The sequence below is a fragment of the Phaenicophaeus curvirostris genome, chromosome 1 (genome assembly GCF_032191515.1).
Source record: "Phaenicophaeus curvirostris isolate KB17595 chromosome 1, BPBGC_Pcur_1.0, whole genome shotgun sequence".
Classification (NCBI taxonomy): Eukaryota; Metazoa; Chordata; class Aves; order Cuculiformes; family Cuculidae; genus Phaenicophaeus; species Phaenicophaeus curvirostris.
The window spans coordinates 156272216-156560573 of record NC_091392.1 but is presented as its reverse complement, the minus strand read 5'-3'; the positions used below and the strand labels follow the sequence as shown (position 1 = coordinate 156560573).

The following is a 288358-nucleotide window of genomic DNA, read 5'->3' as shown; positions in this document are numbered from 1 at the left end:
GTGTTTGCAAGGTATATTTATGTTAGATGCATATATTATTACGTGAAATCTGATAAATGCCGAATTCGTGAGAAATGTGAGAAGAATCTGATGCAGTGTTTGTGTGGTTATGTTTAATGTAAATTTTTCTATTAGATGACATTTTTTTTAAACAAAATTTGTGTACCCATTTGGGTCTTCATTTTTCCTCCCCTGCCTTTTAGCAACTGTTAGAATTACAGAAGACCAATATACAACAAAAATCCAATTTAGGGATGCTGAAAGACAGCCAAGAATTTACAGAAGAGAAACCTCAGAGTCCTCAGGATTATCAAAATCTAGTTAAACGTCTTGAAAAACAGGTAACACTGTGACTCAGTGTATTGCCTTTGACAGGCTCCTTGTGTTCTTTTTATTTTTTTACATCTCTGAACAGGATTATAAATCCATAAGTAAAATTTTCATCCCTCTCAAGGTCTAAAATATCTGTTTTTAAAGATTTGCTACTATTTAGTACAATCTCTGTAGTGGAAATTAAGGAGTTATTATCCCTTATCTGTGAACTGTTATTTTTTAATTCATGTGCCCTTATTCTTTATTATAAAATATATATGGCTTTACCAAGTATGGTTGCAGTTCAATTCCAGAAGAGTCTTAAGAAACCATTTATGTCTGCTGATGTGTGAGGCTACTTAGAGAAAAATGGGAATTTTCCATTGTCCAAGATGAAAGAAAAAGTGTTAAGAAACTTTCTGACAAGATTGTTCAGCCTGCGGCTTTTAAGCCATATGAAGCGCTTGAGCTTGTCAGGTACCAGGATTATTTCATCTGACCAGACAGATCTTGCTGCTGGTGCAAATCTTTTGGACAGTCCAAAGTCCCACCTATAAGAAAGACTGAGCTAGGAAGGACCATTGAGGCCAAGGTAATTACGTTGCTCTGAGACTCACTTGCATGTCCACGTTGTTCCTATAAAAATAATGAGTTATGAGGCCTTTGGAAATAGCCACAAACATTTATACTCTTTTTTTGACACTTTGAGACACATATTATGTGTTTCATGGTTCTTGTGATGTGAAAGTCTTTGTACACAGCTGATATCATCCAGAAGTTTGGTCACTTCTGCTCCAAGATGTGGAAAACTTAGTGAGTTTTACTTTGCTATTTATTTAGTCAAAGAAAATTCAGTTCATTCTAAAACTCATATTTTGATACTGTTTTTTTATCACCATTATGCAATATACATTGTTAACGAGTGCTTGAAATTACATTATTTTGGGAAAAAATGCTGCTTTTAGTACTCTTGTTGTTAATACGCAAAGATGTATCAAACTATTTATGCATTTCTTACTCACAGTCTCTGTATATAAAAATCAAGGAGCAAATACCTAGTTTCTATAGTGACTGGTAAGTCAGCCATGCTTGGATGTATAAAACATACTGATGACAGTTCTAGGTCTTAAATATGGGGTTACTCAAGTTTTGTATAATGAATAATCTTTTCAGCATTTATGCTTTATTTAGAAAAAGAAAATTGCATATATTGAACTAAATAGTTATGCGTTATTACAAGAATTAATATTGATTTCCTCCATGCAGGAAAGTAAATGGGCATCTAGAATACAAGCCCTTCATCACGACCATGAGACAGAAAAGTCCCTGGTAAGTGACACACCAAACCACTTAAGAAAACCAATCTCTTTTTAGTTTATTTTGTTAGCCTTTCAGTGGTTCTTGATATGCTATAATACATCAGTTGCATATAAAGCCTAGACCCCAAGAGTTTATAAGAGTGCATCCTCTTAGATGTATTTGTTATCACTGTATTTCTGTTATGCTAGGATCTTGACACTTCAGTTAAGGCCAGGGTTGAAGGGGAATTTATCACTTCAGAATATGGCAGACACCTGAAACTATCAGTCTTTTGAAGAGCTGGCAACTAATTCTGTGAGCACTGTGTTATACACTGTTTTCTGTGTAACCAGGATATGATGGATAATTGAGATATAATTTGGTAACGTGTAGCTTTCATCTGCCCTGTATCTTCTGCTACTATGGACCTATGGCATATGTCTCAATCTTTTTTCCTCTTTTCTGTCACTTCTCTGCTGCTTTTTCTGTTATAGCTTTCTAATGCAAATCTGTTCAGCTTTTCCGGGAAAAAACACCATGGCATTTTATTTTGCTTCAGTTTATGTATTTTACTATGCAAAGCTTTATTCCTCAGATTTTTTTTGCCTGCATTTCTTTTTAATGTCTTTCCTGCTTTGTTTCTCTTGCTTCTTTTCCTTTCATTTTCCTTTCATGTGCGTGACCATGTAAGAACTGAGCAGATCATAGTGGTCTGACCAATGCTTCTCCTCCTCTGGCAAGAAAGCAGTGGGGAGGAACCATGGAACATTCCCCAAAAAGGATGTAGTTAATGATACACCCACATACAATGCAAGAATAGAATAAGGGAGGAGTAATGTAAGTATTACTTTTGGGATGATGCATCTAAAATATTGTTCCCTTTCTTCTGCTTTCAGAGCTAATATGTTAGGTTTATCATGCAAACTCACATCTTATCTCCTTAAAATATAATGATTCAACACTATTTAGAACCAAAACATGTTTACAGAGTCATATGCTTTTTCCTGGAATCTTATTCTTAAGCAATCTCAGCAATGTGTTTGTGTGTCTCTTTCTTTGTATTGACATTTAGGTACCCTTCCGTGCGTAAATAAAAAGTGATCCAGGCAACTGTTTCTTAGTATATGCAAATCCCAGTGAAATAGCGGAAGATGTTATGGTTTTGCTGAAAAAAAAAGTGTTAAAAATCTTCAAGCATGACACTCGCTTGTTTAAACTTTATAACATTAATGTATATTATATAATATTAATATGAATTTACTTTTCTTCCAATTGCTCTCTAGCTACTGTCACAGATCGAGAAGCTTAAATCGTCAGTGAGAGAAGACCTGAATAAAAATAACACCTTTTACAAGAGGAGGATAGAAGAATTGGGGCAGAGGCTTCAGGAGCAGAATGATCTGATTATTAGTCAGAAGAAGCAGGTCTGGTTTGTGAAGCACTCTGTGTTGCAGAGAACATAGTACACAGAGAAACATGTTACTAGCATTTGGTCTTTGGTATATCTCTGGCTGCATAGTTAATGTTCTCACTGTAGTGTTGCTGTAGTACATTCATTATACTTTGAAAATTACATTGATGAATAAGAATACATCTGGAAAAGAGGCACAGGAATGTTAACCAGGAATTAAAACACAATTTAGAAGGAAAGGATTGCTGAACCCAAGGTTTCCAAAGTGGGTAATCAAGGTACAGTAGAGTTACTTCAGCCAGAAAGCCTAAAAGTATGAGTGTGAAATATTTTAGATAAAAACAACATTGTTCCAGCAAAACATGAGAAGGGCTAAGGCACAGCCCTGCACAGCAGGCTGCCCAAGTGTGGCCTTTGGTGGGAGTGAGGAGCAGGATTCATGTCAGTTACAGGAAGAGGTGCTTTGACAAAATGAAAACCTGCTGCTAATAAATCAAGTAAAGAGGTGGTCGTATTGGCCCTGATTGCTAGCAGTGTGCTCAGTTTGTGTTTTGTGGAAAATATTCCATTATAATTTAAAGTGGAGGGCGGAGAGGTGAAGCTAATGAACATTCCATTTTCTCTTAGCCTTGTTAAGGCTTTTTTTTGCATCAAAATGACATTTTCTTCCATTGTTCAGATTTCAAAGGTTTAAAAACATTAAACTGGAGGAAAAGAGGCTATCAGCAACCTGATATGGTGGAAGGTGTCCCTGCCCATTGCAGGGGGGTTGGAACAAGATGATCTTTAAGGTCCTTTCCAATCCAAACCATTCTATGATTTTTAATGGTTCAGCGCAAGAGTAAAAGATTACCAGTTCGCGGTCACCAGAGACCTCTACAGATGAAAAATTTCTGATAGTGAACAAGATTTAATTGGCCACAAAATAATCATAAAGAAATCTAGTGTTTGAAATCTGAAAATACATGACTTCTCACACTAGAAATAAAATATCATATTTATCACTGTGAGAAGAATTAATTAAGTTATTACTGGATGAATTTTAACAAGAGCAAGTGCTGAGTTCTGTGCCTGGAACGAGGTAATCCTGGTTATACATACAGACTGGGGATGAGAGGCTGGAGAACAGCCCTGCAGAAGAAAACACGGGGTGTTGGGTTGACGGCAAATTGAGGAGGAGTTAACAGTGTGCCCTGACAGCTACGAGGGCCAACCATATCCTGGAATGCATCAAGCACGGCATTGCTAGCCAGTTGAGGGAAGTGATTGTGCTGCTCTGCACTGACACTGGTGTGGCCCCACCTCAAGTACTATGTGCAGTTTTGGGTACCTCAAAAAAAGGAGGGAACCAAAATATTAAAGTGTGTCCAGAGGAGGGTGACCAAGCTGGTGAAAGGTCTCAAGGGCAAGACTGACGAGGAGTGGGTTAGGTCACTTAGTATCATATAATCACCAGATTGGTGATCTCCCTGCCCCTAAACCATGCCCCTGAGCACCTTGTCTACCTGTCTTTTAAATACCTCCAGGGATGGTGACTCAACCACCTCCCTGGGCAGCCTGTGCTAGTGCCTGAGAACCCTTTCTGTGAAAAATTTCTTTCTTACATCTAGTCTGAACCTCCCCTGGTGGAGCTTGAGGCCATTCCCGCTTGTCCTGTCCCCTGTCATTTGGGAAAAGAGGCCAGCACCCTCCTCTCCACAACCTCCTTTCAGGTAGTTGTAGAGAGCAATGGGGTCTCCCCTCAGCCTCCTCTTCTCCAGGCTAAACAACCCCAGCTCCCTCAGCCGCGCCTCATAAGACTTGTTCTCCAGCCCCTTCTCCAGCTTCATTGCTCTTCTCAGGACACACTCCAGAGCCTCAACATCTTTCTTGTGTGCAGTGTGTGGTCTCACCAGTGCCGACTACAGGGGCAGAATAACCTCCCTGGACCTGCTGGTCACGCCATTTCTGATAAAAGCCAAGATGCCATTGGCCTTCTTGGCCACCTGGGCACACTGCTGGCTCATGTTCAGTCGGCTGTCAACCAACACCCCCAGGTCCCTCTCCTCCAGGCAGCTTTCTAGACAGACTTCTCCTAGTCTGTAGCACTGCATAGGGTTGTTGTGCCCCAAGTGCACGACCCAGCATTTGGCCTTGTTAAACCTCATGCCATTGGACTCAGCCCAGCAGTCCAGCCTGTTCAGATCCCTTTGCAGAGCCTCCCTACCCTCCAGCAGATCGACACTTCCACCCAGCTTAGTGTCATCTGCAAACTTGCTAAGGGTGCACTCAATGCCTTCATCCAGGTCATTGATAGTGGTGTTGAACTGGACTGGACCCAGCACTGAGCCCTGGGGGACACCACTTGTGACCAGCCTCCAGCTGGAATTAACTCCATTTAATTAACTTGGTTTGTTCAGTTTGGAGAAGGGTGAGGAGTGGCCTTGTTACAGGCAACAATTAGTCAAGATGGACAGCAGAGGGAGAAGTGCTGATCTTTCTCTGGTCACCAGTGATAGGACATGAGGAAGTGGAATGAAGCTACATCAGGGGAAGTTCAGACTGGACATAGGAAAAAGTTTTCCGCTGAGAGGGTGATCAGTCGCTGGAACAGGCTCCTCTGAGAAGTGATCATGACACAAATCCTGTTGGAGTTCAAGGAGCATCTAGATGACACTCTTAGTCATATGGTTTAGTTTTAGGTGGTCCTGTGAGGAGCAGGATGTTAGACACAATGATCCATATGGGTCCTTTCCAACTTGAGCTCATCTATGATTCTATGAAATTATTTGTTCGGAGTTGAATTGTTTTTTTCTCAAAAATACACTTTTTTCCCCAATATACCTATACATTTTTTGAGGTGATCAGTGGATGAAGATCTGTGTGGTATGGAGTTTAGACTATTGCATGATTATGTGGTTCTTGCAACCTACTCCTCTATTAGATTTCTTTAGATCAAATTACAGCCAGCTTGTTTCCTCTATACTCTCAGTTTTGCTCAGTTCATGTGGTGAGTGTCAAGTAGACACAACTGCAGAGCAGGCAGGAGAACTGTTCATCTATTTAAAATCAATATGTAATTAAGTATTTCTCTGGAGTGGAGCTAGACTTGGAATAGTACTGAAAAGAGTTATTTTGTACTAACTGTTCTTTTGTAGATATTGATCATGTACATTTTTAATTATTCATGTATCTGTCTTTTCTATTTTAGATAAAAGAGTTGTCCACAAGATCAGTTGCAAGCATCAAACCGTATGACGGTAAGTACAAACTGTAAGAAAAACCAGGTTTTGTTTTTTATTTCAGCAGCTTGGCTGAAACAAATGTTACAATTGATTTAGTAATATAGACATCAGCTTTACTAACTAAATATTGAAATCAAATCAGTACTGGCAATTTATTTGTTTCATATGGTACCTCATGCCATGATTTTGAAGTTCATGATCTGCTGCTGTAAGGACTTCTGGTGTACAAAGCTGATCACCTGAGTAATGAAGAGATGTAAAATACAGAAACTCTAGTTTATATTATGTAAAAAAAAATTGGCTTTGCTTTATGGTGTCTGTTTTTAATTGTGTGTTCATGCAGGATGCATAACTCACAAAAGGGAGAATATTGAAAGAGCAGACAAAATTGATTAATTTTTCAGTTAATAAACAGATTTTCGAAAAATTTTAGGACTCTGGTATTTTTGTCTCTGCAATTCTTTAATATCTGGAGTCGATTATGAATAGAGAAAGCTGATAATAATGTTTTAGGATGTTCTGCACCACAAACACTGTTGGTGCTGCAGTTGCAGTGACTTGTAATAGGTTCTTGCAATAGATGACGACAGCTGGACTAATTCTAATCTGCATTTGGAAACCATCTTCCTTTATTAGCAGGACATTGGCTTGAACTGAGTCTAATGGCAGGGAGTAGGTCAGTTTGGGGAGAGCATAGTAGTAGTGTGTCTGTATGGCTTCTCTGCTGGAGCTGGTCACCTTCAGCCACACTGAAGCACAGACAAGCTCAGGACCATGGCACACAAACAAATCTGGTCCTAGGGCCCAAGCTGATCTGAGGAATGTAGAATTGATGTTATAGTTCACTCCAAGGCTACATTCTGTACATGGTACAGATAGGGTTTGCACTAACTGATGTGAATATGCAGCAGATCCTCTTCCAGGAATATGTTGGTCAGCCTAGACTCGACCAAGTAGCTTTGGGCCATAGCTTCTTCCTTGGGACACAGAGACAGCGCACAGACATGGCCAGAGAAATGATGTGACTAGTGCAGGTTCAGATTCATGTTCTGTGACAATTTACTTACTAGTTTCTTTTTCTGGTTATAGAAGTATCAAAAATGCATATCTAGAGAGGTACTTTTATTTTGCGAAGGACCATTTTGTACTTTGTAAATGATTTGTTTATTTTTCCCAGATTAAAGCCAAAATTTCCATAATTTAGAAATTCAATTAAATGTTCCTACATTTATGAGTCTGCATTTGTCTGTTATTGTTTATTTACATTATTTTTTACTTTTATGCTATTTTAGTGCACACTACTGTAGAGCGTCTTGAAGAAACTAAACCAAGTCTGCCAGTGATGCATGGTAAGTTTTTTTAATAGGTCCAGATCCAGTACTTGAAAATATAACACTCTGTCTTCTTAAATGTGTTGCTTGTCAACTCCTAGCTGTAAGAGTAGTTATATTGAAAGAACATAATATGAATTGCTTTGCTGTATATCAGCATTGAGAATTCCCATGAAGTAGTTGTAAAGATGCTCTATTGACAAGAATACATGGAAAATAAAATGAAATATTTGAATCATAGACTCATAGAATAACCAGGTTGGAAGAGACCCACTGAATCATCAAATCCAACCATTCCTAGAGCACATGTAGTATTGAAGTACTTTAAGGTAAATAAACCTAAATGAGGAAAAAAATGAGATTTTCTTCTAGAAAATGTGGTTATTTTCTGGTATATGCCCATACTGGATATGCATATTCTTATAATGGAATTCCTATAGAGAAAAATATGTAGATGTTTGTTTATTAATCTCAAAATTGTATTTTTCATGTGACTTTAAATGTCAAGGAAGAAAAATACAGAAGACATAATCAAAACAGTCATCCCATCTAGATAGTTCTTCTAGAGTATATCTGGAACTTATATAAAAGTATATCTGAGTGTGTATATATATATATATGTGTGTATATATATAGATATAATAGCTATATATATGTAGTTATATATAGATCATTATTTAGTTATTTTAACTTGTGGCATTGTGATACTGTTTAGTAGTGGGCGAAAGCAGTGAACCTCCATTTATATCATTTGGTGCTTTGTGAAAATAGTTTTCCCTTCTTTTCTTCTTTGGAGAGTAATGGTAACAATACCAATATTTTGTGATTAATGAATTCCTTACTTTCATTTCAAGTAGGAAAGTAATAGGATAAATGAAGTTTGATCAAGTAAAATGTTTAAATGTTAAAATGATTTTATAATTTATTTGAGTTATTGAACTGTAATTAAATAATGACTTTTCAGTTATTATTTCTCTTAGTTTTAAAACCTGTCAAGGGAAGAGGAAGTGGAATTAGTCTAAGAAAAATGTACAGTATTTTTCTTTCTCAACAAATTCAAAAAGTTCTGAAAATGAATGTAGGAGGAGGGAGCAGTATACAACAGAAGCTTTAGATAACTCAATGAGGAATGAAAAACTGACAAATATGAAGTGTTTATTTCAACATATTTGATGTGTCAAGAATTAATTGGAAACTAAGGAAAAGAGATTATTATATGGTGAAATTATTTTAATAATACAGAAGTTTCTTACTAATCTATAGAAGGTTGCTGTTCATTGATAGAAGCTTTTTAAGTGAAACTATAGATGAAATGTTGTGTGGACAAAAGTAGTAATATATTGAATATAGATTATTAATAGTAGTATTTTAAAGAATACAATTATTTTTCATTCAAACCAGCTTCATTGCACCAACACAGCAGGGCTGGTTCTAGCTAAGAGATCTCAGAGCAAGTAGCTTAACTGTTGCTCTGAATTTAAGAAATAGGTTTTGTGAAGAATATTGCTGCTAACATCTTACACACCAGGCTTGTCAAGCATCGCTTTCTTAGTGTTTTTACTTTCATTTGGACTGAGGAGGAAAGCAGTGCTGTGACCATCAGTATTTTCTGTATTCTGACAATATATGTGAGCTCATTCGGGTCTTTCCTGATTTCTTACTGCTCGAAGTATGAAGTTTGTGACACCTTATGAAACTTCTCATGATTGAAAAGGCTATTCCTGCCATTGGTATACTTAAGATTCACTCTCAGTTTATTATGAAACCTCAAAGAAGGTGTTTCCTTCAGATTCCTTTGCTGATAATTATTTCATTTGTCTCTGCAGGTCTGTCTGTCTGTCCCCTCTCTTCCCTTCTGGATTTTTTTTTAAACTTATCCTACCTAATTTCTGGATATAAAGGTTTGCAGAAATTATGGTGTCTTTCCAAAAATTTTGATGGCTCCTCAAGGGGTTGACTTAGATGCTGAATTAAGACATCATGGCTGCATCTCGTGCCATTCTGAAAATGAAAGCAGTTGCTGGTAACTTCTGTACACAAATTTATTTAGCACAGATCATCTCTGTGATCACAAGAGCTATAGTTTTCTTACCAAATGATTGCCTGCGTAATGGAATATCTTCATTTCTTTCTTTTTTTTTTTTTCTGTTTGAAAGAAAATGATTCCTGGAAAAAGCTCTCTTATGTGAACTTAAGTACACTTTTCAAAGTTGTCTGGAAGCTTCTGCATCCTAGGATTAGTTCTGCACATCTTACATCTGCACTATGAAAAGATACACAGATTACAAATGAGCTATCTTAGGTATAAAGTAGGGGAATAACTTTGTTAGCTTTTGTGTTCATGTTCTTGATTTCCTGTAAGAGCTACTAATCTGCCTTCAATGCCATCCTGACTGGACATTCTTCTCTCAGTTTCTGAGCTAGCTGTAAGGTTTTGTGCAGATGTAACTTAAGTCTTATCTTTGAAGATTACTTGAGTCTCACAAAAAGGCAGTGGCTTAATTATGATTTTTTTTAAACCAGATATTGGCTCCTATATTACTCTTGAAATGTTGATACTTGTTCAATATTCAGTCTTTGTTAGGTCACTAATAGTAGGTGGAATTGAAGCAAATATATTAATTGAGTCTTCAAATATGGTGTGGACTAAGACCCAACTACCATTAGGGACATAACTAAAGCATCTGAGGAAAATTTAGTCGAAGTATTCTTCCTAGACAGTTAACAGAGAAAAGGGGCACTTTCAGAGTTTGGTTCAGCTGAAGCTTTGAAGCTGCCTGTGGCTCTTGACTAATGAAGGAATCTGAGATGACTAGGGTCCTAGCTTAGAGGCCTCAGGTAAGTGTCAAAAATTTATCATATTTAAGAATATTGGTTTAAAATTATTATTTATGCTGCTTATGTGCAGTATATGGCTTCACATTTATTAGTTAGGAGAAAAATATTTGAAGTGTGTTGTTACAAAGGTAACAGTTAAAATTACAGGTATCACTGATAAAGTCTGGCAGCTCTTTTGAGTGTGAAATTTGAGTATAAATTAAAGGAGTAAATAATGACTATAGCTATGGCTTACGTTCTTTACATCTTTAAGAAGTGCAGCGACTTACAGCAAACAAATTTTATGTTTCATCCTTGTTGTACATACTGCAAGTGGAAAGTGCTTACTGTAGGTGATACTCCACTATAGTTAATTGCAACACTTTGTTCAAGCTAAAAGTACTTTAGCATTTCATATTTCAGAGTAAATAGATACGATTTCTCCTTTAAACATTGTTCAGGAGATTGCTTTCCCAATGATACTGTCAGAATACTGTGTTCTTCTAAACTAGTAAACACAGGTGCTGCCCCACCACGAATACTGTGTGCAGTTTCAGAAGGATATTAAGCTGCTGGAGAGTGTCCAGAGGAGGCCACAAAGTTGGTGAATGGTTTAGAGTGGAAGTCATATGAGGAGCACTTAAAGTCACTTGTTTGTTCACCCTGGAGGAGACTGAGGACAAGACCTCACAGTAGTTTACTGCTTCCTCACGAGGGGAGGAGGAGGAGCAGGGGCTGATCTCTTCTCTTTGGTGACCAATGACAGGACTTGAGGGAATGGCAGGAAGATGTGCGGGGGGAGGCTTAGGCTGGATATTAGGAAAAATTTCCTCCCCCAGAAGGTGGTGGAGCGCTGGAACAGCCTCCCCAGGGAGGCAGTCATGGTGCCAAGCCCCACAATATTCCAGAAGCATTTGGACAATGCCCTCAGTCACATGATGTGAGTGCTGGGGTTGTCCTGTGCAGGGACAGGAATTGGACTCATTGATCCTTGTGGGTCTCTTCCAACTTAGGACACTCTATGATTCTAGTGGATAAAACAGACAAATAATATATGTTATGCTTGAAATATATACAGCCTGATGTTTTCCTATTGCAGCTGCACAGAAATTGTCTTCAAATATTATTTGAAACTGGTATTTAATGATTTGTCAAAGTGCCAGGCACATAATTTTTTAGTAGTACAATTATCCACTGAAGAACTCAAAGCAACACGTGCTTTTGATACATCTCATCTGTCTCTCCACACATATTAGCTGGCAGAAGAGATATTCTGGAAAAAAGTGGCATGACACACACATCATTGTGGAGGTCATCCTAAGGCTGTTGGCCTTCATGATAGCTAGTATTAATATGGCTGGATTCAGGTCAGTGAGATATTAGTACGGCCTTCATTAAGACTGGTGTCGTTAGCTGCCATTTAGCAGTCCTGAGGCTGATGGGAATTGTTCTTGTGATTATAAAGCTAGGGTTAGGCTTTGGACTTAGGCTGGGTGATGATACACGCTGAGAATGTGTCCAGAATTTGCTACTGGGTGAGACAGGATTTAGCAATGGTGTTTGGTTAGGGTCAGGTGTAGGACTGCTGGGAAGGACAAAATAAATTAGATTTAGAGTTAAGGTGGTTCACGCCAGCATAAGAAGTTGATTTTTGGCAGGGTCTGCAAAGGGCTGGTATCACTCGGAGATATCTGTTTATTGCTGAGCCAAGATTTTATAGGGATAACTGAGTTTGGATTAGGGGTAGGGTTAGGGTTAAGGTCAGGGTCAGGGATAGGCTTAGTCAGACATTAATTGGCAAATGAGAGTTAGTTACGGTTGAGTTAAGAAGGATTGAATAAGCAAGGTACCAGCAGCAGAGCCTGACTGAACAGGTTTAAGCGTGACGTTGAAATTTGTCTCTCTTTCATAGCCAAGAAGGGGGTGGAGATGAGCGCCAGGGTTCATGTTATGTCGATGCAGAAAGTATAACTGAGGTTGCATTTGAACTGCAAGACTGATGTAGTCTCCAGTTCTACTAATACTCTGGCAGTCCTAGGCAGATCATCTGCTGGAGCACAACATGCCTCCTGCCTGGATTTGGCCTCCTGGGATTCACTTCCAGTAAGGCAAGGACACAGTATGGGTATTCATCTGGAATGAGGAACAGAGAAGTGACTAGGAGCAAGCAATTTATACTAGGTTTGAGTCCAAAAGGGAAGATAGCAGTCTGTCTAGATTCAATATTCAGGCTAAGATGAAAAGTAGGAGTAAGTTCTTGGCTAGCAGGTTACAAGACCTGATGTTGAAGATGTTGATGGAGAGCAACATCTACTAGAGACAGCTGAACTAGATTTAGGGATGATAATTGACAGGAAGGTAACTGGCTATACCTAAGTCAGAAGTTGTAGTAATTACTTTCTTGAGGTTAACGTTGGATTGTGGCTTCTTGATATTTTGGGCAAAAAGATCTGATGAACTAGAGAAAGTTACAATAATTCAGAGTAGTTAGGGATTCAGTCTACATCAGCAGAATTGGTTTAGAGATGAATTTAGCAAAGACTGCTTTGTAGAGATTTGAGCTTTAGCTGGCTAGTTGGCTTAAATGATAAGAATAAGCTTACTTAGATGCTGCTAATTTCAAGGATGTGCACCAGTGTAAGAGCTGAGATGTCCATTCAGATGACCAGAAACAGCACATCTCTGGTAAACCTAAGGAGAAGGCTCCTTAGGAGGGTGATCTCCACACTTGTCTCTAAAATGGAGAAGTAGGGGACCAAGATGCTTTTTATTACCTTGGATTCCAACGTGTTGTTTAGTAAATAACTCTTTGAATAAGTGTACAGTAAAGAAAAAGAAAAGGCCCACTTACACTGGAGAAGTTGGTGTTTTGAGGTGTCCCTGTTGTCTTAGCAAATGTCTTAGCATTTGATCTCTGTCATGATCATGCAGTGAACAGCAATATTACACATAGAAAATATTACATTTTGGTTTTGCTCTTGCAGCTGTTCTTTTACTGATTTTAACTTCCTCTGTTTCTAATATACTGAGGAAGAGAAGCATGTACCTTGATGGCAGATCAGCAGACTGTTTTCAGATCTGAGTTCTGGGGACTGGGCTTTTTCCGTTAAATTATGATACTTGACAAAGGCTTGTGCAGCCATGAGTCAGCTCCTTTAAGCAGATTGCATTTGAGTGAAGTCTACAGGTAGAACAAGTATAGATTAAATCCAATTACTTAGCAACTGGCTAAGAAACTCAGAGGTCTCGATGCCCTGCACCTAAATTAAATCCCTTCCAGAACATCCTTCATCTGTGCTTTCAGCTCTGTCCTCCAAAATGGGCTCAGTATAGGCTTTTGGGAATGATCCCAAACTGTGCGTGAACATTGTTTTGGAGGATGTTGGTTGGTGAAGGGCAACAGTGTGCCAGTAACAGCTTTAGAAGTTCAGTAGTGTGGAGGATCATGTTCCAGTGCTCAGGAATTCTCTGGCCACTACTAAATTTTACAGCTTTAGAGACAGAAAGACCAGAAGCCTATGTGTCAGTTGATCTCTCAGTTTTGCTTTCAAGTGTTTCCATAAAATATATTGAATTTGAATCTTGTTAGCATCTTGTGATGGTGTAAGAAACATTTTTTTAGAACTTCTTATTTACTGCAAATTATGTGGCAGCAAATCTTGTGTCTTGTAACCTGCTTGGAAAAGCAGGTGAGCGGCTGGATAGAACCACAAGTATGGAAAGCATGGGGAGAGCAGCAGCCATACACAAGCATTTCCAACATCAGTTTTAGTCCCCTTCACATGGGGAATATTGGAGATAAGACAGTAAGTGTCACTTAGCTCCAAGGTCTCATTTCATCGTGATTACCTATCACTGTGCATCCATGTTTCTACTTAATTGCTTGAGAAGTGCTGAAGAGCAGGCATCTTTACTGCAACATCACTTCCTCCCCTTCTACATGTAAGAACCTTCTACATGTAAGGTGTAAGAACCATTTATAGTGTCAAAGGTTTCTTGTGAGGGCTGGGGCAAATGTATGTTGGCCCAAAATACTGAACAATTAATTTTTTTCTTCTGTACTGCCAGTAGCTGAATGCTGAAAGTACAGTTTGCATCTTTTTCATAAACCCTAGAATAAACTGAAATTCTAATTTTCATTGAAATGAATTTATTTATGGAAGGTGAATATTAACATTTTAAAAACCTGAATTTTTATTAGTCTGCTTATAGGCATTTTTGTGCAGCTCCTAAGTCTGAAGTCTATAAAGTTGTAAATAAACTGCACACTGACTTCATTTATATAAAGCAGATTGTACCTGACAGCCTACAGAATGGCAATTTCAATGTGTTTAGGAGGCTGCTTTCAGCAGAGGACATTTCAAATTTCCCTTAAGACGCATCATAATACTGAATCTCACTATATTGAAGTGACTGAAGTTTTTTTTTTTAAATTGATTTTATTGGTAATTATGTATATGTATAAGATTTCTCTATGGACTCAGTACTTAATAATTCTCTGCAGTAATGAGTTAACATATTTTTTCCATATTATTTTGAGCATTTCTATGTCTATTGTGAACTTTTAGTATCAAATTACACATATTTAAAAAAAATGTAAAACTTAAAAAGCTTCTTACAAGAAATGAATGCCAGTATTCATTTATTTAATCCTAGGTGCAATTCCAGTAGGGCACGGGGTTTTCTGTAGTTGTGTAATGTATTGACCATCCCTGTGCCCACGGCTTATAACTCTGATATATCTCAAATGACACTACACACCCATGTTTGGGCAACTGAATTGCTCCTGAAGTGTCTGTTGTGTTAGGGTCTTCTCTACAAAAATGTACCATCAAGGCAGTGAAGGGTCACATTGCATTGGGTTTGTGATTGTTAAGCCATTTATCAGCAGTCAGGAAAATTGACATCAGTATGTGTTTTTTGCCTAAATTTCCCACTCTGGACCTTGACCTTCTTCTGTCCTGTTCGTCTGGTGTTCCTGTTCTTCTTCGTTATTAGAGCAGGCACCCTTGGTGCATATGCTGGAGCCCATAGAGGAGCTTTCAGAAGAGGAAAAAGGTAATGGTTGATTCAGCTCAAAAATATAGTAGCATATGTTTCTTGAAAATAATAAGTAAATGGCATTTGATACCTACAGTATTTTTCGTTGTATTTCAGTATGTTTATTTGATTTGGGTGGGAACATTCCTTTTTTTTTGTGTCAGTCTCCTGTTTGCAATTGGTGCTTGTAAATATTATGATTTCCTTATCCAAGTTCGATATTTTTATGAAAGTTGGGCTAACTCTTTAAAGCAAGCATTTTCCATATATTTAAAGGCACTTGAGCTAAGCAGAGCAAATGTGTTTGATGAGGAATGACCTCTTACTAGCAAATCGTTGGTGTTGAAGCTCTTGCACTGTGTGCTCAATTCTTTTACAAACTCCATGTAAGAGGATAAAGAATTCAGTTAGAAGAAGGAGGTTGGTAGTGGAGGTTAACACTGCCTTCTTTCATCAAAGATGCTTTTGCAAGTAATCTAAGTTGCACTTACCTCAAAGCAGTCACAGCTCCAGCCTAAGTTGTGTAATTTTGAATGAAATTATGCAGCCCAGTGCTGGCAGCTGTTCTGCTTCATCTGTGGAAAACTTGGAGAAGGCCACATTTACAGTGGCAGAAAAGTAAGTGTCAGTTCATCCTGCATGGTGTTCTTCTCCTGAAGAAGGCTAACAGTGCTTTAGATGAAACACCAAATAGCTGAATAGCATAATAATCTGTACTGTGAAAAAATCAAACTCTGTCTTGAACTTTATAGCAAGTGAGTTTAATTTTTGAAGGAATAATGCTGTTTTGAAAACAAAATTGTCTGAATGTATGTATGTGTAAGCAAGAGGTTTTCCCCAGGGAAAATCCAGTGACTCAACAATCTGCAATAAAGACTGCTTGCATTTTTGCCGTTCTTTCTGCCTTTTTTCTTGCTTACCATCTTCTCTCTTGATGGATTGTCTTTGATTCTTGTGCTGTGCCTAAAGGCATGGCCTGCAGTGCAAAAGAGGGAAAGAAAGAATGCAGTCTGAAAAGACAGGCCAAGATTTTTTTGTTTTCAATGACAGCCTTTTATAAGGTAGAGTGTGAAAATTCTTGACTTGGCAGATTATTAAAGAAAACAAAAACTAGTAAGGGAATAGTTCCTTAAATAGTTGACTATGGCAAAGAAGATTTGGCTTGAGCTAATTAGCTAGAATTAATATTGTCATTTATTAGGATGATGCTGAATAGTTGTGTTACCCCCATTAGCATGGAGTTATTATGATTTTAAATGTGATTTTAGATGGATCTGTTTTACTGTTAGGATTAACATCTGAAAGGCACAGGATTTTCAGAAGGTTCTCTGGAGCCTTCCATTTTAAAATGTCTCATATCTGGATTTCTAGGAGGATTCCATGCTAGGTAATGCAGCTTTTCCTAACCGAGGATAGTCTGGCAACCCTGTATTTTCACACTGACCAGTAGTTTGCCTCTTCTAGGACACAGCTTTTTAGCCAAATCAGTTTTAATTCTACCTCTGTCAGGGACTGAATTGTCCACACAATTCCCAAAGTCAGTTAAGACTTCAGAAGGATTCTGTCCTCTTCAACACAGAACTCTAGGTATGGTATCGATTCTGTTTCAGTTTTCATTACCTATAGTTCTTTCTAGGATCCATCGGAAGCCACTTCCTCAAAACAACCTAAATATCACTTCTGTGTCTTGAGGCTATTTTGGGTCCTTTTCAGGATGCCTATCTTCTCTTTAAAGAAAAACGAAAACTAAATGAAGCTGCTTTTTAAGGACTCGTCATTTGAAAATAGGAGAAGTAGCATGTTTTTTTTAAAAGAAAATATTTGAAAGTCATGATAAGGAATTATTCCCTCATTTATATACCCTTGTCTGTGAGATGGCAAATGATTCTGCTGCCCTGTAAGTCATGCTGGAAAGAGACAAACTTCTTCCTAAGATTTACCTTTTATTTCAGAGGGCAAAGTTGGGAGTGTGGCTTAGAGCTTGGGATGTCTGTGCACGCTTTGCTGACCACTGCCAGACAGAAGCAGCTACCATGGTCCCACAGATTATTGATTCACCTGGTCTAAGTGGCATTCAGTAAAACTTTTGTCTGGCCAGAACCTCTTCATAGACAGGTTTCAAATGGGTATGTTTTACTTCTTTACTCCCTGTATCACCTTAAAATACCTTGGCCTAACTTAAATGTCAATCTTTAATTTAGATGGAAGAGTCTGTCTAGTTGATTATTTCTTGCATAAGAGTTCATGTCACTACAGACACTTAAAGCAAGGGAGACCGAAACTTCTTTGCCTGCTTTTAAGTATGTATGATGTCATAGATGTCCACTGAAGAAAACACGACACTGAACTTTGTCCTTGAAAGAGTTTTGAAGATAAGTATTATCAGTCATGTATTTTCTGTGAAACAGTCTGCCGCAGACTAAGGTTTTGCCTTTACCAAGGCTTTTGAAAGTTAAGAACTTTAGAAAGTTTTAGAAAGTTTTTAGGACTTTACAAAGATTTTATTTTCAGTAGGTGTTTTTTTTATCAGAGAACATTACACTGTTTGAAGCATTTCTTGAGAACAAGTTCATCATATTCCTGTTTTAATTCCTGCTAGAATCATAGATCATCAAGCCCAGCTGTACCTGTCCACTACTAAATAATATCCGTCAGCACTTGATCTACCCATCTTTTAAATATCTCCAGTGGTGGTGACTCAACCGCCTCTCTAGCCAGCCTGTGCCAGTTCCTGAGAACCCTTTTGATGTTGAAATTTTTCCTTATGTCCAGCCTGAACCTCCCCTGGGCCAGCTTGAGGCCATTCTCTCTCTTAGTATCACCTATTGCTTGGGTGAAGAGACCAGCACTCACCTCTCTACAACCTCCTTTCAGGTAGTTGTAAACAGTGATAAGGTCTCCCTTCAGCCTCCTCTTCTCTAGGCTAAACAACCTGAGTTCCCTCAGATGCTTCTCGTAAGACTTGTTCTCCAGCCCCTTCTTTCACCAGCTTCGTTGCCCTTCTCTGGACACGCTCTAGCACCTCAATGTCTTTCTTGTAGCAAGAGGCCCAAAACTGAACACAGTATTCAAGGTGCAGCCTCAGTGCTGAGTACAGGGGCAGAATCACTTCCCTGGTCCTGCTGGCCATGTTGTTTCTGATACAAGCCAAGATGCCATTGGCTGTCAACCAGTACCCCCAGGTCCTTCTCTGCCGGGCAGCTTTCTAGCCACTCTTCCCCAAGCCTGTAGCTCTGCATGAGGTTATTTGTGTCCCAAGTGCAGGACCCGGCACTTGGCCTTGTTGAACCTCAGCCCATTGGTCTCAGCCTGTCAATCCAGCCTGTTCAGATCCCTCTGTGGAACCTTCCTACCCTCCAGCAGATCCAGATGAGTTGATTTTTGTAAGTTTGACCATGATTTTAAAAAGAATAACAACTCTGTGTAGACAAAAGATGCTTGTGTATGTCTATGGTGTTTCTGAAAAATGCATGCTTCAGTGCAGTTTTTAATTGTTTCATGTACAGTGGATTTTTCAAATGTCTCTTAAATGCATTTTTCCATTTGTATTTCAGAAACTGAGAAAGCTGATCATAAACCAAGTAGAAGTAACCACCATTTAATCAGTGCTTTGAAGACTAATCCGTCTTTAACTAAAGAATTGCGAGTTGTTTTGGAGCAAGCACTGGAGGAGAGGCTGGAATCCTTTGGAATTAAAGCAGTAAGATTACTTTGAGTTATTTAAAAGAGGGATAATTATTTTTTTTGCTGTTCTCTTTCACTTCTGTACCACAATCCTCAGCCTATAAAATCCAAAGCTAAATTTCAGTGTTTCATATGTAAGAGTAATTCGTTACCCTAAGAGGATGTCCATCCAATTACTGTGTGGAGTATATACTCTGTGGAGTATACAGCTACACCTGTGAGCAGCATTACCAACTTTTGTGATTTTTCTATAAGCTTTGTGATATTTGAAGTTTAAAAGGGTATATATGATTGTAGGATATAAACCCCAGAAATAATAGACCCTGTGTTGACAATTCGATTTGTTTCCTTAGGGTGTTCGCGGTATCCCAAATGATCACTTAAATGAAATCTTGCGTGCTATTGAATCTGTTAGAGAATGCAAACAGAAGCGAGAGCCTGACATTCAGCAAATTCGAGAGCATCTTGAACGCCAGGTTTCCATTAAGGCTGAAGAGAAATCATCATCTTGTAATAGACTTGTTTCCTGTCCTCAGCTTCCTTTTGAAGGTTAAAATGTTTGGGTTTGTTTTTCATTCTCCTACAACTTAGAACTATTACTTAGGGCTTTATTTAGCAACATTTTTGTATAGCTGCTTTCGTAGTTTTTCACATAAATATTTTATGTACTTATGGCCAACTGAACAGTTTCCTTTAAAGGGTTCTTGACATTGTATTTAACTGCAGAAGTCTTAGCTCCTGTGTTGGTGAGATAAGTGGTAACTCTGCACTGCTTTGAAGAAAAAAATTACTTTTTTCTTCTTTTTTTTTTTTTAATAAAACTGTCATCTGTAGCAGAGACATCTTTAATTTTAGAAATTAAGTATAAAAAATACCAAACATTGTCTGTAATAATGAGATAGATAACTTCCTCTTGTAGATAAACAGAAGTTCAGTCAATTGGGAATTTCTTCATCTACCACACCACGAAAACCAGTAAAATGGTCTTCAACAGCTGTCCGCCCAGCTGAACAAAGAACAGCCATTGCTGAGAATACATCTACACCAAAGTAAGAGATGTTATTCTCATAGTACGCATCTCAGGTAGCAATCCTATGAGTCTGAGTTTTTCTGACAGATGTGAGCATTTTCTGCTAATATTGTGAGAATTGAGCAAAGTATTCACACTACTTCTATATAAATTTTATGCTTGCTTAGTTGACTGTCAGTCTTGAAATAACTTATCTTGTTATTTTTAGATCCAGGAAGGTTTTTGGAAATGAAGTGTCCAGAAAGACTTCTAGTATCACGTATGTTTTGTTCCCTTGTATTTTTGAAGAAAACATTTCTGGTGACTGAATGTTCACATGCTTGCCGCACAAAAGCTGTTATTAAGTAGAAACTATAAACACTTTGTGGAGTGCATATTTCATGATGTATTTTAAAGTATTATTCCATTTGAGCCGCTGTTATAATACCTATAACTCCTTTCAGCACATGCCTTCTTTATCATGAACCAGAGAGGGACGTTCAATAGAATTGTGTAGTGTCACTTCCTTTAGTTTCATTCTCAGATGCTTTTTCTGAAGCAGTTAAAAGCATTTAAAGATGTTAGTGAGCTTATTTTTTCAGATTATTCATATTTTCTGACTATGACCAAAATTAAACACAATGTGCCAGATTCCACTCACATTAGGAATGTTACTTTATAATTTCCCGCACTGAAAAATTCCTGAATTATTTTCATCTAACAGAATATCAGAACAGACTTTCCTTGACCCTGAATTTTCCTGTCCCTGCTGATCCATGAAAGCCTGTTGTTGTTTGCCTGGCAAGGCTTGTTATATATTGGTCTGTTGCTTTGTAAAGCTAGTTGCATAGGTGGAAATAATCATGTCTATATAGGAGATAATTTTGTGATAACTTTCTGAGTTTACATAGCAGCATAGTTGCTTTTAAATAGTTTTATGGATAGTCAGAATTTAGAAGAGCTCCTGTTTTTTTTCACATAAGAAAAATGTGCACTACTGGAAGGGAAAAGACAAGGAATCTTAAGTATGTATACATCAATGCAGTTGCTGAAACCCAGTAAATCCTTGGCTTGTATGTATTTTTGCTTAGAACTCCACCATTCAGTTCAGAGGAAGAAACAGATGAAGACGATATTAAGCAGTGTTACAAACCACTGGAATTATCACAAAAGCAGTCAAAAACATCAAGCACTGAAGTCACTGCTTTTCAGAAGGTTTCTGGCAAAAGCAATATGGATGGGATGAAAGAAAATGAAACTGAAGAAACTGGAACACCTGCAAAAGCTTCCAAAGGTTTTTTTTCATTACTTTTGTATATGCATGTTTTAACAGTCTAAAATGACTTTGCATTCCTGATAATATTTTTGTGTCAGAAAGTGTAATGAAGGCAGACTATCTCGTCTTGAGTGTATGTGTATTTGTGTGTGTTTTATGTTGTTCCTAATGTGTTTATTATATTAATGCAGTACTTAGAGATGTCAGTTCAAATTGGATGTGTATCATGTTGGTTTCTATAAACGCAGAAAAAGAGGCAGTCTATACCTCTGAGAGATTTCCCTCTAAAACAGTGTTTCTCAGCCTTTTACTTATTTCTGCTTTTCAGAAGATTTCTAGAGGGTTTACAGTAAAGCTCCTTACTTGTGAATGGAAACTGTCAACATAATTTTTTTGTGTACTTTAGGAACAGTTATTCAAACACTGACTGAACAAGTTGGAAAGAGTCTTTCTAACCATGGAAATAAGAACAAACCAGCTGGAGGGATTAATGTTGCGCAGGCATTTATTAAGAAAGAAGAGGTCCAAGAACTAAAGGTATCTCTCTTAATAACTATTACTATTTCATTAAGAAATTGAACTCTCTCTCTCTCTCTCTCTATATATATATATATTCCTTTTTTTTTTTTTCATGCTGAAGCCATGTTGATGCAGTGAAGAGCTTCGTTCTCAAAGGCAGTTTTGGAATTACAGTCCGGGTCAGAGGTCAACAGCAGATAGGGCTCTATTTATTTCAGTTTTAGTAATTGTTATTAGATTGAAGCAGATGGCCAGATACTAGTTCTAGCATTCAAGGAAATGTTTTTTTTCACTCAATAAACAAATAATAATTATTGAAAATCCTGTTATCCATAATAAAACTGATAGCCTGGGGCTTCCTGACTAACAGTTAAATCTGAAATTTCTCACTCCTCTCAGAAACAGTGACACTTGCATTTCAGTTTGCAGAAAGGGGTGATTATCTTAATCAACTTCAGCTGTAATGGTAGGGTAATCACATTTAGCCTGTGTGCTTTTAATTGCTTCTGGTGACACCTGATGCACCCATTGACTGTGTGGGAACTGCAGATTACACAAGACTCAAAATCACCAACTTATATATGACTGTTTCAGTGTATTTTCTGTCCAAATGTTACTTTAAAATTCTCTGCCATGTCAGATGATACAAGACTTTAAAATGTTCACATTTAAATTTAGGGGTGTTACATTTTGTAATGATCTATAGATGGTTGGCCACTGTGTTAGGGAATTTCAGCTTCAAGAGCAAAAAGTTGTAGCAAAATAAGCCTTAAATGTCTATGTTTTAAAGATGCCCTATTTTTCACCAGTAACCTTAGTTCTCACATCTCTCAAGGACCTGAACCTCAAGGCAGGGACAGGGGGAATGAAGTCCCTCCCATCATGGGAGAAGATCAGGCTTGAGATCACCAGAGGAAGCTGAACATACATAAGTCCATGGGACCTGGTGAGAAGCCATCCAGGGTCCTAAAGTATTGACTGATGTAGTGGCCAACTCTCTCTCCATAATATATAAAAAGTCATGGCAGTCAGGTAAAGTCCCTGACTGAAAAAAAGGAAACATGAACCCCATTTTTAAAAAGGGTAAAAAAGAGGACTGTGGACATGTTTCAGTAGATCAGGTTGCTCAGAGCCCCATCTAACCTGACCTTGAACAGTTCCAGTGACAGGGCATTCAAAACATCTCTTGGCAACCTGTTCTAGAGTCTCACCACATTCATCATAAAAAAATTTCCTCCTTACATCCAATCTAAACCTGCTCTCAATTACCCCTTCTCCTGTCACTACAGGCCTTGCTAAAAAGTCTTTCTCCATTTTTCTTATAAGCCTGCCTGTGGCAGGCCGATTGGACTGTGTGATCTTTCAAGGTCCCTTCCAACCCCAACCATTCCATGATTCCATGAAAAATATTTTTGCTACAATTCATTTAGAATACACTATGTCTCTGATGCATTAACACAGCAGTGTGTTGCTATATGGACCTGATGAGTTTGAAATGACTTTATGAATCCAGGGCAGGCGTTGCTACTATTTCTGGAATCTTTACAGAGCAACCCACCATCTAGTATTGGTGGTGGTGTATTTTTCTGTTTTGTTAGGAAGAAATCTTCATGATGAGGAAGGTGAAGCACTGGCACAAATTGCCCGGCGAAGTTGTGGCTGCCCCATCCTTTGGAAGTGTTCAACACCAGGTTGGATGGGGCCTTGGGCAGCCTGATCTAGTGGGAAGTGTCTCTGCCTGTGGCAGGGGGCTTGGAACTGGATGATCTTTAAGGTCTCTTCCAACCTAAACCATTCTATGATGCTGTGGTATTCTTTGCTAATTATATATGAATGTGCATCTATTCATGTCCATATTTGTATGTTTAAATGTAGGCATATAGTTCAAATGTAGGCATAAGTTAATTATTTACATTTTAGGTGGGTTTTTCAAAGGTGCCCAAAGACAGAAGCACAAAATGCTATTGGAATGATGATTTCTCTGAAAATCCAATTTTTTTTTATTTCCTTAAATACCAATCGCTTAAATACTTCAAGCTAGTCACTTTCAAAACCCACAATTCCATAGAACCTTTATAAGGCATCCCATTGTCAAGTGTTTTATAAAGGTTATGTTTTACAGAAGTTACTTCAGAAACATTTTACAGAAAATCAGTTTTGTGCTTACCTGAAGCTGTGTTACCTGAGCTTATCTGTACCAGACATTGTATGGATTATAGTATTACTTTAGAGAAGTCTTTGAGTTAATACAACTGCAGAGCAGTTCTGATGTGGGTGCTGTGTGTTTACACATGATCAAAACTGCGTATGGTTTGAAGTTGACATTTTTCTCTCTATTTTGTACTTCTAAAATCAGTTGGGACTTGGCGACTGTTTGAGGAAGCTCTTCCTCCAGTATTTCTCAATATTATGTGACCCTGACTTTCCCATTACCACACCCTCCAAACGCAGATAATTTAAAACTGCAAAATGTTGATTCTTGGTATGTTAATAATACAGCACACTGAGCAGATCTGTCAGCTTTTGAAAAACAGTTTGAAATGTTAAAATTGAATTATGTTGCAAGATAGAGCATTGCTGCAGTCTCTTCCTTTCTTTCGAGACACACAACACGTTCATATTTGTTGATTTTTCTCTAGTATATACATACCTTACGTTGTTTTCTAATAGCGTCTGAGTCTTTACTCTGTGCAAGAGAAGTGCATTCTGTATCTTATTGCAATGTTGAGAGACTCCTGCAAAGCAAGATTTTAGCTTTATGAGAAACCATCTTTTGCTTTCCACAGTTAGGCTGTCTAACAATGCTGTGATTCCATTGAACCACATCTGACTGACAAACAGGGAAGCACTGTAGCTCTGCTTTCAAAAGCTGAATGCAGATATTTAGTCCTCAGGCAAATGAGATAAGAAAGACCATGGACTGAGTGCTTTCAGGTTCATCTGCTTGACTTGACTCTCATTTTGGGAACTCATTAAACAAATACATATTTTAACTTTGAGCACCATGTGGGGTTTTTTTTAAAGTTCCATTATTTAATTTTCTCTTTAAATAAATCAACTTAAAATTGAAGAGGCCTTTATTGCAATATTAAATTTTTCTAGTGTGAATACAGAATGATTCTATAACAACCTGAACTTCCAGCTTGTGTCCTAATGTGATCTTTTTATTTTCATTTAAGTAACATACATTCTAATGCTTAAAAGACTTTCCATCTCATTGGAATAGCTAATATCTCAGAAAGGAAAATCCTTGTTTTAAATTAGACTTGGACTACCTAAAAACATAGGTTTCTGCTAGTTATAAAACTGGTGGAACTTTTAACTTTTGAAGTTCCTGACTCGAAAAAAAAAAACCTCAACAACCCACTTTGCAACTATAATAATGAAATAATATAATTAGGTAATTAAATTACATGGATTTTAAAACTGTGGTGGTAGATATCATACAGGCCATATGCCAGTGCTTTTTTTTTAGGAATTTCACATTGTTGAGTTTATGGAAGACCTCAGCCCAACTCGAATGGGCATGGAAAAATGCATGCTTTTTTTTCTCCCTGTTAGTTCACAGAAGGTGATGAAGATGATTGGGATATATCATCAATAGAAGAAGATGTTTTATTGATGAAAGGTGATAAAGGTCAGAAGGCATCAACAGTTCAGAAGGATGAGCCAAATGCTGCATCTGTGGTACATGCATGGGCTCTTCCGAAGAAAAGTATACCGAAGGAGGAAGGTAACATATTCATCCTTCCGCATTACAAGCTTTAAGCAAATATGTGTGGGCCTTTGTGAAACTCATGATGTTCAACAAGGCCAAATGCAAGGTCCTACACCTGGGTCAGGGCAATCTGCAGCTTTAATACAGGCTGGGGGATGATGTGGTTAGAGAGCAGCCCAGTGGAGAAGGTCTTGGAGGTGCTCATTGACGAGAAGCTCGACAATGTGTGCTCCAAACCCAGAAGGCCAACTTGGCTGCATCAAAAGAAGCATAGGCAGCAATTCAAGGGAGGTGATTCTCTCCCTCTACTCTGCTCTCATGAGACCCCACCTGGAATATTTTGTCCGGTTCTGGAATCCCCAGTATAAGAAGGATATGAAACTGTTGAAACAGGTCCAGAGGAGGGCTACAAAGATGATCAGAGGGCTGGAGCACCTCTCATATGAGGACAGGCTGAGAGAATTAGGCCTGTTCAGCCTGGAGGAGAGAAGGCTCCAGGAAAACCTTATAGAGGCCTTTCAGTACCTGAAGGGGTCCTACGAGAAAGGTGGGGAGGGACTTTTTACAAAGGCAAGAAGTAATAGAATAAGGGGGGATGGCTATGAACCGGAAGAGGGAAGATTTGGGTTAGACATTAGGAAGAAATTCTTCATTATAAGAATGGTGAGGCACCAGCACAGGTTGCCCAGGGAAGTTGTGGATTCCCCATCCCTGGAGGTGTTCAAGGCCAGGTTGTATGGGACCTTGGGCAGCCTGATCTAGTAGGACGTGTCCCTGCCCATTGCAGGGGGGTTGGAACTAGATGACCTTTAACGTCCCTTCCAACCCAAACCATTCTATAAGTCGATGATTCTGTGGCTGACACACCTAGAGGAGAACTGAAATATAGCGTATTACACGTTGTAATTCTATATATGGTATCTTGTAAGAAAAGCACAAGTAAGAAAAACTATGTGCTTGGGTTTTTGTCACACAGATATCATATGTGACATTTATGATACATAAACAACACACACACATAAATACACGGAGATACCAAGAAACTTAAATTTGGGATTTTAAAACATATAGGACCATCAGGCTTCAGTCTCATCTTAAAAATTAATTATCTAGGATTTTTTTAATCCCTTCCCAAATTTAAGGGAAGATGGAAATTTTCTTACTTTGTCCTGAGAATAATAGTAAAATTTCAGATGTGTTCAAGGTGACCAGGCTGAGATAAATATTTGAGCTACTGGTAAAATAAAAGCCTCAGTCCTACATAGAACTTCTGTCGGTTTTTCCAGCCCTAACATGTCACTATACTTAAAGGTTAAAGCTGTGTCACTCATATAAAGGTACTTCAGGTTATTTTTAAAGGGAAAGTAATGTGATATGGACTGGTTGCACTGTGCATTGTATTCTGGGACAGAAACAGCCTTTGTGTTATCAACACTTGTGTTTTCCTCACTGGTCGAAATTCTGGACTTCCTGAGGTCCACAGGTGTTTGCTCCCATAGCACGTGATTTCATCAATAAATACAAAGTAAAAATAGCCCCAAAATGTTATTAATAATTGTTATTATTTTTGTGTTATTTTAACAGGCCTTCATGAAGCTGATAACACAAGCACATTAAAAAGCAGCTTGGTCACTGTAACAGACTGGAGCGATTATTCAGATACCTAATTGCTGCATTCCTGAAGGGAGGCACCGCTACTTGGTTCTGTTGGGGTTGAAAATATAGTTGAAAACATCAAATGTTTCCTATTCCTTTCTCATATCGGTCACGCAATAACAAGGAATACTGTTTACAGAGCTCTTGTGAATGTGAAACAAAAATACTCATACACGCATTACCAGCCATGTCTGTTTGGAAACTGAGAGTTAATTCTTCTTTCTTGTGAGCTCAGTGGTGAAAATCTCCTTAATTTCACTGAGGTGAAGATTTGCCTCCAATGTTTACATTAAAGATTGAAACTGGTCTTGCAAGAAAGCTTGTTAGCCAATGAGCAGAATTTACTCCAGAGTATTACTTTATACAATTTTTAAATGCATATTTTCTTGGTTTTTTATCATAAACTTTATATAAAATTGTGAACATTTTAAATAAAATATTTCCATGTATTAAAATGTTATGTTTCTAAAATGTTTTACAATAAACACCAAAGGAAAGAAAATAAAAAAAGCCTCAGCTATAAAAGTAATTATTATGAAATGCCTCCTATTTTGGGAAGTTGTTATTTTTTTTATTATTAGACTTGAGTCTTAGTTAACATGGAAGTCCAAGAATTGGAAAAAAAATCCACACATCAAGCCAAGGTGAGGAAAGTGCTGATCTGTCATTGTGCAAGTACTTTCCTGTTTCTGTTTCATCCGTATTCACAGCTGCCTTTAAAAACCACAGGGGTGTTTTGACTTAAAAAATACAAAAATAAAGTAAGATAAAAAGAACCCTGAAGGGCTTTGTAGTTCTGATCTATTTTAGACAGTATCAAATGCAAAACCTTTTCTATCATACTGTGCCATTTGATAAATAGGACTGTTCGGTATTTTTATATTTACAACCAAATAACCAATGTATTGAAACTCCAAGGGCCTATCAGTTCAAACCTCAAGACAGAGCCAAGTGCATGTCTAATTTTCAGGCCTAGAAGGCCTTTTGTGGTTATTCATAATCTCTGATATCATTCATTGACTCATTATACAAATACCCTCTCAAAAGCCATCTCATTTCTATGGACAGGTTTTAAAAAATAAACCAGTACCAGCTGAAGATTTGAACCGTTGTAATGGATTCAGGATTATCTAAAAAGCTCTGTAAGTTACCGCCTGCTTTTATTTGGTCAGGAATGTCTTTGGCAGAGCAAAGCAGCTACAATTGCCTGGGGTTTTTCCTTCCCTTTCCTAACCCAGTGGCTTGGAGCCATTCTGGCACCGAAGGTGTCCCGGCATCCTGCCCAGCAGGAGGGAACAGAAACAACCCTCTGGAAGTTACTTGTCACCAGCAGGGGAGAGCGCTGAGGAGGGCAGAAGCCCAGTGGCATGGAGCAAATGCAGAATATAGGAACTGTCTCTGCCCCCACAGGCTGCAGCCTCAGCCTTTCCTCTCCCTGCCATGCATATGAAAGCTCACAATCCCACATCCATTCTTCTTCTCGTGCACGCATTCTTCCTAGGCCTTGCAAGACCCTCTCTCATGACTCTTTCCATAGCAACTGACCCTAACTCTCCTGGGTACCCAATTCTTCCTGCCTCCCCACATCCCATACTTATTTTCACTTCATCCCTTCTCTCCCTTTTCATATTCCTGTGGCACCAAATTAACCAAGTTGCATGTTCTTCCATGCTGGCAACGTGACAATGAAGAGCTTTGCTGTTTGCCACTGGCTGTCATAGAATCATAGAATCACCAGGTTGGAAGAGACCCACCGGATCATCGAGTCCAACCATTCCTATCAAACACTAAACCATGCCCCTCAGCACCTCGTCCACCCGTGCCTTAAACACCTCCAGGGAAGGTGACTCAACCACCTCCCTGGGCAGCCTGTTCCAGTGCCCAGTGACCCTTTCTGTGAAAAATTTTTTCCTAATGTCCAGAATGTCGTTGTCTTGCACTGCAGTGATGATGCGCTGTGCAATTCCAGTGTCACTGCTAATCAGAGATACGTTACCTGCACAGAGATATATTAACCTGCACACAGTGTGGCTCTTTTGCCCAGTACTCAACCCATTTCAGAAGTGTTTGATGCCATTTCCAGAAGCAATCGAGATACCATATTGGTAAATAACCCATTTATTTTTTTCAAGAAAGCAACATCAGCTCATGATTTCCAGGTATAAACTTTACAATACCAACATCAATCTTAAAATATTACATAATAAAATTTACATCAATATGTAAAAAGCTGCAAGTTACTGTTTTAAAAAGTCGTTGTCTTAGTGGTAATTACATTGGGCTTGGGGGGGAAAAAAATCACTCTGCATGAAACATACAAACTCGTTTTTAAAATGCTTTGAATCTTCCAACAGTACAATTAAACATAAGCGTTCTTGTCAAAGTGCTTTGGTGGGGTTTTGTCTGGGACACTGTTATGGACCTTTGTACGAGAAGACATCACAGATGCGGCTCCATTATATGCGTAGCCCCTCCTGAAAAGAAAAGAGAATCAACCATTTGCAGCTCATCCCACAGACAAGAAACATCTCTGTATTGAAGTATTGCAGCAATATAAAACTAAAAGAAATGTAAAGGAATATAGCGATAAATTCCAGGGGAGGGAGCAGAGGAACACCTGCTTTGCCTCTGTGGTCTCATTCTAGCTTGACATTTCCCCTCCAGCATCTTTCTTTGCAGTTCAATTTTATATAAACTCATATCCCTTGTTCACAGCCAAGTAAATTAGGGCCCAATCATGAAATATTGAGGCTGTTGAAGACCCTAGGTGAACGGTTACTCCCTCCAGCTATGCCTGTTCATTATCGCCCCTCTTCTGCTGCTAGAGGTCCCGCTGCCAACCTCACTGCCCTTCACCTCTCTCACTTCCAATCTGATGATCTGTGATTAAACAGCCTTGTCTATTCACATCTGTAAGGTGACCTGACCATTTTCCCTAGATCAATGAATGCATTTTTATTCCAGCTGTAGTAAGTTTATCAAGTATCTATAACACAAGTAATTGTTCTGAGTCAATAGCTTTTCTTAATTACATTAACGTTGAACAGAACATCCCAAATCTCATTATCTTCTCTCATCCGCACCATCCTTTTCTGAACCTCACTACAAAGTGTTCTGGAAAAGCAATCAAGCCACAGACATATAGCAGGTACAAATGCACTAGTATCGATTTCTTTCAACAAGTACAACTTGCATTTTACCTTGGAGTGTTACTGTTTTCAGCTATTGAGAAGCAGAATATGCTGCCACCAATTATGCACAGTGAAGCTCCAGCCCATCCAATGAACAAAGCTGCTCCTAATTCATACCTACAGGAAGTTAATAAATGGGTTTAACAAAAGAGAGCATGAACTTAACAGTTTTTCAGAATAAAACCCCTATATTTTATTTCTTTCCTGAAGAATTTTCCATTGACATAGGTTTTATTCATAGAATCATAGAATCACCAGGTTGGAAAACACCCACCGGATCATTGAGTCCAACCATTCCTATCAAACACTAAACCATGCCCCTCAGCACCTCGTCCACCTGCCCCTTAAACGCCTCCAGAGAAGGTGACTCAAGCACCTCCCTGGGCAGCCTGTTCCAGTGCCCAATGACCCTTTCCGTGAAAAATTTTTTCCTAATGTCCAGCCTGAACCTCCCTGGCAGAGCTTGAGGCACAAAATCAGCAGGTCTGCTGTTCACCCATGTTCTCCTCATTTCCCTCTTACTGTGGAGACAAACTCCATCCCTGTGGTACACTCGGGCAATGCTAACCTCCCCACACAGGCAGACAGTTTGCCTCGCTTTTCTACATCTCCTCCTGGATTGCTTGGCTGCAGGGTTATATGACTCTTTGATCCATTTACAGCACAGAGCTCCTGCCTCCTTGCACCACTTCAGGTTTGTTCCTGCAAGCTGCCAAGCTGGTCTGGGCTTTGGCTGAGACGGTGACTTGAGCTGCTGCCTACAACTCACCTAAACTCTCCCCTCTTGCTCTCAGGATCTCTCTCCCTCCCTCTCCACACTCCAGCCTGCTTAAAACATGAGGCTTTTATACATACGTATAACGCGCACATGCAATATGCGTACACATATGTGCAATGTATGCATATCCATATAGAGATACGCACATACATGCATGTATTTGCAGATGCGCATGTCTGTATGAGCACATGCTGGCACCTTGCTGCTTCTCTAGTCCCTGTGGCTGGATTCACGCTGGATTCACTCCCCTCCAAGCCCTTGGATACAGCTCCAGGTCACCAGCAACAGTTCCCTCTGCCACCCAGAGCACTTGCTTGCAGCCAGAAATTGCTCAGTTTGGCTCCAAGAGGAGATGGTTGTGCTATAGGAGCATACAAGGGTAAGTCCAAGTTTCTAAAGCAACCGTAGTAAATGAAGGAAAAGAATGGCATGGGGAAGACATTCTTTTCTTCCCCTTGCTTGAGCTTAGAGCCCATAGCCTGAGCTCTGGAGCTTCAAGATGAGTAGCAAACCATGGCTGCTACTCATCTTCTTCCTTCCCCAGCTCTTTGCCAGAGATGCTGCTCTTTAAAACACTTTCAAGATGATCTGCATTAGACTGCAGGCCTAAAAGTCTCCAGAGTCTCATATGCCTCACTATTAGGACAGACTGTGTCCTGCTCCTCCTTCCCAGCTCCAGCTTCTCCATTATCTCCTCCTGACTCTTAGGATCCTGTATTGAAAACACAAGCCCCTATCCCCAGTCCAGCCGCAGTTATCAGTCAGGCGGCTGTGCTCTTCAAACCTTTGCTACAAAGTCTGTTTATTTATTGCAAGCTCTGGTGAGGCAGCCGAATGAAAACCTCTCCCTGCCAGTCTGCCTGTATAGCTGAAAGATTGTGCACTTGATTCCATGTGAACAAATCCTAATTTAACGTTAGCTGAAATATGTAACTGAAAACACCTGCAAGCTGTTCTACAAACCTTGTCTTTACAAAGATGACACTGTGGAAACACTCACAAATCCCCAGTGAGCCTGAACTTCTATAACAACTTCTATAATAGGTCACAAGGGGACAAATGCTGGCGGGACAACAAAAAAAATTGCTTGAGATTCCACCCAGAGGTAAAGCACAGACCTTTAAAACGAAAAAGTCATACAGGGAGAAAAAGCTGCACTTGATACCAGAGCTAGATGCTATGGACACTCAGGTTCAAATAATTTCTGACTCTGGGACCTATTGGCAAAAAGAGATGGAGCCACTAGAGCTGAGAGGTAGGACACTATGTGAGGACTTGCACCTCACACTTCATGGATTCGCTAGCACCCTAACTTCTAGGCTTCTTTTTCATTTTCTGTTCACATCATCCTTAGCAGAATTTTTATTTACCAACCCTTGCTAAAAAAGAATCAGATTTGCCCAAACATTCTCCATATCCAGTGTGGAACTTGGCCACCCAACCCCCCAAACTAAACTGCTAGAAACCATAGCTCAGCTTCCTTTCACCCTGGAGAACCCTGCATCCAGCCCCATTTGACCATAAAATCTGTCAAACATTTAAGCTTTAAGTCTAACTAACATTTCCAACCACAGTTTTCACAAGACTTGAGGAGATTTCTGTCTGTTCAAGGATTGGAAGTTCTCTGATGGGAAGCAGATAACTACATCACAGCTCATCACCTAGGATCCCATTATAATCAACACACAAGAAATACACACTAAGCACACATCTGAAATACGAATGCTGCATCACACCAACCTTTAATAACTCTTTAATAAGTCGCAAAGACAGATCAAAGTGACTAACTGATGTGAAGTGTCATCAGGTAAGTCCCACCTTGGGGATCCCATCATCCCTGCAGGTACTGCCAGAGTACATCTAAGGTACATGGATCCACACAGAAGTCAGTGCAGACAACTGTGGTACTGGAGAACACAGCTGGACCAAGACCCAAGAGGCTGTTGATGAAACAACCCACTTGCCAAGACAATCTTCCTATGAAATGTCAAGCGCAAATTTGTTTCTACATTTCCATCTAACAACATTACACGGTTGGCCAGAGGCAAATGGGAGAGGAGACCAATAGCCATCTCCCTTCCTGAAGCTCTTCAGTGGTACAGAGAAGAAATCAAGGTCACCTTGGGTTTAATTGGGTAGAAAAGAGTTACCTGACTGTTGCCTACAAGTCAGTAAAGAAGACAAGGAGTCTAGTCTGTGCTCTTGGGATTGGCTGTACTTTTGAAACAACATTTGCTACTATAACATGTACAAACAGATTGTATATATGGGCTCTTCTGGGGTGACTGCTACACTGCTACACTGCTAGGATAATGAGTGGCAGAGCTGGCCTAATGGGTCTTCCCACTTGTAATTTACTTTGGAGTTTATGAGGAAAATATTGACTTTTCGATGGTATGTCAACCTGTGCATAGCTCCCTGATTTTTATCCCATCTGTCTTTTCAGTATTTAAGAAGCGAAGACCAACCTTCCACCAAAATCCAGTACATAAGAAAACCTACCCATATCACAAAACCCTTACGTGCATTGGCACCTCCAGAACAAGAGATTAAAAAGAAGAGAAAGGTTTTTTTAGAAGATATTTCTGCACTCACTGTTTTTCCCTTCCCTCTTTATCATTAAAGCGTTTTCAGGAAACACGCTCTTCTATTCTTTTCATTCTTGGTTGCAAGAACCAGAACAACCAGCCTCCGAAGTCTGAGAGTGTGTATGCACTGTCTCCCACCAGTGAAATCAATCTGCTGAAGGATCACTTTGAGAAGATCACTGGCAGCTTTGGGGGGCGCAGGATGAAGAGGCTTGAGGTGGTGATCACTGAAGACTAAGAGAATTCAAATGCAGTGAATGGAAAGCCACTGTCAGTTACACTGACCAAGCAGGCTAAGAGCAGATTTTTTTACTCTAACTCAGGGAGGCAGAATTCAGTGAAATGGAAAAAATATAATATGAGTACAAACATTCTATTTGTTACATATGTTAGGATCATGAAGCAAACTCCCAAGCAAACCAGTGGAAGTTTCATTAGCCAACTAGATATTGGCATATGTAAAGGACTTACCTACCTACCTACAGACTCTGTGACAGAACCTAGGGTTCGAACTTTTCTTTACCTACTCAATGAATCTATACAACTATCCAATGGAAATACATATTTTTAATGTCTAACTCTTATGATGCTTGGAAAAGGAAAAATAGATTCAAAAGTCACAGCAAGACAGTGGAAATAGGGCTTGTATGAACTAAGCATGATTCATTCAGAAAAAAGAAAGATGAAGAGAAACAATTTGTTATAAAAAATGATGGAAAGTTAGTCAGATAATTTGGATAAACTAACCCCACTCATCAGTAAGAATGATAATGCACATCGAAGTAAAAGTTCAGAAAAGGCAATGCAATACATTACTCCAACATGTTTTACATTGGTTGAGGAGAAAGGAGTCAAACGCCACCATCAGCTTAACCTGACACAAGGTCATTGCATGAGCTACACTGTATGCAACACAAATTACCACTTCTGGCTCCCCTCTCTGCCTTTATCTTTGTGGTCGTGATTATGTGTGCATGCAGTTGAGCTATGCAGGTTGTTCAGAAAAAAGGTAATTTCTGCAGAGGATGTTTTACTACCTTTATTTCAATATTTAAATTGAATGTATTTGCTCACAGTAAAAACTCCGCTGTGAGATCTGCCTGCTCTTTTGCAGCAGAAAACAGCACAGGAATACGGTGTAGGAAAGGGACTTCTGGCAACAACTATGGTACTTTTCACAAGGAACAGTAAGCCTGATAAATAATTAACTTCTGGTTGTATAGCCAAGCTCCATTTTCTTCACAGTACCTCACATACTTGTTTCTTTTGGAGGCCTCTGGCTCCTGTCCTCACCATATCAAACAAGCAAAAACCACAGCAGAATTACAGAGGAAACTAATATGAATTTGTTTTCAAGACAGAAGCAGCAGTGCCAGCCCTACCACAAACATGGATCCAGTTAATGTTATTTACTCAGACTATTTTCTTTCTGTCAAGAAGAAACTAAAAGGCAGAGGGTTCCTTACTGAGTCCTTACTTCGATCTCAGGGAATTTAATACCCAATGCTTGTCATATTCTGGAATCACCACCAAGAAAACTTTGAAATTCTTGTCTTTAAAGACAACTTGGCATTACATAAGAAACCCAACCAAGAAAGTCTATGAGGTTACAATTTACAGCCAGTGTTTTCAGACTTGGTGGATAAGATGTGAATCCAAAATCCAAGCACTGGTTAACAAATTGCTGCCTTTGTAGGTCCTAAGAACTTGTAGAGCTTTAAAGGGCGTCTTTAGGGATGCTCATTAGTTCTGGTATGGATAAACATTTGCTCCCTCAAATTTAATTAAATGCAAAGTCAAAGCATCTATGTTAGTGCTTATATGATGTTGGGTTACAATAAGGTTTATGGTCCAAATTTTAGTCATCTGGATTTGAAAATCTGTCAGCAAAAAAGTCCACAGAGCCTGACAAAACCTCTCTTCGAGAGGAGTCAAGATTAAACAGTGCTCGATACCTTTATGGAAACCATTTTCTGTCAAAAGCCTAAAGAAATAATTTTCTTCCTTCTCTAATGAATGATGTGCCTAATGAGTGCCTCTGTCTTGTGAAACCCTTTTGCTGCATCTGTGACATAAAGGCAAGCTTCACTATCGATAAACCCCCTTTGCTCTGCAGCAAGCAGGGCAGAACCCTGCTATGCTGTGATAAACCTCGGCGCAAAGATTACAGAGCAATCACTGTATGGGAAGGTGTGTGTTTGTTAAATTTCAGCATATGGTTACTACAGTTGGAAAATGCTATTAAATAAAACTGCAGCCCACTCTCCTCCTCTGCCCAACATGGTGCGCAGTATGAAACTTAGGGTGTACTTCTTTGAAAGATTTATGGGTATAGGAAAGTACTTACTTTTGTGCAACAAAAGAAGGATCAAAGAACTCAGACGTAATCCTGTTTGCATACAGGGAACAACTAGTCATAGAGCACAGCCCTGAAAAGCATAAGACAAACCATTCAGTGGAGCCAGCAGAAGAGCTTTGGGCCTGACCCTGAAGTCAATGACGTCACGGAGAACTGTGTGCGGATTTCTGCGGAAAAGAAGCAGCTCTGGTATGACTTCCAATACTAAAACTTAAAGAAATAAAGTGTATTTACCAGAGAGTATGAAAATCAGTCCAGCTAAACAAGCTATTTTTGCTTTAGTCTGATCGGAGCCTCCGACTTTTGTACACTTCATCCCAACCAGTCCAAAAACGGCACCGAAGAAGCCCAGGCAGACAGCGGAGATCATTAGTCCTCTGCAGGCTTGGATGTAACCTGCAGTGAGAAAGAGCAAGGCTAATGTGAGAACCAGGACCACAATGGGGTTTGCTGTCCCTCCTCTTCCCTCTGCGCAACGTCAGGCATTCACTATTGCAAACCAAATCAGACCTTGACTGGAGAAATGGTCACCTTTCCATTGAGTGTATTCTCCTAGGTGATGTTTGTCCTATGCCTAGCTCATAACAAACATACTATGGTATTCAGGACTGCAAAAAATAATCAAGCAGCATTTGGTACAGTATCTGCAAGAGGCTGTACCCATGAGGTTGTGAAGAGCAACTCCACGTGGTCTGTGCAGCATCTGTCACAGGTTTCAGAGCCACTCTGTGCACACAAAGTCTTGACACGTGCAAGACGATGCAAGACGACTGGCAGCAGATCAGCTGGGGTCTTGGACCTGCCTGGACATGCAACCAAGATGATTTGGATCCAAGAAGGCCCTCATTCTGCAATGAGGTCAAACATGTGCTCAGCTTCATGGACAGCAGTAACCCAGTGAGATAAAATAAACTACTGCCACTCTTCAGCCTGGACAAATGGGGCTGGTTTTAGTCACATCCAGTTTTGCCATGGTGGCTGCAGCCACTCTGAGCTAGACCTACAAGGGGCAGGGCCTCTCAGCAGGACAACGGTTTGCTTGGCCTCTTCTCCCTTCTGAGAATATCTTGTAATAGAAAGGCTGTGATAATCACTGTTTACAGGGTGGAACACTGCAATCTTACACAGCTGAATAACCATCACAAGATGTTTTTCTTCATAACCTGTCATTACATCTCATTTAAAATAAAAATGTACTTCCACTATTAAGGTATTCATTCTTTTCACTTTGATCGCCAGTGGGTGGAAATGTTGAAAGCTAAACCCTATTTTCATTACCTATTACACCAAATTTTACATAGCAACAAATAACCAACAAAGGAACCTTGCAGAAAAGTCTTAAATATATAGGAAATTTGTCTCTTAAAACAGGAACCAGAGGACAGCTAATGAAAACAGAAGGCAGCAGATTCAAAACAAAAAGCGCACTTAGTCATATAATGAAGTTGTGGAACTCCTTTCCACGGGATATGTGAATGCTAAAGGTTTACAGAGATTCAAAAACAGATTGGACACATTCCTTAAAGAGAAATCTGTGCCTGGCTGCAGGTGGCTACCGCTGATGCTTGGCTGCCTTCTGCTCACCTTACTGCTACCCACTTTGGCTACTGCTGGAGGCATACCAGCTCCGGGATGACTGCTCTTTGTTTGAAAAATATTTTAACCCATTGTTTCGCAGCTTTGAGCAACAAGCAGCACGCAAGAAGAAATTTGTACCACGTAACACCCTGTTTTATTAGTCCTACTAAATGTAGTTGCTGTGTTGCATGGCTGTGAACACAACCTACTGCCATTTCTCTACATGTGTTGGCATGTATATGGACTTCTTTTGTTAGTAAGATTCTTCTGTAGCCCATCTGCTCAAGAAATACAATCGTTAATGAAATAACTGTAATTGCTGTATGCCTCTCAAGTCAGAACATAAGAGAGAGTCATTTGTGCTTGTTGAAATGTCTGTCATTATAATTAGGTACGTTAGTCTGAGCTATAACAATCTCCAATGGTAGAAGGATGAGCTGTCCTCTGAAGATACCTCCTTATCTCCATTCATGATAAATAAAGTGGAGGGTATAGGGCGACTCACAGTGAAAGTCAAATTGCAGTTACTTAAAATCAGGTGAGATGACTACCTTTCTCATCCAACTGGGCAGAGTAAAATTTCCTCAATGGTGACATAAAATCGTGCTCCCAGACAGTTCAGTTCAAACTCAGGTGACAGGTTCACCTCTGCTTTTGAGTCAGATCCCCGTTCTGATTTTTTTTCTTCACTCAGGCAAGACCCAAGGGAAGTCAGTAGGAAAAGGGTGTTATGAAGACCTCAAGAGGTGGCTCTTAGTTTATAATACCCAAGTCCGAAGAAAACAGTCTTGCTTTGTTAATTTTTGCTATAGGCACGGAAAAGTTGGCTTTTACTACTTTTGATGGTGTATAATGTATTTCTAGCAACACACAGGTAAAGTAGGAGATGAAGGCTGGCAAGGAAGCTATTATTTTTTGACAGGTCCAATTTATTGACACTGTTAGTAGCTAATTGACACATTAAAGTGCTGAACCATGAACATATTTACCCAGAGGTCCTCTAAACTTTTATTTATGTCTGAATCTCCTAGGAGAAACAGTAAATATTCACCCCAACCAAAATAACTAGCATATGCTTGGAACCACACAGCTGAAATCGAGCTGTTCCTGAAGGTCAATACACAGTTTTAGAATAGGTAAAGGGTAGTGAGACAGCAAGAAATAATTAACTCACTCACTCAGAAATCATTTTCAATTATAAACAGCATGAGCTGGAGGACTGCTCAGTTCTGCTGAATGAATAACCTTCCTCACTAATATTTCACCGAATTGGGCAGGCCAACCACGGTGGTACTTATTTCAGTTCACCACAGCAGTCATCCAATTGACACACATTTTTAAAATAAAATACATGAAATAAATAATCTCACAATCTACACCAGCGAGGTAGAAGAGGAGAAGACTCCATTAGTCCCACTAGTCTCACTGAAGCGTGAGGAAGCGTGAAAGAGTGAAATCAATCTTTTCACCAAATTCAGCCTCCTATTGCTTGGACCCTATGCTGAAAGCATGTATATCATTTGGCAGTAAGAGTAATTAACTTTCTCTTTGCTTCCTAGAAAGCAAGAACATTACATGGCTTACCAAGGTTTATAATGAAGAGAAGTGTAAGGTACAGTTGCCTAATTCTTCTCACTCTCCCATTCAAGACCTAAGACTAGACTGTCCCTTTCCCAGACATTTATTGTCTGTATTTTCACCAGCTCCTGTAGGAGACTTGCCATGTACACATTGACCACACAAATGAAGCTCCGAAGCAACAAAAAGCCTTATGTTTTAAACAGACAAGCGGGCAAACATACATTACTCATGTCATGTTTAGCAGCATTCCAAGAGAAACTTATTTCAAGGTGCTTTTTTTTTTTTAAAACAAATGTGTTTTCTCTTGCATTCAAATTAATCTTGTTAGATCTTCAGCTTGCTTGACTCACTGCTCTCACACTTGTCTCTCATGATCACAACGGGTTAGGCAGAATTCATATATTCATATCATATGACACTCTGAAAAAAAACATATGCAAAGTTCTGGGGACTGTCACTCTCACAATAAGTGCCTCCAGTGGCATCTTGCAGTCTGCATCACGTGAAGTATAACAGGTTGCCTTACAGATACACCGCTGATTCCTTCTGAAAGTACACACCCATTGCTTTTATATGCTTTTCTAAGCTCTAATAACCCTCTTTTAGCTCATAACTAAAGTTTTGTTCAGCTCTGTTCCTACAAAAGGTCATCAGATACACGCAGGAAACACGGTAACTGATATGTCCTCTTTCAGGGAGGTGGTTTCATCACTTATGTTTCCACCTATGACCAGCAGAGCACAAAAGTTAACCCCAAATGTAAGTCCCACAGACAGCAAGAGTAATTTTGCTTCCATACAGAATGTGGGGCTGAGCTCTTAAGAGGGGCTGCCCAAACTAATTACATGTATAGGAATGAATAAAGGTAGAAGGGTATCGCGTGTTGGGCATCCCATCTGCTGGCTGCTGGTGTGGAGTGATGGCCTGAGAGCCGTGAGGGCAGCCCCATTGCCCTGCCACCCTACAGCAATCTGGGAAGCACAGTCCCAAGAGCACTCTGGGATGCAAATTGAAACAAGGGTAGCAGAGAACCATCTCTGGATCACTTCTGACCCAAACCGAAACACTGCTTCTGGAAAAGAAAGGACTCCTCCTGCACCCCACACTCATGCCCAGCAACTGGCATGGTGATATCCTGATTTCTTACCCCTTCATTTTGCCTCTGATCTTCTGGCAGACCTGAGTAGTCTCTCTGGATAAGAAGTCCAGCAAAACTCAGAGGTTTCCAATTTGACCAAAAAAAACCATTTCTGTAGAAAAGGAACTACTCTTTGAGGCAAATCCTCCAGCTCCATGAGAAAGGACTGGAGCAGTGCCACCTTTCCCTAGGATGACAAAGGTATTTCTAGTAATTTCCCAATTCTGCTCTACCGTTTTGAGGAAAGCAACACCTTATCAGTTCATGTATCTCTGTACACTCAAAACCACTTCAGGTGAAAGCAGGAAATGGGATCTGCCCTTTTTTGTATCATCCGAGTCCCTCACCTGAGGATGGAGTCAGGAACTCCCATGTTCCCAGTCACAGGGAACGGGATCCAGTTTAGCCAGGTAAGTCTACGCAAAGAAGAAGAGGAAGGAAGGGAAAGGCTACTTGAGTGTCAAGGCAGATCTGACTTCATGCCGACATACAAATTTTTCTAAGCTATGTGTGACGCATCGCAACCCTGAAGTACGCTCCTGCACTGGGGGAGGGTTAGGGTGGAAAAGGGGACACGCACACCCACTGCCAGATGCTAACGGGTTCTCAGCAGAGCCTGTAACTGCAGGGAGAAGAATCTGGGAGAGGCTAGCTACTGAAAGCTAGATGACTGTAGTGGCTTCCCCTCCACCCCATCCCAGCTTGCCTGGCCTGTGCTGTGGGGGTTGTGTCACTCTCTCTCCATCCTGCCTTCCATTCACTTTGTGTCTGGTACCTGGACCTGTCCCCACAGCACTTAGAGAGGCCATTGAGAAACACCGAAGCCAAGAACCTTCCACGACTGATAAACAGTCTGGCCAGGAGGATGGGATAAGGGCCATCCAGATGTGCATTGTGGATTTACTTCTGTCCAAAATGAGTTAGTGCTCTGGTGGTTGTTTCACTGTGCAGAAGGTGCCTCAGAAACAAATTCCTTGGGCAGGTGGAACGTGTTACCCAATGCACAAGGCTTCAATGCACCAGAGTTTGGAGGAAAGGGTGGTAAGGACTTTGTTTGTAACTACGCTTTTCTTACTCTAAAAACAGATTAACCCAGAACTAAAAGAACAGCTAAACAACAGATTTGCTGGATCCCAAGGGTTACGCACTGGCAAACACGCCGTGCCCACCTGCACACAGACCACACTTAGCTCCTTGGCCAAGCCTGGAAACCACGTTCTAAGCTGCTGCACTTGGCCATAGGGTGACTGACACCAAAAGAAACTAGCTATTTCTCCCACCCCTTTGAAAGAACTGACAAACCCCTCTATCACCATGGGGCTGTGTCAAAAGAATATCTGGGAAATGGTACTTCTCCATCCAAGGGAAGCATCCTACAACAGTGATGCTTAAGGGTTGCCTGCATTACGTCTTTTTAGTGTCTTGACCTCTTTAGCCCTTTGTACATATGGAGGTTAAAGGTTTTCTGATACGCGTATTAATTACCTTCATGATGTTAATCCTTGTTACAATAACATTAATCTCTGTTACTGATCTGATTAACAGACTTTCTCTTCGTTTTAAACAAACCTTTCACACTGAAATTCACTCCTAGACTCTAGTGCAAGGGGAATGTCAGGACAGACCATGGAGAGTAGACCTGATTTTTCTGCAGTATCGAAGTCACTTGTATAGTCAATCACTTCTGACCATAAAAACTTCGAAAAGGTGCCATCATTTTCATAGAATCATAGAATCACCAGGTTGGAAGAGACCCACCGGATCATCGAGTCCAACCATTCCTATCAAACACTAAACCATGCCCCTCAGCACCTCATCCACCCGTGCCTTAAACACCTCCAGGGAAGGTGACTCAACCACCTCCCTGGGCAGCCTGTTTCAGTGCCCAATGACCCTTTCTGTGAAAAATTTTTTCCTAATGTTCAGCCTAATGAAAAACGTTTCCCTAATGTTCATCCTAAACATTAGGAAATTTTAAAAACCTGTCCCTCCTTTCTCCACTCCAGAGGCTAGAAACCGATGCCATCTGCACTTTCCCTGTTACTACCAGCCCTAATCAGCACGGCCTTATCACAACTACAAGTTTAGTTGTAAAGATTTCCTGCAGTGACCCAGTTTCCCAGTAGGGCTTCCTTAAAGGGCAAAAATGTTTCCCCTTAACCGGGAAGAAAAGCAGCACCAACCCAGCCTCTTGTTTCAGGCACTAGAGCAAAACTCTCCGCTTTGCTTCAGAAAAACACCACCCTAAAACTTCACGAAGCTCTGCATCGCTTTTGCATACCTCTGCATCCCTCACCGCCCCGAGCTTTTACACTGTCATTTATCAATGAAGCAATTACACCTGAGTTAATAACTGCTCAGCAAAAAGAACCAGAGGAACATTAATTAAAACAACATGACGCCAAGGCTTGTTCTTCTCCACCGACCGTTGCGTGGCTGGCAAAACCATACGAAAGGGGAATGTCACGACAGTTGGAAAATAAATTGGCAAGGAAAAATTTGCTTGCATTCTTCTTGTGTCAAATCCACACACATGGAGCCTTCCGACAGGGAAAATAAAAAAGCTGGTAGCGATAGAGGCTAAGCTTAAGCACCAAATATAATCTCGAATGATGGGTTTTAGGGGAAAATACCCGCTCACACAGGTGCTGGTGAGCGGCACGGTGTCACCTGCCAGGGGACATGAGGTCATTCGCCCACGACCCCACGCGGGAGACGCCTCCACCAGGGTCCCCGCTGCCCCCTGCCCCTCTCCGCCGCCCAGCAGCCCCATCGAAGGGCATCGCCCACCCTCAAGGAGCCCCGGAGCCCCACGACGGGGCAGGGGACGGGGTGGGTGAGGTGGGACGGGGGGAACGCGGGGAGCCTGACCGTCCAGCGCCAGCATGGATGGAAAGTCCTTGCAGTTGGAGACGCCGGTGGAGTCGGTCACGCAGGTCTTCCAGAGGTTGGCCCAGAAGGTGGCGGTGGTGATGACCGTCCCGTCGATGGTGGAAACCTTCCAGTAGTCGGTGGGCAGCGTGGAGGAGACCAGCACCCAGCCCGAGATGGTCAGCAGGAAGGCGATGATCTCCGCCGAGGTGCTCGCCATGGGCCCGGCGGCAGCGGCGGAGCCCCGGGAATTAGCGGCGGAGCCCCGGGAATTAGCGGCGGCGGGCGGAGCGCGGCGGGGGCGGCCGCGCAGCCCAATCAGCAGGGGGAGCTCCCGGCGCCCCCGCCCGCCCCCAGCGCCCCCCCGGGATCCCGGCGGGCAGGGCAGGGACCGCGGCCGCCTGCTGTCCCCCCGGGCTGAGGGACGCTGCCCGTGGGGGGGGACCTCAGCCCCTCGGAGCATCCCCGGCATCCCAGCTGGGAGCAGGGAGCTGCCCCTCGCGGGGGCTCCAGCGCCCTGGTGTCTCCCTGAGGTCCCACTGGAGAGGGGGACGCTGCTCCCGGGGGTCTCCAGCCCCCTGGGGTGCCCCTGAGGTCCCAGCTGAGAGCGGGACGCTGCTCCCAGGAGAGACCCCGACCCCTCGTAGCATCCCCGGTATCCCAGCTGGAAGCAGCGAGCTGCTCCTCGTGGGGGGTCTCCAGCCCCCTGGTGTCTCCCCGAGGTCCCACTGGAGAGCGGGGCGCTGCCCTCAGGGGAGACCGCGACCCCCTCGGAGCATCCTCAGGGTCCCCGTGGGGAGCGGGGCTCTGCTCCCGGGGGTCTCCAGCCCCCTGGTGTCTTTCTGAGGTCCCAGCTGGGAGCGGGGCGCTGCCTCTAGGGGCGACCCCGACCCCTCGGAGCATCCCCGGCACCCCAGCTGGGAGCAGGGGGCTGCCTCTAGGTGGTTCTCCAGCCCCCTTGGGGTCCCCCTGGAGAGCGGGACGCTGCTCCCAAGGGACACCCCGACCCCTCGGAGCATCCTCGGGGTCCCGGTGGGGAGCGGGGAGCTGCCCCCGGGCTCCTGGTGTCTCCCCGAGGTCGCAGCCTGGATCGGGGCGAGCCTTCGGGGGGGACCTTAGCTCCTCTTCGGGGCTCCCCCGCCCCCGAGTTCGACCCCAGCCCGTGTCCCTGCGGCTCCCCGGGGGCAGCAAGGAAAAACAGACCCGAAAGCGACAAACAAAAAAACCGCTCGACCTGTAAAATTAGGTTTTAGTATCTCCTTCCCCTGCAGGTGAGCGTTGCAGGGCAGGGGAGAGGGTGGCGGCAGCTTGGCACACGCTCCCTTAGGCTTCGCTCAGTAGTTTCAGGTTTGAGCCTCTTTACATCGTTTTGGATAATGCGGGAATGAAGGTATAAATTATCCCTGCTTGAAGGGCGCTTGCTGAAACGCAGAGAGTGGGTTTGAGGTGGAATTAACTTCAGCTGTACTAAGCCACCTGCATGGGCTGCCTCTGAAGTTCCTTTCTGCACGCAGCCACCCCCCTGTCCCCCCAAATGCCCTTCCCGGGGGGCTAGTTTTCAGCAATACTTGTAGAATAGAGTTGAGCTGAGCGTATTGAGCAGTCCATGTTCATCCAAGGAGGTAACTTTTGGAATACGTGGCAAGGTTTTTAAATCCTCTGAGTTTCAGCTGCCCTCCTGTGATTATCTGACTGCAGATGATACAGCTTTTAAAAGCTGGTTTTGCAATGTAAGGTGATGAACTTGGGTTTTTCTACCTCAGTCTTAATACACTGGCATTCCAGCCTGCAGCTCGCAGGTGTAAAGTTCTCCACTGCGGCTTCTCCTCTTGATTGAAGCTGTTTACTTTCCACATCAGTAGTATATTTGCTATTGATGTGGAAAGTACACTGCCGGTCTTTACCTTCCTCCTACTTATTTCAAAACTATTGTTACATTTTCTAAAGCTTTTTGCCAGATGGGCAATCGCTGGAGGATAAGAAGCCACATTTACATCATTATTCTTTTGATGAATGCTCTTTGGTTTTGCCGTGTGGACACAAACCCGGATGTAATCACCTTATAGACATTTGAATTAAAAAAAAAAAAAAAAAAAAGGAAAAAACACAGCTAGAGTTAGGTGTACCCTTTGATGTATGTCGGAGCTCGATGCAGCAGGCTCTTTGTTGATCTGTTAATGCCCCAGCAGGATCAAGTGGGGTCTGCAGCTGCATTTAGGGATGAGGTGTCCCTTTGCAGGCTCTCTGCCTCCTTGGTACCCTACAACTTGCAGGTACCACACAGAGGCACTGATGGGGAAGAGGGAAAGAGGAAAGCAGGCAGCAGGCTTGTTTGCACAGCAGCATTGGGAACGGAGTGTGCTATAGCTCCCATTCAACCTCTGGGCCAAGATGTCCCCTCCTTTCCTCAGGAGGGAAAAGAGAGAGAAAAGAGGAAAAAAAAAGAGTCTGGATGTGGATGAACCACACTGCTACAGTGTCGGGCTGTAACCAGAGCTCACTTTGGGACACAGAGAAGTGCTTTTGAGCTAAGGAATAGGGGTGTGACCATAGATCCAAGTCCCATCCACATGACTTTATGATCTATTTATTGTAGGGCATGGTAACAGAAAGGGGGGAAAAAAAGGCTTTTTGAATATTTCCTCCCATCATAGCACTTTGAGGTCCTGCAGGCTGGATTTCTTTTCATGGTGGAAAGCTAGATCAATCCAAGCAGCTATCAGCTAGGATCTAATCCAGTCTGAGGTAGGAGACTTGAGTCCAGGCCTAGGTCATCGTGTTTTCTTGGCATGGAGGCCTGACTTATTCTTTTATTGATACTGCCTCTTTGGTTGGTGTAAAGCTTGTTGAAGCCAGGGATGAGCATCTGGGCAAATTTTGGCCAGGGCCCACCAGAAGTTCTCCATGTGCTTCCACACTATAACCAGAAGGCTGGAGCAAGTGTTGAAAGATAGGAGTACAGCCTGGGGACTTCTAGGTTTGAGTCTGAGCCAGGAGGAAGAGGAGGAAGAGGAGCTTTCTGACAAGCATAGGCAGCCCATGCAGGGCTGTGGAAGGGGCAGGCTGGGTGAATAGCCCTGCTGAAGGTGGGTAAACGTGCTGAAGCTGCTGTGGGGTTTGGCTGTGATCTCCAATAACCATTTCTGCTGTCCCAGACCACTCTGCTTTCAACAGAGCTGGACTTTGGCCACAATGTGCAGCATGGATCCCTGTCTCTTTGACAGGCACCTGTTTACTGCCAGGAACTTCGGAGGCAGCCCGTGCAGGTGGCTTAGGGCAGGTGAAGTTAATTCTACCCCAAACCCATTCTCTGTCTCCCAGCAAGCACCCCTCAAGCAGGGCTAATTTATATCTTCATTCTTTTGTAAATCCTGTTTTATCCAATGATGTAAAGTGGCCTCAGCATATGAGAAGCAGTCTCACTTCATCTTCAGGGAGAGATTCCTTTTTTTCTACTCTTGACACAGCTGCTGCTGAGGATGTTTATGCTACGAGTCCAGTTGCTACCACCTTTCTCATCTAAAATCAAAGTAAGACCTTGAAGTTCTGATCTCATCAAGGATGTTGTAAACCCAAAATGACATTCTGCATGGCTGAGAATTTCACCCCAGGTTGAAGAGTAAGGGAAGCTGCAAGAGATATATTCCCTTATCCCTTGATACCAATATGAAGACATGACTCTAACTCCCTTCGGTCTTTGTCTTGCTGCCACCATAGTTCTGGCTTTGCCTACTTGGCTTTCAAATCTATTTTTAACCTGTTTAGTAGACTGAAGGATTTGGCCTTTGCTTTGTTTCTTGTTCCCATGTTTTGGGACAAGTTACAAATCGGGAAATTTTTTTAAGTTCCTCAGACCATTGTGGGACTGATTCCTGCTCTTTTCTGTACATAAATTAATTGGATCATTGTGTTAATATAGTTTTGTGCCAGATCATTTGAATGAGTGTGTATTTATTCCCTTGGACTGGGGAAGAAAGTGCTCAGACCTTTTTATAAGAAAATCAACCCTTGTGGTTTATTTTTTTTCATGGCAAATATCACTGACTCTTGGACATTAAAATGGCATTGGGGGAATCATTAGTAAGTTTTTAGAATAGACAGTTTCAGTTGGAAGGGACCTACAACCATCATTTAATCCAACTGCCTGACTAATTCAGGGCTGAACAAAAGTTATAGCATGTTATTAAGGGCATTGTCCAAAAGTCTCCTGAACACTGTCAGGCTTGGGGCATCAAATACCTCTCTAGGAAGTCTGTTGCAGGGTTTGAACACCCTCTTGGTATAGAAATATTTCCTACTTATAGAATCATAGAATCACCAGGTTGGAAAAGACCCATCGGATTATCAAGTCCAACTATTCCTATCAATCACTAAACCATGCCCCTCAGTGCCTTGTGCACCCGTCTCTTAAACTCCTCCAGGGAAGGTGACTCAACCACCTCCCTGGGCAACCTGTTCCAGTGCCCAGTGATCCTTTCCGTGAAAAATTTTTTCCTAGTGTCCAGTCTAAACTTCCCCGGTGCAGCTTTGAACCGTTTCCACATGTCCTATGACTGGATACCAGGGAGAAGAGATCAGCACCTCTCTCCCCACTCCCCCTCCTCAGGAAGTTGTTGAGAGTCTCCTTTTCTCCAAACTAGACAAGCCCAAAGCCCTTAAGAGCTCCTCATAGGACATTCCTTCCAGCCCCTTCACCAGCAGTGCTGCCCTCCTCTGGATGTATTCAAGGACCTTCAAATTCTTCTTAAACTGTGGGGCCCACAACTGCAGGCAGTACTTGAGCTGAGGCAGCACCAATACTGAATACAGCGGGATCTTCATGTTTTCTGACCAGCTGGTTATGCTGTGCCTGATGTACCCCAGGATGTGGTTTGCCCTCTTGGCTGCTGTGGCACTGCTAACTCATTGAGCCTGCAGTCGACCAGCACCCCCAGATCCCTTTCTGCAGGGCTGCTCTCCAGCCACTCCTCTTCCAATTTGCGCTTGTGCCCAGCATTACTCTGTCCCAGATGCAGAATCTGGCATTCAGACTTGTTAAACTTCACGCCATTGATAATCACCCAATCTATCTAGATCTTTCTGCAAATCCTCCTGTCCCTCTAAGAGTCAACAGCATTTCCCAGTTCGGTATCATCAGCAAACCTGCTAATGGTGCATTCAACTCCTGCATCCAGATTACTGATAAACATATTGAACAGAGCTGGCCCTAAAACTGAATCTGGAGGAGCACCACTGATGACTGGATGCCAGCCAGATGTAGCCCCATTCGCTACAACCCTTTGAGCTCTGCCCTTCAGCTGGTTCCTCACTCAGCTCGCCATGAACCTGTTCATCCCACGGCTGGATAACTTGTCCTAAAGGGTGCTGTGAGGCACAGTATCAAGAACCTTACTAAAGCCAAGGGAAACTATACCCACCACCTTCCCTTCATCCAGTAGGCGAGCGACCTTATCATAGAAGGATATCAAATTACTTAAGCAGAACTTTCCCTTTGTGAACTCATGTTGACTGTGCCTGATGATTGCATTATATTTCAAATGCTTTTCAGCAGTACTCAGTATAATCTTCTCCATAATTATTCCAGGAACTGAGGTTAGACTAAAAGGTCTGTAGTTTCCTAGGTCTTCCATCACACCCTTCTCATGAATTGGAGTAACATTGGCTAGATTCCAGTCAGCAAGAACCTCCCCAGGCTCTCAGGATTTTTAAACTACATATATTTGAAAAATCAGAATGGAATATTATTCAATAGTTTGATTTTTATAACTTACAGAATGTTATCTTATTTACAGAAGACTACTTCAGAAATGGTTTTACTCTTAAGTCTGAAATACAGGATATTATTTTAGCTCTTGCAGGATCAAAATCACAAGCAACCATTATTGACTCATAAGTTAAATACCAGATGACAACAGCATTTGTTCTGCATCCAGGATAAGCAGACTAGGGTCGTCATGCCTTTGTGCCAGAGTAATTTTTCTTGTAATTTTACCGTGCTTAGATTGGGCAACTTGAGACTCTTTCCTGCCTTGGCCATATTACTATTTTCAGGGTGCCTAGAGCCCTTGTGCAGAAGAAAAAAAAGACCCCAACTTTATTCTTCTGAAGATGAAGGACAACTTCCTTCTTTGCTAGAGTTTCCCTGAGACTTTGAATATTGAAAAGATAAGGCAGGCGTGGGGAATATAGACAGGCTTGTAAGAGTCTCTTCACTTGGGTAAGGTCAGATCTTCTGCCAGTTAAAGATCGGAGGAATACACCTCAAACTGGTGGATGCACTGCTGGAGATTAACACAACTGTAAAATGAGCGGGCTTGCACAGTGTTTTGCATTATGCAGCAAGAAAATTGCCACCTGAAAAATGAGCAACCAGATTCTCTTCTCCAAAGGAGAGTAAACAAAGGAATGTTTCTGTGTGACCTAAAAAAAAATCCATCAGAGTGGGAACATCAGTTAATAATCTCCAGTCCTTGCAGGGGTTGCCACTGTTGTTTATCTTAAGCTATCAGAAATAGAACTAAATTAAATTAAATTGCTGCGCCTATTTTTTTTTTTGAACTGCTAAGACAAGAATGATTTTAACTATGCAGTTCATATATTACATAATAAAAAGTAAAAAATTAATAGGAAGTGACAACCCAGAGCATTTTAAAGGAGTGAAAAATTGCATTCCATGAGCCAATAAACTCTCCCCTCTTCCATTCTGTTCAGCATGTTTAGACATTACAGACTTTTGTTCTTGACACTGACATTAATATATTATTTCTTTTTTTTTTTTTGGCTCAGCCTAATTGTGCTGAAAAATGGCTGTGTTGTTCCCTGAAAGTTTGTAATACAATGCTTTTAAAAATAGATATAACCTGTTTAACAAACTGAGCAGGAAATGTGAACAAGTGCATCTCCTACTTTACTGGAGGTGCATTCCACCTGGCCAACAGCACAGGTGCAGCTCTTGGCATTCAGAAGTTGCCTGCACATCAAATTAAGTTTTGTTAAACCTGGGTAGGTCACAGTGGAAAGGAGGGAGACTTTTGGACTGATTTTTTGAACATGCAGCCCTACGTAAAGATATTTAGTAAGCATTTGGAAGACAGAATCAAAAGGAGGGAAGGCAGATAAGCAAATGTCTTTCCAAAGCAGACAGCGATCAGAAAAGATCCTTGCAGTAAGCCATAAAGAAGAAGAGGTTGAGTCCTGACTGGTGGCTGAGCTGCAGGCTAGGGTTGAGACCCTGGTATTCCTGGAGTGGGGACACTTTCCCACCAAGCATGTCCTTTGCCCTCCTGTGCCGCACCCTGTCTCAGCCATTTCCTGAATACGTGGTAGATCTGGGCATGAAAACGCTGTTATCTTTCATGGGCACTTGGATAAGTCCCAGTTGGAAGACTCGGAGAAGCAGGAGCTGACCATCTGGGAGGAGCACAGCTACAGGACTAGGGGCCTGAGTTGGAACATGGGAAATTCCCGTTAGGTATTAAAAAAAAAAATTGTTGACCATGATGATGGTCAAGGACTGGAGCAGGCTGCCCAGAAAGACTGTGGGATCTCTCTCCATGGCGGTGTTCAAGATTTAACTGGTCATGGTCCTGCATAAACCCATCTGATTAGACGTGTTTTGGACAAGAAGACTTCTGGAGGTCCCTTCTAAATTGAATTATGCTATTACCCTTTGATTCTGTTACCTCACTGAAGCAAACAGAGTAGCACTGGGATGCATTTGGCTTGTTAGAGCTCTATAGTGCTACACCAGTGCACTAATGATTACGTATGATGTGTTATGCTCAGGAGATCACATGTAGTCCCTGCTGCTCTGTTATTTAGCCCTCTTGCTGAAATCTTTTCACGTATATGTGCATTTCAGTTCATAAAAGCACTACGTGACAGAGAGGCCTTTTGCTCTGCTAGTGTTAACACCCTTCCTGAGACAGCAGAGTGGGAATGAAGAGAAGTGAGGAGCCTCTAAAGAGAGGAACTAATTTCTAGAGTGGATGCAAGAAACAAAAATGAGACATATATTCTTCAGCTAAAGAGGAGCGGTACCAACTGAAGGCAGCGGTGGAGGAGATGACATGGTGTGAGGAGGCTGGTGGGCATGACAAAGGCCCTGAAGGAGCCATTAATAAGTCATGAGAGGTCATGGGCAAGGGTTGATAATTTACACTGTGTTCTTTGTACCCAGCCCTGCTTAAGTACCACCTAAACCTCAATGCAAATTTGAGTTTCCAGTTGGGAGGTACAGGAGACAGGTGAAGGTGAGGCTCTGCTTTATGCCTTCCCAGCAGTGTCTCTGTCTGCATGGAAACTCTTCCCCATGCCCTCCTCTGGTTCCCCTCCCTGATTCCCACAGCAGCCCCATATTTACTCAGAGAAGGATTGTATCATGAAGAGGGTATTGTAATTTACCATCTCCAGCTCCACTCTTTATCAGGCATCAGTTGTCCCAGCCAGTGGCATAGAAAGATTTCATTTAACTGAGAGCATAAAAAACCACAACCTGGAGCAAAGCACATTCTGTAGCATGACTTAATCTGAGAGCAAACGGGCTGGGATAAGAAAAGGTCACGGTGACAAAGCAGAGTCAAAAGCTGACTTAGATCAACATGCTCAAGCAACTCAGAAACAAAGGAAATAAGGAAATAATATGTGACTGACTTTTTTTGATCAATACAGATTAAAAAAATTATAAACTGAGGTTGAAATTAATATGCATTCAACCTGTCAGTGATACTGCTTCTTTTGATCCTACTGGTTGCATTTGAAATAGGAGAGCCAGACTGATTTGACAGAAGTGGGTAAAACCCTTCAGCAAAAATGGGGGCTTCTTGTAGAAGCTCTTGGATAAAGAGGGCAGATTTAAAATCAGATTTAAACTTGCTGAGCTTCAGGAACCACAAATTAAATGGCCAGTAATGAAATCTGAGGTGAAAATAAGTCCTTAAAAACACAGATGCCAATGGGAGCATGCACATGCTGAGGTACGTGACCAGGTTCCCCCTGTCTTCCAGTCCTCTGAGAGCACTGCCTCGTCAAAAATCAAAGGGATCAAATGCACTCAGATTTGTAGTGTCCCAAGCAGTGCTTTGGCTCATTTTGTGTGCAATTCTGTGTAGCATGGGATCTTCCTGTTCCTCATTGCCATATCATACTCCCACGCTGACTCTCAAGAAAACAGTCTGTTAGTCTACTGCATGAAGCAGTGTATTACATAGGAGAAAATGCGTTTGGACTGCTTGTTTTTGCTGGGTCACAGTCCAGAGTAGCCAACAAGGCATTCGCCAAGGGCAGGACACAATGTGCTCTGCCTGTTATGTTAATGCTTTTAAGTTCCCATACTGAAAATATTTTTCTTCCATTACATTGCAGTAGTTTTACCTTGCCATTGCCCTTAGAAAGAAACAATTTTCCACTGATAATAGAAATTCAGGTATGCACTGTGCTTTTCTGTTTTCCTCTTTGTTCAAGTGTCTTCTCAGCTCACTATTTGTTTCAGTGGCTCATTCAGATGTTCATTCTAGCTTTTTAATTCATTTTAGCTGCAAGCCAGGTAAAGATGGGCAGAATCAGTTTTGAGAATTTAGCTTTAAAGCTATGTAAAGTCTTTTTTCATGTCAGAAACTTTATAAAAGAAGAAATTCTTAAGCAGTTTTGATTCAAGTCCAGTTTATAAGGAAAGTTTGCAGCACTGAATGATGCTTCATGCACATGGTCAGTGTTTCTGATTTTGGTGGTAAGGCTTTTATGTGGATTTAAATATTGCAGTGCACTGTTTTTCAGTAAGCAAAGTTGTGTGGTGGAAGGCCATCAGTTTACTTTGTGCGAGCTCTAGGACAATTTAGTTTCTTTTTCTCCTCCTTTTCTTTCTGCATCTTAAGTGTTGCGTCTAGGTAGGAATCAGAAAACCTTCCAACAGCAAATTCATAAATTGCAGAAGATTCCATGTGACAAAGTGGTGGCGTTTGACTGTAAATTGCTTGAAGAATAACAATAAAATGGTAATGCCAGCAGATGCCAAATAGTGGGACTGGAGACACCAGTGCTTATTGTAATGACTGCTCTTTGCTTTTTGCTATGAAGGGTACACTATTAACAAAAATGACTTGCAGTGATATCTGAGGATTAAGAGTTTATTTGGAAAGATGGCCCAGAGCGTTTTCTTTTCACGTGGTATTCTGGGAAGTGTTAACTTTGCTATGCCCTTACGGGAAAAACCTGATTTGTATAAGAAACAGTTAGGACATAACTCGGCATGCAAAAGCTACAGGGTTGCTGTATCCGTCAAAAAACCTGAAACAAATGAAAAAAATTCAGCTGGAGGAAGTGTTTGTGTTATTGCTGAATATACTCTTAATGCAAAATACTGTACTATAGTATGACATGCAAAACATAATCATCCATGAAATCCAATTCCTAGTCATAAGTCCTGTCCTTCCCTCCGCACTCCCATTAAACACAGGGCATCTCTGGAAGATCTGCAGATTTATGAGAGGGACATTTTTGCCTGTGAAGGAAACCTAAAGGGACTGCTTTAGGTGTCGGCATCAGCTTATAGGTGCCCGTGGCAGAGCACACTAGATCCTCGTGGAGCTGGGGTCCTGTGCCAGCCATTGTCCTCACGGGGCACTTTAAGGTGATGCATCACGTGCCCTGAGCTGTGAAAATATTGGTTTTGGGATCACATGCCTGAACCCTTTTCACTTTTCTTCCCATCCCAAACAGGAGCTAGGCTCAAGCTGGAATCCTTGTCAAGCTGGTGTAATGTCCTGGAGGCTGCTCCAAGACCATTTTGCTGCCTGTGCTGTGCAGGAGGCTTCACTCACCTGTGCCACAAATGTTTCCCAGCTCTGGCAAGACAAGCCCCAGTGCCAGGCACCTCTGTAGGCTCAGCTTTGCTTAAGCATGTCCCAGGACGCAAGTTCTCTTGCCCGCCTGCTGTCTATATCTGCAGAGTCCCATAGTAGCTCTCTTTCAAGACACTGCTTCTGGGGGGATTCTGGCTCAAGGTTAATAGCCTCAGGCAGGTGTAACGCCCTGAGAAATTCTCTGGGTGACCAGAGAAATTAAAGAAATGATGGTTTTGAGAACTGAGTTTAAAGCATAGAAAGGAAAAGCTACAGTTAAAACAAAGAGAAAGCATAATCCTCCCCTGTGTCCAACAACAGTTATTTTCTCATATTTTTCCAGCAAGACTCACTAGTAGGGTACTGAATGAGCAGCCCCATTCTGCACTGGCACAATAGTGTCCTGGGCTCTTCCAGGCTTCACACCTAACTGCAGACATCTACTGCTTGTTCTCATTCCGATGAGCCATGGCATGAGTGGCTTAGCAAATGGACCTCCTCAAGTTTTGAGCTGTCATCCCTCTGTCCCTCTCATGTCTCCAACAGTAGCTCCCACGGGCAAGTGTCTCATGCAAGCAGAAACTGCCTGGTTGCCTGGTGGACCTCATGGGTGCTGGTGTGCTTGTTGGCGTTTGGCAGGGACCAGTGGCATCCTTGGATGCACGCCTAGCAGCCTACAGGCTCTTTGCCCAGCTACACTTCAGTGATCAACCTGCTACCTCTGTCTGTCAGCTTGGAGATTTCTACACTACACCAGAAACAAGGGAAAGTTAAAGAACTGCTTGAACTCCCTGGAGCTGGAATGATGCCCCAAGGGTGGGCATCCATTTGGTTTTTCAGCTAAATATCTGCTGCGTGATCAGTGCAAAATGGACGGCTGTAATATATTTAACACAGCCCATTGTGGCTCATGTTGCAGAACTTGCTCTCCAAACAAAGCTTGGAGAAGCTAAGGAGCCATGTTTCCCAAGGCAGGACTGTAAGAGGTCACTCTCCTGATTGTGCAGACCCTGAACTCAACCCCTCTCTTGTGAGGGACTCCTCAGCCTGCTGGTATCTGTTGGCTTGTGGGAAAGGCCCCTGACAACTTTTTCAGGCGTGGAGTAGGTCGTTCCCTTCTCATTTTCAAAGTGTCATGGTTAATTTCTAATGAGAAGTGCCTTTGAACTTGTGAACTTTAAACTTAGTGGCAGAAGGCCTCCTTGAGTACATCAAAACCTCTAGCTGTGCTTAGGGGAATGATTCATGCCACATACTCATCGTGCTGAGAAATTATCCCTAGTCCTTTATGTGGCACATGCATCATTAAATATATTAATATACATGAGTAGATAAAATAAAGCCATAACTCTAGGATGCGCATCCCTGAGAGCAGAATTTGCTCTTCAGATTATCCAGTGGGATGAAATACCAGTCACTGATATTTAACAAAGAAAATCTTATATCTTAGAACAAAGCAAATAAGCACACCCATATATATACACATATATATTTGCATTGAAAGAATGTGTTACAAAGATTGCTTTATATCCCTGCCTTATATTACTTCTAAGAATAGGAAAGACAGGTCAGGTTAATATCAAAGCTGCTATTTCCTTGATATAGGGGCAAAATTATTGGCCAACAACCCCTCCAACCACTTTTTCATCTTTCCTTAGCAAAATCAAATGCTTATACAGCACAATAAGTAACTATTACCACTACAAACCAATGGAGACAATTCATAAAGCAGCAAGACAGAAAGATTTAGGATAAGTAGAGACTAGAGTAAGCTAATCTCCCCCTTTGAAGATAAAAATTTTCTTTTCCCTCTCCTTACAGAAATCTACAACTAAGGACCACAAGTAGTATCTGATCACAGGGCTTCTCCGTATCTACAGAATTTCTTATGCATTAGATATTCCTACACCCTACTACCCGCTGCCTGTATATCCCTAGGATTTTTCATTACTGGAAGTGGGATAGGCATGTAATAATTGCAGTAGTTCATTAGCCTCATCAGGAATGATGTAGTTTTACTGGCAAAACAGAGAGATGCTTTTCCTTTTGTAGTTTTACCTTAAAACCCTCTTGGCCTAAAATGCCCATCAGGACATTAATTTCATTAGGATTTTTCTTTTCACACTTTCCCCACAATACGCACACAATTTATGTTCTTGCTAGTAAGCACCTGCTTTAGTGTGTTTAATCCATTAGAGAAGTTGTTCCAAATGAGCCAGTTGTGAATCGCGGGTTGTAGCCTTTCATCAGCTCCACTCAAACAGTGGGTTACGATGAGGTATGACATTCTGGCTCGGTTGGTTTGTGCAACAGAGGATTTTTGTAATGGGGAAGTAAGATACTTAAGCAATCTCCATTTGTTTTCAATAGGGCTGTGGTAGCCTTGAATGGAGAGGTGTTTCTGAGGATCTTTCCTTGTTGATTTCCAGCATATGATGCTGATTTCGCTTTTTCCTTTCATGGCAGCAGTCCTGCCTGCTAGATAAGCTCTCTCTCACCCTTCCTGATACTCAGGTGGGCAGTAAGGATAGTGTTCAGCATTTCTGTGGGCATGCTCTGTACTGTTGCAATGTAGTATTTTTCACGTGAGGGTCCCATCAACTTCAATAATTTTAGCTCTGCTGTCCCAGTATATTTTTAAGCTTGGGAGTACACAGAGCTTTGACGGTAGCCCTGCACAATCACTCTCTCATGCATGTAATGTTGGAGTAATTTGTACTCAGTAGCGCTTGACAGATTTTGTGTTAAAAGGATGAAGTTACCATGTAAATTTGCTGTACTCCTACCCTGCCTAACATCTTCCCTTAGGACAGACGGTCGTTGGTTTGCACAATTATTTCTGCACTGTGCATCCAGCTACTTAGGGTCTTATTTGAATGATTTCATGACCAAATCACTAAAAAATTCATATCCAAACCCAATTGCCAGTAGTTCTTCGTTATGGGTCAGGTATTATCCTGGAAGCGGTGAGGGATCAACACCATAAGAGGCAAGTCAGTGAGACACTTACTTTGTTATTACATCAATATCAGAGAATTTTCAACTAGATGTGAAACAGCTGAGAATGCCACTTCTCCAGCTCCCAAACCCTTTTCTGTTGCCCATTTCAGGAAGAATCTCTAAATTGTGATAGTAAGGGTTGACCTTGCCTTATGTATTAGCATGCTTATGAATTCCTCATACTTACTTTTGTTGCTCCTTATGCTAAGACAATACTACAACATAATTATTAGTTATCCCTGTTTGCTCGTAGCATGAGTGAGGTTAAAATGCATTTGTGCCTGGGAAGAAATCTTCGGATGAAAAACCCCAGTGAAATGCAAAATTTTCCCCACCTTTGTAGGCTGAGACAACATGAGGGCACACTCTGTAACCTTCCCATTTGGCTGGACCATGGCTAGAAATGTGATGCTTGCTTTGCACCTGAGTATGCAGAAACACCTTAACAGAAGTAGTTTTGTGTGATAGACTGTGCTATATATGCTTAAGGGGCAGAGCTGCTGAAAGCAACTCTGAAAGCAACTCTTTGTGAATACATAAATCACAGAGGGACTGTGTTTGAAGATTATATCATATCCAGTGGAGATGATACAATCTACACAGCATGTATGTCTCTGAAATGAGTCATTATTTTGAATAATGATTCGCGCTTGTTCATTTTCTTGTGAACAGTTATGAAGATGGCTTAGCAGAAAGGACTTACTTCAAGCTTTCAACTCCTACTCAAGATCTGCCAGTCCGCGAAGTTTAACGAGCACTGGCAAAGTCCGTGTGAAATGGGAAGAGGGATTAATGAGACATAGATAAACAGAGCTATTGATCTGTGCAACAGTTGGCATAAGTAACTGTGCGGTCTAACCACAGTAGCGCTCCTGTTCCTCTACTTTCCCTTGTCAGACATTTTCATAATCACTCCCTTAGCGTCTCTGCAAGGAGCTCTTCATCCTAGTCTCTATTGCAATGTTGATAACAACCCCACAAACAAAGTAATCAGAACTTTCCATAAGTTCACTTAAATTTACAATGATGTAATATGACAACAGGTGTTTGGCAGTAAGCACAGTATAAGTAGACCTGTCCCAGACTGTCACTGCAGAGCATTACCTGACAAATGCAAGAGGTGGGATTCTCTCAGACTTAGGTGTTCAAAGTCCAGATGACCACATCTGGGGTACTGACCCTTGTCTCTGTCTGAAATAGGTCAGGTGAATCTTACCCCCTACGTAGGATTCAGTTACAGATTGTAGACACCTATATTTATGCATCTAGTAGTAGGCGTCTGCATGTTAGATAGATGTCCAGGCTCCACAGTGGTCATCAGAGCTCCATGCTTATCAAAGGTCTCTGGAGAGCTACTCAGCTGATTAAAAACAGGGTGAAACGAGATTTTCCTTGAAGGGCCTGTTTTATTTTAATGACTGTAAAAGGCACCAAGATCGACAAATTAATATGTAATCATCTACAATGATTGTGGGGTGGGATTTCTACTGTATTTAATGTCAATCCCCATATTTACAAATTGAAATTAAAACAATCTGAGAAGTTTTCAGCATGCGCAAATACAGACTGGCAGCAAGGTGATTTTTTTGTATTGCTGGAGGTAAATTTTACGCCCTCTTCTGGACAAACTGCTTGACATATTGATCTAATAAAATATATGTATAAGAAGACATCTATACAGCGAAATTCTCTGCTATAGGTTGAGGTAAATTAGAGGCAGTTTTGTGACTCAGTTGTTGTAAGTAACTTAATTCCTCTGAAAACTAGCTGCATGATTTTGAGACAGTGTTCTTCTCTAAAGTGATAACAGAGAGCATTGGTACACAAAAAGGCCAATGCTTATGCTTAAACAAGGCCATCCTCAAGCTGGTGGAAAAGGACTTGCACCTGCAAGGAGGGTCAAATAGTACAGGTGACCCTAAACTGACCATTAGAGTATTCCATCCCATATACATCATACTTGGTATAAACCTGAGCGATAACAAGGGTCTCAGTCTCTTCTTCTATGATTCTGTGATGGCCGATGACTAGTGAGGACCTCATCTGTCTTGTTGCTCCTGATCCTGGATCCATGTGTTATTAAATTCAGTTCCTGAGACCAGCTCCCTTCCAGCCGTGGACCCATTCCCTCATGCCTGCTCTGCAGCATTTGTGGTGATGTATAGTCATCGAGGGGTGGGGCAGGGGTGTGGTCTCATATATTTGTGTATATTTTATTACTTTCTAATTATTTTCATCGTTGTCATTATCGTTATAATTTCATTAAAGCTGTAGTTCTTATTTCCAGCCTGTAAGACTTTCCTCTCATTCCCTGTGTGGCAGGCAGTCACACAGAATTAGCAGATCCCCAGCATCCTTTGCTTCTCCCATAGTCATCATCCAATCCCCTGAAATGGAGACCTTGCAGCTCTGGCCAAGCTCTGCATCCCAGAAGTCCCAGAAAGCCACAACTGCTCCTCTGTCCCAGCCTTGCCTGTGAAAATTGGTGGTGGCTCCTGCCTCTTGTGAACCTGAATGGAAATCTGTCTTCCTGCATTCCAGCTGATCTTGAGCACAAACAATTTTTACTGCTGGGACCTTGAAGTGCTTGGGCATCTAGGCTTTCCAAGGATGGGGAACACCTGTTCTTTGGGAACTGTATTTCTTGTGAGTTCCCAAACTCTATACTGTGATGGAGAAATAGTTCTGTTCGCACTTTGATACTCCATAAAAGCAACTCCCCATGGGAGCACGGAGATGCAGAGGCTGCAACCAGAGTGGAAGGTTGTAAGAAGGGAGAATGCAGAAGATAATTCTGTGGACACAGGAGAAATGGAAATGTATGGTGCTTCAGAATATGCTGATAAAGGCCAGGGAAAACGCAGGCATGAAAAGTAAGAGCAAGCCCTGAGGAAGAACTTCTCAGCGTTTATGAGCGTTTTGGCACAAAGCTAGGAAGGCATAGTAAAATGAGGTATATAGGCATTTGTAAGAAAGACTTACTCTCCACCTAATAGGCCTTTGAATATGGAGGAATCCATGAAGAATCCATAATACATGAACCACAGGTCTCACCTATGAGTCATGAACCTGAGCCACCTTCTCCTTTTGGATGGATTTGTCTCTCTTGAGATAGCTGCCTAAAGTTTAAAGATCTAGGCTAAGCCACTGACTAAGCTCCATATCTAGTAGACAGACACTTCCAGATGTGCTCTATCCCATTGGCCTCATACAAATTGCCCTCTGGGAAAGCCTGTCTGTCTTCACTTATTCCAGAAGTTTAAGCTGAGCACCTGAGACATACCTTTTGGACTGCTGAAGTTAGTGAGGTGAGTCCCACTTCTAAGCATGGCTTAAGTCAAAAGGTAGTGTTGTTTAAATGAGTGACTGTGTCTGAGCACCTCTGGAAGAGCAACTTTCTGGACTGGTGACAAACTACACATATTGCTCACAGTTTGGTGCCCGTCAGCATCATCTCCTGTCTGTAAACAGAGCTGTGGTCGCTCTTTGGAAGGATTTCTCTCCTCTTAGATGATGATGCCTGCTCCAGATGTGGTTGAATGAGCCTGGGCATTGACTAATGAAGTACAGACACAACCAAAAAATCTGCTTTCAACATAGTAAGCGAGTTGGCTTTTATGCTTGTGAAAAGGTATAGACTCATTACAGCGGGATCAAGGTATTGTACAGGTATTGTACTGCAGATAGCTGGAACACAGCAAAAAGGTCACATCAGGAAAGGAATATTACTTTGTTCACTGTCGGCCTAGGAAGTGCTGGTATTTATGTAATTCACTGTCTGTGTGTGCCCTGGCTGCCAAAGTATGTAGGTTTTGAAACATCTTTCTTTACCCAGACAGGCAGCAGGTGGGGTCAGCAGGAAAGAGTCATTCGCACAGCAGGAATCCCTCCCATCTGCCTTTCAGGGGTAAGAAGTGGAGATACTACAGTTCCTCAACATCTGCTTCTTAGGGAAAAGGATGTGTCTTACCAGTACCTTGAGATGTACAACATGCACATTTACTGTGCTATTTATGAAAGGGGTGAAATTTCACCTGTGTTGCAAGTCATATGGAATGTGTTTGCATCAACATGTCCTCTTACTGCCCTCAGCTGAATTACAGCCACCTGTCCAGGTATTTATTCACATAGATCTTGTTCATTGAGTCATTCACGACATCTGGGAGGAAGACATAGCAGGCTGCTGCTGCTCTGGTCCCAGCTACTGGGTTCTTCTGGTGCTCCATGGGAAGCAAGGGAGGGAGGCAAGGGAGGGCTTTACGACTTGGTGCTTGCAGAATTGTGATCTGATTAACATATACGTCTAAGGTAGTGGGAATAGCTCTGGGCTTCTGACCACTTGTTAAGAGACTGCTACATTTTTTGGTGTGGAATGGGAGGAGTTGATGGGAGGTTTTGAGACAAATGTATTCTGTGCAAAGTGATCTGTATGGTAATGTCTAGATATTTTCCATTCTTTGGTATTTGGTGGGGTCAAACACAAGCTTCATTGTGAACGTTTTTGTCCTAAAAATAATGCTTTTACCATGTAGGATCTACTGTAAATTTTACTGTGTGAGTAGGTTGGAGTGTTTGTTGGTTTGTTGGTCTAAACATTGTGATGCTCTTCAGCTAAATCATCTGATGGGCTTTTGCATGTATTTGCACCTCACAGCATCTCTGGGGAGGAAGGAATGGCATTTCACCTGCTTTATTTCTTACCTGAAGTCCTTTGCTACATTTACACTCTTCTGTCATTACTTTTGTTTTACTTGTGTGTATTCTTTTTCCCCTTTCACAACCCTAAGCCAAGTATTTGGATTGCTCCTTCCTGCTGTACTCACTTGTTGAACTTTACTCCACCTAGTTACTCTTTATTTTTTATCTTTCAGATGCCTCAGCTATCTTTGAGTTGTGTTGAAGGGTTTCAGATCTTACAGGGAAGATTATATGTACCCCATGATAGCACATCGTGTATTTCAAGGAACATTATTTTCTGCTCTTGAGGGTTCATGTGTCTTAGCTGCAGCACAATTGTAAAATGACTGCAAGAGTTTTCTGAACACATGGATTCATTTCTATTATGACAGAGGAACACAGGAACAAACATGCTGGTAACAGCATGAAATAGACTAGACATAAGCAGGAATTTCTTGACAGTGAGGGTGGTGAGGAACTGGCACAGGTTGCCCAGGGAAGCTGTGGCTGCCCCATCCCTGGAGGTGTTCAAGGCCAGGTTGGACGGGGCCTTGGGTAGCCTGATCCAGTGGGAGGTGTCCCTGCCCATGGCGAGGGGGTTGGAACTGGATGATCTTCAAGGTGCCTTTCAACCCAAAATATTCTATGATTCTATGAAATCGCCATCTGCCTCCTGCTCCCAGGGTCCCATGTAGGTGTCCCTCACCATCACTTCTAAGGCAAGCTCCATTTGCAGCAACAGTTGTAGCTGCAGTTGATAGGAATGGTTGGACTCGATGACCCAGTGGGTCTTTTCCAACCTGGTGATTCTATGATTCCTGGGCAGGAGGCATGCCCTCACTCTTGCAGGGGAGACACCTGTGTATGTGGGACATGTTCTACTGTTTTCCCCTGCCATCCTGAAAAGCTGAGCTGACATGATATTTATTTGTTACACCTGCTCATTTTTCCCCAACTATTTGTCTGATCCTCTTGATGGCACTTTGTAAACACTACTTTTATTGTTTGGAATTGATGAATGAGTCTGCTTGACCTCCCAAGCATCCGTTCTCCAGGTATTATTACATTTCAGCCTTTTGGCAAAATTAAAAGTAAATCATAATAAGTGACCAGGTCAGTGATCCTTTCAAATACATGAAAGCATTTGTTTTCTTCATACCATATAATTTTGTTTCTCATATCTGAGCTGTGCAGTATTTGAAGCACAATAATGTATCTTTTCTGAACAGCTTCTGTATTTTTTTTTTAATTGTGAGTAAATCTTTCAGTTGTCCTAATATACTATATTTTCCATTTCTAAAACCTACCCTAACTTCATCTAGGAGTTGACATCTACTAGATAATGTAACAGGCTGGAACTGAAGATCTACAAGAGTACAGTGTTTGAATATCACAGCACTAGTGTGTGGAGCTACTCCCACCTTCTGCTTGCCATTTCTGATGGGTGGTCAATGCAGACACCAGGAGGAACAAGACAAAGCTGCCGAGCAATGTCTTTCATAAATGCCTGGAGTTCGAATCTGGGATGGTGCCAAAAATTCATTCCTCTAACATTGAGTACTTCATGGAGGCACTCCGGTAAGAAACATTTAAACCTTTATTTAAACTCAACCTTTTTCCCCAGGTGATGGAAGGGAGCGCTCCTACTGAGATAATGTTTGTGGCCCTGTGCTTCTGTGAACTTTCTCCTCAAATTTACCAGACATTTGTTTGGGTTTTTTTCTGCACTTCTCTCCTTGGAAACCTTTAAGATAATAGAATCAGATCTTTGCAACTCCTTTGTATTATGCTCATGAGATTTTTCTTTACACTTACAGAAGAACGGTGATCTACTTGACTGGGGAGAGATAAGATTAGTTATTTGCACTTCCTGCACTCTTATGTGGACCATAAATTTCTGATCAGCTAATTTTCAGTCACCTTGAAGTCTCTCATGTATCTTTGAATATCTTTGAGACCAGTTTTCGCTCAAGTCAGCCACAGAATCATAGAATCTTAGAATGGCTTAGATTTGAAGGGGCCTTAAAGATCATCTAATTCCAACCCCCTGCCATGGAGGGGACACCTCCCAGTAGACCAGGCTGCTTAAGGGCCCATCCAGCCTGGGCCCAGGGCTTTCTAATGAACCTAATTACTAAGATGTTTATCCCCTTACTTACTGGATTGAGCTACTGCCGTAGGCTGCCTTGGGTCTTCAAATGATAAAATCTTACTGTTTTTATACAACTTCTTTCTATGAACAACTTCTTGGTAGAAGATTTATCTTACATCCTTTCTCATTTTAACACCTCTTTGTGCCCCTACAACCTGCTGAAGAACATAATGCTTTCTGTAAATATTACTTACCTGTCTTCAGGATATCTTATTTTATTGTATATTGTTCTCCGTTCTCACAGAAGTTTCTTACAGAGGTTTGGACTCTGCAGATACTCTGGACACAGTTCTTGTAAAACTGGTTTTTTGTCTAATGTTTTGTAGCCGTTCCAAAACACCTTTGGCAATATCTACTTTCTCATCTATTTTAAACATTTCTCATTTATTATGTTTGAATGTTCTGTTGGTTGCACGGCCTTTATATTTTTGAGCTGACCTCAGAAAGTTCTAGGCATGTGGCAGTATACACGTTAACAACAGGTGTTAAGTATAGAAGACTGAAGGGGAGTCTGCGTGGATGCATAAAGCAAAGATGAGCAGTTTTAAGAAGCACTGAAACTGGATTGAGAGTCAGATTGAAGAACAGGAGATGAACTTCATAATATTATATAGTAGTTCAGGATTCAGATCTAGTTTAAAGCACCTCAGTCACCAAGGTGACTTAATTTTTAATTTGTTCTGTCTGCTTTGAAGAGGGTAGAAGATCTGTAGAGGTTTTCCTTTCCAACGCTTTGTGACTAATACCTTCATCTGGTCCCCAGTAGCAGCAGATTGCTATTGACTTGGAGAGCGGTGGTGTGGGCTGCTGTCAGCTGGTCTGATCACTGTGAACACTCCATTCATGCACAGGTTTGCTACCTTCCTAAAGGTGTAAGAACTACAGGCTGCCCCCACATGGCTAAAGACACTCCTGGGAGTGAGATGGTGCTCTCAGGCCAGATTTGCAAGGTGGCTTATACCCACTCGCTAGCTATTGCTGAAGCAAATAATCTAGGATCTTATTGTATATTGTTTGGGTTGGATCTCTTTGAGATCCTAAGTGATGGCTCTAAGACATAATTATGAACTTTAAGGTCGGGGTTTTGTAGTGTTTTTGTGTCATTAAACTGAATTAAAGGTTTTCACGTCCCCAGTATAGCATGTGTGGGAGATGTTGCCTACTGGTAAAGCTAATCTGTAGAGCCTCCTGTCCTCAGAACTACATTCTAGTTTATGTTTTGATTAAATAAATCAGTTATCTCAAAAAGAGATACTGGAAGTGAACTAAATGACATAGTATGGACAATGATAGTGAGGATCGACGAGGGCCTGGTGAAAACCCAATGGCAGTATGGGCAACTCTGTCTTTGGAGACTTCAGCCTCTAGGAACAGGACCCCAGACAGCCAGGAGGCATCTGGAGTCACTATGTGGCATCTGGAGTCACTCTGTTACATCTGGAGGGTGGTAAACACTAATAAGGAGCCCTGCTGCTGCTTCCTTATATTGGGGTAGGGTGCAGTTCAGCCAGCTTTAATTAGAAGATTTACCCCAAATTTGTCATGCAGATTCTTATAGTGCAGAGATAGAAAGGGAAAATGCCAAGTGACAGCTTGTTCTCTGGTTAGGCCAATTACATTAGACAAAACAACTAAGGAGAAATGCAGGTACATGACCATATGTGGCTAATGCCATTTTGATTGCCCTAATGTATCCTCTAGTGCTCTGTGTGATGTGGGTCTTCTGTCCCATATTTGCTTGGCCTGTGGAAAGTCTGATATTTTAAAGGCTTTTAAGACGGCCTGTGTTCCCTTCTCTCTAAATTAGGTAAGTCTGCCTCTCAGGCCCCAATTAATGTGGTTTAATACAGAAGCATAACTTCCTTGCACTCCCCTTGCAGAAAGGACTAGAGAAAGGAACTCGATTTACTAAAATCCGACCCCCTCTCCTCCAGAGATGTCTATACAGTGCTGAAGCTGAGCATAAATCCTGGTTGATAATGTTTGTTACTCATATTACAAGTATGCTTGGAGATTATCCTATTTCTCATGGCCTGTCCAAATAACAAACAGGGAAACTTTAAATGCTTCCATTCTTTTTTCCTAGTCAAGCAAACAAAATGACCGACTTCTCAATGTGCCACTCCAGCTTGGGCTCCTATTTGTCCATTGAGTGCAGTGGAAGTCCAACGCCTCAGCTGAATGTTTCAGTTTCACGGCATATGTGAGACTCTCAGCTGATGGATCTATTCCCCCTTTGAGATAAGACCAAGTCTGCTCAAACTCTTCTACACCAGAAAGTTCCTTACCTGGGACCGTATGAAACTGCAGCAATTCTGCAGCAATGCCTCAGAGGTCGAGCAACCCAGCGTATTTGGAGAGAACCACTTATTTCTCTGGGCACAAGGCTGGGAACAAGGATGGACAGATCCTGGTTTCTACCTGGGACAAGCCAGTTCAATTTTGTGGTTAACTTTTCTGTACAATAAGGTACTACTTCAATATATGCTTATAATGAAAACCTCTACTTGCTGAAAACATCTCTGCCTTTACTCAAACATGATTTCTTTTAAGCTGATTTACAACAAGAAATTACTCTTAAAGTATTTATTCCTCTATTCTGTTTCATAAAGATCAAACACCTCTCCAGATAAGGAATATGTCTGAGAATTGATTTCACGTTACGGCTCGACATTCAGGGCAATTCACTGAATAGCCTTTAGAGGGAAGCAGATCCAAAGAATCTATGGAGAGAGCAAGGGAGAAAGAGGCAAACATTTTGGAAGAACAGGCTGACACATCAGCAAACCAAACCCGAAGCTGAGACATTTGTCTTGCTCTCCATGTCCCTGTGTAATGCTGGGTGAGACTTGAATACTTCTCACATTATTCCACTCTGAAAGCTTTCATAGAACAAAGGAAGCTAGGGCTAAATTATCTTAATCTGCTATTGTCTGGAGAGGAGACGTTGCTGCTTTATTATCTTGGGAGTCTTCCTTTAGCTTTCAAAAGCTTCCTTAAGAGTAGGCTTTGGGGATAATAGAGAACCACAGGAGCATCCAGGGCACCATGCGGATGGTACTCATCAAGTCTGGAAAGACACCTTCCTGTCCAACATTATAAGGCGTGATTTGAAGGAAATCTGTGACCTGAAGCTTCCTGACTTCAGTCTGCCCTCCTGTGAGGGATCAGGTAAAAATGTTGTCTGAAAATACCTATAGACAGGCTTAGAGCCAAAATCTTCAAGGGTGATTTTTAGATACTACATATTTGAAAGGCTGTCATATGTGTGAAGTAATTCTACCTGTTTGAAGCATTCCTTTTACACTAAAAAGTGTTCTAAATACAGAAGATCACTTTAAAGATCAGAAATAGTAGCGCAATCTCTATGGATAATGTTCTCACAGAATCACAGAATCATTAGGTTGGGAAAGACCCCCAGGATCATCAAGTCCAACCATTCCTATCAATCACTAAACCATGCCCCTTAGCACCTCGTCCACCCGTGCCTTAAACACCTCCAGGGAAGGTGACTCAACCACCTTCCTGGGCAGCCTGTGCCAGTGCCCAGTGATCCTTTCCGTGAAAAATTTTTTCCTGATGTCAAGCCTGAACCTCCCCTGGCGGAGCTTGAGGCCTTTCCTCCTTGTCCTGTCCCCTGTCACTTGGGAGAAGAGGCCACCTTCCACAGGTGAGGCACCCTCCTTTCCACAACCTCCTTTCAGGTATTTGTAGAGAGCAATGAGGTCTCCCCTCAGCCTTCTCTTCTCTAGGCTAAACAACCCCTTCACCAGCTTCATTGCTCTTCTCTGGACTCGCTCCAGAGCTTCAACATCCTTCTTGTGGTGAGGGGCCCAGAACTGAACACAGGATTCGAGATGCATTCTCACCAGTGCCGAGTCCAGGGGGAGAATAACCTCCCTGGACATTGCTACGTCCTCTTTATGTCTCTGTGGCATGTTGATGAGACAGGATTTTCCCAGTGAGCACCCAACCAGGGCAATGGGCCTGCGTGCCACACTCCTGACAGATCAGAATTGTAGTTTCATGGAGAGAAGGCAAGTATCATATATATATATAGCCTGGAATGGGATAATGAATTTGAAGCAGTCTTAGAGAAATCCATGCAATTTTCATCCATGCATACTTCTCCATAAAGAAGGTCCAAGAAATGAGCTCTGACATCAAACCTCAGTTGCCAGTTGCACAACTTTATGGCTCGGTTTGGGCCACGCCAACTAGTTTTCCTGAAGATAAATCCGCTCTGGAGTGTGCCCTGAGCAATCCTGAACACCAGTCTGGCCTGTTTTATTTTTTTACCATAGACAGAGCTTTTATAGCCTTATGGAGGATCTGAAAAGGGCAGAAAAGGTCAAGCAGGGCCAAACTTAAAAAAAAATCACAGCAGAAACATCAGGAATTTAGAAACTCATACACCTAACATCAATTTTTAGAATTTTTTCTTGGAACAGGTAGTGAAATGAGCTATTTGTAAGTGCCTGTAAAACAATGAAGAGATGTAAACAGTCGGTACAGATTAGCCATGTCAAATCAATCTAATTTCATTCCTGCTAAAGCAGAAGGCCTTTGGGGTAGGAAAGTGTACCGAAATGTTGCATGCCTTGAGGTTTTTTTCACCTAATGAAAATAATATGAAGCTTCCTGAAATCACCCTGAAGCAGAAGCCCCAAACATCTGATGAATCATCCCACGATGCCCTTAGAAGGCGTCTGCAGGGATTCATGCTGAGCTTGATACTTTTCAGTCCGTCATTAGCATAGCTAGCAATTAGGAATTCTGTTACTGCGGTCAGAGCAACAGTGCAAGCTATTGAAATGATGTGCATGTAAATTAAAGTATTCACAATTATTTGCAGGATTGTTTTTAGGCTTGTGCCCAGCTTCCTGGCAGACCCTCTGAGTGCAAGCGCTGCCCTAGCTGACATGGGCCATGCAGCTCCCAGCTAAAGGTCCTTTGGAATTCTCAGGCTTGTAAAAGGAGGGGCTAGCCCCCTTCTAGATGAGAAATCATGCCCCAGACTTATATAAACCCAGGTTAATTACATCAGCTTTAGTGTATAGTTTTTCACTGACATTGCCGAAGAAGGCTATAAGCAGATTAACAAGTGCTAGGTGTAAGTCTAAACTTCAATCACAAATGTTAACATCCATCTTGTGCAAGACAGCATTTCAAATGAAATGTGTAAACAACATTTGGTAATATTTTACATGCTGTAGGAACCTTGCCAGGTTTGTACACTCTATTATTGTGACATGTCCTATTCATAACTGGACTAAACATCCTAACAAATGGATTTTATATTTTTACCGGTGAACTCTCGAATCTTTAGAAATAGGAGTTAAATTCATAGAGGGAAAAAAAGACAAACGAGAAGGTTTACATTCTTGAGCATCTCAAGGACAAAAAGGATTAACCACTGTAAAATCTCTCCTCCTTCTAAGCAAGGTCCAGTTGAAAATACCAGCATAAAGTTCAAGAGGAACTGGATAAAGAAGAAACAGCTGTGTCTAAGTAATGTGACACCGCCCTCTCCGTTTTGTCTGCAGGTGAGAAAGATTGTTTTTTATAGTGTGCACAGCAAGTTGAATATGAATAGAAAATCCTAACTGCATCTATTACTATCTCTCCATATGTGGTGGCATGGAAAGAGGATCGACTCTTTAAATAATAAGGAGGAAACTATTTCGGATGACAGTGTTGTCTGTTAGGCAGAATTAACTAACTCCTCTTTATGAATAATTTATGGATATCTGACCACTTTCCAGCCATTGTAGCTTGACTAATCAATGAATATGACTTACGGTTACTGATTCTTTATATACTTTAATTATTTTTTTAACATACATTTAAGATTTGGCTAAAGACAAGGCAACTAGAAAAATTAATAGAGAGCATTAAGTGAGAGAATAACAGAACAAGAAGATGTCAAAATCAAATTTTTAGATATGTTTCTCTCAGAGGATAAAATACACATTTTTAATTCTGCCACCAAAGCCGATTCTTGATGTAGTTACATAAAGTCCTTGCTCTAGTAGCTTTTTCTTGTTTACTGGTCCGGGCTGCAACAGGCCATATAAGAGCTTCAGCCTGTATACATGACAGTGTACAATGATAAAAGTATTATTAGCACAAAAGCAAGACACACACTTAAAGAAACCATCAGTTTCTTCTTAGGAACATCACAGAAGCTCAGATATGGAGCCAACACATTTCTGCTTAGATGGCAGGTGCCTATATCAAGCCTGCTTCCTAGGCTTGCAGATTAATTTCTCCCAACACATAAAAAAGGGAAGAGCATAATGTGAGATACATGACCTCTACTGTGAGGGAAAACCCAAATTATTTTATGTGTAAGGATTTCAAATTACGCAGTTCAGAGTACATTATTGATGAGGACTGCTATCTTTACCTATTCCTAGGTTGTATTAACTGACAACCTTCTCAATTGTTTTGGAGGGACAGAATAGGGTATCTCCAACACTGAGACATTTTGCCTCTGTGGTAGTTACTGAGAATCTGTATGATTGAAACATCAGTCTTTATCCAATTACGTATATGTTCCCCATACATATTCTTCTCAGCCTTAGATCTGTTGTTTTAATAGAGTAGAAGTTGGAGACATCTTTTTTCCAGGAAATCTTTGTTGTTTTAAGTTTTCTCCTCAAGAAATTCTAAGTATTTTAATCCAACCCTCCTCTTTAAAAGTGTTATCTATATAAAATAAACTGGAGATAAACAGTCAAAACCTTTATTTTTTTAAATTATTTCTTCCTTGGTAAACAGATGAATCACTTTAAAGTGTGATTTGTCTGAGATGGTGCGTGGAGGTACCATTTGAATTTTTCTTGTGCTGATACCAGAAAAGTGTTTTGATGCTACCACCAACTCAGAAACCATTAAATAATTCAAGAAATTAGTTACTGGGTTTCAGAACTGAGGTTTTTTTTCTCTTTCATAACTAGGCCCTTTTTTTGCAAGTTTGTTTTCTAGCTGCAATGTTAATCAACCACCCAAACCCACCCTCTCATCATACAGAGTGTGTGTTGCCCTAACACGCACTAAGGCTTTTTGTGAAATTCAAGAGCTGGAAAAGACTGCATCCAGTTTCCAATCTCTAACATTGTGTTGTTTGTGGGCTGGTCACCTGCACAGCCCAGCAGAGGAAAGTGCCCTCTTCAGTCCCACAATCGCTGTAGAGCCATCGTGGACATGGTTTCCTATCCAATCCTGATACTGTGGTGAACGGTTCTGGCTCCTGTCTTATTTCTGGGTGCGGTCTGACTGGACATTTTGATACTTTTCTTCAAGATACGGAATAACGCTAAACTCAAAAAATTTCAAAAGGAGAGCTGGGCTTCTATACCTTCTTGATTTTGACAGAAATGATTCCAAGCTGGGAAACGCAGCAGTGGCTGGTGGAGTTACTCCCAGGGTCCTGGAGGAACAGCCTGTCAAAGAGTTTATAAGCCCCACCAACCCAAAGGATTTTTTCCTTTTGCTTTTAGTGCAGCAGCATGATCAAACAAGCTTGATCCTCTTCTTCCACCTCCTTCTTCCTCCTCCTTTATGGCATAAACCTACCCACTTCTTTTGAAGTTTGCTCCCTAGTTTATAAACGCTTTGGGACAGGGCTGTCCTTTGTGTTCTGCGTTTGCACAGTGCCAATTACAAGATGTACTCCTAGAAGCCAATAATAATAAATAATAAACATTTGTTCTGGTTTCAGTGGTTCTTGATAAATATAAACAGAGCACAATGCCTGTGTTTGGTTCCTTTGTGGAGCACTGCATAACAGAGATGTAATCCCCAAAGTATGTGAATATAACTGACCATGAGCAGAGCAGTGAAAGTATCTCATGAAGCAGAATCAGATTCACAAATACCCTAAACACCTTACAGAGCAATATTTTCCTTCTAGCTCTTGACAGTTCTAAAATCTGTGTGGTTCACGGTAATAAGGAAACCTGCACAGATTTTCTGATACAAATATCATATTGACTTCAACTTGATACTTCAAGAGAAAGAATGCATCCTCTATGCACAAGGCTGGTTCATCTGTTTACTTCTCTGACGTTAGGTACTTGAAGTCTAATATTTTGGGCTCAGATAGCAGCTAATAGGAAACAAACACTAACTACATAAGAAAAGCTTCCTCGCAGCACTTTTAACTTCCTCAGCCCTTTTAAAAGCAGTGCTACTTCCCTCCCACAAGTTGCTACCTGGTCACAATACTACAACCAGTGATCTCTTTAACATGTCCTGCTTCTGCCCTCCCAGGACTTGGGTTCTTAGCAAGACTGGCAGGCATACCAAGGAGTAGGGTAAGGACACAAGTAAAAGTAGCTTTTAAAAAGTATTTTAGATCAATATATGAGCTAAACAAGGATAACTGGAATAATTAAAAAGATATCACTGTTATTACTTTGTATTTTTGGATAAAAAAAAATTAAAATTGTTCATATTATTTGTGTATTTTAAACCTAGTAATGTAGACTACTTAAGGAAACATATTTGGGATAAGGAAGTTATATTGCTTTATCCCAAGTTAGATTCATAGAACCATAGAATCATAAAATGGTTTGGGTGGGAAGGGATCTTAAAGATCATCCAGTTCCAACCCCTCTGCCACCGACAAGGACACCTTCTACTAGATCACATTGCTTATAGCCTCATCCAACCTGGACTTGAACACTTCCAGGGTTGGGGCATCCATGATGTCTCTGGGCAACCTATGCCTCACCATCCTTGCAGGAAAAAATTTCTTCCTAATATATAAATATCTAACTTATGCTGACATGCACTATACATCCCCCAGATTTTGTTGTTGTTGCTGTTGTAGAATGCAATTCCTACAAATTTATCTTGACATTTTCTTTTAAAAGTATTTGACAATACATTTTTAATAGGACTAAGTTCTGTTGGCCTGATTCAGTCTGAGTCTGATATAATTCTACCATATCTGTGGAGTTTCCCTGGCATCAAAACTGCAGTAATTTAGGAATGACTCAGGGTCTGAATTTCTTGGATTTTGCCAGTAGGAACTTGGAAGCAGCAATTCAAAAATTACTTTTAATCGTGTCTGGAGATCCCCATTTACTTTCAAAGATCCAATCTTCATCATCACATACTCTGGAGCAGCACACTTGCATTCATGTTTAGAAGTTTAATTATGCATCAATTACATGGGGGAATTTTAAATGAGATTCACTGATCCTTTTGTTTCACGGATTTGACTAAAACATTCTGTTTATTTTGGTATCACTCTCATAGCTGGCATGACTGATTTATCTGATGACTACTTTATTTGACTCCAGCCAGAGATATACTGCCAAAATTTCAACAAAGGGCTCCTTTGGAAAGGGTTCATATTGTCTCAGTGCATTGTAACTATTAAACACTCTATGAAAATGCCCACTGATTCTCAAAAGCTGCCTAGGAATGAAATAGCCTTAAGCAACTGAGCTTAACCAGCCCTTCCTCTTGATTTGCCTTTTTGCCCACTGTAACTGCTTGTTTGCCAGCCTGATATTAGTGAAGCATCTTTCAAGAAGGAGAGCATTATTTCTGCACAAAGAAAGGGAGGGATGGCTTGACTCTGTGTGCATGTGTATGTGCAAAGAACATGTTTTATGTAAAAGCTTACTCAAAAGAATAAAAGGTAGGCTTAGTTTATAAAATAGCTGGTGCTACGTCTTGCATGAGTGATATCCTGACTGTCGGCAAATGCCTGTCAGAGGGTGTTTTCTGTGCTTATGCCCATCACTGCACTATGGCAAAAGAAGAATGTGGATTTCCTTGAGGCATCCAGGCTGTTTGGAAAGAGAGGGTGACAGGGCTTTGCACATCAAGGCCAGTTTAAGTTCTGGTCAGCTCAAGGTCTATTCAATGAAGACTTTGTAAGGTAGAATGGAGAGGGGCTTCTCAAACCAAGGCGACATTTTAAGGGCTGCAGAGCTCTACCCCTGCAGCAACTTTTGGTGGAAGTGTTGTTCCCCTCAAGCACAGACTGGGAGAATGGAGTGATGTGAAATTTGGGAAAATTGCCTGCAGGAGGAAAGGAGGGAGTTGCTTTCCATATGTATTATGGTTTGGATTGAAAGTTGTGGATCTAAATTCCATCCAACTGATGTGCATTATTGTAGGATTCACCCAGAGGTATCTGCTTAGTCAGGGTGGGATTCAGTTGAATCTGTCCTGGTATATCCATACCTTGACTAAACATCCATCTTCTTTACTATCAATTGGCATGTGTAGACTGCTCCTCTGTCTTGCTGTAGATGTCTCCCAGGAACAGGATGGATCCTGTCCTAGAAAAGGACAGGATCCCCTGACCCTATGGACTACAAGGGGATCACAGGGTGACTAGCTCACATACAGCATTTTACACCATAGATGTCTAAAGTGGCCTGGGATAAATTCCAAGCCTATGTGTAAGATCCAGCACAACAATTTTAGCATCTCATCTGTTACATAGGACATCAGGCTTATTCAAAGCATTGCCTCTCCCTGACAGCATTGCTTGACTCTTCCCTGAACTGACCATTAACTGAATGTTTTGTGTCTAAATGCTGTTTATATTTCGTACAAGGAAGATAATGTACAGCTTGAGTACTTGAAGCATTTTGGTTTATATTGTCTCCCCACCTCCTCCATTTTGGGCTGTTTCAGCTGTGTTAGGTGGATATTGTTTGGCAGTGAAAATAGCACACAGAAGTGAAATAGGGTGAATGTGAATGTGTTGTCTCTGCTCAGGGCTGTAGACCTCTCAGCAACATCTAGGCCAAATCATGGGTGTCAAGTGTGTTACACAGAGCTACATACTCTGCAAGCACAGAGCAAAACACCCATTCCAAATTCAGACAAAAAGTGGGAAATTTATATGAAAAAAGTGCAAGAGGATTTAATACTAACCAAACTTTGCAGACCAAAAGTCTACTAAAAGGCCTTTTAGATCAAAGGCTACTAACAAGTGGACCTCAGATACTTTATAAATTCTATTTTCTGAATTACAGCTTTCCACCTAAACAGGCTACAAGAGGGAGTGAGAGAGCAGAGGTGAGGACTTCAAGGGACACATTTAAATTCTAGCAGCTAGAACTGACCATTCGGTATAAGGCTGAGCTGATTCGGGTAACCACAAAGTGAAACAACCTCAGAGTAACAAAATCAAGCTAAGGGTTAGAGGCAGGCTGTCTGTCGACATACAAAAAAAGGCAGTTGCTTTTAGGGTAATGCTAGAAATGCTAACAGTCTTTGTGGTAATCCAGGCTCACTATTTCCTGTGGTACTGCCACTGGACATTGGGGAATTGATCATGCTTTTCCTGTTTGTAGCCACTTTTTACATATTTAAAAGCTAATTTTGTGCTTGTATTTATACTAAACATTCTTAATTCTTTTAGTCTTTCCTGATAGGTCATATTTCATAAACCTGAAGGATTCTTGTTGCTTTTATCTGTGTGCTCTTTCCAAGTGCTTTGCATCTTACTTCAAATGTAGTACCCAAACTGCACACGGTACCATAACAGAGGCTTTGCTTGGGCTGAGCTGGAGCCATATCACATCTTACATACCAGTTATTTTTTCATAAAGACTTGCTTTTTTTTTTTTAGCAACCCAATACAATCTATGTGTCATGCATTGCCTGATCCCAACTGAGGGGATCATGGATATTGGATTCACTCCTGCTGGTCCACCTGCATGGACTTGATGGCTAAACAGAAGCTTGTAGGAATTTTTTTCTGTTAAGTTTCCAGTCAGTTCTTTAGAAAGGACAAGGTAGATATTTTGAGGTCAAGGAGGGGCTGGATTATAAAACCTTAACATTACTTGAGCAACAGTACCAGGACAGACATAGCACTGAACTAATTTATGATCTTGTCTCTGCCAGTGGCATGAAGGAGACAGTAAGGCTGCAAAGATGTTGAGAGAAAAGAAAAGGAAAAGAAATAAAACAATTTCGAAAATATTGCTGTTGGTAGAATTGAGTGAAAGCAGATGTAACCCAGTGAACTCTGGACCCTGAAGTAACATCATTTCTTTTGCTTACTGAGAAAAGTGAGCAATGCCAGTGAAAAAATCTGGCTCTAAGAACCACTTCGTGTGACTCGTATAACAGAAATGAGTCTTGTTTGGAAACAGTCTTTCCCTCATCATTCCTTCTTCTTTTAAAGAGCTACTCAGGAGCCTTGCACACCTAAAATACATTTGTTTGTTTCCTAGTTCCTTTCCATTGTTCAGCAATGCTTTCCTTTCACGATTAAGAACTACAACCACCTTGCTGCAAGGCTGTGCGAGCAAGCGGGCACAGTATGGAACTCTTGCTGGACACAGATTTTTGTTTGAAATGATCCAAAGTGGTGAAATTGTAAAGAATAGGTGATTGAAAGCACTCAGATTCCTTAAGTATCATCCTTTTGATTCAAATGCTAGAAGGTTTTGGAAAGAATGTAATTTCTCCCAGTTGAGTTGTTAGCCTTTACTGAAATTGTGGAGAACTTGGGCCAAGTCCCTCTTGTACTGAAAGTGATAGCCAAATTCTCACCATGATCAAGGCAGAGCCTTGCACCTCACAAACTCACTTTCTGCTTTCCTAATGGTCTGCTTCCGTCAAGCTGTGTGATGTATTATGTGGGGCTGTGAATAACGTGTTTTGTCAGGAGCTCCCTCCCTGCTCCATGCCCCAGCTGTCATACATCAGATTTGCTTTCCTTGGCTGGAAACATTTTGCCTCCTTGAAAACTGTTTCCAGGGAAGAGGAGTGGAGGGGAAAACCATTCCTATCTCCCTGACTGTCCTTTTGCTGGGGCATGTCTGAGTCTTGCACACTTATATCTTGCTGTTTGAGTGTAATTCCTATCAGCTGGCCCAGACAACCAGCCGTGCATTAATCTGCCTTGGGCTTGTCCTTAGGTCTCTGCAGTAACTGAAGCAACCACCACGCTGCAGCACAACTAGTGAGTGACCTTAGGAAGGGGTCAAACATTTGCATATTATTGCAAACATAAATAAAATAATAAAAATCTGTGGGATATGGGGTGGTGTGGAGTATCTCTTATCAACAGGCTCCACAAAAGCTCCTTCTTTTGTTTATAAGGAACTGCAGACCAAAGATGCCTGGATTTGCAGACAGGAAGGGTGAGGGGGGAAAACCACCCCACTTGTTTTCTCCTCTGAGCAACAACATTTCTCTTAACCTTAACCAAAGCATGTAGTGAAGCCATTTGGCAAACAGACTTATGTTAAGTACCTTGGCTGGAAATGTTTATTCTTATTCCTGTTAGCACACAGAGCTCTGCTCCCTGCGTGCCAAAAGGAGGGAGGGGGAGGACTCACCACCGCAGACAGCTATCCACCTCTCAGCCCATCGCACACCTACACCCTCCTGCAGGGAAGGATGCTGTCTTTGGCTTTCCATCTCTCCTCCTGCCTCTCTCCCTTGTCGTTAGAGGGACCACCACCACACCACCACCAGGGCAGGGGAGCTTTGTTTCTTGGAGAAAAATTAGCTGTGCTATGGGTTAGAGGTGTCTACACTCTCAGTGAAGCCCAGAACAAGTATGGGATATGGTAATGCAGGACATCCTAGTTGCAGAGTTTCTACTCACCACTGATTCTCTGAGAGTAGGCCCTGTACCATCTTCGGGAAAGCAGCTGAGATGCACAGAGCTGGACAAGAACAACCCCTTTGCTGCCTGCTATACCCCTGCACTGAACCTCACCAACTCCAACCGCACTGTCTCATTTGCTTTAGGTGAAGATGGCTTTACCATATGTGGTCTCCTGCTTCCTTAGGGATATTTCTAGCTGTAGATAATTTTTTTGCCTTTAACTATCCCACCTTGTACCTCCTGGAAGGGTGTCCCCATCTCAAATACCAGGCAGCAGTAATGCGATGGTCCCTCTGCAGCCTGTGCTGTCAGACCCTAGCACCAGCCAGAAACACAAGAAGACACCTGTGGTGGCGATCTCAGTTGGAGATACCCTTGGGATAAAAAGACTGAGGGAGAAAAGCAAGGAAGTTGAGTGCCACGATGTTGGCAGGAGATATGCAGAAGGGCTATGCTGTGGGGAAGTGCTGGTGTCCCCATTGCCACAGGCAGTGACATTTCTAGCAGAGCTCAGCAAGCAGTGCCAGCCTGCAGTGCTGGCTCAGCCTCTGGGACTGCAGGGTGAGAAGCCCTGGCTGCCATCAGCTGGCTAGGATGGCACTGAGTCTTTCTGACTCAGCAGGAAATGATCCAAATCCCTGATGGGGAAGAAGAAAAATTTTCTGCCTTCCATTCATATGCTGTCCCTGTGTTTGTTTATTTTAAAAGTTGAGGTCCAGGGCTCTGACCAGGATGCTGGGTGACTTCTGAGTTGGTGGGGTTTTTTTTCCAGCCAGGTCATATTAGCTTGGTGTTTCAGAAAATCCCACCTCATCAGTACAGTCGACGTGGAGATTTTGTAGCCTAGCAAGAGGAGCCCTGGCTCATCAGGAAAGCTGGAGAAGTTTTGGATTTTGCATTGAAAGGATGTCTTTGCAGAGAACTTCAGTCTGAATGGGAGTGCACTCATGAGGGTCAAAAACCCTCCACCAAGCCAGGCAAAATCATAGAATCATAGAATCACCAGGTTGGAAAACACCCACCACATCATCAAGTCCAACCATTCCTATCAATCACTAAACCATTCCCCTCAGCACCTCGTCCACCCATCCCTTAAACACCTCCAGGGAAGGTGACTTAGCCATCTCCCTGGACAGCCTGTTCAATGACCCTTTCAAGGCCCAATGACCCTTTCTATGAAAAACTTTTTCCTCATGTTCAGCCTAAAATACGTCTGCTTGAAGGGTACCTGAGCCTTGCTTGGAGACAAAGGCACAAGAATTACCGACGCTTTAAAATGCTGAATTTCTGTTAAGAATAAATGCAGACCACTGTGTTTCTAGAGATGGCACAAAATAATCATGATACTGGAGGTTTTGTAATAGCTATTGAGCAATAAGAAACTACTTGCAGCATGAAGATGTTGAAAAGTGGTGTAAATTAAAGTAAAATTGTCTATTATAATGTTTTTTCTGGAATACAATGGAATAATCTATTTTGTAAGAGGGAACATTTCCATTAAAAATATGCTAGGGAAAAGCCAGATGCCTTTAATGATTATGTAGTTAATTAAATTACCTCTCCTCTCCACTTTGTGAGATAACTACTTCTGTTATTAACAAAAGGTGGCTGACTCATGGCCCAGTATGTGGTGTGATGCTTACTTGGGATGGGATTCCAGCCTGGGGCAGCAGCCCAGGCTCATGGTGGGCTTGCAATGCAGAAGATGTTTATACCTTTGACCAATTAAACACTGTACTGAGATACAGATAGTGAGTCACTTTCACTATTTCAAAGTGGCTGGGGTTTGGTTTCTGCTTTTGCTGCTTACAGGATGAAATAGCAGTAGAAAGGCTTTTATGTGACATTCTGTGTTATTGTTTAGAAATTAATTTGTGAAGAAGGAAAAGGCAGTCTCCAAATAACAGAAGATTTTGGCAGATTTCCATGTGCAGCGGAAATTCAGAACTTCTGAGTTCTCATTTCCTTTGGAAATATGTATCAGTGTGCATTGTCGTGAATATGAGCCCGAGACAAATCTCTGTGTCTGACATATCTGCACAAGAGTAGCCTCGCATCTTATGTGGGTACAAAAATAATAGCAGGAATAGAAATCAGTAGAGTGGAACTGGTAGAAAATCTGTATCTATTATTGTGAATGCAAACTTGTGAGAATCTTCAAGTATATTAAGTTTTGCTTCTCTTTTTGACTGTCAAGTCAATTGTATTCTTTCAAATAACGGCAGAGTCTGTGTAATTAACTTTTGGGGAAATGAGGAGCTAGAGGGGAAATTTTGGACTCCAACCTGAAATAATCTTATAAAATAAGATTAATGACATATCCAGTTGATGGTGCACAGTATTAAAATCTGCCACAGGATTTATGATCTTGATTTATAGAAAACTGTTCAATAGTACAACATAAGTCTTGGCTCAGAATGTGGAATTTAAAAATTCTGTCTTTAAGCAGGTTAATCCTGAGGTTGTGTTTTACTAGAGCTTGGTTAATCACCTTCAGACTAATATACATATTCTTTAGGAAAATTAACACAATTAAAAAAGATATGTAACTGCAAAATGATCACATCAGTTGGACATGGTCTTTAGAAGTCTTCTGTGCTTCAAATTTTTAAACTATTTCAGACCTCTTTTTAAAAATTTAAAGGGCAAATAGCTGGTGACCAGTACAAGGTATTTAGGGTGAGAGATGAACAAAATGTTTTCAGAAGACTTTTCATATGCCTGAATTGCAATAAGTGCTTTGCCAAAGTAAGACCATAAATGTTAAGGTTGTAGATTTTTTTAACATTTGGGCACGCCACAGTGTCTCCCAGCATCCCATAAAAGGTCACTATAGGGGCAGAACAAGAATCTGGCTTTCCAGCTTTCTTTCCAAGCCAGCAAATTCACTGATCTCCTGTCAGTCCTGCACCTGGCATGAAGTAGATATAAGGCCATCTTGTTCTACAGATCCATCCTACTTAAGCCACCAGCCTTGTTCTTGAGTGACCTCAGTTAGCTGAATGCCAGTTCAATAGGGTCTATACTAACAAATTCTAGCAGGTGTCTGCTCAGTGGTTTTTTGTGCCACCTCCTTAAGTGAATCTTTTTAACATGTCTTGTTCTGTTTCCTTTGAATCTGTTTTCATACCTTTGTGTTAATTTCTCTCTGACAGAGAGCATCCTTTGAAACAGAAAGACTTTGCTGGTCTATTGTTAACAGTTAAACTAATGAAGTTTTGAATGATTGACTTTGTGATTTAAATTCTGGTTTGAATATATATGTATTTAAAAAAAAAAACAGAATAATAACAAAATTCAGGAAGATTTTACTGACACAAACCCATTATTAAATCCTGAATAATATCAGAAGGGACGTGTTGCTTCCTCACTTCAATAGTGAAATTTCATCAGAAGTACTCACTGTCAGGCCTGTCCACCTCATACATTCGACTTGGAACTCTTCCCGGTTGCCCAGCTTCCAGGTATCTGACTCACCCTCTGTATCCCTGGCTGCTCATTCTCATGATAAGATCACTTGGTCAGTGGGTCCATGAGTTGCTGAATGGCTGTGCTGGGCAAATGAGGCAATGGACCAAGAGGCAAGGAGTGGGGAAAGAAAGCACCCTTGCAGGATAACAAAGCCCTGCTTTAAGGCACAGCCATCTGAGTTATGTGCTCTCTCTGATATTAGGAAATGCATCCCTGGAGAGGAAAGACATGCAGGAGCCCTGGTCTTCAATGTCCAGTCTGCAGACGGAAGATTGACTGTATTGCAGGCATCTGCTGGGCACAGACAGAGGTCCCTCACAGTACTGGCACCAGGGCTAATTGCCCTGAAAAAGTGGGAATCTGAACTCCTTAGTAACACCCATGGTAAGACTTCTGCTCTAAGCGTTTGATTTCATTTGAATCAGTGAAATACCCAAGAGGATACATCGATCAGCCTCTAAACCACCAGAGAGTCCTACAGCACTCATTCCAGGAAAGGCTTATAAGGAAAACCAGACACTGCAGGACTGTAGGAGTCATATGGGGTACGGAAAGGAATCCCACGTGCACAGCTCTATTAAAATGTCTGCACTTACCTGACATCTTGCTTGACATTGCAAAACTGGGTGTAAGTACTATGACACATAGAATAACAGCTGTATTAATGGATTTAATGCCCTTATTGTCTGTGCAGCTACTTGCTGTCTCTACCAAATTGGCAATTAACTCACACTTGCTTGGCCAACACCATACGTTATTGACAGCAGAGATTTTTGTGTACGTGTATTTTTTTTCTCTGCAATTTATCGTCTCATGGCCATTGACTACACTCATTCCCCCATACTCATTCCCAAGTTTTGCTGATCAGCCTCTCTCCTCCCTCTTGCACCACTCCCTGAAAATGTCACCTATGTTGTAAGGCTGAAGATTTAAAATTTTAAATCTCAGCAGTGTGAATTCCAAAACAATCAACTTTAATTATTTGCACTTTGGTCTCTTTCTCTCACCCATCTGCCTACCATGGCTGGTTTTGCCAGGTCTCCTCTCCTGCCGCAGGGACTTGTGAAAATGAAATGGAACATATCTCTGTAACTCTGGATGAAGGTCTGGTTGTAGCACAGTGGCTAAAAAGATTAGAAGATGTACATCGACCTTAGGGTCCACAGCACATGCTACGGGGAAGATCCCCTCACCCACCTCAGCGCTCACAAGGCAGACCAGGGTAGCAAACCTGTTTGAACAGAGGTATTTTAAGACATTGGCTGCATACCAATTACTGCTGAGTCCTATTCATTTTGCAGTACAGTCTCTATGTAGGAGTAATCAAAGAAAGCTAAAAGCAAAGCAAAGATAACAATCTATCCTGGTGTGAGTATTAGAAGATGAAAGAGCTTTGTTATTAATACTCCAATAACAAGCTTTGCATTCTCATCCTTGCACCAGCTGTACGGGAACCACACTAGCAAATAGCAGCACTTTGCAGCTTTCCTCACTGATTTTCTGCAAATGAAGACCACCTCTGGGGTACTGTCCACCAGGCAAAAAGCTGTAAGGATGACTGAAGAGAAGTACAAGTAGCATTACTCTTGTCCAGGTCTTGACAAAAATGAAAAAGGTCTCAGCACCCTAACATCTGCCCTTATACAGAGATGGGAAGACAGAAAGCCTATAGCACAAAAAGAGGATTGTAGAGATGCTGTCATACTGCCAGGTGTAAACAAGAGCAAAAAAGGAGGGTTGATATGCAATGTCTTGTGTTCTTCTGGAATCCTGCAGATTTTAAAGCATCAGAGTCTGTCCTTTGTAACCTGCCATCAGCTTCTCCTCAAAAACTGGCAGCTGGCTGTGCAGCCTCCACCCTTGGTGCTTTCCAGCTGGCCCCATGCAGTCTAGGCCTGCAGATACACTGTCTTTGTGCATCTTTGTGGCTGCAGATCTCCCAGTAGGAACACCTCTTTCCAGTCTGCCCCATAGCTCTGGACTATTCTGGTTCAAATAATTGGCCAGAGTCAGGCAATCTTAATAGTAAATAGCAGTAAATATAGTGATTCATTGTGGTTTATATTCATGGACTTTCAATGCTTATAGATTAAAATCTTAGAAACAAAGAGAAAACAAAATTTGGCAGCAGATTTCCTTGTGAACCACTTCAAAATTGCTAACCTGTATTTCAGCTTTGAGACCCAAAAATCCATATTTCACAGAGTTATCTTGCCTCTTGTGGGATTTCTGGGCTCTGGATTCACCTGGAACTTCACACACCCATGGAAGCCCTGGTTTTGCTCTGCATCTACTGCAAAGCTTCTCCTGGAGCTCCCTGAGGGAAAAAAATCTCTTAGATACTTGGGAGTTAGCCTCCTCCTTCAGTTCATATCTGTTCTGCCAGGGGCTACTAGGTCAAACATGGCTCTCTGCTTGGAGAATGACTCTGCTGCATATGAACCAATTCCTTCCCTACGTTGAAACCACTCTAAGAACACCACTAATATCTCAGACTACTTCTTACATAGACTGAACACTTTTATTTATTTTCTTCTTTCACTTTTAGGGATGAGGGGAGAAGGTAGGCAATAATACACAATATATAACAGATTCCAAAAAGAATTGCTCTATATTGTCATGACTTCCAGTGGCCTCCAATGCATTACCAGCTTCTTCTAGGGACCAAATGTGCTATCTTGTTTGAGCAGAGAGCAGACCTAGTCATCTAATGTCAGAAAAGAGGGCATGAGCTTGGAAAGAGGCTTGCTACAATGGAGAGGCAAACTGTGAAAGCAGGAAACCTTTTGTTACCAAGACTTAACACCTTATCTCTCTTCATGCACAAAAGTCCCCACTTTTGGGGACTCAGCACTTCAGTAAGTCCAAACAGTGACTCTTCTGCCTGCTGAGAAATGGAGAGTGCTTTGGAATTAAGCCATAAAACTCTGCAAGGAATCCCGGCCATGTCTTATGGCCACCATTCTCAAATTTGCACCATTGTTCTTAGCATACGTTTCTATTTATATTGATGCAACTTTGCCAATGTTTAGATTTTGTCTTTCTAAATAAGCAAATAGATATTGTACACATTGGGCAGAAAAAACTTAACTTAGGGGTGGCTCAGTCTATCAAACACAAATTAAACACATTTCCATTCATTTAGCATTTTTCCTAGAAGGATTTGCTTGCTGCAGAAAAGCTCTTAGAGACAGTTATCCTTTAACCTCAGTAGTGGACCCTGTGACTGTTAACTACCCAGGCTACCCTTCGACTAGCAGTGTGGGCATAAAGATTCCAGTATTGCGTGTATGCTGGGGCAAGTGGCTGATGCCTTGGTGTACCTGCAATATTAGCAGCAAGCACAGAACAAACGGATGATGTTCTCAGGCTTGCTAGCTTGTTGAGACCTTGGAATCTTTATTAAGACCCATGGGTTAATAGGAAAGGAATGCACTAGGCGGAAAACATGAAGATAAGGGGCACATCTGTGGAAAACAGGGGGTTGCACTCTGTCGCTGTTCTGCGGGATTCTCATGGGTGGAAATTCACTGGGATAGTTGTTACTGGATACAGAGGCACTACATAAGGTTTGCATCCTCTCAATAAAGTTGAGAGTTGTTGCCTCATCGATGGGGTCCGTGCCTTAATCGCTACATAGAGGGGGAAATCTCTTCATTATGAGGGCAGTGAGACACTGGAACAGGTTGCCCAGGGAAGTTGTGGATGGGGCAGAACTGTTCACAAAGGCTTACAGTGATAGGATGAGGGGCAATGGGTATAAACTGGAGAGGGGCAGATTTAGACTAGACTTAAGAAAGAATTCTTCACAGATGAGGGTGGTGAGGCACTGGCACAGGTTGCCTAGGGAAGCTGTGGCTGCCCCATCCCTGGAGGAGTTCAAGGCCAGGTTGGACGGGCCTTTGAGCAGCCTGATCTAGTGGGGAGTGTCTCTGCCCATCACAGGGGGGGTTGGAATTGGTTGATATTTAAGGTCTGTTCCAACTCAACCCATTCTATGATTATACCACTACCTGGAGTGTCCCGCAGCAGAATCCTCTGTGGCTGGCCATTAGTCTGAAGAAAACCTCCCCGATGGATTTCTCCCTTGCTGCCGATGCCTTCGTTTATTCCTTCCTGGCCGACCGCACAGCCTCCTCCCCTTTTGACCTCCCAAACGCTCCATCCCGCAGCTCTGCATGGTTCTGCAGGCGGTTAGACCTCTCCTCTCCCGCGCCCCCTCTCCCAGGGGGACGCGAGGCGCTTCCAGGCCCAGAGGGACCCCGGCGCCTCCCCTGCAGCACCATGGAGAGAGGAGCGCGGGGGGAAGGTCTCCCCTCAGCCTCCTCTTCTCCAGGCTAAACAACCCCAGCTCTCCCAGCCGCTCCTAAGGCCTGTTCTCCAGCCCCTTCACCAGCTTCGTTGCTCTTCTCTGGACTCGCTTCAGAGCCTCAACATCCTTCTTGTGGTGAGGGGCCCAGAACTGAACACAGTATTCGAGGAGCGGTCTCAGCAGTGCTGAGTACAGAGGGAGAATAACCTCCCTGGACCTGCTGGTCACGCCGTTTCTGATACAAGCCAAGATGCCATTGGCCTTCTTGGCCACCTGGGCACCCTGCTGGCTTGTGTTCAGTCGGTGGCTACAAAGATGATCAGAGGGCTGGAGTACTTCTGCTATGAGGACAAGGTGAAAGAGTTGGGGTAGTTCAACCTAGAGAAGAGAAGGCTCTGAGGAGACTTTATAGTAACCTGCCAATACCTAAAGGGGGTGTATGAGAAAGCCAAGGAGGGACTTTTTAACAAAGGCATGTAGCGATAGGACAAGGGGGAATGGGTTTAAGTTGGAGGGGGGAATATTAAGATTAGACATTAAGAAGAAATTTTTCACCATAAAGGTGATGAGGCACTGGCACAGGTTGCCCAGGGAAACTGTGGCTGCCCCATCCCTGGAGGTGTTCAAGGCCAGGTTGGATGGGGCCTTGGGCAGCCTGATCTACTGGGAGGGTTGGAAGGGTTGAAGGGTTGGAACTGGATGATCTTCAAGTCCCTTGCAACCCAAACCATTCTATGATTCTATGAAATGGATAGTGTGTTTTCTCTGGTAGGAAATTTCTGACCAGTGAGGAAAACGCTCGTATCAGTCCTTTCCAGTTCTAGGTTGAGCCTTTGTACAGATTCCCGAGAAGGCTGCTAGTGTCACCCTGAAGCAAGGCTGAAATTGCTCTCTACAATCAGACAAATTCAAATGTCGCTCGAACAAGCAAGACTGCTCTGGGTACAGGTGCTGCAATAGTTGTTGCCTTGTTTCAGCTTCCTTCCACCTCTCAGCTGCATTACAGCAGCAGCTGCATGAAATGGCAGGTCTGAACTCATTGGCCAATATGACCCAAAACATGTGGGCATTGCCCTTTCCATATCGGCTACCATCAGGATAGCACTACTTGCCTCACCTGGCTCCATCAAAACAGACACTGTTAAGATTAAGAGATATCAACAGAAGATCTGAGGCTCAAACAAGCATAGGTTCAAGAGAGCATGTTTCTTTGACTTCTTGGTACATGTCCCTGAATGCATGGCATGGAAAATCAGAGAGTGCAGAGGAGTCATGAAACAGTGCCGTAGGCAAGGAATGCCAAATGCTGAACTAATTGTTTGAAGAAGCCTAGTAGCTGTCTCAACAGACTAGAGAAGTGTCATATGATAAGGATGTGGGCACAATTCAGTTTTGCGGGCTGCAGTTCAATATTTTATGTGAATGAATCAGCTTTCTGTAGCATCACTAAAAGAAAACTACTTAAATAAAGTGTCTAAGCGATGCTAGGCAAATAAAGATAGTTTTTGTCAAATCTGGGTAATTCTGTGACTGTAAGAATTCACGATGATAAACGTGGGAGGAATGAGAAGAGATGTAACTACTGCTGGTGGAGCGCTGGTGGAGCACTGGGGAGTTAGCGGGAGACAAGTAGGGGGGAAAGTCCACCATAAAATGTCATTGTCTTTCTGGAGTCCACGACACCTCCGAATCCAGAGGAGTTAGGAACTTCAGTTCCCAGGCTCACCCTCTGAAGGGTCTTGTGGGCCTTTCTAAATGATAGTGTCTGAGACATTAAACAGAAATTAGTAGTTTTCTTATACAATATTGTCTCTCTGCTAGTTCTAATTTCTGGCATTTATTGACTGTGTGAGTTTACACCTGTGCATAATGGTCCCTTGGTTTTGATCATACAATTTCCATGAGTATATCTGGTGCACTAATAATCATAACCAAGTCAACTGAAGAGACAATGTTCCTGCGGGCATAAAGATTCCAGTATTGTGTGTATGCTGGGGCGAGCGGCCGATGCCTTGGTGTACCTGCAATATTAGCAGCAAGCACAGAACAAACGGACAATGTTCTCAGGCTTGCTAGCTTGTTGAGACCTTGGAATCTTTAATAAGACCCATGGGTTAATAGGAAAGGAATGCACTAGGCGGAAAACATGAAGATAAGGGGCACATCTGTGGAAAACAGGGGGTTGCGCTCTGTCGCTGTACTGCGGGATTCTCACGGGTGGAAATTCACTGGGATAGCTGTTACTGGATACAGACGCACTATATAAGGTTTGCATCCTCTCAATAAAGTTGATCTCAATTTTTGCCTCATCAATGCCATCCGTGCCTTAATTGCTACATGTTCCCAGATAATATTTAGTTTGAAACTTGCTGTATTTGTGTCAGAACTAATGAATGTCTTTGGGAGAAGAATGCAACAAAGCAGCTGATTTAAGAAAAGTTATTGCTTTTTCCCCACAAACATTGCCTCAAATGACTGCAGGTACGACGCTATTACTATTTATGCTACAATGACTATGTTGTACTCCTCTAGGATCTTTAATCTGAATGTTTCTGCAGTGGAGTACACTGGACCTGTATGTGTGAATGTACGTGTGCATTTGGCAACAGCACAGTTAGCTTGGATACTGTTAGCAGTGTCATGGTGCTAACCTAGACTTCCAGAAACATGAAACCTTCAAGATCTGTAGGTGGACTGGGTTGCAGAAGCTGAGTTTTTATTGCCTTGGCTGTGATCCTATCAGCACAACTAGTCCTTTAGCTGAAAGTCTGTTCTAGTATGTACCGACGTACGGTCTATGACTGCAGGGTAATTCTGCTCAAAGACAGACCTCTGGAGTCTGGATTTTGTTTACCCTGATTTAAATAAGGGGGGGGGAAAGTAAAACTTCATAGAACCTATGTAGAAATCCACCACCACTCTACAAAGTCCTTCCAAAACTGCAACTAAAACTTTAATGACCAATGAATTTGCTTTGGAGTAGAAGTGATTTGTTATTTACTGCTAATACTTTCCGTAGGGTAACCTGAAGATGAACAGGTAGGAGTGGAGTGAGGAATTTGTGTAGCGGAGTTATCTTTGGCTATAGGACAAATTACAAGTAGATTCCATAAAATCATAAACGTGCAGAAAGAAAAGTTATATTGCCAGCCCACCCTGGTGCTGGTATGCCAATTATGATGATATATTGAAGCTCTGAGGACAGAGAAGGGAGTTCATTGCTGCTTTTATCAGAGTGTTTTATTGTTTTACAATGTAGGACAGAGTGAGAGTGCAAAGCTCTCTTTCTGTTGAACTCTTATTTTCCTTAGATTACCAGGAGTTTATGTTTAGCAGGTTTTCCAAACAAAATACCTCATTCTTTCCCAGTAGTGTTTATCTTGTGTGTAACATTATCCCTTGCTGGTGTCTGCACTGGCAGGTTAAAATTAGATTTGCTAAATGTCAGTACAGCAACTTGCTACTCTCTTACCTTAACAAGAGCATTCTACTTTAATTTGAGGTGAATTTCTTGTCTGTTTCTCTAAACAGCAATTAAGCACAATCTTACTCAGACACTTTAAGTTTATATTTAAAGGATGCACACACCATGTGTCTTTTGTTTATTCAATTTTCGATTTGTCAGTGATCAAAGTAACAATACAAAGTGGCAAATGGATTACAGCCGATTATTCTGAACGCAGCTTTCGTACTGCTAATAACAGCAATAAGGGTAGTTTCTAGGTACTGAAGTACTTGACATTGCTTTAAACAAATTCGACAGTATGTGTGAGAAGAGTTGTGTCTTTTCCTTAAATCTTGATAGAAATGATGCACAAATAGCAATCTGCAAAGATATACATTCATTTTTAAAGTGCATGTGTGAATTTCTATGCCTTTTAAGTAATTTTTTGTGAAAAACATTCTTTAAAAGAAGTAAAACTATTCTTATCCATTCACATCTCTCATGTGATTTGTGATGTTTTGGAGCAGGGCATGATGAAACGTGTACAAAAATGACACAGAGTTTTATTTCAAAATCCTCTGTATGTGTAATTGTCAACCTGTGTGTCCCAGCATGCAGTCTGATGCAGCAGAGGTATGAGAGGCAAGAAAAGGTATAAATTTATAACATCCTTGCATTCCCATGTTTCCATATGTATGTGAGGGCTGTTTATGCAATATGGCAACAACTGTAAGCCAGTACATTTTATATCTTATTCAGCCACTGGCTGTAAATAACTTATAAGTGTGCTTTTCTATGGCCTCATTAAAGCTTTGGAAGACTCATTCTGTCTAGCCTGCGTTTCTTTTCCGTTTCTCTAAAATGCCAGTGTCTTCACCCATTTTCTCCTTCTACTATTCCGACTCCATCTTGCTTGTGTGCTGCCGGCATCCAGCAGAGCAGTCCCTCTGCCCTTGCCCTCGTGAGTGCTTACACATAGTTTCACTGAAAACACTATTTTGCCTACTGTCTCAAGGCTTAACAACAAATACAAAACAAACCTCTCCATTTATTGCTTTATACACAGAGCAAAACAGAAAATAGGTTATGTAGTAGACTTTTAGTTCCTGTCTCTAAGAAAACTAGTTTCTGATATAAGGCAAGAAGATTTCATTTGTTTTCATGTTCTGATAGATGGTTTCCAAATCCAACACTTGCCATTAAAATGGACATTCTGAAACGGCAAACCTTTGATCTTTAAAGTTAAAATATTAGCCTGTGATACAGTAAGTATATACACGCGCACTTTATTTTCAGCAGGTGGATATTTGCATAGTATTCATGGATGCGATTCTTTACTATCTAGTTTTCTTAGATACTGAAAAGAGTACCTATAGCTGTCACAGACCTTGATATCTTTCTTCCTCTCCCCATCCAGCAAGAAGGATACTTATTTTTGCATGCAAATTAGAGCTGGAAGATAGTTTAGTCCATCCCTGTGCTAACAGAGGTTTGTTACTGATAGTGTATCGGAACTTTGTGCAGTACCCTTATTGTGTATTACCAAGCATAGAGTAGAACTTAATGTCTTTCTTGGAATACACATCATTCCTACGGAGTTATTTCTGATATTCTGCCTACAACATCCTTTGCTTATAGTCGTCACAATGCTTTAATCAGAATCTCTTGCACAAGCCAAAATAATCTTTTTCTCCTCAGGCTCACATCTTGCAATACACACAGCTCTCCGTATGTTCCAGTTAAATTACACTTACTTACCTTCTACTTTGAAGATAGTAAGGTGAGGTCTGCAGTGAAAAGCACCCAGTGCATTGCCGGCACAGTTCATCCAGAGACCCTGGAAAACCCAGGTTGCAGTGATAACAGATGATGCTCGACTAGTGACTTTCCACTCATTTGATGCAGTAGCAGCAATAGCAGCTCCTAGCCCACAGAAACAAAATATGAAAGCTATAATCTGTATTCCTAGCATGTTTCTCTGCAACCCAGGGACTTAGTAATGCCACTGCGTGAAGAGAAAAGTACTTTAGTCATGTGAGTAAGCAAAAAGGCATAACAAGCAAATTATACTTGAACAAGTTCACTAACACTTGCTACAGAAAGTTAATGTGCCTGAAAGAAATTGTCATGCTTGAGTGATTTAAGAAAGGCCATAGGCATTACAAGTGTTTAGAAAGAAAGACAAGGTACAATTTATGGGAGCTAATTGCTAGTACTTACTTACTGATTTCTAATTGTATAAATTAATTTAAATGTTTTCATATTTTTTTCAATTAAGGTATTCCAGTTAATGCTTAATTTTTAGTTAATTGGAAACTTACAACCATTGCATCTAGCAAAATAAGTTCAAAGTCCAAACTGTACAGTGCTATTTAACAGATTACCATAACATTTTAGGAAGACCACACAACATTTGAAAAACAAATTTTTAAAAGGCTGTGAAATTAATTCAGCCATACAAGCAGCTCTGAAACAGTAGCAACTTGGAATCAGTGTCTGTGGATGTATCTATAAAATAGCAAATTTTGAGAAATTACAGAAAGTGTAAGTGGTCCCCGAGCAATGCAGCAGTCAGCAGAATGAACGTTAGGTAGCCCCCATTGACACTTCTTCTCTAGTCAATGTAGAAAACTTACTGCGTCTTACAGTGTGTCTGCTGTATATGATGAATATAACACAGAAACCTTTTTTCTACCACTAACTGAGCTCCTGCAACCTCATGCCTCATGAAAAATCCTCAGAGAATATCACTGGTTCAATGAAATGTCATCTGTTTGACTAGAGGACACTGATACTTAGCAGACACAATAAGCCTGGGTGCAGCATGACACTGGAACAGCTATTCTGTGATACTTCCAGCTGCTCAGTGAGTTCTCAATACAAGTATGGGCCCTATTCATGATTTTCCAAACCCACGGGGTCTCCAGTCTTTCAATATGCCAACTTCTAGGTTTATTCATGCCTGTCCTCATGCACCAGTCCCTTTGGACTCCTGTCTCTATATGCCCTTCGGTGACAAGATCACCCTGGAGATAACTTTTCACACTAAGAGTAGTCTATATTTTTTCCTTCATGTGGTTCCAGTGTTGCTTCTCCCTGTGATCACTAAACTCCACATGGAATTTTGGCATCTAAGTGTTTCTGTAGACTTCCAGAAGCTCAAGGAGAGGTAGTCAAAAACAATAAAGCACCATTGATATGCCATGTAAAGACCAAAAGAAGTTTTACTGAGACTGTCTTGTTGAGCCATCTCCCAATACTTCCGCTTTAACCTCAGCTATAAGAAGCAGGACCCCAAAGTATGATTGCACAGGCCAGAGAATTACTCTGCAAGGAAGAATTTCTTTTCAGAGTAATTAGTAGGCTCACATTCCACACATCAAAATAGAAAATAGGCAAATAGAAAGCTTTTTATTAACACAGCCAGCTTGAGAGACCTGTAAAGTGGTTTTGCTACAGAACAACACTATATATAGCAGGCTGTTTTAATCATAGAATCATAGAATCATAGAATCACTAGGTTGGAAAAGACCTCTAGGATCATCGAGTCCAACCAGTCCTTTCTGCCACTAAACCACGTCCCTGAGCACCTCGTCTGCCCGTCTTTTAAACCCCTCCAGGGAAGGTGACTCAACCCCCTCCCTGGGCAGTCTGTTCGAGTGCCCAGTGACCTTTGTTGAAGACAATATTACACAGACAGGAAGCAATTTTACCTTGCTGTCAAATAATGCAGTAACCTATTTTTCTTATGCCAAGGGTCAGCCTTCATGTAATCCTTCATATATATTTCACTAAATTTGAAAGGGTATAGAGAATACAGAAATGGACCCATCCTTGAAGCAGATTCCTGAGTGTTAACATTATTTAGTTCTCAGAGGAGACTGAGAATAGGTGCCATTAGGCACCTTTCTTTTTTTCCAAACCAGCCAGTGACAGTGATGTTAGCCGAGTGCTCAGAGAAGCTCGAAGACGTGTTTTACATCTGGTGCTAAATTCAGGCCTGGTTCTGGACTTTTCCTGAGTGTTCTTCTCACTGATATAGGAAAAAAAAAAAAAGGAAAAGCTGCTCAGTTGGGCTGGAAATCAGAGGTGTCTGGATGTAAACCTGTACCATTCCTCCCTGCTCTGCTTTTTGTATGTGTAGCACCGTGCCTTATCATCATAGCTTGCAAGTAGTTACCCCAGCTCAGCAGGACAGGACTACCTGGTTGCTTCCTAATGACCTGGGCCAAAAGCAGTGCCTCCTGAGTAAGACCTGGTGCTTTTAAACTCATATCATGCTAGGAATTGATGTTTCTGTTTCTAGATGTACTGCGGTACAAATTCCTAAGTCATATCCCTTTTTTGCTCTTAGATGACCATATGCAAAGTTCCCACTCTGTACACGTTCTCTCACTATCTATCATCCTAGTGGGACACTGAAAGCCAGTTAATTTAGTAGGAAGTGCCTGTGGGTCCTACTTGAGCTGCAGACTACACTTTTAGGACTTAAGAAGGATTTAGTGGTTTCTTGGCCTTTAGCCCGATTCTGCTCTAGTGCCTGACTCTGTGGAATTCGTGGTTACAAGCACTTCACCCTGCGATGTTTCTAGGTAGTTAGTGTGTGAGCGATGAATAAATTAAACAGATACTTAAGTGATAAGAAAGAAGTAAGCAGTCCTGTTTACAACCCTCATTTCTTCTATAAACTGTCAGGAAGGAAGTTAATCAGTCATTTAAGAAGTTCAAGGCAAAGTTGAAAGTTAACCTGTTAATGGCATTTTCCATTATATCAAAACTTCTCTGTTACTGAACAGACAAAATTTTGAATAAAGCTGGGAGCTCAAGGAGTGTTTAAACACAGAGTCTGAAAAGGGAAAACATTGCTACACGTCTCATTTTCCCAAAACACCACAAATACACTAGCTGATCATGACATATTGCTGGCTCCATTTCATTGAATACTGTATCAGTAACATGTAATAGTTCTATTGCTATTGATTCGCTTTTTAAACCAGTCCAATGACAGTTTTTAAACTGACACCTTTGCAGCAGGGCAAGAATGTTTATCCAGGTAAAATGTAGCCTCCAGTCTGAGATTTCTACTTTAGCCTGTGCTAATTATTGTAACCTATAAGCCGGAGGAGTTCCCAAGGCTGGTAGGTTGGCTGATAGAGATCTGACTGCTGACAATATATATTTCCCTTGTGAAGACATGCACATTTAACTAAACTGAAGTAGATGCAGTAAAAGTTATGGTAAAAATAAAAAAAATCAACCCAAACCCTAAGTGCAAATCAATCCTGATGTTATCTTGATAAAAGGAGAGCTCTGCAAAGGAGGTAGCTAAGGTAATAGAGACAGCATGACAGAAAAATAACTATAAATGACACAGATATCCCTCTGCAGAGCAGGTGACAATGCAAATTGATTGTAAGCACTGTGGAGGAATTTATGAAAGGCCTGGACAACCATGGAGAAGTTGGACAAGCCATAAAACTAGTTACAGAAGTTACAGACACTTGAATAAGTGACTCAAGACACCTGGAGAAGTTGAAGAAATAAAAGCATGCTGTAAAGTGGTACAGAAATGAAAAGCCTCAGGACATCCTCACTCAGCACGGGCAAGGACTAAGCTGTACAGCGATATGGCTGGGCCAATAACAAACACAAAAAGGGCTCTTGAGAACTGGCAGTGAAGTATGAGATGAAGTTGAAAGTAGGAAGGATGTATTCTAGTTGATTGCCAAATCCTGCCATCTGACAGCCTAGGAACTCTGGGTAAACAGGGTAGCAGCCATAGGCCGAAGGGGCACCATCTAGGGAGGAATTTAAAGGAGCAATTAAGTCACTGGAAATGGGAAAGTTGAGGGCAAAGGCAATTTCACAGTTTGCTGCTGCAAAAGGACAACATCAGGTTATAGTGGCGCTGAGCAATTGTGGTTTATGACATTTGCTGCTCACCTTGTTACTCACAAAGTGCTGGGTGATATACACAGTTAGAGAAGGTAGTCTCAGTCTTATGCTCCCTTCAAATTTGTTGCTTTTTACTGAGCACTGCAATCACAATACAATGCGATTATAATATTAGTTTTACATATCATAGAATAATCCTATTATTAGTAGTATAGTAGATATATTGCTGTAGAACAGAAAGAGAAACTTCATATACTCATCCCTAGGAGATGCTTTGACATTGTATGGATTCACTAGGCAGCCCGGTCGAGCTAGGTATGTGCATGTGTAAGAAACATATATTAATATGCATATGTATTTAATATTTATGTAGATGCAAGCTATGCTTTATTACATTTTAAGCAATTTATGTTAGTTGTTTAATGGGCAAACTACTTACTCATGTACATTATTTACACGAGCGCTTATTGAACTTGTGCCTAAGAGCAGGTGGGAATTTGAACAACTTGTTTGAATCAGTGTTTGGTGGGAGAGTAAAAATACACAAGACTAACCTTGTTTTGGTCATGTTGTTTAACTGGATATTAAGGATAAGAGATGGATTTGAAAATGTTACTTTTGGATAATCTAGCATTAGAGTCTTTAGTTTATGCTGTTGACACTGGACACTAACAAATGTATTTAGATTAAAAACATTTGCTACCGTTAAGCATATTGTCAGTGTTGGCACACTCTGCCTAGACTTTCAGTAAGTGGTACAAAGGTAAAATGTTTGCATCTACATAAAACTAAAAAATGCAGAACACTAAAATGCAGTGAGTTGAAATGGAAGGACAAGTCATATATTTGATCAGTGCTGAAGGCCTGGGTGAAATTCAAGGTCATCGTGCTTTGCTGAGAGCTTGTGAACAGAGGCTGATGAAGTGATGGGCTCATGTTTTTTACAGAGCAATCTCATCAAACCCAGCCACTATATAATTAGCATATGCTATAGTATACTGATAACATTACTGGAAGCAGTACTATTAGGCACTATCAAGCACCAGGATGCTGGGGACAGAAGGGTTCAGTGCTTTGAATGATGGTAGATACAAAGGGAAATGATTGCAACACTGACAAAGAAAAACAGGGAAAGAGGGTAATAACAGAAATGGGTTTGAAAATGAAGACAAACCTCACAATATTGCAAAAAAAAGCATTACTCTGCAACCTGTGTGAACTTAGCCTTGATAAAACCCACATAAGGGCACTGAGTGTATCTGCCCTCTTTGGACGTTGTCTGCCAGGGCTCAGGGCCAGCTTACAAACAGTACTGCAGGGGAGGCATGGCCAGTGTCCCTCCCCATCCTGTGAGATCTGCTTTTAAGCTGAGGCTCCAGAGCTTTGCCCTTGCCAGAGCTACAGCACCCGCTGCCTGGCTGCCCAGCCTGTGCTAGACCACAGGCTGCTGATTTGGAACTGGACCCTGTCCCTGACCTACCAGCTTCACTTTCCAGCTTGACCTTGGACTCCTCTTATTGCTATGGACCTTCCTGATGATCACTGGGCTGCATCTGACCCTGTTCACTGTCACCATGGACTGCTGCTTCCTGGGCTGTCCTGCTCCCTTGCTGCCCCCATGGCAAGCCTCCACCACACCACAGCCTTCTCCAGCCACCGTGAGCCCTGTGCTGGGCATGATAGGGCTTGCTTCCACTGCTTCTCCCCGGCTGAGAGCCACAGGTCTGCCCTGAAGCTTCCCACAGCTCCCACTCTCAACATAGCCCCAAGCCCTCTGCAACCCCTGGCTCGGCCTTGGACCCCAACCACCTTGGTTGCACTTAAACCTCTCTGTGCAGCCCTGATGCTCCTTGGGGGCAACCTCCACTCCTCCCACATCCCCAGGGCTCTTCAGAGATGACCTGGGCCCCGCACCCCACTGCCTGTCCTGCACCCTATAATGACTCCTAACATACCCCAGGGAGCCATGCTGTGAAGCCATTACCCAAATGTCTGGGCATTACTGGCAGAAACTGTTGTAGAACTACGGAATCAGAAATCCTCCCTATGTATTGTTCATGTTATCTGATTGTATTAGTAGTTTTGAATGAGGATATTTAAAAGTACAGGCAAATAACCCTTCCTGAATATTGTGTTGTGCTATTGGGTGCAGATACTGAGAGAAAAAAACTTAACATGAACAAGATACCTGAAATAATATCCTAAATTTTGAAGACAAGGTCCAACTGTGCTGAAGCAATCAAAGTTGCATAAAATACTTTCACAATATTTTGAACATTACTAATGAAAATAAGCTGCTAAATGACTTTCCTAATACCGTTTTGCAGACCAGAAAAGGTTTTGGTGCCTTCAGAATTTTCCAGCTGATAAAAAAATTCTATAAATTACAACACACAGTAAGACTGCAGAACTCTCTCCATATGTTTTTAGATTATCACTTAAGGAGTGCGACAAACACATCTCTGTCTCTAGCAGCCTGCCATAGTACCGGCCCTCTGGGATGCTATCACTTCACATGGGATTCAGGCAAGAAGGAAAATACTGTTGTTGCCTTCCTACTCCAATTCACCTTCCCATCTCCTTCAAGAGGGTGCCTCTGCTCAACATGCTTCCCATTCTGGTGTAGTGGAGAAGCAACCTCTCCACTGAATTACTGTATTTGTTGGGCATCTACCTGTGTGCAGCTCTAATTACTTTTGGTATGTTACTAATCATTCTTTCCCCAAAGGCAGTAGAAACGCATCTGCTTATAAGCACACATATGTGCTCCTTTTGTCTTAAATAACTGGGATAATGAATATGATATGCAAGTTCCTCCGAGCATTGCCAGCCTCTGCTGCTCACATAAGCCCTTTAGTACCACCTTGTCTACCGACAAAGGCTAGGTGGTTTCCTCTAAAGCTGATACTCAAAACACAGAGCTATGCCTACACATTATTCCTGGGATGTGCTCATACGGCCCTGAAAGCAGAAGTTGGTAGAGTTTAGCACTTTTATGTCACTAAGAAATCATCTTCAATAGGGCCATTAACATAACTGCTTTTCACTACTGACATCCCAACACAAAACATGCCAGGCACACCACTTCATCGCTTTAAGCTATTTCTAATACCAGGATTTAGCTAGGTTCTTCTTGCAATTTTTTTGGGCTGCTTCTGAGAGCCATGATTGCTGAAGCCATGATTGCCTCGGACCATTTCCTCTAGAGCAGGAAAGGACTCTCGGGGTTACATATTCCACTTTTCCTTCTTGAATCTTTGCAGTACTACTTACCCTGCCAGAAAGCTCAAACTTAGTGCTTCATCCAACATTTCAATTAGTTTTCAGATTTGGTCTTCTCTTCAAAGGGTAGCTTATTGCAATGTTCAAGAAATCTTCCACCTCTGCACTTTTCAGGTAGCAATGCATTAGACGGAGCCATGATTGAAGGCAGTTAATGCTGCCCAGAGCCCACATTTGCAAAACTGAAGAAAGCCAGTATTGTTCTGATTGCCTTTCTGAATATCTCAGCCCATTGAGACAATACTATCAAGCTTGCCAGGAGCAGTGAGGTGACTATGTAGATCTATCTCACACCTGCAAATGGACCAGGTGGAGAGCATGTGTGAAAAGCTAGAGGACTAGTATAGTTCTTTCTTTGTTCCTAGCTTACCACCCAAGCACACTTAGTCTCAGCAGCTACAGCCCTTTTCTTAAGTCCATCCTTGATGCTAATTAAATACACATCCAGGCAGTCCATCACCCATGACCCACGCACCTGACTAAGAACTGCTAACCGTGTTAATGCCTTCCAAAGCTGTCAGGAGCAATGAAGTCTGATCACAACCCTGCATGGGCTAAGCCCAGCTTCACCTGTCTTGTAAAAAGCAGCAGATGAATGCAGTACTGAGAGTAGCCAGGAAGATGTTCAGTGGGGTCTGAGCCCTACTCAGCTCTCTGTTCACAGCAGGGCAAGGACTGAATAGGAGGGGAACTGCAACGCTGCATCTTGCTCAACTTTCCTTACCTGCCTCTTATATGGATTACTGGTTCTTGATATTGCAGCACCTGCAGGCCAGAAGGAACCCTTAAAATCTTCTCATCTTTCTGTATGTCACAACATGGATTAGAGTGCAACATATTCACATTTTCACTGTGGCTAGTCTGACTGAAGTCTTTCCTTGGAGAAGGCATTTATTTCTGATGTAATGGATAAAGAGGTTGACAGGAATGTGTTACTGAGCAATTTGGTCCAAGGACAGATTGTTCAATATCTTAATTGCCTCTTCATCATTCAGTGTCTCTTCTTTTGCTTCATTAAGCTACCTTTTAATATTGGCTACTCTGGGAATGGACGAGATTGGTCAAGATGATTTTTTGAGGTCCCTTCCAACTTGAGGTGTTCTATGAAATAATTTATACGGGAGTCAGTGTATAATTGACTCTCAATTACAGTTTCATAAACTGAACACTTTGAGCTCTTTTGGTCTTTCACATTAAGTATTTTCTTGAGCTTCCAGATACTTTCTCGGGCTTTTTTTCTGCATCTTTTCAAATTTTTCAACATTCTTGTTAATCTATGGGCACCAAAAAGGAAAATTATAGTCTAGGATTGCCTGGTCCAGTGCTGACCCTACTTTTTAATCTAAAATAGTCTGATTAACTCTTTTTTCCCACAGTACTGCATTGGAAACTCATGTTCAGTTATGACTCTTGAGCACTTTCTAAAAGCATTCTTTTCCAGAACTGGAAATTTAACAAATTATTCTCTTAAAATAAAATAATATTTTATGCCATCTATGCTAAAGAAAGGTTTGCTCATTTACTGTCCTAAATGAAATATAGTATTTTTTTTTAAATTACGAGAAATGTCTTGGTAAAAGTAATAGTCCTTGGAAACTAAGAGACAAGGCCATCTTAGACAGCTGCTGAACAGCTGGTTTGGCAGAGTGAAACCAGTTGAGCTGGAAAACAAGTAGTTCCATGACCTATCAACATTAAAACATTTTCTTCCTAAAATTTTTAAACCCTGGAATCATGGCAAAGGTACATTTTCTTATTTACCAACTATCCTTCCCCATTCTGTGCTCTGCCTAATCCTACATCAGTAGCCAAATGTCTTACATGGTGCTTGGAAATCAAGCCACGGTCATGGTGCTGCAGTTTATGATGGGAAATACATGACTGATCCACTTCCATTTTGTGGTGCAGTCTTTGTGGTACTTTCTTGTAAGCAGTGTTTTTTACACCTCTTTATCTGTACTTGATCATGTCCCAGCAATTTTTACATATTTGCCTGAGAAGTTCTCAGACTGAAAAGCCATACTCCTGAATACTTCAGGACAAGAATTAATGCAATTGTTCCTGCAACTTCGTAACAGAAGTGGTGATGTCTGAAGGAAAACTTTGTCATTTCTTATAGCAGTGTGGAGTTGGCAGGCTCAGAGACTAAAGGAATTTCATTAGCAGGAATTTATACAGTATTTATACATGATTATACATTGGGCTAATGTTCTAGTTTATTGTTATTTCATTGGGCTTGGGAAGGGAAAAGTGGGGGTAGGAATGGGGAACAATATCACTGGGAAGCTTTTGCTGGAACAGCTGAGAAGTGATAATTAACGCTGTTCAGAGGCTAAGCTTTGGCAGGAATGAATACTCTGTGTGGAGCTGACTTCTCAGGGGTACAAAAGAAAACTGCAAGGGAGAAGAGCTGTGCCTTCTCCCATTTAGTCCTTGGCCCTGGGTTAATAGAATACTTTTCCTCTCACTTTCCCCACCTCCTCCCTCCCGAAAGACAAGTTGATGGCAGAGCCTGAGGCGAAGGAAGGGAAAGGAAAAAGGGAGGGTAGGATAGGTTAAGGGATGGGAGGAGTCTGCAGTCAGACACATTCACTGGCTTGTGTTGATCCACTCCTGAATACGCATGCACATATGTATGCTGAGTTGGAAAATACCTAGGGCTGCAGCCCATGCTTAACACACAGTGGGACTGGTAGTCCACTGCTGTGTATTCCAAAGCATACTGCCTGCATTTATTGTTCCTGGACATGCTGAACGAAACTTTGAATCTTATCCTGGGTGACTGAGCTGATCAACACTAGTTTTAAGCCTGATACTGCAGAATCACGGAGAAGACCTTTGAAAACATTCATATTGTCAGAGTCAACATCACCTTCTTGTCTCAATCATCTTTCATCTTGTGCACATAAATTGTCTTTTTTGTCTTTCTTTAATACTGAGTTCTTTACTCACAGCCAGGAGGTAATTCAGTCTGGAAGCTTTTTCATTTTTGAGGAAGTACTCTAAGAGTCTCTGAAAGAGACCATGTACAGATATAAAGCAAAATAAGACTGTCAACATGACTTTAGTGAGGATAGAACAAAAAATACTTTTTCATTTCAGCTGGCAACTGCAATCTTTCTGAAAGTTCTGTGTCTCCTTGGCACTTCCAAACTCATTAGCTATAATTTGCTTTTTGGTATTGGCCAAATTCCAAAAAAGCAAATGGTTCTTGGAGATTTGGAAGAGACTAAGTGGAAACACCTTCTGCAGCAGGTATTTTACAGCTCTCTGAGTGATGCTATGACAAAATCTCTATCACATTACACAGGCATTCCAAATGTTTCACTGTTTCTCCCTGTGCCTTTCAACAGATTTGCAGTGGGCTCAATGCAGAGCGCTTTGGTTTAGACAACTGTAATCATATGTGAGCACAATCTCTTGTTTCCTATCAACAGAATGTACAGTTCAGCAGTGGTGAAAAACCTGTTCTTTGCAAAAAGCTGACATTAATCACCTGTTTTATTTTCCTTTCATATTTTCTACACATTTCAGGTGGCTGAATACTAACACCGCTTCTTGAACACAGGTAGACAGATGTTTTGAAACTCATGATTACAAAATATAGGTTTTATCTTCTTAAAATGAAAGCATGGAATTTGCATTTGCCATTGAGTACTTTCTTCTCATAAAACTAAGATAAAGATATGACTACACATACAAATAATGAAACAGCAATTAAGAGTGAAATACTCATTTGAGGTGATATATAGTGCTCTAGAAAAAGAAAATATGAAGGCCGTCCATATCACTAATATGATATGCGTATGACTAATGTGATACCATTGCAAAAAATAAGGAAGGAGAATGTGGCTAGAAGAAACCATCTAGGTTAAAGCGCCTTAAAAGATGACCTGCTTGTGTAATACTGGTGAAGACCACCTAACTCAGTTTTGCAGAGGACTAGTTAATTGTATCTAAAAGGTAAGTAGCTCCAATAATTTGGAATAAATTTTGTGGAATATAACTTTCTGGAATCTGAAAAGGACATGATGCTTTGACAACAAATTCCTTTGTGGTATCTTTCTGTTCTTGATTAGCCTCTTTTACTCCCCATCTTTGTTCTTAGTTGATCCTGTTGTGCCATCTCTCTTTGTTTCTTGACCAGCCCATTACTATTGTCCATTCTGTACCTTGTCCATTCTGTACATTGTCCATTCTATACCTTGGCAGGTGTAGATAGATGCAATCTCAAAGTGTTAGCTACCTCAAGGCTTTACTTGTCCTTGTGGTCCCAAAATTTCTAGATAAATGTTGAAATTGTGCATTTTTGCTTCCTTAGTAGCAGTAGAACATTTTATTTCTAACTGTGAGAGATGGAGAGTTCTTCTCCGAATAGTAATTTAAACATCAGGAACTGATGTAATTTTAAATTTGTTTTTGAAATGTGTGCTTCATGAAAGATCTGGTTCTGGGGTAAAAGTTTAATTGAAGTGGTCACAGGTGATTCAGTTTGAGATAAAGGGAGAAAACAAGGTAGTCTTGCAATTAATCTTCCTAATTTTGAAAGCAGAAGTGATTATGAATTCGTAAGACTCATCAGTAATACCAGCTGCAGTAAGTTTAGGGACTTGAATGTAGAGTAATTCTTTGACCTACAGCTATACCAAAGGGAAAACACAGCTTCAAACCTACTGGCTGAATAGGAAAAAAGTGAGTAACAGAGACCATTTTAGCCTTCTGAACTACTCATCTGTAGTTCAGAATGCAATGGGATAATATTAGGAATGCCAAAACCCAAACTGGCTCAAAGTTCACAGAGAACTTCAAAGTAAATGACAAAAGGTCTTGATGTGTACAATATAAAACAGAAAGAAAGAAAGAAAATGTGGATCAGCTGTATGGAAAGAGGGAGGTAAATATTAATGCTATTCTGATATGAACCAAAAAAAAAAAAAAGGGTTGGATCTAATGAGAGACATGGGTTGTGCTGTAGCCAGCAATCAGCTGGCAGTGCCTGTGCAGATGTCCAAGTCTGTTATGCATTAACTGAGGGGAAGTAAGCTCTACAAATGGACTTGGTAGCACCAGAAGACTGTAGGGTTAAGGCATATGTGAGATTTAATAGAGAGTACCAGAGGGTGGTCTAAAATGCTGGTCTGTCTCCTGGATTTAAGCATCTTATTAAGGGCTACAGGAAATGCCCCAGGGAGGCCTGTGCTTGATACATACATGATACATTGGGATGCAGATGACCAACTCATGGCTTCCTTAGCAAAGGTGGGGAAGATGAATAAGTGGAAAAAGGCAGCAATCAGTTCTGAAGAAGAATAAATTAAAACAGACAGCAAAGAAGTGGAAGTCTCATTCCTCAACTTGTCTAAATCCAGGCCCCCAGCTCATATGTGAATCCTGCAGACTGCATGACCAGTGGATTATGGAGCGAGTGGGATGGAGACACACTTCAGCCCCTGCTATAGGTAGTCACACAGCTGCCAATGCAAGGTTTATTATTTAAAAAAAAATCAGGCCTGAAACTGAGGCCTAGAGCATAAGAGATGTAGTCAGAGATGTAGGGCGGCACACAATATTGTTGGGCTGATGCTCTTACAGCTATTGGACTGGATGCTCTCAGAGCTCTTTTCTGACATTAATGATTCTATGATTCTATGATCATCTCATCTTTCAGTTCTTATACAGCTTATGTTATCCAGTGTTGCAGGACAAAAAGCTGAAGTAAGTTTGGTGTGAGGAACTGTCTAAACACAAGCTGACAAAGAGAGCCTAACCGTGTTTTCTTTATCTCTCAAAATCAGTAAAGCAGGAAAGCTTCCACTTGATCTGTTGTCCTCTCCTAAGTGATATCAGCACTTACTGGAACACAAACTCCTTCCGCAGTGTGCAAAACTTTTTGAGATTCTTCAGGGCAATATTCAAGCAAAAATTACACATCTTTGTAATTTCCACATGAGTGAGGAAATTTATACCTCCTGCCATACAGTGCAGAGCAATCTGTGCAGGTTTTGCTTCCTGGATGCAGATTTGGGCTCCTTCTTCTGTCGCAATGCTTCAGTGCCCTTGTGTCCTTCAGCTTCCAAAAGTTGCCTGCAACGCTGGCCATGCTGCTGGAACCACTTCTTTCTATCAAGGTCTTCTGGGAGTCATTGTCACTAGGCCAGTTTTACAAATTAAAAATTCCTGCATCTCTAATGACTGGATCATCTGCAAAACCTTTTAATCTAATTTCCAAATGTTTCAAAGTAACAGAAGTCCCATTCTTTGCTGCAAGAAAAGGAACAGCAGGTCTACCAATTCCCTTCTTTTCTTGAAGAGTTTGAATATGAGCAAAGCTTTTACCTTCCTCAGAAGAGAGTCTTAAATCTTTTGATTACCTCAGGGTGCAGATGGAGCAAAACCAACACATTTGCTAAGATGCTTGACCTGACCTGTATTTTGAAACTTAGGCTTGGGGTTTATATAAACAATGCCTATAAAATCGCTATCTCATGCTTTCCATGCAGTGCTTTAAATTGATAGACATTAGTGTTATTCCCAATTTAAAATGCAAACAAGACAATGTCTTTACAAAGCCCATTTCTTATTTAAAAGTCTTTTATGATGATCTTGTTGAAAAACCTCGAACTCAAATCAGGCGTGCTACACCTGTGCCACAGATTGGCCTGTGGGGGATAACTTAATAGTACTTAAGAAGTTCAGTGCATCTCATGAAGTATCCTGTAGTCACCCACAAGGATATGTACTACGATCCTAATCCTGCAAGAGCAAATTGATTTATTTTTGCAATAGTTTTGAAGTGATGTCAAGTGGATTGCCTTAATGTGCAAATAACATTGATTATCGTTGTTCATGTCTGCAAAGCCCACAGGCTTAGTCATACAGATACATGCATTACATCATCTAAATTAATGTAGGGCCCAGACACATAAATACCCCTGCCAGTCTGAAATCCAGGGCTGCTGTCCTATTACAGAGATCCTGGGAACACCTTCAAGATTCCATAAAATCACATGCAATGGGAAGAGTTAAGCTTTTTATGAACATATTAATGTTAGAAGCAGGAGCAGATAAATCAGGAAAAAAAATTATCCAGTTCAGATGCAAACACACTTAAGTGAAGCAGAGCTGAGCGATGACCTTACCAGAGTGTGTATTAGCCACTGACATTAGACTATGTAACTTTTAATGCAACAACTATATCATATAGTGGATGAGGTGCTCAGAGGCATGGTTTATTGGTTGATAGGAATGGTTGGACTTGATGATCCTGGAGGTTTTTTCCAACCTAGTGATTCTGTGATACTCTTAGGTCTTGTTTGCTTGGACATGACCCCTCCTTCCCCTATTTCTTGAGCCAGTAGCAAATATCTCAGCATGGGTCTGACAGCAAACACCAGAACCGTCCAAAGAAAAGTCAAACATTCCCCATATTTCATGGCCTTTGCTGTCCCTTCCCATCACCCCTAATCAACCTGCATCTCAAGAGTCTCAAAGCTTTCCTCTGCCCTCATCTTCTCCAAAAACTGCAGCAGTAACACAGTTCTGAGATATAAGATAGTGTAAGATGACCCACTCACTAGCTGTCCTAGAATTTGGCTAGGCTGGATGCACAAGAAGGAAACACCATGTGGTGTTTTCTGTGCCACCTACAAGACAGCCTAAAACTGTGTCCCTGGCACTGCTTAGTTTACTAGTACAGTGGTCATGTTGCTCTGTCAAAGGCATACCAAGCAGAATGGCATTAGCAAACAAGGTTTTCAGTGTTGGCTGGACATTCTGCCGTTCCACTGCAGAGATGCAGCCGTCCCCAGAGTCGAGCCCACATGCTTTTGGGGTGGGAGAAGTACTTCCCAGGACTGTCAGAAATGCACACAGCCTGACAGAACTGGCAATGTGGAAAGGCACCATCTCTGACAGAAAACAAACTTTGCTTTCTCACATCGGAGAAAAAAATTTTGACGGGCTCGTCCTGAAAGAACACCAGAGCCTTGTTTTGGCAGGAGGCTGTGCCTGCAACAGACTGTGAGCTTCTTCTGCAGTGAGGATGAAAAACAGGAATGGGCCTTGAGGCACTGCAGAGAGCTTTTATATGTTATTTTATCCTTGGGGCTTTCTCATTAGATAGTTATATGTTGTTCTAACCGCATTAGCTGGTTGAGTTGCCTGGGGCTGTGTAGGCTGGAGCTGAAAGACATGTTCAGGGAAGGTATAGCCAGGAAGATTTCACCTGATATTGCAGAGTCTTTCAGACCCCTAGAATTTAAGGTCCAACTATCCAATGCCAAATCTCTGATTTTTCAGTGGCGGTCTCAGAGTGACGGTCCCCTTGTTACACTGCTTTGGGAGGCCCACAGGGAGCACAGGGTTGCTGAGGTTTGGGTGCCAGTTGCAAGGTTCTGCATTTGCCCACAGCCTTTGTGAGCAGAATGAGAATGATTTGTCCTAGATATCAGCAATAGTAAGTAAGGCAGAAACCATTGGGGTAGGCTGGGCCTGTGGGAAACAGTTCAGGTCAGTGATCCTAGCAGGGATGCCAGGTATACCCCAAGAAAACCCTTGTGCAATATAGAATCGTAGAATTCTATATTCTATATTATCATAGAATTCTATATTGCACAAGGGTTTTCTTGGGGTATACCTGGCATCCCTGCTAGGATCACTGACCTGAACTGTTTCCCACAGGATGGAAAGGTTTTAGGCTGAAGGGCTGATTCTAGATTTATTTTTTTTTATTTTTTTGTGCATGAAGTGTGCTCAAGATGGCACAGCTAGGTAGGAAATGCTTCTTTTAAAGCATGTCCCCATGGATGTTATAGTATCTATTAAAATCAGGCGGTTGATAATAAAGTTCTACATGAGGGCATAGCAGGGATAATTGGCTTCCTATTTCTTTGTAATTTTCAAAAGAATGTGTTCATGTTTAAATATTTAAGCATTATTTTTGTCTGCTGTGATCTTTCATATATCAGAGCTCTTTCTGGGCAGGAGAGGAGACTGTTTTGTATAGCTGTTTAGGAACATGGTTTTGTCTATGTCTATGCTTTCGATCTTGATTGCATCTTCTGACTAATACAGAAATGCATCTATGTAATCATAAAAATCTGCTTCTAATAAAATTTAAAAAGTCAATTATTCCAATGCCTTTGCAGATGTTACTGATAATGCCTTTTATGTGAAAGAACATGAACAAAGCAGATCTCTGACTTTCAAAGAAATGAAAGAAAAGAAAAACTAATCCTGTGCCAAATTTGAGAAAGAGAGACCCATAAAGGAAAGAAAAATAGAAAGTTTGAGAGTTCAGAGTAAAAAAGCAAGAAAAAAAAATGCAGTAAGAAATTGCTTCAGGCCTAATAAAAATCTGAATTAAAAGTTTTGGGTCTAATAAATTCTAAACTTATATTTTTTAGTAGGGATAGGTAGAAGAACAATATCTCTATTGCTGAGTCAGTAAAAACAAAGATGGGGAAGGAAGTATCCAGGGATTAAGATACATCAAGGAGAAAAATAAAATTTTAAAAAAAGAATTTTCTGAAGGTTCCTTGGATAATAGTTTTCTTGAAATACATTGAAAAATATTAAGTAGTCTTTTATGGGAAAAAAAAAAAGCAATTCTGGCAAGACAGTTTGTTCTGGATTCATTGAATTTTGTCAAAAATTTCCAAACTAAGAATAACAGTAAAAGAAAACAAAAATATTAATTTTTATGTTAAATAAAATGTTTTGAATCTTCTATTTGAAATTACTTGTTCACTCTGGCATTTCTTTTAAGATTAAAAATATAAAGTGCTCGGATTCACAGGCTGAATAAAAAACTTTCTTCAACTTGAAATTAACCTTTTCTGTGAAATTACTATGAAATACAAATAGAAAGTATCATTCACATAGGTTCATCCACTCATCTAACCACCAAAAGAACATATTTTTACACTTCCCTTACTGCTTTGACTCTTTGTCTTCTGTCTATTATTATTTAATCGTGCTGCCATTCATCCAAACCAGGTCTGAACTGTGCCAATTGCTGCATCATTAGGTAGCAAAACCTGTAAACCGACTTTCACTAAAGAAATCTTTTACATTAGAGGTGTAAATAAAAAGGATTTCATTGAATATTTATCACAGTGCAGCCAAACAGAAAAAAATAGTTGCCATGGCAGCTAAATTTTCCCTATAAAAGGGCTGTGAGATGTAAGAGTTCACTGGTCAAGCCACAAACTTGGGAACTCTTTCTACTACAGATTTCTTCTGTGGATATAGGAATGTAGTATAGTTCTCTCCCTGCTTTCTTCTCTGCTTGTTCAGCTGCCAACAAATCTAGGTATGTTTTGGTTTTTATATAAGTTGCAGTCTGCTAAAGAACACGTACTTTTCCGTATTCGGTATTGGTTCCTCATTGTCATTCATACAAATTATGTCCGCACAAAAAGGGTTTTGCAAATGATGCTTTTAGCATCATGTCCCATCAGGGAGATAAAGATATGTCTATCCTAAGCATTTTGCTTTATGACCTACAGTAGTTCTTTAGCTTTAAGTAAAAACTCTAAATTTTTACTGGCTACTGTAAGGCAGCATCAGCAGAAACAGAAATGCAGGCTTAAATCAGTTAGATATTTATGGATTAAGGTAATATTGTAACACCACTGTGTTAATGTATGATTCTGCTCCTTGAGGCAAAGACAATGAGAACTGTGTTTCCGTTTCTTTTGTAGCGTTGCCACACCTTTAAAGAAAAGTAGCTAATCTGAAAGGCCACCTAGTTCACCTAGACGTGATAACAATTAACAATTGGCACTTTGTATCTGATCTGGGCTTCCAGAAGCTTAAAACTTTCTGAGTGACTAAGAGCTGCAGGTATGCTTAGTGATGTCTTTAATGTTTGGACTCACCTGAAGGGTTGTGCAAAGAATGGGAACAGGCTTTGGAGACTAATGGGAGGTCTGTAGCATGCTAGTTTTGTTTTCATTTCCAGAATTCCTATTTACTCCTGTTTACCTGCTTGGGTGCCCTCCTCTAATTTAAGTGCAGATGTGTCCAACAAAACGGCTGGCTGTACTGAGTCACTCCTGCTAGATAGTAACTGCAGGAGGAAGTGGAGAGCACTTACCAAGTTTACTTACAAATGCTCCAATGAAGAAGTTAATGATGCTACGGTTGTCTTATTCTGGGTGGGCCTTCTTCCTTCAAAGTACAACCTTCCTATAAAGAAAATATCATTCTTACAAAACTACTGAAGGAAAAGGTTAAATGACTCATTCAAAGGGTCATTATTTAATGTGTAGAACAAAACCTGGCAAGATTATTCTTATTCTTCTTCTGTGGTAATTTGGCTCCTGGGAATTCTGCTCCCACAGCACAAGTGCTGTGCCAGGACTAGACAATTCAAGAATGGAAAGGATAGTCAGTTCTCAAGGAACTCAGCATCAAAGTATCAAGACAGTGATTTAACCAGCCCATCTGAAAACTCTGCATTATAAAGGTCACCTGGTAGGAAAATGACTATTAAGAGTTCACCAGGGTCTTTTACTCTTCATTTTCCTCTGTTCAGGAGGAGAGCTGGGAAAGAAGAGCCATCAGAACAGGTGCCAAGCTTGAGGAGGGATTTAAAAAGACCCCAACTACACTGTTAGCAGCCTAGTAGGTTTGTAGAAAATTAATTCAATCAGAGCCTCCTGCTGGGAAAGGATAGTCCTGATGCTGCCTGTACTTAGGAGGTGGGAAACTTGTGTTTCGTTTTAGTTGCTGCCAGAGAGAAGGGTGGTACTTTTATGCAACCCCTTGACTGATGGTCATCTCCTTTGAAGATGATCTGGAGAAGAAAGGAACACATCCAGTGGCACCAACTTTTGTCTCAGGAGGGATGATGGTATAACACTTTGCTGGTGTGGGGTGTGTTTTGAAGGGTATGAACTACATTTAGTTACAGAACTACAGCTATTACTACCAATATAGCCTAAAGCTATACCATCTATAGCAATATCAGCCTAAAATTATACTCATGGATTTGTCTCATCTATTCCTGCCTGCTGCTGCTCACAACTGAGCAGATTAGTAAGGGGATCTGCCCATTTGGACTTGAATTTCAGTTGTTGTCAGGACCTGATGCATACATTTTGCTCCATGGACGAGGCAGCTATGCTACACTTCACCATCTGCTGGTCACCTTAGCACTTGACACAACCGTCTTCCTTCTCTGTCTTCCTTTGATGGCTGACCTCATCTCTCTTTCATATTTATCATATAGTCTTCTACCCTTCTACCTCATTGTCCTTGCTTTTCTCTCTAAGACACCAGTTTGGACTCACTGTCTCCCCAATCCTTGGAGAATACTTGTCCCTAGCCTTTTTTCTGTTCTTCTCTGTGGTTCACCTGACAGTCCTTGCTGCCACAGCTGTCATTCTTATGCTGACATTTCTAACTTCATGGCTACTTCTCCTCTTCGTGATGTGCCTGGAAGTACCACTCCTCTTCTGAAAACATCCACAGCATTTTTAGTATCTTTCTGGCCCAGGGTATAAAGCTTGAAAGGCCATCAGAACCATCAGAATAAATATGCAGGCAGCGGATTTGATCAGAGGGATAAGAATTATTTGGCAAGGGCTGAGGGCACTAACAATAAAAAAATTAAAATGCAATGAATGCAAACATGGCTATGGGATTCCCAGGAATGCTCCGCAGCTTATAAGCAAGAGCAGGAGGTGCATATGTATGAATTTACACCTGGCCAGTTCAAGTCACAGCATGATGGTTCTCCCACATTTCTCATCAATGCTAACCTTTTGCATATTAGCAAATATGACTATCTCTTTCTCTTATCTCCCACAGAATTGGAGTCTGTGACTTACTTTGGTGTGATGCATATGAACCCATCACATTCTCTCTTTTTCACATGTACACACCTGCCTATTCCTTCTGGATTACACTCACTCAGTACACTTGGACGTGAAGCCCTCAGCCCACAAAAAAAAAAACCCTAAAGTGCAGAACACAAGGTGTGCATTCCCAAGGTAACACAGAGGACCATAAACACATATCTGTGGTCTGTTTTCTGCGTTGCCTTCCATAAACTATTGTTAAATGCAAGATCTCAGTTCTTGCTCACTAAGTGCACTGTTGCTTGTTCTCAAATATCTAAATAGATGCCTAAACAATGAAGGCAAACATCTTCCCACCACAGAGGAAGTAGAACATCCCTCTGTGAGAGCAGGCAAGTGTATGAGACAAAGTTTTCCACCTTGGTTTTTCTGAGGCTGAGCAACACATAGTCATGGTATCAGAGCACTAAGGAAGCAGTGCCTTCTGGTCTAACAGCAATACGTATTGCTTCAATCTTATTTCTCTAACCTAAACACAGCTGCAGGCATACTAGCCTGAAGCTGCACTACAGCAAAACAGATTGAGAGCAAGAATAAACAACACTTGACATGTGTTAGTCATGGTACTCAATGTGTTGCTAGAAGATACCCAGATGCAACAGTGATTGAGATGTTATAAGAATCTACACACACAAAAACATTGGGTATGTAAATAACCTTAGTGCCTGTGAGTCAATATTGATAGGCTTTTATAGTATTTGGGCTTACATTTATAATTCTAAAGTAAACCAAATAAATAAATATTTTAGCACAAATATAATATAATAATTAAATTGCAAATCTTATAATGTAAATTATGACTCACAAAATGGATGCAATTCTGAAAAAGCTTCCTGTTTTCTTGGTGTCTAGCCTACTTTTGCTTGCAATGCCCAATACTGCTGTCGGGCTGCCAAGAAAGAGTTAAGAAGGAAGAAGAGCCTTGCCCAGTAGTGTGTGGTTAGATGAGGAGGATATTCGGGCCAAGGATTTGTAGACAAAAATTTGTCTTTTAGGAGCTCTGTGCTTGCAGGTGACTGGTGGTCTGCTGAGAGCTGTGCCCAGAAGTGTCAGAGAAACTTCTATTTATTGTCACACTATGGGTGCCTCAGAAAAGGCAGAAATTCAGTGTGATCCAGCCAAAAAGTCAGCCTATGGATCTACTTGTGTTAGACCCTGGTGGAGCAGCTGAGGGCCGAGGAAGGCAAAGTGATAACAGTTGCCCTGGCCAAGACTGAGGGTAATGCTGTCTGCAGTCATTTAACATTGTTTGAATTCTGATTTGGCTGTCTGTACATGATGGCAAGTGCCTCATATCCAGGTTAGATGTGACATATTTCGAAGATGGCTCTGCTGGCCTTGGCTAATTTCTGTTATGACAGAATTATCTTTTCCCTTCTTTATCTGTCACTGGCTTTCCAGTAAAATATTGAGAATCAAGTAAGCCATCTTCTCCTTTCTCAGCAGAAAAATGAAGAGTAATTGTAAAATTCTTGTTGTTATGATGATTGTTGTTGTTGTTGTTATTATTATTATAATTTCCTGCCCTTAGCATCTTGCTAGCATGGCTGGTCACCTAAAAGCTATCGGTGTATGCACAAACAGTTGCATTTTACTTTGTGTTGTGAGGTTCATATTTAAGGTAGAAATCAAGTTCTCAGTGTGCAGTATAAGTGTGGTTCTTTTGCTTTCAGACCTATAGGTAAGTGCTTAATTTTTGAACCTCGAACCTCTAAATATTATTGAACCTAGCAATATTCTAGTTTTTTTCCGCCTTTATCCAGGACGCTGGATGACATTAGACTTTTGCCTTGTCCATTGATGGCAGCAAATACTATCAAGGTGTCTCAGAAAAAGTGAAAAACAGATACCATCTTTTTTAGGTTCATTGTTATTTGAAGAAAGTTTATAGAGTGAAGATCTCTGTTGGCACCATCTGTAGTTCCTATTTTGATGGCAGAAGTAGTGTCTTAAAACCAGAAAAATGATCCAGAGTTGGTATCCACAACAGGGCAAAAGCCACACTGTGCCACACAGTTTAAGCAAACTTTTATGTTTCCTTACAGAAGGAAAAACCTCAGATCTGTGCATGAACTTGCCTGTGCTGTCTTCTGTCCCTTTGCTATTGCCAAAAATAACTTCCATTAAAATTAAGTCTGGCAATGCCAAATGAAATACGATCAGGATCCAGATGATCTCGACGGTGACATTTCATTTAGAGAAGCAACTTATGGGCCTTTTCTTCTGGATCTTGTTGATGATTTTTGTTATTACTAGAGGGAAAGGAATTCTTCTGAGACGAAAGGTAGTGTGTTTGACCATCTGTATAATGTAGATTTTCTGATTTTAGTATGCAAGCAGAGTGGCTGCAAGAACAACCAGAAACATCTGGCCCACAATGGAGAACCTGATGATTGATTTGCCACGTGGCTTGTAAATACATGAGTGCTTGCCATCTGTGTTTTCCTTCCTTCTTTACTCCTTCAGCAAGGGAAAACTTCCATACTTCCGCTTTTGATCTCTCTCCTCTTCCTATTGCCTATTTAGGTTGACACCAAATAAAAAAGATCACACAACAGAAACCACGTTCATGTAAATAAATATGGAAAATGCAAGGGAATGCTGTAATCAAGCTCTGAAAGAAGCACATGTCTTACTAACTCAAGTGGAAGTGTGTTCTTTGCTGTTAGCTTGTTCATGTCTCCTTAGCCACTTTTGAAAAGCAGAGCTTTCTTACCAAAGCCAATTGAATTCTGTGTTTCTCAGTGTTGTATGTCCTAAACGATGCTTTAAAAAATCAAGACAAAACTCTTTTGCCTAAGATCTTTGTCCATACAGCAAGAGCACGGTATCACTGAAACCAAACTGAGATGACCTGGAGATCTACCATTTACCTCCAGGCTCCGAGAAGAGTTTTTAAAACATAAATTTCCCCTCTGTTGTGTGGAAGTCATGGCAACATCCTGGGAATGTTGCCTAGTCAAATGAGTCCATGGACACTGGCATTCACAGAAAACACAAATGTCAGGAGTTCATCTAATCCACTTCCTATCCCTGGACTAGGTTGCCTATGTTGGTCAGACATCATGACAGAGATTAATTCAATCTGTTTTTTAAATGCCAGGGTTGGGAAGTCTTTATTTTCCTAAGCCATCAGTTGCAGTCTGCACAATAGTCACAGAAGTTTGTTTTGTGTTTGCTGACTCACCCTTGCTTTGAAAGTAGTTTGATTTTATTTTTCTGTTACTGTACTTCACTGTTGCTTGGAGATGATCCTGGGCTGTGCTGGCTAGGGTGAAGCTAGAAAAGCAAGAGGTCAGGAAAGGAAGAAGGCAAAGAAACTTCAAGATTTTCTGCGAAGTATCAGTTGATAGAAAATGTGAAGAAAGACTTTGTTCTTCAGAAGCATTATTATCAATATTAGAAATGTAGGTTAAAAACCAGAAGACTTGAAACTTACAAATAGAAGCAGAAAGTTCAATGTCTATTACCTAGTGGGACTAGAATGATGAAATAAGGTCTTAGCTGCTTATGAATGGATAAGAGAAGTCTATGTAGTTCAGGATACCAATATCGTAAATACACATGAATCAGTGTTTTAACTAATAGCACAGGGAGCCACTGCTGAAGGTCTGCTGTAAGCTCATCTAATCACCCTACAGAAGTACTTGTTAGGGGAAACCAAATAGGTTGTAGGTATGTCGATTTTAACTTTTAGTACCTCATTTTCTGATACTATTTTACTGCATCAAATACGTAATGTAATAGAAAGTAACTGGTTTGAATCTTATCTTAGCAGGTAATCAATAGAAACTATTTTCTACAGATAAATTATTTAATAGTTTTACGTAAAGTAAATAAATGGACATCCAAACATGAAAATAACTGAACTATGACAGTTAACAGAAATATTGTGCATGCATGCACGTATGTGTGTCTGACATTTAGACAGAAAAATGTAAATGCAAATAAAAATTCTTTAGGAAGAATCATATTGGCCAAAACAGCCTTAATGCAGCAGTTAAAGACAGAGAGGTCTCTGACATAAAACCAAGACTGATTCAGCATTGAAGATGGTAAGGTCTAGATTCAGTTTAAACACAGGTATCTACTGGCATTTATAAGGCACCAGAGTCATCAGCATGGGACTGGCAAATGTAACACAATTAAGGGAAGACCTGAGACCTTCTAGAGTGGTAACTTAATACCCTTCCATGTCTAAAATGCAAGAAGGCATGGTTAGGCATCTGAATTGCACCATAATTTGATAAGAATGAATAAGTCAATTAATACAAATAAGAAACTATAGCATGTAAGAAATCGATGTGGGATGTTGAGAAAGACATAGGAAAAACCCAAGATGACTAATGTGGTTACAGGAAGAAATAGAAGGATCATCCAAGGAAGATGGTTGGTATTATATACAGATGACCACATTGAATTGCAAAATGACTTGCAGCTTGGTTCTGGAGCACTGACATTTCTGTTCTACAGCTGAACAAGAATCGACTGATATCACTGTATTGCAGAAGAATGACAAACTATTCTCCAGTGCATACGTCAGCTAGGTGATGAGTCAGGCCACCGGATAGTGACAAGCTGGGCTCACAGCCAGCAGGACAGCCTGCTTTCTTGCCTGTGGCACGGCGGGAAACAACGTTCCCTGTTTGGTTTGTTAGGCAGGCATATGGTCTGCCTTTCTGCCTGGCTTTGATCAAAAACATTAAACTCAAACAATGTAAAGCCTTCACATTGTGATATCATAGCCTGTCTTTGGGAAATGACTCTGATGTCTTTCAAACAGTTTTGAATCTGAACCTGTCCCTATTACTACCTCAGAGATACCACATAGTGTTCGGGAGATCTTTTATCTAGACTTTTCAGACACACTCATGCACGTGTCTTCTTGGTTTTCTAGGTAGCTGTCTCAAGGCCCTGGGGTATGATATGGAGAAACTGTTCAGCCCTGAAAACAACGGCTGCTCGCCTGAAAGAGTAAGGTTATAGTGCTGCATCCACTGAACGACTAAGCTTTAGGTTCCTATTGCATAATCGGGATCAGTGGCTCTATTTCACCATAAGATCTAACATGCTTTTATTCGCCGTCTGCAAGTAAGTCAAATTGCCCAATTATCTTCTATGAGTTTTGAGAAAAGCAGATGTTTCTGGACTCCTCATCCTCTAGCAACAAATACCATTGAAAATGCACATGAAGAAACTTGTCAGTCTGACTGTATTTGGAATAAGAGACTACAGCAGAGGGCTTAAGGCCACATATCATACAGATGCTTATTTAGTGACTATTGTCTTTCTTGTGCACTGATTAAATAGGGAATCTTGTGCGTCTGCATGTTTGTGACATCCTCTGTGATCATCTAATTGATTTCCCTAGCACAATGTATATATGTAATGGGTTTAATTTAGATGCCATTGGCTTAACTTGGCCATTACTCTATCCGAGTAGCTGGCTTTGCTAGACTGCTATCCATATTATGGAATTACTAAGTTGCACACTGATTAGTTTATTGTATATCTTGCTCTTTCCATGCTGTGAATATACTTACATATGTATATATTACACATAATATATATGCTGTATATGTATTTTACTTTGCAAATAAAAGTGAATATAAATCTTCCTTTCTCCCACTGCCTGACCCAAATTTTATTGATGTTTTGCGACTTGCATTGGGCTGTCATACCTTTTAATATTCTTATGATTATTTATTTAGTTAAATTTGCTCCACAGAAATCTAAATCTGCCAGATTTTGCTGATGGACAGAGCTTTTCTTTATATGTCTTGGGAAATGATTTAAATTAATTATTCAGGTTCTGAATTATCTAAGCACTATTTCATTAAAGCCTGTCCTTTCAAACCACTGCATCAATTTGGTAAGCACTAATTCCTTGTTTTAATCTGGAAGGATCTATAGGTAATTGTTGACAAGTGTACTACTTACTCCTTGCAAAATTCTATGGCACATTGTCTATGCTCAAGCAGTGCATGCTGTTGCCAGCCCTGTCAGTGTTCACTGACAGCAAGCTTAAGCTGGATTTGTCTGACTTATAGTTACTATGACATTCTTGCAAGCATGAACTGATGCTGTTTCTTCAATAATACAGTGTAGCCCATACCTTACCCCTCTTTTATCTCAAGGTGTCAACTCTGATGCCTTGATGAAAGTCAGATGCCAGCCCTTTTAATAAGGTGAATAAGCAGAACATAAGAATGGTGCCTGTCTTGCAGTTGACTCAGATGAGAAGGAGAAGCAGACGAGGAGTTGTGATTAGTTTCACAGTCTAGTTGGAGGCCAGTAACTTGCAGTGTACAGCAGAGGTCAACCAAAACTGTCCAACATCTTTGTTAATGATCTGGATGATGGGGCAGAGTGCACCCTCAGCAAGTTTCCTGATGATACAGAACTGGGACAAGTTGCCGATACACTAGGATGGGTTGACATCCAGAGGGACCTCAACAGGCTGGAGAAGTGGCTGACATAACCTCATGAAGCTCTAAAAAAGGTAAGTGCAAAGTCCTGAACCTGGGAAGGAATAACCCCAGACACCAGTACAGGCCGTTGACTGTTCAGCTGGAAAACAGCTTGGCAGAAAAGAACCCGGGGGTCCTTGTAGACATCAAGTTGAACATGAACCCTAAGTAAGTTTGTGGATGGCACTAAGCTGGGTGGATGTGTCAACCTGCTGGAGGGTAGGGAGGCTTTTCAAAGGGATCTGAACAGGCTGGACCACGGGTCTGAGACCAATGGCATGAGGTTTAACAAGGCCAAAAGTCAGCTCCTGCACTTGAAGCACAACAACCCCATGCAGTGATAAAGACTAGAGGAAGAGTGGCTAGAAAGTTGCCTGGAGGAGAAGGACCTGGGGGGTGTTGGTTGACAGCCGACTGAACATGAGCCAGCAGTGTGCCCAGGTGGCCAAGAAGGCCAATGGCATCTTGGCTTGTATCAGAAACGGCATGACCAGCAGGTCCAGAGAAGTGATTGTGCCCCTAAACTCTGCACGGGTGAGACCGCTCCTTGAATCCTGTGTTCAGTTCTGGGCCCCTCACCACAAGAAGGATGTTGAGGCTCTGGAGCGAGTCCAGAGAAGAGCAACGAAGCTGGTGAAGGGGCTGGAGTACAGGCCTTATGAGGAATGGCTGAGAGAGCTGGGGTTGTTTAGCCTGGAGAAGAGGAGGCTAAGGGGAGACCTCATTGCTCTCTACAACTACCTGAAAGAAGGTTGTAGAGAAGAGGGATCTGGCCTCTTCTTCCCAGTGACAGGGGACAGGACAAGGGGGAATGGCCTCAAGCTCCACCCCAGAAGGTTCAGTCTGGATATCAGAAAAAATTTCTTCACATGAAAGGGTCATTGGGCACTGGCACAGGCTGCCCAGGGAGGTAGTTGAGTCACCATCCCTGGAGGTGTTTAAAAGACAGATAGACAAGGTGCGCAGGGACATGGTTTAGTGGCAGATAGGAATGGTTCGACTCAATGATCCTGGAAGTCTTTTCCAACCTGGTGATTCTGTGATTGTGTGATCAGTCACAAATGTGTTCTTGAAGCAAAGAAGGTAAATGGTATCCTGGACTGCATCAGGTGTGTTGTGAGCAGGTCGAGGGAGGTGATCCTTTCCCTATACTTAGAACTGGTGAGGCTACGTCTGGAGTCCTGTTGTCCAGTTCTAGGCTCCCCAGTACAAGAGAGACAGGGACATACTGGAGAGTCCTGCAAAGGGCCACATGGATGACGAAGGGTCTGGAGCATCTCTCCTAAGAGGAAAGGCTGAGAGAGCTGGGACTGTTCAGCCTGGAGAACAGAAGGTTCAGGGGGATTTCATCAATATTTGCAAATACTTGAAGGGTGGGTGCAAAGAGAATGGAGCCAGGCTTTCCTCGGTGGTGCCCAGTGACAGGACCACATGTAATGGCACAAGCTGAAACACAACGCTGAACATTGAATGACAGAATCATAGAATGGTTTGCGTTGGAAGAGACATTAAAGATCATCTAGTTCCAACCCTCCTGCGATGGGCAGGCTGCCCAAGGCCCCATGCAACCTGTCTTTGAACACTTCCAGGGAGGGGACACCCATAACTTCCCTGGGCAACCTGTGCCAGTGCCTCACCACCCTAATTGTGAAGAAATTTCTCCTTACGTCTAGTCTAAATCTTCTGCTCCCCAATTTATAGCCATTGCCCCTAGTCCTATGACCACATGCCTTTGTAAGAAGTCCCTCCTCAGCTTTCTTGTATGCCCCCTTCAGGGTCTGAACAGATAACCTCCAGAGGTCCCTTCTAACCTTAACTATTCTGTGATTCTGGGACTGCAGAGAAATTACATCATGACAGTAACCGTTTCTGCCATTTTTTTTCTTTACACGGAGCTGAATAGTTCTTCAGTTATCATCAAATATGCCCCATATCTCTATTTTCTTCTCTTTCAGTTTTCTGTACTCCTTTCAGACCCACTCCCTGTGGTAGGCCGGGTCATAGTACTGGAGAGAAGCATGGTGATCACTTGTTAAATTTTTGAGAATTGTTTTAAAGATTTCTGTGATGCCACATCTCCTGCAATGAAGTAAGTACTTTACTTTTTACTTCCAAAGTCTCCTTAATATTGTTATCCTGAGCTACGGATTACACTGAGGATCTGTGGACTTGGACTCATCTTTGGCTCATCCCCAGTTCCACAAGAGCCACAGCAACTGCCATCCTGAATACAAAACATTATTTCAAGTCCCATGCACAAGCTGCAAAGATGACAAGGAGTCTTCAATAGAAGTATCCACAGCATCTAGGATAGAGTGGTGACAGCAAGCGTTTCTGGTGGGGCTTGGTCCCATGAAACCAGGAAAGGTTCGTATTAGACATGAGGAAAAATTTCTTCACTGAAAGGGTTCTCAGGGATAGAACATATCCTTAGTAAGTTTGAGGACGCTAAGCTGGGAGGAAGTGTGGATCTGCTGGAGGGTAGGAGGACTTTGCAGAGGGATCTGAACAGGCTGGATCAATGGGCTGAGACCAGCAGGATGAAGTTTTACAAGGCCAAGTGCTGAGTCCTGCACTTGGGACACAACAACCTCGTGCAGTGCTACAGGCTTGGCGAAGAGTGCCTGGAAAGCTGCCTGAAGAAGAAGGTCCTGGGGGTTTTGGTTGACCGCCGACTGAACATGAGCCAGCAGTGTGCCCAGGTGGCCAAGAAGGCCAATGGCATCTTGGCTTGGATCAGAAACGGCGTGACCAGCAGGTCCAGAGAAGTGATTGTGCCCCTAAACTCTGCACGGGTGAGACCGCTCCTTGAATCCTGTGTTCAGTTCTGGGCCCCTCACCACAAGAAGGGTGTTGAGGCTCTGGAGCGAGTCCAGAGAAGAGCAACAAAGCTGGTGAAGCGCTAGAGAACAAGTCTTATGAGGAGCAGCTGAGGGAACAGGGGTTGTTTAGCCTAGAGAAGGCTGAGGGGAGACGTTGTCACTATCTACAACTGCCTGAAAAGTTGTAGAGAGGTGGGTGTTGGTCTCTTTTCCCAAGTGACAGGTGATAGGATGAGAGGGAACAGCCTCAAATTGTGCCAGGGGAGTTTCAGGCTGGACATCAGGAAAATATTTTTCACAGAAATGGTCATCGGGCACCGGCACAGGCTGCCCAGGGAGGTGGTTGAGTCCCCATCCCTGGAGGTGTTTAAAAGCCGGGTAGACGAAGCGCTTAGGGATATGGTTTAGTAGCGGACAGGTAGGGTTGGACTCAACGATCTCAAAGTTCTTTTCCAAGCCAGCGATTCTGTGTTTCCATGAAGCCGCGCTTGGCGCCGGCCTCGCCGAGGCGCCGCTTTCCCTCAGCGACAGGCGCTCAACCCGCCGAGAAAGGCGGCGCGGGGGGAGGGCGGGGGAGCGGGGCCGGCGGGAGGTGCCGCGCGGCGGGCGGGGCGAGGGGGGGGGCGGTTCTCCCGGAAACGGCGCCGGCCGGCGGCAGAGCGGCTGCAGCCGCGGGAGAGCGGGCGGGAGGTCCCGCCGGGGCGGCATGGAGCCCGTGCCCCGCGAGGAGAAGCCCAACCCGCTGCAGGATGCCAACCTCTGCTCCCGGCTTTTCTTTTGGTGAGCGCCCTGCCGGGAGAGCGGGGACGGGGAGTGGGAGGGCGCCCGCCGCCGCCGCCGCCACCACCGCCGCCGCGGTGCCCGAGCGCCGCTGCCCTTGCCGCTGGGGTGCGGGGCAGAAGGGGAGGTGCTGGGGTGCGGGGAGGGGGGATGCTGGGATGCGGGAGTGCGGAGGGGATGCTAGGGTGTGGGAGGCAAAAGGGGGATGCTGGGGTGCGGGGGACGAGGGGGGCATGCTGGGGTGCTGAGGGGGATGCTGGGGTGCGGGGCAGAGGGGGGGATGCTGGGGTGCGGGGCAGAAGGGGGGGGATGCTGGGGGGGATGCTGGGGTGCGGGGCAGAAGGGGGGGGATGCTGGGATGCGGGGGGCGAGGGGGGCATGCTGGGGTGCTGGGGGGGATGCCGGGGTGCGGGGCAGAGGAGGGGATGCTGGGGTGCTGGGGGGGATGCTGGGGTGCGGGGCAGAAGGGGGGGGATGCTGGGATGCGGGGGGCGAGGGGGGCATGCTGGGGTGCTGAGGGGGATGCCGGGGTGCGGGGCAGAGGGGGGGATGCTGGGGTGCGGGGCAGGAGGGGAGGGATGCTGGGGTGCTGGGGGGGATGCCGGGGTGCGGGGCAGGAGGGGGTGGGATGCTGGGGTGCGGGGCCGAAGAGGGGGGGATGCTGGGGTGCGGGGCCGGAGAGGAGGGGATGCTGGGGTGCGGGGCCGGAGAGGAGGGGATGCTGGGGTGCGAGGCGCGGCGGTGGCGGGGTGGGATGCTGAGCCCCGGCCACGGGCATGACTCCCGAGGTCGCGCCTCTCGCAAAGGGGACGGGGGAGGGGAGGCGGCCGGCGGTGACTCTCGGCCCCGAGCCGCCGCCCGCCCCCCCGGCAGCGCTGCCGGCCGGGGCAGCCCCTGGCGGGCGGGTGGCAGGCGGCTCGGCTCGGTCTCCCGAGGTGAAGGCGGGCGGGTAATCCCTGGCCGCCGCCCGGGGACACCCCGGCCGGGAGCCTCAGCCCCGCCGGCCCCTTCGAGCACGTGTTCGGTGCCCTCGGTAGCAGGCGGGGAGACAGCCCTCTGCCTTCTCGCCCGGGTGCAGGGCTGCTCCCTGGCGTCGTTCTGCTTCCCGGTTTGCATAACGGATCGCGGCCAGTGATTGCTCATCCCGTCGGGGCTTGCTCATCTCGCTTTCGGCGTGGGGCTTTCCCCCCTCCGTGAAGGGGGTGGTTTCTGAGATTCGCAGCTGTGTGGGAGCTCCCCGGAGTAAGGGGGGGAGCAGCCTGGCTTCTCTCATTCACTCACAGAGTCGTTCAGGCTGGAGAAGACCTTTAAGATCACCCTTCACCTGCGTCCGGCTGCCTTGACTCACCTTTATGGAGCTGGTGAAGGGGCTGGAGAACAAGTGTAATGGGGAGCGGCTGAGGGAGCTGGGGTTGCTTAGCTTGGAGAAGAGGAGGATCAAAGGGGAGACCTTATCACTCTTTACAGCCGCCTGAAAGGAAGTTATAGCGAGGTGGCTGGTGATCTGTTCTCCCAAGTATCAAGTGATAGGATGAGAGGAAGAAGTGTGAAGTTGTGACAGAGGAGGTTTAGATTGGATATTAGAAAAAGATTCATTACTGAATTAGAGGTGAAGCGTTGGAACAGGCTGCCTAGAGAAGTTGTGGAGCCTCTTTCCCTGGAGGTGTTAAAAAAAAATGTCAATGTGGCACTTTGGGATGTGGTTTCATATGTGTGCTGGTCTTGAGCTGGCAGCTGAATGTCATGATCTTAGAGGTCACAGAATCGTGAGGTTGGAAATGACCTTTGAGACCATCAACTCCAACTGTACCTGTCCACTACTAAGCCATATCCCTAAGCACTTCATCCATCCGTCTTTTAAAAATCCCCAGGGATGGTGACTCAACCACCTCCCGGGGCAGCCTGTGCCACTGCCCGATGACCCTTTCTGTGAAGAAATTTTTCCTGATGTCCAGCTTGAACCTCCCCTGTCACAATTTGAATGAGGTTTGACAAGGCAAATGCCGGGTCCTGCACTTGAGGCGCAACAACTCTGTGCATTGCTACACACTAGGAGAAATCTGGCTAGAAAGCTGCCCGGAGGAGAAGGATCTGGGGGTGTTGCAAAGTGAGATGAGAAGGCATCAAGCTTGTCCATCCTAGTAGATCACCTTTGGGTGAGAGTGCTTATTCTGCTTGACTTAGCATAGCTGGAGCCAGGGTGCACAGTGCTGTGTTGTGTGGTGGAGAAGGGGGAAGGAAGAGAGGGCATGACTCCTGAGGCTCTTGTTTTGGATGCCTCTGAAACACAAGTAAAAACTCTTTGATCCTATAAACAGCTGCGAGCAGGTGGAGGAATCCGTTTTGGAAAGTAAGGGGATTTTAGAACACTCAGTGCATTTTACCTAAACAAGTTTTCTGTCAAGGATATGCCCTCAGATGAACTCTGTGCAAAAGCAGAGAAAGGAGGAAAAAAAAAAAAAGAGGTTATCTGCTTGCACAGAACTCCATGTGTTCAGCATTTTGATGTGTAATTTCTTCTTTGACACCAGGGATTCCTGTGTTGGAAACAGCTTTCCTAGGAAATCCAGACAGAATGGGATGAACCTTGGTTGGCCACACAGCATTCCAAGGCTTCTTCTGGCCTGTTCCCTTTCACTTGCCGGGATCTTGTGGTGTTACTGGTAGTTCTGCCAAAAACAACCCAGAAAGATGTGAAAAAGGAAGTGTGCAGTGCTGGCATTTTTTTTTTTTTGACTGTCGTATTGCTCTATTTTTAGGCTTTTGTGTCATTCTCTGTTTTGATAGGAACGGTTGGACTCGATGATCCGGTGGGTCTCTTCCAACCTGGTTATTCTATGATTCTATGTGTATTGCAGTGAAGTGTTCAACAGTAGTAACAAAGTACCTTGAATCTCCCAAGTTTTAGGCAAGCGCCTGAAAGGTTCCTTCTACCCTAAACATGTTTGTGGGTTCTCACTGTGCAAAGGGAAGAGTAAGTGGAAGCCTGTGCTTCTGGAAATCTAGGCATCAATGGGGACTTCATGCATTGCAGTTGGATGATAGTGTACAACTGTTGGGCTGGTGCTTTGATAAAAGGGTTATCAGAGTATGAAAAGCTTTAGAAGTTGCTCTATGTACTGTTTGTCAGGTTTTCGTAGTAATGTAATTCACAGTAGTGGAAATACCCATTTACAGTCTCATTTCTTACCTGTGCTGCATGTGATCATTGCAAATGCCAGTATATCCTTGTTATTTACTAGGCAGAAAAGATTTGTATTTTCTTAGTGAAAATTTCAGCTGAAGTGATGTCTGCAATGGCCTTAAATTGAGTAAGCAATGTCTGTCGCTTTTGTGTGAGTTAGTACTGTTTTACATAAAATCAAAGAAGTATTAAAACACCCTTACTTAGCGGTAGAGCTAACTTTAAGGATAGCTTTAGGAGTAACTGTTCTTCCTTTCTACAAAGTGTGCAGCATCTGACAGACAGCTGAGTGACTGCTGCTTCATTACTGCTTCATTTTAACTGCAACCTCACACAGGATGTTCTGAGACGTTTTCAGATGGAGAACTGGAAAAACAGTGCTTGAGGAGGGCTGTCCTGCGTTGCTCGAGTGTGCCTGCTCTGCTCTCCCAGTCCCAGGTGTTGGCTGCTTATTGTCAGTGGGGGTAGAAAGTAGGGCGTTTCAGGTAGCTGGGCAAGGTTCCTTCTTGTTTTTGTTTTATTAATGTTTTGCTCCGAAAGTGTAATTACACCATTGTAAGGAAGTACCCTCTCATTTGCTGCCAGTGGTGCAGAAGGAAAGCCAAAATTATTGCCTGGCAGAAACAGGATGAGACTCACAGGAGAAAAGAAGTTGTGTTTTCATTGAATTGTAAAAATAAGGTAATGAGCGTGTAGGCTGGAGACGCATTCTTCTCCCATTGTTCAAAGCTTGTCTTCTTGCTCTTGGGTTGTGACTTTGACAAGTATGAGCTTGAACATTAAACGCTCTAGTAGTACCTTCATGGGAAAGAGAGGGATTCGTAACGTTAGTCTGGATGTTACAAGCATAAAAAAATATTTATGACAGAAGTATGAAGATCAGGGCAGTTGCAAAATATTATTGTTTTTCATATCTCTTACTGAATTATCTATATTAACATAGGATTATCAAAGCCCGAATTGTTGTTCTGAATGTTCCAGATATTAAGTACACTGGCCTTGAGAGTCACAAGTTCCCACGCTCACTAAACTAAGATCTGGCTGGTAGTTTAGTTAAAGGGTTAACAGCACTTCAGTGCATTTCTTATTTAGTTTCTCAATTTTTTTTTTTTTTTTTAATTGCTAGCTCAGCTTGCTGGTGAGAATGCGATATATGAAGGATGGACAGGAGGATTTTCTTTCTTTTTTAGGTCTGTCCAAGAAAGAATTCAGTCCAGTGTTTTTCATGTTTAAACAGCTATTCCATTGTAGAAAGTGTTTTGAGTTTAAAATGCCTAATAATACTCCATGCTTTATGTGGTTGAGAGTAGCACTTTTCACATCTTTTTTCCTGTTCTGGGGGTGTGGATTATTAAATTAATACATGGTGAGAGTATTTATCTTTTCTAACTCTTAACCCATCTTTGAGCTTGCATGTTCATTAAGTAGCAGGTGTATTTTTACTTTCTTATAGCATTTGCTCTGATTCATTGGAGGTGTTCTAGCCATACAGTAGTTGAATTTTTATGCATTCCATTGTTGAAGCATTGAATCCACTTCATTGGAAAGTTATAAATCATGTGCTATGAGTGAAGTTTTAAAAGACTGCATAGGTTTTGGCCTGTTAATAACATGAGGAAGGCTACACCCTGGAAATGGTATCTGGTGCTTTTGTTCACAGAAGTAAAAGAAATTTTAAGTCCTGAAAAAATTAATATATTTGTACTTTATTTTTAATAATAATAATTACTTATCTATCACAAACTCACTGGGCCTGTTACAAATTCTCAGCTCCTTTGGAGTACTGGACACTGTCAGCATCCTAAGGCTGGATACCTTTTTACATCATCACTTCACACGTTTGCAGATGACACCAAGCTAAGTAGAGCAGTTGTCTTGCCAGAAGGGTGGGATGTCATCCAGAGGGACCTGGACAAGCTGGGGAATTGGGCGTGTGTGAATCTACTGAGGTTCAACAAGGCCAAGTGCAAAGAGCTACACCTGGGTTGGGGCAATCCATGGTTTCAGTACAGGCTGGGGGATGATGTGATTGAGAGTGGCTCTGCAGAAAAGGACTTAGGGGTGCTGGTCAATGAGAAGCTCGACATGAGCGAGCAGTGTGCACTTGCAGCCCAGAATGTCAACTGTATCTTGGGCCACATCAAAAGAAGCGTGGCCAGGAGGTCAAGGGAGGTGATTCTGTCCTTCTGTTCCTCTCTTGCGAGACCCAATGTGGAATATTATGCCCAGTTCTGGAATCCGTGATGCAAGAAAGTTATGGAACAGTTGGAGTGGGTCCAGAGGAGGGCCACAAAGACCATCAGACAGCTGGAGCCCCTCCCACATGAGGACAGGCTGAGAGAGTTGGGCTTGTTCAGCCTGGAGAAGAGAAGGTTCTGAGGAGACCTTGTATTGGCCTTCCAGTACCTGAAGGGGCTATGAGAGAGCTGGGGAGGGACTTTTTACAAGGGCATGGGATGACAAGACGAGGAAGAATGGCTGTAAGTTGGGGGAGGAGGGGGGGAAGAATTATTTTAGACGTTAGAAAGAAATCCTTCACTATAAGAGTGGTGAGGCACTGGCCCAGATTGCCCTGGGAAGTTGTGGCTGCCCCATCCCTGGAGATGTTCGAGGCCAGGCTGGATGGGGCCCTGGGCAGCCTGATCTAGTGGGAGGTGTCCCTGACCATGGCAGGGGGGTTGGAACTGGATGATCTTTAAGGTCGCTTCCAACCCAAACCATTCCATGATTCTATGTGGCAATTGCCATTACAATAACAACATTAAAACATGAACTGAAAACTTCCCTCAAGGCATTTGCAAAGTTTTGATTCCCAGGAATGAATGATTTGCTTATCATTACTTGCTGGCGTCTGACAGCACCACTCTTGGCTTTATTAAGCATGTGGTTTAGGGAGGATGACAAAACCAGTAAGTCGTCTTCACTGCTCTGACTTGGTGAGTTGTTGAAGAAGCATAAAAAAAATCATCTCCTTAGGATTTAAATGTGAACAGAGTGGGGTAAGCACAGGCATGTAAGTCCCAAGATTTTCAGTGATGACTGCGTTTGGTCACACAAACAGCTATGCAATAAGCAGTCATGTCACACACCTCTCTTGTAGCAGTATCAATAACTACGTGATTTCCTTAACTTACTCCTCCTCTTTCACCTCATAGCTTAGAATTGGAAGGGCTGCGAACTAATTTGGTTGGACTTCTGAGCAGGCCTAAGCATTACCTGCATTTTAGTTCTGTGGCTTGGCTCTCTTCAAAAGACTATCTTGCCTTGCATTGAAAGAAGTTAGGCAAAGAATTTCTCGCCTTTCTTGAAGTTCCAGCTGCAATCTAGCCCTGCCACCATTACAACTGATCCATGTTCCTTTCTGTGTTAGTGATTTGCCTGTGATGATTTTGTGTTTGCATCTGGTAACAAACACAAATACCGAGCAGCATCAGGCTCTGTCATTTGCCTGTGATCTTGCCTGGTATCTAGTGAATTCCCACTGGCAGTGCCTGGAATTGGTGATGATGATAACTCCTAACAGATACCACTCCCTGAAGATCTCTGAAGTAACTAATTTTTAATTCAGGATAGATGATAGTATAAGAAGCATCTAAAGGAATATGTAAGCATTTTCAGTATAGATAAAAAGAAAATGCATTTTCAGTAGCCAAAGAATGAAATCACACTTGCTTATTTTTATCTCCTGATCGAAAGAAGGCTGAGGATCATACATGCAGTTTTTAAAAATACAGTGCCTTGTTTGTTCATTTGTCAATTATTTAAAATCCTGTAGTAAATCTGAATCATTCAGTCTCTTGAACTACTGCATTCATTTCTAAGTTTTCTGTGTTTTATTGCAAGGTAGCAGTATTATGCAGAAGAAAGTATTGTTTAAAAATCATCATTTATGAGCTAGTGAAGTTAAAATATGTGGTTGAAGAGTGCTAAATAGATTATACGAACGAGGGCAAGTGTGTATAAACTATCAGAATGTTAGCATTTCCTATCTATAGTAAATACCTGTGCTTAGATATGTAATGAGATGAACTGTTTGAGTATAATAAACACTGAGGCTATTTGCCTTTGGAATGTCCTACATAAAGCATGCTGTATCATTTCAGAAAAGTGTCCCTCTTGTAATACCTGCTAAACTTCAAAATTGGGAGTATGTTGTGCTGCTGTTTTTTTCTTTTCTTCCAAGAATCACTTCTTTCTCCCACTTCTAGCAAATTCTTCAAGGCATTAAGAAGAGTGGAAAAGAGAGATAACACAATTAGGTTTTGGGACTGGAAGGTTTAAAAGGCTAATCATCCATTTTCTTAATATTCCTGGCACCCAACCACTTGTTATCCCAGTGTGAACTCACAGGTGATTTTAATTCTTCCAAGTTAATACAGCTATTGCTGCATTTAGATTTCAGCATTTGGTTTGCTTTTGGAAATTGAAATCGGAGACCTTTACTAGAGAGGCCAGCTATCAGAGACCCACTAGACTTTCTGCACAACTCTGGTGTCAGGGTTTAAGCCTTTTTTTTCTTGTAGGCTGTTTTTTTCTACGATGTGTATGAGCTATAACATGGTTTTTAGATGCATTTTTCAGGTGATGAAGGAACTGCCTATTCCAACTAAGTTGTCTCAGTAGTTATCTGACCTGAGATTAAAAACTTGTTTGGAAGACCAACTCTGTTTTGCAAAATTGAAGAACTCTCTTTCCTTTGCTCTATTTAACTCCTTAGGCCCTACTTGAATAAATAGCTTGTACAAAAATTTATTGTTTGAAGGCATAGTCTTAAGACCTTTGCATCAAGTCTTTGATATATTGGATATTCTTTGCATGTGGATACTGGGTTTGGAATCAATATTTTAATGATAGTCTATGGAATGACACTCCTCTGTTTCCCTATTCCGTGTTCCCAGGCTCTGCAGAATATGTTAGCTGAAGTATGGTGGTTGTTTTTTTTTTTCCCTTGCTGTGTTTGTACTTCTTTTTGCCATCTGGAACATCAGGAAGTATGTTAGAGTAATCAGATATTTTGTACCTTGTTGATGCAATGTAGATGAACGGCATGAAAACAGCCTGCTATAGGTGCAATCAAATACAACTGGAGTTACTGTTAGCATCAAAGTTCAGCAGCTTAGCTGTTTACACTGTGCTGTGAAAAAGTGACAGCATGGAAGATCAGATGAAGCTAAGTATCAAAGGTTAATAGTTATTGGAGCTGGAAGCCTGAAGGATGGTTTTGAGTTAATATGGCTTTGAAATAATTTCATTGTATTCCTATTTTTTCCTACTGTAAGCAATGAGGAAAACTTACTGCTTAGGCCACATTAGGCCAGGAAGGGAACTTGCAACCAAAACACCGGTTGAAAAGCATCTGAAGAAATAACAGAACTTATTCTGTTTACTTTATTAATTGTAGATGACTGCCTTGGTAAGGTGAAGTGGGAAAAGGCAGCTTGTTGAAGAGAATGGGTGAGCATTTGAAATAGAGATTGATTTTTAAGAAAAAAAAAAATCACATGGTGACTGATCTGTTGCAGGGATATTTGTGAATTCTTGCAAAGTAACACTGAAGACTACTGGTGTGTGTCCGTCCTATCCCAGCAGTGCTCCTCTGCAATGAGAGCAAGCACATAGCTGTGTTGGGATTGTGCTGTTGGTGCAGAGCTGCGGGGCATGAAAATGGGTAATGAGCAGTACAGTAAAGCAGGTAAACTCCTGAGGTAAGCCATGGAGGATAAGCAATGTGGATTTATAATCAAAAGGTCCCATGAGGAAACCTCATTTATTGTAGATAAAACCCGGCTCCAAAGTAGGTGATTCAAGAGAGAGAAATACGTGTTGCTTTGCAGCTTAGTACTTGAAGTAGTGCTTCCAAGCTGCTCAAGGAGATGAAATCCTAGTCTTGTGGAAGAATTTGAGTAAACAAAGACCCTCCTGTGCAACTGTTGAAAAATAACTGGACATTGAGTGTAAACTGATGATGCTTGTAATGTAATGCACAAATAGGCTTAAGAGGAATGGGGAAAATGCAGTTTGTAAACCACCTCCTTAAGGAATTAGTTGATGAAAGTATACAGGATGTGGCTTTGACTGGGTACTGTGACATTACCCATAAGTTAAACTTCTGCCTATAATTGCAAATAAACTAGGAAGACAGGCTGAGAAAATTGGGATTGTTCAGCTTCTTTTCAAAAGGCTCCAGGGAAACCTTATTGCAGCCTTCCAATACATAAAAAGGTATACTGGAAAGCTGGAGAAGGGCTTTTTAAAGGGCATGTAGTGACAGGATAAGGGCTAATGGCTTCAAATGGAAAGAGGGTAGATTTAGGTTAGGTATTAGAAAGAAATTATGCACTGTAAGAGTGGTGAGGCACTGGAACGTGTTGCCCATCCCTGGATGTGTTCAAGGCCAGGTTGGATGAGGCTTTGAGCAGCCTGGTCTAGTGGCAAGTGTCCCTGCCCATGGTTGAGGGGTTGGAACGGGGTGATCTTTAAGATCCCTTCCAACCCTTACCAGTCTATGAAAAAGAAAGGGTTATTTTAATTAGACAAGTAGTTTGATTTTTGTGAGTTGGCCTGTGATAAAGCAAGTGTTTTGTGAACCTGGTGACAGCAAAATTTTGTACTTGCACAGAGGAAGGTGACTTAATATGTTAGTGACCACCTATGGTGTAACTATTGTGGGGTTGGTCATGGCAATTGAAGCCTGTGGGTACGCCCAGGGACCCAACAGACACATCCTTTGATCTTGGGATGTTGTTTTTTCATTTATGTCAGTTTTAGAATGTAATTGCAAATGCTTCTTTGGCTGATGTTTTGTGACAAACTTTCTCAGTTCATGAAGAGCTTGCAACACGTACATGGGTTTCTGGATAGCTCTGCGGACCTGGTCTGTGGTGCAAGAATGGTACTGTTTTAGCATTTGGAAGCAAGGTTTGATATAAATCCAGAGGAATAGTGGATCCTGTCCCTGGGTTAACAAGCCAGTTAAGCTGGACGCTACTATTAGTTTAATGCACTTATCTGTCATGTATTTCTTCTGTCTGAAAGAAAAGTCTTTTGGCTCACTAGGAACCCTAATTTTAAAAGCTTTCTCATTTAGGAAATTGTATTTCATATATGAAACAGTCGCATGACTAGTCTGATTGCATAATGACCTTGCCTTTTGGATAGCAGGGCCTGTTTCTCTTACACATTGTCTCTGGGAAGAAGGGGGTGGCATGAAACTTTGAGGTCCTGCTTCACTTAAGAGGGGAAGAAAACAGTGTTTCTTAGCTTTTTCTGCAGACGTTAGAGGCTTTCCAAAATCCTGGTAGAGTTGCTCTAGTTTAAGCTGGTAAAAATTGCGCTTCCCTGAAGAACCAAGTAAATTATGGCTGTTTGACTGTGTTGTAATGTTACAGGGTGTGTAGTGTCAGAGCCCAGGAGTAGGAACATGCAGGAAGAGAATGTTTATATTGTGGTCTTTGTGTATCTGCTGTTTCAGAAGTGAATCACTTTCTTTTTTTATCAGTGCCCAAGGTACTGCTGTAAAGATGGAAAGCTTTCTGGGGTCAGACTAGTGAGCTGCTGCTTTGCAGTTGGTTATCTCTTGGGTCTGTGCCAGGTTGCGGAGTGGTATTTTTTAATTTACTTTTTAATCTTTATTCCTAGTGACATCAGTATTCCAGCAGTAACAGGAACTAATTCTGGGCTTCTTTCCAGACTGATGTCTTTGATCAGCTAATCGCCCTGATAGAACAGAGGCATTCCCAGCAGAACAGAAGTACTCAGGATTCTTCCAGATATTCACATTTTTGTGTAGTTATTGCTAGCAAAAATTTGGGCTAAGATCTTTGAAAGGAATTATGTGAACCCTCTGTTTTGAAAGAGTGGTTAATATGAGATGATAAGTGAGATCAAAATTATTATTCATAATTCTTAACAAACAGGAAGATACCTGGGGAAAGAGAAGACAATGACTAAGGGGTCCTATTTTTATTGAAGTTGAACAGCTTCTTTAGAAACAGAACAGCTTTGGAAATAAGGGAATGAAGTGAGAGTTTTTCTTCCCCACCATGTTGCTTCTTTCTTTCTTCAGGCAATAGATTGATAGTAAGTCCATTTTATGTCCATCTTTAGGGTAAGAGGAGTGGTTTGCGTCACTGTCTATGTAGTCCCTCCATTTCTCTATGTTGTCTTTAATTTTGTTTAGTATTTTAGCTTATTTTTTAGAGAATAAGGTAGCTTGCGCTGTTTCTGTGTTCATAAGAAATGCTACTGTTCTGTGGACTTCTTTTATCCCACCTTGAAGAGATCAGTGTCAGCTGATCTCTGTTTGGACAAAAGACAGACACCACTCTAGGAAGTAGTCTTCCTTTATGGCTAAGTTGAGGTTTCAGGGATGTTCTCTATGTAGGTCATTGCCTTATTTGCTAGCTTCCTTTAACAGTCCTCTTGCAGCATTCTCTAATTTAAATGAGCCTTCAGGCAAGAGAAGGGCTTGGTTTGTTTGCTAGTTATGAATCTGTGACTGCAGTAACAGCAGGCTTTGTGAAATAATTTTTCTCTGAATGCAGAGAATTCCCGGGGGCATAATCTGAATGTGGCATCCTTGTAGAAATTTTTACTTTCAATGACTAAATAGAAACAACATTTTAAAGTCTTCTGTCTGAGAGCAGACCTTCTAGCCTGAAGTTCAGGACACATCACTGAGGTGGTGAAACTTAAACTGCTCTTGCCATACTGAGAACTTCCAGTGGACAAATAGAAGACCTTTATTATTGAGCTGAAAGGTCTTCAGGACCTAAAGCGTAACGTGAAAGTTGAAAGGAAAAGTTTTTAACCTCCTGAAGACCTTCAAGTGTGGTCTACAGTAACACAACGTAGTGTTAAAAGCTTTTGTACTCTTAAGACCACCATAGCAGTAGCTCTTGAAGATTACTCTCCCCCAAAATACCAATCAGAAAGCTCAATAATGGGTGATTTTTAAATTTTTGTTTCTTTCCATGCATTTTTTCCCTGATCCTACAGAAACATATGGACTTCTACTGAGTCCTTGCCATATTGTTCATTATAATGAGTCATAAAATGAATTACCATGGTTTTCTGTATACTCCGGATTGGTCTTCCTTGCCTTCTTTAGTGTTAACATAGAGATTGTAGTGCAATATAGTACTGACTTCAAAATTATGGTTTTAACTAACGGAAGAAAGTGAGAAGCCCTGAATTTGTGCTAGGTCCCACTGGAACTAATAGTCTGAAAACCTTGAGATTTTTGTCAGCTTTTCCCTTGTACTGTTTTCTCTGTCTGCTATTTAATTTGGTAATTCAGTCTCATAGTACAAGGAGTACTTGATTGGTGTGGAGTTGGGGGAATAGAAGGGATTTGATACAAAAGGTGAGGACTCTGTGAGGGTGGGTCTATCATTGTTAACTTGTTTGGTTTTATTCTGGAGTTTGAGACTGAAAGATAAGCGAGGTGACTCTAGCAATCCTGCAGATTTGAGACTATTACCTTTCATCCAATTACTTTTCAAGTCGACTACACTACTGCTCTGGTCAACGCTTTCTGGTGCTGTTGGCTGTGGTGCTGAATTGCAGTGATGTTAGGAAGGAGCAATAAACCCCAGCAGAAGCATTGTTCTTTCTGTGGCCAGGTTGTGTTTTTTGTCAGTGCATTTTGAAAAGTGTAAGGAAAGGAATGGTGTTCTGCAGAGTAACATTAAGAGAATTGTTTTATTTTTTAAAGGTGTATATTTAAGTATATTTTTGAAGAATTGTTTATTTTTTTCTGTGCATTCTGCTACATGCCAATAAAGGTCAGTGCTCTTCAGCACTGGTGAGGCCACACCTGGAATCCTGTGTCTTATTCTGAGCTACCCAGTACAAGAGAGACAGGGACATACTGAAGAGTCCTGCAAAGGGCCGCAAGGATGATGAAAGGTCTGGAGCATCTCTCCTAAGAGGAAAGGCTGAGAGAGCTGGGACTATTCAGCCTGGAGAACAGAAGGCTCAGGGGGACCTCATCAGTGTTTGCAAATACCTGAAGGGTGGGTACAAAGAGAAGGGAGCCAGGCTCCTCTCAGCGATGCCCAGCGACAGGACCGGAGGCAGTGGCACAACCTGAAACACAGGAGGTTCCCTCTGAATATCAGGAAACACATTTTCACTCTGAGGGTGACTGAGCACTGGCACAAGTTGCCCAGAAAGGTTGTGGAGTCTCCATCCTTGGAGATCTTCAAAAGCTGTCTGGATGTGGTCCTGGGCAACCAGCTGTAGGTTGTCCTGCTTGAGCAGGGATTTAGACCATATGACCTCCAGAGGTCCCTTCCAACCTTAACTATTGTGTAATTCTGCGATTGCAGAGAAATTACAGCATGACAGTAACCCATTCTGCCAATTATTTTTTTCATGGAGCTGAATAGTTCTTCGGTTATCTTCAAATGCATGTCCCACATTCTTGTTTTCTTACATCTTTCATTTTTCTGTACTCCTTTCAGTCCTACTCCCTCTGACAGGCCACGGTACTGGAGAAAAGGTCCCTTCTAACAAGCCTCAACCATTCTGTGACTCCATAGAAATATCCTGTTTGTGCTTCTTGTTAAATGTCAGAACAATTTTTGTTTTTACCACCTTGGCAACAGTAACTAGTGGAATTTGGTATAGGTCTGAGTGTGATTTATCCCTGTGTTTTCCTGAAAAGGCTGCCTCATCCTGATTCTCATGCTAAAGGGCTGGTGGAAGATAACTTGTTCTCTGTCCTTCTGTCAGAAAGGAGATCCTTAACTTGTTTATGGAGTATGCTAGAGGCTAATACTGATGTCGCAAGAGGAGGAGCACTTGATTTTGGCCACAGGAGTCAATTGCAGTCTGCAGGACTTTCCCATAACTGTCCATCTTGGAGCAAACAGAGCATTACTTGTCCAGCAGACACAAATTGTTTGAATGGCCTTGAGGTTATTTGCCTCATGTCTTGCTTCTTACCTGTGGTTAACAGCAAGAACTGAGGCTGAAGAAGAAATGTTTCAGTGGTGTAAATTCATTATGTCAAACCAGACTAAAGCTTTTCTGCTGGCTGGAGACCAGTAGAAACTTTGCAGAGACTTTTGAAACATTTTATCAGGAGCTCAGGGAAGTTCTGGCAGTGATTTGGGCCCTACTGCTATTTGACCATACTGTCCAAGAAACAGACTTGTCCGACAAGTACTTTCTAATTGTACTTTGAGGACTTAACAGCTCACATATACGGATGTTCAATACTCGCTCCAAGAGCTTAAAAAGGGCTGTTAGGCATCAAAGATCTGACTCTGAGGATAGAGACTTAATCTTTGAATGAGTCACGCAAACATAGTGCTAACATGTGAAGTAAAGACACTACTAATCCCCTTTGTTACACGCAGCTATGCTATGGAGCCTGTAAAAAAGGTTTTTGCAATGGTTCTATCTTTGAAGAAACTCTCCAAGCCCCTTCTTTTAGTGCTTGGCCTGGCCCTCCACCCACTCTTAAATTAATCAACAAACTACTTACAAGCCAGCTTATACAAAATTTAATTGGAACATGTCTGAGCAAGAAATGGAAAGCTAGTTGATGAGTATTCATAACCACTTTTGTGGTTGTGCATAAATAAATGCCCTCATTGTAAACCATCCCAGTTTGGGATTCTCAGATGTAGGCAAGCCTTCCAGAAAATAATACACTTTATCTAGTGCACTGGGTGCTCTGTGAAAAACTGTTGGTAAAGTCAAAGAATAATTAAGCATCAGTAACTAAACAGCAGTTATAAACTTTCACAAGCAGTTGACATCAGACCAACGCCTTGCTGTAACTCAAGAGTATATTTTCCAACACAAGTCTATACCTAACCTCTTGGTCCTGATCGTTTTGACCATCTGAGAAAGTACTTGAGGGAAACAAGACCGAGAGCCAAAATCCACATTTCTCCTGGAAACTAAATATCATGGATTCAGTAGAGAGAAAAAACTAAGCAGCAGACTGCAAGTTCCCTAACTCCTCTGTTCCCACAAAGCCATACCTGTTTCAGAGGTGTCGTTGTCTTTTGCTCCATCTCCTGAACCACTTGGTCACTTTTGTGCTTTGTGCCTTGTATTTGTGTCTGCTCTGTGGAGCACAACTGAAACTGTTAGGACCTTCTTGACCTCTGTTTCAGGCTTGAAGAATGGTCTACGTGCATAAAAGCGAGTCTTATTGTTCCCTGACAGTATTGTTTGATCTAACAAAATATTTTCCAACAATTCTGCAGTAGCGCTATTACGGTTTGTTTTCAAAGTGCTCTCATAAAATACTGAGCTTTCAAAAATCTGTCTGCTAAGGAAACTGAGCTGTTAGACAATATTTTCCTTTTTTGAACCTATTCACAGTGACAGTGTAGTTCTTGTTTATATTTCCAAACATGTGTAGGTTCAGTTCTAGTAATAATTCATTATTTACCCATTTTTACGCTTGAGTAGTTGTCTTTAAATTACTGACCTTTAATATTTGTCAAGGTGGCAGTTGAACAGCAGTTAGATTCCTCAAGTAAATAAACAGCCACACGAGTTACAAATAAATGTCATTTGATGATACGTATTGCAGTTTCATTTACAACTCTGTCACTATTTTAATGATTGGATTAAGTTCTGCTTTTTCCTAAACATGTAAAGGAATGCTAATTTTGCTAAAATATAAGAAAGCAGGTGCCCCAAGGCCAAGAAGAGTTGTACTGGATGGCTGGGAGTAAGGTTCTGTGGGGAATAAACAGCTTTAGGAAATGGGAAATGCTTTCCCATTTGTTAAACAGAAATGACTTAATACTTGGGTAAGAGAAAAGTGCAGTAAAATGTGTGAATGTGGGGTGATGCAGGAGAAGAGGAGGGAAGAAAGAGGTAAAATAATTAACATGTAAGGAAATATTCTTTGAGTCTGCTGATCAATTTATTAATACTTTATTTTAAATAGGTGGCTGAATCCCTTATTTATTATTGGCCATAAACGGAAGCTTGAAGAAGATGATATGTATAAAGTGCTGCCAGAAGATTCCTCGGAGAAGCTTGGAGAGGAATTGCAGTGGTAAGGAGAAAAATAATTGTTGTCTTTCACTGTATTTCTGCCAGCGAATGTGAGAGTCTTATTCCTATTCTAAAATTAAAAGAGGTTGTTGTCAAGTCAGACAAAGTCTCCTGTTAAAAATGCTGAAGAAGTAAGTAATATTTAATTGTTTATCATGGAAGCATTTAAATTCTTTCAAGTTATATATAAGGGAAATGCAGTAGAGCATTACCATTATGTAATTTATAATTAATTTGTCACTTTGCAGAATTCTTGGAAAAAAAAACTTTTCATCAGTTGTTACTGCAGTAATAATTTATAAATTAATGTGAGCCTTCTGGCCTATGGTAGAATAGCTATGGAAAGTTTTAAAAAGTCTCTCTATAAAAGCAGGGGAAAAGATTTTGGTTGTTTTTTTTTCTTTGTTGTTTGGTTTTTTTTGTTTTGAGCACAAACTGAGTAAAGTGACAGCTGTGTACCCTTTTATATGTGTGTGTATATAAATATATGTATGTTGAAAATACTCCACTTTTTGGTAAAGTAGATAAAATGCCTTGGACATCTGCAAGCTTATGTCTAGGAAGTGTCTTTATTTTGTTATAAATACTCTTTCATGGCCTGTGTACCAATTCATGTTGTCATGGCCTCAGGAGAATCTTTTAGTAGTGAAATATTTTCTGTGAATAACTGTTCATGTAATCGTCTTGAACCTTGCAATAAAGAAGATTTTTGCCTTCAAATAATCTTTTGTTAAATATAATAAGAGGAAGAGGTGTCTCCTAGTGAAAGATGGCCTCTGTGTTAAGAAAGTGTGGCCTTGCTCTTTCTTGCCTTTACACTGAAGGTAGAGGAAAAAAAATCAACTTTCCTAAAATCAGCATCCAAGCCTGGGATGAGAGACGACTCAAGAAGTAAAAAGAATCCAGAAATGAATGGCAATGACCAGCTTTTACGTCATCCTGCTCTAGATGATTTAACAAAGAGGGTCAGCTCATAGGAACGCAGCTTTAAATATCTTTGTAGCTGCAGGTCTTTGCCAAATTCTGTGGTTGTGTCTTGAAACAGTTCAGGGAGTCTGCTGTGGAGGAAGATGGACTCTTTCCAATGATTCTTACAGGAAAAGCACACGCTTTCCATGAGTCAGGAAATGGTAGAAAATGCAGTGTACCAAAAAAAAAAAGAGTGAGTTTTAATTCTTTAGTGTACTTGGCCAAGAAACAAAGAATATAATTCATAAATAGCCACCTAAGGAAGTAGCCTTTTCTTTTGGGCCAACAAACCCCACAGAATCTGCACAGTTTCAATTCTGATTCCGAAGCATTTAGACAATAACTCAATAATCCTTGTAACAAAAAAGAGGGTAAAACTAAATTAAAAAATGCCTTATTATTCATACTGTATGCTTCAAACGTGTGTGCTTTGTTGCGAAATAATTTGGTTTTCATGCCTTAGACTCGTTTCAGCCTTCAGACTAGCAAGGTCAGAGGGTCTGGCAGAACATGTTTCTCCTCCAGAAGCAATGGGGAGTGTCTTGTCTGACAACAGCATGCTTTAAGAAGTCTGCTTAAGTTCTGATACTTCGTTGTGAAAATCATGCTTGTTATTACAGTCTTGGATTTTAATGTGAATAGATGTTGTCCTGCTTGTGGCCAAACACGTCGTAATGTAAAGCACAGTCTTTGCCACTGTGCTGCTATAATCCTTGCCTTCAAAGAGACGTGTGGAATGTTAAGTGACAAAACTGCCACAGACAGTTCCCTCTGCTCTTGTGCCATATCTGCTCATCCTTATCAAAGCATGTGGTGGAGGAAAGAAAGGGCCAGACATGAGAAAGTGTTGTGCATAACAACCTTTCTGAGAAAATGCAGAGTATATAAGAAGATAAAGCCACTCCATGCTGGTTCAGTTTAGTCCATTGTCAGAGATTCAAATAATAATAGGCTCTTACCTAAAGTGAGTGGCTCTCTGAATGGAGAGGAAAAGACAGAAAGAGTTCCTCATCTGCAAACACTTCAAAGGCATAATAGTCAACAGTGGTGAATTGTCTGTGATTATACAATAGCAAATAGGCTTGTAATACTATGTGTTTATGCAAGTGAGAAAATACGACTCTCTGTTAACTACTTTCTTGTTGTTGTAGTTGTATAAAAGTGATCTGAAAGTATTTTATTCCAGGCAATTGCCTTCTGCTCTTACTTCTGTCCTCCAGGTACTGGGATAAAGAGGTGCAAAAAGCAAAAAAGAGGGGGAAAACACCACATTTAACAAAAGCCATTATTCTTTGTTACTGGAAATCCTATTTAGTTTTTGGAATTTTCACAATGATTGAGGTAAGTGGTGTAAAATGTCACACAACAGGCTTCTTGACTAGCAGCAGTGTGAAACTTGGCCTCTTAGATTGTATGATACACACTGATGACTTCACGCTGGGCTGTTCGGAGAATCTGTAATGTTCACGTGGGCTCTCAGGAGGGTGAAACAGAGCTACGGCCCCATGGAGACTGAAAAATTGAGTTGTAACTGCAGGATTATGGATGTGGAACAAAAAACTGGTTTTAGTGCAACATTTTTGAGACCATACAAGCCACTGACTTGGTTTGTAAGGCTTAGCTGTATTTTGTGTATCTGACTGGGATGCCCCATAGGTGCTTTTACTATGTATGTAGATGACATAAAAGGTACTTTAAAGTGTTAATACATATTCATTCATTTATACACTGAAGTTTTTGTTGGTAATTGAGAGAGTTCTGTTTTAAAGATTTAGCTAAATTTTAATGTGGAACATATTTCTTTTGGATTATGTGTTGATAAAAAATTGCTTGACATTTTAGAGTGCAATAAAGACAAAATAATAGGGGATATGACTTGCAGCAGTACTTGGCTCTTGTCTGTCTGCTTACAAACTGGGGCATCATGGTATGATGTGTCATTTTTAATACTTTTTCCCTTTCTTTTTCTTTCAGGAAACCCTCAAAATAATTCAGCCAATATTTTTGGGGAAAATTATTAATTATTTTGAAAACTATGATTCCTCGGGTGAGGCAGATTTGAAGCGTGCATATTGCTACGCAGCTGCTCTGTCTGTGTGCACACTTATTCTAGCTATAATGCACCACTTATACTTCTATCATGTACAGCGGGCTGGCATGAAGCTGAGGGTAGCCATGTGTCATATGATTTATCGAAAGGTAAGCAAACCTGTCTACAGGTGTATTTGACATTTCACAGCTGTTTCATTAGAGGAGTTTAAAAATACAGTTTTTGTTTGTGTTTGCGATTCCATTGAAGCTACTCATTTATAGAAATATAATGCACGCTAGTATCAGAGCTGAAATGTATATATGTGCTTTTGATCTTGGTGTCTGAATGACAGCCTCAGTCTTTTGAGTAAAGGTGGGGAATTAAATAGCCCTAAAGCCTAGGAGGAGCTGCTGATTTTTTTTACCTTCTCATGCTCCCCACCATTGCTGGTGGAATGGTTGCATGCTGGAGTAGTAAGAAGCAATCAGTGTACAGCAGGAGAGGGGCAGAGCTCCCAGGGGATGCCAGCAGCTACTGAGTCCTGCAGGTTCATCCCTGGCAAGGGTGATATGCTCGGCTGTTGTCATTTGCTTCAGCACTCTCACTTGTACGGGGCTAAGAGTGGCCTTCTTTGCAGGTCAGAGAGGCTCCCCCACTCTCTCAGGGCATCTGTCCATCCCGTTAGCTCAGGGAGAGGCAGCACTACTGTGGTACTGCTCCTGCTCCCTCTGTGTAAGTGAGGATGCTGGGCCTCTTCACAGACAGGTCCCTTTACTATCCCCCCCTACTTGGGGACAAAGAGAGAAGGGAATAGACACAGGAGAGACTGTTCAGAATCAAGATGAATCCTAAAGGTAGAGTAGAGATGTTTTACCATCAGTTACTGGTTTTACTGTGCGGGCACTGTATTCCTTCATTAAAGCCAGTGAAGTGTGAGAAGGGTTGTATGTTTTGTTGCTGTCTCTGTGTTCTGATAAAAAAAAAAAAAAGCTGACCTCAACTACAGATGGAGCTGAGGCTGCTGTTAGGTGGGAAGTGGAAGAAGAGAAGTTTTGGATATTACCTACAGGAAGTAATTGAGCAACATCCAGGATGAAATGCTGGCCTTGGTGTGCTCTGAGGAGAAAGCAACCCAGTTCTAAATGTCTTGCTTCCCTCTTCTGAAGATGTTGGCAATATCTGAACCTCTCAGCCTGACTCCACTTCCAAGCAGGAAGCCCTGCTGGGGATGCTGGAGGGGAAAATACCCTATCTTTCTTGCTTTAGTACTGCTAGAATAGTGATCTGCCAATTGTTACCTCAGCAAAGAAGTTTCATTGAAGGATCAGAATTGTAAAGTTTCTTTGGAATATAAAGAAATCCCTTTTATTTTAACCATTAAACATAGGTACCATTCACTTAAGGGAAACACTTGTGCTACTGGTATAGGTTGTATGAAGGTTTTGGGCGAAGCTGTAAAGTGAGGAGAGTGAAAATGGCCCCATTGAAAGTGTTGATTGTTTTTCACACGCATATTTATTCTCCTCCCTCTTCTGATACCTGGGAAATTATCATCTGGGAGCTCATCTCTAACATAGCACACTGCCTTCTTGTACATAAACATCTCTCTAAGGTATTAATTTGCTAAAGTGATTATCATAACAGTTTGAAATTCATGAAATATGTATGTAACAATGTTGTTTGTTGCTGTGCTGATATTAGCTTAGAAGTTTGGAAAAATAAATGTCTGTAATATGGACCCTTATTTCTAGAGATGTGATTAAATGGGAAATTAAGCTCCCCTTATTTCATAAATGTTTACTCCCAAGGGTAAAAGCTGAGGTCACAACAGAAGAACAATAAATCTTTCTAATCGCTTATCTTCAGCATCTGAGGCTTATAGATAGATCACACTTTCTCTTTATCCTTGTATGTCCTTTTGAAAGAATCTGGATGCTAATGTACCAGCACTTTTGCAGTGCTCATTGGTTGCTGTAGTAAATAAAAACTTCGATTTTGAAGGATGAGTGGGTTGGATGAGAGAGTATCCTTAACAGGAAACTTCAAATGCTCATAATTCTTAAAAAAAACCCTATACGGAAACTCCAGGATGTTTTGTGATCAGTAAGAAGTATTAGGTATCGATGCAGGAAGCTTGTTACAAAAATGAAAATGGAATCTGTCTCATGATTCACAATCTCACGTTTTAAAACCAAAAGCTACTTATGTGAGGCTGATTTTTTTTTTTTTTTTTAATTCTTTCTTTGGAAGACTCAACTTCTAGAAGTTCCTGGAAGTTCAGAATAAACACTAAAGAAGTTTAAGCTGTGGAGTAGTTGGTTAAAACAGAAAATAGTCATAAAGCTGGCAGGAGTTATTGATTGAACAGTTACACTGTTCCTTTCTGTGGTCAATTCTCCCTTCCTAATGTGCTTTTGAATTAACTGTTGGGGGCAGGGAGAGAGTAAAACACTAAGACAGGAGTACAGAAAATAAATAATAATTAAAGAATTGAAATTGGGCCTGCACAACTAACATTGGGGCAGGAGGAGTTTAACCTAAGTCATCAAGCATGCAAACTACTCTCATCAGTTCCTGCAATTAAAACCTATTGAGAAAGGGTGCTTTGTGGGGAAATAGACCTGTGTGGAAAATTCATAGACAAAAAATAAGGCAGCTCTTTGTGCTGAAAACAGGTAGATAGTTGTCAAATATAAAATAAAATGTAAATTCAAACTTCAGTTACTTTTGAATAAGTGTGTGGCACTTGATAATCTTCAGCAGTATTTCTTCTCTTCAGAGTGAATTTATAACTGTTACGGTCAAAGCAGTTTTTAAACCCACAGTGTACTGGCTTTGGCTGGAATAGAGTTTATTTTCTTCATAGCAGCTAATATGGTGTTACATTTAGGATGTAGTGGAAAGGAAAAATACCTAAACAGGACTTTTTGGTAAAAATCAGTTCCATAAGTAAAACTGTTGTTTTGTGTCCAACATTTCCATTTCCTTCTGTATACTCGCAGTCTAGACAATCCATTCAGCTAGGAAAATGTAAGGCTGATTTCACTTTAAACAAACAAACATCCCCAAACCTAGTGCTACTTCATAAGTAGTTTTGAAGCAGGAAGGGAAGAAAAGACTAAAATTGCATTGCCACTGGCAGTGGGAATGGCCATCTCTTCCCTGAGAAGACAAATCAGTCACAGTTGAGCACCCTCCTTTTGGCTCAGATGCTTGTGTGGTTCCTTCTGTGACTGTCTTGGTCAGAATGAACTGGGCTAGTACATTTTGAGACTGTTTTCACCAACCCTCTGAAATAGCTAGGAAGAAGTCAGAAAGGTGGTGGAGGTGATGAGTCTGGGACAGACCCAGGCCATGATACCACCAGTAGTATGTTCTCCTAAGTGGCTTAGGTGGACCTCAAACAGCAGATATGTCTGCACTGTAAAGTAGTGGTAGGTGCTGTAAACACACTCTGGTGGGCAACTTCTTCAAACATGTATCACTTGAACTCCTATTAATACGGTCTGTGGATATTGAACAGCTTTTCTAGGAGCTTATCAACCTTAATCTGTGGTGTGGAGTAGACATGATAGAAATGTGTATGTGCTGTGTCTGCATTACCTGCAGGCAGCTTTGCAGGAGATTTCAGATGTATGAGAGACAAAGACAGGGAATGTAGCAATGATTTTCTCAAATAATTAAATCTTGTCTCTCATACATGCAGTATCCTAGGTTTGTTATTGGAATATCAGAAGAATTTCTTAGTGTCGTTCTAAACATTCTGCCTGCTGATTACAGTGAGGGTTGGGGATCTTCCTGTGATTAATACCTTTGTAACCCAACAGCCTTGTGCTAGAAATGTACGGCATTTTGTTTGAAATGATACTTTGAGTAGTATTTTGATGTCTTATTTTCTTATTCCTGATTTAAAATACTGGAACAAAGTATTTTTGAAATTATTAGGGCTTTCCAGGTTAGATTATTGACCAAAAAGGAATTCTAAAAACTGTGTGGAGAAGGAGAAGTACAGCTTAAAAATACATACAGATGGGTACAGCCTAAAAATAGGAAGTGTTTTTGAGGAGTGAACTATCCCTGTTACAGGAAAATGTATAACAAGTTTTGTGGACTTTTTTAGTTTTATGGCAAAACTGTGTTTTCTTTCTAGCAGGTGTAGAAGGAAGCAGGGTCTGTTATCTGCATCTTTGAGCTATTGCAGTTTGTATCTTTACAGCAGTGTTCAGACTGCATACTTTCCAGATTTTTTGGGGGTTATTTTATAATTGCATACTACTTTCTACTGATTAACTTATTTACCTATAAAATTATTTGGTATTTAATCTCGTTGCTTTTCATAGTGTGTGCTAAACTTTATTTAATATGATTCTGATACATTACAATTTTACAAGAGTTATTAACAAGGGAAATATTAATTTGTAAAGGGATGTTTACTCTGATTTGCAAAGACAGAAAGCAGTTTGTGGTGTTAGCAAGAACTGATAGTGTGAAATGAATCGCTTGGGTTTTTTTTGATTTTTCTATCAGGAATCTTATTCAAAACAGAGTTCTTTCAATTGGCCAAACATTTTCCTGACTTTAATCTGGTCTTCAGGTGGATTTTTCTTTTCCTGTTTTGTACAGATCCTTATAATGCGGGGGAAAAGCAATGCAATTGAAAAGTTACAGGCTCTTTTGTTTAGTTTTGATAACTTGCTATTTTTACTCACCTCAGATATGAAAATAGCTATGGCACTTGTGTTCTCACAGTCCTTCTTTTTTTAATACTTTTTTTTAATACTCTTTTCTTCAGGACTTTCTTCAGAATATTTAACCTAACTTAGATGTTAACTAACTTTCTAGAACTGTGCCCAGGTATTCTCAGGCAAAAGCTGAAATGTGCCTTCAGCTTTTCCCCTGGTATTCTATTTTTGTATTGAGTCTTATGTGTGTAGGTTTATTGTGGTCTATAAGCTATGACAATTTAAGTCTATTCTGACTTTTTTAGGCACTTCGTCTCAGTAATGTAGCTATGGCAAAAACTACCACTGGTCAGATAGTAAATCTTCTGTCAAATGATGTGAACAAATTTGATCAGGTAAGAACTTTTACAGGTCTTTCTAAGGGACTGAAGCAGTTGTGGGATTTGAATTAAGATGTATTTGTTTGCAACCAATGATTAAATTTTTTTATGGACATTTTTTCCAGTTGTTTCTTGGACATCGTAGAAGAGAAATGTTCTCTTAAATTATTATATTTCCCCTCCCCCCTTCAGAATTTTCCTGCAGTTTTCCTAAGCTCAGAGAAATGTTGGTGCATGAAGATACAACAAAATCAATGTAGTAATTTGCGTACTTTCTGGAGGTTAGGCACCTCCATGTACATTTAGATCTCTGAATGTGGTGCAGAATTCTCACTCGATGGCACAGTAGCTGCTGTAGGAAAAGGTGCTTCCTCAACATTGTCTAATTAGCGTCTAATTTTTTAGTTAAGTCCAAAAGCTAATTTTTGTTTCTGAACTATTACCTAGGTAACGATTTTCTTGCACTTCTTATGGGCTGGACCAATTCAAGCTGTAGCAGTAACAGTTCTTCTCTGGATGGAGATAGGCCCATCGTGTCTTGCAGGAATGGCCGTTCTGATTATTCTTCTTCCTGTCCAGACCTGCATTGGGAGGCTTTTTTCTTCCCTAAGGTAAGGTCGCATGTGTGGGGTTGTAGGTATTTTCTGTCTTGGGTTTTTAAATACACATACCGAATGGAGGTGGACTACTGCTCTGAGATCAGCTTCTGTCCGGTGAGTCTTTTTGATTTGACTTTTATCTTTGTCAATGTTTTTCATAGTTGCTAATGTGAGATTTCTAAACTCCTGTTTAGGGACTGGAAGTGATATGTCTTCCAGACATGCTGAAAATATCTACTAATCATTAGCTGTCCAGTATATTAAAAGCCTTGGGCTACTTCTGTAGCTACCTTGCTGTAGATCTTGAATAGAGTTGTGTAGCTCCTTGAGCTTTGCCTTCCTGAGTTGATACTTAGGGAGTGTTTACTACAAAGGCACTACTCTCAGTTCTGACATGAGTTTAACTTACTGCAGTAATACAGGAGTTGCAGCAGAAAGCTCTGAAGGTTGCTCCCACTCCTCCAAGATGGAGATGCAGAGAGGAAAAAGAGGAAGGAACTGAGAGAGAAAGGAAGAACAAAATTATAATGGTGGTTTTGGTGCCAGCTATGAGGTTTCTAACCGTAATGTTCTAGGTGATATAAAATGAGTTTGCAGTAATTTTCCATTATTGGTCAAACTTAACTTATTGGTGCCTTCCTCCTAAAAAAAAGACTTGCCTCAAGTGGGAATATTTAATTATCTTCAATGTTCTTGCTTCCTCATTTTTCCTTGTGCAATTAATTATATTCTGTTTACATCATGAGTTTATAAATGGCTTTTGCATCTAAATGGAAATTTACTGTTCCTTTACTGTGTGCACATATCCTTAGTAATGTTATGCTTCTTTGTTGTACTTGTGTTTAGGGTGGATGGATTCCTTCTAGCTCTTTGGACAAATAAAACTTTTTTTAGTGAGTTACTTTTATTTTTAAGTTGTATTTTAAGACAGGCTTTCTGGAGGTAATGAGACTGGCATTGCTATTGCATGGCTAGGTATGAAGAGAGAGCCCGTAACTGCAAAATGAGACCAACTCATAGATTTTCTTCTGTTTGTAACCACTGTGGTAGTCTTTGGTTATTATGCACAAGTGCTATTTCTCAAATAATGAGCCATTAAATGTTCTCTGTCAGATGTTTAGGGTCTTTTTTTTTTTGTTATAATGCCTGTTTGTGGAACACTTCTGATATCTTCTGCATGTGCATTTTCACTGCATGTGTAATACACTTGCAAAAATACTGAGCTACTTCACTGTTGCGTGTTCTGAGTTTTAATTTTTGAGGTTTTGAGCTTTGAGTCAATGGTTAAAACACTTAGCTCTTAACTAGTGCCTTATCCATGGTGGTAAGCATTATTATCCCCATTTTACAGATGGGAAACTGAGGCACAAAGAGATTAAGTGACTTGTCCAGGGTCAGACAACAAGGTGACAAAAAACTCTTCTCGAAGGTATGTATTTTAAAAGTTAATCAGTGGCAATGTAATGCTGTTTGGGTTTTTCCCCCATTCATTAACAGCCACTCGTTTGGATGCAGTGCACAGGACAAAAATTGTTAACCAGAAAAACTTGTGCTTGTCTGTGTGCACAGATCTTTATATATGTGAGTAGAAATCTGCAGCAAACAGAGAGAGTTAAGGGAAAAACTGAAATGAATTCCAGCTCTGTAACAATGAGTGTGTTCACGTGGCAATTTCTGGGAATCTACATGGATTTAAGAAAATCAGCCTATGAAGAAGTAATTTAAGGATTAAGGCTTTTGCTAAAATCCAGGCATGTTCAGTGTGGCAACTGTTTTGTGCTGTTATTTAGCATTGTACTAGAAGTTTTCCAAAATATACATGACCTGATATATTATTTGAGAAATAGTTCAACTATTGGACTGAAGACTATTTATGAGAGCTCAATCCTTTCACTGCTTAGCCATGCAACTGTAATATTCTCATTTAAAGTGCTTTTACATTTCCTTTTAAGAAAAAAACTTTGTGGAACTGTTATATCAGACGTGATTAAAAGCTACCAAATGTACCTCATAAAAGCAAAAAGGAATTTTGCAGCCTGCTTAATTTAGAATCATTATTAGTATCATAGAGGAGACTTCTGAGACATTTGAAGAATTTTCATGTTCTTTTTCCTGTTGCACTCTTTTAAGCATGCTATGTGACCATGTGTTTCCCAGTTGTCCTGATCTGCATGTACTAGGAACTTAGTACTTATAAAATTGGGGACACATCTTCCTCTGCTGTAAATTGCTACCAGGGCACTGGAAGTCTGAGTACTTTAAACCTTTATACAGTATTTCTGAGACTGTGGCTTCTGTTATGTACGTGCAAAACGTGCTTTTTGTAAGGCAGAGGAGTGTAACTTGAAGAAAAATACTCCCTCCCCAATGTCTTGAACATTTTAAAACAATTTGTAAGAGGGTGGTTACTATGATAACGTTTCAGCAGGAAAACCTAAAAACTGGTTTATGAGAACTATAGCCTTTTTGATCACAACATTTGAAAAAGAAACCTCAGTTTTAACTTTATTTGAATCATCTTCAACCTTCTGTTATCTGAAGATGAAGTCTGGAAGTAAGGTCTGAAAGATGGCCCTTTCAAAAGATTTCAGGTGAGAATTCTTTGCTGCTGCAGAGACATGAAAAACATCCTAAATTTTGCCTTTTGCAGTAGTGGTCTGTTTTTCTTTTTGAACAAGGAGAAGGGGATCTGGCAAAGATAATTTCATTCCGTGTCAGTATGGATGGTTTAGGCTAAGCCATCTTCCTCAGTCTTAATTCTTATTAGGACTGAGTTCCTACATTTCTTTTTTCAATTTTCTTGTATAACTGTTTCTTAAACCCTGCTTCCACCAGCATTTTATGGAACTCTGGTCCTGAGAAGTTTCGTAAAAATGACAAGCAAGCACCTGAAATTCTTTCTGCTTAAGTGCTTTGAACTTGGCTATTTCTTTTAGAGAACCAGAAAAATCTTACAAGGGACAGGTTAAGCTGACAAAACCGAGCCATGCCTTCTAAGGAGCCTTTAGAAAAAAAAATGATCTCTGAATCATAATTGTTATTGGTGTATACAAAAATAAGTAATATAGCAAGAAAAAAAGTATGTTTCATCAAAGTAAAGCCTGCCACAGCTCACTATATACGTAGTATGCTTATCTACATGAATGAATTCAGGATCGTAATAAGCTTTATTAGCGTGGGTTATGCTTTCGTTACATGGCTTCTAACTTTCAATGCTTTTTTCCTAATGGAAACTGCAACTTTATTATTTAATTATATATATATATGTATATATATATCAGTTTGTTCATCAGTGCAAACATAATACGGGACTAAAATAGATAAATGTACTTTAGTGTTAATTACAACTAATGCTTAATGATAATTGTAATACTTACTTATTATAGAGAACCATATCTAGATTAGCTTTCCTCAGTTATAGCTCGTGTACTGTTGCTAAGTAATCTTTACTTTAACTAGTGTTAATCTTAAAAAAAGGCAAATGGAGGCCTGTTTGTTTCACGGCATCAAAAGACCCTTATTAGAAGGGTTGTTATTTTAGCATTTCGCGGCCATTCCAAAAAGTAGTTTTCCGAATTTTGTTTGGGTCTAAATTTAGTATTTGTAATTTTTTTTATTTCAACATTTTCATACACAAATACTTTGTTTAAGGAATACTGTATGTTTGCACAAGCTGACATATAATTCTGAACATTGAATCAACTCACAGTTTGCTGAGAACAGGGACTACTAGCAATACAGACATACCAAATCCATCTGCTATGAGTCAGCTTGAGTATCTTAAAATACTGTTTTAGGAAGACTCTTTAATGCAATTAATTACATTAATCCTCTTTGTAATTAAAAGCAAAAACTTCATTAATATGAGCATGATATGTGATCGTTAATAGTCTGTCGTCTTTTGAGAATCTGAGAATCTTTACTTTGTGCTGTTTACAGAAGCAAGACAGCGACCTTAACAGATGTCAGGATTAGGACCATGAATGAAGTCATAAGTGGTATGAAGATAATAAAGATGTATGCTTGGGAAAAATCATTTGCGGAACTTGTGAATGGTTTAAGAAGGTAATCCTGGAAAGATCTATATCTGTTTCCATTTTTTTACATGTCATTAAGTGCATTATTTTGTGCTTTAAAGTGCAGTTTACTTGGCCTTCTTTGGCCTTTATTTTTTTTTCTTTGTCTTTCTATAGCAAGAGTGAAGGAATGAAATATATCCTAGGGGGACAGAAGAAGAGAAAAAAAACTTTGACATTTATAAATATCAAGTTCTTAAGCTTTTTTTTTTATGGTTGCATTTAAAACCAGCAACTAATAAACTGTATTAGTTGTAATCGAACAATTTAATCCTCACAGTTCTGTAATCAAATAGCAAGGAACCAATAAGCAGATGTTTCCGTTCTGAGAAATATAAGGAACCTGACTTTCTGTCCTAAATGATAGCACCCTAAGGTAGTACTCAGCTTCCACACTTGCATAATGAAGTATTGCCCAAGCCATCTGGGAAGAGAGGGAGGGAGAAAGACAGCAGCTCGGAAATTCCCTAGTTGTTCAACTGGCAAGACCAGCTGAGTTTCACATCGTAGGATACATCATTCCAGAGGTCTGCAGCATTTGATTAAAACTTATGCATAAATTTGATTTTCAATCAATATTTGCACTTGCACTTGACAGTATAAGAGCATTTAGTGCTAAAGAATACTGTAGGAGTTCACATGCATAGTTCTCATAATTTCATTTTCATGTTGTGTCCGTCTGCAGCGCATGAGTAGAAGGTTGTTCTGCTGTAGATTCTGAGTTTTATTTTTTTTTAATTTGTTTTATTTGGAATAGCTTTTTTTTAAAGATTTTTTTCCCCTTTATATCCACGTGCAGGCTTGCAAACTTGCTAATTTTCCCTGGGATGTTTCTTCCCACGCACATAAACAGGATCCTGTAATTGAATGTTCTTGATAGATTGAAGTCTTCACTATCTTTCACGGAGCTAGAGAGGATGTTTCTTTATTGAAAGCTTCCTCAGTATTCACATCAATAAACTTCAGATTTCCAAGTTCAACACCTCGTTAGGATTACAGGCTTCCTTTTTAACGATGAAGAGAAACAAGCTCTTCCAAAACGCACCTTGAGTGCTCTTTATTTTCTTTAATTCTACTGTGGAAAACTACTTAAAAGTCTTAAATTCAGCAAGGTGATTTATTGCTTAGGATTTCCACAGTGGCCCTTGACAGTTGCTAGGGCAACATCTGAACTTCTCAGTTGCTCTTTTTTTCCTGTGGTTGTCGGTATTAGTTTCCTTTGATATAACCAGGTTCCTTAAGACAGTGTAGTGCGTTATATACAGCCTGTGGGTAAGCTGTAGTTTATCTGATATTTATGGAGAGTAGCACAAAGAACTTGCTGATCGTCCACAGATAGTGAGAGGATTATTAGGGATTATTAGAGGGTGGGAAAAGTTTCATCTAGGGTTGTAAGAGTAATTGAATTAGACCCAATTCAAATAGTTCACACACAGTTTTTTCAGTATACTCTGGAGTAGATCACAGCTTGTGAGCCCTTAAGCTGAAAAAACCAAGTCTTTGAAAGTTTGTCAATTCTGCCAATTTGGCAAGTATAGTGGGAAAGTTGCTTAACTAGTTTTCCACTTGCGCATCCCTTCATCCTTCTCTCCGTTAAGCGAGAATTAAGTTTATTTCAAATTATATAATCATAACTTGAGTTTCTAATCCTAGTATATCATTCGAGTGGAAGTTAATCAAAATGATCAAAATTTTCCCTGACAATTGCCAGAATATTTGGGAAGAGAAATTAGGAATAGTTTCAGGATTTTATACTCTATATTATTTCAAGCAGCTAAAATTAGAGTTTATGGGGAAGGAGTTATGGCTCTCTTGGTAAGGAAAAAATAAGAACTTAAGCCTGATGGCATCCACATTGTAGACAGATAGTACAGTAATATATTGAGGATTGGACTTGATGAGTCATTTAGAAGTGCAAACTGAAATTGAACTGAAGTTGAAATTGAGAACATAGACATCAGCACCTTTTCAGTTGCTGGAGGGAGACTTCTGTGTCTGTGCAGTACTTCAGTCACCATTTAGCTTGGGTAATGGCTGGCAGAACAGTTGGCTGCACACATCAGTGTTTTCTGAATGATGAACCAGAATTCCTAGAGCAAAAGAAGCCAGGAGCAGAGGCCGAATTATGAAGGGTTTAGACTGAGATCAAAGGAAATACTGCAAATCCCATGATCCAGTTTGAGGAGCAGCAGATGAATAATGGCAATACTTGGGGCCTGGGTCAACTCGATCTTTTGGAAGTTGCCTTGTTTTTTATAACTGCAGAGCATGTGTTGATCTTATCAGGAGTTACGTGACTGAACTCTACTGGATTTTGATACTGGAAGGATAGAGAGTTTGTGGGTGCTTGGGCTTTATACTGCTATGTATAGAGATATTTTTTTCCTCTTTTGCTCTTGTACGCAACTCGGAAAGAGTCAAAACAGATTAGAATCTGAATTAAAATAATAGTTTGACCAAAGCTGGAAAAAAGAGTATTTTGTTTATCTCTGTCTGAAAAAAATAATTATTTTCTATAGCTACTAAGGTATTAAATATAATAATTCCCCTCCCCCCCAGTTTCTAAGCCTTTAAAACTCTCTTGTTATTTACCATGTAACATACTTTCTTTATGGTCATTTTTGAGTACAGCACTTTACGTGTGAGTTGGGGTGGTGCAAGGGCAAGAGGAAGGGTATAAAAGTAAAATCCTGGGAGTGGGTTTCCCTTATCTGATTGTTGAGGACAACTGTAATGAGAAACTTTAATATGAGTGTTTATATTTTGCATTTTTAGGAAGGAGATTGCCATGGTTCTGAAAAGCTCCTACCTCCGAGGACTGAACTTAGCTTCTTTCTTTGTGGCAAGCAAAATAACAGTATTCATGACTTTCATGGCATATGTACTACTTGGCAATGTTATCTCTGCAAGTCGGGTGTTTGTTGCAGTGTCCCTGTATGGTGCAGTAAGACTGACTGTAACTCTCTTCTTCCCTGCGGCTGTTGAGAGAGTATCCGAGGCAGTGGTTAGCATACGACGAATCAAGGTATGGTTATTAGTTTGAATTGTATGTGGATTTCTTCTCTAACATTGTTTTAATGTCACCAGAAAAGCAGCCTTATTTTGATTTTGCAGAGTTTGGGGTTCTTGTATTAATTAACCTATTTTGAAAACTGAATGTGTTGCTGTGTAAGCCTGTGCAAAAACATGAAATGTACTGTAGGACGGGCTGAAATGTGAGAGAAGAATGCACAGAAGCGTTGTAGACATCCTCGAAGTAAGGGGAATGTGTGCAGGTACATTGGAAGTGCAATCTGGAGGACAGCAGATGGGAGCGGTAGGATTCATATGCATTGTACTACCCTGTCGTTTTGGGGACAGGTGTGAACGCTAGCTGGTGTCCTGTGGATGCTTTCAGTGCTAGAGTGAAGACTCAGATTCAGTGAGGATGAGCATTCATGATGCTGTTATTTGGCAGATGGACTTTATTTTGCTTGATTTGCTGTGTAATAAAATAGTCATGATTACTGTATGTACTAGTACTTTAGCATAAACTGCAACAGCAAAAGGCTTAAATACAAAATGCATTTTGAATTTAAAATCCCAAATTGTCAGGTTATCAAAATTCAGCATTAAAGCATACCAGCCATTTTGGAACTTAATTTAGGAAAACCCCAGGATAATCTAGTTTAGCGTAGGGCAAACAAACACTTTAGATGTAATCATATGTCTTTGCATTGTGTCACTGTGCCATTTGTTGGTGGAAGTAGCTAAAAATCTTTATGTACCTCTCTGTGCTTGAATATAATAAATTACTTTTGGGGTTTTTTTGTTGGTAGCTGTACTAAGCCCACACAAAAGCTTGCTTGGGATACTGGATGTTGCACGCTGTGTTTTCTGCACTCTCATATAGCTTTCGTTCAGCTGCATGGCAGTGCTTATTCAAGGAATCTTTCTAACTGTGCAGTTTGAGAGGCAGAGATGTCTGAAAAAGGTGCCTTAGGAACAGGAGAATGGCATTTCAGCAGAGGCAGCAATGATCTTTTCTTTTTTATCTCTTGTCTCTGACTCCAACGTATCTTAGCAGTTGCTTCTAACAGCTGGCTTCAACTCCTCTGCACTTACAATACTTGAAATGATGGTTTTTGGAAACCAGCTCCAGAATCAAGGTTTATTGGGCAAACAGTTGTCCTAGTGAATCTGTGGCATCCTTGATGCCATCACCAGCTTTTTAGTTTCCATTTCCCAAACTGTTTCAGGGTTGGACATTTTGCTACTGAATGGCAAGATGCTACCTGACCAAGGATGTGTTACTGAAATGTGAATAAGGTAGTAGGAGAAGAGAGTAGGAAATACAGAAAAAATTATTAAGATGATGGCTAGGTACGTTTGGGCAAAACAAAAAATATATATGTAATTTTTAAGAAGGTGCTTTCTTTTTGGTGTTATGGTACAAGTTAGATGTCTGCATTGATCTTGAAGTACACTGAGATGGAGTGAAGGAAGCAGAAGAATACTGTGCTTCAGGCGACAGTAAAGAGCAATGATCAAATGTGAAGTAGTAGCTTTTCCTCCACGCTCAATTATACATACCCAAGAACTGTGTAGCAAAAAGAAAACTGTGGTCTCCTTATTGTGGTTTTTCACCTAAGCTCTTTTCCTCTAACCCTTGCTGCACACCCAAGAGCTGATCTGTATCTCTTCTTGAAGCTCATCCACTCTTGTGATGGAGCAATAGCCTCAAGGTTCCCTCATGAAACAAACTGCGAGCATTTTCTTTTCAGTGGGTTATTTTGGCAAAGACTCAGAAAAGAAGGTATGTTACAGCTGGGAACAAGAGATAGATTTCTCTTTCAAGGACACAGTCGTATCTCAAGCTAATGTTTGCTTCTCCACATCCTGTCAGTGGAAGCAACATTTTCTTCCTCTACATGGAAGATTATTAAGTACAAAAAGAATGGAAGAATGTTTTGAGAGAACTTAAAATGTCTGTATGGTTTAAGATATTTTACTACTTTTGAAAGTTTATTTCTAGGGTTGGTTTCTTCCCCCACACCCCCTGTTGAAAATTGTTGGTGTTAACCATATAACTTCATCTTCATTTCTACTAGCTTTATTTTAAATCTTCCACCTATCATACTGTAACATGTTTTAGTTAAATGTCTAGCTAGGATTTATACCTAGTATGAATGCTACTGCTGCAACAAAAATTCCCAGTAAATGCAGAAACAATGAGAGACCAATTCCTTGCTTATAACTGCCATGGTATTTCAACCATCATCTAAATCCAAATCACACTTCTTAAGATTTTTCTCACACCACACACACAGTACTCATTTAGGCTGTCTGGAGTTTCTTTTGCTGCCTACCAGCCTCTTATCTTGAGTTCTTTATTATTAAGCATGTAACCATTTGGGTCTGCCTGTCTAAAACAGTGCTTAGCAATACTTGCCTGGCCAGATTTCTCAGACATGCGTTGCTTTCCACTTTTGCCTGTTAGTGGAGATGTATGTATCTTGGTGCATTCAGTCTGGAGGCTGCTGCATTGAAACACTTGACTTCTCACTGCTCTCTGAAATGATACCTGCCAGCTGGTGTTAGAGCAATACCTCTCTGTGCCTGTTAACACCTAGAAATACTCTTCCTGTCCTTGTGTGGCTCCTGGCATCTTCCTTCTGCTCCCTCTTAGTTCTTAGTTTTGCTTCCCTGGACTTCTGCATGTCTTCAGCAGCTATCTCACATCTTCAAGCTGTTAGCATAGTATTTGTTCACTAGTCTTGGCTTCTAAGATCAAGGTCTTCCTTCTCTTCTCAAAATATTGTCTGCTAAAGCAAGTTCAAGGTCTTTATGCTCTGTGATTCAAAGCATGATGGAATTTTTCTGGGTTTGTCTTAAAATTTTGGTAACTGTTATCCTTGAAAGTTTTCTCTAGCATTTGGCCCTTTCCTTTCTAGATGTGTCTGAGGTATTTGTAATCTAATGTTGGGCAAGGTGTGCTAGAAGTGTGGACGTGGTACAAAAGTGCACATTTATGCAGCTTGCAGGAAAGGTTCTCTGACTGGGATATAATCTAGACGTACAGTAGTGAAAGTGCAGTGAACCAGTTATGCAGGCGTAAACTTTGTTAATGCCTTGGAATTTAAAAGCAGGAGAGGTTCAGATAGCGTTCTGCAGTCTTTTAGTCACGAGAAGGAAGAATGTTTAATACAGAGGACAGCTTCTTACTCTGTCCTCATAGTTCTTCTGAGTGGAATGACATAAGCCTTTACCATCAAAGCAGTGGAATTATAGTGTTACTGTGAGGGTTTCATCTCTTCCGCATGGAAATAGAGGGAATCCAACAAGTGTAAGGTTTTTCAGTGTTTCAAGGAAGAGGCAGGATGGGTTCTTAAGGGCCATTTGCTTCAGGAATTCTGTTTTCTTGAACAGGTGGTTAAGAGTCCTGTAGTGCTTTAATGCTGTTAAATCTGCACTTTTGTTTCTTTGGGCGGGATGGCTGCCTAGTTAACACATACACTTGAAGGAGTTGTACATTGCTTTGGAAATATAATTTCTTGATCAGTTTGTTGTTTTATTTTCTCTCCATAATTAAGGTACTGTGTGCCCCTTCTAATAATATGTGCTTGGTTTCCTTTCTCATTCTGTCTCACATTAGGCAATACCCTGTGCTTTTCTTTTATTGCAGAACTTTCTGGTACTTGATGAGGTCTCACATTTCCAGCCTCAACTGCATGGTAATAATGAGAATATCATTCTTCATGTTCAGGATTTGACTTGCTATTGGGATAAGGTAAATTTACTTCTACTGAATGTAAAATATATTGACGCTCTAGGCAATTTAGGTCTAAAAAGCAGAATGTCTGTGTATGGTGTGCTATTATTTTATAGTCTGTCTTTTGTGTATGGAAATCCTTTTTGAATGTTAACTCTGTAGAGTAGTACTGAAAACACTATCAAGTGCATCCTAAAAGTTGCTGTTCCTGAATATTATACTAAGTGAAAATCTGTGCTTTTCAATGTGAAAATATCTCTTGTTATTAAACAGTACTGTGTTGTTGCTGAGGTGCTTAAATTGGAGTGAAAGAGAGACAGCACAGTAGGGTGGGCTTTACTGTATGGAGGTTTTTTTTGCTGTGAGCTGAATGCTGATCAGTATGTTAGCCCAGAACCGGTGCAATATTGTACTTCTTGTGATAGATTTGAAAGCTTTAGAGACTAATCTGCGTGTAGTTGTTACTCTGTAGCTGAACAGTCTCAATTAAAACATACGAATTGTTCTTTGCATAAAATGCACCAAACCCACCAAAGTGACTAGAAAAAGCAACAAACCACAGGTGATAAATCTACTATATATTCTTTTCTGTGAGAAAGGCAAAGATTGACTGTTTCTGTTTCAAGACTGCAATTGCTATGGTAAGCACCAATTTGTGATGAATTGTTGGAGCTTATGAGCTACCAGTATCCTTGCACAAGGGAAACTTTAGTCTCATAAGAAATGCTGGAAGCTCAAAAATTATTTTTGCATGTAAATGTAATGCAAAATAGACATGTCCATGTATTTACCTTTATGTGCTGTGTCTGAAGGAAGATAAAGTGTGAAAATATATGTGAGGATTTACCTATTATTATTACTCAGCTACAAAAGAAAAATGCTACATTATTGTGTTTTACTTTCTCAGAATTGTCTGAGACATAAATTATTTCTGAGGTGTTGAACAAACTTTGAACTGATATGAAAAACTTATTGGTGAATACATTCTAATGCAAAATGGAATGCATTTCTTAGTCTGTTTTCTTCCCGTACCAATAAAAGTGCCACTGCTAACAATTTATAGGAAATGGTTGTGAAATATGCCCATAAAATACTTTCATTTTTTTATGAGTTTTTTATATTGCATAAAGCAGGGCAGCAGGACTGAGTTTCCTTTTGTTTTGTTGGGTTTTTTTTAAAAAGCCAAAGCAACAAATCACCTAAAAAACTGTTAATATAATTTTCATTTTGATATTTAAATGCAATGTGCATGGGAGACTAATTCTCCTCAAACTATTAAAAGCAGTTCAAAGTTTCTCTTGCATACTCTTACAATAATGCAAAATAATTTTAGAGTCGCTCACTGAAAAGATGACTAGTTCTGAGAGAGGAATTATAAAAGGAATAATAAAAATATGCTGTCCTTTGTCAAGTAACTAACTTAGCTTGCTACCCTGACTAGGTTTCTCATGACTCTTTGGATCTCTATATAGACGCTGTTTTGCTGGATGATAATTTTTTATTTTTGAAGATTATGAGCTAAAAGAGATACTAAAAAAACCCTAACAACTCACAAATCCCAAATCACTGGAAGTAAAAAAGGGATTATTAGTTAGACTTTTAGGAAAGCAACCTAACATGGTGTATTGCGGTTTATCAAAAGATAAACAAAACCAATTAATTCATGGTCACGCTCCTCTTTCACTAAGGCAAGTATTATCTGAGTCCCACAGGCTAGTCTGATACCAGCACAGAACTAGAAATGCTTCGATATGGGGTTTTACTGATATGCCTTGAGCTTACAGAAGAGTCTGTCTGCTCAACTGAACAACTTTAGATTTAAAATTCAATAATTTGAGCAAAGGCCAAATTTATCCCTTGTAATTTTACTCACTTAAATGAGGAATCTAAGCAGTATAGTACTTCTGTGCAATGTATGATCTCTTTATCCCCTAGATGGGATGAATTGCTTCTTTCTCTTGGCTTTAGGATGTGTAAGTCTGCCGACACTCACCGAAGGAGTTGGTGCCCCTGAAAGGATTATTATCCTGCCCTTCTGTCCTCACACTTGATCTCTTGTTTCCTACCTTATGCTGGTGTTAATGCTGTGTGTACAACCCTGTGGTGAACCAGTTCAGAGGGATAAGGCATTAGAAAATTACTAACTTCAAATATATGGTTTGTTTTCTGGTGGCTGAGTCTCATGAGCAATCTATCTGCAAGGTTAGGCAAGAACCAGTGGCAGCAGAAGAGAAGTGAAAGACATGGGGAGCTGGGACATTAGGTGGTAATGAGCTGTCACGTGAACTTAACTGTAATATCAGTCTGTGCTCTAATTTAAGTGAATCATAGAATCATTGAATGGGTGGGGTTGGAAGGGACCTTAGAGATCATCCAGTCACAACCCCTCTGCCATGGGCAAGGACACCTCCCACCAGACCAGGCTGCCCAAGCCCCCATCCAACCTGGCCTTGAACACTTCATTGGAGGGGGCATCCACAACTTTCCTGGGCAACCTGCGCCAGTGTCTCATCACCCTCATTGTGAAGAATTTCTTCGTAATGTCTAACTAAGCCTTTCACCTTCCAATTGAAAGCCATTCCCCCTCGTCCTATCACTATATGTCCTTGTAAAAAATCCCTCCCCATCTTTCTTGTGGCCCCCCTCTCAAGTACTGGAAGGTCACTATAAGGTTGCCCTGGAGCCTTCTCTTTTCCAGGCTGAACAACCTCTACTCTCTCAGCCTGTCCTCATAGCAGAGGTGCTCCAGCCCTCTGATCATCTTTGTGGCCCTCCTCTGGACCTGTTCCAACAGTTCCATATCCCTCTTACGTTGAGGATTCCAGAACTGCATACAGTACTCCAGTTGGGATCTCATGACAGTGGAGTAGAGGAGGAGAATCACCTCCCTTGACCTGCTTGCCACAGTTTGATGCCTAAAAATAGATGTGATGAATTCAGGACAAATTGTAACTATCAAGTAAGCTATTTTGCAAAAACATCACACCCCTTGGGGGTCTGTGGCCATTCTGTTTGCTTATATTACTACTTTTGTATAGGGTCTATGATACCTTACAATACTGCTTTAATACATATTATTTGGGTAATAGTTTAAAAACTTTTCTGTGATGTTTTTAGGCTCTTATGATACATTGTTTTTAAAACCTGCGTGTTGAAGAAATATCTTTGCACTTTTGTGAATACAGAAGCACAGCCTCCAGAGGTCTGAAGAAGGGTCTGTGTGTCTGAAAGCTTATTTACTTTTTGCATATGGACTAATCAATTTAATAAGAGATATTTTCTCTTCCAATAGTCTTTGCATTAAAAAAAACAAAACAAAAAACATGCTTGACTGCCACAAGTTGGTAGTATTCCCTTGATCTTAGCACTGGCTGAGCACCTGAACTACGTTCTCTAGACTGAAAAATTAAATTCACTGTGAAATGCTAACTGGGGGAGGTGGAGTGTGGAGAAAAGGGTAAAAAGCCCCGTTGGTGCCACCTTGTGGAAATTTATGATAGTAACGAAAGTAGTCTTGCAGAGTTGCGCAGCATGCACAAGTCTAGGTTCTCATTGTGTGACTCTGATTTCATGTGAACCCCATGCGGCTTTGAGCGCTGGCTGTGCTGTAGCCAGACTGAATGGTTTTTTATGGCATGAATGGACACGTGTGCTAGTCTAGCTCTCCCAGCCGTCATAGATGTAGGTGTCTCTCCTGTGTCTCTCCAAAATAGTTTTAAATTAGTTGCAGGCTTCCCCTGTTTGCAGTCCCATAACTCGGATCATGCAGTATCTTTTGTATGAGGTTATGTGGTGCCCTCTTTAGCCTCTTGAGCTTCAAAGGGTGGCTGTCGATTTTAAGCAATCTGCAAGTAGTTAAGAAATAATTTTCACCTTGCTCTTCTTTCTTGAAGCTTAAGGCTGGTTTTTTGTTTTGTCCTTTAATAGAAATGCTAGCACAATACAGCTCCTTTTTATTTTTAATTTGTAAAGGCATATATTTTCCTGTTTGCAGTTTAGTGTCAGTCGCACCTAGCGAGGTCTAAGATGCATGTAAAGACAGATCCTGTTACAAGGGTGTTGAGGAGATGCACAATGCCCTTAGGAATTGCTGTTTAGCATAGCGGTTGAAGACACGAGCATGCTTTTCACAAGAAAAAGGCGTTTTTACAACCTTGATAGGGAGGGTGCAAAAAATGTTGGAAATTAAGCTCTTATCAGTAGGGTAACTTAAAGGATAGACATATTAAAAAGAAATATTAAGTAAACAATGCTAGCATAGTGTATTTTCACACAAATAGTGTACTATGTTATCTGTGAAAAGTCTTGGAGATCCAAGATATACAAGATAAAATTGTGTAATATCTAACAGTGTTTTTCTAATTTCACTTTGGATGGAGCCTTGACTACAGCATACACAGACCTGACTGTTCTGGGGCTCTGAGCGAGAGCTTCAACCCCCCTCTTTTTTCAGCATTTGTCCGTCTCCTTATAGTTGCTGGGCATGCAGTGCTGGGGCTGTGCATGCTGGTCCGATGGCCAGCAGAGATCTCCTGGTTTTGAGGCTGCTGCCTCAGTCTTGTTCTGAGCTGCAGCAAGGATGTGTGGGCTTGGAGGAAGCGCTGTTTCTTCTGCCCTTAAATTCCTTATTCCTTGAATGCTCTTTTCTCTGCGTTAGTTGTTTGTGGTGAAGGATTGGGATCTTATAAAACTGTTTGTGTATTATTGAACAGGCAAGCTATGCCTGAAAACCTGGTGGGCGTATGGGTTGCTAATTTACAGTGATTTACAAGCATTTTTCTGTTAAAGAATTGTTTTGATGGTGTGTATTTGAGTATTGAGAGAGCCTGGCTTTTTCTCCTATCCATAGAGTTCAGAAAGCCCAGCACTTCAACAGCTTTCATTTACAGTCAGACGAGGGGAGTTATTGGCTGTGATTGGTCCTGTAGGAGCTGGAAAAGTAAGTGTTAATGTTTACTTCATTCTGTGGGGTTTTAATGAGTCCATTAAACATGACTAGAAACTTGAAAATGTCCAGTTCCTTTCTGTCTATAATAACACACTTCACACCAAGATACTGATATTCAAGAATGGTAAATGTCCTTCTCGGGCCGGGGAGGAGATGGTTCAGAGTTAAACTGTACTTTGTATGATCGTTCCAGACTGCATGGAAAAGGGTGCGAATGCTCTTCTACTGTTAGCAGTAGTTTGACAGGGTGAGAGAGGCCATCATGCTGGTAAATACTTTGCAATCTCTGTGATGTCTTTAATGCAATCAAACTTTTCAATTTTTATATAAGTTTTTTTAATCTTTTCCAGTCTTCACTCTTAAGTGCTGTGCTTGGTGAGCTACCTAAAGACAAAGGCTTGATAAATGTTAATGGAAGAATTGCCTATGTTTCTCAGCAGCCTTGGGTGTTTTCTGGTACAGTAAGAAGTAATATACTGTTTGACAAGGAATATGAGAAAGAAAAATATGAAAAAGTTTTAAAAGTCTGTGCTCTCAAAAAGGTACGGGTTTGTCTTTGTGTGTTTTATTTTCATGGTCTTTATTTTCAAGTTAGTGTTCTTTTGAGTTGTGGTACATGCTGCATTATATAATGTATAGAATTGAGTATTATTTCTAGCATGTGAAATGAATCCTGTCGCTTAACAGAAATACATGTAGTTATTTTTGACATCCATGTGTAAGCATATTCTTGTAATTCATAAAACTTACACTAGGGGGAGGTGTAGTTTATGTGAAGCACAGAGATTTGGAAAAAGCTATTCCCAATTACTTAATTTCATAATCACATTTAGGCATTCTCACTGGTATTGTGATAGGTGTGTCTAAATCCAAGGAAAGGAGGAAAACAAATATGAAACTAGCACTATTTTCGACTTCAATTCTTTTAATATCCTATATTATTTTTAAAAATAAATGTCATGCATGTCATGTATTACGCATTGCTAGTTGGCTATCAAAAGAACCTTGATGCTATATATTGGAGAACTTACTGAGCCCAAGTAGTTTTATGAAAAAATATTTTTGAAAGGTTTGTGCTCAAAGTAGTTTGTGACATGAGATATGGAAGAGGATTAAGCCAGATTTGTCAAGAAACAGACATTTTCCTTGGCAGCTAAAAAGGTTTTATGCAGCATGTTACGATATTTCTGTCAGCAGTGACATAGGTGAAAAGCAGATGGTTACTGTGATGAAATTTTTTTTGCAAGGTTTTTACACATAGTAGATAGAGTTTAAATATCCTGCTGATATTCAGTCATATGCTGTTGTCTAAACTTAAGGTTTTAGTGACTTTAAAAGACAACAAACTGCATTTGAAAAAATCACACTTCATATTTGATGGTAGGTTTGCTTTCATAGTTTTCTTTCAAATTTATGTATCATGTAAAAACTGTGAATAAACTTTCAGAATATGTATTATATCTAAGTATAAAGTTCTGTATTTCCCGAATAGGAAATTCAGTAATGGAACACTATATAATTTCATTCTCTTACTTGTAGTCCCAAACTCCATCAATTAACCAAATTTGGGGGATGAATTTTTTATTTCTCTTGGACACATTGCAGTAAAAATGTATGTTCTTACATACTTACTGTTCTTAATGAAGTTCTTGGGGATATTGGCAAATGGAAGATAATTTACTAATAATAGTTCAATTATACTTATTGTGTGAGGTCATTCTGTTCTAGTAAAAAATAACTAATTTACTGTTCTACTTCATAATTTTTAGTTTGATTTTGCTGAACTCCAGCAAATATTTTTTGTAACACTAAGAACAGTAGTGTACTTCCCTCTGGCAAAGCGTAGAAAAAGTGAGCTTTTAAGCTCTCACCTATTTTTAATGCTTTTTAAAAGTAACTGCAGTTATTTCGTTCAGTATGAATCCTTGTGTTTTAATGTGAGATGATAAATTAATACTTCTCAAATAAAAAAATGTTATTTGAAGCAGCTCTGTTAGTTTTTGAAGCTAAAATGATTAAAAACACTAATAAAATCTTGCTATCCCTTCTTTCATGTTCACAGGACTTGGAATTGTTAGCAGATGGTGACCTAACAGTAATAGGAGATCGTGGAGCTACTCTGAGTGGGGGACAGAAGGCCCGTGTAAATTTAGCCAGGCTAGTGTATTTTGCCGTTTCTAAAATTTGCAAACCTTAAGACTGTGAGATATTGATATTGACTTTTCTTTAAACCTTTTAGAGCTGTGTATCAGGATGCAGACATCTATCTTTTGGATGATCCACTGAGTGCGGTAGATGCTGAAGTTGGAAGACATTTGTTTGAAAAGTATGTTACTGCTTTATTTTCTTTTAAAATACAATTGTTATCTTTTAATTCCTTATGGAGAAACTTGAGAAAGCATTTTGGGGAGGTGGATCTCTTCACAAAACTTAATGCATTCACTTTCTGCATTTATTTTTCCTCTATTTTATGCATTTGGAAGATGTGTAGTTTTTTTTTTCCTCTGTGTGTCCTTCATTCTGTTCTTTGTTTTTTTAAAGCCCTGTAAAATTCTGGTTTGAAGATATTATAATCAGAATTACTTTTAAGGGAATACACACCATTTTCTTGAGGAAAATGTCAGATTTGGAACATTAGTATTGGAGTTTATGAATGTTGGGTTTTATGAATATTAGTACTGAGTGCAGAATAGTCTGTGTGGGATTTTAAATCACTTCTTAAGTTTTCTGAAGCTTTATTTGCATAGCATATAAACATTTAATTGAAGTGGCTAAAGTAAACGACAGAACTCTCTTAGATTCTTCAGTGATTTTTCATTTTGCTCCTTGAGTGGTTGAAATTTCTCTCAGGTAGGTGAATGGAACTGTGGCCTGCAGAGTAGATGATGGAGAGCACAAATAGAGAAGAAGAGAATGTATAATCTTACCATTAAAGGGAGAGATATTGGACATTCCTTCATTCCTGAAGAAACAGGAGTGTTCATTAAAAGTCAGGTTCCCTTCTCAATAAGTTGCCTCTTCTCTATCTCTCTCTTCTTTCAAGCTGCCTATCTATGACACATAGCAAGTATGAGAATAATCCAGTTCTTCCTAGCCAGTGTTTCGTACTTGCTTCTTTATTGCCTGCAGAGCTCTCTATATCAAAAGGTATAATCTAGAATTTATTAGAAGCAGAAGGAAAAACTTCCTTTGACTGAACTCAGTAGGCTTTGGTTGAAACCTTAAATGAGAGCGCTTTCTTGAGCATACTTACATCCTTTGAATTCCATGCTCCAAATACAAGAATTAATTTGGTTTTACTGTTATACCCTTCTCTCCACCCCTAGACAATCATAAAAACTTGTCTTACAGAAATGGTTGTAGAATTTGCATTGATTAGCATTGCATGCGTGTTCTCTTTCCCAAGTGGGGAAGCGTTTAGTATCTAAACTTGAAAATTGTACATCATATTGATGTTTGCAGTTTCAAATCTGGAGATCCCTCTGAAACTCCATCAACATTTTGTTGATTTCTTCAAATGACTACTGTTTATTTTCATCGGAAGCTACGGAGTAAGAGTTTTGTGATGCATAGACTTTTAAGTTCATTATTCTGTGCAGGATCATTTTCACCTGGCACGACTGATAGTTGGGGTTCTTTACTTCTGTAGTTCACGTACTCTATTATAATGCCTGTTGAATCTATCTAGGCTTTAGCTGCTGCTTGTCTGTTTATGCACAAGATTGCTCTACAACTGCAGCATCTGACTGTATCAGTGAATGTGTTCTGAAAGGGCGCACACCTGAGGTGTGAACCTGTTTCTCCCTAAAGCCTTAAGGTCTTTTCACCGAAAGGAAAACAGGAAAGTACAGTGGTGCCTTGCAAAGGAGGTCAGGTTGCTTCTTCAGTTTTTCTGCCTTTTATGTGACCTGTGGCATTGGGAGCATCTACGTCCTGCTGCAAAACTTGAAGTCTGGACTTTTGTACATGCAAAACCATAAAAGAGCTGGAAACCATCGCTTTACGAGCGCAGTGTATGTTTTGCTGTTGAAAGTGTGGAGGTGAGGAGGATTAAGGAGGCTATCTCAGAGCATTTGAAACTCAGAAAACTAGGTGGGTTCTTCCTTTACTTTCATTTACTCTTCCTCCACAGCTGGAGGTCGGTTTGAGCAAAATGGGTAAAAGTAGAATGGAAGCATTTTGTGGAGAAAATGGGCTGGGTGGAGTAGTAGTGGCAAGGAAAGCTGAGCAATGCCTACTTGTTCAAAATCTTAAGGGAGGGCTTCTTTACAAACAAGTTGTTTTGTGAGGACTTTGTGGCAGCTTTAAGAGGTGCCAGGGGTAGTGGGGAGGGCGTTATATTCAGTAGCTTGCTTTGAAAAACAAGGCAGGGTGTGTTCTTTAATGCTTCTTGAATAGTGCTAGAAATGTGAAGAAGAGAATGGGCACTTGGACAAGAATGATTTTTTAGAACATGGTGCTGAGGAATGTCCGAGACACCACTTCATACAAGCTGCCCCCAGGAGTCCAAACCACGAGGCATAAAACAATGGACGAGATGGAAGAAACGGGTTTATTTAATGAGAATCTGAAGTGGATATTGTTCAGTTCACTCACGCCTTTTTTTTTTCCTTCTTGTATTTTTTTATTAATGTTTAATTTTTTTAGAAATGTTTGGTCTATGGGTATACATCAAACATAGGTATGTTCCTAGTAATTCCTCAAAGCTACTTTCTGTGGATGGCTGGTTCATTACTTTTAATGCTTCTCCCTGCTCTGTTCAGCTACTGCAGTAAACAGTTTAAAATATATAAATACGTTTCAAATGAGAAAGAATGTGAGTAGTACAGCTCCAGTGGGAAAAACAGTCCACAATATTATTAATACGAGTATGTGTCTCTTAGGAATTTCTCCATAATGCAGACAGGTTGTTCCATCGATGATGGAGCAGATAAAACCAGTTTTCCAATGGATTCCTCTCTCCTGGTCAGATTTCCTAGGGCCTAGTAAGGTATAAACTGGGGATTCTCTATTTATTTGTAGCCTCTTTTCCTGTGAGTTCTCTCAATAGTTAACAGTAAGTATGCTTTATCCTTTTCCCATTGTGTGTGTGTGTTGGAGGGGGGTAGCAGTACAGTTGTATGTTTTTTTCTATATATTTATGTGTACATATGAAAATATGCATGTTTTACTTATATACACATATAAAAATAGCTTTTTGTTAAAGGCTAAGAAAAGTGGTATGTTGAAACCTCTAGTTTTGAAATGTGGGATAGCCATACAGATACAGTAGCATGTTTCTTGTATGACAAAGTTTGGAATAGCTTGTGGCGTTCTGAGAAAAGGATTCATTCTTGCTTGGATTCCATGAAATTCCCTGCTCTCCTGAATATCTTTGTAAAAATATTTCTATAGATTATGTTGTTTCATATCCCAAAGAAACAGAAACAGCATAGTTGAAATAGGTGTGGGTGGTTTTGTCTCTGGCAAACATATCACACCACTTTTTTTTCCCATGAAATCTTGAAAACTTCAAAATTTATAAAAACAACTGGGGTTTTGTTCTCCCTAAACCACCCTAATTTAAAGGGAAAGGAGGGGAAAGCAAATGTAGTAAGTAAATTAGTATAACAAAGACTTTATGCCTACGAGCACTTCTGCATGTTCTTTAATTTCATTTCAGTGGTTATTTCCATTGAAATGAATGTAAGCATTGACTAAAGTAAAAGTTAAACTTGCATATGAACTTCCAGAAAGGAGAGGCAAAAAGAACGGTAAGGAAGAAAGTGGAAACATTAAAGGAGAGACGCTTTGCAGAGGTGAAAGAAAGCTGGTTCTCGGAGATAAAAACTTAAAAAAGATTAAAGAACAACTTGTCTCAAAGAAAAGAAAACGTGGTGGGGAAGGAAAGCATGAAAGCACCAATACACTGCCTTTACATACAGGAGTATTATATTGTTGTAGGTCCCCTTCTGCGTAAGTGTCTTTTGCTGCATACTCTGCAGTATCAAAGCTCAAGCTAATTTTTCTTTTTAATTGTATAGAAGTTTACTGTCAAAGTGCAATGGGTTTTTTAAATGGGTAATAGCATACTGTTACTTACGTTTGTTAACCTAAAATGTTAGGTGTGTGTTTATTTTTGTTGATTTGGAAGAGTGTAATTTCTGGAGAGATCTGTCCTCAGTCTGGTATTCCTGATGATGAGTGGAGGTCATTGATGCTACATTTTCAGGTGGTAGAAAACTGGGCAATTCTTCAGTTTCTGGAGACTGACAGAGGTTTGAAAGTATGTAAACTTGGGCTTCAGAGAAAAATTATCTAATGATGAAGGTAGCTTTCCCCTGGAATACATTTTTGGGGATGCTGAAATTTCTGTTGTTAAGCTTAAACATGCAGAACAACCCATCTGTCATCTGTCAGGAATGCTTTTAAGTTTAAATTGATTCTTACCTGGGGAAGAGGATGCAATTTTCGTAGTCCCTTAATCTGCCTTTTCTTTGTACTGACGAGGCTGAAGAAGCTATTGGTCTTCTCTGTCCAGGTCTCAGCTGATTGTGTGTGTGTGTGTATGTTTGTTTATTTGACAAATGTGGCAACGGTGACTGCAATTAGTGAACTGGTTTGTTGGGTTGTCATGCATTGTATGCGCTCACAGTCTAATTAACATAGTATGCCTATCAAGAGTAACAGAGAAGCACAAGGCAGGTGAGCTTTGTGGAGTTTTAAACAGTCAGTAAAATGGTGTGGTGGCAGTTCTGCGTGTACTTCAGCAGATGTTTGAGCCCTTGGACCAGCTGTGTCCCCTGCAGAGGCAGGCTTTCCCTGGGTCCTCTCTATCATCAGAGAAAGGGAGACACTGTAAGATGGTCTTTCACCTGGAATTAGATGTTTCACCTAGAATTGGTGGTTGCTTTGCTTGAGCTACACAGTTCTAAAAGTAGATGTGCAATGAAACTAAGCCTTAGTGAATCAGTTAAAAACATAAACACTTACGGGCTATTTTTTTTTCATTTTCAGTTCTGAGACAATACCAAGTTTTCACTAATAAGAATACAGTGAGCTCTTAGAGTTTTGTGCCTTTTATCACACTCATTTTTTTGAACTCTGGCTTCAGAGTTCTTGACTGACACTTCTGTGGCAGTCAAGGCACCATACAAACTTAATGCTCACTGCTGACTGCAGAATGGATGTTGTCAAGTGGGAGAGAGAGACTATTTTAAAAAAATAAATTTTTTTAAAAAAGAGTTTGAACATAAAACTCAAGTAGTTTGATGTTTTGAAACATACGTGTATATACTTAGTATTTTACTAGTTTTGCAACTTCTGTGCTTCATGATGATACAGTATTTTAAATGGCAAAATTTTCTAGTGAGCTGTCTGAGCAGTGAGTTGTTTAACTGGGTAATGGATCTAAGTATGCGCTCTTTGTTGCAATTTTTCCTCCCTGTGCTCATGCCAGTGAATTGTGACAACAATTTTTCTACTCACCTGTTATCAACAAACTGTTCAGCTGGCTTATTTCTACCCAGATAGGCATCAAATCAAGAATTGTTGTTTTTAAAAAAAATTCTCAATTGGGTGAACTGATACAGCAGTGGAAACACAAATTTCCACAGAGGTCATTTTTACCTTCTCTCCTGAGATCAAGATCACACAGGATGCTGCGCTGACAGCTCTGACTGTTCTAACTGGTTTGCTCTGATGCTGTTATAACCCAGGTTTTTTCTTCTTTTTTTTTTTTTTTTTTCCTCTCCAAACGCAACTTGAAGCGCAGTGGGCTTGCCGTGACTCAGGATCAAGATTTAAAGTTTTTCAGCCATCAGATTCTCTAGTGGCTACTTTGTTCCAGTAAAGTGTTAGGCATACATGTGGCACACAGTAAAATTCAGTGACTGAAGTGGTATGTAGGTTGTGGGACTATATAAGGGAAACCTAGATCTCTTTACAGTGAATAAGCTGGTATGTTTTGTTTTGGCAGCTTTCCTGCTAGGCAACTAAATATCCTGTAGCCTCTCTCATGTTTGTCCAGTTCTCTGGATAGGTTTTGTTGAAGTTTATGTTCTGTTGAGTGTCTTCAGCTGGTGTTCTAGTTGCCATGTGTCTTGTTTAAGTGACTGCTCAGAGGATGGACAGTAACCATGCCAGAATAGTACTCCACAAAGAGCTTGGTGTATGAATAGTTACAACTGCTCAAATAGCTAGGCTGCTGCAAGTACCTTGGTTAATTGTTATCTTGGCCATTTATGAGACGTGTTTTATATTTGATTCATGAATGCTGCATAACAGGCATAGAACTTTCTCAGGAAGAGTGTTGCTTTTAACTAAATTTTACTGCACGGTTTATTTGGAACACTGTGATATACTTTCTGCATGTAATGATGCTGACTAGCACTAGTATGAACCACTTACAGTATTCTACTTCCTACAGTCTTTGTAGGAGTGATAAAACAGATGTTAAACGCTGTTTAGGGAGTTAATTGAGTATGCAACATGAATGTATGAGGCACAGTGAGCAATATGATCTCATTACTGTTAAGATCATGTTATTTTTCTGCCTTACTCCCCTTACTGCTTATTTGCATATCTGCATTGAATTTGTGCTATTGGATTGCTGTAGTTTTGCTTATGGTTTTTATTTTTGGGTTTTTTTGAGAATGAGGAGCGAGAATTTAGGAGGTGGCAGTGGTGTTTTTCTTTTGTGGTGAGTGCTGCCCTCCTGTTTCATGTTAGAAAATGGAAGGTGGCGTGTTAGTGAAAATGAGCCAACAGGAGCAGATCTGTGGAGAAAACCACTCAGTGCCAGGATTCCCAAGTTCAGAAGGCCTTTGGACTTCATTCCTTGTCAGCTGACTACTGATGTGGGATGTTACATAAGTATAGGTTCTTGCTTGGTTTTGTGTAGAAGTCCAGCTTGTGGGCCCCTGTATCCCTCAACAGTGTGAGCAACAGCAGGTTGGGTTGAGATAACTGGGAGGTGATCTTCAAAAAGACACTGAATCCAAATGGAAGATTCTAATGTATACACCTGGACACTTCAGTGCTAGAGAGTATCAATTTTCCTTGTTTTGTTAAGACAGCAAGTAGCTGAGAGAGGGGCATCATCTCAAAGGGTTTGTCTCCCTGCTGTTTTACTGTGGGGATTAAGGCAATGAGAATGTTGCTAGTGTTGGATCTCAGTTGTGTCTGTGCTGTCTGTGTTGTACATGAAGAGCATGCTTGTAGACTTCTGCACTTGTAAGCCATTGCTCTGCTGCTGTGGGGTTGGTTTTTTGGGGGGAGTAGGTGGTGGTTTGGGGCTGTGGCACGCTTTCAAGGTTCTGAATAAAAACATACCAGATATCTGTTCTGCTAAACTGTGTGGGATTCAACTGCATTTGCCAACTGGTTTAGGTGTGCTTAGTGCTTTCTTCAAAAACCCGAATTTCTGGGGACACTTGTAGGGTAAGCAGGTAGAGTACTGGAGAGGGAGGTAAGCCCTGATTCCACAGGAAAAGGTCAGAGGTGGTTGAAGGATCTCGCTCCTCTACCTCAATACATACCTGGATGTAGCTCAAATCAGTAGCACTGTTTACTTCTCCAGAACTCGCTGTTAAGGCTGCTCTGAAAGCCAGCGTCAAAGAAGTTCCTTTTTATTGGCTATATTTTTCCATAGTTGCCCATGGTATTGTTGCTCTGCTTTTCCTTTCCATTTGTATAATTTCTATTAATTATTATCTTTGTAGTCTGACTTATGACATACATTTGTTAAGAGGATGTTTAAGACAATGACATGACCTTAAGATCTTTCCTCTTCTTTTATCCCAGACCAGAAATATGGAATTTGTTCTCCTTACCTTGAAAACTTCCCAAGTTAAATAAGGAGCATGTTTGTTAAGTGTAATTTTTATAAATCTAATAAAACTGGGAATATTTTTTTTCTGAAACACTGTATAATTGGATAGAAGACGTTTTCCAGAAAGTCAAAATATTTTAGGACACTTCATTTTGTAATTTATTTTTTCATCTCTTTGTAGATGTATTTGTCAGGCCTTACATCAGAAGATCTCTGTTTTAGTTACTCATCAGTTGCAATATCTCCGTGCTGCAAATCAGATTCTGATTTTAAAAGATGTAAGTGATTTCAGTGTCTGTACTTTTATATCTTGCATACTTTTTAATTAACCATTTTAATCAAAGAATGGAAAAAAGGCAGTTAAATATTTTTATTTTTAGTTCGTAAATATATTTTCTGTCTACTAATGACCAGGTATGTTTTTAAAGACTTATTTAATAAGTTGGCTATCAAATAAATTGATTTTTCTTAGAATACCTTCCCTGGAAAACGTGTTTCTGAATGTTATCCTGCATATACATAATCTTACATGCTGAATTTTATCTTACATATGCATAATATACTATGAGAGAGTTACTTATTTTGAGACTATGCTAATGCTTTGCTTTTATTCTTGTTTCTTACACTTCTGTTTGAATTAAGACCTATGTTGATTTTGCAACCAGTCCTTTTTTTGAATTAAGGCTAAGAAATGGTCACAGATAACTGAGAATGAGAAGACCTTCAGCAAAACTGGTTCCTTCTAAACTTTATAGTGCCAAATATTCACAGGTAGAGGGGAGCAAGAACTTCAATTGAGGGTTTTTTGTGTTGTTTATTTTTTTTAAATGTTGAGTAGTGAAGTACATGAAATTACTTTTGGATGCATCACAAAGCTGCAAAAAAGGACAATAGCTGTCTTTTTCCTCCCACTCAGATTTCTTTTAAAGTTACAGTAGCTTTCTAGAAATGGGCTTGTGATAGAACTGCAAGTAGCGTGGAAATGGTCTGTGTTGCTCCTTGGAGAGCTCTGTGAGGACCAGAAAATTAAACTGCTGTTTATCCCTAGCCTGCAGTAATATTGAAAGACTGATGGTTATGCATGTAGTTCAACAGCTTGTCCTAAAGCTGCACGGCTGTCTCCCTCTCCCAGGAGGTAATTCTCACCTGGCTGTAACTGAGACTTCTGTATGCTCCTTGGTCTGGTTAGCTGCCAGGGTGGGACAGGTTAGAGGATGAAGAGCTTGGTTTTGCTCTTCTAAATAAGGAAGTGATAGAGGCTTCAGCTCAGTTACTGTGGTGATATGTGGTCAGCAACTGCAAAACCTGAGAGGCAGCAAGAGTAGACAGAAAAAACCAGTCCTTTACAGAAAGTGTATAATGAAGATAATCAAAGCTTATATTAATTGTAGGGTAAAATGGTGGGGAAAGGTACCTATTCAGAGTTCCTGAGATCTGGCATCGACTTTGCTTCCCTTTTGAAAAAAGATGAGGAGGTAGAACAGCCATCAGTTCCAGGAACCCCTAACCTGAAATCTGCCCGGAGCCGAACTTTCTCGGAGTCGTCTGTCTGGTCTCAGGATTCTTCTGTTCACTCACAGAAAGATGGAGCAGTGGAACAACAATCTGTAAGTGCTCAAAGGATATCTCAATCCTTGTCTTGCTGGGTTTTGAGTTAAAACTCAATAAGAGCTTTCCCTGCATCATTGGTATTTCAGGGATTGTTGGATTGCATTAACAGGTGAGAGCTCGCCCATGGTGAATCTGCCCAGCACCGTGCTGTGCCTGGCTGGCAGTCCTGCCACCTGGGCTGCAGAGGGCAGGCATCCCATGGCTCTGTGCTGTTCTCTTCAAACCCAGCAGAGTGAGTTTGTTCAGGGTCAGCACCAGCTCTACTGGATGCAGGAAGCATTCCTGTAACTGTCCACAGACACCACACTGTGCTTACTTCATCCTGTCCCATGCCAGCTGTGCTTTAAAGGGCCAGTCGCACTGTACTGGGTGGACTCTGTCTGTGCAGTTCTGAACTCAAATTAATACTTTGCCTGGAATCCTGAGTTCTGGGAAGTTCATGCAGAAGTGGTGACTTGACACAAAGTCTACATTTTCATGGTTGGCATTAACATACCCACATGGTCTTGAGGTGCCCTGAGGACTTAACTTTGGGACATCACTGCGCAGGTCTCCCCAGACCTTCTGTTGGTAAAAACACAACGCTTGGTGTGGTGCCAGCTTGACTTTCAAGTTCCTTGTTATCTCTTGGTCTTCACAATGCAACGGCAGCTGTAAGGTTTCTGTACCAGAAGTGGCTTTCTGCCTGTGGGTTTGCATTCACACAGAACAGTGCAAGAGTCCTGTAACCCTACTAGACTTGTGCTAACATAGCGTCTATGGAACACATGGAATAAATGGAACAAGGAACCTGTATATCCCTCATGATTATCACCTTTATGCTATAGGTTTATTTCTTTTTTTTCTCTTCTATAATGAAAAGCAGTGAGTTTGAGAGAGAAAAGAAAAAAGAGAATGCTGCAGACCTTTTCATACCTTTTTGAAGGAATGGTTTTATGATCAAAAGCAATAAACTTATCTGATATTACTCATGTCTCAGTGGTGACTCCACTGTTAAATCCACAAAGGTGTGCCAAAATTTTTAGCTGTTGCATGAGTGGGAGGATGGGACTGGGACTGCTGAAACAAAAAAACCAAGATAGGCTTCTCTTCTATTATGGATAAGTGGGTGGGATTTTCCTTTCACAGCTGAGTCAGGTCTGTGGATTCCACTGCTCTTGTACAGCCAGGTCTACTGACAACAATATCGAGTGTTATGTGTCCACTGAACGGGCATTGGCTTTTCTATCACATATACTGTAAAGAAAAAAAAAATCTGAATTTTGTTCATTGGAAGAGTTCTTTTACCTACTTTATGCCTGTCTGATTTTTTTCCTTTCCTGTCTGTGTCCCACATCCATTGTTTGTTTAATATTATTTTTCTTTTGTCATTTCTCTATCAACAGATGATTTGTTGATACTTAGAAGGAGGAGAAATTTTATGGATAATTTGTTACTCTGCGCATATGTTGATTGATTTTGGTGCATGCTTGCAGAATAGTATTTACTTTAAATACTTTTCCCAAAAGGAAAAGTTAACACATGCTTGCATTCTGCAAACAGAATCTTTCCTGAGTCAAGACCTTAGTTTCCAGAGCTGTTATGACAGAAGATGTTATAGTGTATAAGAAAAGAAAGAACTAGTTTACTGCTCAGTTAGCATAAATATTTCTGGCTGTAAGTGAAATGATGTTAGATTATGTGATGCAATGCAAAATAAAATCCTCACAGTATCATCTTACAGAGTGGATGTTTCAGTATTACTGCACTGAGATGATTTTTTTTTTGTCAAAGTTCCAATACTTAAAGTTTTTGTACGTGTAATCACTTTATCTCCTTATTTAATTGTCTCCTAATTCTAAACCATGACTTTCAAGTGACTTAGTCCAAATCTGTGACTATAAGGTTGATGTTTTTTATTCTGAGTGTGTGGTTTTTTTCAGGCTGAAAACACGCTGGCTACAGTGCCAGAGGAGAGTCGCTCTGAGGGAAAAATAAACTTTAAGGTTTACAGAAAATATTTCACTGCTGGAGCAAACTATTTTGTGATTTTTATACTTCTGATATTCAATATTTTGGCACAGGTAAGTTATTGGAAGCCACAGATAATATTGACTATATTTTGGGTTTGCCTTTTTATTTTTCTTTTTGTCATTGTGTAATATCATGCTTGTTACTATGATTTGTCAACTAAATTGTTTGGGAGCATTGTTTTCTTTAATAATTTTGTAGTATATGTGGTCAAATTTTATGTATCAGCACAGAGTTTTGGTACACCATTGAAAGATCTTGTACTGATGCTCATTTCAACAGTTCTGATAGTTCAGTAAAATAATTATTCTACTGTCAGCCTGGCACAGAAATTATAAGCTAGTGTAATTTTTGGAGATAGGAAACAAAATCATAAGGTATAAAAAGTAGTGTTTAACATACTTGTGCAGTCAGTATGTTTCCGGTTGAGGAGAGTAAAGAGATTTACTGGGTATGGCAAGACAGAGTCTGACAGAAGTGTTAAAAGAAAAGCTTGTCTGCTGATAAGTGCAGGTAGTTGGAAGGGCTAGAAGGAGGTTCATTGCTTAGCAGAATAAGAAAGTGAGGAAGAGGATAGGCAGATATTGTGTGTAATGCAGACTGTAGCAGTTATGTAAAAGAAATTTTAAACAAGGAAAATGATTTTGAAACTTACTGAAAGAAATGGTGAGCTGAGGAAGCTGCAAGGAGATAGCTTATTGCCTTTTTCTCTGTTTCCTGCTGAGAAGGCTTAAATTCATTTCATGGAAATGATTGATCTTGACTGTAAAAAATAGTCTATATATTTAGACGTATTACTTCATTTTTGCTTGTCCTTGAATTGAGTCTGTTGGAAAGATGGCTGAGCAAGATGAAATCTCTGTAGTATGCGGCCCATAACTTTGAATTCACATGAACAGAGGTGTATTTTGAGATAAATAGTCTTTTTACAAGTTTGTAGTCACCTCTTTGCACAGAAGGAAGGTGGCAGTAGGAGTTTTTCCCTCCCTCTCTTCTCTCATCCTCCTTCAACCCTGTTTCTGGTAATTATCTCCCATAAACACAAATTTCTGGACTGGTAACATCAGAAAGTTTGTTAATCAAAAAGCATTTTGGAATATCTCTAGCAGCAAATTTAGGAACTGAAAAAATTATTTCTTTAATGTGCAAGTAACATACGTTAGGAAGAGCTACTATATTTTGTTTGCTTAAGTGTATTGCTTTCCTTTAGTCTGCTATCATGTAAGGTAATTTAAGGTAAATTCTTTCTTTGTAGAGGGTTCTAATGCACTTTCTAATGTGCTTTGCAAATTGATGCTGGTCTTGAAAGACTGGATGGCATACTTTCCTGAATATGTGATGTTTTCCCAGCCAACATGAAAGAATAGCAAGGAAATTTAATTTTCTAATGTTTTTTTAATTTTGTAAGATGATTCTTTTGTTTGCCTCTTTTACTTAAGGTGGCATATGTTCTCCAGGACTGGTGGCTTTCTTACTGGTGAGTTGATGATAACAACTGGTCAGTCATTCTGTCTTTTCAGTCAAAGGCTGTTTGTCCAATAGAAATCAGTGTTGTATAGGTGGTGATGGTGGTGGAAACATTCTAGGAAACTGAGAATATGCTTGATCTTTTTCTGATCTCCACTTATTTTGGGGGGGGGGGCGGGAAGGGGGCGGGAAATCAACTTTATGCTGACATGCAGCCTGTGATCACTTCTACTCATGGTGTGATGCATGACAGCATCAGTACATGGAATCTTTTGAAATAAATATTTCGAGAGTTTAATCTAGGAACAATTAAACGTACTCATGAATATTTGCAGAATGGAATTTGATGATCACTATCTTCTATGTGCATTTCCACAGGGCAAATCATCAAGAAAAGCTGAATGTCACAACAAACGGAAATAATGGAGCAAATGAGACTGAACATCTAGACCTTAATTTTTATTTGGGAATTTATGCAGGTAATTACACATGTGCATGTGCATGTCTAAAGAACTATTTATTATCTGACCTATCATAATAAACACTTTTGAGATATGCAAAGCAACAGCAATGTGGTAAAATGTGACTTCTAGCAATAACTAAGTAATGTCTTAACAGATTAGAAGCCTGTGTCTTGCTTCCCCTTTAAATTAATTGGAATAAATAAAAAACCTAAGAGAAGAAATAGGTTGAATGCAGAGTCTTAAATTACTTTGCCTGGATTTTGGAAAGTAAACTAGGAATTGAGTATTCAAAAAGTCATTCACTGTAAGTCTGTGGTTATTGTCTATACTAATATTTCATTGAGCTAAATCTTTAATTATTATATGGATGGGCAAGAGGGATTAGAAATGGATCTTCATTCCGTGCTGTTGTAAAACTTGGCATGGCTTCATTCCTTCTGAAGTGTCATAGCAAAAGAACCAGTTTTTACAAAACATCCTAGATGGGTATGCAAGGCAGGATGTTAAAAAACATTTCAATATATTTCAATAGATAGCCATATGCTTCTGAATATCCAGAAAAGAGCATTGTTCCATTTATTTGGGCATCCAAATGCCTTGAAATACTGCTATGAACTGTACTAAAACTTGGCCTAAAAAAATCATGTGTAAAAATAGGCTCTCAGATGCTGCCGTTTAGCTCTTCTAGTGATGTACAGTTTTGTATGGCATGGTAATTTCTTGGAGATGTAAATAAGGCTGAGAAAACAGGTGAATACCGAAAGAATATACGTTGAATGTATTCAGAAACATCTATTACGAGTGAGAGGGTAGGTGGAAGATATTTTGTTTGGTGTTTTTTCAGGAATCCACATGATCTAAGTGCTTGACGGAAAGCATTCTGCTTGACCTGGGAAGCAACAATTTAGAAGCCAGATAAACTTGGCTCTTATTTTTTCTGTGTAATGTCTTATTTCATGAGCCGTTCCAGTGGACTGCACAGTATGATTAAGTTTGGCAAACTTGGCTTTCTCTGACCACATAACCTAAACCATGTTACAGAAAATTTTATCCTTTAAGGCAAATTTTGCTCTAGATAGCAGAAAGCAAAAGTTAGCTTTATATTGAAATGTTCGGGTGGCTTAGTGAGATATTTGCAATAGCTGAACAGACAGCATTGACATACCTACACAAAGTTATAAGTGTAGTTGAAGTACATAATAATCTAACCTATTGCTTTTATTTCTTTTTACCTCTGAAACTGTATAAGGTAATTTAACATTTTTATTTCTGATTCTTAACGTTTGGAAGAAGAAAAAAAAAAAATCACTGGTTCCTTCCTAGCCCTTGTTGCTTGTATGAGGTAAAGATTTAGAAGAATAAAATTTCTGTTAATGGGAAACCCTGTTGGCCAGAACTGATGTAGCAATTCCATACCTTTTCTGTAAAGTGAGCATGTTTGTGTACATGCAGTTACTCGTAGAAAAGTTGTTTTCTGCTACCTCGCCAGGAATATGGCAATCAGGAAAAGACACATGAGCTCTCATCACAGGCACATGCTCTTTTCTTAAAAATAGCACCACACAGAACATGGACAATGAACCGCAAGCAGACAAGTGAAATAGTGATACCTTTTCTTGCATTCTGGGAGGATACAGCAGTAAGCACGATAGAATAATTGATTGACTTAACAGCATCATATAATTTAAAACCTTACTCTTTTTCATTGGTACTATAGCAGTGCCTGAACTGCATCCAGTTTTAACTTGTCTTTAGAATAGGCAATGTTTTATGTTGATAGGCTCTAACTTGAGGCTGTCCTCAAGGCCTGAGCATCTGGGCTGGTGGTGGCTATGCGTAGTTTATGGGGCAGGATCACCTGGAGCCTGGACACACTGCCAAATGTAAGGTTAACATCTTCACTGCTCACCTTCATTGGCTGGGAATTTGGGCCACCACATTGGAGATTACACGCAGCAAACAGAGCAGCAACAATCTCACCATTCTTTGTTTCCATCTTTTGCCCTGTAGCACCTCTGTCTTGTAAGTGCAGATATGCTGAGAAAACAAACAAACAACAGTCTGCAGACCAATTCCCTACCAGGGCTGTATTTCACATGGCATAAGGGATGCATCTTACACTGTATTAAAGAAATACACATAATTTAAATGATTTGATGTGGTTTACAAGGGGAAGAATGGCATGAGTGGTTTGGGCTGATTGAGAATAACTGAAGGTTGTCTCTAAATAGCCATGTATATATTACTTGGTTAATACCTGCTGGCAAATATTGAATCTTCCCAGTGACCTCTGCAAACCACAATTATACATGCCACTGTGAAATGAATTTCTTAGCAGAGCTGTTATGCAGAAGGTTTTAATACAGGTTTATTTCATGGGTTAACAGACAGTTCTTACACTTCTATACAGTACCAATTCTTTTAAACTGAAAAAGGAGAAATTGTTTAAATCAATGGTGTGATAGCAACTGAAGTTCATGACAAATATAAAATATCTGTGTTCTTCCCTCAGTCTGAGTCTAGCCTTAAGTTTGGATTCTTGGTTTATACAGAAGTCAACGAAAACTGTTTCTAGTTCAGTTTTATTCTTAAATTATTTTCCTTCTGAAACATCCATATCTGTATGCATGCTCTGTCCATTTTTTTTTAATTTCAGGTTTAACGGTGGCTACAATACTGTTTGGCATAATAAGAAGTCTTCTGGTGTTTCAAGTTCTCGTTAATTCTGGTCAAAATTTGCACAACAAAATGTTTCAATCCATTTTGAAAGCTCCTGTCTTGTTTTTTGACAGAAATCCTATAGGTAAGTTTAATACTAAAAAGCCCTTAACACTTACTGATTAAGTTAACTATACTGTTTCTGGGCAATTACAATTTTATAGTATTTTTGCATATTTGTAGGGTTTTTTTAAATTTTAACAGTGTGGTCTTTTAAAGTTTAAATTCAGAATGTAGACTGTTTATTGATGGTTGATCTTTCTTCAGATGCAGTCTACAGAAAAATCAATTACCTGTGGCTTTGGTTACATTGCTGTTCTGATTCCATTACCCAAGAGAGTCTTCATATGCTGAATGTACATGCCTGCGTTTTGTGGGGATGCATTTCTTGTGCTTTTCCTTGAAAGCTTAACCCCAACAATTTTTCAAAAATAATTTTAAGTGTGTGTGCTAATTCACAATTTTGAGAAACTCTGTGGCTTACTGTCCTTCCAGAATGCACAAAAGCGTAAGCCATGCAATTTAGATCTGTAATCCAGATCATTATGCTCTTCAAACAAAATGAGAGAGAAGCTGGAGCAGAGTGAAGAGAGTGGGATGATACTAATTTATCAGCCAGTCTTACATGAGAAACAGAAATCTGATGGACTTCACTTCCCTGAAGAAAAAGAATGTAGTCTTGTTGTCCTAGTTCCAGAGGCCATTTAATGGTTTTAAGGGGACATAGGGATGGATTTATTGTTTCAGTAAAACTAGTAATATTTTTATGGGGAAAAATAATACTTATGTGGAGAAAAGTTTCATGTTCATTACATCATAACTGAAACGTACAATTTCCTTTTAAAAAACCCAAACCCTACAACTGCAGAAGTTTAAACCTATGTTATGTGGTCTACTTGTACTGGGAGTCTGTGGTCGTGCAAATTCAAGGCCACAGCAAAGGATTAGAAGTGAAGCCATAAACTCAGGAGACAGGTTAGTGGAGAGCTAGTGAGAGCACGTACATCAGAAATCATAGTACTGATAGGGTTTGTTGTCAGATAGGTAGGGATTTTCCTCTTCTCTCACTCTCTCCCTCTCTCTCTCTCTCTTTTTGTGTGCACAGCATATGCAATAACTGTATTTTTGAGGGAATACATACTCATCTTGTAAGACTGTCCATAAACCTGGATTATCATAATAAACTAAGAACTACAGAGTAAACATCAAGGGCAGTATAGTGTAATAAATAACAGTTTGCTTTGTAACATACTGTGAAGCTCAAATTAGCAATGCTTTGTAGAAGTCACATTCATCATACCTGCCTATTGCTGGTATTCACGCACTATCGTGACTTACAAATGTGCGTTTCTATTTATCAGCAGATATTCTATAATAGATTATTAGCTTCAGTGTGCATATATTTCATTCCCTTCATCTTTTTTTGCTCATGGTAGCATGCAAAGGTACTGCTGTTCTGATCTATACACCTTTTGAAAAAGGGAAAATACGATGTGTGAGACAATACCCTTGTTCACAACTGCAGCATGTAGCAGTTCTGAAATTCTGGTTTTAACACCTGTATTTCATTTTCTGATTTATTTGGTTTTTTACTGTGTATTTATCTGCTAGAACTTCAGATGCTATTTTTTTGCATTGCAGGAGATTTAAGTAGAATTATTTTTTTTTCTTCTTTCTTTTTTCAATATGCCTTACTATGAAAGCCATACTAAAAAGAAATTGAAATTATTAAAGCCTCCTTTTCCTGGGATTGGATTGTAATAGCCAAGCCAAACTATGAGTTATCATATCCCTTATTAGTGAAGCTGGTATTGCAGTGTCAGATCTGTCATTTAAGCATCCAGCATCTTCTCAGTATTTGTGTGAGGTCTCCAAGACCTCAGCAGAAGCAGTTGCTGAACTGACTTCTGCTGTTCTATTTATCCAAAAATAATCAGTGATGAAAAAATGCTGTGACCAGTATTTTGAACACATGGTGATCCATATTCCAAAGTTGAGGAAGGAAACTTAAATAAACAGACATCCCAAGCTCTTGGTAGTTCTTATTGGGGAAACACAGTAATGAGCGTCATCAGGGAGTCGACATTAGGAAAAGGAAATACATGGTGAATCATGGCACATCTGTCAGCTTGTAACAGCGTAGATCCAATCAGTCGTGGTGAATAAATGAAATGACTTATTTCTTAAAAAAAAATATGCTTTGTAAATCAATTTAGGCATGAGCCCAGGATCACTTTTTACAGAATCCATTAGGAATAATATATAGGGAAGGGGAACTTGAAGAGGGAATAGTAACAATCAACTTACCCAAGCGATACAGGAATTCAAATGTATTTTTGGAACCTGGATTACATGGCAGAGACAGAAGAGGAACATAAGGATGCCTCTCCTTTCTCTTTTTCTACCCAAAATATTTGTATGTGCACAGATTCCATCTTTCTATAATTTGGTGTATATCTAAAAATAGTCATTACTGCTTTAAGTATGTTTTGTATTGGAAGAACCTTATTAATAAAGTACTGTATCTTTCTTTATTAAGCACTGAACTATTGAGCTGATAATCCAAAGGGACTGAAGCTTATTGTATTATTTAGAAAGAATGATCAGATATTTATGACTGCAATTCAGATTTATCAGCAGATATCTCTACAGTATTGCATAAACAGCTATAGTGAAAGCTTGATGGGAAGTTAGAGATTAGGTGGTTGTGTTTTGGGGTTCATCACATCTGACTTGTCTGTGTTCGGCAGAACTTGTTTACTTTATTTTTTGGAGTTTAGTATTTGACTTTTGAAACTTCGTTTGCTCTTTTATCCATATCCCAGTAAGGAAATTGCATGCATGTCAAGGTATCTGTAATGAGGAAAATGTGGATGTTTTTTACTTAATAGAGAACACTTTATACATTCCTTTTCATGTGTCACTTGTAGGAATAAAGGATTTGATTTATGTGCATGTCTAGCACAAGAGGGCAGCATGACCTGTTTTATCCCAGTCTAGCATTACAACAGCTTATTATAAGGATAACAAAATTTATCTGTTATGTTTTTAGATACATGAGGAATGACTTTTCAGCCTCTCCACTGAGCAATAGTAACGTGGTTCTGGTCACTTGTCCTCATTATCTACAAGTATATTATTTTCTTCTAATTTTTTACACCGTAAGTTTTTCAGCTTCATGTGGTGCTGAGTTCAGGAGCTATGTTAGCTTTGTAATTAGTGGCCACAAGCCAGACGACCCCTTAGAGCCTGATGCTTTGTTCCCATCAAGGATACCTTCAGCCTTTATCCCTTTTAGTTTATTTTTCAAGATGTTAGTAACACTTCAAAACTAATTTCATAGAAAGCTAGATAAAAGGGACCAGGGCTTCAGCAGCAATGACTTGAATGGGGAGTTCCTTCTTATGATATTAGTTTCTTATTGATAGTTCAGGAGATGCTAGTTTTGACAAGCTTCAGGATTTGATTCAAGATTACTTGCTTAACTTGTAGATGAATTGTTCTTTTCTGGGATTTGAGGACAGAGATTTCTTTAGAGAAGGGATGCTAATGTGTAACTGTATTGCTTTCGGTAATGGTAGTTTTAGTGGAGATTGTGTGTAATTTTGAATTGCATTGAGTTTAGGAAACTGAAACCTGCTGCTGCTGTGCTGATGTGTGCTGTAAGAATGAATGATATGCATGAATTTGTTCAGATAAAATAGGAATCTCTTACCCTTCCAGGGATCTGTCTAATTTATTTTATGTATTTTTAAATTGTCTCTCTCCAAACTCTTGATTCTCACAGTTCATAGAAGGAGGAGAAATGTTTTGGCAGATATATATATCCTAGATTTAGAAAGTACTGAATTGTGTGATGGTTCTCCTCTACCTGTTAAATTAGCAGATTTTTCTTTTCCCGCAAATGTTTTGTGGAAGCTGTGAATAAACATCAATCCTTTTGGATGCGTATCCTGACTTTGAGGTTTAACCAGTTTACAAGGAGAAATATTCTCCTGTCTGGGCAGCCAGGAATGACATGCCAAACTAATAGCTAATAACAGTATATAAAATAAACTCCAAATATTAAAAGATAAAAATGGGGGGAAAAAAGAGCAGTTGTTATAATGACGAGTTTGTTTTTCTTTAAGGCATAAGGTTTTTAATTATGGTGTTCATAAATCAAGTGTTGAAACACCTATAATTTGACAGAGAAAGTTTCTTTATAGTATTAAAAGCATGTTCATCAATGCACAAGTGCCTATCTGCATTTTATCTGACAGAAGCATCAATTGGGCAATGTTGTTCAAGTATTTAAACCATATAATATTTGCCACAAATATGATATTTCAGCAGTCTGAAAATTACAATGCTGATAATGAGGTTGTTAAATTATACTCTATCAGTTGGATAGTGAAACTGCTTTAGCTAGTGTACATTAATGTATGCTTGTTCACACAAGTGATTCTGCTGAACAAGTAGCATGTTTAAACAAGAAATACTGGTCTTAAACCCTGTGATTTACAGTAGGTGGTGTTTTGGCATATCATGCAGTTAACAAGGCAAAGCTTCATTTTAAAATATTTCGTTTGTAGTCTCATTCATCACTGATATAAATATTCAGTAGCGATGCCAGAAAAATGTATTGTATTCCTGTTTGAGTCAGTGACTCAATTGCTTTCTTTTTTTTCAGAAACGAGATCTATGCTATCTTTCTGATGCAGTTTTCAGATATTTCCTTGTGGTCAAGATGAATTCTGTGGGATTGTGAAAAACTATACCAGCTCTTTTGACAGCTTTCATGTTCTGTTAAGCTAATACAAAAAAATACATTGTCCTTAAAGCAGCAGAGGCTTTGTTTTTTCACTCTCTGTGCCAGGCTGTAAAGCACATTCACGTGTGTGCAGGTTTGTTAGTTTATGTTGAAAAGAAGTCCCTACAGGACAGCCTTTTGTTGTAAAATAAAAACACAGATTCTCTCTTCTATGTTGGTAATCGCTTGCATTTGTTGTTATTAAGATGACAACACAATAGGTTCCATCAATCATCAAGATCCTTAACAACCACACAATGTTGTAAATATTATGTTTGGGTGTTTGAGTGGAACAGCTTGTCGCTGAAGTAGGTGTGGTAATTAAAACCTGTTAGGTTGCTACATGTGTTAAAAAAAAAAAAACTTTAATGTTTTTTCATTTAACAATGGCGATGTGTACTTTCAACCTTATCAGGGCGTGATTATTAAATGGTATTTTGTGGGAGTTGCTCGTTTACTGTTAGTATTATCATGGCTTTTGTTAAGAGTTTAAGTAGTCTTATGCTTCCATGTGTTTTATCACTATTATGATTCTGTCAGGAACCTTATAAAGTTGATTGCTATAGGAGTAGTCTTTAAAGTTAGTAAATGGTACTCTAGAGTTATGTTTACGTTTATTATCTATTAGTGTAACTCAATTCAACTCTTTCCTTTTTTTCCTGCAATAACAATTGAATGAAACTTGGCCATAAACTGATGAGACAAGCCCATTACATTTTCAGTTCACCGAGTCAGTGCTCACCCTATTTATGCTTAATACAGGAGATAAAATTAAAAGGTTTACGGAAAAGCTGTTTGTAGGAAGGGACGGGACATTATTTGATAGGGAAATAGCATGAAGCTTGTACTGACAGCCCCTTCCAAGCGCAGTCTCCTGCTTTCCTGGCACAAGATTTCATGTCTCTTCACAGAGATTTTCTATCTTCTTCACATTAAGATCCCCTGGTGAGGAAAACAGCCTGCTGTGAAACTCATTTCTGACCATATGCTGACCTGCCCAGATACTGCAAAGTCTAGGTTTTTTTCATTTGCTAAAGCAACCACAGAGAGAGCTGCTCTCGCCCCACCTCAGCTGAGCAAAAAGGAGGCACAGAGGAGTTAGCCAAGACAGAAAACCTAATTAAAAGTATCGAATTTAGAAGACAAGCCATTCAGATATATATCTTTCCTGCAAATGTGGCAAGAAAGTAAAAATGGAGTTGTGTTTTAGTCTCACGTAGATGACAAATTATTTGAGATTTGTGGCAAGGAGGAAGGAAATGTTGGTTGGAGACACTTGAAGACAGAGGGAGGTACTGAATAGTATCAATGGGAAAACTGTAAGGGGCTTAAAAGAGGGCCTAGCTGAGGTGAAACAGCTGCAAATAAGCTTTTGGAGATAATCTGAAGGATGGAGAGGTTTTTGGATTTGATAACTAGTTTAAATGTATACCCTTTATTGCTGTTTTTAATCTGCCTAAAAATTGCTGGATGCTGCTGTGGCTGTTGTGGATGGTGGGGAATTGGAGGCACCACATGGATAGGACCTCCTCTCTTGCTATTCATGGATGCCTGTTCTGGATGGGAAATGAGTGTTTTTGAAGAATGAGGAAAAACTTATCAACCCCCCACTTTAATTCCAGCTTGGAATAAGGGAGAAGCATTTAAAAAAACCCAATATTTTGGGGAAGAGCAGAGGAGTGATAATGAATAGCCAGGTGGTGAGAGCACATATGTGGAATGTAGGAAAGGCAGTCCAGATCTGCTCCCTTGCAGAATGGGCCTTAAACTTGTGACTTCCCCAGAAAGCGCTACAGATCAGACTCTTGGCTCTTCTTGGCTCTTTCCCATGCCATAACTTTTAATTGCTGTCCTTTACAGGCACACATTAAGCCACTGTGGTGTTTGCGGAAAAAAGCAGCCCATTTTGGTAATTTTTTTTAATCTGAATGACTGTAAATTAAACTAAAAAGCATACTATCACAGTGCAAACTCATTTCATTAGCAGCGTTCTGCTTTGTACTGCAATGAAATCTTTCTCCCAGATGATCCTAGGTAATCTGCATTGCAGCATCTGGATGAATTAATTAGTCTTTTTTGTTTTGGTTTTTTTTTTTAGATTGCCAGCATCTTGCAGATTATGCAACAAGTGAAGATTAGTTTGTGCCTGTGGTGATCTTGGAGAGTGCTTGGAAACAAAAGGCACTTCTCGATCCAAAATTAAAATTTTAGTTTAGAAAAGAATGGATGTTGTATGTGAATCTGCCTGTTCTGGCAATCCAGAATGAAAACTGAAGGAAAGAAATCAACAGTTAGGGAAGGGGAGGTATTGAATAGAGCTTGACTTCAGTGTGCTATTCAGTTTAAAAAATACAGATCTGATAGAGTTAATTACTAAGCTATTTCTGAATAGTACAAGACTACTTTCTTGCTTCAACTCTGTATTCACAGATACTGGGTTTTTTTCCTCTTAAAATCAATAGATACTTTGTCAGAGGCTTTTTATTATGTATTCAGATGAATACCTATGCAGAACTTGCTTCAGGTTTTGATTTCTGATGTCATTTTATGCAATGTAACGTTATATTTGGAGCAGGCAGCAATGTGACAGGTTGTATCTAAGTTGACAGCTACTAGTCTTAAGAGGTCTTTACAAAGCCTTTTAAAATAGCATCTAGCATATGATTTTTTGTTTTATTTGTTACTGGACAATAGTCCTGTAATTAGAATAGTAGTATGTAATGGACATTAATTATTGCTTGTGACAGTATTGACCTTGAGGGAGGTAGCTTGAAACTGGAAACTGCAGATTCATGGAGGTTTGTTTTAATGTTCATTTAAATTTTGGACTCCAGTTGAACATTTTCCTAGATGATTCTCATGTGTATATTTTGTTGTCATAGCTTTGATTTTGGCTTGAGCAGAATATTTAGTTGTGGTATTCCTTAACAAGAGGCTTTGGAGTGAGGAGATTTATGAAACACCTGGAGAAGCTGAGACTGCTTTGGCCATTACTCACCTAATGTTGGGTAGGAAATAGTGTTCTCAGAGCTAGCACGTGAAGCAGGCTGAATGGTATGTGGGAAAAGGGTGTCAAGTTTTCATTCTCAACTCTTTGGTTCAGAGCAGAAATGTGTTATATACTAAGGAAGTGTTTTTGTTTTTCTGTTGGACTTTTAACTGCTATAGAAGGTTTGTGAATGACTATTGACCTGTTTGTCTTCTGGTTGTGGTATTCCTTCATCCTTCCTCAATTTCCAGTGAAATGAAGGTCACTAGTACTCCTGAAACTTGAGATTTTAGCATGAGGTGCTTGTGCAACGCTTGCAACATTTGTAAACTCAAAGGAAGGTTAACTTAAGCTCCTCATAAGTTCATGCTTTTTCTGTCCACTGACTTGTTCCTTGTTGGTTTTCACCCACTGTGTATGGTTACCTGAATTTATCCTCTGCTTTCTGTGTCTGTGAATGCTACTCTTCCATCTCTTTCACCCCTGTATGCTGTCTTCCGAGTATGTCCTCTCCTCTTTCAAGCACAAATCTTCATTGGCTGATGTTAGTGTTGGGGCATAGAGTGCAGAATAATCTGAAGGTGCATGGAGAAGTGAGAAGGTGAGGATTTGGAACATAGGCATCATTGCTGGCAATTGTAAGGTAAAATGGATGGAGGATAGATGGCCTAACTCTTTCTTTCCTCGGTTTTCTTTTTGTCAGATTTTATGAGATTTCTGTGTGTGTGGTAAACCTGCTTTTTCTCAGTGAAGTCATTATCTGTTAAATACACTAATGATGCAATACAGAACATTGCTAGTTCATGTGTAGGCATGAAAAGCCCCTCTGCTTTGTGGTAAGTTTCTCTTCATTGGGAATACATGCTTCTTTGTCCCTGCATGTGTTCATTCTCAGCATAATTTTGTGTCCATCAGGTTGGATGTTCACAACCCCAAACAGATCAGTGAAAATTTTCAGACAAAGTTCCTTCAGCTGTTTTTCAGATGTCATAAGTAGTTTCTCATACAGGAATACTTTTCCCACCCATAATTTCTAGGACATGCCCAGAGAACAGTAAGTGATTAGATGCTGGGGATATTTGCTCAGTTTGGGGTTTGTTTGTTTGTTTTTTCCCTTTCTCCTTTTTAACATGAACATTTAAAGCTGTAAATAAGCTTTACACTACCTCATTCATGTCCTCTTCCAGTGCACTTATTTTGTAATTGGTCATGCTTATCTTCAGAGAGAAGGAGATGAGTGTTTGTCTTCACTTAGAGAAAATTGGGCTTAGAACGTCAAATGTTTTATATGTAGTAGTCTTCTCATTACATGTGATAATAAATAGTTTCAGAAGTACTGTTGCTGTCTATCACTTATGTTTGCTTTCTCTTCCCTCGTAACTGAAATGAGAGAATACATCCTTAATGCAGACCTGTCTTTCCTACCTGCTACAGTGTGGGAGTTCAGGTTGCCTAGCTGTCTGTTTGCTTAAGAACGTGTATCTTAAAATCCTCCATACTCTGAATTTACTGCTAAATTTAAGAGATAGGGATGAGCAATGATGTTAATATTTATTTTTATATATTTAAACACACATATATTAGAAAGATATATTGAAAATATGTATACATGTAAACCAAATATGCTTTGCCTGATGTTAGTGTAGTGCTTCTTTCCTTTCTCTCTTCCGTCATTCCCCAGTCTCCTCTTAGAAGAACAATCCTCCTTCCCCCCACAGTCTCAACAACCAGCCAAAAATAAACAATTACTGTTAGCCTTCCAGAATATTTCTGCTATTTCCTAACTAAAAAATGGTAAAATGGTTTAAGGAAGAGTTGGTAGTAGTTACCTTTAGTTAGGTACTGTTCCCTTACTGTTGGAGAAAAAGAAAAGAATTACGTTCTTTTAGGACAAAATATATCTGCAGAAACCTGTGCAAACTGAAAGCGCCAGAACTGTGAAATATAGATAGTTTTAGCTTCAGAAGTGTGATCTTTCTTCTTCTTCCTAGTGAACTAACAATATAGAGGGAACATTTTTTTTCCTCAATATTTTCAACAGAAAACTAGTTATATTCAACTTGTTCTAAGATTAAGAAATCTTATCTAAGGAGCACTTTCAAAATAAAACCAAATTTGAGAGAAAAAAGTGCCTTGAGGTTTTTATAAAGCTGGCAAGTTTTAATATTCTGAATATGTTGAGACAATGATCTTTTCTCATAATTAAGTTATGAGTATGGTTTAATACTGAATTCAAAGCTATTCACTAAATGCCACTTACATTTAAACCCCCAACAGAAAAAATGGAAAAAACAATCCCAACATAATTTGTTTTTTAAATTGAGATAAGAAAAAATGAACTCTGCTGCACCTCAATTTAATAGCCAGTGTTACTCAGCTATTACTGAAGGCTTGAGAAACAGTGTTTAGAAGTGATTTTTAAGAAATAAGTGTTTCTCGAAGATTATAAGGGCTTATACAGATGATTTTGTTCACCTGCTGAGTGTTTGAGAGGAGAAATGTCCAATCTGACACTTTGCAGAAGTGTTTGTTTTCTTACAAAATAGAAACATTCCTGTGCAAAAAATAGTATTTCATTAATTGTTTTCCCACTTTAGCCATGCAATACAGCAGTGTTATTGTGTACTTGTAATAGAGACAAGAACATTTTGTAAAATGCAAAATCTCAAGTTTCTGAAATTACTTGAGATGTTTTCAGCTTAAAATGTAATGCTGCAAGTGCCACTTAATTTGTTAGTTTGTGCTCTGCTTCTGTTGTTTGTACTTCTTACAGGATGCAAGACGTTCAAATATTATTGACTGCTTTTTATGGAGGTGTTTTGAATAGAAATCTTATGTATTTTTCAATTAAATAGAAAAGAACAGGTTATTATCATTCTTGGAAAAACAGAAGAATATATTAATGTTTTGACTCCATCAACAGGAGATGCAAAAATATGATTCCAGCTGGTTATCTCCAGCATTAGAATAGAATAGAATTTGCAGACTTCATTGTATCTGAATTACTACAAAGTAAATGTAATGGCTTTCAGCGTGGAAGGAAAAGGCTTGAAAGGCCTTTCACACACCTTAGATTTGGTCTGCAGCACTGATTCATACTTGTCTTTCATTTCATCTTTAAATGGGTGGTGGTTCTTCATTATGGAGCTTGACCAGCAGGACAGATAATGTATGTTGTTGTGTAAGAGGAAGTGTGGTGGGTATAACCCTTCTCCATAGATCAGATTTGCCTCCTGCTATTGGCCTTTCTGCTGTAATACCAAAGCAATTCGGAGAGGAAGCAGCAAGGAAGGAAGTTATTTTAATTAATGAATTCTAGACTATCCTCAAAGGCTCTGATACTTCGATCTAATTCAGCATTCTGATTTTCTGTTGATTCTTCCAAATGCTTCAGACTTACTCAGACAAAAGCCTCTTTCTTCACAATTGTCAAATTTCATTGAATCTCAAGTCTTGGTGATAGAGCTTAATTGTCAGCAAAATAAGTCTTGGTTTCTGTAAATTGTTTGATCCTCAATTGGTTTAGAAGTGACAATATACTTTCTTTTACAGGGTTTAGATATTGTTTCCATGTGGCATATGGGGCAAAGTTGGACCAACTAAAGAAATTATTTCAATTGTTTTCTGTCAGGAAAGCTTAGACAAAGAGCTTAGCCTCAGATCCTTTAAAGTTCAAGCATCTGCCACTAGGGGCAAAAATTATTTTCCTGTAGGCATTCATCTTTTATTGTAGATTTACTGTGCTGCTTCACTTGGTTGATAATCTAATTTAAACCTCAGAGATGAGTCATACCCCCTCAATGGGATTCACAGCTAGACTAAATTCTCTGATGTCAGAACCTTTCAGTTCTTCCAGGATCTCTTTTCTGAACATAATGAACATCTGGGTATCTGAATGCACTCAGGAACAATGTGACCCATACAAGCAATAATTCCTTAGTGATATTGTTTACAACATACCTCAGGTTTTGTTTCCCATATTTATTTGGGTTTCTGGTTCAGGTAATTTATGATGTCTTGACTTAATCTAGGTCCTAATCATGCCAACTGGTCCAGTGCGGACAAACCTGCAGGTATGAGGGTGTACCCCACTGAAGTAGGGGAAATTCTGGAAGGTGGAATAGCTCTCACTGCATGGATCATGTACTGTACTTTTGTTTCATAGGACCAGCATTTTCTATACCAACTGTGATATGACAGTTTTCCAGAAAAACACTGGATTATGAAAGGGTACAAAACCTTGATGTCGAGATATTTCAGTGTCCTTTTTTTGGGAAAACAAACCAACCAAACAAAACCTGAGGAGGTTGTCCAGAAAGTCCTAAAAGGTTTTGGAGTGATCCAAACACTTAACCTTGTTTGTTACCTCTTCCTGAAAGTGCGACCGCTGTATAGTTGACCACTAAGGACTTTAGGAATGGGATGTTCATATTTGGAATGTGAATTGCTATTTAAGGACTTCCTCTCCAGAGTGAGTGAAGGACAAAATAGACATTCAGAAAGTTAAGAGACGTTGTAAATATCATTCAGCTGTGATGAAAAGTTTATTGGATGCTTTTCATATACATTCTAAAGTTAAACTATGTTTTGAAAAATGTCAGAACCAACACAACGTTTATTCTCTAAATAGTATAATTAATTATCTACAATGCTAAGTTTTTCGTAATTAATGCGATGTAGTATTAATAGTGGTTGGATTATTGACACAGTTTTGCCTTCTGTGTTCTTTTTTGCTTGAAGTTGTACTTCTGTTTTGTATGTTTTGACAATGTATCCACAGATTCACCCATAATGAAGTTCTGTGCTCATGCTGTTTTGTGAAAAGGGAAAGGAATATGCAAGATATTTTTCTGCCGTTAAATTTCATTACTATATGTGTACTTTTCCATTTTAATCCTCCCTTATCAGACATTTGGTTAATGCCTTTTTTTAAGATGGAATAATGGCAAACCAGTTGCTTTTAAGCAGCCTTTCCCAAAATTACTGGGATCAGATTATAATCAATGATTATTTCCAAAATTTGTAGTGTTTACTACAAAATACAGCTTGTGCTTTAGGACCATGAGGAGATTTTATAGTGTTTTATACAGTGGATTATTATTATTACATTACTCCTGCAGTTGTCCGGTTCCTTGCAGTCCTGGAACTGTCTCTGCTGTAGCTTCAGCCAGGGAATTGCTGGTTTAAAAGACAAAACCAAAACCAAAACGAACTGTTGTGAAAACGGATGCCAGAGAAACAAATCAATGCATAAGCAAGTGAACTGTTAAGACCCCAAGACAGACACGTTTCTTCTGAAGGAAGAAACAAAACTTCTGAGAGTTCCCCTGTGTGAAATCTTACTGGTCTTGTACAATCTAAAGACCTCTCATGAACGAAATTAAGTGATGTGATTAGAATATACTCTAAAGACTTCAACTTGAGACACAGCTAGTTGTTGCCCCTTCAGTTCTGTAGTTAGCAAAGTGAAATATGCTCCTGTAAGAGCATTTTAAAGCAAAGAGTAACTAAACCCCTCTGAATTATTCTCTAAAGGCATCTATCTCCGTAGATAGCAGCACGTATAACCTTGTGAATAGTCTGTATATATCAAGCACTTATGGTTATGCAGTATATCCTGGATACAGTTGGCCATCTCCTTTCAGGTGACAGTGGCCTTTTGGCTTCTGCAGTTTTAATTCAGGAACTATTTCAGAACCTGAGCTCTCGCTTGCTTTGAGGGTTTCCCGTGTTTTTCAGTGGAAAACACCCTTCCTGTTGTCTTTATCGCTTGTGTAGTTATTATAGTTCCCCTATGTCTCTTTTTTTTGTCACTCTACATTTCCAAAACATTAATTCAAGCACCATTCTAGCTTAAGTATTGTAGCCACCTTCTGTTCACCTTCTGTTCTCACTTGCTTTGCCCCAAGCTCTTTCACGCTTCCTAGCCTGTGCCTCACCGTGTCAGGCTTCACATGTTGCTCGTGCATGGGATAACGTTCTCTCCTCTTTTTCAAGCCTACTTACTTGTATCCAGAACTTGTGCTGTTCTGTGGTGAAGGGGAATGGAAGAAGCAATACTGAAGGAAGAGGGGGGAGAGGAAATGAGTAGATGTACAGTGAACGATGCAGATGGTGAAGGGGAGGGCACGTGCAAGCAGGCAGACTGCACAAGGCAAAAATTCAAGTCAATATATACAAAGCTCTCTCCATGTCCAAACATCCCAAGTTCAGCAACTTCTGTGACAGTTACTACCAGCTAGTCTTTTAACAGTTCTGTCTCGCAGTTCCTCCCCAGGGCCAGATGGAGAAAAGGCTTTTTCTTGATCTTACGGCCCCGGTGTACTTTGAGGAAGCCTGCCAGGAGGTGTAGAAAGCACTGTGGCTTCATTTGAAGATTAGCCTTCTTCCCATGCAAAGCTTTTGCTGTTTTTGCACCTGGTAACTGTTGGCACATTCTTGTTGGTTTTTTTTCTTCCCTCTATCATTGTTTTTCCCCCCTTATCTTTCATGCTTACATCTTTGTAACTTCCTGCTCTCTGTGCAGTAAAGTTCATCCACAGGCTGGCTCTTCTTCATCTTAAAATCATCTCTCAAGATACACCAGTATCATTGTTACCACAGTATAAGTATAAACAGACAGTAGTTAAACATATGGGTGGAGAAACTCATTAATTCCCTGACCCCTTTGCTTTCCTGTACTAAAAAGAAAAAAAGGCACACATCTTGTCCTGCAACTTTCTGTTCCAGCTTATTGCTACGTCTTCCCTGTTCTCGCTCGTTGTTCCTTTTACAGTCACTAGTGTTGGTTTCTCTTAACTGACACAACAAACTCGTTGGGGCAGGGTGTGCTGCTGACTACGTGATGGTCCAGCATGCATCTTAGTGAGGTTCTACCTCCAACTTCAGATACATTAATCTTCTTTTGGATGTTTCTGTTTGTGCAAATAACAAATGGCAGCGTTCTCAGGAGTCCCTTGTTGTGGATGGCACTTTTCTATTTCTGCCTGTTTATTTATTTAGAAGTTAATGGTGCTGGGCAGCTGTAAATCGGAGCTTCACTGTGAAGTCTGTCTTTGAATTGAACAAAGACAAAATAGATTGTAAATTGTATTCACTTTTGCTTGAATGACTGTTCAGTGAAGCCATTTTTTTCTCTTTGTTGTGTGTGCATTTTTCTGTCTGTTTATAGGAAAGTGAAGAAATGTTGCTATTAATGTATTTGTTTATCGTTACAAGTTTGTTTCTTACTATTTAAAAGCTATGAAAAAAAAATAGGGCTTTGTTAGATTTTTCTTTAATTTTGCATATATGTAGGCATATGTTTTTAAAATAGTTTAACTCCTAGCATTCAGCTGCCAAAAAATCTAGGGAGATGTATCTTGGGTATATTTCTGCATGAACATTAAAGCTTCTTTTGATTTATACACTACTAGTGTTTTAGTGTGGTCAGCGGCTACTTACTACTAGTATGTTTTTCTGTTTTGTTTTTGAGGTGAAGCTTTCTAATAGTTGCCCAATAGAGGGGGTACAGCAAGGTCACATGCAGTACAATAAAACCTTTCACAATGCTTAGCATTTAATCATTTAATTATTAAAATTTCTTTCTTTTAATGTAATATATGGTATAATATAATATACAGTGGTGAAGTCGTATTATGCTTTTTCTCATTTGATTGTACATAATTCCCCACATATACATTTCAGTGTTGTTAATTATAGTTTATGCTGTAAAAAAGTTTACATTGTAGTGATTTCCCACCCCGGAATCTGGTGGCCAAGAGAATGCATTGTCACACTATATCTAGCTTCCTTTGGACAGCACTCCTTGCTTGAGGAGAACACTTGGGGATGTGGTTGCCTTCAGCTTTTCTGAGACAAAAGATTTTTTTTGGTCGTCTCAGGTGAGATTTGCAGGTGGAGTTTGGTGCCAGTCATGAAACCAATGAGGAGGTGAAGTCATCCTCTTTACACCCTACAGCCTGCTCTGCAGGAGAGGATCCATCCTGTGCCCTAAATTAGACTGAAAAAAAAATGAGGATTTGAATCCAGCTGTAATCCCTCCCATGCTGATTGCCGTAGCCTTCAGGCATACACTCATTTGCCTTCTTCTGGTGCCATACTTATTTACTGATTCATCTAAAGGGAGAACAGCTTTAAGAGCAGAAACAGAGGGAGACCTACCGTAGATTGCCTCTAGTAGAGCAATTAAGACGTTCGTTGAAGAGGTGGGCATTCAGTGCAGGCTCTGTGACTGATAAAAATAGCATGTTCCCTTGTGTTTCTGCCAAGCCTACACTTCTCTTGTGAGTGGGCTTGGCTTGTACCTTCATGATCAGGACAAGTTTCCCGATATCTTCTTCCTTTGTGGTTTCGTGAATGGTACCTAAGCTGTGATTCTATTTATATCCAAATTTTCTGTGGCTTTGCTCTGAAATGTGATATTAAATGTCCTAAAGTGAAGCAAAATTTTTAATTATGGGGAGACGTATGTGTCTTGTCTAACACACAGCAAACTTTCCAAGAAAATGTTTTGATTATTTTCACAGCAAACTAAAAGAGACATAATTCTAATTTTCTCACAGTTATACCAGAATTTCTCTGGAGTTCAGTAGTTATGACATCTCATGTGAGACAGGAAAAAAACCACCGAAACTTGTCCAATGTCATTCATTGTGAATTCTGGATAACCAAACCTGTATTGTTGCGAAGATTTTTTTATGGTATGAGTATTTGAAAAGGGAAAGGTATTTCAGGAATCGTTACATGGGTACATCATGAAAGAAGTTTAGAGAGAATCTGTCCCTGGCAGACAATTCACATTTTCCAAAAGAGAAGAGAAAGAAACTGAAAAGATAAATGAATGATCAAACAAAAGGAAAATGCCAAGCAGAAGATGAGGGTTTGCAAAGTCATGAAAGAAGACATGAAATGCCTCTGCTGTTTGAGCTGCCCAAGGGCTTTATCCTCAAAATGGATGTGCTAGATAGAGGCCAGAAGTCTTGGCTTTGCTTTCACAGCAACATTCTGTATAGAATTCTCTTCCATGGTTCAAAAAAGGAAGAACATGGATAGACTACATCAGAGTAATTCTCTTCGGCGTGTGTGAGGGGATATGATTAGTAAAATACAGGGTAATACTTAATTTCCAAATGATAACTGTATCAGCCAGCTACCCATTTCAGTTGAAGATTTCAGGAGGCAAGAGTTTTATATTCAGTAATTTCTGACTTGCTTATTGTCATCTTAGACTAGAATGATGATTGAGCCCTTCTAATGTCAATGCCTTAAAAAGGGAGGGAGATGGTAGAAAAACATTAAAAAGAAGGAAATAAAAGATTCTTATTCAGTGAGTTATTTTTAGGAGATGGAACGGGTAGAGAAAATCAACAAATATGAGCACATTTGCAAAAGCTAGGTGAGATACCCTCTGCCTTGACATTTTCTGAAATACAGCATTTAAAGCCTGTTCTGAATCTTGTCTTGATAGTATAAATAGCACAGGAAAACTCCTTTTTGTTGTTGGAAAAACCTTACCAGAAAGTTGACATACATTTCCATTTTTGTTTTAATCCTTGTATTGATGTATATTTATATATAATCCCCCAAATCTGAAAGTAGCTCTAGAAGCTATTTTTCTCCTCTCATGTAAAAATTCCATCAACAGAATGCTCTTCATAGATTTCAGTCCATCCTGATTTGTAATGTTCACTTTAATTCATTGTAAGCCCCCCCTCCAGCAAAACACTTGGGACATATTTTCAAAAATCCAAATTGGATTTATAGCAGAAAGGAGAACTAGACTACACAAATGCTGTTTCAGAAGTGGGTGTGTTTGTGGTTAAATAGTTTAGCAGAAATTACATTTGTAATCTTACTAGTAAAAAGCCAATATAGGACTATATTTTGTATGCTTTTTATTATGGTGAAAAGTTGTGGTAGGTAACTTTACATTTGGTATAGAAGATGAAGATGATGTAAACGAACAGGGTATTCTGTAGACAGTGTACAACTTGGCATCTTTTTAAAGACCAGTTGAGAAGAAGTTGCAAGTAGTTGCTGTTTTTTAATTTTTTTCCCTTCAGCAGGGGAAGGGAGGCCAGTGCCAACTCTTCCTGTACTCCCTTCTATGTATAAATACTTTTTTTTTTTGTTCTCTTGGACTGTGTACCTTAAAAATATCTTGTTGCATATGTTGTAGTAAAGTAAATTGCACTTACTCTTCCCCCAAATCAAATAGTTTTTATTTGGTGTGCTTCTACTTTTAATGGAGACTTTATATATCTTTTGTGCTTTGTGTTGTAAGTGAGTAGATAGACTTTGGCTGGTGATAACTGATGCTAACACAGATGCTCTTCTGAGCACACCCAGGAAAAAAGATAAATCGACTGTACCACGAAATTTAGAAAAGGGCTGGGTCAGCTTGCATGGAGCATTGACCTATTTTGGTTTTCTATAGGTACGGTAATTCTGATCAGTAAGTCATTAAAATACTATGTGCTTATAGCAGACTGGAAAGTTCAAGAAACAACTGTACAGTTAGGATCAATGTATTCGTGCTAGGTAATGTAGATGTCTTCATCAGCAGTTAAAACAGAAATTCATTTCCGAAGCAGCTTGTTTTCCATTCTTATCTTTGTCATAGTTATCTTTCTTTAAATTCTACACTTAAAAATAAGATCAAACACAGTGTTCACATTTTCTTCTTGTTTTCTAACTGTTTTTCTGTTTGACTGGATTAATGTAGAAAGTCCTTTTCAAGTAGTAAATTAATTTTGATAGAAGGCATCCCACCTGAATTCATTACATTCTGGCAGTATCGATAAACGGATGTTATGATCTCAGCATATTTTGGCCCAGCACTGCTGTGCCCATTTGCAAATGTCTAAGAAAGTGATAATATTCCTGTCAGTGTCAGGCTGCTAAAAAAGAAAAAAAATGGGGTAGAATTTCTTATTTATATTTATAGGATGCCTGTGGGGAAGACAGTAACGCTGTATATGGCAGTTGGTGTGGACATGTGGTGCTAAACATATATTAAAAAAAGATAACAGACCTATTGACGTTTCTTTGTAGAAATATGGAAGAAAAGCCAGAGTAGATCAGTAATTGACAGCTATGCAGGAGACGCATTTCCAGATGTCTTTCTGAAGAAATATTTCACAATCTTACAATTCCTTTCAAAGTCAGTAATCCATCTTTAATTATTTTGTTGATTTCATAGTTGTACATTACAAGCTTGATGTAATGTCTGCTTCCTGCCAACATTTGATATGGACAATCCACTTTGTTGCCGCTTTGATGAAATGGAAGGCTGCTTGTAGGTTGTTTTTTTTTTTCTTATTATTTTTCAGAATATGTGTGTGAACGGAGCATGGGTGAAGACTTATCAGTCACTGAATGCCATAGCTTAACAGCAAGATATGTGGGGAACTATCGATTTATACCACTGACTGGGAAAACACATTCAGTGTAGTTAAATTGATCGTGTTTTGACATACCTAGCTCTGTGCAGCTATTTCTTTTATTCCTACCTTTGAGTGCGCTTCTGTTACCACATACACACTTCTGAACGTTATTTTACTACTATGTGTATGTTTAAAATTACATTGCTTTTATAAACTGTAATTTTGACTGTTAAAGTACGTGATTTCTCTGTTTAGGGTAAGTTAACGCCTCTGCGTACACACAAAGCAAGGCGTGATCTGTTGCAGTCTGTCTCCCTTGGACCGAGCGCAGTGGTGACACATTGCCATAGAATCATAGAATAACCAGGTTGGAAGAGACCCACCGGATCATCGAGTCCAACCATTCCTATCAAACACTAAACCAACATAAACACTAAGCCATGGTAGCTGTCCTCGGGTGGCTGGTGCCCTGATGCCTGGTGCAAGCTGAATGAGGTGTGGGGGAGCTTCTCCTCACTGAGGAAAGTAAGCTGGTTCTGAAGTGTCTACTTTCTGCTGTCTAGCATTGGTCCCTCTGAATTAAAGGTGTCTTAGACTGTAAGAGCATCTCTATGGTATGGCTGCCTCCAAGCAAAGTGCAATCCCATTTGAGGTTGCTTACATTTAGTTATGCACGTATGACTAAGTACCTTCTTGAATCCATTCCTAGCGGTACAAGCTGCTTTCAGACAGGTTTCTGCGAGTTTGCAGCGAGGAGTGTGAGATAATAGCGTTTCATTTGTTACTTTTTCTTCATGAAGGCTTGGCAATGAGGGAATGTTCCTGACTCCTCTGTAGATAAAGAGATTTGGAGGGTTTTTTTCCCTTGGTAAATGCAGTGTAGTTGTACATGAAAATTGATGTTTGGGCCAATTGCCATGCAGGAGTTTAGGTTGCTGTGCAAAGTGGTATTTATTAATAACATTTGTGTATTAAACTAAAGTGTGGTGCAATTAGAATCCCCTAGGTTGAGGATTAGCCTGATCTCCAAACGGGAAAAAAAAAATTGAAAAGCATGCACCTGTGTACGCACACGCTCACACAAGTGGCACAAGCTGTCACTCCCTAGCAGGTCTGTCTCTTAAAACCTTTTTGTTTTCCAAAGAGGTGAATCGGTGGGCTAGAGAAGTAGTAACAAAGTATTTCTGCAATGTGTGGTGAAGAAAGTAGGTATAAAGGCTGTGTAAACTCTTCACAAGATATATAAAATCAATCTGCTCATTCTGTTCTGTTATACAGAAGTATTTCAGTGAATGCACTGGCCAATAAACTGTACTAGAAACGCTAAATACATTTAGAAATAATGTACTATTGCTTTTAGGATCCTTGATATTTGGAATTTGTTGCACAACATTGAATGCTTTGGTGGCATTTGGCTGTTCCAGTGGAGGATCTTGTTTTAAAGAAAAAAAAAAATCCTTTTCTTTTCTGGTATTTACATCCTAGGTGTTGATTCAGTTTGTATTATATTTCTTTCATCGTGAAGTATGTATAAACATTTTAAATAGGTGTGGTGCACTGTCGAGTGTTTTCATTATTTGGTTGATAGGTTTGAACATCTATTCCTAAGTATCAGTAGGCACCTGCAGAAGCAAATTGGCTATGTAGCACCTGAACACATTCTGATTCATGCAATTAAAGCAGTTTACAGAGTGAGGAAGAAAAGAATATCACATACTGAGGTTTGATGTCTTTTTCATGGGGAACAAAAGAGGTTTGATTCTTTCATTTCAAGTTTAGCCTAACTATTGTGTAGTGGAGGACGTTTAATGAATCATTGTTTAACTTTGATACTGCCAAGTATTTGACCATTAAATAGTCTGAAATGTGTACATAGCACTTTGGTGACAGCGCCTTATTTAACTGTGATTAATTGGCATTGAATAGTTATTTAATTACTTCGGAGGAAATCTAACAACAGTGTGTGTTCTGATTAAGTTATGTGATGTAAAAACAAACATAAGACTGCTGAAGAAAGCACGTTCCCGTTTGCAGCTTGCTACTGATGCTGCTCGCCATGTGGAAGCCTGAGAATGATTAAAAAAGCAGCTACGATTCACAAATGTGGATGCTTTTGTGACATTGGCATACTTAGTTCTTGATTATTGAAAGACTTCTTTTTTGTTAGTGGTTTCATGGCATTTCCTTTGCCTTACAAGTTTTAGATTTAGTATTTTCTTTTTAGTTTTGAAGCCCAGACTGAAACTTACTGTGATAAGTTAAGGGTGCAAGTCTTAAGTGAGATTGAAAATGTTTGTAAATTGAAAATCTTGTACTAGATCTAAGAAGTACTGTCTCGTGGCGTGTATCTATACTATTTGTGGAATCTGGGGAATATTTTTGGAAATAGGTATTGTGGGCAGGTGATGTTAATAGTCTGTAAGTTTGGGAAATAAGGATATTAGAAGTTTTGAAGAGAAAAGTAATTTGGGGGAATTGGGCGAGTTGTGCAGTTCCTGCCCTTCTTGAATAGCAGGTGCAACTGTTTCTTTAATATGAAGAACCATCCTCAAAAGTTAGGTTTGCAGATGTTAGTAGAAACTGTAGTCATAACTGTAAGCATTGTGAGTCCTGACTCAAGATGGCTACTTTAACTTTCACATCTGGAATGTTTTCTCCTGCATGCTTAATACTGCATAAGCAAGCTACTGGTTTACTGTGCTTCCAGTAAGTGGAAACAGTTGTTTCTTCATACCTTGTGAAATAGACCTTATTTACTTGTAGACATCCTTATAAATGTAGCAATCTCTCTCTGGATGCAATATCTCGATGGCCATGGGGCATTTTGCAGATATTTCCAAAGCATAGCACTTCTGCTTAGAGGTGCGTTGCTCCCTCTGGTATATGGTGAGAGAACGTCTTTGCTTTATTGGGTTGTGTGTAGGACATGCTGAATGAAATGCCAGTTCAGTACTGTCCACATGAACTGAAATACATCTCCAGGCCTGTGTTTTCTCTTATACAGTCAGTGGGGTAATAACATTCAAAATCAGCAACTACAAAAATAGGACTAAGTCTGTGGCTTTGACGCTTGCTTTTAGCAATAGCAAATTATTAATGGTCACTGGATTAATGTTACAGGGGTGAGATGTGGACCTCATAGCAAGGAGCAAGGTATTTCCCTAGACTTAATTCAGGTGTCAGTTTCCAGAATTACCATCTGCAAATGCTAAATAGACTGTAAATTACTTTTTTCAATAACTTGAGAATTAAAAAAAAAAAAAAGGAAGTCCTGCTACCGGAGATTTACCTGAGTGTTTATTTGGGAAGCAACTGATTCATGTCCTCACTCTTTAAATTGCTTTACTTGTATCAGGTAGACAGTAAAAGGTTCCAGTATTCAAAGTTTCATTCTTTTGTTCGCTTGTATTTTGTGAACATGTCATGTCCATGTCATTTTACAGAATTACTGTATTTACACTTTAAAGAGGATTAGACAGATTAAAAGATGTTTTCATGTTTTATTGATAATGTCAGATTAATTTCCACTTTCCTAGTGGCAGTTCACAGCTCTGTCAAAACACAGTCTGTAGAAATACTGTTATACTTAATTTCATAAGATAATTGTCAAAAATACAATTTTGGTGATTAATTATCAACTTCATTACCCATGGGAGCTTGAGTAGTTGGTAGTTAGTGGATATATGAAAGAGCCAGTAAGACCAAAGGACCTGGGACTGGCTCAGGTGAGCTAAGCTTTCCTTCGTGACCAAGTTCCTCAAAGAACTTCCCTGGAGGAGATGTTACTTTGGAGGAGAATATTGCCACTGTCACACTTGGTCTGCAGGGTGAAGGCAAGTATTCTGCAGTTCTCAATTGTATCTACCCCGGCTCATTACCCCTGAAAGCGCTGGAACAGGTCTGTATTATGCTTGTAGCCTAAGGCTCTCCTTGTCACAACACTGAAACTTTCAGAAAATGGCTGGAGATTGTCACAGCCTCCAAACAATGGCTGAAAACACCCGAAATCCAGACTCCTAGCCCGCAAAATTTCTCTTTGAGCAACTTTAATGGGTCATTCTTCGGCAGAAATGAGAACTGAACTCCGAGATGCAGTTGGAACTGAAACTAAAATCGCTCTTTACAGTGAGCATTTTGTAATCACTTCTCTATTCTAGCCCTTGTGGTTTCATCTTTTACCATACTAAATGAGAATAAGCACAGTGCTTTTCCAGGAATGAGTTTCGAAGTGTTCTTCCATTTGTGCGATGAGGGAGATCATGAAGGCATTGCTTGATTCTTGGAGGTGCTAGTGTTGACCCAACAAAGTAGTCAGCTGTAGTGACCTTGGCTGCCTCCTGGCAGTGTCACATGGATGGCCTTTGTGCAATAGCTTATTATATCAATCTGCAAACACTACAAATAAAACTTAGTTGAGATTAAGAGGCAAAGGGGGATTCTAAGGCTGAGTTAAGGTGGACTTTGCTTACTGTGGGGATAATCCTTTGCCCTTGTGTACGGTTTGTCATCTGTGGGTCTCAGTGTTTCGCAAAGGAGCTCAGCACTGTCAACTTTCCTTGCTCTGCTCTTTGCTTCGCAAAATAAAGTGACATCATGTAGGAGGCAAGTGACAAAGCTGGGAATAAACTGCTAATACCCTGAGTCCAATTCATTATGCCATCTTGTTTCCCTCTTCTGTCCTTCCTGGACAAGGCACTAAGGAAAGCCGTGTCAGAAGAAAGCATTTAACCTCTTTGAATGGTTTTTGTTTTGTCAGTGGAGTCCTGGTTCATCCGCAAATAACCTGGAATGTGATATTTCACACAGCCAGGCTCCATGTAAGGAATTCATAGGAAAAGGAAACTTTAAAAAAAAAAAATTGCCTTGGAGTTCCTTCTGTTGTATTTATCCCAACATGAAATAAGTGAAAGGGGACATCCCCAGCTGCCATTCCCAGTAGAAACAGATGAAAGCGATTTTGCTGACTCTTGTGCTGCTATATACCCTTTCTCTCTGTGTGCAAAGCCTAAAAATAAGATGAATCCTGCTGTTGTCTGCCTTAAGTAGCTGCCTTTGGTAGTGAAGTAATGCAGAACAAGATGTGTGCAACCAGTATCTCTCTTCGGAGTCACATCTCAGGCCTGAGGAGAGGATGTTTTGCTCAGTGCTTGTTGTGGAACAGAAATTCCCTTAAAAAAAAAAAAAAAGAGATCAAAGTTATGCAGCAATATCTATAATTCCAAGACAGCCATGAACAGAAAACTAGAATGATAGTTGATACAGAAGTTACTTCTATATCTCTTATCTTTGAATTACGTCTCCAATGTACTCCATGGAAACTTTAAACTTAACTGCTTTCAGTTTAATGAGTTCCTTTGAGGGGGAAAAAAAAAAAGAAAATCTTTTGTTGCCAATGCAGTGAATGTGTTTGTACCAGTTAGAAGTAATAATTCAACCTAGATATATGAAGATAAAGAGGCAATGCGAATGCATGTACAGGCATTACACACCTTAGAAAACACTGGATTCCCATCTTTACCTTAGTTTATTTCCTGGCGAGTAGAGATATCGATTAATAGAGAAAGATACTAATCCACTTATGGGTGGCAGCTTTGTGACTTTAATTATTAAAGAACTCTTGCTAAAACTGATTTTTTCACTCCAGTAAAACCAAGGAAAATAGAGAAGTATAAATGCTTCACTGACAGAAGATTAAAAATTGGTATATTAGCTTTAAGAAAGATCAGCATTGTCAAGGTTTTGAGATAGATTTGCATTCAGGTAGCCTTACATTTAGATTTATTCAAGTTTTATTTCAGAAATGCCTGCAATTTGAATCCATGTATAATGATGGAGACATGAGAAGAGAACTACTAAAAAGGATCAGTTAGGTCAACTAGTGAGTTTTAGTCAAGGATAGGAGCAGATTCTGGCTGATGTTACTTGATGAAACTTGCATTAAGTTGTCAGAACTGTAAACCTTTGTCTGCATAGGTTTTGAACATGAAGCATGTGTGTTTCATCTGTTAAATTCTAGTGAACTAATATCTTCAAAGTCCATTTCAATTTTTTCCTAGCGGTTTGAGTAAAGGTTTTATATTTGGGTGAAAGGCATGGGTAAAAAAATATTCTTCAAAATACATTGCAGTGGTTGTAAAAGATTCCCTTCATGATGATTCCAAAAGTGTCATTTTATCTTTAGATTCCATCTGTTTCCTTTTAACTGTTACTTAAATGGTAAAATGCGGTATGTTTAAGATATTTTGATCTTTTCAGGAATTATATTCACTTTCTTTTTCTTCTCCAAACCTGTTTCCGTAGGAAGAATCTTAAATCGTTTTTCCAAAGATATTGGCCACCTGGATGACTTGCTTCCATTGACGTTTTTGGACTTCGTGCAGGTAATTTGGTTGCTACTGTCAAAGAGACTTGTGCACTGTATTCTGGATTTAGATTCCTGTATGCTTTGGTGAAGATCAGCTATTTGTCACGGATGTAGCAGAGTTCAATGAAAGTACTTGTTTGTGGAAGAAAGGTGCGGTTGAAATTTAATGTGTCAGTAAAAAGCTAACATGAGTAATAACTGGCAGGTAGGAGTGGCTCTACACAACTTGCTATTATGTCAAGATTTCAGTTCATAGTAGCTACATGCTTGGTAAATTGCTCCTGATTTGCCTCCAAGCAGTCTGGCAAGCTTATTGCTGTTATAAGAAATATGTCCATAGTAAAGAAACAATCAACTCACATGAAAAGATAGTACAGATTAACCTAATTATGTGTCTACTTCCACAAAGAATCAAATGCTTACCACACCATTTTGGATTAAAATAGGTGCGGCTATTTACAAAGAAAAGATTAGCAGTAATAGGGTGAATATAATAGCCTTAATAGGAACAAGTGAAATAAGTTGCTGCAGACAAGAAAGATGGACAAAGCACCAAAATTTTGATGATGATGAAAGGATAAAGGATTATACATGACATCAAGGTAGTTTTTCTGTTGCAGTTGCTATTAATCCTCCTTGTAAAAGATTGCAGAAGGTTAAAGCTGCAAACAAGTTGATCGTACTGTATCAAAATAACATGAATCACAGAATACAGAAAATTGTGGAGGCTAGAGAAAGAAAAGACTTAGTGGATCATCTGGATCCACTTAGTGGATCAGACCTGTCATACTTAACTCAGCAATCTTTCTAAAGGTACTATTGCTAACTTTGCTTCATCTCATAGACATAACTTATTCAGGATCTAAACCTTATTTTGACTCCTTTAAAAATAAGCTGAAGACATTTCAGGTTGAGGAGTTTAATTTTGTTGTTAATGCTGAGCTCTTGAAAATAGGGGAAAAAATATCCCATACAGTTAGTAAAAACATTTCTTAAGATGAAGTTTTTTCACAGGTTAGTGAAGTTGCTGAAGTTGAGGTTAGGGGTGTGTGTGTTATTCTAAGCATTACAGTGTCATTTGAGGGAAGAAACGAAGGTTTGTATTTTTACTTATCAATTAAGGCAGGTGGGGCTTTTGATGAGTTAGGGAGTTGCTAAGATTTTGAATTCATGGGCTTTTAAGGCCCTGACAAATTCTTCCCTGAAAATGCAATGTAAACATCTATAATGTACTGCTTGTTTTCTACTCTTCATACCGATTCCAAATGTTCTTCAGTCTCATTAACTATCTTATTAGATGGTGTATTACTTTTTCAGCTCTCTTGGGACAATACACATGTGCTTTTCTTTTTGATTAGAGCTCAGGTGGTCCTGCAATATTTATCCTCTTCTCTTAGCATAGGACTTACATCCACGAACTCAAAACCATCACTTTTGTATAGTGCTCCTTGACCATTAGATCAGGCAGTGCAGGGTGGTTTGTATCTGCATAGTTCTATCTCCTTTACAAAAGACTGTCCTGTGTATGTTCATACTACGTACTACTCATGGCCAAAGCATCCCCTGGGTCCTGTGGTCTTGAGATAAAATGATTAACCCTTTTCCTTCTATGCATTTACAATAATGCGAGAGTTGTGTTGCCGCCCACTCGCATGGTGTATTTATAGCAACCGAATGTGTGTTTTGCATGCCCCAGCATGTGCTTTAAAGGCATGTGGGGGTGTGTATGAGGATGCCAAATTTGCTGGGAAAATGTTAGAGAAGTTTGCATAAGCAGAGGGAGCCAAAATTGGTGTGGTCTTGCCCATGCTTCCTTTCGGGAGCAGACCCTGAAGCAGACTCTCTTGAGAATTACGCTTTTTTTTCTGTGGAAACAAACTGGTTTGCCCCAGAAGAGAGTTAAAAAAGGGAGGAAATGTGTACACACGGCACATACAGAGGACCAAATCATCTACTAGTGAGCTGGAAAACCTCTTATAGATACCATAGGTAGTATGTGCTTACCAAAACTTAACTGGTCAGAGATGAAAGAATGAAGGCTGTTGCTTTAGATTTGATTGTTTTCATCTTTCAAGATCCTACTGTAAACCATATTTTGTACATATTTCTTGTCTTGGTTATTTTGTGTGTGTCTTTTACATTGGCTATTGAATAATTTGTCAGATTCTGAAGTTTATATTTTAAGTGAAATGTTTTTCTTTAAAAAAAAAAATAAGGTAAATGTTACATGTCCACTACAGTACACTATTAAAATGGTACTGTGTTTCAAAGGTTGTCTCTTCTATTCAGCATCACAAAAGTAAATTTAAGAACTTACTATTGATTAATAATGCGCTGCTATACATAAAACTAAGGCACTTCCTTCTTGGCAGGTTTTCTAAAACTTACTATTCTTGATCAGCAGGCTTGTTGGTTACTGGATGCCTTTTGAATTTCAATAACAAAGGTGATATATATTTCTGAAGAAGCATAGATTTTTACAAAGGATAACCATTATCAATTATGATAGAGATCTTTTGTCACTTCTTTTGTTTGCAGGTGTCTTTTATAAGACTTCCTATAATCCCTTCAGGAAGAAATATTTTCTCCTTTCTAAAAACAGTATTAGCTAAATATAATAGCTCTGATCCTAGCCATTGTTGTTGATTCTTTGAGAGACATTTCCCAACATTCATTGTTTAAATGGTTGTCAGGAGGAATCAAGTGAAACTTAATAAACAATGCGGTAACTGGTTCATCTTACTTTGTGTGTAGAAGCTTTTCTTGAGCGGATTTGCATTAAAGTAGTGGTCCTCTTTCTGAGTTATTGCTAGGATCATTGTGAAGCATTCCGCTCTTCTAGTATGTTGGCAAAGTGAGTGTATAATTTCTGCACAAATAAACACAATGTGATTGGATACCCAAAATCTACAATATGAGTCCATTTAAGTGCCAATAAATAAATAAATAAAATCTACTGAGTTTCAGAGTATTTAATTACACTGAGTGTAGATTTTGAGGCTATGCTACAAATTGTTAATGTTCTTTTTAGAGTGCTTAATAAGATTTATACACTCCACTACAGTCATAATGAGCATGATTAGTTTAGACAGCTATATTGGACGAAAATTAATTCCTTGAACTAAAAGAGTTGCATTTTTTATGTTTTCCATTGAGTCAATGAAAAAGAAATATTTGGTTTTCTTTGAGACAGTGGATAGTTTCTGTACACTTATTTGTTAAAGCAAAAATAAAATGTATGTGGCAAGCAAAAAAACTGTGTCATAGAACTTGTGAATTCTTCTGAAAACCTGGCTAGATTTTGCAAAACTGTTGCTTTGCAATAGGTCCCAAAATGGCAACTCTCACTGCCTTTAAAGCTTCCTGTACTGTTATCTCATTAGCCTCAGTTCGGCATCTCACTTTCTTTTTCCTATCCCGAGTTATGTGGATTTGGCAGGTGTTTTCCAATTAAGTTGCAGTCTCCTCGGGTAAAGGACCACCTGTGCAAAGGCCGTTGCAGTGCTTTAAAACTTCCCAAGAAGTTACTTTGCAGTTTAAGTTTACTACTTAATTTGCATATATGTACTTCGATTAAACTGACAAATACATAAATAGGGGGCAGTCCTGATAGCAGCCTCAAAGAGCTATCCAAGTGCAAGTAATTGCAGAAATTATTTCTTTAGTTGGTATGAGCTTGATCATCCTATAAATAAGTCCAAAGGGACTTAAGGAAGTCAGGTGCCATTTAAGATGACTGGGATTTTGTTGCTTAATTTTCTTAGGCTACTCTGAAAATACTAGCTTACTTACTCAGCATTATAACAAACTCAGGTTCCTCCTCCTGCGTTAAGCTCTGTGGGAATACAAGGTTCTGTTGATGTCGACTTCCCTAGTAGGTGTGGGGCTTGTAGCTTATATTGTTGTAGTTAAAACGCATGCTAACGTTGAGCTCAGTGCAGCACTAATGAAACACGCTGCACAAATTTGGGAAAAGGTCAGCCAAGGAACAGAATAGAAGAATTTAATGAGGAAGTATAAGAAATTAAGGTTCCAATATATTTAAGAGTATTTCATAAACCTTGGCCAGTTAGGAGTGTCTGAGCTAGTATTTTGGATGCTATGTTTTTGAAAGCTTATCAAAGGCTCGTGTTTAGTACTTGAATCTGACTTTGACTTGAGTGAGATTTCCAGAGACTTAACGTCTTTAAACTGTGGTCTCAGGTCCTGCAGGATGAATACCGAAACTGGTAAACTACTGGTTGAAACTTAAATCTATATAAACTGATTGAAAACGTAGGATGGTGGAATGAGTTTCAAACTTTCTCTTCATTTTGTTAATAATTATGATAGATTTTAAAGGGATGGTTTTCTCTGTGGTTTCTTGTCATTTTAAATGTTCAGTGATCTTATTACCGGTTAACAGAGTTGATATTTCTGCTTTAGTTTCTAGTGATTTGAGTAGCTTAATGTGATGGCCCCTTCATTTTGATTTCTTACCCTATGTTGGATTGAGGGATAAAAAAAAACCATGATTTGTTTTGTTTCTGGAGAACACTGTGAACATGTGAACTATCTGCAGCTGCCCTTGGAAAAGGGCAGTGATTTATTGAAGAAAACTGAATTGCAAAACCTTTTTCCTCCCCAAAATCAACAGCTTGACTGAGTTTAAATAACTGACTTTTCATATCCTTTCATCACACACAAAGACCTAATCCTGAGACTACTTGAGCCACCAATGTAGGCTGTGGCTGAGACCACCACTGAAAGTGCCATTCCCTTCTCGCCACACACAAAACACATTGACTGCAGCTTTATGAAGTGAAAATGCTGAAGAAAAGGAAAATGTGAAGGAGGTGTCCACAGTCATTTCTTTAAAAGGAAAAAAGAAAAGGAAAAAAAAAAAAGCTGCTGCATCTGGATATTAGGAACAAAAAGTGCCTTAGACTGGAATAATAGCTTGGGTCACTTGCTTTCGTATGTGCACAAGAGTGGAACTGCCGTTACTTGTTTCAGTACCACTGACCCCTGCATTTTATTGTGTGAAGATGTCAGGGAAAGTGTGTAGAAGGAATTTCAAGATCTTTTAGTTCAACAATGACGTTGTTATTTTGTGATTTCTGTGAGAGATGGATTTCTGTGGGGTTTGTTGTGTTGTGTTTTCCAGTTTAGCCAGGTTTGGTAGGTATGTGTATGTGAATTTTTAGAGAAAGAACAGTTCTTTTTGTGTTTGTATGTGTGCGTTTAAAATATGATCATAAATACACTGTGAGAAAATAACTAGTGGTGGGATCTATGTTGATTGTCTGCGTAGTCTCTTTAGCCTGCTATATAGAGCAGACATGTATCTTGGAAACACCTTTTGATTTCCCTTCTGCTAGATCCTGGTAGTTTTTGCGTAACTGATAGATCACAAGATTCTGCAGCTGGGCTGAGGTTTAAATGAAAAACAAACAAATTTAAAAAAAAACAGTTTCCTGCTGGCAGTTGACTACTGAAATCTCATGGAAGTTTTTCGCTGTGGAACTGATGTTTCAACTGCATACCCAAGATGCATACTACAGTGTATCTTGCTAGTGCGTAACGAAAGACCAATTAAAACCTAAAGAAAAATTATATGAGTGTATAGTTTTTCATTGGTTACTTTTAAGCTCTAATTTCAGAAAAAGTTAAAATGGTCCTTGAGATAAAAACCTAATTTTTTATTTAGTCATTTGATATTAGTATGTGCTTTTAGTTTTGCCATTTTCTTTGAAATAAAAAGGAGTTATACACTGCTTTATTAAAAAAAACCTGTCCATCTTGCCTGTCTGGTCATCATCCCACTCCATCCCCCACACCGCCTACCCCCCAAAATAAATAAGGGGTGGGAGGTTGAGGAGGAAGAAGAGGCTTGAGTTGCACTTGTGTCTCCGAGACCAACATATGTGAGCTTAGCACAGACACCTGTCTAAATAATGCAATTCTTTATTGACCTTTAATTTCTCTGTCCTTGAATGCCTTGATTGTTAAATCTCAGTTGCCCATTAGTCCTGTTAATGGTGACCAGCAGTGGAGATACTCTATGCCGAAGCTATTGCTGATCTTCACTCCATACCTGTCATCACATTCCTTTGAATGTAAAGATGAATGTCTTGCATCATACGGAGTGTGTATTTACTCAATTTGATCTTATGTGTATAGGGTAAAACATGAAGTCTGGAGTCACTGCTAATAGGTGGACTCTTTTTTATACACGGACCTTGGTTTTATAGGGAAGGCTAAAGGTCTGTTCTCACTATAGCGGTCACTATGTAGTCCAAGCCAATCGTTTCCGTTACCCCATTTTTTTTATTCCTATTTTCATTAGTGTGTAGAATTTTTTTATGAATAAATATGCGTGTCATTCTCCATATGTTAGTGTCAAGGAAACAGAAATGATTGCAGTAACAACTAATTTGTGCGGGAACATAATGTGACTTTTAAAATATTTTAGGCTTTGTTTTTGCTTAGTATTAATAATATTTGAATCATAGAATCATAGAATAACCAGGTTGGAAGAGACCCACCGGATCATCGAGTCCAACCATTCCTATCAAACACTAAACCATGCCCCTTAGCACCTCGTCCACCCGTGCCTTAAACACCTCCAGGGAAGGTGACTCAACCACCTCCCTGGGCAGCCTGTTCCAGTGCCCAATGACCCTTTCTGTGAAAAATTTTTTTCCTAATGTCCAGCCTAAATCTTCCCTGGCGGAGCTTGAGGCCATTCCCTCTTGTCCTGTCCCCTGTCAATTGGGAGAAGAGGCCAGCTCCCTCCTCTCCACAACCTCCTTTCAGGTAGTTATAGAGAGCAATGAGGTCTCCCCTCAGCCTCCTCCAGGCTAAACAACCCCAGTTCTCTCAGCCGTTCCTCGTAAGGCCTGTTCTCCAGCCCCTTCACCAGCTTTGTTGCTCTTCTCTGGACTCGTTCCAGAGCCTCAACATCCTTCTTGTGGTGAGGGGCCCAGAACTGAACACAGTATTCGAGGAGCGGTCTCACCAGCGCCGAGTACAGAGGAAGGATAACCTCCCTGGACCTGCTGGTCACGCCGTTTCTGATACAAGCCAAGATGCCATTGGCCTTCTTGGCCACCTGGGCACACTGCTGGCTCATGTTCAGTCGGCTGTCAACCAACACCCCCAGGTCCCTCTCCTCCAGGCAGCTTTCTAGACAGACTTCTCCTAGTCTGTAGCACTGCATAGGGTTGTTGTGCCCCAAGTGCAGGACCGGCATTTGGCCTTGTTAAACCTCATGCCATTGGATTCTGCCCAGTGGTCCAGCCTGTTCAGATCCCTTTGCAGAGCCTCCCGACCCTCCAGCAGATTGACACCTCCACCCAGCTTAGTGTCGTCCGCAAACTTGCTAAGAGAGCACTCAATGCCTTCATCCAGGTCATTGATAAAGACATTGAACAGGGCTGGACCCAGCACTGAGCCCTGGGGAACCCCACTTGTCACTGGCCTCCAGCTGGATTTCACACCATTTACCACCACTCTCTGGGCCTGGCCATCCAACCAGTTTTCCACCCAGGAGAGTGTGCGCCTGTCCAGCCCAGAGGCTGACAGTTTCTCAAGCAGAACGCTATGAGAAAGTGTGTCAAAGGCTTTGCTGGAGTCCAGGAAGACCACATCCACAGCCTTTCCCTCATCCAGCAGCCGAGTCACTTTGTCATAGAAGGCGATCAGGTTAGTTTGGCAAGACCTGCCTTTTGTGAACCCATGTTGACTGGGCCTGATCACCCAGTTCTCTTGCATGTGCTTCATGATAGCACTCAAGATCACCTGTTCCATGACTTTCCCTGGCACTGAGGTCAGACTGATAGGCTTGTAGTTCCCTGGATCCTCCCTGTGACCCTTCTTGTAGATGGGCACAACATCAGCCAGCCTCCAGTCCAGTGGGACTTCCCTAGTCTTCCAGGACTGTTGGAAAATGGTGGAAAGGGGTTTGGCCAGCACATCCGCTAGCTCCTTCAATACCCTTGAGTGGATCCCATCCGGCCCCATAGACTTGTGGGTGGCTAGTTGGGTAAGCAAGGCTCTGACCACCTCCTCTTGGATCATGGGAGCCTCATTTTGCTCCTCTAGCTCCTGGGTATGTTCACAGAGGGAACAACTTTCTTTACAATTAAAGACTGAGGCAAAGAAGGCATTAAGTACCTCAGCCTTTTCCTCATCCCCTGTCACTGTTGTTCCTTCTGCGTCTGATAGGGACTGTATGGTCTCCCTAGTCCTTGTTTTATTATTTATATATTTATAGAAAGATTTTTTGTTATCTTTCACAGACTTTGCCAATCTGATTTCTAGTTGAGCCTTAGCCCTTCTGATTTTTTCTCTACACAATCTCACTTCCCTCCTGTAGTCCACCCAAGAGGCCTGTCCCTTCTTCCAGAGCCCATAAACGTTTCTCTTCTTCTTGATATCACTCAAGATCTCTCTGTTCAACCAAGCTGGCTTTCTCCCCTGCCGGCTTTTTTTTCCGGAACACGGGGATGGCTCTCTCCTGAGCTGCTAGGATTTTCTTTTTGAAGAGCTCCCAGCACTCATGGGCTCCCTTGCTCTTAAGTCCTGTCTCCCATAAGACTTTGCCAACCAGCCTTCTGAAGAGTTCGAAGTCTGCCCTCTGGAAATTTAATGCTGCTGTCCTGCTAACCACCCTCTTCACTTCACCTAGAACAGAAAACCCTATCATCTCATGATCACTTTGTCCTAGGCGTCCACCTACTGCCATATCCCCCACAAGGCCTTCTCTGTTCACAAACAGCAGGTCCAGGAGGGCACCCTCCCTTGTTGGTTCATTCACCAGCTGTGCAAGGAAGTTGTCTTCCACACACTCCAGGAGCCTCCTAGACTGCTTCCTTTCTGCTCTATTGTACTTCCAGCAGATATCAGGAAGATTGAAGTCTCCCACAAGAACAAGAGGCATTGATCTAGAGATTAACCCCAGCTGTTTATAGAAGAGCTCATCAGCTGCTTCTCCTTGGCTGGGTGGTCTGTAACAGACTCCCATCACAAAATCTAACTTCTTATGGGCTCCTCTGATTTTAACCCACAGGCACTCAATCTCCTCAGCGCCACAATCCATCTCAATGGTGTCCAAGTCCTCCCTTACAAAGAGGGCTACCCCGCCTTCTCTCCTACCCTTCCTATCCCGCCTGAAGATATAATCCCTTATCTAATATGGGAAAGAAGATAAAATAATACTGAAACATGCAGTTTTGTTACCTTTGTGTCATCTTGCTTCCTTGTTACCACTTTTCTGTTTGTCTTGTTTTTCTTAAGTCTTTTCCTTTAGTTTTTATTTTTATCCATTTGTTACTGGGCTGTTCCTGCCATTTTTTAATGAGATGTGGGATACTGATGTTTTGAATATAGTAGTTGGAAAAATAAAGCTAGATATCACATGGAATTCTACTATCTTCTCTATTTCTTTTACTAGAGCATATGAGCATCATGAGATGCAGACTTGCTTTTCATTTCTCTAACCTTGAGCAAATTGTGGCTTAGTAATGAGAAGACAAAAAGGTAGTAGGTTTTCTTTATCAGATTACCCTATACATTTTCAGCTATTGGGAAGCAGCATAGTTGTATGGAAACTTGGATGTAATTTGAATTACTTAGTTGCGTAGTTGGTGTGTGTGTTTGTTAAATCATTATGTGTATTTATGCCCCAAACAAACATGTAGGACAAGGAATTATCTTCAGCAAAACAAGACTGTATCTCATCAAAATGTGCTGCCCGGGTTACAAGTGCATCTCATGCATGACATAACATAACTTACTTTTTTGCTGAAACTGATACTGTGACTGCCTGGGGAACTCTGCAGCTGATTTGAAAACTCCAAACAAGTGTGTTCTTCAAAAGGTACAGGCTGCAGTGTGATCAGATTTTTAAAGCTCAAAGATGAGAGTTCAGCTGGGAACCGAATGTCATATGTCTTTGGGAAGTCTACACCTCTTTGTGGTACATCTATGTAACAGGATAGTTTTCTGTGATTTAAAACATTTATTCATTTGGATTGCACTCTTACATTAGTAAAAAGTGTTAAGAAAGGCTGTTTCAAAGGCTCAGTCATAGCTATTCTTGCACTGTGGATGACAGTGATGCTGAGTGATTGCATTTTCTTCCACAGTCGCATCCCTACATCTTCTTGTCTTTCTGTTTCTCTTGTTGGGTTTTTAAATCAGTCTAATGTCTAATAAGCAGTGATATCTTACCGTGTGAATCACTCCTAGGCTAAAATAATGGGTTAAAATCTTATCTTCTGAAACTGGAAATGAGCTGGTTTTGGTACCCAATTCAGTTGTCCACCCTTCTGTTAAACATAACCTAATACTGAGAAAAGTAATTTTTCATTTTTCTCGCTGATATAAAGTCTGGATTTCTTACTATCAGTTACTTTGGTAAGTGTGTCTTTGCTGATGGTTTTTGATAAATAAACTTCTGAAAAGTCTTCCAGATGATCTTGGCGTGTATTTGTAACAAATTATGAATGAATATGCGTTTACTATAGTAAATAATGTTTGTTTTCTGCCAAGGGAGTTTCCTCTTGCTTCTTTAGATGCCACTGGGTTCTGTACCTGTAGAGAATGGCTGAACTGAGTGAAACATGATGGTGTTGGTGAGAGATGGGTGCTGATTAGTTAAAATACAGTTGCTGAAAGCATCCTGGAGTTAAGCTTCCTGGAGCTGAGTGATCACTGAACAGAATGTAGTCCCGAGGAATTATAATCAAGAATTTATTTTAAATAGTAAAGTAGTATTTTATAGTCCTGTCAGAGTGGCAAAGCTCTGGGAAAGTCAAGGTGGCGGGGGGGCGGAAAGAGACAGGCTAAAACCCATTTTTTTTTAAATATCTACTATGAAAGACTGCAACTAAAAAAGAACAGAAAGTAGTTTAATTTCTTAGGATAGCTAATGCTGTAGTCCATAGTATTTTTCATCATTTTCATTTAACTGGGTCAGAGAGGCCACCATGGAGCTTACAGAAATTTGGATAGTACTTCATTCCACCTAAAAATAAATATATGAAGAGCATATTTTAAATAGCAAGAACAAACAATAAAATGCTTAAAAGCTTGTAATTGTTGTGAGGATGAAGAGCCGTGTTACTGAAGAACTGATACGCTTTTTAACAGAAGAGCCCACAGTTCAAATGTAGCACAAGGCTTTTAAAGTTGCTGAAAGATGCATAATTGACTTCTGGCCAAACAATTAGACTTGGCTGAGCGGAAAAGGTCATGCAGTTGAAAGTAAGGTATTCTTGGGGAGGGCACAGAGCTGCTTTGGCTTTATGGCCACAAGGGACAGGAGGCCTGAGGCAGGAAAATCCAGATAGGTCAAAGGCAGAGTTTGCAAAACTGAGACGTATGGGGCAGCAGCATCTATGGAAAGCAAAATTTTGCCAGAGGTTTGAAAGAACTGGGAGAAAATGCGCACAACGCGGCTGAAAACGTTCTGATGAGATCATCACTACTTCAGAGGAATTCCTCTCAGGAACACTGGACAGTGTTTTAGCAAATAAGTTAATGGACTAGACCACAAGAACAGTAAATAATGCTATGCAGGGTAACAGCAGTGGTCCATGTAGGCCAGTGGTCTTTCTCCAGCAGTAACAATAGGAGATAGTGTTTGGGGAGAACATGAGAGCCTGGCTGCTTTCCGTGGTCTGTTCCCCATTTAGTAGCACAACAGTCACAGTTTTGTACTGGGAGTGTCAAAATGCCTCTTCTTTCCCAGTCCTGTTACTATGCTTTTTTTTTTTTTTTTTTTTGTATACTTTCATATCAACTTGTAAGGTCTGCCTGCTGCAATCCAATAGCCTGGAAGCAGTGGAATATGTGTTGATTGTTTAGTTTGATTCTCTGTATACGTGTCTCTTCTATAGAAAGAAAGCAATAGTTATCACAGAAAGAAAAAATGCTTTTAGAAGGGTCGTAAATGGGATAATACTGAGAATGAATATTTGTGAATCGGTCTCTGCTGATGAAGTTCTAGACATATGAGCAAAGAGTGACACAGGAGATTCACTGTTTGTAGGGGTACTAAAGAGAAAAGTACCCACTGTTGAACCAAATGTTTTGATTTCATCAAGGTCTGCTCAGTGGGCCTGTCTTGTATAGCTAGGGAAAAGTTTTAGAAATGGCTTCTAAGGGAAAGGGCAGTAGAAAAGTCAAGTCATTCTTTCTTTTAAAAATATCAGTTATTTGGCAGCGGGAAGTGATAGCGGAGATACAAAAATGCATTGCTCTGTGAATCTTGAAGCAAGTGGAGCAGCCAACAAAGTGACCATACTTGGCAATGATGGGGGAGTATTGGAGTCACAAAACTCCTAAATTATTGTGTTGGTAAGGGATAGTTTCCGTTACCTAGGAAGAGGAGTAACCCTGGGAGGGTTGGGTGGTGCCAGGTATTTTTTCTGCGTTGTTTCAAGCAGGTTCTGGCAAGAGCTGTTGAGAAAGCAAAGCATGTGTGTGTGCATGCTCTGCACTCTGATTAATGCTTTCTCCTCAAGTTACCGTGTAAAATTGTACTTGGCATCTGAAGTGTTCCACAGGAGGATATAGCATATTTATCATGGTACAAAGAGCACTATAGTTTGTGTGAATGGTTTTTGTGTGTGTGCCTTATTTTGCCTGGGAAAAAAGTAATGTAAGAATATACAGTCCCTTGGATTGTGGTTATTTACAGAAGACAGCAAACTTAGCACTGCTGAACAACAAAACTTACTAACTTTTTGTACTGTTTTTGTAGGAAGATCAGAATAACATTATAACTAACTCCCTATAGCCTCAAGAAGAGGACCTCTCACTTCTGTGTAGATCCTCATTGCATAGTTATGCCTTGCTGCCCAAATGAGAATACTTGTGCAGAAGTGTCTAGTGAGCACAAAGTTGCAATAGAAGAAAATAATTTGAGAAAATTAAATTAAAGATCCTATTTAAGTTTTTATTGCTTATAAATAGAAAAATATGTTTACAAGAAAAAAAAAAATTACCAGAATGAGTGTTGGTACTGTCCTTTTTGCTGTGACAGTATTGGCTTCCTTGTACAGTGGGTATTAACAAGAGGTACGTGTAGAAATGCATAAGTAGAAGCCATAGTTCTTCCTGTAATAAAAGCTTGGGTTTTTATAGAAGTGAAAAAGCATGGAAGCAAATTACTACCATGGCCAAAGGGCCCTTGCAACTAACTTCTTATATGAGTGAAGTCAATTTATTATAGGAAGGAAAATAACCTCTACATGATGTAGGAATGTAATGCAGAGTTTTAAAGGACGAGTATTTTGAGTGTCTGGCAGAATCATGAAGTCCAGAGCTTGATTATGCATCTGTTCCTAAAGCATCAGTATCAGGAAGACTCAGACAATATATGGACTGTGACTTTTGAAACTCTGTTGAGATTGAGACCTGCATAAGATAAACACCTTGGCCCAGGATGCCCAGGATGCCCAGAAAGCCTATTTCTAGCCCTTGTTGTAGGATGAGAGATTATTGATGATAGAATGCTTTTTAATACAGCAGAATGGTGGCAGTGCCAATGTATTAAAGAAAACCCCATTTTTATTATAAGGTCATTTGTTAAAGAACAATTGGACGCAGTTCACCATGATCTCAAATAATTACTAAGGCTTCTCACTTAATGGCAAAATGCATGCCAAGTCAAATGAATGAGCATGTTGGTGGCACAGAAAACATTTGCCCTGAGGAGCTAAGTGTATGCTTGTTTGCTTGGAAAAACAATGATCCAGAAAGACTATCTTATGGAGAAAAGAAAAAAAGGAAGGTACTAGCATTAAGGATGTGATTGGGGATTTTTAATGCATTTCTGTGGTATATCTGACGGATGTATTCAGCCCATTTGCAGTGACATATGGATTTAGTTAGTAACCTCTTGTCGACTAATTGCAAATAGCAGGATTTAGAGGAGGAGAGGGTGTCTCACAGAAGATAAGACGAGCTTGCTGGTTTTGAAGCTTTTAGGGCTGGCAGTATTTAGTTCTTTCTTTTTTTTTCACTCAGTGTATCTGAAATTACAATTTCATTTCTTTCTCAGCTCTGCTTCCCCCCCGCCCTTTCAGTGCATTGGTTGTCTGGTCTTTATATTCCAAATGTTCTCTTGGATGCACATTTTCCTAAAGCTGAATTTACACTGACTGAGAGCTGTCATTCCTGTCAAAGACTACTGTCACTGGTTGCTTCGGGAAAGGATGTTGTCTGAGATGTTTTTTAAATATTGGAGTTAGGTGCAACACTTTCTCCTGTGCTCATAAGTCTTCATTGCTTTTTCTCTCAAGACAAATCTGTTTCTGACAGTTTGATGCAAGCAATAGTATAAAGAACCGTATGTGCTTTTTTTAACCAGTCCCAAAAGAAAACCCATACATCTTAATATAAAGACAGTTTAAAGACAAGACTACATACTGCAACTCAGGACTTTAAGTGAGTAAAATGAAGGAGAGCTGTTTATGTACTAGCACTACCGTACAAAGGTAAAAAGTTTCTATTTGGATGTTTCCTGGGATTTTTTTGTAATAAGGGGGAAAAAAACCACAAAAATTCTACAGTGTGGTTCGATATGCTGCTCTGGATGCAGCTGAATTGTTTATTGCTCTGATCTGCTTATTGTAACGCCTCCTCCCCAGAGAAGCTTGTCTTCTGTTGTGCCGGTGTAACCAGCCACCCATGCGGTTGTGCTGTAACAGAGCTGCGAGATGTTCAATCCAAACAGTCTGGTTTGAAAATATGTGTTTTAAAAAAATAAATTCAATGAAGAAGAAAATGTCACAATTGGATTGGGGATTGATTGTGCGTGCAGTTATTTAGCAGAGCCAATGAGGAAATAATAATTCAGGGGGAGGGGACAAGGAAGGGTAATGCCAAGCATGTATGGGCAGAGTGGGGTTTTGCGGTTTCTTGACCTGGCTTTACTTCAGACAGCAGAGCCTGACTGAGGGTGCCCTAAGTTAATGCAAGGTTGCTCACTTGAAATGCAGCATATGCACCTGTTCCTATTGTTAAATTAGTCTGTCTTCATGGCAGTATTGATCAGCTAATGTAATCCTTGGGAATGCCTCTTTGGGCCCAGGGAGTAGGAGCTGAGGGCGGCCACAGGGTAGGTGTGTTTGACATCTGCTCAAATATTGATAAAACTGGTCCTGGAACACTGGAGTTCTTGGGTAGGATCTAACTGCGGATTCAGCCATCAAAATTTAGGTATCTGCTTGTTGGGCTTTAAATGGTTACTTTGCTCTAGTCAGAAGGCATCTAGTCAATGCAGTTAGTGGATGCTACAGGAATAGTCAACTATAGAGTCACTAGGTGTCCACTTAAAGGTTAGATGAACCACTTTCTAAACTAGGGTAGGAGTTGCACTAAGTAGGTCATGTGTAGACTTCCACATTCAGGTTTCCGAGTTTCAAATCCTATCCCTTGAGCTCTGCTCGCTCATTAGAGATTCTACTAGGTCACCAGCTGCAAGTCCGGAATGATGTTGTTCCTATGGTCGTAGGGTCTGTATTGTAGCTGTCAAACCCACATGAATAATTTGGCATTGTAAAGCACACTAGTAACTTAGACATACAACTGCATGGTACCCCTTATGTGTCTATTTTATCAGAGATTCTGAAATACATTGTAAGGTCCATTTAAAAACAAAACTAAAAAAAAGCCAGAAACTTTTTGAATTATGGGAGAAAATTGAAGACCTCAAAGGTCTGACTCTGAGATCATTAGAAAAAAGGCAGAGAGGTGTTTTATAGGTACTTTCAGAAGGAAACAAAGGACTCTTAAGTACCCACTGGAGAAAAATGCCAGCAGATCTGAGGGATTCAAAGTGAAATTCTACATGAAGGCCAGGTGCCTTTTTCAAATTAGTACTTAAGCCAAACATGAAATATTGAGCTCAGGGTGTAACTGATAAGGAAGGGCAGTGATCTATAGGAAGGAAGGTTAGACTTTTTTATTAGACATCTTGAACTCCAAATTTTGCTTTTGCATTTTTGTCCTGTCAACTTTATTAAAGGGCATTTGTCATGAGATTTCTAACTTTATATAAATTGTATAGTTTCTACAACAAATGGAAGAACTTGCAACTTGCGATATATGTATGACTTACAGCTTATAAGTAATATATTTTTCCAGGTTTTGATATTTTTTTCATATTGTTTCTTTACCTCACATTATGTGCTTTTCTGTTGGGTGGTTGTGATATGGAAATACATTGTTCTTGCTAGAGCAAGACCTGTTTGAGATAGGAACTCTGGGATAACACTCTCAGCAGATGTAAGAATTATGAATATGTAGGTCATCAGAAGATGAAGGAAAAGCACATTTCGCAAGTGAATGTGCTGATCAGAGCATTCACTTCTTCCCCAGAGGTTTATAGGAGGTTATGCTTGCTCCAGTAAGACAGGAGATCTCTTGAGGAGTAATAAGCCACAGTGAATGACCAAAGTGGGAGTGACTGACCAAAACATGAGAAAAATCTCTTGGGACTCTTGCAAGCAAGAGGATGACTCCAACAGAAACAGCATGTGCTTTTCTATGCTTTAGAGCTAGAATTCTTCTTCCTCTAGGGAAACTGAAGTGACAATTGGACAATATGGCTCCATTTAGAAGCAAATTAGATTTCTCTGTCCAGGTCTTTTCAGTCTCTGTGGCCTGTGGATCTGTTGTCTGTTGTGTAAGGTGGCCTTGTTTCCAATACTGCACAGCTAGCTATAAAATGTAATTAATCAGCTCCTAGTTTTAAAAAATTTGGCCATTGTTTTCTGCACAGTCATTACAGAAGACTTTAAGATGCTACAATTAAGAAATAGAGTAAAAGATGCTGGGTTTAGAGGTTATGTTTCTTTCACGTAGGGAAATCTTGCCTGCTTAGCCTTTAGATGTGATTTTCAATTGTAAGCTGATTCTTCTAGACAAAGTCTAGGTATCCAGTCCTGAGCTTTTCTTGCTGTGCAAACTGAATGCCTAGCTTACTGTTTGTCCCAGAAAGCAGAGCAGCCAGACTACTCGTGTTATCATTAATCAGCAGCCTGCTGATTATCTTGGGTCCTCCAGCTTGCAGTCAGTGAATCTACTAGAAGTTGGGGCAGTCTCCAGCTGAAGAGGTTAGTTGTCTCCTGCGAAACTCAGGAGCTAGAACCTTTGCCATACCTCATGCAGTAACTACATGATTACAGCCTGCAAATGGTTGTGTCTGGCCTTCAGACTACTTCATTAAGAGTTAATTTATATGCAAGTGTGGTTTTCCAAAAAAGCAACACACATGACTGATCCACCCTATCATAAATTTTTATAATGATAAGGTGGTGCAGGCTCATCTAAAATTCCTTCCAAAGGCGGCGTCAGATTTTTACTTTAGTCATACTAACCACCTTTTCCTTCCCTGTATTTTTGCTGTAGCAAGGCTTTGTTTACATGAGCTGGATCCTATGGTTCTAGCCCCACTCCCACCCCCACCGGCACTTTGCAACATATTGTAGATTATCATCACTAAAATTTCGGCTTGGATTTTTTAGTTTTATTAAGAAAAGTTTTATTTTCCTCAGAATTCTTTTCCTTCAAGCACCTTCCCTCAACACCTTAGGTTTGTGGCTCATGGTGCAAGGACTCAGTACTTTGGAAACTACTTTTTTTTATAATTGTCAAGAAGGTGGCAGGAGAAGTGCAAGGCAGCTGGCATATAAAGCAGGTTTCGGAGTCACTTGTCAAAAAGAGCAGACTTCAGTCTCAATTTGCTGATGAGAGTGGAAGTGAGGGAGCCTTTAGAAATTAGCTAGTGTGTGGATGGCTGACAGGCTTGGCAGTGGTTATTAGCAGTATTGGGGAAAATGGTGATCCGGACAGGAGAAAATCTGGAGTGGGTCAGGAATCTTTATTTTCTTTCTCCTTACTGCATGATAAAAAGGAAGTATAAGGTAGAAAAGGGCTGGTGGCAGTGCTGGTGAGGAGTCACAGTGCTTTGTTTTGCTCTGTGCTGACATAACTGTGTTTGTAATTGATCCAAGTGAAATACTGTGTACTCCTGCTGCCACCTTACCTTCTTGTGATGCAATCTAGGCAAAAATGTTTGCAATCTATTGTATGTATCTAGAAGGTCGAACAACATGATGGCCTCAACACCTTAACCCACAGATGAGCAGTGTAGTGCTCATGCAGCTTCCTTCAGAGCTCGTACCTCATAGCTACCCTTAATTTTCCTTATTATTATTCCTGAGACCCTATAATGTACTTTCAGGATCTATGAGATGCAAGGCTGTTGAACTGATAAATCTTATATCATGAGCTAAGATCTTGCCTAGGGTCGATGATTAAATTCTGCTGACTTAGGCAGTCGTAATGTGTGAAGTGTGTGGGTTTGCTATTTGGTCAGGTGAAATTAGGGTAAAGTCGGAGAAGCCTCAAGAAAAAAACAGATGTAGGGGGAAAGGTTGTGCTCAGTTTTGGCTGTAGATTGGGAAGGGGGAAAGGGAAGGGAGTGCTACCAAAAGTGCAACAGGAAATGCAATGTTTTATAGGCACTTCATTGAAAGTGTTTGAAAATCTGTATAGCTCTCTGATGTCCAGCCTTAGCTGACATATCGCCTGACTTTTCCAACTTGATAAAAGGATGGAAGCTTTTTTGCTGCAAGACACTTATTCTTAGGACCCAGTGGTCACTAATGCAGTTTTGGCGTCGAAAAATCAGGCTGTTAGAATCTACTTGTGTGTTGTATGTGATGATGAAGAAGGTGGTTCCTCTACAGTGCATAAAACAGAGATCTTTTAGAAAATATTGTCATTGCTAAGGAATTTGTTCATGAAAATAATACAGGAATTTAGTACTGAGCTAGAATTTCAGTTGTCTAAGTTGTCTAGTTTTCATACAGGGTGGGTTTCTTTTTGCATGCCCACCCCCTTTTTAAGGAGCGATTGAACACACCCTGATTTCAGAATACCAGGACTCCTAGACTACATACATACATAAACACATAAACAGCTGTGCCCAGAAAAGCATTCCACAGTATATTTAAACTGGAAGTTTGATGTGAAGTGGTCTTCAGGAAATGGGAAATTTAATTTAGAATGTTGGACTGGGATACATTGTCCTAAGCAGCAAAGCTTTATTTCACATATCAAGTTTTCTCACAGTAAATTCAGGGTTAGCCTAGCCATTTATCTCATAGACTGAAATTAACCTGGCAAAAGTAGCCTTTTATGACACTTCTTGCAGTGTTTAACATTTTCTTCTTACTTTTTACATTTTCCAGTATAATGCTTTGGGAAGATCAAGGTCACTTTTTCTGATACTGGCTTTTCTTTCTAAATAGGAAAAAGTTTATTTTAGGAAAAATTTACGAGCCTGTGTTGAAATTCACTCTTACAACTCTTAAAAAGAAATTTTCAGTAGAAAGACTTACCAGGAGTGAAAAAAGCATATCCCTGGTTCACCAGATAGCTTAGATCTAATAAGGATTAGTTGTCTGTTTCATTAATCATGTGTTACTTTGTTACAGCAGTCACAGCATAGTCCACAAAGACAGACACTAATATTCAGGCAACTGGTTGTGTAAAGACATTTCCTAAAGAACAAATAATGAAGAAAAAAAAACCCCATAAACCGCACAAATAGTCAAATTAGGTTTTGCTGTAAATTCTTCGAGCTGCTTAAAAGTACATGTCACTCATATGTTATACAATGCATCTGATCTTATATTTAGTAGTTATATTTAAATATTTCATTATTTCAACAGTGTTAAATAGTTTTATACTTGTTCTAAATTAAATTCTTCTAACAAAGAGATTTTTGTTTTGTTTCTATTGTGTTGCAGACTCTCCTACAGATTTTTGGTGTGGTGGCTGTGGCTGTGGCAGTGATTCCTTGGATACTCATTCCCTTAATTCCACTATTTGTTCTTTTCATTTTTCTTCGACGTTATTTCTTAGACACTTCAAGAGATATTAAACGTCTAGAATCCACAAGTATGTAGCTTGCTAGGATTAAATTTAGTTTGAACTCTGCTTATTATTATGTGAAATGCTAGTATTTTATAGACAATCTATCAAAGATTTTTTTCTTTTGCTATGCAAATAGCTTCCTTATTGCCTTGGTTCTCAACTAGTGAATTACATACTCAACTCCTGTTTTGGGTGATGATAGTTTAGCTATCTGTAAATAAAACTAGTTAAGAACATGCTAAGTTGCTGGTCCTTGGGAGCTTGCACGCCCGTACTAATGGTGTTCCTGATGTAATTTGACTCGTGTCTGGTGTTAGCATTATGAATAACAAACATGGGTGCCTCATGTAATTAATAAAGCACAAAGAATTTCTTCAGTGACATCTATTGTTAAAAACATACAACATTTTTATATAAGTTAATCTGCCTGGTTGTCTGACTGATTCTAATTGACTATGAGGACTTTGGTTAAAGATACTGCATATTTATTCTAACAGGATGCACTACAGTAACTTGTGTAGTTAACTGTAAAGTACTAGGATTAAAGATTAACGTGGTACAAAAAGAATTAAATGTTGTCCTTCAGCTATTGCTAAGTTACTCTCATTTCACTTTGTAGCTCGAAGTCCAGTGTTCTCCCACTTGTCGTCATCCCTCCAGGGCCTTTGGACTATTAGGGCTTTGAAAGCAGAGGAAAGGTTTCAAAAATTATTTGATGCACACCAAGACCTCCACTCAGGTTTGTGATGAATTGATGTGAAAAATCAAATACTTTGCTCTGTAGGAGGGAGATATCTTATGCCCTCAGCAACGTGTATATAATGTACATTAAAATCAGCAGGAGCTGTGCATTTGTCTCTTTAGGGTAAGATTTCTGTGTTAGAACAAAAAAGTTATTATCTGTCTAGATTTTGAGTTTACTTTGGGCTGTAATATAATTTGAGATACCCATGCGTATGTTTTAGCAGTGTCTAAGATAAACGTTTTAAAGTATGCCTGATAGGAATATTTAAAGAATAATTTTTGACATTTTCTTGGATTCCATATTTAAAAAGAGAGAGAGGGGAAACAAGCTGTATTATGAAGCATTTAATATTAAGTAGCATGTTAGGAGTGGGCAGAGATGATTATTATAAATCATATTAGAAAAGTTTCATAAATCTCACTTCTATTTTACTTTGAGCAGTGCTTAGGTCTCAAATCTAATATATGGTATTAACATGACCAGAAGGTATAAAATATTGGTATTCTGCAAGCATAAATAATATGATTCAGGTTCGTGCAGTGATTCTTTACCTTATATCAATTAAATGCTTTCTGTTACAATGTTTTTCAAGATGTAGCAGAATGCAAGTTTGCAATTTTGTGGTTTTTAGGTAAAATCTTATATTTCCTCTGCCACCAGACATAGAAGTGTATTCTATGGCCTTTTTGTAATTCATAGACTTCTAAAGTTTCAGACAGGACTAGTTTATCTTCTCTGAACTGTAGTTTAGCACACACTGTAGAATCATGCACAATGACCTCTGTGTTGGGTCCAGTAACTTGTGACTGGGGAAACATATCTTCCAGGGAGTCACCTCTAGCCTTGAATTCCCTATTTCTTAATATTTTCAAATCGCTAGTTATCTGACCAAATCAGTTTTACAGTAGCTGATAGAGAGGGAACACAAAGTTATTTTTTAAGCTTTGTATTAAAAGACATCTTTAGTTGATAAACTGTATGTAAAAATTTCACTATACAAAGAGGACTGTGACCTTGCGTTTTCTTGGTTTTAAGGTCAGATCTAAGGAACATAAACACAATGTTTTCTGGTCAATTTTATGCATCTCTCTAACTAAACTGTCAGTAACACCTCCCCTGGGCAGTTCAAGAACCTGCTTTTGAGGTCAGGCTTCAGTGCACTCCTTTGTGTAGCTACACGCTTCATCTTTTTGTCTTTCTCACCAGAGCGTTTGGGGTGTACCAGCTTGCTTAGTGTGTCTGTGTGTTTTGGTGCTCAGAGGGAATATGAGTCAGCAGCATGCCTGGGTAGCAAAGGCAGCCAACAACATCTGGGCTGTATTAACAGGAACATGGCCAACGGAAGGAGGGAAGTGATTATCCCCCTCAGCACTTGTTAGCCCACATCTGGAATACTGCATCCACTTTGGGACTCCTAGAGGAAGGGTTCTTAACGGACTAGTGTGGGTTCATTGGAGGGGCCACTAAGATGGTCAGGGGACTGAGGGGGGAGATCTTCCTGTGAGGAGAGGCCGAGGAAGCTGGGATTGTTGAACTCATGGAAGAGAAGGCTTACAGAGGATTTAGTAGCTGCCTTCCAGTACCTGCAAGGATGTAACCAAAAAGACAGTCAGGCTCTTCACAGTGGTACCTGGTGGGAGGAGCAAGAAAATGGGTATAAGTTGTAACAAGAGAGGTTTAACCTGGATACAAGGAGAAACTTTTTCACCATGAGGAGAGTCAAGGAGAGGAACAGGTTGCCCAGAAACATTGTGCAGGTTCCATCCACGGTGATTTTCAAGGTTCAAACTGCATAAAGCATGGAGCAACATGGCCTGACTTCAGAGCTGACCCTTATTTGAGCAGGACCTTGAACTAGAGACCTCCTGAGGTTGCTTCCACCTTGAATGTTTCTTTGATACTAAGTGTGTACAAGCAATAGCTGATAGAAGAGGATAACTTTCATACTAGCTCACAAAGTTAGTCATGGGTTTTTAAGTCTCCCAAAGAGTTAAATCCTTTCTTGCGTTGCAGAAGGCTCTCCCAATCAGCAATGGTTTTGTTTAATGCATTTGGCCAGAGTGCTATCCTTCTCTCTATATAGATCTGAGCCTGGGAAACAGGGTGCTTGCTTTGAATCCTGTTTCAGGGCTGCCTACAAATGTGATATTAAATTAATCTTTAGATTAAAAAAAAATCTGAAAGGCATGCTGAGGTTTGACCAGACCTAAGTTTCTTTCCTGCCAGTGCAGCATCTCTATAAGCAAGCTCATGAGTCATCAGAAGTTACACTGTGGTGAGTCTTTGTTAGTCCCCATGGCTGCCATATTTTTTCTTGCATGCACGGTGACCCCAGTTACACAGAGACGTTGCAGAATGACCCATGTCAAGGAGGCAGTTTAAAGCACCCTCCTAGACAGCAGGATCAATGGAGCAAAACCCTGGAACTGAAAAATCTACAACCCAACTGTCCCATTTCATGGTCTTACAAGTACAGTTTTGCACCAAAAATGATCTTTCACGTCACCATCGGCTGTTTCCAGGGACACTGAGGTTTCAGAGAGGTATCTAAATTGTGAATTCAGTTTCTGGAACTAGGTTTGTGACTTGATGTGGTGCTCTCTTCTGCATATGTCATTCCATGTGCCTAGGTTTATGACTGTCCATTAGACCATATCAAATGTCTTGTTTGATGAAACCAGCTGCTGGATGTGTGGTCACGCACGTGCAATTAGAGTTGATGTAAATGGAACTAAGAGGTTACCAGCTCTGGACCTTACCTGGCTGCTTCTTGTCATTGTCTCTTTTCCTCCGCTGCCCTCCAGAAATTACTTGGAGTTCCATTGGCTGAATTGTTGATCTGGACACACGGTATCTGACTGTCCAAAATGATCTTGTTTAAAACGAGACTTACGTCCTTTCTTTTTTATAAATAGGAGAAATTTTTTAGTTTGGATCATTCCTAGCTCTGGGCTAAGGAACGTTGAAACAGCACTAATCTTTAGCATGGAGTAATGACAAGCAGTGCAGAAAGGATTGGAATGGTAACCTTCTACTGTGACTTGGTAGCAACCGGAACAATTCATCTGACTGCAGCCTAAGCAATAAATAATGCCATACTTTGTTATGGCTACTTGACTAATGGTTTTGGCCCTGAATTCAAACACTTTGCCTTCTGTATTGCAGTGTCTTTTCCTACTGTCTCCTGTATATTGTACTGTAGTATATCTATCTGGGATGAAATTTAACACCAAATTGTGGACATCTGGATGGGAGTGCCCAGTGCAGATGTCCATCTGTGAGCTTCCTTGGAAGCAGATACATCTAGTCAATTGAATAGCTCTGCAACTCCACTGGCTGCATTCAGAAGCTCTTATGGGAGCTTAACTGGCTGCAGCTGCCTTCTAAAGACTTAGCTCTGGCAGTTGTGTTGTGATACCTTCTAGCTAAAAGCTTGTGGAGTGCAGTGCAGGTACAGAAAATATAGTTATATTTCTGCTTTTTGTACAAGACTCCTGAGATCACTAGAGTAAAAAGACTTCCATTTTAAAGAAATAGACCATGCATCAGGCCTTGACTCTCTTTTTTCCTTCCGGTTACTGTTTGTTATGCTAGCTGCTATTGCTGTTAGTGTGAAAAACAGGTTAGAACATCTCAAGAAAACTGAACAGTATTCTGATCATCATCAGTCTATACAGATGTGCACATGAAGATGGCAACAGGGTTGTTTTTTTTAACAACTTATAATATCAACAGGAATTAACTTAATAATACTTATACAGCTTATTTTTCTAATAATCCGTTGTTCACATGTCTTTGTAAAATACTCTTTAGAGGCCTGGTTTCTATTTTTGACGACCTCGAGATGGTTTGCTGTGCGTCTGGATGCCATCTGTGCCATTTTTGTTATAGTGGTTGCTTTTGGTTCCCTGCTTCTCGCCAAGAGTAAGTACAGATGTTAGAAAAAGTTCACCCAGTAATTACCATGTATAGTAATGTCTAATTCTTTTTCATAGTTCACAGTTTCTAATTGTTTAAGGACTGTAATTAAGCTAAATGTTTCTTTCTAGATCATGATCTCTTCCTCAGTCTAGGGCATTGGGGCTGTATCTGCTTTCCTGCAAATACTGGAAGCAGTTCAGACATCTTTGGGGCTTAAGCATGCATCTACCATCATCCCCAAATGAGCAAACAAATTTGCAGATCTGTAGTTTTCACTTGGAGAGTCTAGCTTTCAGAGCAATAGCAACAAATATTTTTTTTTCTTTTTCCTCACCTTTGCCTTGCTTGTTTTGGACCTACAGGGTTTTGCTTTTCATACTGAAACACCCACAGAGCTGTTTTTTAACAACTATTTTCCTTTCTATGCATGGCACAGTAGGCCTAAAGGCAAGCTAAAATTCTTAGGGATGCTTTTCTAACATTTGGGGTCAGCAGGATAATCCAGTTCCAGAAAGAAAATCGCTTTGTAATAATACATTTTATGTTCACTGTCACTCATGAACTGTCATTAGCGTATGCATCATCCAGGATGTAATTGGGTTAGATGTACTAGAATGAGATAGTCATCTAAAATATGAAGAGAGAAGTAATTATCTTGGACATGAAAATTAGTGCTAATTTGCTGGTTTTGCTTCTTTTCTTTTTCCTTTGGATAAGTCAGTATATGCATGTGTTTTGTAAAATTTGAACACTGTACTGCTCAACACTGAACATTTTGAGCTAGGTTTGATGTTATTACAATGCAAAAAGACAAGTCAAAACAATGGTATTAAATCTTTCCTTGCCTCTGGATAAGGAGTAGCTCTCTTGAAGTCAATAGAGCTATGCTAGGATAAAGTTCAAATAAGTCAGAGGACAGTCCTGCTTAATATTAGGGCAGACAATATGTTTTGTGAGAGTAAACCCATTGAACACAATAAATGCTAATGTAGACAAAGGAAGAGATATTCTGTCCTGTTATTTTATTTGATCACTTAAAAGAGTAAAAAGTTGATACAAGTGTTTGTAACTTATTTTGGGATTATTTTATGCTTGGTTTTTGCTTGGGTTTAGGGGCTGATCTAATTCCCTTAGAAAAAAGTGAAAAGTTACTAACACTCAGCCAGGTAGGGATGACTCTCATGTGCTGCATAAATATGGCCTTAAGACTGAACCTCAGCCTTTTGATAAAATGCCAGACCAAGGAGAATTGGCATTATCTTTTCAAATACACAATTTCCAAAATGTACCAAAAAAAAGAAAAGCAGGAAGTAGCTGTTCTGCCCGGAGCTGCTCATCACTCAGATGGCAGGTGTGGTGTAACCAAACAAAATTCTGGCTGTGATCCTTCCATCATGTAAGGAACCTCATGAAAGTGAAGTTAACTAGTATTTTGTTTAATTACCAGTGTATGTATTTGATTCTCTGTTTTTTTTTTTTTTCTTCTTTGTTCTGCAGCCTTGAATGCAGGGCAGGTTGGTTTGGCACTATCCTATGCCATCACGCTCATGGGAACATTCCAGTGGGGTGTTAGACAAAGTGCTGAAGTTGAAAACCTGGTAACATTTATTTCTTCCTTTTTACCTGTTGGTTCCTTTTCATTGTTGTGACATGAGGCCTTAACGATGGGCTTCTTCTTAATTAACTTAGGAAGTTAATACCTTAACAAGTGATTGAGGCATTGCTGACAGTCTATAAAGAAAAGCAGCCTCTTTTAGGGTATAATTTGTCTGACTAATTTCAAATTGAGATGAATTGTGCTCAGTGACTGTTCCTCTCCATTTGTATTAAGGGAGGCTTTATAATCTCCCTTTACAGCAGAAAGGAGACTGTCTAGTTGCAGTGTAGACAATTGCATTGCAACTCGTTAAAATTGCAAGAAATTATTCGCTCTTTATAAGTAAGATTTTTTTTCTATTTCTTTTAATTGGGTATTTTAAATTTTTTATTATTATTATTTATTATTACATTTTAAAATTTGATTTTTATCCCTTATGGCTTTTTTGGGATCCTGTTTACTCATTATGAAGGCTTATATCTTATTAATTTGTTGTAAGTTAACAAGTATTTGAAAGTATTAATTTATGGCCAGCTGAGAGGATTGTGGGTTTTCCAAAATATATTAGGTAAAATGCCTTCCAACAGTTTTCAGTATTTACTAGAATGTTGTAGTTTTCCTATTTACTTTCTTAAACTTATAGATAAAAAAATATAAAAAGAACATACTGAGCATAAACCTGGGGATTTTTATGTTGTGTTGACAGCTGAAGGCTACTTGTACTTATGATTTGCTGACTATAGTCTAGGAAATACATGTAGTCCTTTTGTAGAAATTAAAAAAAACATGTTTAATTACAGATAACATTATTATTAATGTTAGATTTGTATTTTTTTTGTCTAGGACATTTCTGCTTCAGAGCATTTTTCATAGATGAATAAACTAGTGGTGACAGACTTTGAGAAGAAAGCTTTCAGGTTTTTTCAAACAAGTTGGGAAGTTTTGAACTTATTTTATAGTGTAGGTAGAAAGGGTAGGTGGCAAGGAGGTCAGAGAATTTGCTACCTGGTGACCTCTGCCCTTAAAGCCACTTCAGGCAAGATAAACCTACTGAATATCATTATGGTTTTTTTTTTCTTTATGATCCATCTGTGAGTGAATACCATTAAATACAATTAATTGTATTGAGAACATGTATGGGCAAGGATGCCCGGCAGAACCTAAACAGAAATTTTATTATTTGCCCAAGGAGTAAGAAGTGTCTAGATAACTCAACTTCGGTTCTTCTTTCTCTAAGATTTAGAGGCATCAACAAATATTGCAGTTTCTTTCATATCTAGCATAAAATGCATAGGAAAATATGTGTCTAATAATATGGTGACAGCTACCTTCGATTATGGAGTTGCTTGTGAAAAAGATATTTAAAAGATTTGCTGGAGGTGAGCGCAGTGGTAATGATGACAATAAAAGAGATGATAAAACCAGTAATTTGATGCTAGTAGCTATTGTACTGGCAGCTGATAGGGTTGTTTAGTTTCTTAGCTTTGTCTTCCCAGCACATGATGACATGATGTCATCTTTGCTAAGATTGACAGACAACTATCATAGCTTAAATTTCTTAATACTTTTGCGTGTACTTGGATTTGTAATTAACGCCACTGATTAGAAGTGAATGCTTGTGTGTGGTGTGGATTTATGTATCATGAATGATTTGGGTCTGTAATAGGATGAGATGCGTTCTTTCCCCTTTTTCGGTTGTATAAAGTAAGCATGGTAGCAAGTAGTCTCATCTCTGCTTAAATGAAAAACTGTGGAATAATTTATATTGAGTCTTTGTAGTAAAAATGCACACACACGTGTATATGCGTGCAATATTTGCAATATATGCAGTAAGATGAGATTTATGTATCTATTTCTTCTTTCCTCCCCTTAGATGATATCAGTAGAAAGAGTAATGGAATACACAGAACTTGAAAAAGAAGCTCCTTGGGAGACCAACAAGCACCCACCACCTGAATGGCCAAGTCAAGGAATGATAACATTTGAAAATGTTAACTTCACTTACAGCCTAGATGGACCTTTGGTGTTGAGACATTTGTCTGTTTTAATTAAGCCAAAAGAAAAGGTACGTATGTGGCTGTCTTTGACCATTCACAAATTAAGCAAAGATGGTAAATTGCGAAAAAAGCTGTGTGATAAAAATACGCTATTAGGAAATTAGTAAGTAGTGTTTTAAAAAATAAACCTTAGTCGTATTTAATAAGAAGCATTGGAGCCTATTGATTTCCTAGAACTGCGGCATAAATGCATCTGGGAATGTGACATCTCTGTCTTTCAAAGCAAAGGGTTAAACACAATGGATAATTTTCTGCTAAAATTTGAGTTTCGTCAGAAAGCAGCAGTCTTTCAAAATACTAAGCCCAAACCGTCTGTTCAAATCCAAAGCAAATGGAGCTGCATTAGGAAACTGGGGGTTCAATAGAGAGAACATAAATGGAAGGAAGGATGTCAACTGACAAGGTGAGCAGAGGCAATTGAAAAAAAGGGATGTACACGTTCTTGCACAGAGCCCCAAAATGGGAGAGAGAAGAAAGAAATATAAATCAATTGGATAACTTCAGAATTGGGGATTTTATTTCAGTTCCTTTCGGCTACCAATCCAATTAACTGTTACCATTAATTAGATAGGTAGCCAAAAGAAACATAGAAATAAAACTATTGCACCTCTGCAAATCTGACTCTTCCTTCCTAATTTTGACACTATCCCAATTGAAAGAGTGCTGCAGGGAAGGTCTCCCCCACAGAAAAAATTAAATTAGAGCCCTTCAGTGTTAGTTCGTGCTTTGCTACATTTCAAATGCACATGTACTTTTTTGATTAGGATATCTTCCCTAGGAGGTTGGTTCAACTCTCTACAATCATTGCCCTGGCCTCATTTGTAACATGCTTTTCCATTCAGTCCAAAACCCGTTTCGTTCCTCAAGTGGACCTTTTTAATAACGTGCATGTTACAAGAATTCAACCCAGCTTTGCTGCATGGAGGTGGTTTCATGGAATTAGGTATGGGTAAGTTAAAAACGGTGCTTAAGAAGAAGAGCAAAAGGGATGTTTATCTACTCTCTCCTTTTCTTGCCTGTGAGCCATCTCTCTAGTTGTTATAGGTTACTCCAATGTAATAGCAGACAAGATTATTTACATTTCTTAGTGAGACACAGAAATAAAATAAAATAAAATAAAATAAAATAAAATAAAATAAAATAAAATAAAATAAAATAAAATAAAATAAAATACTAGCAATGTATGACTCAATCCTCGGTAGGGGGAGGAGTGACTGAGGAGGTTTATTTTTGATGAGTGGTTACACTGTGGTTTTGTCGTCCTGAAGTGAATTTGCCCAGCTTGAAAGTGTTGCCAAGAACTTCTTCATATTTGTTCTGTGTGATGTTTTGCACAATGCTGCAATAGACTGCCACTGTGTAAAATAAATCTCCCAAGCATCTGTGCTCCTTATATTGGTTTTAATTACAGAGAAGTGTCTCTTCCGAACTAGGTTTCTGCTAGGGATTCTGCTCATACGGTTGTCAGTGAGAGCTCATATGCCTGTTCGGACCCCTGGCTCATACAGACTTCTGGTGGCTGCAGTACCACTGACAGGATGAATAAGTTTAAACTTACACTGTGCTTGTAAGCTTTTTCTTGTAGCCACCCCAGGGCTCAGTCTGGGAGGCTGTAGGTACTGTAAGAATTGAGGAGGTGATTACTAGCAGATCATTCATAGCTTAGGATGTTTTTTGATCTGCTTGTCTCAGTGCTTAGTATTTCCCCGCAGTCAAAGCAGACTAGGAAGGACCTTCTGATTTAACCATCTTTGCTAATGTGGCATCGTCTGCCAGAGATAGACCAGGGGAGTGCTCACATAAGGAGCTCTGCTAGCAGCTGGCTGTGATTAACCTTGTCAGCGGCTGTAGAGATTAGCATGTGCAGCCTTGAGTTTTAAACATTACTATCTTTATTTTAGGGTGCTTACGAATGCTTATTGACCAATATATTGTTAAATGCACCTTGTCCGGACAGATCTTAAATCTGAGGGTATGGCTACGTGAAAAAGTTAGGAGGGTGAGGGTCTAGATGTACAGCGTGGCAGCTGTTGGCATAAATACTTTCGCAGCGTAGTATGAAAGGGAGGTTGCGTGAGGGGTAATAAAGACACAGGCAGTTTCTGTGGAGTAGCTGACATGCTGTAAATCACACTCTGATTTTTTTGTGCAGTTTACTTTGAAGTACAAGTGACGCTTCAGTAATGATGAGCACAGCATAGCAGGTGTACTTCTGTGTATGCCCACATGGCTTACACTGGACAACAAAATCCTGGCCGTCTGATTCCTGTTAGGTCCCTGACGCTGTTTGCACTGGCTATGAACATGGCCCTCTGAAGAACACAATGTATTAAAATAAATAAATAAATGTGTATACTGAGAGCTGTTTCACATTCATGTCAATTTTCAGTGGCCTGTAGTCAATTGGACCAAAACTACAAATAGATTCCTCTAAATACTGAAGAGCATAGTCCTTTCATTTGATGCCAAACTGAAAGTGGGATTTTGACAATATGCAGAGCAGCTGCGTTTTTATTTTAAGTATCAATGTATTTTTTATGGTTTTTCTTTATATCCTTAATACAATACTTAATATCACTGACATTTACAGAGAAACAATTGAACTTTTGTTTTCACAACTCAGTGTGTCTGTGTTCTCCATTCAGCATTTTCTTTCTGAAATGTAGTGTAACTGTTCAGAACTATTTTTCCTTTTGTTTCACTGATATAATTTAGAATGCTAGACATTTTATCATTTATTGTAACAGATTTGCTTAAATTAGGCTGTATTTTGAATAATAACCACTGTATAAATGTTAATTAGTTTATATACAATAGTACAATAATGAATTGTTGGATAAAATTGTTAAATCGGAAAATAGAAGTAGAAATTTTAGATTAGGCAGCATAAGTTGCTCCTTGCAGTATACTTTTTTTTTAGTATTTTCTGTATTTTTGATCGAGTGTGGACAGCGCTGCTTTTTCTGAGCTTTGTCTCTCTAACTGTTAGAGAGTTTCTCCTTGCTCTTCCATGTAATGTTTCCTGTGCTTGATGTCATTCCAGCAGTCATTACTGCACACATCTGAGTCTAAGGCAGTTGGTAATTGCCCTCGGTGTCTGTACGTATACTCATGAAGGTTTTGATGTTTCTTCCTCCTTTCTGCACCCCGATCACTTCACCAGACTGTATTGTACATGGTTGTTCCTTGTAAATCCTTCCTCATCAATCAGTATCTCCAACCTCTATTAATTTTATGTTGCACTTCTCTGAACTCTTTCCAGTGTGTTGATTTCTTTCTGGAAATGTAGCAATTAGAAGGGAATGTAGGAAATAACAAATTCTGCTAGATCAGATCTGTGTAGAGGGTTACTCCCACCACCTTCACTGATACGATTGATTAGTGTGCACTGTTTTCCCTAAGAATTCTTTACCTGGAGACAGTGTATTAAAAAAAAGAGCTTGCTGTTCAAGTAGTATTTAATCCTCACTAATTATGTTGTCTTTCATTTATTACTGGCCCTACTTTTTCCCAAGTGTTGGTTTCATATGAAGTATTTGTTGGTCATAATCCCTTCAGATTAAAGTTAGCAATCATTTATTTTGCATTTTCTCTGCATCTTTTTTCTGAAAGCATTATTTTTTTCACATCACATACAGGTTGTGATTTTTCTTTTGGAACATACAGAAGCCTGAATTGCATCTTCTTATTATTCACTGTTTCTCCTGTTTGGAAATGAATTGCAGCTTGCTTACGTGGCCTTGTAGTTTCAGTACTTGTATCCTCTCTGTTGAAGCTAAGGAGGCATGAATGCAGTTTATAACCCTTGTACTAGTTTTGGCTTTAGAATGTGACTGCTTTGAAGTACTTCACCTTAACCATGAACCAAAATCCGTTTCATTTATTTAAAATGGGAATATAGCTCATACATTTTTCCCAGTATGCTTTATGGGAGTCCTCCTTCGGATTGAGAAGTAGGTGCATGTCTGAAATTATTTGTCTAACACCACCCAGCTAACCAGTTTTAATATAAAAATTAGCACTCTTGAATAACACTACTTAATACACCAAACCATTTTATCTTGTTTACACAATAAACCACCACATGTTAAGGGAAATTCTTTCACCTTTGAATATGATCCAAGAAATTGTTTGGTATCCGAATGTCACCTGAATCCAAACTGATTTGAGTGGAGGTTTTTTCCTCGCAAAAGAATGTTAATTATAAAGAAGTTTTATTTGGTGCTTGAACTACTATAAATCCTGTGATGTTGTAAAACTGTTGCTTGACATATTAATTTATCCTGAAAAGCTCAAGATTTAATTGTACAAGCTTGGCTTGTTCTGTAGGTTGGAATAGTGGGAAGAACTGGAGCTGGGAAAAGCTCTCTGATAGCAGCCCTGTTTCGTTTGGCGGAACCCGATGGAAGGATTTGGATTGATAAGTACTTGACATCAGAACTAGGACTCCATGACTTGCGGAAGAAAATTTCAATTATACCTCAGGTAAGAGAATGACTTGTCTGCTATAAAAATTTTCAATATAATCCTGCAATATTTGAAATGCTTTGCAGGGTTATGTTCCCCCTATATGCAGTAGACATAGAAAATTCAGCAAGGTTTTATTCTTACCTGAGTCAGGTCTTCATTATTTTAAGATAATCCGAATCATCTTTTGGGGACTGGAACATTTTATTCATGGTTTTGTCTCCTGTCTGTCCCCCTGGAGTATTTATGTGTAGGTGTTAGCGGTATGCTGTCCTTATGCTCTAAGAAAGAGCAGAGAAAATCTAACAGGAGTACACCAAGCTTCAGCAGTCCTCTGAAGTCACTTAATCCTTTAGCTACAATTTCTGCCTGGTGCATTGCCTGAAGCTTCCTTGGTAAAGGACTTTGAGGGACCACTTTAACCTCTCTAGTCACCTCTGTACAAACTGACTGAGGCTAGTCCTAGAAAGAGCAAACATGTCAACTACAAATGAGCTACCAGCCTCTCCATCTTTTGGAGAAGGGTGGACATGAGGAGAACAGAAGAACAGTGGGTCATTGTTGTCCTTAAACAAAAACTTGGTGAAGTTTAGCAGCTTGAGTGCAGGCAATAAAACTAAGACAGTGTTGTGCATAGCCTCATCTGTGGTGCTGGAGCAGAAGAAGGGGTGATCCAAGAAGTCCAGTATGTCACAGGTCTTCTCATCTATAATCTTACTTTCCAATGACATATTGAATGAGAAAAGGGTCATGTATAACCTCAAAACTTCCTGAGAGCAGAACTTGTATAGGTTGCTGTGTTTCGTGAGAGCTCTGGTCTCTTCCATGATTGTTTGTTCTCCACTGAAGGAGGAGAAAGGGGGAACAGCTGATACGCTGCAAATGCAAAGTGATGATTTTGGCAAATAATTTGTCTGGGATGTACTAGCAGGTAGATAGAGCTAGAGCAGTAGACTGGAAACCAGAGAAATTTGTTTACCATTTTCGGTATTAATTCTCAGATCTCTGTATTTTATTACAGAAGCTGTATTTAGAGTCCTCACACCATCTTTGTGTCTGAATGTTTGCTAGCCTGTTGGCAGGCTGGCATTCAGAGTGTATTACTGTCTTTATACTGCCAGTTGGATGAAAATGGTAGTGAACAGTGATTCTAAGCTTCTCTTGATTACCTGCTTTTTTTTCTTCCTTTCCTAAGGATAGGAGTCAGAGAAAAGAAATAGGTATGCTATTATAAAAGAAAAAAAAAAAAGGGAAGGAAGAAGAAAAGAGACACTCCCCCAGCAACTGGATTGTTGCCAAATGCAGGATGTCTTTTGTTTCTGCATACTGGAGGCTTTGTTATTGCATAGCAGAGGCACTCACTGGAACTAGTCATCTTTTGTATTTGAAAAGGACTTTACCTGGATTGAAGTTCTATTTTTTTGTTTATATGCAGCATTCTTTTCTCCTCAAAGTAGGTGATCATCAGTTCATTCAAGGTCTACTGCTTTTTCAAAGCCTTGCCCATAGCTATTTTGGGTGATTTCTAGGTTTGGAAGAATTCAACCCAGTTGAATAAAATCAAGTACCGAGACAGGAAAACTGCTGGTCAGATACAGTTTCTACATGTCGAGTGATGCAGATGTGCAGAGTTCTCTGCATTTAATTATACATGAGTTTCTTGCATACAGTAGTCTGTTTACATGGTTGTAAAACTATTTTAATCCAGTTGAGTAATATGACTTTTATCAAATTTATATGATGGGTTTTCATTGTGGTCACAAATGGTTTTAAGCATCCAAAGGCTAGCAGATAACATTTATTTTCCACATAAGGGAAGACTTGTTTCCACTAAAAATAAGCAAAACTGTGGAGTGATAGTAATAAGAAGAGGAGGGTTTGGAATAATGTTTGTACTGTGGTAAACTGAGTGACAGGCATTGTCGTATAGTGTGTTAATAGTAGTGTCAATAATAGAAATAGTAGTGTAGTATCAGGTAGTTATTTTGCAGCAAATATCTTCATAATTACATGGGAAGCTAAGAAACCAGAGGGAGAGATGCTTATTAAAATTATAACATAAAACATGCTAAACAGAACCATTCCTAGAGAGTGATGAAGCGAGACTGAAGCTTTCTTATATGTAAGTTTAAATGCCTACCTGGAGAAATAAAACTGTGCTTAGGCTTCTAATTGCTTGCTTGGATGGAGTTGTGTGAAGGCTGTGTTTGTAAATCTTTCCTATGCAAATGCCGTCTGCCTCCCTGACTGCAAGCATTTTTACAACAATTATTTACAGGTTTGTCTTATTACTTTCCTCTCATAAACCAGACTATTTTAAATAATAATCTGTGTCAGAAATTATAATTAAAAAATATCCTTATCTTCTGTTGCAGTACGTGTCTGTTGTTAGGACTTTTATAATAGTTATGAACCCTTAATAAATTCAGCCTCTTATTTTGCCAACCTATAAAAATGAATTGAAAAGGAAAATAAACGTAACAATACCTTCAAAACACACCAAATGTTGTATTAAAATATGTATTGTTAAACAAATTGCTTTCTAGATGTTTTTGAAGAAAAATGTTCTTCAAGCTATTAAAGTTTTCATTAAATTCTTTTGTTCATTCAACAGGTTTTTAGTGACATATTTTGCCTAATGCAACAGATACTTTCAAATAATTGGCATGTTATGTCAAGTAAAGCATACATTCTTTTACACTGCTTGTGGCACGTTCTCTCTTTGTTAATCCTTTTGTACCACTCAGAGTGGTTTAGAAATAAAGACACAATAAAAGGGTTAAGGTTTCAGTTCTCTTCTGACTTGCCGCAGCCCTTTGGAGCTGAGCATTGCGAGGGTTAGATGGGTTTAAGTCATGACAGAGGTTAATCTTGGAGTAAGCTGAAGTTATCAATATAAGTTTGGACTATTTCCTAGGGGAGAAAAAAAGAAAATATTTTGCATAAGCTTCCTCCGATCTAAAGAACGCTGACAACATGATGAATGGTCTCCATTTATGATTATCACCATTACAGCTTTTGACTTGTTGTTGTCTTTATGGGTGGTATTAAGAGGAGTTTAGCCCTAAAGTCGTGTCAGTGCATGAGTCTCAGGTTTGGCAACTCATATTGGTGAGCACTGATTTGTTGCTTGAGGAGTTTTGGACCAAAAGTTGTCTTCCCACTTCTCAAACACTGCATTTTCCAGTGCGAATTCTTGTTTGCCAGTTTGATTAATGATCTGTTATTGGCCTGAAAGGAAACTGATGTGAAAGAAAACCTGCTTCAACCGCTGGTAAACTCACATTGATACCTGAATGGGAGAAGGTACTAATTTGACTCCCTGGTGTATTTTGGGTTAGAACTTTGCTCAGCAGTGCTCCAGTTCTAAGTAAGCTTGCTTCGGTGCTGTGGCAGTATAAATTAACTTCAGTGTGTAATAGATTTAAACATCACGTTGAAATGATGAAAGCTGTGTTTCTTATGGGTTCTGGTGGTAAATTTGAAGAGCTTTCAATGTATGAAATGAAAAAAAACCCACCCACAACCATATTGAAGAGCAAGACCAGAAAGATACTGCAAGGCCTTTGATTACCCTCTGGTTTGTGTAGTTCAAAAACAAATTTTCAAAACTGCCCAAATGTTTAATTAGGAGTGTGAGCATATTGACAGTGATAGATGTTGGTTTTCATTAACAATATCGGGGGATAGCAATGATTTCATGTAAGAATGTATATATATAGCTTGTGGCATTAAAGCAGTGGCATGTAAATCCCCATTTGAGTACCAACATAACTGTGTACAGCAATTTGCAAACAGACCTGTCCTGTTTGGTAAGTTATCTTCATACAGACTTGTTGAACACTTGCCTCCCTCGGCAACCCCCAGCTTTAAACATGCTATTGTGAAATACTCCTTTGCATTTCATAAAAGATAGCTTGTTGTTGGCTATTTCAGTGCTATTGTTGATATAGGTTAGTTCTGATTATTATTATTAAATTACCTGTTGCGATATGAAACCTGTTTATAATGGAATGCTAATTTTACTGGGTTTTAGGAGCCTGTTTTATTCACTGGAACTATGAGGAAAAATTTAGATCCTTTCAATGAATACACAGATGAAGAGCTGTGGAATGCCTTGGAAGAGGTAACATTAAATACAATAACGTACATCTGATATTTAAAAGCCAAATAGCACTATAGTGTTTATGTTCATTAGGTTTTAGATGTTTTCACCAGGTTTGATAAGGGCATAGCTGTCGAAGGAAGAAGCTACATCATTGTGTACATGTTTTTATATGTGTGCATTTCGCATATGTGTGTAGACATGTATATAGTTTTATAAGTCTTTTATGAAAAAATTATCCCTTGGGATGATGCTTTGCTTACATTTTGATTCATATCTCAGTTTTAATGAACATTAATAGATTCTTAACAATGCACTTTAATGTTTTTAGAATTCTAATAACTGACACACTGTGCAATCTAACTTGGCACTTACTCGTTTTGTGTCAGAATATAAAAGGTAAACCTTGCATACTTATTGTGTCATCAGACACACAATAGCTGATTTTAAAGGGAGTTAGTCATCCTACAATATGTTGACATGTCAACAGGTGCAGCTGAAGGAGGTTGTGGAAGATCTGCCTAATAAAATGGAGACGCAGCTGGCAGAATCTGGGTCTAATTTTAGTGTTGGTCAAAGACAACTGGTGTGTCTTGCCAGAGCAGTTCTAAAAAAAAATCGGATCCTTATCATTGATGAAGCAACAGCAAATGTGGACCCAAGGTAAAAACAAAAATCTGTCGTGGTAAGATGAGCTGGGTTTTGTTTTAATATGATCACATGTGCTGTAGAGATGAACTTAATTAGTTTGCATTTCTTGCAGTTTGTGTTGCTATTTGATGTTTTCCATAGTAGCACCATAATTTGTCTATTCAAAATGGAGCGGTCAAGTTTTGGATACTGAACAGGTGATATAAATTAGTCAAAATACCTCTAATTTCATTGTGTTCCATAGAGTAGGAGAATTAATATTCAAATGTTATTTGTCCTGCAGCCATTGACAGGAATACAAGAACCCCCTTGGAAAAGCGAATCAGTGACATCAGAATAGCCATGAAACAAGTTTAGTTCTGTTGATTTCAAGACAAAATGTGTCTTGGAAATAAATATCTAAATAAATAATTTCCCCCTGCCCAATCTGTGCTCCCCCTAGACCAAATCTAGAAAGATGGAAAATAGTTATAAGCAAAACCAGATACTTCTGGTTATGTGATGCTATCCTTTCAGATGGCTCAGGTGGTGGTGTAATAAGCTACAGATAAAGTAGGATGAGATGGGAAAAGGTAAGCTATGCTAAACGCCCCAGGAATTGTAAAACATATTCGGAGATGTTTAAAGCTACAGGAGGGACTCATTTATCGTTCATTATTTCGTCTTGTATAACTCAGGCTGGCAGAATGTTCCTGAATTCATTCCTGTTTGAACTAGAGTGTACTTCTAGAAGAACATCCAACCTCAATAGAAAAAAAATTCAATGACAACCCTTGTTAAATTGTTCCAATAGCTAAGTACCCCCACTGTTAATTTTTTAAACATTTGAAACACTGGTGGAAAAATTTTGGAAACAATACTGTAAACGTACTGCATCAATTAGTCTAGGCTGAATATATAGTTCCAAAAACTATGGCTTGAGGGAGAACTCGAAAGTCCAAAGAGGACAATAACACAGCAAGTCCCTCAAACAGATGCATTAAGGATTTTGTATGTCATCTGGGCGTGACTCATTTTTGTAACATCTTGGGGGAGAAGTGGTGCCACTAGAGTAGCTTTGCAGTTCAGCTGACAGTGAATTTCTAAAACCTTTAGAGAAGTGCATTCTCTTCCCAGAGGTTCTCTCCTTTTTTTTTCTTTCTTTCATTTTTAATATTAGTTTATTTTTGGCTGAGCACTGATAGATTAACTGTGATTAATCATAGCTGTGGAAATTTAATGCCGTCTTACTCATGCTCCCTGTTTTGGCATCTTACATGTGTGTGTTCTCAACTTGCGCTATCCATTTAATTGATCTTGATTAGTGTGTGCTGCAATATATATTATAATAAGGTAAATGTTTGTTTGTATCAACTCTCAGCATAACAATACAAATAATAACTTGGAACTTCTTTGAATTCAGTTTGCATTACAGTCATTATTACCTTTTCCTTAATGTGTTGCTATAACTAGAGCTGAGTATTTTTCAACTGTGCAATCTGATAGGACACTTATATCAGGAAATGGTGATGTGGGCTGCTTAACTGAGCAGTTAAGGAGGCATTTTTGATATGTAAGGAAAACCTCCTGCTCTTCTGATACACAACCCCCAGATCTGGTATCCTTGTCTGTAGCCTGGCAGCAAGCACACATCGTATCAGGCACCTGGGACAGGAAACCATGGAGAGCTGCCGCCGGCTCTGAAGATGTTATTTCTTTTTTTGTTTTGTTTTTCTGGCTCTTGATCTCTTTTGTCTCAGCCGCTGCTGTAACAGTGTCCCTTCACTAGTTCAGCCTGGAAGCAAATGTGACAAGGAGAGTTTTGGGATGTGATGAGGAAAAGGAAGGGTGAGGCAGCACGAGGGAGTAGATACGACAGCAGGCTGAGGTGTGCAATGTACCTTCCCCAGGGCTGAGGGACTCCCTGCCATGTTTCTCCCACTCACCTAGGCCATTCTTGTCTGCTTCTGAGTAAAGCTGAGCAAAAGAGTAGAAGTTTATCCTTCTCCCTCCTCTTTACACCTTCCAGTTCCCATATGTCCCCTTATTATTATCCCCCTTGCTTCTTGTAGACCAACTGCTCTGTGTGCTGCAAGGATGTCGGTGCCATCATGAGGCAGAGAAAGAATTTCCTATAAAGAAGGTTGCCCTAAGTCCAGACCACTTGCACATTTTAAGTAGTGACTGACAGATGTTTAATTTGATCTTAGCTTCTTGGTACTGAAGCTGGCATTCTCACCTGAAGAACAGGGTTATTTTAAAGCAGTTGAACCATTCTGGAAAGTTTATGAACTCTGAAGCAGAAGAGCTGAAAATCTTTCTGTAGTTACTTTGGGGATATATTGAAACAAAATCCTTAGTAACTGAGACTCATTTTAAATAATGAGTAAGTTGAACTTAATTAAGCTTTCTGTGCACTGACTACAGTATTATACATTAACTCCTATTTTTACTGCTAATAGAGGACAAAACTTTTTGGAACCACTCCACTGCCACATTTTTTCATTGGTTGTTCATTGAGTCTGATAAAAACAGGAGTTGCATATAGTTCAGTTCATTAGCCAGCTTAACTTTTTAAGGTTTCATTACATCTAGCTGCTATCTGTAACCATTTCTCTTCTGGAGAAATTATCCAAAGTCACTCAGGAATTGTGTAGTATAAGATACGCTTCCAGGAAAATCCTAGGAGGGTGTTTGACATGAAGATAATGACTTAGACAGTGTTCCTGTCAGCAGATTGGTTGCTTCTTATTCAGGTCATATTTATTCTTGCTCTTTAGATAGTTTTCTTTTAAACAGTCAACGAATTCAGGTTACGCCACATAGTGGGTTGCTGTGAAACTTGGTTGTTAGATCCTCGACCCGTGGTGCCACTGGGACAGCTACAACACCATTTTGTGCCTTCTTATTATACTGTTCCTTGTGCTGGGGAATATCATGGTTCCTATTTTCATATAATCAGATCAGGGTTGGGCTTTTGTCATCCAGCCACCCTGATTTTGGTATCAAGTTGCATCTTTGGTTTCTAATGTGCCTGAAAGGTGATGGGGTTTGATCCACTGAGGTGGGTGATGGAATCACTCGGTACTTGCCTCACAAGTTTCTCACTGTGTGTAGGCACCACAAAGGGTCCATTTGTGCCCGGAAAAAGAGAAAAAATGCTGCTTCCTTTGGGAATTTTCTAGAGGGTGGACAGCTCTAACTGGCACGTCGTATAGTCTCTACACGCTGTCAGCACATAAATCTGTACATGGATCCTTTTCTCAGTCTTTTAGATTTTCTTGCCTTTCCTACCTTCTTTCCAAGATTCTTCTGAAGGTTACTACTGATGGTTCTTTTGCCCGCAACTCCAAAAACTATACTCCCAAGACCTACCATGAACCTTAGACAGGATCTGATCAAGTCCTTATGAGCAGACATGCCTTCATGAGATTTCATACTGTGATATTTGAAGAGCTATTAGATCTGTTTCCAATTACTTTGTAGTCTCATTTTAGAATATTTGTCACACCCACAATATGACCAGCAGTATCTTATTGAGGATGAGCTTATATTCAAGAAATACCTGTTTAAGATAGTAGGTTGATAGTATCTATCTAAGAATGAGAAATGGTTTCTATTGTAAATGTAGGAAGAGATGTTGTGTAACAAATGCACATAATAAAGGAAGATATAATAAAATGAATACAGAGGACAGGGATGTTCCACTATGAGATGTTCTCCTGAGATAACAGTAGGAGTAACCTCAGAGTTAAAGTCATTTTGAGCTCTTTAGAAAGTTGTTTTCAGTGTTCCTGAGCAAGCTATGATTCTCTGCTCTGTAGTAGCTTTGCAAAAAACATCACCTTGAGCTTGACTATAAGGAAAGAAAAAAGTTTTTTTACATAATTCTAGGGAGTATTGAACCTTTTGTTTCACTCTCCTAACCATTGCAGAGAACATATCCCATTGCCTATATAAGCCTCTTCATTACTGACAGTTTTGATGTATGGCCCCAGTTTGTTGTTGGTTTTTTTTTTATTTTTACTTTTGAAAGTAGGAATAGTCAGGTCGTTGAGACGTTGCTGGAGGACAGCAAAAAAAGATAGATACATTAATACTGGGGTGAAAGCATTGATGCTGCTGTGATATGGGACATTCAGGATAAACACCTTCCTTTTCTTAAGACAACTGTTAACACAGAAGAGTAGAGTCTGGCTCTGTCCTGACTTGTCCTCCCATCTCTTGCCCTGCTTGTGTACTGGCTTTGGTTCAAAAGGAGGAGTTGAGGAACACCTGCTTCCCACCATGTTCGTAAGCTTTTTTGTAGGAGTGTGGCCCAGAACTCTGTTCTCTAAACTCTGTCAAGAATTTAAAATATTTCTGTCCCCAGTTGAAGATGACAGACAGCATGCGTGGGAACTCTTACTTAACTGTTTATGTTTTCTCTCTAATTTGTCCGGCCATCAGCATGGATCTGTCTGTTCCTTTGTCATGCTGATTGCTTAAACGTAATTTGTGACAGAAGTTGTTCAGTCTTTAAGAGCATGAGCTTGTGCTTTCTGCTATGGAGACTTAATGGTTACTCTGTTCTCTTAAGTCGTCCTGTTCTTCCAGTATTGTCTTGTGCTCTTTTTATTGTTAGTGCCTCCCAACATAGTAGCATCAGAACAATTCTTTTTGCCTAATTTACAAAGTGATACCAAATATTTATCATGTGCAGACAGTTCTACTTCTCTCTGAAAAATAATGATTTGTCAGAACATGTGTTGCATGAATTTTTGTTGTATTTTATTTGTTTTTCCTCTTCTGACACTTTGAAGAGTTAAGGCTTTGCAAGATTCTAATTGAAGCTAACATGGCTGCCTGAATATGCCAGTTTATCCAGATATCTCCTTTGTATTGTTTAAACTCTGCACACAGCATTTATTATTCTCGAATCATATATAAAAGTACAGTTTTATGTTATTAGAATTTTAAAAATCTTGCCCATGCCTTTAAGTGCATGACTTCTAGGCTAGAGCTTCATCCATCTCCAGACAGTTTATTTTGAGCAATTTGTGTCATCTTTCTATCTGGGAATGACAAATTGAATTTCTGTAGCTGCATTCCCACACTACGTTTTTCTTCATTGTCACCTTTCATGGGTTTTTTGAAGGCTGATGGGCAACATGTGAGTATTCATGTGGCCTCGCTTTCTGCCCAGATTGGGAGCCAAGGCTTCCTATGCAATATGGGCTGTCAGGTGCCTCTAGAGGGCATTCATTATCTGAGGGTGCCCTGATTCAGGTGCCCTGATTCACCTTCCAGCCATGCCTTTCCCCTTTCATTGACTAAAGAGAACTCTAGATTTCCACATTTAAGCCTGACTGCTGTGCTTTGTTAGGTGATGCCAAAGCTTCCTTCTCTTGTACAGTTAGTTACTTGAATAATCTCCAGTTTTAACATTATTGCACCTCTTTTGCTTTAATGCTTGTTTATACAGTTTAAGAACATTTTAGTGTCTTATGTATCTTTTGGTTTAATTTAATTTCCTTTTCAGGGTTCTTGGCTTTATTTGTGACAGTTAGACACTGAAATACAGGATAAAAGTGATGTGTTCTAGCTTAGTTTTAATTCTTTACAAGTCTTATGTTTCTTCCTGATATACTTTTCTTAGGTGATTCATTCATACATTAGATTAAGACTCTCAACTTGAAAGCTTTTATCCCTTTCCTTGGGTTGTGTGTTCCAGTTAACACTCTTGATTGACGGAATAAGCCAAATTTTTATTTTCCTGCATTCAAGTTCTTGAGCCCGCCGTTTCCTCTATCAGATCCCCTTTTGCGGTCAAGATCAAGAACCTTAGTTATAGGCTGTCTTGTGTTTTTCTTTCGGTTGATTTGTAATGAAGGATATTTACTTTCACCAGCTTTTCTTCACTACTTGCACAAACTAAAGCTTAAAATAACATTGACTTTTTATTGCTGTAGTAATCTGTAGGAATATCTGATTGTACAGTATGTTCCTCTTTCTGCAATCAAAAGCCTGGGAAATTAGTCTCCTGAAATAAAAGCTATCGCTCTGCTTGCAATAAGGAGCTCTTTCCTCTTCAAGTATTAGAGGATAGATTTTTGAACATGTTTCATGATATGGCTCCAAGTTATCTAATGTAATGAGAGGAAGAAGCAGTTTAATGACTTCAGAAATATATTTCCTGCTGTACAGTCGTGTTTGATGAAGTTGTAAATCCAGCCTGCCAGTTTATCCATGCAAACATCTTATTTCTGTCTGCATTGCTTTTGCTGTGTTTCAGAACAGATGAATTCATTCAAAAGACAATACGTGAAAAGTTTGCTCACTGCACAGTGCTGACCATTGCACACCGCTTGAACACTATTATTGACAGTGACAGGATTATGGTAAGACAATTAACTGCTTACAATTCTTCTTTCTTTTTTTTTTTTTAACTGAAGAAGAGTAATGTTACTGATTCTTTAAGTTTTCATCCAAAAGCAGACAGAGGTTAAAGTTGTACTTGAGACTTATCCTAGTTATCGTGATCAGCTCGTAAAACTGTTTAAGTAATGACCTGAAAAGGCTTCTTGCACTGTCTGGCCCTGTGGTTTCCATCTGGCAGGGCATGAACCCATTGCAGGTGAGGCGCAGCGGCTGAGCTGAGCAAGTAAGCTCTACCAGCTCTAGGAGCCTGTGAAGACACACCTAAGAGGCTCTGGACAGAGTCAGCTGTATTTGGTCAGGTTTATTAATTCAGTCTCAGTGGGCTGGGGGAGGTAGCGACAATAGTTAGTGGTGTGGGATGTGTGAGGAGGAAGTGGTTCTGGGGCAGGAGACATGGAGGTAAAGGAGCATCAGCTGCCCTGGGGCAAGGGTGGTGATGGCAGAAGTGGAACTAGACTGGTGAGGTAATGGGCATGGCCAGCTTTCTAAAACAAGGTTCAGACAGAAAAGATGAAGCACTAACAATCTAGCAGCCTCTGCCATCTTTGTTCCTAATAGAGCATTGGTAGACTCTGCCACTGTGAAATACTCTCTGCTGCCTTGTCTGCCCCACAGTGTATAGTACACACTCAGAAATTTGGAAATACTTGCATATTACTTTCACAACGGCAGTGGTCTTCCCTAGGCTCTCGGAAAACTGGGCTGGTTTATGGCCTTGAAATGATGTGCAGCCTGCAGTTTTGCAATTTTCTGCAGTAGGAACAGGAGCTCTTTCCAAACACTTTTTTTCACAGCTGGTTAATGAAGTAACTGACGTAGTGGACAAACCGTGTTCGTGAGTGGAACTCAAATTTAACTGGGCTTCAAGCAGAAATTACCCTTCACCTCTTGGTGGTAACCTTAAAAAAATACTGCCTTCAAGTTCTGTTTTGCAAAAAGGAAAAAAAGAAAATTAAATGCAGCATATAAATTCTGTGGGTTTTTTTACTGGATGCTCAAAACATTTTAAAATCTGCGTTTGAGTTACAATGGTTGCTTCAAGTACACAATATGAAACAATTGGATCTACTAAGGTGAGTGGTGTTTTGAGGGGTAGAATAGAGTAGACTGTGAACTGGGTGATTATAGTTTACTTACAAAGAGGGAAACCAGAAGAACTGCCATAAGTAGTCATATAATTGCAAACATTTACTATATAATAAATATTTTCTTCACCGGTGAATACCTCCCCACAGGTCTAATGGATATGTTGGTGTTTCCTACGACTAAAGTGAACAAAAGACTTGTGAGGAAACAACTGTGACCTGATTAATAGCTGTGTGTGTATGTTAGCTGTCCAGAGGGGTTTCTGTGGGTTTTGGTTCATTAACTACCATTAACATGTTATGCACAGAATACTCTTTCCATGATGATGTTTTCCTAGTTTCACCTTCAGTATCATGCAGGTGGAATGAAAAATAGATATTTTATTTACTTTTTTTTTTTGCCAAAGATCATTGGAACAAAGCATAGAAATAGCTCTTCTCCCCAAACTGCTCAGTATTAGTGCCAATTCTATAGCTACTCCATAGCATTTGTAGAGACTATATTATTCCTAACCTTATGTTGTTTCAGTTTAGCCACTATTAAGATTTCTAGTTTGCTAGAAGTCCATTTATGTTCATACATTGTCTAATACAGTCATTTTCCAATGCCTTTAAAGTATTAAGGAGCAGTCTTGCAAGAAGATGTGCCTCTCAGTCTGCTGTCAGTACTAACTCTTAAATATTTTCCATCTTCGTACATTGTTCCATTTTGATCTTCTTACAGATTTATGTAATTTTTGAGGAAGAGAGAAGGGTGAGAAGCACAGGACAGAGAAAAGGAGGAAACTGATATGTGACTTCTCAGTAAACATGTTTTCTTGACATCCTTATTCAGTTATTGATTCTCTTTCTGGGCAAATCAGAAATATGATCACATATTTAGAATGATCAGAGTTACAGCAAATGCACTTTTGTTACACTTTCGATTACTTCATTTTACGCAGCATGTAACTCCTACTGCAAATATAGCAGAATTTAGGAAGAATAAGAAAAATGTTTGTTAAAAATGCGAGGAAAAAGAATATCCCTATAAAAGGCTAACTATTAATGAGTGCTGTTAGCAATAAAAACAGCATTCATGGTGTTTATCTAAATATCACAAAAATTGAAAATACTCAGCTAAAGAAAGCTTTCACTGTATTTTAGAAGTTGGTTAGTCGATAGTATGTTTTAGTAGTTCAGAAATTTAACTTGATGCAGAATCCTTTTTAAGAGTAAAAATGCACAGACTCAAGTGCATTGTTCTTCCATTAGCCAGTATTAATAAAAATCTTGGTTTTGATTATCGTTTAAATGAGACCTCTAGGTGCAATAATGCCTTTATTTATAACCCATCCCAAATTTCTGTTGTTTGCTGTCATGGTAAGTTTGTTAGAAAAAGAACAACAAAGATGGAACCTGAAAGTTGGAATAATAACAATCGTTTCTGACAGATAATCGGATAATCATGGAATCATAGAGTAGTTTCGGTTGGAAGGGACCTTAGAGATCATCTAGTTCCAACCCCCCTGCCATGGGAAGAGACACGTCCCACAAAAATGATGATAATGATGAGTAATTCTATTTTTCAAACAAATTTGAGCAAACTTGTTCAACTCTCTTAACTCAAACACAAAAGTCCAAGCCCATTCCTAAACAATTATGCATAACCTGAACATAAACTTTGCTTTCCCTCCCTTCCCATTGAATCAGATTGAAAGGAACTTCAAGACGTTTCTAGTCTAACCTCATGCTCAAAGCAGTGGCAGCATTAATTTCAGATCAGGTTGCTTGAGTGTTTTTCCAATTCAGTCTTGAAACCCCTACAAGACAGAGATTCCACAATCTCTGGACAACCTGCCCCAGTGCTTAATTATCTGCCATGAAATCTTTTTTTCCTTATATCCAGTTGAAGTCACCCTTCAGTTTATGGCAATTGTGTCTTGTTTTCCCACTGTTTATTTCTCTAAAAAGCCTAGTTCTACCTTCTTTGTAACTTCCTTGTAGGTATGGGAAGGTTGCTGTTAAGTCCCCTGAAGCCATTTTTTCTCCAAGGTGAACAAGCCCTACTCTGCCAGCCTCTCCAGTCCACTGACCACCCTGGAGACCCTATTTCGAACTTGCTCTAATTCACCCATATTTTCCTTATACTAAAGAGTCAAAACTTGTCACCATATTCCAGATCTGATCAGATGAGTAATGAATAAATCAATTCTCTTGATCTGCACTCCTGTTGATACCCATGGCGCACTGCTTGACTTCTGTTTAGCTCTCTTAACACCAAGGCTCCTTTTCAGCACAGCTGATGCCCGGGCAGTTACTCCTCAGCTGCTGCTTATGCAGGGGGGCCAGGCCATTCCAGATGCAGGACTTTGTATCTCTCATTGTTGAATGTCATGAAGTTCATGCTGACCTAATCCTTTAGCTTGTCTAGGTCTAAATAGCTTTGAACATCTACCTTGTCCAAAGCGTATTGACTGCAATCTCCAGTTTGGAGTTGTCCACAAGCTTTTGATTTAGTTCAGTTTAGTTACTGGTTAAAGCCAAACTTTCTAAAAAGAAAATGTTTACCTTCAGAGTTAATCCAAAGATTTAATAAAAAAACAAACATAAAATAATTTTGGGAAAGTCATGAGAAAATGTCACGTTGTATGAGTATGGAAATAGGAACTGAACGTGAACTGTTGCATGTCTGCTCACACCCATCATAATAACCAGTTCTATTTTAGAAGAGAAGAAAAGCCTACTTGAAGAGGAAAAAAAAAGGAAGAACAGAATACATTTTATATGACTGTAGACAAATCTGGCCTCGGGAGTTGTTTTAATTCTCGTTTGTTCCATTCCCAAAACCATACCTCGGGTTTCATAATCCAGGTCACGCCTTAAAAGTATTTCCATTATATCTATCTTAGTGATAAATACATTTTATCAGAACTTCAAACGCTTAAAATCATTGAGGGAAGAGCTGTATTGTGTAATGTGATACTCTCTAACCCAATCACCTCAATGAGTAATACTACATTGCACTTGCATAGGACCTTTCATCTGGAAGTTGTAATGCTCTTTACAAACATTAATTAATTAACTTCAAACACCTGGGTGAGATAGGGAAGTATCCATACAATCTTTGGAACCAAAGTTGGAAAGACTTGTTAAGTCAGGCCATCAAATAATACTACCATAAAATTATAATCCAGCGGTTTTCAAACTCTTTTTTTTCTTTCCTTCCCTCTGTGCTGCTCCTGGGTCTCATAGGACATTTTCCCATTCCTTTTCTCCATTAGTTTGAGAACTCAAGTTGTAACTCCTCCCATCAGGTGCTAGCAGTACCCATTTTAACTGGCAAAAACTCCTCCCAGGCCACCCTGCTCTCTGGCAGAAGAGAAGGATGGGATAAATGCCACAGTTCTGGGAGAAGCTCAGCTCAGGCTTGTTCCACTGGCCCCTTATTCCACATAACTTCACCACCACCACAACAGCTGCTTCCCTGTCCTGTCCTAACCTTTGAGGGTGAGGTCCTTTTACCTAAATTGCATCTGCAGCTCACCAAACCCAGTCAAGAGCAGCCTGGGGCAGCCAAGAGGCACCACTCCCAAGACTTCCAGTGGGATCTTGTAAAATCCCTATCACACACTCCTCCCCCTCCTCTTTGCTTCCTTCTCCAGGTTGAGAAATACATTTTAGAAACTGCATTTTTGCAGAAGGGAAAACAGAAGCATTCAGAAATTAGGTTTCACCCAGGGAAATTGTGGATGAGTAGCAAATTAATTATATGCATCTGGCAAGAGCGTGATGCAGTTTTCTGTTCTATATGCTGTGCCGTGGTCTCTCTATAGGAAAACCACCGAGTAGTTAAACTTGTGCATTTTCCAGTGACAAGGATGTTTCTCCACAGAGACTTTTCTTATCAGCGTAATACTTCTTTGAAATGGAAACTCTTTATGCAAGCAGAACTTGATCTAGTAATTAAAAACTGTCATTCAAATTGGAAGTTTTTGATTAAGAGAATCATGGGAAGAGGTATGATTTATTTATGGGAAAATCTGTTGTGGTTACATTCTAAAGTAACTAATATTCACAGTAACAATACAATATACTTCACAACCAGACTTCAGTTGTTTTTTTTGTCAAGAGGAAATTACTTCCCCTGTCTTTCCGGTAAGTTTAGTTGTTCCCTTTTTTCTGACATTACAGTATGTTTACTGTGGTGGAACATCTGAGCCTCATAAATCTCACACCATGTTTCATGCACTGTTTGGTTTACACCTACTCTTGGTGGAGATCAGTCCACCATGAGTAGGTGTAAGCATTTTAAAAGGAAAGGAGAAACTCTGGAGGGAGATCCAGGCAGTTTGCAGAGTGAAAGGGGAGTCACCTACAGCTAGACAGAAAATGCTATAGAATAGACAAGGTCTGAGCATTTGCCTCTCTCTGGAGTTCTGGTATCTGACCCAGTGTTCCACATTAGTATCCATCTCTCCAGTTGGAGATGAGACAATGGTGTTAATAGACCCCTTCCTTAGCACAAGGATGATAGTGTTCTTCCAGGAAGTGCAGAAATCTGTGTTCTACATTGTCGTCTGGATACAATGCTCCCCGTTTCCAGGAAAGTGTCATACCCACCATCATGCACAGGGTGGTCAGGTTAAGGCCAGCCTCCACCTTTCCTTTTGAAGCACTGTGCTGCGATAAATGCAAGAGTCATGGAGCAAGAGGGAGAATAAGTATGAGAGAGTCTGAATCTGTAGCCCAGTGAGAAGCGGAGTTCTTGAAGGAGTAGGGGAGCCCCAGCTGCCCGACTGATACCTTCACATGAGCTTTTGCTGCAGTGGCCCAACTTCCGATGGACACGTGGAGAACGCAGGAACGTAGTGGTAGTCCACTTAGGTTAGTAATAGTGAGTTAAAGCCATAAATGCTGTGGTCTGTTGGCTCTTCTTTTGGTGGCTTTTCTCGCCTCTTACTTATATATTTCTTCTGGAAAATTGATGTGTTTTACAGCAAATCTTAGACATTCGTTTTAAGGAGGATTACGTAAGCCACAGGATACAGAAATATGCAATCCTATATGTCAAACAGTTCTTTGTGAAAACTACATGTTTTCATTAGTGTTGACTCTTATCTTCTAGGACTGTTTCTTTGGTGGAGAGCTACCAGCTGTCAGATACTGACCCTCAAGTGCATAAAATATCTAAGACAGGGCAGTTGGCAAGACTATAGATTTTCCTGGAGCATGGGGAGGTAACACATGAAATTTTCGGAAAAGTGGAAGTAATTAGGGCTGCATTCAGAGGTGGGTTTCAGTCTTGAAATTCTGAAGTAGGAGAACTGTAAGGGTGTAAAACAGTTGTTGCTTGTTTTTTTAATTCTGTACACAGCGCTGGAAGGGTTTTTGACTTTATATTAGCCCAGTGTCCTGAGTGTGGTGAAACACTACTGCAAATTATACTTGTACTCTCCAAGTCTATTCTGTTAAAAGAATAGGGAGCTTAATGGATTATAGCAGCTTTTGAGAGCTCCAAATTTTTGAAACTAGGAATCAGATCTCCAAAGACACTTAGGCACGTATTTCTTCATAGAAAACTTGAAGCACCTTTTGGATTTGAATTTAGTAATCCATGGTAAAGTTGCTGTATTCATATTTGTACACCTGCTGTCATTATTCAAATGGCACAATCACTAATAAAACTCCTTTTTTGTTTAAGCCTCTGTCTTGAAAATATGGACTCGGGAATATTAGACCTAAATTTATTAGTTTTTATTCAACTTAAGAAAAATCGCAGCTGTGCTGTGGGACCAGAGTCTCCTGTATAGAGAAAAGTGAGGATAAGAGTTGAAGGATAGCCACAGAAAAGGACCTGCTTGGAGAAGAAGACTGAAGTCAGTTGTGATAGTTGAGGTGCCCTGCAGGTAGGTAAAAGAATACTTGGTCTCAGGATACCTGAATATCAGCATCAGTATGTACGCAGTAAAAACATTACTTGGGTACGTGTGTTCTGTAAGGTTGTCGGGAAGCCTAGGTTTTGAGGATCCAAACAATCACATGTGAAAATTTAGGAATGATCCCAACACTTATGGGTAAGTGCTGATGAAATATTTGAGGGAAACTTTTTGGAGATTAAGCAGTTCCACCAGACACTTTGTGCGATTAATATCAACCTCCCTATTTGGCTCTTGGCTGGATTGGAGCCCATCTGGCCAGCTGATAGAGACCAAAGAGCCCTGTTAAGTTTCTCCTTTCATTTGGTAACTCAAGACTTGCAGAGTTTCTGGAGGAGCTAAGCATTTAAGTGATTTTTCAGAAATTATAGGTTTGGGTTTTAATATGAAGAAAGGCAATTTCCACCATTCTCAGATTTTCTGAAATTGGGTTGATGTTTAAGGAAACGATAAGGGAAAAAAAAACAGATCCTTCCATATTCTTTCTTGGAATTTAATAATGGAGTTCAACAAATGTCAGCATTGTTTTCAAAGCTTAGTAATTTATGCATCTTTAGTGTTAAGGGAACATAATGTTTTTTAGGCCACATTTTGCATAAAATACTGAGCTATGTGCCATGGTCATACATCAAAGCAAGTGTTGTCAGCTGAAATAAAGTGTCCTTGACAGTTGTAAACATCACACCTGGCAAAACTGTCTTTAAATTTAGTCAAAATCCCAATGAACTTGAAAAGATACTAGGATTGTTGATTCTCTTTGCCAGTTTTAAGCCACACCTCTCCAAAACAATGGCATCTTTGAGTTCTTAAAAGCTACTCCCAATTTCAAGAGGGCTGCCCAACAAGATTCTTCTTTTGCCTAAATAAAACAACTCGTTATTACAGCAGTACTTCAGCTGGGGGCATTCAAATGAAGAGCTGGATTTGAATTACTGCAGGAAGTAAAGCCAATGTTTTATGAACCTTGATCTCTCATTCACGTGTTTGTGTGTGAATGTTTTTCTGTCAGCATAAGGACAGGACAGTCAGATCATGTTTCTTTAAAGAGGATGGTATGGAATCCATACCGTACTAGAAATACTGACACATCTTACAGAATGATAGTTATAGCTCTCTCAGAAATTCTGTATTACTGTTTAAAAGCAAATTAGCGTGGAACATGCTGGTGGCTGATGCTTTGAGCAGAGAGTTTTTGGTAAGGTAAAGCTGTGCGCATGGCAGCTGAGCCACAAGTTCATTGTCATCAGAAACTGATAAAACTGAAAGACATGCCTAGTCATCTGTAACAATATTCCTTAACCTTTTGAAAAGAGTAGCTTGTCTAACTTCCTAAAACCCTCAAAAGCCTCAATAAAGAGTGGGATTTCTTAAGCTGAAGTGTATCTACTATCACTTCAGGACCACATTTGAGCCATTCTGCAGTCCTGATTGAGAAATGTGGCTTTACTGTGATGAAAACAGTCATTACTGATTGACCAAAGGGGAGTTTTGTCACTGTGTGTATAGTTGTTGATAAGAACTGGCATGAGGTCCCTTCATACTCTCTAAGGGAGAAGTTGACTTTGCAAAAGTATATCAGATGTTTTGAGGTGAGGAAGCTGAACATTACAAGAAGCATCTACAGTGACTGGTTAACAGACTTCTCCAACAAGATACAGAAGGACTTAATATCAAATGATTGTCGATAGAATAAGACTCATTACTACCTATGTAATTGATGGTTTTTTCCCCACAACATTCCAGCCACCTTAGAATGGCGTGCCATCAGATGGAGAAAAAGAAGGTAGACTTTTAAGCTTCTGGGAGAAAAGTAAAGATAACTCATACATGTTAAAATTTAACAGCCAGTATTGCATGCTCAATTTCCCCTAAGTTGTAACTCAGGAATAATTTCAGATTAAAGAAGTCCACTGTTTCTGATTACAGAACAAGACATCTGAAGTTGCTTTTTATGTGAGGTGGGGAAGGTGGACATGGGTGTATATGTCAAATCCCAATGACAGGTTTGGCATTGTTACAGCAAAGTTAAGCTCTGATGAGGTGAAATATTTGTAAAGTCTGAGAACAGTAATTCAGATTATAAGATGATAAAGCAGAGCATACGTGAGTGTTTGTACACATGTTGTATGAAATGTATGTTGTTTGATGCCAAACTTATCTGGAGTTACTGGTAGTTTATATAGGAGGAATGCTTAGATTAAACATGAAGATTAAAAAAACAGAACCCAAAAATCCTGAAATGCAGCCAAAAAAGCTCTACCACCAAAATTAAAATTAAAAAAAAAAGGAAGAAAAAAAGATACAAAGAAAAACTCCTTAAAAAGGAAAAAACCTTTAAAATGGTTCCTGTGTTATATTTGCAGCCTTCTCGATGTTTTTCAATGATTTTTCAGAGCAGCATGTACATGTTTTTGATCTGTTTTGACAAACCATGTTGAGATGGAAGAGACAGAACGTGCTTGCATCTGAACTTAATGCCAACTGGAGCACAGACTGTAGACTCTTTCCCACAAAGCTATGTATTGTCTTGGGTAAATATATTTCTTATAATATGATGTAACCAGAAGCATCTCCTGAACATTATCCTCTTCTCAAGACTTTATTGAAGATCATCTTGTTGTATGCTCTCTGAGGAAAACATTGTTCAAAGTCGTACTCCTAGTGGAGTTTTGAACTTTAATAATAATTTTGTTTGGTGATGTCTTCTCCAAGTCTAAATTAAATCAGATGTATTCCCTAGGAGATAATTTGCTTGAATTATTTTCCTTTTGAATAGGAAATAAAAACATTTATGATCAACTCTTAAATGTCCCGTTTTCCCTCTGGCTTTATGGTGAACATGAACGTGAATAGGAGCACTAGTCAGTCCTCAATAATAATTGAAATAAATTTCCATGCCCCCCTCCTCTGTTGCTGAACACTTCCAACCTTGGACTGTTTTTTTCTCAGAATGTTTTATAACTATTGTTCTCTTGGTTTGTCTGCTTTTGTTGCTGAAAGTTGGAAAATGCAGGATTTGGAACTTTCTTTTTTGTGTCTATGGATAACCATAACTACATGGTGTTTGTTACAGCGTCTTTAAAGGTCTGTGTTCTTTCTGTAGCTAATGACACTTCTTTACTTATATTAATTCATAAAGAAGATTTTAAATTCATTTGCAAAATTAATCTTTGCTTTTCTGAAGTCTTAAGCAACACAGCAATATAGATTAGTTGCCGGAATCATCAGGGAGAAAAGGGGGCTGTCCTGGTTCTGCTGCCTAGGGCTCTGCTGGAATCTGGACTATCTTGATGTAGTATCCTCATCATTATCTCATTTCTCTCTCTTCTTTTTGAAATGGATTTCTGATATCTTTTTCACCATTTTTTTGTTTTACTTTTTGTCTTCCCTCCAATACTTCTTTTGTCATAGTTAATACATGAAACTCTGAGGCTATGGGATGGAAATACTGCACGGTTTTTATTATTTTAGAGGTGGACCTAGGCAGAGCACAAGTAGATATCCTGGTAGGGTACAGATGAGGCAGAAACGGGCAACTATTTTATAGTTGCCAAATCTTAATCAGCATTTTTGTGGCATAATCAAATAGTCCTTCTGTGCTAGCTAGAGTTAGCATAAACAACACATTTACATGGCTAATACTGTTTTCATGCTTGCCTTTGCAGGTCAGTCAATTTCAAATACTGCTTTTCTGTTTCTCTGCCTCTTCCCTGCCATGTTTTTAATCCCACTTTCTGTATTATTCTGTGCCTCCATGTCAAACAAAGTGCTGTTCAAAACTATGTTGCTTTCTATCCAGCATGAAAATTTCACAATTGGGATGAGCAGTCCACTGCCCCAGACTATTCAACCAGGATGAAACATCAGATGGAGTGGGATTAGGTGGCATGAGAGAATTTTACTCCAGAAGAATATAGCATTTAAGCCTTTTGTGAACTTAAAATGTCTGAATAGTGCTGCTTAACTAAGGATAGCTGTTAGTAAAAAGCAGTTTTACCTTATACAAGTAGATGAGTGAATTCCATTGAATAAGAATTTGACTTTGCACTCTTTTGCATGATCACCAGTAGCCAATTTTGTAAATTTTGCACTGTTGGAATTACTCTTCTTGAGAACACTTGGAATTACTCTTAAGAACAGCCTGGTGAAGTCATAAGGATCTGACTACAAAGGCAGGAACAGTGCAGGTGAGGTAAAAGAGGCTGCCAGTGCAAGACGGTGGAGGATCTGGCCCTGGTTTACATATGGCTGCTTTGTGTTTATATAGCTTTTTTGTGTTTCTTTTATTTTACTCTGTGCTGTCAAAGTATTTCTCAGGCAATTAACTCCTACCAAATTATTATGAGGCTTTATTCGGTGCGTTTTAGAAAAGGTCAGACTAAGGAGCTGAAAAGTGGAATGATTTCTCCAAAATCTCCCTCCCTCAAAATCTCCATTAAGGTCTATAATGAAATCCTAGCCTGATTTAGAGTCCTCTGTGTCCCCTACGTAATCACGGTGCCTAACTGATTTCACCAGCTAGAAGATTTCTCTGACTTCTGTGCATCAAGTTCCACCGGTACAACTGCTTTGGAACGCATCTGAGTTCAATTCAGCCATAATGTGAAGTGATAAGCATTGTATGCAAATTGATCAGAAAAATATGTGGCTGGTAAACATCAGATTCCTCCTTTCCCGAATGATTAGCTGGCTTTTTGAAGTCCTAATGATTTTAATTTGGCTTGGAGTCAGTGACTAAGAGTATGCAAAGCCTTAGCCAAAGTACCTATTTATTTATTTAAATATATCAGCACGTATTTCTTCAAAGAAGGGAACCTTTCTCTTTGTCTAAGCTCTTTTTAATAAAAGTTTAGTATAACTACCAAGTACATCAGATTAAATTCTCTCCATTGTCTCATAGATGACAGCAGTTAGTAGAAACAGTGTATTTCCTGGATGAATAGGATTTATAGAGAACTCCTGGCTTGTAGGAATGATATTGTCTGTTCAATTTCATTCTTTTTTTTTAATTTAAGATTTTTTTAAAAAGTAATAAGCTTATTTTCTCTGTTTGTTCTGTCTGTTTTCATAATGCAAGTTTGATTTTATTCCCCAAGAAAAGGATATGAATAGATTAATGATTTGTTTAAATTGTGAATGTAATTCTTCTAGAGACACATTTTGCTCACTCTGTTCACCTTATGGACTTGGCTGTTTAAAACTTGTCAAGGAAGAATAGATCTTTCCTTTTTCCTTCCCAGGTTCTCTGCAGGAGAATAATTATCCACGTTTGTGGTTGTTTCAGATATTTGCAAAACTGATGTTAAAATTCAAATACCACAGTAACATAAGATTTAAAAAACCCTCTACTTTTCTATTGTAGTTCTTTACTTGTGAGGGACACGTTAAGTGAGATGCTTTTAGTTTTCTTCCTGAAGGAGTGGTTACATAATCTAGTGCTATACTGAAGAAACCTACATTTATTCATGTCACCAGAGATGTCCTCTGTAGAGGCTCCTCAGTTTAATTATTATGTTGAGCTTTATATAATAAATGAATGCATTGCATTTTTAAGGAAGCTGTCCTTAACTTTTATGTATTATGATATGCCACAGATGGTAATTAAAATGGTATCTGTAATTAATCCTTAAATATACAAATTAAACAGAATAGGTCTAAGTATACTGAAATATCAACATGTGTGCAGGTATATTTTGCAGGTGAAATACCGCATCTATTGTGTATTTAGTGACTATATATTGTGCTATGCAATACTGCTGATATTTTGAATCTTTTCCACAAGCAGATGCTTCAGCTCTACACCAAACAGTATTGGAAACTGCTTGCAAAGGCGAGCCCATAGTATTAGTTGGGCGATTTAAATAGCAAATAACTTCTTGTAGATTTCTATGCATACAGTTTATAAAATTAGGTGTAACTATGCTGTTGTTGTTGGCTGAGTTGTTCTGTTTTCTCTTCAAATGCCATGCACTTAATTGAACTGGAAGGAAAGGAGTTTGGTGTCTTTTCCCCTGGTTCTGGGTCTCTGGTGTCAAACAAGTCAGTGATCTCAACAGTGTGGAATTTTCACACCCATGTGAAAAGGAATTAGCTCAGTTGTCCTGCCTCACTGTCCATCCCGGCATTAATGGAGGTCCAGGCCACTTGGAGATCTGCCAAGCTCTTGACCATCAGGATGGCGGTTTTTTAGGAAGTTTCACAGGCAAAAATTGCACGTTTGGAAGTTCCTTCCGGGACATTGAATTTGTCTGCAAGCTTATTGGAGTTTCTTCCTTCCAACAGAAGTTTGCAAGTGGGTTTTGTTATTTTGGAAGTTGTCCTCACAATACCTTTTATTCATTTCTTTCCTGAAATCAAGAGCTTCAGTTTTTCAGATCTTTTTTTTTTTTTCTTACAAGTATGTACACCACAATTATGGCTGGGGTTGCAAGTCCTTGAAGTCCCTCTGTTGTGGCAATATCTTTTTCAACAGTATGCCATGCGTATTCAGTTTTCTATTTATATAAGAACAAAAATATTTTCTGAATTACGTTGTTTTCTCACATAAATTCTTTCCCTTTTTTTCTTCAACTCCACTGCTCCTACACATGGGCTAAAGTACTGAACTTGCAGACTGATACCCAGATCTCTTTCTTGAGTCAATACCATTATTTTATAAGCCAGTTCTAAGTATTTGAGTGCATTACATTTGTCAATATTGACTTTTCCCTGCTATTATGTTTCTCATTCTTTTAAGTTAGTTAGGTGTATCTGAATCTCCTCTGCTCTTTTTATGTCATTTGCAGGTGATCCTTTTTCTGATGACTAACACGTACATAGCTATAACATCTGCCAGAATGATGTGGTTCCCACCTTTTCCTACCTGTTCAGCTTTCCACAAACAAAAAATGCACTGTTGATTTATTATTTCTGTTTTCTGACCAGGTTCTTGAAATATTTTTGTCCCTTGTAATACAGATGTTAAGTTACACTCGATACTTTTCTGGAAATCCATATAAACCATTTCTCCTTTAGTTTCTTTTGGTGCATTAAAAATTGTATCTTATTTGTGAGGCAGAATTTACTTCTGCTAAAACTGTGGAGAACAAATTCTACCTGTGATCTGTGTGTCTTGTACTTGTGTTTTAATGATTTTTTTTTAACTAAATTGTTTCCTTATCTCAAAATATATATGCTAGTCTAAAAGTACCCTGAATGAATCTTGAAAGCTTTTTTTTAAAAAGTAAGTGCAATATTTGCTGCCATGCAGTCCTTAAATAGTATAAGAATATTTTCTTAGAGGTCTAGTCAGGCTATTGTTAAATTTGCTGATGTTTTTGACTGTATGTATCCTCTGTGGTTTACTGATGTAATACCTTTTTAATGTCTCTGTTGTTTTTCCCTTCTCCTTTCCTTCCTCCCTTCATTCCTTGGGTACCTGTGTCCCTGGGGCATCTCGTCTTTTTTTATGTAGAAAGAATAGGTTTGGGGTATCTTTCTAATATGTAGTTGGCAAAAAGTGATGCAAGAAATTGTTTATCTTTTCAGCAACACCCTCATTTTCTTTAATTACATCTTCACCTCCTCTAATCCAGAAGACCTACTTGTTCTTCTCTAACCATCTTGGTGGTTATTGCATGTTTTTTTACCCACAGCTGTTTACTTCAGAGCCCATTTTTAGACCTCTTTGTTTCTTTCTTACACAATGAATCTTATAATCTGCTTTGTTGGCTTCACAAACATTGAATTTCCATATTTTGCATATCTTTGCATTGGATTCCTATAGGTGGAATGGCTGTAGGGCACTCTAAAATTGTACAACAGGTCTACAAACTGAAAAAGTGCTATGGTAGTTTGAAGAGGACATATTTCATTTTCAGGATACAAAATCCGCTTTAGCTCTTAAAGTGCATACGTTTCCCCCATTACTTGTAGTTTCTAACATCTGGGTTTGAATTTCTTATGTTAATACATTGGTTTCTGCTGATCTAACAGGTTTTGGATGCAGGAAGACTGAAAGAATATGGTGAACCTTACATTTTGCTGCAAGAACAAGATGGCTTGTTTTACAAAATGGTGCAACAGGTGGGCAAGACTGAAGCAGCTTCTCTGATTGAAACAGCAAAACAGGTAATTTTAGAAGAAGGGATAATTAAGTTTGTCTCTACAGTTTGTTTATCTCAAATTAGCATGTTTGGTGTTGTATGAGTAAGCCTTCTACTAAAGAATCTGTCAGCTTTGCAAAGCAAAACCATCATTTTCAGTGCTTTTTTTAGTGGGGTATACGCAGACATCTCGATGATAAGTGTATTTATGTACCTTGAGTTGAAAGACTGTTTGGATTTCCTGCATCCTTCTGTCTGTACACAAAATGGTAAGTGTAAATAATATATGACCTACTCACCTGTGTGAGCATTGATCTTGGAAAAGCTTCCTGTAAAAACATGTTAGGGTTCCAGAGTCCAGCATTTATCTGTTTTTTCTATTTTTTTTCAAGAACCCATCAAATTTCAGTTTGAGGTTCAGTATCTGTGCATTATATTATCTCATCTCTGGAGATATGACCACATTCTTATTTTTGTACTTTCTTGTATTATGTTATTGTAGTCTTGCTCCGTTCCATACATAGGTTGAGCAGGGCTCTATTAAGAAATAGCCGTTGAATGTTTTGTTACCCCCTTATTCCCTACAAGGCTCTGTGCCTGATTTACTGCTCACTATTCAAATCTTACTCTGAGTACAGAATTATTAATGTAATGTTATTACTCATGTAAACATTCCTCTGGCAATCGAAGTGTTTAAGAAACATCAATGGATTAATTTTCATCGGGTGAGGCTGTATCATCTCCACTTTTGAGATGGAAAGCTGAAGTAGAGTTAAGATGATGAAAAATTTACCTGGTACTAAGGAACTCATTTTGACTAGCTTTTGGCTTGATTTTTTATTTTCTTATTAATGTACAACACAGGATATTCTGAGCAAGACTTTATTTCTTTCAATGCCAATGAAGTTTCAGGGCTGCTTCAGCTGAGATTGGCAGTGCTCAGTTTGGCAGCAACTTACTTCATCGTCATGTAACTTTACTTTCAGCATGCGAGTAAGACACTGATGCTAGGCATGTAGCGACCAAAGAGACCCCTTTCAAGACAAGAGGCAAGGGTCTTATCTCTAGCCTCTATACTTTCCTCTCCTCAACTTGCTGGATGTGTGGAACACAGCTAAGGGAACATAAACTCCAAGCTGTTTCTTGAGGAAGCAGGAGACCATTAGATGCGAAGCAACACATAAAGACAGGAAACAAAATGGCAGGTGCCGGGCTATTTCCTACTAAAATAGATGGAGTTCCAGCAGGTTGGGGAAAAAAATGAAAAATTATGCTGTCTTGGAGGCTGCCTGCTCATGTCTCAAGGGTATTTTACTGGACTTTTTGAAGATCGGGGAAGAAATTTCTGTGTCTGTTCATATTAGATTTTTTTAGAGCTACTGAAACTTATTTTTTTAAGAGTTTTGCAAGTGAAGCTTTGTAGCTAAAAGTGTGTACTATAAATTCATGTGTGTCACTAATTGCAGAACTGAGGAAAAGAGCTTTGTCCTTAACTAGACTATGTAATGAGTCCTGCTGTCTCAATTACGGCAGTGTAGCTTCATATATTTTATTACTACAAAGGAATGGGTTAGCCGCGGGGTTTTTTTATGGTATGTGTATAACAATCTGGAGATTATATAAGTAGTGTTGAAAAGCATAGCTTCAAATTCATATGACCACTGTAAAGTGAAGACCAGCTTCCTAAGGCTTGATCCTTGGAATGGCAAGAGATGAGGCTGTCCAGCTGTCGTCTGTAGAGATTTAGCCATGTCATGCTGTCTCTTCTTCCTTCCCTGCATCCCTCCCCAATTTCACAATTGCATTCAAAGATAATTCAAAATATATAAAAAATAATTGCCTGATGTTACTTGCCCATATAGTCATCTGCAGTTACCACATCAATGTTATGTGATTTTGTACAGGAAGGGAAGAGGTCCAGGAACCAGTCTCTGCTGAAATGTGGTTTGATGAAAAAGTTTGCTAACTCCCAGGCTAGAAGGCAGATACAAGCTTTAGCAACTGCCAAGAATGCAAAGCATGGTGCTTATCCACACTCAGCCCAAAAAATATGGGAATCGAGAGACTATATTGCCAGTCAGCAGCTACCCAGAAGCACAGTGCATTTCTTTCTGTTTGAATGACTTGGACATTGGGGCTTTGTTATTGCTGTCCCTTGTGCTTCATACATACTTTCAGAGAAGTTGCTTAGTCAGAAAAGCTGATTCCGATGGCTTTTCTTTTTATACTAGGAAGTCTGTTACATGTATTGCTGTTGGTCTCATACATTCCTACTGTGGTTACTAAGAACTGTTTTCATGAAGAACAGCTTTTCTGTTGCTGGAAAACAGCATGCTGCACATAAAAAGAAATGTAATATGACATATATACATATTTTTCAAAAGGCATTACAGTGGGTCGCTAAGTAAAATGGTTTGGAATGTGGCCATGCTTTGGCAATGATTATTTGATTTATTGCATTTTGGACCTGATCCTTGAACAGAACAAACTTGTACCAAGAGTTTCTTTCAGTAAGTCGAGACTTCAAATTTATTTTCTGGTTCAGTATGGACTCTGCATATATCCTTTATGGTCATGTGAAGAGGGACTGCACATCTGAAATTGGAAAACTAGCTTGGGCATCTTTGAAGAAAACTAACTTAAAAAAAAAAATCCCATGGGCATCTTAGCTAAGCATTGCAAAATAGAGCAACAGAGTTGTGCCTGGCATTGTGAGACTGTTTTAATCTTTGCTTGGTTTACAAGAAACTATTAGGAGAAAATCCTATGGGAAAGTGAAAAGTAGTCATCAAATAGTTAAAAAAGGGGGGAAAAAGTGTTCGATTATTCAAATAAACAAAAGTTGGTGTGTTCTCCGTGCTCTTGACAGCATTGAGAGAGGCTTTTCCGCAGCGTCGGTGACATCAGGATAAGGCTGGTTTTCTGTCAATTAGTTTTTGAGTACTTTCAGGGGAAAATAAGGTTTAATTTATTTTAAAGCTATGACAGTTGTGTAAATATTAAAATACTAGGTGTTATCTCACCTCAGTGATTACTTTTAAAAAGGTTGCAATTCTGTTGGCAGTGGAAGGAACTTGTATACAGACTTGTGCATTAAATATCTCGAGGGATTGGGCTTGGGGAAGAATTGCAATGAGACAGTTGAAAAGCAGCTGCCATTTCGTTATGTCTCTAGTAATGTGCCAAGGTTTTCTATTAACTTCCCATTTAAAAAAAAAAAACACATTCAAAAGCTGCATTAAAAGTATGCCAAAGTTTTATGTTTTAAACCAGGACTGGGTTGGGAATATACAACTGGGGTTGCCATCTCTGCAGTGTGTGTGCAGGCAGATGCCTGATTAACTATCCTCTATTGCATCCAATCATGGCTGTTTACTGAGGAATGCCTCTTAACAGGACTTCCAATTCTTTTGTTGATTCAAATCAGACCTTAATATTCTTTGAAACTTGTAAAGATGCACGTATCCTGCATCAGTGTGCGTGCACAAAAGATGGCAGTGGTACTTACAGGAATGTTTTTATAGAATGACTGTTTCTTTTTTATCCTTATACATGTATTCATATATATGAAAAGGACATTATTGTCAAACAAACTGAACTTTGTTGACAGCGCTCTTAAATATAAATTGGACAAATGTTTCATAAGCCACAGTCAAAGCAGTCTGACTATGAGACCTAACTGGTGACACATGTCAGCTTCACCAAGATAGTGTATTTTCTGTTTTTAAAGACTCAAACAAAACTTTTCACATTCTTCTTTGAAAAAACTGCATTTGAAGTCCTTTTTCACTCAAACACATTTTTAGATAACAGCACACAAGTCTTGACATTATTTCATTTTGTTATGCGCATCTGTCAAGGAACAGAGATATGATACAGCTACTAAAAACTGATGATTGTGGAACAGTGAAACTTGACAGCATTTCATTTCTTTTATGTTCTGATTATACATTTATCAGGAAACCTGTATCTCTTCTAGTTGAGCTAGAAATTGGTAGAATTCAGGAACTCAAAGGCTTGGCAAAGAACTGTCCTATTATTTGGTATCATCTTACATTTTAGAGAAGTTGCTTGGTTGAGTCATTGTTAAAGCTTTTGCTTCTTCTTTCATTATTGTGGTTTGCTATCCAGAGATCACATTTCTATAGGCCCTATAACTGCTCTGCAGCACAAATTAAACGCTGGGATATTTCATACATATACCTTGAAGTTTCAATAGTTGTCAATCATAGTTTGTAAAATATAGGGATTACAACCTGATATTAACATCCAAATCCATTGTGTTCATTTTATGTGTGAAAATGAGAAAACCTTGTGCAGACGCAAGATTTCACAGGTTCTTTGTCATCCTGTTTTTAATTTATCTCCGTGTTTTGAGCTAGTAAAATGACTTTACTTATCAGTTTAATGTAAATTGATAAAATATATCTATTTATCTGAATTACCAGGATTTGAGTGGATCTACATGTTGCGTAGGATTTTTCTCACGCTTTGTTATAATGTAAGATCGTATAGTAATTTTACTAATTTTTCAGTTACACACAATTACTGAATGCCACTAACCTGAAGTTCCTGTTGGGATTCCTTAAGGACATGTATTTATCTCTGCTGTATTTATCTCTAGAAATTTTATTTGAAACTAAAAGGTATTTGATGTATAATTACTCACAGAATCTGGTATTTTTCCTAGGTGTACTTCAGTAAGAATTACCCGGAAATAGTTCAGAATGGTCAACCTGCCACAGATTCTTCCTTGGATCCTTCCTCAGGATTATGCATAACTGAAACTGCACTGTGATTCCTAACAACCACAACTGTTTTCCATAGAATGCAAAGCTGAGATCATCTAAACTCAGTGACAGCGTTTGCAAGTGTCAACGGGAGAGGAAAGGGAGGGGGTGATTCTTTGCACTGGACATCCTTCCTATTTAATACTGAGAAGAAAAGTTTTACTGTCCCTCTTTCTTTAATTTCAGTGCAATATGTTTTCGTTTCCAACTAATTATGTTTGTACTGCTAGGGAAATTAGGCAGACTTAGTTTTTATTTGAAATTTATGTGGCAGAGATCTCTTTTATTTAAACAGGTGCAGGACACCTAACAGGTCTAGGGTGCATATTTGAGGCTTATTAAAAAAAATTGGAATGCGTCTTTTTTCTCATTTGGAAATATTTTGAGAGCAAGAAAAAACAACATTTTTTCAGTGTCACTTTAGCACGACAGCTATGTCTTAACAGCAGATTCAGTAGTGTACAATTTAGTTGCCTAACGCAGATGTCCTTCTACGTGTCAGAAGTAGTTATGCAGGTTGGCAGAAAAAAGAACAAGCCAAAAATACTTTTGATTTTTGCTAGCAAAAAATACTATATACTTTTTTTTTATAAAGAATTCAAATAATGCTGTTCAAGTTGAATGTAAATATTAGTTTTATTTTGCTAAAATCCAAATGCTGAAAAATCAGTCTCAATCTTCTATACTTTAGAAGAAAATTGCCACATTTGCACTGAAGAAATATTTAAATAATTTAACATGCATTCCTCTTTTTATCCGGGTTATCAAAGAAAAAAAGGTATTAAAATAACTTGAGGAAATGTTTGAATGACATGTCATTATACCTAAATATGGTGTAGTACAAAGTTATCTTCAACACAACACATTGAAATGTATACATTATTTGCATTTATTGTGCCTTAATATTTGTGCCTTCAAGCCAAAGCTTTAACTGCAGGGTACACAACAAATTCATTAAATGTATGTTAAAAATATTTAACCTTAGTATATTTAAAGTTTTGCATCAGGGGTTCCGTTGAACTTGAGCTGTTTGAAGTTACCATCCTGCCGGAACAGGTAGGAAAGTACAACCTGAATGTTGTTGCTGATAGTAAGAGGAATGCAGTGAGAGAGAGAGGTTTGGCATTCGTAAGTTAAATCCTGATTCAGCAAAGCACTTTAACACAAGGGCACTATTCCCATGCTTAAAAAAAACCCATAAGCAAATGCTATGCTGCTTCAGATTTTTTCGTGTTTAGTGAGATACCTACTCTTTGAGGTCCAATAGAAAATAAATCTAAATAATCTTACTGCTTAAAGGGCACAGAAGAAACTGAAAGGCAACAGATCCCTTCAGGACATGGAAAATACTGTGCTTTTTTTAAAAAATAACACTGAAGATGTTTGCTGTTGCCTTTGTAAGATAAATGTTATTTAGCCAATATTCACCCAGTGGTCTAAAAGCAAGGCAAATGCAAATGTGTCTTATTTCAAGCAGTTCTACCAGCAAATAACTGGTTCAAATCCAAAGTACTCCCTCTTTCCCGAGAAGTTAAGTTGTGGCAAAGCCTATGCCTCAGCATGAGGGCTCATCTAGAAGGACTTCATCCTGTGCAGGAGTCAGCCCAGCGGTGAAAGGCACAATCCTTGTTCCCCTCTTGCAGCATCTTCCCTGCAATGAGGCTCAGAGGCTCACTGCCCTGCTGTGAAATCCTGGGAGGAGAGGGGAGGACTTTTTACTACCTGCAGTGCTACCAGCCAGCTTCCCTTGGTGGGTTGGGGAGAAAAAACCAAACATCAGGTGTCTGCTTTTGCAGGTAACATCCTCTTCTATCGTTAGCAGGAAGTTAAAAAGTGAAATGTTCTTCTCCCTAGCTTTCTTTTGGCAGATTCTGACACTTCTGTGGTGAGTGGCACCTTACGTTATAACATATCCCGCTGATATCAGTGGAACTGAACTTCATGCAGTGATGCACAGCATGACGCTTGTTCTACAGCTGATGCTAAATAGCAGATGGTCACAGACAGCTGCCTGTCCCCAAAGCCACGTTGCACAGATTGGCTCAAGTAAGCAATGGTTGTGGCTAATCCTTCCTTCACCAGCTGCATCCACTTTTCTGTATCACTTGGCCCTTGGTCTTCTCCAGGCTCATGCACTCCAGACCTAGCACACAAATTATTATCTACTGTGTTGTGTTGTGGTTTCCTTTTCAATTCAAATAGTCTGAAATAAGACGAGGGCTTTTCTGCAGCTCTGTTTGTATTGCAGAGGTATATGAAGATGTAGAGAAGTGTTAAGAGTGCTTAAAGTCACGTGAGATAATGCTGAGGAACTGTGTAGCGTGAAAAAAGTTCAGCCTTGCATGATCTTGTCTGCAACTGCCTTTTTGGAAAGGATCCATGGTGCGAACCTTGTCCGAACTCCGCTCCAGCTTTGTCATGGATAGACCTGGCTGGAGTGGTCCAAAAACAGAGCTAGGTTGAGCTGACCAGTAAGGCAGTGTAGACACTTAATGGAGTCTGATGCTCGAGCTCATTTTTTATTGAGAAGTTTGGACATGTCCAGAGTCTAAATGTGCTTTAAAGTAGTGAATTCTTTTGATTTTTAAATAGTTAGGCCTTATAAGAGAGTAAATATGGTGTATAATACACTGAGACTTTTAAATACTCTTAAGAGAACAGTATGTTCTCCTGGCCATATACCTTGAGTTTATTTTTTTTTTTTATCAGAAGAGGCTATGCATGCATAAACCAAGGTTATAATTATGGTTTTAGTTCATTTCAGCTCTGAAATGAATCTACGGGAAGTTATATTTCAGAGCAGAGCTCCAAAACGCTGCCTGCTGCAAACTCAGTGGTATGAGACCCTGACAGATCTAGCTATCAGTCTGTAAGCTTGAATTAATTTGATCCTGTAGCTTTTTGAATGCGCACAAAAATGTTAGGTATCTCTGAAAATGCTGATTCTACTTCTTCACATGTTTTGGCAAGGTTTTACTAGCTGTGGGTTTCAAATATCAATAGAACACAATTTAAAAAAAAAAAAAATCACACTTGAAGCCCTTAAATTGTTAAGTAGAACAACTGGTAGCAAGTCATTCATGTCTGTCATTGGCATTACATCTATTTTTTTAGTTTAAAGTAACAAAAATATTTTAATCAGAAAATTGGTTTTAGGTTCTTTTATTGTTTATAGTTGTTTTGTTTAGGTGACTGTTGGTTAAGATTGACTGTCTTGTTTAGTTTCAGTTGAGTAAAAAAGTTCAGTGTACCTGAATGGCAAAACTCAGATCAGGGGTGAGAAAGGCCTTCCTTTGGTGAAAGCCTTGCTCTGTTAAATGGATAAATTATCTTTCCAGGAAGGTGTTTTATATTTCCTTTTAAATAAAAGTTCAAATAGTTGTACACTTCCACTTGGAATATTTTCATGCTTTATTTGGAAATAACAAAGCTGGTTACTGTGAGTTACATTCCTTATTCCTTCCTGGGATCTTGGAAAAAAGAACTCAAACTTCTGAGTTATTCAAGCCTTTAAAGTATTTCTTCACCATCAGGTGCCTTAAAGTATTCCAGAGTCTTATTTCTAATACACACAGTTTTATATAGTAGTGCTGAAAATCATCAGTTACAGAACTTTGTTTGTTTGGTGTGAAAGATTAGGAACAGCCTCTACTTCTGATCTCAAGAATTGTTCTTCAGACGTTCATTTTAGTATATCTTTACTCCACTGCTCCTCAAAAGGCCACTGGGAGAGTCAAACGCAACACATTTCTCAAGGACAGGTTATCTTGTGTTTTGTTTACTTTAAGGGCAAAATTCTCTTTAGTGAACTGAACCAGAGCTCATTTGTCAGATAGGCGTAGTCTTCTGCAATACCACTCATACTGCCCTTCAGAAGAGGGATGGTCTTCTGCCCACCATCACTAATGCTGGTTGCTCAAGTGATGCTGACAGGTTCTCTTAACCTTCCGGATATGTGTTTAAAAAAAGATGGCAAAAAAAAAGGGGACGAAAGAGCCAAATGGTATAGAGGCTTTCCTGAAAATGCTGCTTTTTATGTTAATCTGACCCTTTGAAATATCACACTTTAAAGTTTGCTTCTGTTTTGGGGGGGTGGGGGGGGTTAGGGCTAAGTTGAAATCGCTTGTTTCCTGTGATGGTGATGAGCATCTGACACTTTAGCAGAAGAACGTGGCTTTCTGTATACATTTTACATTGTTTAACAGCACACTGCCTTTTTCATCATTTTTAACTCTGTTTTAGTTTTGGGTTTTTGCATTCGTGTAAGAATTTGATTTTGGTATTGCTATGGATTGATTTCTTTTGTTGACGTTCATGTGACAACTCCTGTTGTACAATAAAAGATGTTTCTCAGAAGTGTGCAGAGGTCTGTCGTCATTGTGAATGTGTGGTTGAAGGCAGAAATGTCGAGCTGATTTATAAGTCAGGTTGTGCCTAGAATCTCCAAATGCCTCTTGGTGGCATCACCAACTCTAAGAGCTGAAACGTCTCCATTTGGAGGAATAACACAGAATAATATCTTCCAGTTTGGTTTTACAAGTTGGCTGCAGTTTGAGATCTCTCAGACCACATTATCAAGCTTTTTGCTTCAACGACAAGAGCTAAAAAGTAATCCAAATAGATTTTCAAAAATTTGTGATGGAAGAACTACTGCAGCTGCACAAGAGAGGATTGGTGTATGGACTCTGCCTGAAGCAGCCAGTGAGCTCAATGGACTGGACAGCTGAAAGTTGGAAGGTTAGTGGACACAAAAGCAAGGTTAGCAGCACAGCTCCAAAATCTGGTGTAATCTTTGAGTCCTGTACTTTTGTCTGGAGAGTTGGTTGCTTAATTTAACAACACACTCAAACTGCTTCAGTTTGTGTGAGATAAATTGTTCAATTGTCAATAATCTCCTAGTGCAGCAACTTCCAGGACTTGATGCAACATGAATTGTCATCTATCCTTTTATAACATGGTGCTGGAATATGTGTTAAAAAATCCTTATATTTCTACCAAAAGTCTACCCCACAGCTTTCTTCATTGCCTGTAAGTGAATTTGGCTTAGATTGTCGCAGCACAAGTCTCTTGTGGTTTGTGCAGTGTCCTCCTGGAGCATGAACTATCTGAATTTCTGTGCTCCCCTGTTAATACAACAATTCCCTGTTAGAAGTAGGCGAGGTAGATTTATTTGTTCACCTGAAAGAGAGCTGCTGATAAATAGCAAAGCCAAATATGTATTTTATGAAGCATGAATTTCACAAACTCAGCGTATAAAGCTGGTTCATGTATATGGAGCAGTACTAGTGTATCAAAATTTAGGGCCATATGCTGACCTCTGAAATTGGGTTTCTACTGCCCACACTTTGGTAGCACTTAACTTCCCAAACTGCCTGAAATAATAGCCTCATCCCTTTAGAAATACAAAATCCCCAGTGGATCTTGGCCACAGATCCTGCATAGGCTCAAATGTAAAATAACCTTGAGGAGAAACGAGGTGGTCCCACTACCATTTAGAAGACAGGGCATATCCTGCTCTAAGTTACTGGAGGCGCTCAGGGCAGGGTAGTTGGGATCGTACTTGCTTTCTTCAAATACAGAAGAGTTAAAAGCTGCACCAGAGCTCTTGTCCCTCTCCTGCATGCGATCCCTTGGTTTTTTAGAGCACGTATTTTGGAAATGGGAGATGGGGTTTGCAGGTTTTAGCCTGAGCTGCTTCTGTCTTTCTGTCTTCTGCACTACTGAAGCATAATATTCTGGATGTTTTTGATGGGAATATTCATCAGGAGTGGATTATGAGGGAGGTTGTTTTCTCCAGGACAAAGGAAGTCCCATGTTCAGGTCCCAGTTGTGGGGAATATTTATGCACTTTATGCAATGATTGTCAGTAGAAACACCAGAAGGAAGTGGGGATTCTACTCCAGGGCTCTCGTGTCATTGTAGCTGGGATCTCACTAGGCAGCAGGTTCTGTTTGCTTGTGTTCACTCCTGCTCTCTTGCCCCAGCTGCGCGGTGGTGGCCGAGACAGCAGCTCCTGCAGTGCAAAGGCCGCTGTTTGCAGGGTCTGTGCTTTTGCTGTTGGACACCTCTGCAAAAGCAAACACGCTTCTGCCTCCCCAAGGACGCTGCTACCCTCAGCACTATCACTACCTCATGGTAGAGAGGGAGAGAGACCTTATTGCTCTCTACAACTACCTGAAAGGAGGTTGTAGAGAGGAGGGAGCTGGCCTCTTCTCCCAAGTGACAGGGGACAGGACAAGAGGGAATGGCCTCAAGCTCCGCTAGGGGAGGTTCAGGCTGGACATCAGGAAAAAATTTTTCACAGAAAGGGTCATTGGGCACTGGAACAGGCTGCCCAGGGAGGTGGTTGAGTCACCGTCCCTGGAGGTGTTTAAAGGATGGGTGGATGAGGTGCTGAGGGATATGGTTTAGTGTTTGATAGGAATGGTTGGACTCGATGATCCTGTGGGTCTTTTCCAACCTAGTGATTCTGTGATATGGATGTCTGCTTTGGATCTAACCTGTAACCTGGCTGTTCCTACTGCAGCTGTTCCGTATGCAGCATATGGGCAGTGAGTCTCCTTAGGTTTCCCTTATAATCAATAAAACTCCTAACAGAAGAGCTCTAAAATAGTAGCTGAAGCCTCTGCATTGACTATACCCAGAGAATAAGCACCCAGTTTATGCAATTAAAGTTGCTGCATGAAATTACTGTGTTGCAGCAATGATGATGTGTATCAAAACCAATCTGTATCACCTGGGCTTTTTTTCTTTTCTTTTTCTTTCGTTTTTGCCCTTTTTTTTGCCTTTTTTTTTTTTAGTTTTAGAGACTTGCTATGGGAAATTAGCATGGGACAGTGAGAAATAGTTCCCTTTGTTTAATACCAGTAAGCTCTGTACCTCACAGTTCAAGAACAGAAAGCAAATAAAGGAAGGAGTTATTTATCCTGAGAGTCACCTGAAGAAAGAAGAGCTTGCTAGTGTTCAGGCCAGTTCTTCACTAGGCTCTGTACTTTGCAGGAAAAGACCATAATCACCTTATGACATTAAATTGAGTTGGGTGTGAAGCGCAGCCTCAGATTTATTAGTCAAAGTTTCATTGTCAACAAGAGCTTGCCCTTGAATATTACAGGCACAGATTTTCTTTTTAACATAAATGCCAGTCATGAAGAGGACAAGCAAGCATTGTCAAATTGTCACTTGAAAATATTGCTATGGTACCAAAAAAGAGGGTTGCTCCCCGCTCCCTGTCCTGCTGAGAGGATTTTTGCTCATTCTGTACCTGCAAGAAGTCGGCATTGTACCAACAATATGGACCACTCTGTGTTTTGGTTGATTTAACATGTATGCACTTTTGCAGAGTAGTGATTTCCGCAAGTGGAGTTAAGCGAGTAATTCACCATGAGTCATTCATGCAGTGAATTAAGTGCCTCTTCCCACAACCAGGTCATCTCCTGACAATCATTCCTTTATTTTTTTTTTTTTCTGGAATTACTCAACAAATCCTTTTGCAATTACTTTTAAGCGTTCTTTGTAGATCACACATTTATGCATGTGGTTAATGTTTATTGATTTTTTTTGAGTCACATTCACAATAGACCAGAGAAAGTACATGGAATTGTCTCTGTGTTGGTTGGTGTAAATGTCCTTACCTGTGAATTTAAAGTTTTCTTTTCACCTGGTGAAACATCCATGCGTGTGTTCATCTCTGTGTGTACCTGTATCAGTAATGCTAGATTTATTTGAATGGCATGTCACATCATGCATACACATGGATGCAGAAGGGAAAAGAATCTGCATTTTTCAAATGGTTTTATGGGAAAGCCTCTGCTGCCATTTCTAGCAGCGAACAATAGAGACCACGAAGGCCTTGAGAGAATAGGAAGGTGCCTCTGTACATACCAAGAAAACACAGAGAGCAACAAGCTGCCTGCGGTCTGCTGGGATGGAGCAGGGCTGGAAGAAACATCCCTGCACTGGTTTTACCTGCCTAGGTTCTTTGTGCATTTCCGCACTTATAAGAAGTTGCATCAGCTGCTGTGCAGAACCTGTTCTCGTTGCTGAAAGCAGAAAGTGAAAGGCCAGGCGCTTCTGGTAGCAAGAGTAGATGCTTATCCTGGGCATGGACGAAGCCTGTTCCCCTGGGCGCACTGGCTGACTGTGCCTCTGCTCGTGTTGAGTAATTATTGAGTTTTGAGGCTTATTTAAGAGGAGGAGGAGTGCTCCAAAAAGGGAGAAATGCCTAGGGAAAGCATCCTAGCGTATGAAGGAACCAACAGCGAGGTTTCCCTCTGAGTTTTCCATCTCGCAGACAAAATAGTAGCTCGTTTCTCCTTTTTTTTCAGGGCATGTTCTGGAGCCACAGCCCAGTGAAGCTCCTGGGTGCTCAGCAAGGAAGGTTTAACAGCCCACAGTGCTTACAAGGACCTCCTAGTGGGTCAGTTAATTGGCTAATAGGGATGCCTTTGCTGCAGCCTAATGAATTTGAGTGCAACGATTACTTAACAGAGAGATGTTTAGAACTCTGGGAGATGACTTTGCAAGGCTGCCAAAAGGAATGGGCAACAAACCAGTCGGAGCTGCTGATGCTGTTGTCACAGATTTACCAGAAAGGCTGCTTTTCCTTCCAGCTTTTTTTTTCTCAGGAAGCGACTATCAGTTCATCGTTTCCCTGGAACTGATGTTGAGGCAAATTTCTACCAGATATTGCTACATGTAATGTGCATTTTCATGACTTCTACTTGGTGGATGAGAGCTGCCAAGCTCACATGATATTTAAGGCCTGTTACTGCAACTGTGGCTACTGTTGTTGGTAGCTGTTCAGAGCTTCCAGTTGCCCATCCTGAGGGGACTGTAATAAAGACTAGCCCCTGCTGTTAAATTGTTGCATAATTCCCTTTTTTTCTCTCTTTCTTCTTTTTATTTTTTTTCTTTTTTACTGGCTGGGAAAGTTGAACTTGCACTGGGAGAAATATCAGCCATGCTAGAGTTTTAACACCTGATCATAATATAACTGACTGAATCAAGCTGAGGGTGTCCCTTTTCATTAATCCATCGCCTTGAAGTTGAGGAAAGAGCTTGATTTCCTACTTTTATTTATCTGGATGGCCCTTAATCCCAACTTTTAGTGAGGAACTGATTTATTGTGTAACGTCAGGGAGGGGATGTTAATTCCCCGTCTGCCACCCAGCATGCCCACTTGAAAAGAAAGAAACCTCCTCTGCTGTAGGTAGGATCAAAACCAAAGGGTATAAACCGAACTGAAGTCCATGTGTCCAGACAGCTTGTCTGGAAAACTCAAGTCTACTGCCACTTAACCCTGTAATTGCCTGGAAACCCTAGGAACACCTGACTTTCTACTTTGGAGCTTACCCAGGTGCCCACAGCCAAGCTCACTGGTGTCTGAAGACCAGGCAGCCTGGTACCTTGCATCTGCCTAAGCCTCCCTTGTGTGGAGAAAATGAGTATTTTACTTGTTTAGGGAGTGGTGGGCCCTGATAGCCACACCAGGCACCAACCAGTGAAATGTGATGGCAAGTCCAGCTCCAAAAGATGGCACACACGTGGGCGCTGACAGAGTGAGTGGGAGGGGGCAAAGGAGGACCCTGCCTGCTGCCTCTTGGGAAAGTGCCCTCAGGGACAAGGATACCTTGGAGGTCAGAGGGAAAAGACCCTCTCCACCCATCACAGTGCCACCTTGCTGGAAGCTTTTCCTAGAATGAGGGTGCCAAGGAGAGAGGAGGAGGTTGGATGCCGTAACTTGCAGTTAGCGTGCAAACCTCCTTGGATAACATGCGTCAAGGGAGTGAGGAGGGAGCCTGGGGCTTCCTGGTGACAGGACTCAGAGCAAGGTTTTGGCATCAGGCACGCGCTCCCTCCTCGATCTTCCCGGCCCTTCCCACCCCAACATCCTGAGTCTGAAATTCTTTGCTGTGGAGCACAGCACTTTCAAAGCAGGGGTGGAGGAGGAGTCTACGCCCAAGGTAGCCTCCAGCCTGGTTGTTGGGGCGCTCTCATGGGATGTGGGAGACGTGGGTTTGGGCCCCTCAGGCTGAGGTGGGAGAGGAACCCAGGCCTCCCACTTCCTCAGCATATACTTTGCATACCAAGGCATTATATAATAAAAGCTATCAGCACCTTTTCTTCTTCCTGCTTTGTTTTTAAAAGACTGATCTGTGTGGAGTCTTTTGAAAGAAAGGGCGTAGGTACCAATCTCCAGGAGAAGATTCCAGACAATGAATTCCAAGCAGACAGGATTGCCTCACTCCAGCCTCAAGGGGCTTTTAGTGCAAGAGAATCTTGCAGATACACCCCTGTCCTTCACTTTTCCTATCACTCAATGTAGGCAGTTGCATGTTTCCTTCAAGATCCCACTGTATCCTGCTGACTCTGTTGGGCTCAACTCCGAAACATCCAACTTTCACCATCAGCCATGTAGGGAGTCTGAGTGCAGCTCATAAGTCGCTGGAGGCCAGTTCACCTGATAGTCAGGGATTTCAGTGCCCAAACCCCTCCTGAATCTAACCTTAATTTCTCTAGTTAAATCAGGTTATCAAATCCAGACAAAATTACTTGCCTCTCTGAAAAACCACTGGAGATGAAGGCAGGATGTTCTTGTATAATTTTGTAAGTGGGTAAGAATTTTTATTGCTCTGAAAAACTTTAGAAGACTTTAGACTAGAAATAAACCTCCACAAGTAGTCTAAATCATTGCACTCTGTGAAGACTCATTTGAAATTGTCTGGGCCATCAGTTCTGATGTAGCTCTTTAGCTGGAAAAGCCCAGACAGTCCCAGATGTCTCTCTGATGCAGAATCACACTAAGATTCAAGTTTCCATTGCTCTAATCAAGCAAAATGTCCCTTGCCCTGACTAAGAGGGAAGAAGGCTCTGCTTCCCAAAGCATAAATGCATTGCACATGGTGCCTATTAATCAATGGAGTCAAGTCTGGATCGAAATCAACTCTTACAACTTGTACTCAGCGGTGAGATTATACAAATAAAGCTTATGCAAATACAATTTTGCAACCTTGAAAGTTTGGCATGTAACCTGTTTATAAAACATTCCATCTATGGGAATATATTCTTTCCGCCTCATTTTCTGGGCAGAAACCTCACTCTGTAGGGAAGAGGCCATCTTCATAGTAGGGTCTTCATGAAAGATTAAAGTCTTTGGCTTATCGCAGCAGAAACTACAAATCAAAGGACATCAGACAGCCAAAAAGAAAAAAGCATGTCCTCGCTTTTTTATGTCCCCAAAGGATAGCAAAAAGTCCCCAGAGCCCCTTCATTCACATCTTCATTATCATAAATTACCAGTGGAGTGATCACCAGTACCTGATTACGTCCATTTAGCCACCCTAGCTCCTTTCTCTTTTTCCTGTAAGCATTTTTCAGTGTTGATCATTACCATGTGAGGGATGCCAGCTCATGTAGCGGGGAATGAGGCTTTCTGCCCTCTTGGAGACAATCAAGAAAGCTGAAAGGCCTCAAACAGGAACCTTTTCCAGGATGTCCTGAAAGACTGGTGTACATTCAAGAAAGTCTAGCTGCCGTAGAAATGTCTGGTTATCCTAGGCCTGGACTGACTACCCAGATGTGATGCTCCATAGCATATCTTGGGTAGTTTTTGCCAGGTGCTGTGATAAGGTGCTGCTCTGATACCATCAGGAGATGCTAATCACAGTGAAATAAAAGAAAGAAGGTATTATAGAGGATCATTTCAATACCTGACACTCTTACACATGGCTAATTGTATTTGTTCATTAAGATAAGGATCAGCATTCAGCTTCTTCTACATTTAGGTCAGCCTTCCAGTACATTTGCACTTGCAAGGGAGAGCTGTTTTAATGAGGGATAATGAAACTTGCCACGCATTGCATCATGACTTCTGTGTTAATATCATTTGTGCATGATAAAATGCAAATAATATTGACCGTCAATGCACAATCATGCTTAATCCTCTGAGCCCACACATACACATGTGCTAAAACTAATCTCCCTAACAGTAAACAAAATATACATCTGTGACTCTATCCTCCTGAGAACATTCATTTTGCCTAAACTACAAGGTGCATCAGCTCTACCCACACAGCCAAACAAATAGGTTGCCACTGGACCAAAAGAGCTCTGATTCCTGTAGATACCCTCATTCCCTCTTTGCCATTCACAGAAGCATGACAGTGCTGTGAGACCTTACTGTAAACAACCCTATGTTAATCAGACCCACACTCTCTATTATATGCATTTAGATGGCATTTCTAATGTGTAACTCCAGTTCACTCTCCCAAGGTACTTAGGGTGTCCAAGACCTGCTTGTCCTTCTGTAGGCACTCTGAATTTTGAAACGGGCATCTTGGCTAAAAGGTAGACAGTAGAGATGCTCAAACTCTTCCTCATTTGCGATTTGTGCTGGTAGAAGTATACCAGCATACTCATTTCTTACATCAGTGGAGTAAATGATGGAGCTGGAATGAAGTACAAAAGGCAAGATATTAAGCTGAAGTGGAATCAGCTAATAACTAGCCATCTTCGGTGAATGGATGTTCCCTAGAGGTTACATGGGCCCACATGTATTTTAAGAGACACAGATTAAGCATGCAGTGAAAGTTAAATATATTTTATTGTAATTTGGTGGGGGAAGTTCAGATCACAATGCCAGAATAACTTAACCACTTGCACGTATCTTAATACAACCTGGGTGCTGGTATTTCTGAGAGAAAATCGTCTTCAGATTGCACTGCTGTGTGAGAGAGCTATCTCTGAACTGCATGTTTTCAGGGACTTTCTGCATCTCTGGTTCCCTGAGAGGTGCAAAACTTTTTCTACCTTACAATGTAAACAAATTCTCATTAGTTCAGGACTGATGAAGAATTCTCTTTGGAAATCTCTCTCCAGCCTTGTGAAATGCAGGTTGCAGCAACTATTTTGTATTTCTCTGTGCTATCGGCAAAACACTGCCTTGGGTTTTAATGATCCAGAAAAATGCAACAGGCAGCAGTTGTCTGGAGAAACCATAGAGTTATGTAGGATATGATCCTTAGAGAGGCATCTCCTTGCTGAGGAAACCCTGAAGAGCAGCTGAACAAGCTCAGTCTTTCAACAGCACTTTTGTCTTTTGATTACATGGGCTTCTATTTCAAAAGGGCTGCTTTGTGAAGCTAGTAGAAGACTTAGTAAACAAGGTTTGAACTCAGGAGATGCGAAGTGTCCCAGCCCATGTCACTAGCTACATGTTCACAAACCTGATGTTCACAAATGATGTTCACAAACCTGATGTTCACAAACCATGTTCACAAACCTGATCAGAGAGTGCTCAGCATTAAATACAGATGTGCCCCTTAGACACTTCTTTGTCCATTCGAAGCTTGGGAATATGGTCCTGTGCCTACCTGTAATCACATTAGATTCCTACAGCTGTCATAAAGTGGGGGTTTTTATTTATTTAATATCTGTGAAAGCAGATATTTTTCAGTATTTATTGTAGTTTCAGCACCTTAGCAGCTGGTATTAGAAAGCAGAGGCTGTAAACCCAAGGTACAAAAGAGCACAAGCACAAGGGAAGCATTTCCTGCGAGCAGGCCAGGCAACCCACCTTCTGTACTTGAGGCAAAAACCTGAAGAGATATGGCCTCCTCATGGCAGCTGAATACAGACACCTCCCAGCTGGACAGTGAACTCTGTTTGAGGATTATGCATGCTAGATCCTTGCTCTGATACCTTCACTTGGGCAAAGGCTTGGCTCCATTTGCTCCAGCAAAGTCAAACTTGGATGAATCAGCCTCCATCAGACCATGCAGCGTGATTCACATGCTAGGAATCCAGCCTCTCCTCGTTGCAGAATAACCAACATAAGCTCTGACAGTGGAGTTGCCTGTAGTATCAGCTCTGCAAGCTCATACGCAAACCACAAGAGTGAAGTCATGGCCCTTTTGAACCCTGGCTGGTGGGAGTGTGCTCTGGATTGCTCCAGCTGGCCAGATTTGTAAGAATGAGGCTATGGATGCAGGGGGTGAGGCTGTGCTCCTAAATAAAGGACACAGAGGTTTTGTCTATACCAGTAAGTTAGAGGCTTTGAGATCTGCGAAGTAAGTGCACCTCCTGGCATGGCTTTGACCCATGACATCTAACATCCTCCAAGGTGCAGAAGGTGTAGCATGGATGATGGTCTGTTCTTCAGGGGCCATATGGATGATGCCAAGTGTTTTGGAGGGGAAAGAGAATTTAGCTGTGCATTTGCAAGTTGTGTGCGACATAAAAAGGATTTGCCATCCTGGTACTAGAAACTTTTTTTTACAGCTGGTATGCAAGCATAAACTAGACAGAGAGGTATGGACATGTGATACATACATGCACATAAATACACACACACATGTGGACGCTCCAATATAGAGAGAAGGATGTTGTGGGGGACCGTGTCAAAGGCTTTACAGAAGTCTAGGTAGATCACATCCATTGGTTTGCCCGTGTCCACTGCTGCGGTTACCCCATCATAGAAACCCACTAAGTTGGTCATACTGGATTTGTCCCTGGTGAAGCCCTGCTGTCGTTAATCACCTCCATGTCCTCCATGTGCTTTAGCAAAGCTTCTAGGAGGACCTGTTCCCAGGCACAGAGGTGAGGCTGACAGGCCGGTAGTTCCCAGGTTCGTCTTTTCTGCCCTTTTTAAAAATGGCCACAATATTACCCTTCTTCCAGTCACCAGGGACTTCTCCTGATTGCCATGACTTTTCAAATATCGTGGAGAGTGGCTTGGCAACCGCATTTGCCAATTCCCTCAGGACTTGGATGCATCTCATCAGATCCCATAGACTTATATATGTTCAGGTTCCTCAGGTGGTCACAAACCTGATCCTCCTCTACAGTGGGAGAGAGGTAATCCCCTAGGTCACCATCTTGCTGTCCCATGACCCAGGAGGGGCGAGGAAAGCAGTTATCAGTGAAGACTGAGGCAAAAAAGTTGTTAAGTACCTCAGCCTTCTCCTTGTCTGTTGATATGAGGTCACCATTCCCAACCATCAGTGGGGGTACGTTCTCTTTAACCTTCCTCTTATGATTGACGTACCTGTGGAAACCCTTTTTGTTAGTCTTCACTTCCCTTGCCAAGTTCAACTCCAGCTGAGCCTTGGCCTTCCTGACCCCATCTCTACACATCCAGGCAGCGTCCCTGTACACTTCCCAGGTTACCTGTCCCTGCTTGCACTGCCTGTGCAGTTCTCTCTTCTTCTTTAGTTTAAGCAGCAGGTCTTGACTCAACCACACTGGTCTTTTCCCTTTCCTGCCTGATTTGCTACATCTGGGGGCTGAATGGCTCTCCCTTTCTGAGCATCACTGGGCTTCAGTGTCCTTCAGCACAAGACTTCTGTGAGCTGATTTTTCTCCCTCAAGTATGATGGGACTGGGGTGAATGGTCGTAGTGCTACAGCCTCTCTGCATTTAGTTTCTGATCGGAATGGAGTTGCTAAAGCCTGGCTCCAGCTTCCCTCCCATCATCATACCATCATGTCCCCAATATCTGACTTTGTTACCTGCCTTTTGTGTCATTCTCTGGACTCCTCTACAGCAAAGACTCACAGACAAAGAACACTAATGTGCTGTTTGCTGGAATTCTCGTGAATGAGGAAATATACACACACCCCTTTTTAGTTGTTGCCATGGCCACAAGAAAGGAATTAAAGCATCAAAGCCTTCCATTTCCTGATGATGGATTGAGGAAATTATTAATTTGTCTTCTAAAAAGGCAGGTTGTGTCTCTGCAATTAATGTTAGAGGGCCCTTCATGAGGGGAATTTCAGCCTCCTGGGTGGAGAAGTCTAAAGCTTCTGCCTATTCACCAGCTTAGACAGATGGGGCTGCTATGGGGGTCTGTGCTGTACCTCCTGCCTTCATTAGTCACTGCAGATCAGATTTGGCTGCCTAGGCAGTGGTTTCTTTGGGGCACAGGATTAAAAATGCATGCTTTCCTGTAAATTAAGCTCTTTCTTTCATACTTTTTTTCTAAATTCCATCCCTGGCCTCTCATGATTTTTCCATTGCAGGATGAGGAAGAGAAATCTTAGGGAAAAAAGCTACTCCTATGTAATTGTCTTTGCCGTGTTCCCACTTATTCCTTACCCTGCTCTTCTGGCTCTCTGGCACTCAGCGTCTACCTACTGACAAGGTGGCTGTTTATATGGGAGCTCTTTACAAAGGTGAGATGCCTTCCCCTGGGGGACTGCAGGCTTGGCCCTGGGCACCACACCTACCACAGAATCGGACATAAAGGCTCAGTCCCATAAAGACTTTGTGATGGATCTGGACCTCTTTGCCCAGCTCCACCTCACAGTGTTTCTTGTTAAGCTGCCGTAATTGGAGCCTCTATAGGGAGCAGCTGAAATTGCTTTCACCTTTGAGGCAGTCCATGATTGCAGGACACAATATGGGAGGGAAATATATTACTTGTCTGCTCTTGTTAGAGAAAATTCTTCCTTTTGCTTCACCTTTTTTCTAAACCATTGCAGACAACATGGGTTTGAATCTCAATGTTTGCCTTCAAAATTAAAAGAACACAAAAAAGCTGCACCAAAACTTGGAGATTTTGATCTCAAGACTCATCAAAACTCACTTGGCTCCACAGAGAGTCGCATTATCCCAGGCTTCATTTCAGCAGACTCCCTAGTAATCAGAAAGGTCTTACTCCAACCTTTTACCTCCAGCAGCTGTGTTGTCTGGTGACAGAACCCATAACGCCAAGCAGACTCTTTCAAATTCATCCTTTCATGTTTCTTCTTGGGGTGTTCAGGTAATTTGGCCCTTTTATTTCTTGACTCTTTTTTCTTCTTCCTGAAAGCAAATGTCTTAATTCTTCCCATTGAAACTGATGGAAGTAAATTGTTGCAGGATAATACTTGATGAGCTAGTGGTGGCTGGGGTAAAGGAAGATTATGCAGTGCTTGTGACATGGAGCGATTCCTCATGCTAACCTCGTGGCCCTTCCCTTTGATATGGAGTCTCTCAGGCACTGTGCTTTGCCTACCTTGCTGTGGGAAATGCAGAAACTTGTTTGTCACTTTTCCCTACGCTGAAAGGGCACAAAGGAGGAAAGCTCGTCTTTCCCTTTGATCTGCTTTATGGGAATCCCTTTCCTCTCCAAATGAAAAAAATGCCAGAACTACCTCTTGGAAAAGCTGAATGTAATTTGGAAAGTCAACAGGAGTCTGCATAGCCTCCATATTTCTATGACTAATACAATGCTGCTCTTCCAGTGACCACATCCAGACTACCCTAAGCTCTCATATCTTTCTTGAAGACACTGCCGCAGTCAGGAAGGCTCCCTTAGTTGATTGAAAGATATGAAACCCTTGTTCCTGGGATTGATGAGTCTGTAATTAAGAGCTTTAAAAATGTTGTGACTCCATGAAAGGCCATTTCTTTAGCATAAAACATGTTGAATGACCTACCACTCTCAGCTGCTGACATATAGTCCTTAAATTCTCCGTTGTTGGGGGAAAAAATGTATTTACCTCTATCTTTGTGCTATAGTCATGGGTCCTGGTCTTGTTGGTGTTACCGCAGTACTTTTGCATGCAAGAACACCAGAAACCTACAAAGCCCCAAAAAATGTAAAATCTTTCAGCACGTGCAACCTGAGTGTATTTATATATTAATGAAGACCACCTGGAAGAGGTTTTATTCATTTATTCATTTTCCCTTTGGTCAGCAACAGGTACACAATGTGCAGGGTTTAAAACAGTCCCGAAAGAATTTACCTTCTCCACAGATAGCCTTTGAGGACCCAGAAACACCGATGCCATCTTTTCCATCATGCCTTTTCTCTCCAGCTGTGTTGAGTAATTGAGTTGGTAGCCCAGGTGGCACCTCAGCTTCTCCATAGACCTTGATACCCAAGTCTTTCTGGCCAGCCGGCAGCAAGTATGAGTTGTGCTATCCTATTGATCTTTATTTTCTCCATATATGATACCAGAAGGTTATAATGCTTGCCTAAATCTCTCCTTATGCTCTTGTGAGTGTCCAAATGACCATGTGCAGATATATCTTAGTGTTTGGCATCAGGACCATGGGAAGAGAAAGGCTTATCTACTAAAGGAGAAGGAAGAAGGAGGAGGAGGAAGAAGGAGAACCAGACATCATGCAAACAGCCTTTGCTGGGGCCACGGTTTACCTTCTAACAAGTGAAGAAATTAAATTTACATGTAAATCCCTGTAAATAGAAAAGTCCACCTTCTGATTTAGAGAAACATGAAAAAAAAAATTATAAATGTCATCTGTTGTCCTATGTCCTTCTTCCTAGACTTTACAGGGGCTCAATATAAGTACCAAGAGGAGGTTTGCAAATGTCTTCTGCTCCGTGGCTCCTGCTTTAAGCACCACGTGCTTTCTAGGGAATATGGAGGATGCTTTGCCACATATAAACTTTTCTTTATGGCTTTTTTTTTTTTGTTTTCCTTCATGGACTCCCATGTGACAATTTCCAGGTCATGACAACCTTTTCCACAAGACAGGAAGGCAAAGGAATTTCTTCTCCTGCACCATTGCAGCATGAAGGCAATTATCTGAAAGTTGCCAGTTTTGTGATAGCTTGAGCAGGTGGTGAGATTGCTCCTGGATATCTGGCCGAGGACTGTGATGGTGGAAGAGCTCATATTTCATCATGCCACCAATGCTGCTGTGCCTGTGGAAGCACAATGGGCCTGGTGGGAGGGTTTTGACCTTCTGTTAAAACAGAGGTAAGCAGCATAAAATAATTGTGTCATGGAGCAATACATAGAGGAGTTCCAAGTGGGCAGAGGCAAGCCACCACCCAAGGGGTACTACCCCACACTCGCCTGCACAGAGATTTAAAGGTGAGTGTTTGAGAAGGTGTAATAGGAAAGGGCAGCTCCGGAGAGGTTGCTGTTTATGGCAGGGTAGAGAAAAATCACTCTGAAGGATGGGAGACTAAATAAAAATATATATGCTGTGGACATAGATAGTGGTGTAGACTGTGAGGCTGGGATAGCCAGTTTAAAAATATTTGTCTTGTGCAAGATAGTTGGAAATATAATCTGGTTAACACCCTGGGTAGTGGGGAGAGAGACTGAAGGTAAAGCTGGATATAGGAGCATTACACTGCGGCTGTCATCCTGCTTTGGCAGTATTAAAAAATCCTTTAGTGGCACTGCACTAATGTAGATGCTGGCATCCCTGATGACTGAAAAATCCACAAAGGTGGAGAAACCCAGGACACGGGCTGGGTATCTGTATAGAACCAGGAGGGGGATATCCAGCACTGCAAGAGCAGAAAAAGCCGGTGAAATTTAGCTGGACCAAAGTTGGAGTAGCATTGCCCTGCCTCTGCCCAGCACCTGAATGTAGG

At 40.1% G+C, this 288358-nt stretch overlaps 3 protein-coding genes across 4 annotated transcripts in view; 2 read left to right on the top strand and 1 right to left on the bottom strand.

Annotated features, from left to right (window-relative positions):
• Positions 1-28058, top strand: part of DZIP1 (DAZ interacting zinc finger protein 1) — a 41991-nt gene extending 13933 nt beyond the window's left edge. Inside the window, exons 7-20 of the mRNA XM_069878944.1 lie at positions 204-341; positions 1579-1641; positions 2895-3035; positions 6213-6261; positions 7539-7595; positions 15393-15452; positions 18989-19134; positions 19472-19667; positions 20038-20167; positions 20357-20407; positions 21219-21421; positions 21810-21940; positions 25484-25655; positions 27225-28058. Coding sequence (XP_069735045.1) covers positions 204-341; positions 1579-1641; positions 2895-3035; positions 6213-6261; positions 7539-7595; positions 15393-15452; positions 18989-19134; positions 19472-19667; positions 20038-20167; positions 20357-20407; positions 21219-21421; positions 21810-21940; positions 25484-25655; positions 27225-27307 — 1620 coding nt within the window. The 3' untranslated portion in view covers positions 27308-28058. The remainder of the gene's footprint in view (positions 1-203; positions 342-1578; positions 1642-2894; positions 3036-6212; positions 6262-7538; positions 7596-15392; positions 15453-18988; positions 19135-19471; positions 19668-20037; positions 20168-20356; positions 20408-21218; positions 21422-21809; positions 21941-25483; positions 25656-27224) is intronic.
• A 1338-nt stretch (positions 28059-29396) lies between these two features.
• On the bottom strand, positions 29397-90911 carry CLDN10 (claudin 10). Of its 2 annotated transcripts, none has more exons than XM_069879128.1 (5): positions 90643-90911; positions 36447-36608; positions 36201-36282; positions 30497-30604; positions 29397-29770 (listed from the first exon to the last, which is right to left on the bottom strand). In XM_069879128.1, exons 1-5 carry the CDS (start codon positions 90854-90856, stop codon positions 29656-29658), a joined length of 681 nt encoding a protein of 226 aa, XP_069735229.1. In that variant the 5' UTR covers positions 90857-90911; the 3' UTR covers positions 29397-29655. The 2 variants fall into 2 exon arrangements, with proteins under 2 accessions (XP_069735229.1, XP_069735222.1); XM_069879121.1 differs by lacking the exon at positions 90643-90911 and adding an exon at positions 43381-43621.
• Positions 90912-120922: 30011 nt separating this feature from the next.
• Positions 120923-273386, top strand: ABCC4 (ATP binding cassette subfamily C member 4 (PEL blood group)). Its single transcript, XM_069879166.1, has 31 exons — positions 120923-120999; positions 137106-137216; positions 139405-139525; positions 140159-140383; positions 145204-145293; positions 145726-145889; positions 149817-149942; positions 152729-152978; positions 156618-156722; positions 161554-161643; positions 162003-162194; positions 163715-163809; positions 163892-163978; positions 171645-171741; positions 172855-173070; positions 174997-175137; positions 176524-176561; positions 176930-177030; positions 179672-179818; positions 205202-205281; positions 225080-225230; positions 225826-225945; positions 229765-229875; positions 231370-231470; positions 233343-233534; positions 237856-238011; positions 242030-242119; positions 242589-242761; positions 249003-249108; positions 264126-264260; positions 268926-273386. The coding sequence occupies exons 1-31, from the start codon at positions 120926-120928 to the stop codon at positions 269031-269033; spliced, it is 3993 nt and encodes a 1330-aa protein (XP_069735267.1). The 5' UTR covers positions 120923-120925; the 3' UTR covers positions 269034-273386.
• The last annotated feature ends 14972 nt before the right edge of the window (positions 273387-288358 follow it).

Excerpts from the sequence above, each read along its gene's own strand:
- CLDN10 (XM_069879121.1), bottom strand. The coding sequence starts at position 43,600 with ATGGCGAGCACCTCGGCGGAGATCATCGCCTTCCTGCTGACCATCTCG. Across the intron at positions 36,609-43,380 it reads ATCCATGCTGGCGCTGGACG|GTTACATCCAAGCCTGCAGA; the intron begins GTCAGGCTCCCC and ends TTCTCACTGCAG. Across the intron at positions 30,605-36,200 it reads CCTTCTTTTGTTGCACAAAA|GTATGAATTAGGAGCAGCTT; the intron begins GTAAGTACTTTC and ends AACTTCCTGTAG.
- ABCC4 (XM_069879166.1), top strand. The coding sequence starts at position 120,926 with ATGGAGCCCGTGCCCCGCGAGGAGAAGCCCAACCCGCTGCAGGATGCC. Across the intron at positions 139,526-140,158 it reads GAATTTTCACAATGATTGAG|GAAACCCTCAAAATAATTCA; the intron begins GTAAGTGGTGTA and ends TTTTTCTTTCAG. Across the intron at positions 242,120-242,588 it reads TGTGGAATGCCTTGGAAGAG|GTGCAGCTGAAGGAGGTTGT; the intron begins GTAACATTAAAT and ends ACATGTCAACAG.